This window comes from Dipodomys merriami, unplaced genomic scaffold (assembly GCF_024711535.1).
Source record: "Dipodomys merriami isolate MVZ:Mamm:240054 unplaced genomic scaffold, mDipMer1.0.p SCAF_13, whole genome shotgun sequence".
NCBI lineage: Eukaryota > Metazoa > Chordata > Mammalia > Rodentia > Heteromyidae > Dipodomys > Dipodomys merriami.
In genome coordinates this window covers 26,582,064-26,870,421 of record NW_027202604.1, presented here as the reverse complement: position 1 = coordinate 26,870,421, position 288,358 = coordinate 26,582,064, and the positions used below count along the sequence as shown (strand labels likewise).

At 39.4% G+C, this 288,358-nt stretch overlaps 1 protein-coding gene and 1 long non-coding RNA gene across 11 annotated transcripts; one reads left to right on the top strand and one right to left on the bottom strand.

Moving 5' to 3' along the window:
- Positions 1 to 51,398: 51,398 nt before the first annotated feature.
- Positions 51,399 to 267,848, bottom strand: Mitf (melanocyte inducing transcription factor). Of its 9 annotated transcripts, none has more exons than XM_070018953.1 (10): positions 267,822 to 267,848; positions 134,318 to 134,567; positions 84,182 to 84,409; positions 83,040 to 83,123; positions 80,785 to 80,880; positions 72,524 to 72,641; positions 69,754 to 69,828; positions 64,165 to 64,240; positions 60,805 to 60,952; positions 51,399 to 54,971 (listed from the first exon to the last, which is right to left on the bottom strand). In XM_070018953.1, exons 2-10 carry the CDS (start codon positions 134,513 to 134,515, stop codon positions 54,570 to 54,572), a joined length of 1,425 nt encoding a protein of 474 aa, XP_069875054.1. In that variant the 5' UTR covers positions 134,516 to 134,567; positions 267,822 to 267,848; the 3' UTR covers positions 51,399 to 54,569. The 9 variants fall into 9 exon arrangements, with proteins under 9 accessions (XP_069875054.1, XP_069875048.1, XP_069875045.1 ...); XM_070018947.1 differs by lacking the exon at positions 267,822 to 267,848 and adding an exon at positions 267,567 to 267,793 and having other exon boundaries at positions 69,754 to 69,810; positions 134,318 to 134,564; XM_070018944.1 differs by lacking the exon at positions 267,822 to 267,848 and adding an exon at positions 267,567 to 267,792.
- LOC138824748 (uncharacterized) lies at positions 59,221 to 61,582 on the top strand. 2 transcript variants are annotated; one of them, XR_011371172.1, is made up of 3 exons: positions 59,221 to 59,556; positions 60,895 to 61,094; positions 61,426 to 61,582. It is a non-coding gene; the product is annotated as an uncharacterized lncRNA (long non-coding RNA). The 2 variants fall into 2 exon arrangements; XR_011371173.1 differs by having other exon boundaries at positions 60,793 to 61,094.
- Positions 267,849 to 288,358: the final 20,510 nt, after the last annotated feature.

Here is a 288,358-nt window from a genome sequence, read left to right as displayed (position 1 = left end):
ACACAAGACAGGAATTAAAATTAAAAACTACCTCCAGGTCAGAAATGATATCACTTTATAATTAGAGAAAGGAAAAAAAAAACCCACTACCGGTACCCAGTGGAGATGAAGGAGATGGTTTCTGAAAATGTCCATAAGAGCGACAAAAATAAACAACTTCAACAGTCTGGTGGCACAATTCTGTTCCCCTGTGATAGAAACACAAAAAAGAATCTCTAACAAGCTCCAAAAATATGTGGATGTGTATTTTAAGGAAAATTTAGCTTTCTAGCCAGGCAGTTTTTTTCCCCCTGCTAGAAATAATGAACTAACGTAAAAATGATATAAGGGTTTGTGTAACAGAGTCTTTTAAAGTGAAGCAGGTTGAAGAGCTCCATAAATTTACCGAGCATTAAATTAGAGCATGGATATGTAAGAGGTAGTGATAAAACAATTTGGGGTGCCTCCTCCTTTAAGCAAGGATACTTTGGGCTTTTCTCCACAACTAGGCTTGCACACCTAATCACTGCAGGACCAGCTCCAAATTCGGAAACAGGAGTCCCAAGAAGACCCTTGGAACACATACATGCTCAAAACTCATTACTTTTGATATGCCTTGTTCTTGACCTAAATGCAATAGAAATTCTTCCTAAGGGTGTATGATATACATGGAAAAGTACAACTTCTTTTTAAAATGCCATTAGAATATTTTATTGTGTGTGGACATACACTCTTGTTACTCCTAAATGCTATTCTATTGAGTGCAGTTTATATTCACTGGCAAAGCAAAATCTCTGGGGAAGCCAGAGAGGGAATGCAATTTCTAGTAATAACAGCTCACAACAGTGAATACTCTCCACTTATCCCCACAATTTCCAGCTATTTTGGACTCCTTTCTGAATTAACCTTTCATATCAAAAGGAGCAATTCTGCACACTAGAGACTCCGGCACAATTTCATGCATAATTTATTCACTCAGTTCAACATTAAACGCACAGTCCTTGACTTTGTCAAGGTGGAATCTGTTGGCAGACTTCACAAGCAGCAAAACAGAAGAAATGAGATCCACAACTCAACCTCTTCACCTATCCTGTCTGGTGAGAGACGGTGGGAGGGAGCGACACAAAGAGAAAAATAAGGCGAGATTTCTAGTACCGTAGCTGTTTTGTACAATCTCTGGCAAGCTTGCAGTATCATCCCTCCATAGTCTCTCAAAGACGCCTTTTTAAAGTTTAAAAGGAAAAAAGACCTTTGAATTATATTTCACCAACAAAAGTCTGGTATAATTTGTCGTCTTCCATATAATCCCACCGTTATAGAAAAACAAGGTTTTATCTTAGGTTGCTTCACAGGCATGGTTGGAAGAAATTACTGGAAGCTCTTATTCAAACAGACCCAGACATCCGCTTGAGGTCACATTAGGAAGGCTCATTGCAGCGATTTAAATAACATAGACTCTCCAATGAGATCTACGATCCCAGATGTGTGCGCCCAGATTGGCTTTCAAGAACATAGACATTCATTTTCTCTCCCTAAACTGCCTATTGTGAACTCTCAAATGAAGAACATGTTCAAGCACTCCGAAAATTGGGACCCTGATTTACCAGGAAGAAAGATCCTCAGCCTATTCAATGGAGGAAGAAGCCCTGACAAGAAAGACCCATTTTTCCATTTTAAAATATAGCTGCATTAGGAAACAATTGGGTCCAATCACCATCATCCAACTACTGCTCAAGCAAAAGCCCACAGGTTGCTAGGCTTTGCAATTACATGACTAACGAACACATTGGTCATCTTACAGTAGATACTTTTTTCCTGTTAATAATTACATTATTGGTTTCTTACCATAGGCTCACATACAGTCACATTAGAACAGGCTTCACAACCATCATTGGATTGGGTCCCTCTTACATCACCATGAGATGGTCATTAGTATCCACATGTTGCAGATGAAGAGGCCCAGACGCAACGATCCTGGTTACCATGCCAACCACCTCACAGACCTCCATTTTCCTTGAAAGGCAAATTCTGAAATTAGGCAATCATGAAATTCAAATGCAGAAACAAGACACTGATTATCCCAAAGATATTAGACAAAGTGATATGGTCCCTAACTTTTGCCTTCACCTTTTAAAAACACTACTTCCCAGCAGCGGCTACATCCACTTTCCAAGTCTGTGTCTCATACAAGGCCTCAGAGTATTCAAGGAGACGTCATTGGAAATTCCACGAATGTTGGAAATTTTCACTCAGGACGCTGGCAAAGGTCTTTAAGTTTAAACTTTCTTAGCCAGCTGCCCCTACAGTCTAGTTAGAAGAAGCCCACTGCACATAAATTTGAGCCTTACCAAAACTGAGGCTTACTTTTTATAATTTGCCTTGAAATTTACTGCAAGACTGTGAAAATTAAATGCCTCTGGTACCAGCTAAATAGCTCGCTGTGAGTTGTGCAGTCGTGCTGGTTCCCCTTCAGCAGCTTTTTTATTGTCTCGAGACTGTTTCTGGATGTAGACCAAATCACTGAAAAATCTGTGAAAACTCAAGAGGTGCAGCAGTTTTCCATTTATGACCTTTTCCACTCCAGAGTCGCTGATTTGCATCCTGATTATGACATACCAAATGAAGCTGAGAAGCTGCATTTTGCCCTGGATTCCATTTATCACTTCCCCAAGACCCTGTGCAATTTGGGATGATTGGCAGCTAGTGGGAATAACACAAGGCATGACAGACATATTGACTCGGGATGCAACAGTTAAGCATCCTCCACCCGACCTTCTCTACATGGCTGCCTCTGACTTTCTTGCCACTGCCTTTCTGGGCCACAAAAGTCCACAGAACTGACCTAGATTGAGATCCCAGAGAAGTATCTCATGCTTCCAGACTGACAAGCAATAACAGAGCCTCTGACATTCTACTTATCTGGAGCTGAGCAGTATCTCAGTCTGGTGCTGTATATAGAGGCCAGAGTGATAATATAAACAGCCTAACATCCACTCCTTTGCTTCTTAGCATGATGCCCTTGTTTTAACCTACTTGTACCTTAGTTTTCTCATTAGGAAACAGTTTGAATAATATACAGTTCAGGGGTTTGTCATGAGAATTTAAGTTTTAAGGTATATAACCTCCTGCCTACACACACAAAAGGGGTTAAGGATTCAGTGACAATCATCTGTTTTTCATGTATGATATCCATTTTAATATTTATAACACATCTCTGAGGTGTTTACTATATAATACTTTTCATACAGATGTTAATGCAAATCCCCAAAAATTAATTACCAGTGCACAACTTGCTTAGCGAGAAAGTAAGGAGCTGGAATCCATGTATCTCTTTGGCTTTAAAAACCAGGGTGCATAAGTCATCCAACCTTGCTGCCATATACTAATAAATAGTGGATAAAAGGAGTTTTACACAAACTGACAATGTACTGAAGAGGAATTTGTGTGGGGCCGTAAACTTACAACTAAAAGAAATTGAAGGCTGGATAATTTATTCCTGCAGTATCCTACAAGTACTCCACAAAAGGAATATTTAAATGTATATTCCTGAGGTAGACCAGTTCTCCACCAAGGTTTTCCTTCCTGAATGTACATAATTATTGTGAGGACCTTGCCCAGACCTTATGCCTGTAATCTTTGCAGGTCCTTGGCAAATGGGAGACACTTTTCAGTGAGATTTCTTGGGGGGTTATTAACCAGGAGCCTTCAAAGATACAGGAGAGAAAAAGAGAAAAGGGGAGGGAGGGAGGGAGGAAGGAAAATAGAGGAGGAGAAAGAAAGGGAGGGAGAAAGAAAAGGAGGTAGAAAAAGAAACTGGAAATTTATTTTAAGGAGTTGGGTGATATGGCTATAATTATGAGTCCAAATCTTCAGTTGGAATTAATAGGCTGAAATACTGAGAAGAACTGATATTGTAGATGAAGTCTATGGCAAACTGCTTATTTTTAAATCTGGGAACCCATTCCATCTTTATTTGGTTTAGTCAAAGATTCAACTGATTGGATGAGTCTTACCACTAATAACAAAAGACAATTTGCTTTAGTCAAAGCCCACAGTTTTAAATGTGAACCTCATTAAAAATTCCCCTCCAAGTTGACACACAAAACATGATAAATTGCTCCTAGCCCTCCCCATTCAATGGCCAACAATGAACAGGATATAAAAGGCTGGAAAAGGTAGCTCAGTGGTCGACAACTTGCATAGCATAAACCAGACCCTGGGTTTGTTCCCAGCAGCATCATGCAGTACATTTTCTTTGGTTGATAGCAAATTTGTCAAGTCAGACTTGAAACATGAAGAGGACCCAGTATGCTGTTTCTGGCTTGAAGATGGAAGAAGCCACAAGGAGAAATATGGGCAACCTGACCATCTGAAAACAACCCTCAGCCAATAGCTGGCAGGAAACAGGGACCCCAGTCCTACCCTAAATGCCCTGGACTCCATCAACAACCTGAATAAACCCATTGTGAATTATTTCCCAGAAACCTCTGGTAAAATTCCAACCAGGTAAATTTGGTGTACTGGCTTTTTGAGACCCTAGGCACAGAACCCAGTCAAACCTGCCTAGACTTCTTATCTCGCTAACAGTAAGATCATTTGTAGTACTTTGAGCTATACATTTTTTGAAGATTTATTATACAGAAATATAAAATATTTATCTTAATATTTCTTAAGAATATAGAACCAAAGACTAAGGACCAAAAGTTTTAATGGTGCTTAATTTTCTTAATTGCAGGGTTACCCTAAGATTAAAAGTATCCATTGAAAGATTTCCAGACTTACATATGGTCTTTTGAGTTCTCAGAGATGGCATTATTCATACACCATGTCAAATGAATCAGAGTGTACCAATTCACCTTTGATAGTCATTATTTGATGAATATTGTTTGAAATCACCTTTTCTATCTATAGGCAGTCTACATTTTTATACATATACACAGTGATCAGCAATTTCTAAAGTGGTCTTTTCATCGTTTTCCTGATCTTCCAGCTTGTACAATAATGTGATTACTTCACCTTCACCCTCTGCTTCAACCCTTCAGGTAATAGCCAAGCCCATAGGTCTGTGGACTCCACATGTCCTTACCCAGTCTCTTCTTCCTCTTTCCTATCAGAACCTGTCTAGGTCATCTTCCTCCCAAGGACTGTTATAGCACTCTCCTAACTGCTCTCTTATCTTCTCTCTTTTACCTCCCAGCTCAGTGACCCCCCCCAAGGTTGATTATCCAGCCCACTGGTAACTTACAAGTCAGTCCCAAGTGTTTATCATATTTCATTAAGACTTTCCCTGACTGGTCCCAGCACACCTCTCCACTTCTCTTCTCCTAGCTCCCCTGCCCTTCTGTACTCCATGCCCTTCCTCCATATGTCCCATTCCCTTCTGTGCCCTTAACAAATGCTGCCTGGCCTGTGCCAGTTGGACAGCAGCTGCTCCATTTTCCTGGAAAGTATCTTGTCACCTTGCCACACACACAACCCTACTGCTTCTCCTTGCACCAGTGTCCTCCAGCTCCTAGCGCCACATGCTGGCCTTCTTGGGTTGCTCAGAGCCTGTATCAGGTTCTGGGGGCAGCTGGCTTATGGGGGGAAAGCTCACTTGGGAGCAGGAGTTGGAAGGTGGGGTGACTGAGAAAGGAAAGAAGGAAAACAAGTGGGGTTGTGTTGTCAGGTTGCTAGAGCAAATGGCAGGACCCGCAAAAGCTACACAGAACAAACACTTCTCAGAATTGCCCACTTAAAGTCTATTGGCTTCCAACTGTTGACTTTCTGGGCATGCCTACTCTATTCAGGTCCCTACGCTTTCAGAGAATGTCCTGGCAAAAGAGCCACATCTCAAACTCTTCCTGTTGTAGAATTATGCCTTGCCTGGGCAACAAAATCAGAGGCAAGCTTTAGGGTCACAATAAAAGGCCCCAGAGAACCTGCTATCCCTTCTCTGAAAAGCTTTCCTAACTCCCCCAAAGTGAGAACGTTGCTCCAAGTCCTATATGCTCAGCCCAATTGCAGAATGAACCAGAGTTCACTCCAATTGTCTCTTTACTGCTCTTTGTCTAGCACTGGACTCCGAACTCGCTCAAGTCTAGCATTCCCTGAGGGTGTCCCCGATGGTCAGGGCTAAAAAGTTTCTCAAATATTTTCATTGTACACATCAATCCATAAAGCTTTCCCTAGGCCATTTCTTAGGACTAAATGTCTAATTCAATAAATTTTGTACATATATAAGAAGGTAAGGCATCAAATTGTTAATCGAATGTTTAAAATTTGCAGCTCTGTCAAACCAAGAATTTTTTTTTATTGAACTTAAAATGCTACAGTAAATTTGTTTTCTTCCTGGAATTTTTTAAAAGTAAAAAGTAAAGTAGACAGAAAAAAATTTCTTCAACCTCTAGGTTGAAGAAATTTTAAATGTGTGTATATATAGTGTGTGTGTAATATATTTATAGCATACATACTTATATATATTGAAAGTCACTCTTCAATATATTGTTATTATATTTTTAAATTTTTGTTGCTATACACTCAATCAATAGATAGTTATCTTTAAAATAATTTAAGCAAGTAACTACATTTTTTTCTACTCCAGACTTATTCAAGTTAATAGGAAAGATTTTTTTTTCTTCTACTCTTCTCCCATTGTTTGCTTGATGTACTCTGACATAAATTCAATACAAATATGGGTGGCTGTTCAAAGGAGCAGCCTAGAAATGTTAATTGATTGATCAAAATAATGGCCTCACCCTAATTCTATGCAGCTCTCATCCCTAAAAGAATCATGCCCTCAAATTTCTATAAATTTAAAATAAAGTCCCAGTGCTTTGCTGATAGTGCCAGTCTGCATTATTTTTCCATCTTATATAAAAAAAAACTCATGGGAGAGAAAAATGTGCATGGCATACAAAAATGCATAAAACATAATACATAAGTCCCTTTATAGTTAACTTAAAAGTACTATGTACCTATGTGTGATAGACATTTCAGTCAACAACTGGATGCTGGCCAGTACACATACCACGTGCCTGGGACTGAGCTAATGGCTGTGCTTATTCTTAATCAAAGAGCAATTCTGCAACTTCATATTCCATCACTCCACAGTTCTTTTTAATTGTGTGTTTTGTGTTCGTTTATAGTCAGTAATCATGGTTTGAACTAGGGCCTTGGGATTGCTTGGCTTGCTTGCTCAGCTATTGCTGTATGGCCTGAGCCATGCCCCCAGTCCAGCTTTTTGTGGGGTCAGGTTTCCTCATCCCCATGATGGCCCACAACTAACTCTAGGAGGAAATGACAAAATTTGCTCTAGGAGTTTTGTGACTACATGTTACAAATGGCAGGATCCTTCCAACTTAAAGAAATCTGGAGATGCTAATATAGTATGTTCCACATGACTATGGAAGTCCTTCTGAATTCCCATCTACTGAGTTGTGAGTGTGAGAGAAGAAGTTATATATGAATATGTATCAAGTCAGCATTTGTGTTTGCATCATTAAACAAAAGAAATAAAAAAAGAAACCTGGAGAAAAGAAAATGAAGGCTAAGAGACCAGATCCTGCTCCCCCAATCACTTACACACACAAAAAAACAGAAAAACCTGAATAGGACAACAAGTTAAAAATGATAAATGGAAAAGTATAAAACGCATGGATGGCTATCAAACACTAAGCACGCATAAGTAGTAGCTACATCTGTGATTTAATTTTTTCACACACATCTGGACAAATTTATTGGCAAAAATAGCACATAAAACTTTATACTACCCTTCATTTTCTCTCTTACTGGTACTACAGGTAATCAATATGCCGAGGAAGAACCAAAATTAAGTTCAATCAAAAAGGTCACTGAAATTGACCTAGTTGGAGCTAGAAGAAATATGGGTTCAAAACAAATCTAAGTCCAGTTGCAGTGGCTGCAATACAAGCTAATTGGAAAGCCAAGATCAGAAAGATCTTGGTTGATGGCTAGCCTGGGCAAAACGTTCACAAAACCCCTTTTCAATGAAGAGCTGGATATTAGTGGTGCTTGGTATGACCTTCCCAACCATGTAGGGGGCTATAATTAGGAGGAACATAATTCCAAGCCAGTCTAGGCAGAAAACTCTGTCTCTATGGAAGAAGCTGAGTGTTGTGGTACATGTCTGCCATCTAGCTATAACAGTAAGTATAAAATAGGTGGATCACAGTCCAGGCAAGGCTAGGGCAAAAAGCAACATCTTATCTCAAAATAGTGCAGCTCCATGAAGGAGCCCATGCTTGGCAAATTTGAGGACTAAGTTCAAACCCCAGTACAAAGAGAAAGAAAAAGATGAAGACAGAGACAGAGAGACGGAAGGAAGGAAGGAAGGAAGGAAGGAAGGAAGGAAGGAAGGAAGGAAGGAAGGAAGGAAGGAAGGAAGGAAGGAAGGAAGGAAGGAAAGAATGGAGGGAGGGAGGGAGGGAAGGAAGGAATAGAGAGAGGAAGGCAGAAAGGAGAGAGAGAGGGAGGAAGGGAGAGAAGGAAGGGGAGAAAGAAGGAGGAAGAAAATTCTAAAAATGACAACCCATCAATTAATGGTAGTTTAAAAATTAGTAAAAGCCAACCTAAGTAGTAAAGAGCAAAGATTTCATCTAAATATTCCTTTTTTAGAAGTTAAAAATCACTCTCACATCTTAATTCCACAAATAGCTATTTTCATCATTAAATCAAGGAATCCTATTGTATGTGAGAGTTCAGAGCCACTATTGAGCTCTTCTCAACAGAGAGAAAGAAAATAATTTGGAATTGATGTTTGAGTGAAGGAAGTCTTTACATTTCTCACCTTCAACGTTCAAAAGCTACAAGTGAGGGGTTGTTTTTATTAAAAGTCTCCATATTGGTATGGTAAGTGTTAAAGAGGAAAGTTATTCTGAGTCTACATTTGGCTAGAAAGAGGGATGAATCGCAGACATCATCATCTGAAAAAGCCAATGGAACCAGGCAATGGCACTAGTTATTTTCAAATCTGGTCTATGACTAGATGTGATCACTGTTTGAGGCCATTCTGGGTAACACAACATAAGGTTAATTGTAAGACACATGATCCTGCCATGGAGTCTGCTAGGTTAGCTTCAGGCATCTAACGGGCTGCATGTTTGCCCTGCTATGTCTCCTGTTGGAGTAAGGGCCTCAGCCTTGTGGGCACTGGATAGGAACACTCTAGAAACCCCAGCTTTGACCACTTCAACTTCCTCATTGAGGAACCTATTGGGAATTAAACTTTTACTCCAGGAAGAACAGTGGCCACATCTTATTTGGAATATGATGACAGAAGGCAAATGACATGTTAATTGCCAATGGTTATGAAATTATTCTATCCAAGTTTTCTACATTTTTTGCTGAGCTTGGCACAAAATGTCTACACCACACAAAGGCATATCTTGTACCAAAATATTCCATTCCACATTTCATTCTGCTTCCAAATTCCTCTACTATAGCATTTGCGTTTTTTTTTTCTCAATGAGTGAAGAGTATGTGTATCCTGGGTCTGAGTAGATTGAATTGTGACCTAGACAGGAGTCTTCCTTCTACCCATATACCATAAACTCTCACTAGGACAGGAATCTCCCGATACAAATCCTGTGAGTTAGTCCATCTCTGTAACTGCTGTGGTCTTAGGAACACAGGTCCTGATCAAAGTAAGGAGCTATAATCAAAGAAACAAAACATTGGGTCCATACCTCCACCAGGAAGACCAGGGCCTTCCTGCCTTTCTGCTTTCTGTAGAGTAATTTCAGGGGTCTATTAGATGAGTAAACCAAAAAAGGACAGAGGAAGGAAGGAAGGAAGGAAGGAAGGAAGGAAGGAAGGAAGGAAGGAAGGAAGGAAGGAAGGAAGGAAGGAAGGAAGGAAGGAAGGAAAGAAGGAAAGGGAGGGAGAGAGGGAGGGAGGGAGAGAAGGGAGAAACACAGAGAAAATAGAAGATAGGGAGCAGACTCCAAAGATGGAAAGTATTACATAAAGGCAGAGCCATTCACACTTGCCCCAAGCTGCCTACAAAGGCTTCAAATACAGTCTGTTTCAATATTGCCCTAAGTGCAAATGGCTTTGGAATGTCTTCTGTGTGCTTTGCTGAGGCCTGGAAAGAAATCAGCACATTACCTCGCATTTGCTCTTGGAGTCATTAGCCTTCGACAGCACCATCATTTAAGAAATTTATCATCAGCACTGTCCTTCGCACTGTGTATTAGTGCAATGCATTATAGGAGACCTCACTCTCATGATGTATGGCCCCAGAAATGGTGACATCTGGGGGCGAGAGGGACAAAGAAAAGACTTGAGGTGAAGGAATAAATGTACACATCCACCTTGGTAGTATTATTCTGGGAGGGGAAAAGCTGAAATTTGTTTAGCCAACCAACTCTCCACTACTCATAAGAACCTTCCTAAGTTCCCTCCTATAGAAAAAAAATCATAATGCTTGATGACAGTAAATCCACTTTTGGGGATGAAGAAGGCGGGTTCTTCAAATGAGTGGGTTGGTACATTGAAGGATAAAGGCAGATGCAGAAGCTTGATGATAAATTTTAATCTTGGCTTTCAAGAAAACTCCAATTTAGTCCACCTCTCATGCCTTTAAATTTTTCAGTAGATTCTTTAAAGAAGAGGAAGGAGATTAACGTGTGGTGTCTTCCAAGGTCTCAAGACAAAAATTGAGTCACAATTAATTAGTCACTACCAAATCCTAGCTTTCTACCTGGCTGATGATACATTTTTTCCCAAGCTCACTTTGCCCATTTCCATTCTTCAAAGTCCACAATGCTACTCTCTCTATTACTTTGTCTAAATAGGACGCAAATATTTTAGCTAACTACGGAAATAAATCATTATGAACATCCAACCTCAAAGAAAATTACAGCAAATAAAAATGCCTCTATCGACTGATGGATGCACAGTGGAACTCATCTGCAGGGTCACAGACTTTAGGGTGAAAATGGGCTCCAAGTACACAAATTCCCATTTCACAAATTGCCAGGACCGTTTGGGAACTGACCCTCCTTCATTTTCAGCCCTGGGCCACCAGGAGCCAATGTTAAGGGATGTCTCTCAATTCAACTCTGTTCTCGAACTTCTTTTTGAAAGCATATGATTTCTGATTTAAGATGATTAACAATTAATTAAGTAGAAAACAACTGGACACTCCCAAAACGTCTACATTCATTCCATAATATGCTCTAGATTCTTTTTTTCCATCACTTTTATTCCATTTATTTTTATTTTTATTCCTCATTTTTATACCATTCGTTATATCATTTGACATGCCCATATATACATGTAATGTATCTCAATCAGACTCACCTTTCCTCTGTTCCTCATCCCTTTCCCCACCTTTCCCAAACCTCAACAAGCTTCATTTTCCCATTTCCACACAGTGCATGAAGTATTTTGACTGCAATCTCCCCCACTTTGCCCTCTCTATTCTCTCTTCCTCCTTCCACTCATCCCTACACTCCTCAAGACCTGTTTTACATGTCTGCCATTCATGTCTTTTCAGGGGTTTGATGATGATATTTGACACATGTACATACAGTACCCCTCATTTACTCTCACTTTGCCCATACCTACTACCCCAACTATTCAATATCTCTCAGTGGGTTTCACTTTTTGGTCTTCAGACTATATGCCACCAAAACCTTACCATGTTTACCAACCTTCAACCAGTCTGGAGTTGAGCTAAAGTCACTGGCCAATAAGGTATCTGTGGACCTAGGTCGATCTTGGCCCACAGTGTTGTCTATAAGAAGCTCAAGGCCACCTGCGGCACCTTCTCCCCATTTCCCAAGAACAGGACAAGTAATCCTTTTCTCATTTCCTCCCACAACTGACGGAACATAGTGAAAAGTCAGATATTCTCCAATTTCAACCTCTTCCAACTTCTCCACTTTCCTCTGTATCTTTTTCTTTTTGTATTTCTTTTCTTCCTTCAGTCTTTCCTCCTTCTTTTCTTCTTTCCCACCTCCCTCTGTCCCCTTTTCTCTTCTTTTTTCTCTCTTTTTCTTTCTTATCCCTTTCTCTTTTTCCTTTTTTCTTTTCTTCCCTCACTTCCTTCCCTCATTCCCTCCCTCCCTCTTTCCTATCCTCCATCCCTTCTTCCTTCCTTCCTTCCTTTCTTCCTTCTTCCTTCCTTCCTCCTTTTCTGCTTGCTTTCTGACAGTCTTGTTATATAGCCCAGAGAAACATTGAGCTATTTGTGATTCCCCTGCCTCAGCTTCACAAACACTAGAATTATCAGCATGAACCATCACACCAGACTCACTATATTTCTCCTGTCATCAAGGTTAAGATTCAAAATTCTCACAGGGTAGAGGAAAAGTGATTTGAGTGTGACATATCTCTGCAAACCTTCCACTGGAGCTGGCCCAATAGACTGAGTTCTACAGTGCTATTTGAAATCAAATCCCTAGCTAACAACAACAAAACATCCTGACTCTCCCCCTTTGCCTCTTCCACCAATAAATCTCTTAAGGACTTCATGAAGAGCAACCAAGATCAGAACAAAGCAAACTCCAGGCAGGAGAAAGCAGAGCATGGCCAATGGAAGAGGATTCCTGGTAGCAAGGCTTTGACATACTAGGACTGTGCATATGGGCGGCCACCTTCCTTTCCTTAACCCTCCACTTCACCTGGTACCTATGACGTGTTGCTGAGACACATCAGGTAACTCCCCTATTATTCCTGCATTAACTAGTCTGCTATTATCTGCACTATCTACTCTGATCAGAAAATCCGTCTGCCTCATTCCTAATTGTGATGAGCGGAAGAAGAGGATTTCTTAAAAAGTATTATTTGTTATGAATTATTTTTTAAAAAATAACAGCAAACAATTGTGTTTTTATCATGACTATGAGTGAGAACCAGGAAAACGATGTGCTGGTTCCAATAATTAATATTAAGCACCTACTCTATGTCTAGACTTATATCCATGGCTGTGGGAATACAAAAGAGATATGAGACACTATTTTTCTAGGTTAAAAAAAAAAGAAACCCTTTCTATGTAACTACGAATTTAAGAGAGATAGATGAATCAGAGAGCAAACCCAGGCAGTGCTGTGCAGATCTCTGTGTGCCTGAGAAGACTTAACGTATTTGGTGAGCTAGTGTCTAGTGCTGGGGAAAGGATTGGAAAGAGGAACTGACTCCAGGCAGGATGAGACTGTGGCGTTGAGGCAAGAAGAAGGAGAAACTGTAAGAGTTCTAGAAAGAGGCATCCACACAACAGGGGAGAGAGACAGAAATGGACACGCTGAAAGACAGAAATGAAGAATATACCTATCTTCAAAACAACAAGCAAATGCAACTAAATTTGTGACTGGACAAATGAGAGCCATTGATAGCTGCAGTATCGAGAACAATTATGAGAAAAGAGTATGGAAGAATCATGATTCAGAAAAACTATAAAGCTTCCCTTTCACATATGAAATTTGAAACATGTCTTTGAGAAATTAGAAATCTCTTGTTCTAGACAGGCACAGGGGGATCTCACCTACAATGCTAACTACTCAAGAGGCTGAGATCGAGAAGATGACGGTTCCAGGTCAAACCACCCAGACAAGTCCTCTTGATTCTACTTCAGTGAAAGAAGCTGGATGTGGTGGCAGGTACCTATAAGTCCTCTTGATTCTACTTCAGTGAAAGAAGCTGGATGTGGTGGCAGGTACCTATCATCATAGCTACAACGGCAAAGCTAAAATAGACCAATCACAGTCCAGGAGCAGGCCCTGGCAGCAGGTAAGACCCTATCTTAAAATTAATGGACCAAAAATGCTTGGTGGTGCAGTTCAACAGTAGAGCACATTAGTGAGTATAACGCCCTATTTTTTTAAAACAACAGATGCCATCTCATTTGAAAATGACATTGGCTACCATTTTCTTCCAAGAGGATAAAGTTAAACCATATCAGACTTGAATCTCATACACGTTCTAGCTGTGCACCACACTTGGTCAGAATCAGTGAATTCTTTAATGATTTTCTTGAGAAACAACCCAAGAAGATAGAGTGAAATGATAAGATGGTAAAGTCCAAAGGGACTTTACTTCATTGAGTCAATTAGAATTGCCTTTGGAATTTACGATGCAAGCCAAAGTGCTGCATAGATTTTGCAATAAGAAATGAAATTAGTCCCATAAATGTTCTCAACTGAAAGACCAAAGGAACCAAAAAAAAAAAAGCCTCACAAAGACTCTTATAAATAACCAGTTGTCTCTATTCTGCACTGGCAATCTCAGTATGATTTCTTGATGAAATCCAGTTATGTAGAATTGGGGGGAGGGGGGGTGGTCAGATGGGAAGGGGATAACACATTGTCATTTGAATTGTCTAGGAAAACAAGCCATAGAATTCCCTGTACTTTCCAGCCTCAACTCAAGGACAACAGAATATTGGAGTAACAAAATCTTTAAGTTGGTTGAAAAACAAAAGACCCTTCTCATTACTAAGGTGTCTCCCAGCAGGCACTGCCTCTCAGCAGGGGGTGTGACGCTTGGTCACCTCCCACCTCTACATCTGGTTTCTGATTCCTGCATAGATTTAGATCTCAAAGCCTTTCTTCCTCTTGATAAGGACTGCTTCTGTAAAAAGTGTTGATGAAGATTTCATAGGTCTCTTTGAAAATAATTATTACAAAAGAAAGAAAGAAGAAATGGCTTCCAGGCTTTCTCTCTGCCTAGCAATAAGACAGCTGTAAGCAAGATTTTTAAGTCAAGATTGATACTTCCAAAAAACAGATTTGTAGGAATACATTTTAAACACTTATTAATTAGAGCAGACTATAGCCCAATTAATTAAGTGCTTTGAAAACAACTCCCAAATAATAAAATATATAATCACGGTGGGCTTTTTTTCCAGATTAATATCACCACATCTGAGAACACTTTGAGCCATTCAACCAAACATGATTTGTATCCTTAATGAAAATCAATTACAGAAGAGCAGAGAAGGGTTTTTGAAAAACAAAATAAAATGAGTTTGAGCAGACACACACTTGGCAATATTCATATGTAATATTCTTTAATTGTTCTTTTAGCATTTGCTACTTGTCTCTTGTGCCATAAGTACATCGTTTTTATTAGAAGATGGACTCTACCATTTCCTTCGACTGCATGATTTTAAAATAGAGTCCATTTTTGCAAAAACAGCAAAAGGTTAACAAGGCTGAAAGACAGGACATACGCTGGGTTCTTTCTTGGAAAGTAAACGTATCAGAAATAAAAGAAAATCAAGTATAAAAAATTGCACACATTTTTAAGTGAAAACTAAAAATTCACAACATGAATTATAATAATAGAAAATGTGTTTTGGTTGCCTATTAATGAAGACAATTTTCTCATGTGTTCCCTTCCATTTGCATCATGCCTCCCATATACATACACATATACACATACACATACCTGCGAACATGCAGACACAAACATACATACACGCATGCACATATGTGCATACACATGCAAACAAACTTACACACAAAACAGCCAATATGACAATATCAGGAAGAACTCTATGTTCATTTCCCCCAGAAAATAAAATTCCCACTTCTGGCTTAAACAATGTAGTCAATCTCCAGAGTGCTCCTGATAAAATACAAATGTTCACTACCGCTACTAACACATTCAAACCCCAGTCCTGAATTTCCTCACTCTGTGAGGGAATCTTCTCACTGAGAAGCTTGCTTGGATTTCGGTTCTAAACCTCAGTTCCTTGTTTCAATGGGTGAGTAAGGGTCTTTGCTCACATAAGGACTCCCATTTCCCTAGGAAACGATGTTCGCACAGAGTTTTGCACCATTCCTGGTGAGCAGGGAGGTGCTCAATCAAAGGCACTTTGCTGCTGCAGTGATCATGATTATTATGAATTATTATTATTACTATTCTCATTAGCTAATGGGAAAGGAATGAGACCGAGGCCCGCTCAGTCAGATGGGTAGAAGGTGGAGAGAAAGCAATGGAGGAGGGGCAATTTGGAAGGTCTTGGTCCCTGGGCACAGAGAGAGAAAGTGTCTGCCGCTCACCTATCCTGGGGCTTGCTCCTGGGTTGCCTCATACGTTGCTGCCCCAGAAGATGGAGGTCAGCAGGTGGTTAGTGGGAGAAACTGGTGAACACAGGGCATGTGATGCTTGGTGATTTCCAGTGAGATGTTAAAATTGTACCTTTTCATCTGGGCTGCCTGAAAATCATTGCTCTTGTTGAATTTTTGCTTTCCTTTTTTGATTCTTTTAGCTTGTGTGTGAGTGTATGTGTGTTGGTACTGAGGTTTGAACTCAGGGTCTGACACTGTCCCTGAGCTTTTTCACTTTAGCTAGTGTTCTACTACTTGAGCCACCCTTTTCAATCTGACTTTTTGCTGGTAAATTGGAGATACAAGTCTCATGGGCTTTCAGGCATAGGCTGACTTCAAACTTTGATCCTCAGATCTCAGCCTCCTGAGTAACTAGGATTATAGGCAGGAGCCACCAATACCCAGCTTCCTGCTTGTTAAGAACGCACTCTATCATTTGAGCCACACCAGTAGCCTTTTCCCTTTTGTTAATAGTATGTATCTTTTTGCCAGGACTGCAATCTTGCCATTTACTATGTATAAGAGGGATAATAGGCACATGCCCCTGCCCAGCTTATTGAGATGAGGTCTCGCTCATTTGTCTGGGCTATCTTTGAACCACAATCCTCCTGAGAAGCTGGGATTACAGGTATCAGTCACCATGTCAGTCAATCCTTTCCTTGTGATTGAGAGTAGGGGATTTTAAAACAGAGAAGCCTACAAGATGAGAAGGAATGAAAATGACTTTTAGACTCAAAGTTATTATGCTTACTGTTCACTGACAAAGGTTTCACCTGGAGATTTGACTAAACACGTGCTCACAATTGCACACCACCCTTTGTCTGGCTTTGACATGCATGGTGAACTTTTGAACTCTACACTTTAACCTCTCTGTGTAGAACAATAGGAAGAACCAAGCAAGAATTCACTAAGCTTCTGGTTCTGGATTTGAGATTTTATTTCTCCACATAGTCTTCAGGCAACTCAGATTATAATAGTCTGAATCACATCTGTAATAGTTGCCACATCGCCATCAATAAACATGAGATTGATTTTATCATACAAAACTTTCCAGACCCTCTAATGTACCAGTATAGAATTTGATCAGGAGAGAGGCACTTCCTGACCATCAAATTCTGTTTTCTAAGAGTATATGATGTGACCAGCAATCTCTCAAACACTTGTGACATGCTTGGGCCAAGTCTCATTCCGGTGTGACATCTTGAGTTGTTCTTTTTACCATAACTTATTTTGACTTCATAACCAAAGTCTTAGTAATGTTGGGATGTTTTCCTAAAACATAGAGCTGTGGATCTTTAAAGCCATGAGTGTTTGAAAGAAAAAGGAAGCTAGACAACTCGTGCAACATCATAGAGTTAGCTTTGTGGAAAGACTTTTCTCAGATTCCAGTGTAGCCACCTTGAGACTAAGACCAGAAGTGTGAGGATTGGAAGAAATGTGGGATGATTTGTTCTATCTGTGAACACATCCCTCAGCACAAGTATATTTTCAGATCCCACAGAGAGAGAAGGGAGACACTGGTGGTTGTCTCTTTTCTGTGTCCTGTCTCCAAATGAGTGGGGAAAACCAATGGTTTTGCCTTTACCATTTTGTCCATACAGCTGCAAGTGGAGGGTAAAATGAATTTCTGTCCTACAAAAACCACAGCGTAGTCTCCAGAGGCAAGCAACTTCCCTCAAGTCTCAGAGTGAACAAGAGTAGACCCGACCTGCAAGCTCTTCTTCTCCAGGATTTCTTATTTCCCTTTTAGACACCTTCAGATGTTAGGGATAGACAAAGGTATGGATACAGACATTCAACTCCAATGAAAAGCATAAAATGGTATCAGATTTGATTCCCTGGGCAGCTGGGATAAACAGTGTCAGGGGTCAATGTGGAAGGCCAGGAAGTGGTTGATATCTTCCTGTTATAAACCTCAAGCTAAAACCATCATAATCATTGAGGATGAGATGGTTTTCCTGTGAATGTCATCCATATGAAGGCAAACAAACTAGGGAGATGGAAAGGCAAAATCGACCATGTTAGGATGCTTGCAGCCAGCCCTGTCTCTGTGACATTCCTTCCCAACGTTCCCCTCAGAGGAACAGCCTGATCTTAGCCCCTGAAGCCAGCTGGAGCTCTGTCTCTATAGCTACGATAAAGAAGTAGTTGAATAATCCACTCCTATCCTTAAAAATTTATGCACAATTTGCATTCTCCTTCATAATACATCCATGTTTGTTTTAAGAGAAAATATGTTTAAATTATTTACTTTTAAGCAAAGTTGACTCTCCAGGCAGATGTGTCGTGTTTATATAGTGTCTTCTTACCTTTTTCACTGCAGAGGGCTCACGGCTGAGGAACCCAGTTTTCAGTTGCATGTTATAGAATAAGAATAGTTCCTTTGTGGTCCATCCAGTCTGAAATAAAAAGAATGAAAAATTAAATGATGAGAAAGAAGAGCTACATCAAGGGAGGTTTAGTGTTCACTGCTGGTCTATTCTACCCACCACTCCACTGACAAATAATTCGTCGACACACTATGGCTGAATTTTACTGAAGCACTTACTGTATTCTACATGATTTACATGTGTGATTTTTGTTTCCATAATACACTTGAGATACTACTATTACTAACTCTGGTTTATTGATTTGAAAACAGAAAATCACTCAGGTTTTAAGATATTGCACAATATCACAAATCTAAGCCAAGATAATCTTTTGGTGATGGTGTTAGTGGTGGCGGTGGTAGTGTGGTCATGGGGCTTGAACTCAGGGCCTGGGTGCTATCCCTGAGACTCTTTGTGTTCAAGGCTGCTGTTCTACCGCTTTGAGCCACAGCTCCACTTTTGCTTTTCTTCTGGTGGTTAATAAGAGATAAGAGTTGCATGGATTTTCCTGCTTGGGATAGCTTTGAACTGTGTCCTTAGATCTCAGCCTCCTGAGTAGCTAGGATTATGGGTGTGAACCACCAGTGCCCAACAAGATGATGAAATCCTCCTCTTTCTACTTTTCCTCCTCTTCCTCCTTTCTGCCCTCCCTCCTCTCTTCCTCTATCACATCATCATCATCATCATCATCATATTCACTATGTGCCAAGCAATATTCTAGTGCTTTATCTGAATAACCTATCAGGCAGACACTATTATCTTTATTCTCAAAACCAGAAAACTTTTCACTGAAAACCATATTAAGAAGCAGAAAATGCTCTTCCTTCCCTGACACCATACTCAAGGTTGTACTTTCCCAACTATAGTGCAGTTTGTGTCTTCTGATTTGACTGTGGCACATCAGAGCCATTTTTGAGTGTCAAAGGAAAAGGGACAAGTAGATGTATTAGTTCCTTATCACTGCTATAACAAATCCTTTACTAATGGCGTGGCTTCAAACAGCAACTTCATTACATTATGGAGCTAGAGGTCAAACACCAGAAAGGAGTCCGTGCCGTTGGCCTCCTTTTGAAGGAAGGCTGAGAGAGGATTTGTTTCTTCCCTTTTCCAGCTTAGGGAATCATTGTTCCCTTCTTCATCTTTGGAGTCAGTGATGCCAGGCCTTCATTGAGTCTGACTATCCTGTATCCTTTTGTTTGTACAGATTCCTATGATTCTCTGGACCCTCTTGCATCATCTAGGGAAATTGCTCTAACACAAGACCCTTCATTTCATCACATCTACAAAGTCCCTTTGGCCAGACAAATACTGCAGCTGCCCAGGGGTTATGGCACAGACATCTTGGAGGAGCCAGGATCCCACCAAGGAGAAAAGTACACAATGACTTTTTGAATGCAGTTTCCAGCTTCATGATTTCAGTTTTGAGTTGCTTTCTCTCTTCCAATTTAGGATGCCAGGATTTCTATCAGCAGAATCCCCTGTTCTATCTGAGAGGGGTCTACTCTAAGGGGTGGATCCTGTTAACATAATGATTTCTGCCTGTTTGGGCCCAAAGGTTCTGTTAGCTTCTAACCCAAAACGTTGCCATTTCTAGGTTGCCAGGATGCACTCACCTTGTGGCGATTTATTCCATCTGATACTTCCTGAATAAGTTTACACAGGTCTCTCTTGAATAATTGTGTTTTAACGCACATATGAACAGTGATGATTTCTTTCTTTAGGACTGAGATCACTGCTTTCCATGCTTCATTACAGCAAGTGATTTATTTGTTTTGTAGTCTGGGTTCTTGGATTCCCTCCCAGGCTATGTTGGAATGGGCATTATCAGATTTTCCTAATCTTTGTTTTCTTTTCCATTAGAGAAATGGAACTGGAGTAACCACAGGTTTCTTTTCAGATACTTCTTAACCAATTGAATACACTTTCATAATTAAAAAAAAAAGTTCTTAAAGTCTATGTTCAATTTTAGGATGTTTTGTCCTCACTACTTTAAGTTTTAGGATGTCTTCACTAATTTAACTTTTGTTAAGGCTACAGAAAAATTACACATACCATGAGTGACTCCTAGTAAAAACATATTCTCTGCCCACATGTTAGGACTGGAGAAAAAAATCCTAAATTTAAAAATGTCCTTGGTCAGACTCTTAAAAACAGGTACTTAAGTAAGCAAGGTGCCAGTGGCTCACACCTATAATACTAGCTACTCAGGACGCTGAGATCTGAGGATTATGGCTCAAAGCCAGCTGGGGCAGGAAAATCTGTGAGATTCTTATCTCCAATAAACTACAAGAAAAACAGAAGTGGTGCTGTGGCTCAAGCAGTAGAGCTCTTGCCTTGAGATGAAGAGCGCAAAAGATAGCATCCAAGCCCAGAGTTCAAGCCCCATGACTGACAAAAAAAAAAAAAATTAATTAATTAAAATTAAAAACAGGTGGAAGTGGCGCTGTGGCTCAAGTAGTAGAGCACTAGCCTTGAGCTGAAGAGCTGAGGGACAGCGCCCAGGCCCAGAGTTCAAGTCCCACGATGGACAAAAAAAAAAATCTGGAGGGGACCATCCCGATTAGTAACAATACTGTGAAATTAAATTTATTAACCAGTAATAAAAATAAACAGATAAATACATAAAACATAGCCAGGCACTGGTGGCTCATGTCTGTAATCCTAGCTACTTAGGAGGCTGAGATCTGAGGATCGCGGTTCAAAGCCAGCCCGGGCAGGGGAGACCGTGAGACTCCTATCTCCAATAAACCACCAGAAAACCGGAAGTGGCGCTGTAGCTCAAGTGGTAGAGTGCTCGCCTTGAGCTGAAGAGCTGAGGGACAGCGCCCAGGCCCAGAGTTCAAATCCCACGATGGACAAAAAAAAAATCTGGAGGGGACAATCCCGATTAGTAACAATACTGTGAAATTAAATTTATTAACCAGTAATAAAAATAAACAGATAAATACATAAAACATAGCCAGGCACTGGTGGCTCATGTCTGTAATCCTAGCTACTTAGGAGGCTGAGATCTGAGGATCACAGTTCAAAACTAGTCCAGGCAGGCAAGTCTATGAAACTCTTTTTTTTTTTTTTTTTTGCATTGTGAGAATACCGTACAGAGGAGTTACAATTACATGGGCAGGATAACGAGTACATTTCTTAACAAGCCTTGTTGCCTCCTCGTTGTTTCCCCTTCCCATCCCTTCCCATACTCCTCCCCTTCCCCCCGCTCCAGACTCTTATCTCCAATAAACCACTAGAAAGCCCATGGCACTGTGGCTCAAGAGGTAGAGTGCTTGCCTTGAGCTGAAGAGCTGAGGGACAGCACCTAAGCCAAGAGTTCAAGCCCCACGACCGACAAAACAAATAAATTAATTAAATAAAATAAAAACAGGTACTTTTCAAAATTCTGGCCAAATACTGGGAACTCAAAGAAATTCAAAGAGAGATGGCATTACTTTTCATGTGAAAGTCAGAGCCTTGTTGTCTTTGTTACCACCTTAAAGGACCACAGCAAAATATAAACAAATGAGCTGAGCATTATGGTATATACTTGTAATTCCAGTGTTTAAGAGGCTAAGGCAGGAAGATCATGAATTCAAGGCCAGCTTAGTATATACACACACACATACACATACCACGTACATACATATGTAATCTCTAATAAACTACAAAATTAAGTGATTAGCCATACTTGGCTCTTACCCTTCATCTAAGCCAACAAAATCACCTCTACCCACAATTTATTGTGGGTACTGAAGTTGGGGTACATAAGTTAAAATGCATTCAATAAAACTGATTACCTTTATATTTATTCTATGCCTTGAGAAACATTCATCTCAGGAGTGCATAGTCTTTCTCAGAAGGTATCATAAGGTATCAGAAGCATAACAAAAGTGAAGGCCCACCATGTGTAGAATCTAGGGGTCTGTATGAGATCTACCCAACAGATGAGGTTTGCCTCTCCAGAGCCAGTTATTTCTGACAGACCACATACGATGGAACTGTCAGATCACGTATGATGGAACTGTTGTCAGAAGTAACATAAGAACCCTGGGATGTTAGAACATCATTCTCCCTGTGCTAAGGTGAGTTTGACAAGTGGTTTTCTTCCCCCTGCGAGGAAGTGTGGGAATGGTGGGGATCATATGGACTCGGTTCTGCACTGAGCCTTGAGCCTGAAACAATCCCACTTTCACCTCTCCTCACCTGGGACTCCTCGGTTCACCTTTATGAGACCCCATTTCCATCTTCCTTCCTATGAGACTCCAGAAAACAACAAATCAGAGAACACTATGAAGGAATGGTAGAGCTACATTTTGGATCTGAAATGTCCTCCAAAGGCCTATGTGTTTAGAAGAAGAAGAAGAAGAAGAAAAAAGATCCCCAGGGAAACTTTAAGAGGTAAGGCCTAGTGGGAAATCTGTTAAGTCTTTGGGCATGCCCTTAAGGAGAGGTCTCTAGGTCATTGGGGCATGCCTCTATGGAAGAATGTCACCTCCCTACCCTGAGGTGAGTGGTTTTATTCCATCATACCTTCCTGTTATGACAGGCCCAAAGAAATGGGATCAATCCTTCATGGACTGAATCCTCCAAGCCACCACACACATTCTCTCTTTATATGCCGATTGATATATTTTGTTAGCATGATGCAAAACTGACTGACATAGGTAGGCATTCGATGCCCAATGTCTGGCTCCTCCATATGCTGCGGTGCCGGATTTCCCCAAGATGAGTAGGAGCTGCGGCATTTCACAAGTGTCTAAGAACACAGATGCTCATTTAGCATTGCAGGTTTCTATTAAGCAAACTGATAAGATTTCAATACTGTAATTGGTGCATGTTCTTTTTTTTGCCTAATGACACTAATACGTTTTTATCTTAGTCATTTAACTAGCTGGGTTTTGTGATTAGCACAGGCAAGGTTTTAGGGATTTAAATCATTTGTTTGATGTGTTTGCTTTTAGGCATCTTTGATTATTTATTAAAATCGATAGGAATCAGCTGCGTCTACTACTTATTAAAACTATAATTCCTTTATTGGCTATTACCAGGAGGGCTGAAACAAAAGGAAAAACTAAAACATTGCAGGAATTCTTGATTACAAAGCAAGTTTCTTTTCAAGGGTGGCCTACATACTCTGCACTTGACAAAGCCTGTTTAGAACAAGTCTGCTCTATCTTTAGTCAATAAGGAAAAGGACCAAGTGGGTAAGCATATGTGCATCTCATGTTCTAATTTATGCTTGAAAATAAACACAAGACTGAAAGAAGCAATGTGTTCTGGCCTGCAGAAAAGAAATACCAAATACTTGCTAAGAAGAGGGGTGAATGGTATCCAAACATGCCTCTCATCAGTCTTTGCCCATCCTCCATGTGCATGTCACTTCAGCCAGCAAGAGAAGACACTCTTCCCTGCCTCCACCCCCCCCCAAAAAAACCTGGGCCTGTTATGGTCATTGTCATACAGCACAAGTGGCCAGTTACAGATGAGGTCCTGTAGTCTCTGGTCTTCATGAGCCCTTTAAGAGCTTCTACTTTCAAGCAGAAGGCCAGATGTCTAGCTTGAAAAGTGCTCAGGCCTGCATCCCAAATGAGGAGAAGCTCTGGGAGAGAGAAGGCCACAGAGAAACGTAGAGAGACATTCCTGGTGCAAGCAATGTGAATAATCATACAGCATCAGTATTGTAAGCCTTTATGTCTTGAGAGTACACTGTTACTTAACAATTGATAGGGAAAGGAAGAAAAAGCAAATGAGCACAGCTTTTTCAGGGAAGTGCCCAAAATAAATTATCTTGTTAAATAAGTGAAGAACATTCATTGGCCAGAATGATTTGGGAATCTGGTCAGGATTAGCAATAAGTTTACAAAAACAATAAGCTAACTTTTGCTCCACGGGCAGCTTTTAGACAAGTGTCTCATGTTCATGGATGCATGGGCACTTATGGCCAAAATGTAGAAAGTTAACTCAAGCATATGTAGCATATTACTTGTACCAGTTATGTGAATAATGTAGCCCTTCCTCCACACTGTACAAAAAAAAGATGCTTTTAACATTGTAGGAAATAAAGTGCCCAAGAGAAGAAGGAAAAATGGTAGTAAATATATAAAATAGATGCAAATTAAAGCAGTCTAATACCATTATCATCTGTCAAACTGGCAAATTAAAAAAAAATTAATTCCCAATGAAGGCAAAATAAAGACACTTCCATTCTAAAAGACTAAAAGAATTTGTCACCAGTAGCTCCTTACTAAAGAATATATTAAAGAATGTACTTTAAGCAGAAGGAAGATGACTTCAGATGAAAGAACAGAAATACAAAAAAAAAAAAAAAAAACAAAGAAAGGTGAGAACAATCCAAATGGTAAATATGAGGATATGTCAAAATGGATCTTCAATGTACAAAACAGCAACACAAATGGCTTTTGTATATGTGAAATTAAAATACATAATACTGTATTAATCACTAGATGACAAATGGCATTAAAGCGGCTAACATCAAAGTTCATAAAGAGGTCAAAATACTAATATTAGACTTTCATAAATCAAAGATAGGTATAGCATCTGTGAACACTTTCTAGAAAAAAATGAGCTAATAACTCTTTTAATCACCTAAAACACTACAATAACATAAAAAGTAAAGAAAAAGTAAGAACAAATTGGACTGATAGAAGATACGTTTTAGTACATTGATAATTACATTAGCTATAAATGCACTGAATACGCCATCTTAGTGATAAAGCTCATATGACTGGATTTACAAGCAAAGCAAAACAAATACCTAGTATGTGCTTTGTAAAAGGATAAATAGAATGAAATGAAAACAAGTTATTTTGTGCTTTTTTTTTTTTTGCTTGTGTGGTGCTGAGGAATAGAACCGAGGGCCTCAGGCATACAAGGCAAGCGCTCTACCACTGAGCCATCTTCCCAGCCCCCAAAACAAGTTATTTTAAGAGGAAAAAGTATGCCACAAAGAGGAACAATCTAAAGCCAGAAGTGATGCTGTGACTTAAGAGGTAAAGTGCTAGCCTTAAGCAAAAGAAGTTCAAGGACAGAGCCCAGGCCCAGTGTTCAAGTTCCAGCAAGAGCAAAAAAGAAAAAAAGAAGAAGAAGGATGTGGAGGAAGAAGAAGAACCTGGTAGCTATAAAATAAGATACAAAATACACTGTAACTCCAAACCAACACTGGAACTCAAGACAGGAATTGAAATAATAAATACTTACCATCATCATGACAATATAACAATTCTAAATTTATATGCACTTGACAATTTAGTCTCAAAATAGATGAGGAAATCAATGGCAGATTTTTAAAAAAAGGACACATCTATAACAGTCAAAAATTTAACCTATCTTTCTCCATTACTAACAGATGAAGTGAACACAAGCAATAAAGATATAACAATTTTGAAAACACAACTGGTAAACCTAATCTACTTAAAGTCTGCAGAACATTGCTCCAAACTGTAAAACATTCCTTCTTCTCTCATGCATACATTCATTCTATCCATAATTGGTAATTGCTCCATGAAGAAAGTTCCAGAAAATTTCAAAAATTGGAACTGTAGAGGATACATTCTTCTATTAGCAATTACATCATTTTTAAAGTAAGTAGAAAATCCTCTATAATTAACTTTTAAAAAATACTTTAGTAACCTCTGTTTAGAACTATAATGGATAAAAATCCTCTTTAATACAAGTATAAGAGCTGGACAAAGAAATACTAATGATGGATACAACAGTTGCATTGTAAATGAGTGAGAGAATTAGACATGATTAGTTGATTGTCTGTTCTTGGTGTCTTTATGAATTTTCATAGATTTAGTATTACTTACCTTTTCTAAATTCAATAAGAATTATACTTTCATTTAATGATTAAAAGTTAATACAACTGTCATTAATAGTTACATGAACATTTATTTGTTAATGCTTTCAGTCAGCAATTTCTATTATCATATAAGAGTTTTAAACCTTGTTTGAAGTTAATGAAGATGCATAAATCCTTTCCTCTACCACTACCTTTCCCAAGTTTCGTCCTCTCTCTGATACACCTATACACCATTCCAGAGCTAGATCTCTTAAGAATATATATTATATATTTATTTACATTCTCAAATATTGGCTGAAAGGACACTAGAACAACTTAAAAGTCCACATATGAGGAACTGGTCAGATAAACTGCCATCTGTCCATTAAAAAGAATGTATTAAGAAGAATGAAATAGGATGTGGAGATGTGGGTCAGAGTGCTAGCCTAAAACGATAAGGGAGAATTTGAGGTCTAGAGTTCAAACCCCAGTATCAACACCAATTAATTAACTTTACAAAGAAGAATGGGAAAAGTCTAGTTTTGCTGATATATTTTGAGTTGAATGCTTCCAGTTCTAAATATTTTCCAAGTCTTTTTATTTTTTACTGGTCATGGGGCTTGAATTCAGGGCCTGGGACTCTGTGCCTGAGCTCTTTTGCTCACGACTATGTTCGATCACTTTGAGTCTCAGCTCCACTCCCAGTTTTCTGGTGGTTAATTGAAGAAAAGAGTCCCATGGACATTCTTGTCCAGGCTGGAATTGAACGGTGATCCTCAGATCTCAGCCTCCTGAGTAGCTAGGATTACAGGCATGAACCACCAGTGCCCACTCCAAGTCTTTTAAATTTGGGGCTACTATTTCTAAATTCAGTACAAATTTCTTTTCACTTAATGATGGCAAAAGTATCATAAATAGTTCCAGCTTCCTCAAGTACAAGTGGAATGAAATGCTCCTGCAGACTGGACAAGAGGCTGGAGAAAGAATCAGGAGTTCACAGCTCTGGGCCACTTGAGTCAGGTAAGAACTCTCTCATGCTATTCTCATGTTGGCAATGCACTTGAAATGTGTTCCTACCTTTCAATTTCTCTGCAGAAATTTCCTCTAAGGAGAAAGAACTCACTGACATACCTATCCCTTTTCTACCAAAGAACAGAGGACTTGAGTTTGAATGCCAAGAGCAGGCAAGAGGAGGATACCTACTATGACAGTGGTAATTTCTCCAAATAAAATGTGTGCTGTTTGGAGCTAAGCACCACTTGTAGGTGTGAGCTAGGCTCACACTTGTAATCCTAGCTAGTCAGGAGGCTGAGATCTGAGGGTTGCCACTCGAAGCCAGCCCAGGCAGGAAAGTCCATGAGACTCTTATCTCCAGTTAAGCACCAGAAAAACTGAAAGTGGCTCAAAATGACAGAATGCTAGCTTTGAGCAAAAAAACTCAGAGACAGTGTTCAGGCCCTAAGTTCAAGCCCCATAATGGACCAAAAACTGTTTGCTATTTGGAAAAGAAAACGAAGGTTCTACATCCTCTGCTTACTGTTACATGAATAATGCACAAAGTACATGCAGAGCTAGTCAACATTTGCATTTTTTAAAAATGAGAGAATATATCTTAAAATGCATATAGAGTATAGTTATTGATTTTAAAAAACAGCATGAGGAAGACTATTCCACAAGAGCCACAGCTGTGTCTGCCTTCTTCAATTTCTGTTATTCCAGAAGATACATGATAAAAAGTAGCAAAGGGAATTTTTTTATTGTAGCGCTGAGTGCTGATAGGCTCAGTTTATATTTTATATACTCATGAAGCTGAAATCTGAAGATCACAGTTCAGATCTAGCATGGACAAGCAAATTCACGCTGGCTTTGGATTTCAATTTTCAATTAAGCAGCAAAAATCTGGAAGTGGAGCTACAGTTCAAGTAGTAGAGCACTAGTCTTGAGTGAAAAAGCTAATGTACAGCTCCCAGGACCTGAGTTCAAGCCCCAGTACTGGTACATTACAAAAAGAAAAGAAAAAGAAGAGAAAAAGAAAAAGAAAAGCAATTCTACAGGGAAAAGGGAATGAGAGATAGGGCCTGTGGTTTTCAATCACAAAAGGGGTAAAGAAATTTAATAATGACAGAAAAAAAAAGTTTGGCCCCAAAATTCCTTACTGTAGGAATTTGAGTCATCACTGTTACAAAGGCTCCACCTCATATCCCCCGGCCTGAACCATTCCATTGTATGCTGGGGCACACGGAGAGCCACAGAGAAAGGGCCTCATTGTCTAATGGAACAAACCAGCTTGGGCAGAAGCTACCCACCCCCTACAGCACACACACTGCAACTCAGCTTCTGCAGAGCCCAGGGAAACAATGACTTGTAGAAAGATAAATAGTCCAGGGTTATTTGGTCATCATACTGAGGCTCCAACCCTCTGGAAGCCCACACTGTTAGGAAAAAAAAACATTGTAGAGTGTCTAAATAATTTGAATGCTATTAGGAGAGAGGCCCAGGACAGAGCAATGCAACAATGGCTTGATGAGAACGAGCTAACAGTGGGACAGGATTCTATGGGCTGTGATGATTGTCAAAGCAAACAATGGTGATATTGTCCTTCTGGTGTTATTGTGTAATGCTCTAATTTATGGATGAAGTGGATTTTTAAACAAAATAAACAGACTTGAATTTGTTAACTAATACAGTAAGCCTAGAACATTCTGTTATGTGAGAAGAGAAATGGGAATGTTTTATATACTCCTGCTATTTGCTAAACAGAAATATGTTTATATTTGGCATCGAGTCTTGCCTTTGTTTTTGCTAGCGTGTTAAGAATAACTTTCTTCATTTAATTCTGAACACAGATATAAAATGTGGGTGAAAAAGGAGTATTGTCAATATATATCACTATACAAATATGTTATCGTTCTAGAAGTTAAAAAAACAAGAAAGTATATGTTACCAGTGAGAAAAAACTCCTCTGTAAACTTGTCAATTAATTGATTCTTGCCTTGGAAAGCCTAATGTCAGTATGATCACAATACTATCATGTGACAGTAACTATAATAATACCTTTCTCTATAACAGGTAATCTGTAAAGGTCACGCTAAAGTCCTTCATTTTAGACACTTAATAAGAAAGGAACCACTTCTCTTTAAACTGTAAAAAAAAAAACCAAACTGGTTTATATCTGAGTAAACATGGTTGGTGACAAATGACTACTATGTATAGAATTAGTGGATTTATCTTACAAACCTGGACAAAGGGAAAAGGATACATCCTGAACCTCAATAGCAAGAAGAGTGTGCAGCGTGCAGCATACAGTAAGAGGTGTCTGCACATCGGTGCTGAAAATGCCAATGTTCAGTTCTTCTTCTTACAAGATGTGGTTCTAAGTGGTGAATTCACCTGTCAAAGACCAAAGAAGTCTCAGACAGAATGAAAGAAGGCTGTGTATTTGTAACTGCATTGACAAAGGGACACAGCTGCTATGATAATCACAGGTAGTAGGAAGCTGAAGGAATTGTATACTATATACATATATATATATATATATATATATATATATACATATATATAAAGGATGGTCAAAACCAGCCTTGGATGGGCCAAAGTCCAATTAAGGTGGGATTTCAGAAATTAAAGGTAAAATGTTTTTTGGGTGGGGGGTGTTCTATGGTTTGAACTCAGGGCCCATGCACTGTCCCTAAGCTTTTATGTTCAAGGATGGCTCTCTAGCCCTTAAGACACAGCCCCACTTTTGGCTTTTTGGTAGTTAATTGGAGATAAGAGTCTTAAGGACTTTCATGCTTGGGCTGGCTTTGAATGGCGATTTTCAGATTTCACACTGTGAGTTTTTAACTGGTCATCAGGTACAGTTGATTGTTCATAGGTGGTTGCAAAAGGTAAGTGAGCACTTTGAGTACTTCCTGAAAGAAAAGCCAGGGCGAGGGTTTTCTGTGCCAGCCATGTTCCAGGAACTCACATTCAACATGCTGCGTTTGTCTCTAAACTCTCCTGATGGATTCTTCTCAGAAGCAGAAGGCTATAATGGGCAGTGTCTAACACCTCTACCCTCTCTCACTCCCCTCATTCCTTTTCCTTACAAAGTAATTGTCTGTTAATTAGGAAAAGCATCCTAGACTTTAAAAAAAATTCCTCTGCCACCCAAACATACTAAATGCATAAAATACAAGAGAGAAAGAACTTCACCTGTTCATGAAAATCCACTTGCTAGAAGTATAATCAGGTCTTATTCAATCACAGATGGATACACAGGATAAAGCCGTGCTTAATATTTCATGAAACTTGGGGTGATGTCAAATGAAATAACCATCCTGAAAACATGAGAACATGCTTGCTGTGCATGGTATCATGTTTACTGTGAAAAATAACCACCGTAAAAAAGAAACTTCCCGAAGATTCACAACCAGACTACTGGTCTTTTCTTGATTTATTAACTTAGGAGACAACCATCTAAAGGGACAGTAGTAGTGGACATGGAAAAATTTTAAGTAGAAATTAAATAGACCTTTGGCTTCCTGCCCAGAAAAAAATAAAGTCAGTCCTTGTGTAGAAAACCAAGCAAAAGATAAAAAAAGATTCCATTATATCTATAATACAATCTTCTTATGGCTTTAGTACAAGTTTTCTTCTCTGCTAACAGAAGTCCCTGCAGAAGGTTTAAACAATCTCAACAATTTCATTATGTGAGCGTAGCTAAATCCAATAATGTAAAAGGGCCTACAGAGTTTTCCCATATGCTCTGCTTCTTACCCTTGCTGTGTAGGGGAAGGCAAAAAACTTGGCTGTCTGGAAACTGAATCTTCTCCAATTGCCTGGAGCACAAATCTTGCTTTGTTGACATCAACTGCAGCTCTCCTGAGGACATACAAAGAAGGGAAGGAGCCATTAGAATTTCTCGTGACCCTGCTCGGAGCCAAATCCAGCTTCACTCAAATGAATGAAAATGCTTGTTCCATGGCCCAAGAAGCTATTTTGTCCATTTGAAAATTAATTAGACCGTAGCTAGATGAGAAACCCTAAGAAGCTTTCACAGTGCTTTTAGATGGATGACCCTGGCTGGGTTCCCAATTTTAACAAGTTTACCCTACAGCAAGAACATGGCCTTTTGGCTAAGCCAGTGCTACGATTGTAATGCTTTTGTGAGTGATCACCAGCTGCTGAGCAGGACCTCACTGGGAAGGAAAGGTAGGAAGAGCTGTTAAAACTTTTCACAAGCTATGGTAACAGAAAGCTGTGTGGAAAGTCTTCCTCTGCCCCCCAACTCCAAGGAGCTAATGTGGCTAATCTTTTCAGAAGCCAGGCTTGGGGAAAATGTTAGGATCTTATATTTGTCATGATCCACTTTTGATTAAAACTTCTTGAGGGCACAGGTAAGTTTGATCCTGATAGCACTAGTTGGACCACAAGGTTAAGTTGACTGCAATAATAAAACCACAGATTTAGATGAAATCTCTCTTCCCAGGTATGCAACTGCATGTGCTCATGGCTGGCTACCCCTTTATCCCTACCACAGAAGAACCTTTAGTGTATAAGATTCTGAGCTACCAACCTCAGAACTCTGTGTGTGTGTGTGTGTGTGTGTGCGTGTGTGCGTGTGTGTGTATCTGTGTGTGTATCTGTGTGTGTGTGTGTGTGTGTCCATCCCCTGGTACTGCTGTCTTGAGCTCAAGGTCTGGGTACTGTCTTTTAGCTTTTTTACTCAAGGCTGGTACTCTACCACTTGAGCCCCAACTTCTCTTCTGACTTCTTGGTGGTTAATTGGAGAGTAGAGTCTCACAGACTTTTCTGCCAGGGCTGGCTTTAAACTGTGATGCTCAGGTATCAGTCTCCTGAGTAGCTAGGGATCACAGGCATGAACCACCTGTTCCAAGCTTAGAAACTACTTTTAAAAGTAATCTGTGTATGGCTCCACTGAGGAAAGACCTTAGTAATAACTAGTTGTTAACTACTTGTAGAGTAAAAGCAAAGCTAATAGGAGTTGGGATATATTTTAGGGAAAATAAAATTCTAAAAAGTACCAAAAATAAAGAAATATTGAAAATAGTATCCAACTCATTGTGGTACATTACTTTTATTATTTTGTCAGCTCTGGGACTTGAACTTGGGGCCTGGGTGTTGTTCCTTGAGCTCTTTTGCTCAAGGCTAGCACTCTATTACTTTGAGCCACAGTTCCACTTCAGATTTTCAGGTGGTTAACTGGAGATAAGTGTCTCTCAGCCTTTCCTGCCTGGGCTGGCTTTGAACCATGGTCCTCTAGGCCATAGTCTCCTGAGAAGCTAGGATTACAGATACAAGCATCTAGCGCCCAGCTTGTGGTATGTATTTTAATCTAGCAGAGTAACTGTCTACATTACAACTGACTGGCCCAAGGATAGGCTTCTCTTATGCTTCTGAGCCATTGGCTGTGGACAACCAGCAACATTCTACTACTTCCTTCTTTGGTCTCTCTCCCAGCCCAGTTTGCATATGTACTTTTTTCTTGGGACAGGTAATAGTTTATATATTATAGATCAATCAACACAGATCCCAGTCACCCTGCATAGAGAAACCAAATTATAGTTGAGATGTTGACAGAAAGACAGAGACAAGAGGCCATATCAGCTTGAGTTTAATAGAAGGAAGATTATGAAGACCTGGGGAAAAACCAGTTTCCCTTCCCACTAGAACTCTGCGTGAATATGCGGTGACATGTGTGTATGAACGTACTTCATTGTTTTTCTTAATGTAGTTCACAATTTTAGGATAGTTCTTCCTATTCTCCCTCTGATTCCACATTTTTCTGAGTCAGTGTCTGACCCCAACAGGTCTTCATTATTGTCTTGTTCTTATTATAAAGAAAGTCATGTGAGTCTGTGAGAAGTTGTCTTTTCTGTCAAACTAGAGTGCTTCTGTCTTGTATATTGACAGTGTTTGGTTTTGGTGTTCCCTAAAATAATTTGCTTTTTGACTATTATCTGTGCTGCTTATGACCAGCTAGCCATGTTAAGGACATAAACCTTGTGTGGAAGGAGTTAAAATGATAAGTTGTAATTACTCAGTGTATTGCTTGTTAAAAAGTGAAATTTTGCCAGGTGCTGGTGGCTCACACCTATAATCCTAGCCAATCAGGAGGCTGAGACCTAAGGATCAAGGTTCAAAGTCAGAATGGGCAAGAAAGTTCATGAGACTCTTATCTCCAATAAACCAGCAGAAAACCAGAAATAGTACTGTGGCTCAAGTGGTAGAGCACTCACCTTGAGTGGAAGAGCTGAGGGACAGAGCCCAGGTCAAGTTCTAGATCCAAGACCAACAAAAAAAAAGAGAAATCTTTATCAATGGAGTTAAAATGAGTGTTAGTGGGAGCTTTCCACTAACCTCATCAACCTCCTCTGGCCATTCACGGACAGCCATGATGGAAAAAAGAAAAAGAAAAGTAAATCTTTGATAGGGATTAAAGAATGGCCCCCTTTTTAGCCTTGGTAATCAAGTGTACTTAGAATCTAGTGAGCCTAACTCCTTGGCAAGCAGGAGGGACTATTGAATTGGGATAAAAACCTAGCAAACTGCCAGACATCCATGTGCTTGCTTAGCTCTGGTGAGAGTAATAACAGGAAATCTTTATCTTTTATGTGTCTATTCATTTCTGACACCATTTCTGAAAAATGTCACAGGGTCAGAAATCTATAGGTGGTGTGGCATCGTAGATGACAGAGAATGAGTGACTTTGGAGTTGAAAAAATAAAAGGACATTAAACACCTCCCTTCATTCTGTCCTCCCATGAGGACTTGAGGTGATGTATTTTAAATCTAAGTCAAAATGGAATCCCTTTAATGGAGTTAGAGAAGTCAGGTTGTTTCTTAGTATGGAGTCACAAAACTTCCCTGGCATGAATCCTTTCCCAAGTTATGTGACTGGATTTGATTGTCTGAAATCCACAGGTGGTGGTGGTATCTTTGCTAGCAAGGAGAGAGGGTCTGGGACTTCCTTCGGGCAGGCTTAATCAGGCCCTTCCAAATTAATGGAGATGTCCCCCAATCATTTCAATAAGCTCTCTTTAAGCAGACTCAGTCACTTTGAACTCTGCCCTCATGCTATGCCAGTATTGTTCACAATGGCACTCTTGGAGTGAACAATAAATTAGAGCCTTGTTACAAAGGAGAGGATCGGGGATTATTCATCGAGGGAATGAATGCATCAATGAATGAGTGATACTCACATTTAGAAGGCTTTTGAGGAGAGGGAATAGGGGCTAGAACAGAATAATGATGGATCCCTCCAAAGCAAATTCTTCCAAACAGGCACATTTCCCAAGAAACACCATTAATGTGAGACTGACAGCTCTAGCAAAGAGGTACATTGGGCAGGAAAGTTAAATCAACATGTTAGAGGTCACATCTGAGTGCAGGTTGAAAGGCTGCTCTTTGTAGCCTTTTTTGTACACTTGCAGCCCAGGGGCATGCAAATCCTGCTTCCTTATCCTTCATGCTTTTTCCGGCCTTGCATGTACCCCCAACCTCAGACTCAGCTGCCAGAAGTAGAAACTGGTGGCATTCCTGTCTGCACCTTACAAGTGTGAGTACAGGTCCTGATTCCTAGTCCAGTTTTCTCTCACCCTTTGTGACCTTAAATGTCCACCCCCCCACCCCCCCACCAAAGAATTCCATAAATGGACTAAGATGCAAATTAAAGAACTAGATCGAACTTACTCAGAAAAGTGAAAGTGTCCTTTAAATGCCACTAGGCATTGCCTTTGGCATAACAAAGGAGTTAAAACATAATTAAGATCAGAAGGCTGATTACAGGAATGTGTATGATTATTTTTATTATTTTTCCTCTTTCTATCTTTGTGATAGGATGTGATCAACCTCTGCCATGCTCCGTTGCTTAGTAGCAGACAGTCGAGTTTTAATTATATACTAAAATAAGCTAAAGAACAGAAAACTGCTTTATGTCTAATACGTATATATCAAGAAAGGCATGTGACAGCATCTAAATTGCTTTGGTGCCTGATAAAGAGGGCCTCTGGTAGGGTTGTCATCAAAAGATCACGAATAGAGTAGGGAAGTATTATTAATAAAGCTGCTACTCTATTTATATGTCCTCTATTGTTTGTGATTCCGTGTTAGAAGCTAGAAATGAATTTTTATCTACCACTAATTTCATCTTTTTTTTTTAATGTCTGGAGGGGAAAAGAAAAAAAAATTACTCAATCCACCACCAACTCTACACCTCCAAATAGAATTCCTTTTACTCCTCAAGATTTGTATTTCTCAAAATATATCTTCCAATAAGGGAATTAGTTCATTCATTCTTTTAACATTCAACAGAATGATGCTCCAACAGCAAATTCCAAAGATCTTTGCCCTCTTTGAATTTTTTTTTTTGTATGTGTGTGTATGTGCCAGTCCTTCGGCTTGAATTCTGGGCCTAAGTACAGTCTTGTAGCTTTTTCTCTCAAGATTGGAGCGCAATCACTTGAGTCACAGTTCCACTTCCAGCATTTTGGTGGTAAATTGGAGATAAGAGTTTCACAGACTTTCCTGCCCAAGCTGATTTCAAACTCCGATCCTCCAGTCTCAGCCTCCCGAGCAATTAAGATTACAAGTGGATCTATCAGCACCTGGCTGTGATTAGATTTTTAAGCGAACAGATAATACACAAGTGAAACAATGAAAAGAATCACAGAGTATAACAAGGATTAGGAAAGAAATAGAGAGTATTACAGAGAAATAGTCTAGATCCAAGTGACAGAAGATTCACTATCACTCGACTTTAACCAAAGTTGTGAGGGTGTCAGTAAGCACCCCACTAGCAGCAATGTTTTTAATACTGTCATCTATTCTGATCCATCAGTGCCTTATCCTGCTTTGTTGAGTCAAGTTCATATGCCAAACTAGTTGCTATGTATGTTCAGTATGGATCATGGCATAAGAAATAACTTCTGCTCTTCTCTCATATTAAAGGTCAGATATCAGCTCTTCAGAATACGTAAGGAAGGTTGATGATTTTACCAAGCATTCATATTTTCTGTTCACTTTTCTCAGCTGATGACTAGACAGGATTGATCGAAAGCTCCCCTTCAACTAAGTTGTATAAGGAAGTTGCATAAGGAAGTTGCATAAGGAGGAGAATTAATTTTTTGATATGTTTTGTATGAAAGCTTCATACAGTAAAACTCCTATCTATACTCACTGCCAAATGAATAAAAAATGTATTTTTTACCACAAAAATAGAGCCTGGAATTCCTTAAGGGCAGGATTAAAAACATTTTTTTGTTTGTAAAATCTTCATTTATACATGTCATGTTTGGTTAAAATTACATGTAATAAATCCACAAATAAGGTTAGGTTTACTATAGTTCTATTACTAAGAGAAAAGGACAAGCAGATACTGAAAGACAAGAAGAAGGCAGGGCTAGGATGATGTGGTAAAGGAGCTGGTAAGAGAGGACTGCTTAAAATAGGGCAAGAGAAGGCCTTCTTAGACAAATCAATTGTGCTGATCCTGCAGGGCGCAAGTGAGCTTTCCACATGAACAGAGAAGATTGCTCCAGGCAGAAAGGGTGCCTATTTCAAAACAGGCTGACTTCTGCTCACCAAAAGACTTTGGCCTCATTTTATAACAAGACAATACAACTTTTAAGTGCTCCTGGGCTGGGATAATTGATAATCTGGTTTCTTTCTAATTCTTCATTCTTCAAACCTCAAAGCAAGTTACATTATGGTAACTTTTGAGTTGCTGAAGGAATCAAATACTATTATCTAGCAATTTTGAGGCTGGTAAGAAAAGATGGAGAATATATTCAGTTGACAGATATGATTTGACATTTTATTTAGGTGTATAGACACACACAGGAGATATGTAGAAAGAGAGAAAGATAGCCAACCCAAATCAACTGTGCATCTAGTAACTCTTCCAAAAACACCGTGAGTGGTAGAAATAACATGCCAGATCCAGACAAAACTACTTACAAATTAGGGTATTAAATCACAACTCACATTACAATGACTTGATTTGGTTTGGTGTTCACTGGAATAGAGCCGATCGTATGGAACTAATGTGATGTTTTGTGTGAATGTCACATTAGTTATGCATTTGTTACATGATTTCCATGAGTGCCAGGATGTAATTCATTGGAATAAACAGAGGCGCCTAGTAGAATTAGGCCTAACACTGTAAAGAGGAATTTGCCTTTCATTCAAACCTTCCCATACCATAATTAAGGTAACATTATATCTGGTGCATTTTCTTAATGAGTATCTTACACTGACATCAAACAAAAGAAGGAATCAGTGATGCCATTTATTTCTGCAAATTTCATGTGAGCAAGGATGAGAGGAAATAAGTGGGTTTTGTCTAAACATTGCACACAATGACAACAACCTTACTACAGAGGTAGCAGCAAGGATACACTGTGCTTCAGATTCCCCTTGAGTCTGTTGACCAAACCACAGGAATGACTTGCCACAAAGACCAGGATTGTGTGTCTAGAGCAAGAATCTCCAAGTATATGTCTTCCCTTAACTGACTAGCTTCCCCTTAAACTTGTATAAGACCTAGGTTGTGGGAACCAAGAAATCACAACTCTGCTGAAGCAATTGAATGTGAGTGGTTTAGGTTTCTTGTTTTTTTTTTTTTTTTTTTTTCATTTTTGTACTGGGACTGGGACTTTTGAACTCAGGGCCTTGGTGCTGTCCATTAGCTTGTTTTCATTTCATAGTACTTGAGCCACCATTCCACATTCTACATTTTGTTGGTTAACTGGAGATAAGAAGCTCACAGATTTTCCTGCTCAGGCTGGCTTTGGAATGGAACCAGCAATCCACCTATCTCTGCCCCCTGAATAGCTACAGGTGTTAAGTAACTGGTGCCCTACCAGTGAGTTTTATTTGTAAGATCAAAGACGTCTTTTTTACCTCTTTAACTAACACCTAATGCAATGCAATGTTTGACATACAATGTCAGTGATGTTTAAATAAATAAATGCCATTTCATTGTAACAGTTTCCATTTGTCTTAAATCTCTTTCTATACATATGACAAAAATAAGATAACAAAATTTCAAGGCAACAGAAATGAGAATGCATTTTTAAAGAAACAAATTCTATATAGCATTCTATTGGATACACCTACTCATCTCTGGAAACCTCAATCAATATGAAACCTTAAATACATTTGCTTACTATGAATTGCAATATATACACTGGAGTATGTAAAACAATTTTACTTGATTCCTTTTTCTAAATCAGGATAATTTCTAATCAGAGCCTACCAACATTTGTTATGGAAAATGGAGGGGCATCTTCATAATTGAGGAGTCACCTCTCTTTCCTGTGGGCCTCTGTGCATACTTTGAGGGAGCCTATAGAAAAGAACCACTGGGGAAAGCAAGGTCTCTCATCCTCAATGTCATTCATCCTCTGTGGTGGTCCATGTAGGAGGTTGAAGGTTGGCTCTCTCCTGATTGGTTGTTTTAGTTAGTCATGGGGTTTGAACTCAGGATTTGGGCATTATCCCTGAGCTCTTTTGATCAAAGCTAGTACTCTACCACTTTGAGCCATAGTAATACTTCCTAGTATTCTGGTAGTTAATTGGAGATAAGAATCTCTCAGGGGGCTGGGAAGGTGGCTCAGTGGTAGAGCGCTTGCCTTGCATGCTCGAGGCACTGGGTTTGATTCCTCAGCACCACATAAGCAAAAAGAAAAAAGCCGGAAGTGGCACTGTGGCTCAAGTGGTAGAGCGCTAGCCTTGAGCTGAAGAGCTGAGGGACAGCGGCCAGGCCCAGAGTTCAGGCCCCACGACCGGACCCAAAAAAAAAAAAAAAAAAAAAAAAAAAAAGAATCTCTCAGACTTTCTTGCCCTAGTTGGCTTTGAGCCACCATCCTCAGATCTCAGCCTCCTGAGTAGCTAGGATTACAAGCATGCACCACCAGCACCACCATCTTTAATTCCAAGGCTTACTAAGTGGATCGTTAGACCACCTAAAGGCCCATGCTACCTTAAATATACTTTTTTTTTTCCCCTAAGACATCACTGCCTCAGGACATCTCTGCTCTCAGCTCCCACAAAACTAGCTGGCATTGTGCCACCTCCCTATGCTATGGCCTAAGAAATAACATGATGACTAGAGCTGTCTAATATCTAGTAATATGTTTCCCTTGGGACTTCTTATCTCTCCTAAATGGAAAATTCTGGCATTTGAGGTAATCTGTAATCATGTTTTTGGTGTATGCTTCAAGTCTTTTCTATTTTCTGTGGAAGAACTTCTATTTTCCACTTTACAGGAAAAGAAAAGTTCTTCCTTGTGACTGAACTTCACAGAGGTGTAGACAGGCCAAAAAGGAATTTGCAATATGAAGGGAAGGTTCACTTGGTTATTATGAAACTGTTTTCCCCAGTGGCTTTTCTGTAGGTAGATGAGCCTAGAGCAAAGAAAGGAGATGTGGGATAGGGCGAGGGGAGAGGGCAGTAACAGGATGCTTGCTGGGAGCTGCAGAAAGGAGGCCAAAGGTAAATCAAGGAATGCTCTGTGTCCACACATTAGGGGTCGATGTCAACATGTTCCACTGTGACCAGTAATCAGTAGAACTGGGGTCACAAGCGCTATCTATAAAAAGCAGACAGAGAGGAATAAAGTTTAAATGGAGGAAGAAATACCAGTCACTGATGCTTCTACCCAGTGAATCACTGTGTGGAATCACTGAGGTCTTGTGACTGTTCAGACCAGGGGAGATGGTGAGACATTTTTAGGACTGCTGACGGTAGGCCACAAAAGGCCATGCAACTCCTGCTTGCTCTGGAAGGCAACTTGCTCTGTAATTGCCCCCTCTTAGACACTAGCCACCATGTTGAGAGAAACTCAGGAGGGACACTGAAGTCAAGTCTTTGAGCCATTCTAGTCACGCCAGACTTGAGAGCCAAGGGGCCTCTGGATGATTCTACCCCTTAACTATTGCAACACTACCTGTTGTTGGAATCTTTCTAGCTGCAGGCCCAGAAATCAGAGCTGGGATAAGATTAAAAAAAAACCTACCTCCCAGAGAACCCTTTACTTTCTGACCCACAGAATCCTCAAACAAGAGAAAATGTCTTTTGTTTTATGTCACCATGTCAGTCTGCTTTGTTATACAGCAATTAGGTAAGTGCAACAGTCAGGAATCTGAAAGAAAAACAGGGAAATGGGCCTGCTGGATCATTCCACATTCCTCAGAAGATTGGTCAAAGGCAAGAAAAATTACCCATACTGGCACAGGAGGAAGTGACAAGCACAAGCCTTTGATATTTTTTCAATCATGAGTGAATAAGTGCTGAGAAAAAGAACCAGGAAACTTAGAGCACGTTTTACACACACACACACACACACACACACACACACACACACACATTTTAAAAGGATGGTAGTATTATTTGTGTGCATGGTCTTGAAAGACAAGAACTGTAACATGAGTTGCTTTCATAAGACATTTCTAATATTGCTAAGAAGCAGGTCTATTATAGAGAAACAGAAAAGAACATGCCAACATTATTATTTACATTAATAAGTAGGCAATTATGTTAACAAATACATACCAGTACTATGTTCAGAACATTGTTGCTTTGTGGTAAAAAGTCAGTTATTTGTCTTTTGTCTCATAGTCAAATTTCTGTTCGCATTTTTTTTTGGGGGGGGGGGCCTTAAGTGTATGGCCTGGAAGCTATCCCTAAGCTTTTTCGCTCAAGGCTGGCATTCTACCACTTTAAGCCATAACGCCACTTCCGGTTTTCTGATGGTTAATTGGAGATAAGAGTCTCTCTCACAGACTTTCTTACCGGGCTGTCCTGGAACTGCAATCGTCAGATCTCAGCCTCCTGAGTAGCTAGAATTACAGGTGGGAGCCACCAGCACTTGGCTCTGTTTGCATTTTTGACAAAAACAAAACAACTATAGTTCATTTTCTGTATCTATAGGCTATAGATTCCAGCAATTAAAGTTCATAGATGTTTGAAAAGGTATATCTCTGTATTAAACAGGTTCATTAATTTTTCCTTGTCCTTATGCTTATCTTCTAGACAATAAAGTACAACTATTTATATAGAATCTATACCGTATTACATCATATATGTGTAAATTTTTGATAAGTATTATTTTATATGATCAGATGCATATAGGCATTGCATATATATTATATACACACACACACACACACATATATATATATAATTTAGAGACAAGTTAAATTGTAGGAGGATGTAAATAGGTTCCATGTAAATACTACATACATCATTTCACATATGGGACTTTAGCATGTACAGATTTTGTACAGATTTTGCATCTAAGTGGGATCCTGGAACACATATCCATGGATTGGGGGAATCACCATATTGCTCTTTTTTCTAAGGAAATCCATCTGAAAACATTATTTTCCTATTACATAAAGATGAACTTTGGCTTTCTATCTTTATAATGAAAATAATGTTTAGACTATAACTATCAACCAAGATATATGGACTAATATTATAATTATTTTTGAAAAAGATGACTGCTACTTAAAAGAAAGCGCTGTGCTGTAAATACAACAGTTATTAACTATTGCGTTGTGGAAAGAAGCATATTATCCAATTTGTTAATTGTCACACTAACCCACTGTTCTGTATTTCTAGATGATGAAACCATGACTCACAAAGCTCATTTGCTCGATTATGCAATTACAGACAGACCCTTCTGATCCTCAACCCAGCGTGCTATCTATCTGTGGTATCTTAAACCACACAGGTAAGCAAACTTCCAGTTAGAGACCCGAAGTCCATCTCATAAGAGCTCTCTATTCAGACTACAGAGGACAGCTTGTAGATCCATCCAGGTTTATAAATATGTTTAAGGGGTTTCATAAGCCACTTTGATGTCATAAGGTAAGAATCCTTGAGCACAAGCTGAGTGAACAACTTTCAGATACCATTCTTACTTATAAAAGGGTAATTTCTAACAACTATAAGTGATATCTTGTTTGAGATGAAGAACTGTTGCATGATACAAATACACATTGTACAAAATTGTAAATTCTATAAGCAAGAAAACTAGTTCAAATGCAGTTGTCTCTACTAAGATTCACTGTAGAAAATGAGAACACTTTCAAACACCCGTTTCCTTCTCTCATGCTGGGCTCAACACAAAACCAGAAGCAAAAATAGGATCTAAGCACTGCCAGAGAGCTCTTCTATGACCCTGGCTGTCTCTGTTCACCTCTTGGGATCTATTCTGTATCTACAAGGATGAAGAATCTTGCAAATGGCTGGTACTGGTGTATTGAATCTCCAAGTTTGAAATTCTATTAAGAACACAATAGGCATTCAAAACATATTACTTGAAGATTCATTACTCCTTCATTTAAATAGTTATTGAATATCTATTATGTGCAAGGTTTTTGGTTAAATAGGAGGGACACAACACAAAATGCCCACAACTCCACACTGGGAAGTAATTTTGTACTAAATTTATAGATTTGATATTGGTACATGCTATTTAGGATTAGCACAGTGCTAAAATTAGTAGTGCCCACTGAGATGAGACAGAGAGAAAAGCCACTTACCTGTACTCCTGATGCTGGGCCCAATGTTCCTCAGCATCTTATTCAGTAACAGATTTATGGGCCAGCTTTATCTTCCCAAGTACATCTATTTTCACCAAGCAGATAGAAAATTTCAAAAATAAGCACACCCTTTTGGTGTTGGGAATTGTGAAGCCCTATCCTGATTCTGACAAGAGATACAGTGGCAACTAATTAGTAATGTCAGTGAAAAATGGTGAAGTGGGGACCACTACAGTGCCAATAGCAGCAAAAGACCGCTGGTACGCAGAAAGCATTGCAGAAGTTGGGTACAAGAGGAAAACAATGAAAAGCTCTGGTGACATTAAACATTAGTAGGGTGGATCCTCCTTATATATTTTTCTGGGTAGATGTCCACACTTCAGGAGAGAAAGAATATGGTTTTATCAAGTTATCACATATTCATAGCCCATAAAAGGAATGACAATACCAGTGTTCTCTTTTTCTACAGTGAATCTTAGTAGAGACAACTGCATTTGGACTAGTTTTCTTGCTTGTAGAATTTCCAATTTTGTACAATGTGTATTTGTATCATACAACAGTTCTTCATCTCAAACAAGATATGATTAAAGTTTGGCTCACCACAAAACAAATATTAAATATTATGTATTCTCTCATAATAATCCCCATAAATAGATAATATCTGCTAGCAGGTTTCACTCACCAAAGTAAGATACACTTCCTAGGGTTTCTGTTGCTCATTATTCTAAAAGAACAACTGTATTTATATGCTTTGTTTGGGAAACACACCAAATAGATAGCTTTTAAATTCTAATTCAGCTATTCTTATCTAAGCCACAAAGGAGAATTTAATTTATTTTTTGCTTAAGCAGAAAAAAACTCATTAGAATACTAAGTCATAAGGCCAGTAAGAAATAACACAAATTATGAATTATTATCATTGACTAAAAGGATAAAGAAGAAGAACAGGAAAAGGAGAAGGAAGAGAATAAAAATGCTTTTAATTGTACAGAAAATAGCCTATATGCGTACATAGTTAAGCTGTCAGAACAAAAGATTCACAGTCTAGGTGTTCAGTAAGATAGTCCTTTCTTTCTTGACCATACCCAAGTCCAGAGAGGACAGGTATGATAGCACATAGACTCAGAATTCAAACCTCAGGATTGGGACATAGACATGGACACAGACACGGGCACGGATGGACATGGGCGGACACACACACACACACACACACCACACAAATGAGAGCTGCTGAGCCAGGCACTGATGGACATGGGTGGACACACACACACACACACACACACACACACATACACACACACACACACACACACACACACACCACACAAATGAGAGCTGCTGAGCCAGGCACTGATGGACATGGGCGGACACACACACACACACACACACACACACACACACACACACACCACACACAAATGAGAGCTGCTGAGCCAGGCACTGATGGACATGGGCGGACACACACACACACACACACACACTCATACACACACACACACACACACACACACCACACAAATGAGAGCTGCTGAGCCAGGCACTCGTGGCTCACACCTGTGATACTAGCTTTTCAGGAGGCTGAGATCTGAGGATCACAGTTTAAAGCCAGCCCTGGCAGAAAAATCCCTGTGATACTCTTATCTCCAATGAACCCCGCAAAAACCAAAAGTGCTCTACCACTAGCCTTGAATAAAATGAGCTCAGGGATAGAGCCAGGCCTTGAATTCAAGCCCCACCACTGACAAAAACAAAAAAATGAATGAATGAATGAAAGCTGAAACAGCCCTTTTGAGGCCAGAAATAAATGCTTTCTGTTCAATGTCAGAAATGTCATACCTGTTCCCTCTGGAAGTAGAGCTGTGGCTCAAGGCCACCATTTTATTACTTGAGGTACAGCTCCACTCCAGTTTAATGGTAATTGGAGATAAGAATTTCACAGACTTTTACAGACACGCATTTACAATCAATTTGAGGCCACAGACTCGAATTATACAAAATGTAATTACCTCCACCCAAAAAACTCCATCCTTCTTCTTATAGATATGCATTATACTCAATTATAGTTTGAACTGCATTAATTAAAAATCTTGTTTTCTTCCTCATATAAATACAATCATATTATCTTTAACTTTTGGCTCATACAACCTGAAGTATTTACTATCTGGCCCTTTAGAGAAATGCTTACTGACCTCTGTCAGAATCTGAATTGTACTAACCCAAACTCACTAGATTTCCTACAAAGAATAAGGATATCAACAAAACAGAATGCCATCACTCTAAGGGTTCTGGCCTGTGGTTCTAATTATAATAAAAATCAAGACAGGATTTTGTGAGTGTTGTCCTGGAAGGCTTCAAACTCACTATGCAGCCCAAGTTTGCCTAAAACAAAATTGTCATGCCTTAATCACCCAAGTATTGGGATTACAGGGCTGAACTACCATGACTAATAAAACTTCTTTAACCAGGTCACACATCCAGCAGTTTCTATCAGCCATAGGCCACTAGAAAAACAGGAAACTAGAGGAGAAAAAATGTTTCCGCCTACCTTAAACCAAATCATTAAAGTTTAAGCATTGCCTAGTCAGGAGGTCCTTGTTCTACAAGGCACATTTTCCTTTTCCAAGACACGATTCTTATAACTGGGAATGGCTTAACGATTAAGAGTTTTTCAAAGCTCCCAGAAGACATGTGGGGGGGGGGGGGGGGAGAAAAAGCTCCAGGCCTATCATCTGAACCACAAAAAGGCTAGCTGTTTAAAAGAAATCCAACACACACAGGCAGAAAAGACAACTGAATGGAGGACTTCCCTGTTTAGAGGTTGATCCTTTCCCTTCCATTGTTGTTAGTCAGACTTCTTAATTGCTGAGATCTGAGGGAGCACTGAAGGGAGGAAGGATTCATTTTACTCAGTTTCAGAGATTCCAGTCCATCACCATGGGAAGGGATTTGCAAAACAGCTCACCACATGGAGGAACGGAAGCAGAGTGGATCAGTGACAGGAAGAGGACAGAACAAGACTGAGATCCTAAGGACTCCTTTGACCTATTTCCTCCAAGGTAAGGCTCCACCTTCTAAAGGCCACCATCACTTTTAATTATTCAAAATTTGAATCCATCAGTAAACAAATCATTATTTAGGTCAGAGCCCTTCCAAACAATAAGAAATTCTCTCACAAACAAACCCAGGTTAGCTTTGCAAATCTCCTAGGTGACTCTTATTCCAATCAAGTTAGAGATCAAGATTAACTATCGCTATCTTTCCAGATGGGTTAGGTCCAGTCTGGTTCAATGGAGAGAAATGTGATTGGACATACCCTGTCTGTAACCCAGCCCCTTCCAATAATTTCTGGTCTAGTGTTAAGCATACTGGCCAATTTGTACCAGTCTCTGAGAGGAGAGGAACACTTTTTTTCCAGACCATTTGATAAACTGTGAAGATCTGTTTAAGGCCACTAGACATGCTGCTACTTCATCAGGAATCTACCTAAGAATGAAGTCAGCAAAAGGGAACTAGAACAAGAGACAGCATAAAGTTCAATATATTTAGAGTTGGCCACTTAAGTATATGAGCACACATTCTGATTTCTGCCCCTGCAGTTTTGCTACGTAAAGCAACAAACTACTTCTTTATTGGTAAAAGCCAAATAGGGTTTGGTTTCTGCCTGTGTAAGTGAAGCTATTCTGAGAAGCCAGGGAGCTTTGGAAATGACTGAAGTATGCTTATGTATATTTAGAGGAACATGTGCTTGGTGAGTCCTCTGAGCATTTCACAGCAAAGCTGAGACTTGGGAGGTCTCAGCTTTGATAAGAGGATTGAGTGAGGGGGTGACAGTTGACACATATGAAGAACTAGCAATAAATAAGAAGGAAGAGAAACATCTATAAGGATCTAATAACTTCTTTCCCTCCATTTCCATCACTTCATGGCTAAGAAAGAAAAAAAGAAAGATTGCCAAACTGACCTGAGAGGGCCAAAAGACTGGCAAAGGATATACGCAGAACTTGACCCATCATACAATTGACAATAAGGAATATCTGTTGCTTGACCTGTCCATCATCCTTTTCTCTCTTGGGAACAGTGAAGGCCTCTAAGTACGGGGGAATCCCTCTTCCTTTTCTTATGATCCACACGGTCTACATGCTGCTAGGTGAATCTAGCTGAGGGTACAGGTAACTCAGGATCTGCCTAGATGGTGTGCTGATCTTTAAGCCAAAGTGATCAAATATCCAAGTAGGTGTGGTAAGAACTAGTATGAGTACAGAGACTTTGCCATATCAAAGGAGAAATAGATGCTGGTATTTATTCCACTGGATTTTGGGAACTGCCAGAGAGGATCCACCTGCAAAGAGGAGGACAAAGTCAGTACAAGTAGAGATAGGCAGATCAAGCGCCTTCTTTGAGCTCTTGAAGTCAGGAATACATGAACAATTACCATCTGGACTATGTTACTATGAACCAATACACACTCCCATTCCTCTTGGAGAGACTTGCTTTTCTTCATCACTTGTTACCAGTCAAAGAATATGGGTTCCAAACATATACCTTAAAAATATATTGAATAAAATTTCTGATCTTATATGTAAAGTTAGAAAGTCTATACCTGGCCATCTGTTAGGATAGATTGCTGTTGTAAAAATATGTTGACAAATAAAATTATTTACAAATATTATCAATAACATAAAATTCTTCCTAATGTCCTCATGAAAAATGAATGAGGAGAGCCTAAAGTGATAAAGTAGTTATCCTAGAGCCAAGATCTCTATAATATATCCTAAATATTAAGCTGTCTATATCTAAAGGTATAGGAAACACATAGTAAACTCTTTCAAGTCTTAGCATTTACAGAAAAGATACATTGAACTTGTGAAAAACCAGAACGAATACTCTCATTGAAACAGAAAAACATTACTTTTAAAATTCAGATGTTTCCTTCCCTTCTTTGCTTTTGTCCCTCCCTACTTCTTCCATTTCCTCCTCCCTCTTTGATTCTTTTCCTTTCTTTTCTCTTTTTCTTTTCTTTCTTGTGCCAGTACTGGGGCTTGAGCTCAGGCCTTGTATCTCACTTGCCTTTTTCTGTATGGCTAGTGCTCTACCACTTAAACCACACCTAGTTAATTGGATATGAGCCTCAGGGATTTGTCTACCTGGGCTGCCTTTGAACTTTGGTTATTAGCCCTCAGCTTTCTGAGTAGCTAGGATTATGGATGTGAGCCACTGGCACCTGGTCCAAATAAGTTTTAAGATAAATAATTTGTGGAGCTAGAATTTAATCATTTCATTGGATATGAAGACCTAAATTTCTTAATAGTGTTTTTCCCCCAACACCAAAATTCTGTACCTTAGAATACAAATATAAGCAAACTTACCTTAAGATGGAAGGTGTTATTTTTATAACGTTAACAGGTGTGCCCCCAACACACATAAGATTAGAAAACATCTCTTCCAAGTCCTGAACACTCTCATGGCACATTTGCATATTTTAGAATGTGAGAAGTCTTACAGTTAGAGATAACTGCTCAAATTTGCTTAGCCCAGCATTTCCCAAAGTTAACTTTTCTCAAGATTAACTACAGCATTTCACACCACCATCCCAACTCCAAACCCCCATTCCTCAAAGCAACTTTTGGAACAGCTTGTGGAACTAGCTCCATAAAGCAAAGTTTGGGAACTCTTAGTTTAGTGGTTTCTATCTCCACAGATTTTGCTGTCTGAATAATATATAAGGAGTTCTGAGTGACAATTGCACCCATTTGAATATATCTTCAACTGACTCCATAATTAGAGATTTAAAATGCAAATTTTTTCAAAAGCAAACTGTCTTTACCATTTAGACATGTTGTTAAGATTTGATTTTGTATATAGTCCTATCACTTTCTAGTGTATCTGGTATAGGTAAGAGGATCAAAAGACTGATAAATATTGAACACATAAGTATGATTATGTCTAAATTTTATGTATATAGAGAGCTTTTGATACTTTTTTGATGAAAAGCATCTCCATACTTTTTATCCTCTTTGGTGTATGGCCCTTGGGACAATGAAAATTTCATCATTTGTACTTTGTACAAGATATACAGTAGGAATTCTTCTTAATATAGGCAAAGACACAAAGCCATTTCTATCATGCCTCAGATATGGAAACAAAGAACCAAATATATATATATATATGCACATATATATATATATATATACATATATATAGTGAATACCCAACTTCATCACTCTTCTTAAAGAGGCTTCCCTCACATGACTTGACTATGCATAATTCTTGGTGTATACTAAACAATAAAAGCAAGGTAATGTTAAAGGTACATTCCTGTTGACTGCATTAGGAAGGTTCACTCTTAAGCTCCTGCTTCTAAGAAGGCATTGAACTTAAAAGTGGAAATGGAGAAAACACCCTGGAAAACATTTCTGTGTGAACAGGAGAGTGAACAGACACGACGTAGTTAAAATATCATACGTAGCTGCATAGTGTCCTGGTATATCACAAAGGACTCTAGAGCTTAACTCGGCAAAGAAGAGAGATGTCACAAAAAAATACTTTTTCTGAAATAATAATGTAGGATAATGATTCTCATGGCAAAAAGAACATTTGTAGAGTACAATGGGTTGTGATTGTCATTAGTGCTGAGGATGTTTTTTGAGTGTGATAAATGTATTACTGTCTAAAATATTCTAACCCTCTGCATCTCAAAAGAAAGCAAAGTCCTCTTCTCCAGAGTAGAAAAGTGAATTCTATTACTTTGCTAATTCACACAAATATTATCATTATTATTTGTGGTACTGGGTATTGAACCTAGGGCTCTCTGCATGCCAGTTGTGGCTACATCACTAGTTCTCACACAAATCTTAGAACTATAATATGGTGTTTCTCCAAATGTGATAACAGGCCACTGCTGATGGCATGACTTTAGGAAACTCAATGGATTTTGTTTCCTATTTCAATCATTAAGGTGATTGTGATGATAATATAAAAATATCTACCACTTACTGAGAAATTCCTATGAGCTGCCAAGTGAAAATACTACTATTTTATCTTGACTGGTCTTTAAAAGACTACGGTGTGATGCAGTTATTTTTATCTTCAATGAAAGAATGAAAATTAGGGTTTAGGGAGGTTACATAAATCGGGCAAAGATTCAATCCCAGGAAAGGTCCATTCTTAATAATTTTCTAGATCTCTGTCTATACCTACTTATCTATCTGTCTATTTGTCTGTCTGTCTGTCCCTCTAAGAAGATACATGCTAGGGTCTTACTATGATGCCCAGGCTATCTTTGAACTTTTAATCCTCCTGTCTTAGCAACCTGAGTAGCTGCTACATACTATTGAGCCCAATTGGATATAGTTTTTGAAAAATTTATTGTCTTTTAATAAAAACTTTATTGTGTATCTATAGGTTTGAAATAAAGTCACTCCTGTTTTATGAGTGCATAGTTGGTTGTCACCAAGCAAACAACAGGCAGACATGTATGTTAAGGTATAACTGCATATCCCTTGTAAGATGAAAAGCTTACCTGCTTTTACTTTTGCCAGAAAATTCTCTTGTTCGGGTAGGAAATCTTCCTAGTCTTTACATGATTTTAAGACTTCACACAGTCATATTTCTATGGGAAATATAAATAATTCAAATAACTCTGAAAAAGAAAGGCCTCAATTATGGTATATTATAATTTAAGAAAAAAATTAAACTTCAGAAAAAGTTGACAGATTAGAAGCATTACAGGAAGTTTCTTGCTCGCTCTCTCCAGAGGTTAAGCCAGAATATATTTTTTTTTAAAGGGCAGAAGTTTAAGGTCTAGCTAGGGAATAAAGGCATGTTTTGTCTGACACATCCCAATTCAAATCCAACATTTATCAAATGAGTCTTAAGTACTGTATTTAAAAAAAAAAAAAGCTAGGAGCTGGCAGGCTGGGTATATTAAGCCTTCATTATTGTAAATTTGTATTTTAAAAACCCAATATCTTTTCTGTAAATATGCAAGGATTTCTCTGACAATTTCTCTTTTTGTAAAGCCACCCCTCACTGAAACATTTTAAATAAAACTCTTATATCTAAAATGGATTCTTGACATTTGGGAGTTCAAAATCTCCCCAAATTCAGAGCAGGGGAAAAGCTGCATAATTATAGTTCATTTCAGTGCACGTCATAAAGTAATGAAAAAATGTTCCTCAGCAAAAAGTAACATCTTAAGACTGGTATTTAAAACAAAAAATATTACTGGTGGCCTTTTAAAAAAATTCATGCAGCTGGGTGCCAGTGGCTCATGCCTGTACTCCTAGCTACTCAGGAGGCTGAAATCCAAAAGGCTGGAGTTCAAAGCCATCCTGTTCAGTAAATTCTGTGAGACTCTTATCTCTAACTAACCAGCAAAAAGCAGGAAGCTGTGGCTCAAGTGATAGAGCACTAGCCTTGAACAAAAAAGCTCAGGGACAGTGCCCAGGTACTTTGCTCAAACTCTAAGACTGAAACAAAATGAAACAAAACACCACCACCACCACCACTACCACCACCACAATAAATAGATGAATAAACAAACATGCAATTTGCTATTCATTATATCTAAAGGAAAAATGTGCACTACTTCTTAAAAATAAAGGCAAAACATCATTCAAAATTCATGTGAACTAAATACAACTGGCCACCACCATGTGAAAAACCAAATTCTTTAATGAGGCTATGGAGAACAACAGTTCCATTATTTCATTGGATACATTAATATCAATCCATAATATACAGTGCTATGGACCATACAGAAATTATTGCTGCTTCCAGCAGCCGGTGAGTATTGTTAATATTACAGTACCAAGCGTCCATAAGAGACAGTCATTTGTCATTTTTTATCAAGAAACAGGGTTTGTTATACTGTTAGCAACGTCAACTTTTCCCCAGTGCATTTTTCCAAAGTATTAATAAGTGCATTCCTTTGTGCTTTATTGTGTATCTTTTAACATCCTATGTATCTTATTTGTTCTTATTGCTTTATTGTTTAAAAACAACCAGAAAGAACTTTGTCATCCTCTAGATAAGACCAGGTTGGTTGTACAGTTTGTATTTGGCAAAGTCAGAAAGTTTGGTTTGTTCCATTGCCTTACCTAGAGGCAGGTGAAATATTTTGGTATTTTGGTCACTCCAAAGGGGAGGCCCAACCCTGAGTTACAATTCTGCACCCAGGGATTAGGGGAGAGGTCAGGATCCTTCCCTTGTTAAAAACAAGCTCAAGTCACTGCCTCTTGGCTCAACTAGTCCCTAAATCAAATCCACACACTGTTTGGCAAAAAAGAAATAAATAAAACCACCCCCAAGGTTGCATCCTTCCTGTCCTTGCTCATCTGCCTGGCCCAACAGGTGTCTTTTAAGAGGCTAAAGACAGGAAAGCAGGTGATGGCAAGCTTAGAGGCTGCAAGACTCAGGGCAGTGGTAAAAAAATGCCATACCTTCCTCCACAAAGCTTTCTGAACATACAATTGCTCCACCATAGGTGGAGCATGGGCCATGGGTTAGTCAACTTTGTGAAACTTTGCTCTATTCTTAAAAACCCTTCAAAATCAGCTAAGGAAAACTACCACCATAGTATTGCCATCTTCAACTTGGGTATCCAGTCCCCTCTCCCCCATATAAATATGAAGAGAAAAATAGACAATGCTATGATTGTATCAATGAACACTATGGTACAATTAGCTGTTCATGCAGATTTGCATTTCTAGTCTAGGAAAGAGCTATACAACTAAGGGGGTTGAAAGAATGGGAAGTTATTTTCCCTACCCCCTTAAGTAATAAAGCTATAAAACTGAAAGCATCATCAATGTTGCCAAGGATACTCAATTGCCCGACGTGCATGGGATCTATGCACTTGATTATTTTCACCTAGGCCATCCATTCAGACATCTGACAATCGCTTCTCTCAAGCCCTTTCATCATCCATCACCAATTCACATTTGACATTTAAACACTTAAAAAAAAACCCTCCTGAATAAGGTTTTCTGATGAAAGAAGTTGGCACTCTGTCACTAAAATATATTTCATATTAAAAATATCTGGAGGAAAAATTGGAAGCTCTTATATTGTCTACATAGGCACCATGCTACATGTTCCTTTCACTATGGATACCATCATGTGACTTTCTCTGACTTTATAGTTCAGTCAGTGCTAGGCCAAAAGAGACTACTGCTACGTTTAAGGCACTTCATTCTGAATGGATATGCTTTATGCCACTCACTATTCAATCGTAGGCTGCTGCTGTGAAATCCATCCAACAGCCTGGCTTATAACACTATAAGTTGTCTGTATAACATCTAGGCTTGATATCTGTAACACTACTGTTATTGCATAGGGCTACACAAGTAGATAATGCACCAAAACTAACTTTACATGTCTGCTTGTTAAGAAACTTGTTAACAAGTAACAGTGATTTGCCAATATAGTATTTTTTCTCTCTCTCTTAGGAAAAAAAAAAAAAGATCCAGCAAGTTTGTTGCAATAAATCCCAATTTAAATGGCCATAATGGATGTAGCATCTCTATGGTGGTTATCAGTTTCCAAGAATATTGCTATTTTCATATCCTAAAAATAAATATGTAAGTGTATTTTTTTCTAGAAAGCCTGGTTTAAACCTATTAATACTACATCTTAAGTGTACTGAAAAACAGTATTTGAGTGAGATTGTAATGTACAAAATATTTGCAAAGCTTGCTTTAAATGCAAGACCTTGCAGAAAAGTTTTCTTTCTCGGGTGTACAAAGAATGCAGAAAACCACCAATGAGCTGTAAAAAATATTGAAAACTTGCTATTTTAAGATGCAAATTCTTACAAATTAATACAAACACTGAAAAGAAAGATGATAATAAAGAATCTGTACAAATCAGATGACTGAAACAGAATTTAAAAATAAAAACAGTAAAGCCAATTAGAAATATGCCCAGTTGTCTTATCAAAAAGCAAGAAAAACGAAATTGAAAAAAAAAGGGGAACTTTCAGTGCTCCTCAGTATTTTACTTTGAGAGGACATTCCCTTCCACTTCAAAATAAAATACATCTTATGAAAAAATCGGATCACACTCATTAAAGAAGAGAACTGTGCCTGTACCACATAAAAGGAAGACTGGACCCCAGGTCTAATCTTCAGAGCCTTGGACTAGCTCCTTTCAATTTTGGTTAGTATCAGTTACATATTCTAACCAGACAACCCTCATGAAAATGAGTGATTTTTTTTGTCTTATATAATGTATACTATTTTGTTAAATACTTTGCAATATAAAGACTAAATGATACTAGAATGAATGGCACTGTGTCTTTAAGGCAGTACCAATGAATCAATACATTTATAAACTGGAAAAAGGTTAGTATGGGCGTCTTGTCCTCTTTTTCTTCTTCTCCTTTTTCTTCTTTATGTTTTTATGGAGGGGTGGGAGTGGGGGGGCTGCTTTACATTCTTTCAATTAAACTTTACATGTAATTGCCAAAGAAGTCACAAGCATAAAAATCTCAAGCCAAGTTTTCCCCTGAATAATAATTTAAAAAAAATGCACACAGATACTTCTTTGATGCAAAAATCCTCTTGCTCAGAAAGCTCCTGTCCGGAGAGTTCGTTTCACAGATACTGCGCACTTTACTGTACAATACTTTGGAGGCATTTGTAGCTGTAAAATAGAATATACAAGTCTGTTTCACAAAAATCTAAAAATAAAATATATCCTGGGCTATTGATAAAGCATGAAAAAAATTCATATTAAAGGAAAATTATCAAGAAAACCCTTTCGGGTTAAGTTATGAAGTCTACTAATGGAGAGAAAAGGAGCTGTCGGAGGGGGTGTGGCGCTAACACGCGTGCTCCGTTTCTTCCATGCTCATACTGCTCCTCCGGCTGCTGGCTTTGGAAGCTCCCGGGGACACGGAGGAGAGGAGCGGGTCGGTCACGCCCACGGGGGAGAGGGTGTCGTCCATCAGGATGTCTTCCAGTTTGGATCCCATCTTTGTGGGGACGCTGTAGGCGGGGTTGCTGTCAGGCCCAGTCCCCAGGCTGCTGTTGAAGGTGATGGTGCCATCGGTGAGATCAAGGGTGGTGGTGCAAGTCAGCTCTGCCTGGTGCTGCAGGAGATCCTGGCTGCAGTTCTCCAGAACTGGTTCTTGCTTGATGATCCGATTCACCAAATCAGGAGAGCAGAGGCCGGTGGACGGAATTAGGGAAAGTCCGTGGGCTCGAGCCTGCATTTCCAGCTCCTGCAAGAGAAGTCGAAGTCAGACAGTGCAATAGGTAAAGCGCAAACGAGTGTTAGGGCCCTGAAACTGTTCTATTCGTGGTGGGTGGGCATATGTTGGTAGATGTTTGCCCAAACCCACAGAACGCACAGTGCCGAGAGGAATATAAATTAAGGATGGGAGAGGATAATGAATGTCATGGCAGGCTCATCACTTCTCAGAAATATGCCACTCTGGTGGGGGAAGGCTGGTAAAGGGGGAGCCAGGCATGCGTGGAAGGGGGTAAGGGTGAATGTGGGAACTGTGGGGCTTTCACTCAGAGCTACTAGGAAACTAAGTCTAATTCCTTAAAAAAAAAAACGATTAAAATTAGACAGAGGGACAGCAATAAATTCTTAAAGTGGGCTTGTGTTGCTTTTGAACATTAATGAACTCTATTCTTTCCCAAGTACAGTGTCAACACAACTGGTAGCTTTTTAGGTATATAGGTCTTATGTATTAAAAATAGAGACTCCCACATGTTCAAAATGAGGATAAGCTGCTATAAACACGAGTGTGCAGGTATCTAATACACTGATTTACACTTTTTTGGCTTTATGTCTGAGAGTGTGGCACAGGATCATCTGGTAGTCCTACTGTTAAGTTTCCTGAGGAACTTCCATACTGATTTCCATAGTGGCCTGAGTAATTTACATCCCTACCAAGAGTGTAGACAAGGTACCCTTTCCTCTGCAACGTCATTAGCATTTGTTATATGTTTTCTGGATGCTGATCTTCTTTTCAATGTGAAACAATGTGCTACACACACACACACACACACACACACACACACACACGAAGTATTTAGCCATGAAGGATGCTTTTTGCAGAAAAATGAATAGAACTGGATATAATCATGCTGAGTGAGACAATACATACTCAGAATGACATATGTCACATGTTTTCATATGTAAAATCTAGATCTAAAATAAAAATAATGATGATAATAATAATAATACATTCATGAATGCAAAACAACAGCTCTTAGGAGGCAAGAAAGACATCAAATGTGAGGAATGGGACAGGATGTAGGGTCAATATTCTAGAATACTCTAGAATATATATAGAAATAGCTAAGTGAAACCCACCAAACACTATTAAAAGAAGAAAAGGGATAGATTTAATATTTATTTCCTTTTTTTTGGTAATTCTGCCTTCTTTATTTCACGTGTGTATCTTCAGAAGGGCAGGAGGATGCAGAACTTGAGGGTAAAGGGTGAAAACGTGCAGCCGTGGCTCACTGGACACTGATGAAAGTGAATTATACGACTGGTGGGTAGAGGCAGGAGGGAAGGACTGGGAGAGAATGAGGGAACAGAAGACTCTGTATGAAAGGAAATGTACTCATTACTGACTCATGTAATTGTAATCTCACTATATATCACCTTTATAATAAAATAAATTAATTTTAAAAATGAAAGAAAATAGGTGAATTTGATTAAAGTACATTATATAATGTAATATATTACATCATCTATATAAAATGTAATATAAGACAATATATTACAAAGATGTCCCTTTGTAATAAAAATTTTAAATGAGGATTAGCCAACAATAGGAAGAAAAAGAAAAGAAACTGAACTGTATATTTTCTTGTCTTTTTTTTTTTTTTTTTGTACTAGGGATTGAACCCAGGACATTGTACTTGCTAGGCAAGCACTTTGCCACTGAACTACATCCCAGCACACAATAAAAGAAATTTAAATGCAAGCTAATAATAGACAAATATTTAGTAAATAGTAACATAATTTCATGGTCCCTAAGCTGTGTACTGAGGTACTGACCTGAAGATACTCAAAGATTTAAGAGAAGATGAACGGACAGAGAGAGGATGGGTGACTGTATCATAATATTCAATGCACACATGTGGAAATGGTACCAGGTAACTCGAGGGCCAGGTGAGGTTGGGAGAGATGGTGAAGAATAACCAAAGGGTTAACACTGACCAAGAATGCTTTGTAATCATAAACGAAAACGTTGAACTGAAACCTTTCTGTACAACTACTTCAAGATAATACTAAAACATGAAAGATTTCCTGAGGATGTACTGCATACTTTTCAGCTACATCACTGCTTGCTTTGCGGGGGGGAGGGGGAACAGGTGCTACGGCTAGGACCACAGGAGCATCTGCATGCAGGAGGAGACAAGGTTCATTGTACGTAATCTGGAATACAGCCTATCTGCATTACTCAGTGTGGTGCCCCGCAGGGACACAAATCGCATTCACAGCTACTGTACTTACTTAAAAAATAAAATAAAATCTAAAACGTTCTTTTTTCTTCCAGGTTTTATGCTTTACTTCCCCCTCACCCCCCAAATAGCTACTAAGCTGTGAAGGCCTAAATGTTCTGTAAGTTATTCAGAACGAAGTAAAATAATGTTTCTTTTGGTCTATGAGGGGTACAATGACAAAAAAAATCACTAAAACTCTAGGGCTATCCAGAAGTAAAGTTTGGTGGGTGATGGCAAAACTTGTACATGGTAACACAACAACTGAAGCTTCAGTTTATCCTATCTCAACCTGGGCAAGGGAAATGGTTTTCTAAAAAAATTCAACAAATTAGTTCTCATGCATAAAGAGACTGGTTCCCTCCTACACTTCCTGCACATTCCTTCTTATCAGGGGCTAAACGGTGCCTTCCCACATTTTGTTGTTGAAGTGCTAGCCTCCAATACATGGCGATGTGATTTTATTGAGAGACTGCACCCTTAAAGAGGTGAATTATAAGGTTGCACTGGTTGATCTAACCCAACAAGACAAGAGTGGTGTCATAAGAAGAAAAGGTGTGCCACACACTCAGAGCAGGCCATGAAGACCGGGGAGAAGGTGGTTCTTTGCCAGCCGAGCAAAGGCCTCAGAAACAACAAACTCGCCTACACCTTGACTAGAGCTTCCAGCGTCCAGAATGATGAGCCCACCCCTTTCTGCCGTTTCAACTACCCAGTCAGTGGCACTTTGAAGCAACAGCTCTGGCTGATGGGTATATTTTCTAATTATCTAGGTGGCTCTTAGGACTTCATTTCAACACTCATTCAAAGTAAGTTCTTCCCCCTTTTCTTTTCTGTGTATCCCTAGACACCCCTACGATGAAACATGGGGACGCAACTGATCCCTAAGAAGCACTGGGGCTCTTTATTGTCAATCAATCCAAATTTGTGATGCAATAACATACAAAAATCTGGTATACATATGTATCAAGTCCTCTGGACTTACTAGAGAAGAACTGTCCTCATGATGGCCTCTTAGCCTTTGCCCACAAACCTAGAAATGAGGGTGGCCTTGAAAGTCATGCATGTTCCCTTACACAAGCTCCAGAAAAAAGAGTCTCTCCAGACATCATTTTAAACCCCTGGGCTGTTTAATAAAATGACAGTTCCTCTGATAATAGGGCTTCATGCTCCTTCTTCTGTGACAATTTCTGTATGCATCACTTAGATTGAAAATGAAATAAAGCCCTTAGGCCCAAGCTGACAACAGGGGCTCTTGTAATGACCCCCCAACAAGCTAATAGCAACAGTACCTCTACACACTCAGATTGTCTTTTTGAAAAACAAACAAACCTACTCCAATCCTCTGCTGTTTACTGAAAAATGTCGGCTGAGTAAAGCAGATATTTCCAAGCGAGGTAAATCTGTAGCATTCTACCTCTACTGCCCCAAAGAGCCCTGCTAATAATTAACAGTGTTTTCTCCACTATGCAGGCATCCTAAGGCAGCTTCACAGCTCACAGTCATGAGAAACAACCAAGACATCATCACTGTGGAATTTCCAGTATGCACATTTCACAATATTCTTCTTTCACAGGAGTATACGTGCTTGCGAACTTGAACTAAAAGCAAATCAAACTTCTCTTTTAAATCTACTTCTTACATTCCAATACTTGCATAAGAAAAATAACACATTAGCATAAACTGTATTTACAAATAGGTATATAACAAGTACCAGAGATTAAATAAATGCCTACGGCTACCTATGGAAGAGCTGAAACTTGTAACAAACAAGAAAAGCCAAAAATAAAAGGGGGTGGGGAAATGATTTCTCCTCTTCATTACTTCATCACTGAGATTCTAACAGCATCCCTACATTTGAACCACCTTCCACCTTCCAGCCCCATGGCTGAGGATTGCCTCAGCTGTGAATGGAAGATGTAGTTCTGTGGAACACTGGGAGGCCTGGAAACCATTATTGTGAATGAAGTGCTCTATTCAGTAAGTTCAGCATCCAGGATGAACACCACTAGGAGAAACATGATGGGGTCTAAGGTGTCAAGCTTTGTACAGCTGTTCCATTAAATAACTGTGAATAGTGACATTGAGAATTTGAGAGGCAACCCCGGTGCTACAGTAAATCTATAAAAGGAGGTCCATCTATTCAAGAAGATAGGGTCGTTGACTCTTACGGGTTGGTCAAAGGCTGCAAGTGACCTAAAACTAGGCTTGTATGGCACTCTGATCAATGGCAGAGTCGGCCCTTGACAACAACTTCAGAGGTGCTTGTATCCTGAAATGCAGCAGGAGAAGCCAAGTACTAAGAGCCAATTTTCTAAAGGGCTCCTCTGTATACTGGTGAGTATGTGGTAGTGAGTAGCTGGTAGAATAACAGGCGAATTAACACTATTTAATATTTCTCTCTCCAAAAGCGGACAGTTTGAGTGAAATGTATATATGGCATAAATGCACTACCTATGGCTAACTCCAATAGCTATATCCTGTTTTCCCTAAAAACATGGGTTTGACTGTTCCTTATTGCCTACGAATACTAAACATCTTCTATCTAACATGTATTGTCAATGTTCATTATAGTATGTTCTACAAAGTCAATGCAAACACTGAATTAGTGAACATAGAATCATTGCCCCTGTCGGGGAGGGGAGATCTAGGGAACAGGATCACCTAGTCACAATATTTTCATCAACTGATCACACATAGCTTTGGTTTATGCATATATACATATATATTTCTGTTCTAAGATACCTTTTGACATATGCTATAGAATCATGAATACTGAGCACAAAGCCAATAGAATTGTAACCCCTGCTTGACTGAAGCTTATCTAACACCTGTGTTTTCTCTGTAAGGCACAACATAGTCCTCTTGCCCTTAGCAACAATAGATAACACTTGAAACCATCTCATTTTAAGCACAAAAAATGTCCCAGCTACTTCAGAGGTAGAGATCTAGAGGATTATGGTCTGAGGCTACCCCCGGCCAAAAGTAAGAATCCATCTCAACATCATCTCAAGCCGGTACACGACTGTCATCCGAGCGACACAGGAAGCATAGGTAGGAGGAGTTTGGTTCCAGGCTGGTCCTGGACCAAAAAAGCACAAGACCTTATCTGAAAAATAACTAAAGGACAAAAGGGTTAAGTATGGCTTAAGTGACAGTACACCTGCCAAGGAAGTGCGAGGCTAACGTTGCCAAAAAATAAACTAAACATAAAAATAACTGATGTGAGAAACATAATACTTAATAGGCCAACTTGTTTATAGTATGACAGCTGCAAGGAGGGCAGGCCACCATGTTCAGGCAGAGTTGCTGACCTCTACTGTAAATGAGCAGAATAGGCTACTCAAATTTGTCACTCTGCACCTGTGTACAAACCACTTCGGAAAGTAACACCAGTGTTGATTTGGGAGCGACCAATACATTTTTTTACAAGCAAGCAATGCCACAAACACAGACTCTCCAAACAGTAAGGGTATCCTACATAGGATTATATAAGCCAACTCCCTTATGGCTCATTATCTTCTTCCTCCTCCCATCCTGCCGTCAGTAATCTACTGTATTATTAATACACAGCATGGCAGGTACCTGTATTCTGAGCAACAAGTGTCGGTTGGCATGTTCCAGCTTCTTCTGTCGGTTCTCAAGTTCTTTTGCACGTTGCTGTTCTCGTTGCAGCTTTCGGATATAGTCCACGGATGCCTTTAAAATGGTTCCCTTGTTCCAGCGCATGTCCCTGGGACAAAGAAAAAAAAAAGACAAAAAGAAATGGAAGGACCTTTTGAGGATTTGAGACATAGTGAAAAGTCAGTATTCAAAACATTCCAGTCCTTCAGCTCTAACCAATAAATGCTTACAGATCCTGCCTGCCACTGGGTGTAAGTTCCCATACTTGATCCACCTGAGTACCTGAACAGGAGGGAAGGGCGCTGTGGGAAAGAGGGATCTCAAGACAGTCTCTCTTGTCCCACATCACAAAACTTATATAAGATGGAAAAAACCAAGACTTACATTCCATCCTGTTGACTACAAATCAGTATCCCTAAACACTATGTTGAATAGGAAAAAGGTTGCTAGGACAATAAAAGTTTATTCACTTAAGACAGAATAAGCTATGGAAGAAAAAAGTCCTGTGAGATCCCACTGCTTGACTGTGAGATGTTTAGCATGTACTGCCAAGCCTCTAATCTCTCTCTGTATCCATTTCAGCCTCTACAAAATGATGCCACACTTGTATGAGCAATGTCATAGATGTGTTATTGGAGCCAAGAGACATCTTATATGAATATACTGTGAAAAATCTACACCATAATTCAGGCACTGTGTTAAATGCTCCATACAATAATTAAAAATTAAAATAACTGTCTACAGCACTTACTAAGTTGCCACATAAACTTTGAAGTGTTTTATAACTCAGGTAATAATAACATCATCATTGTGTAGGTACTGATACGATTATCCTTTACTAACTAGGAACTAAGTACCTTCAGATATGTTATAAGAGAGTTGTCATCTAGCTAGCCAGAGCTTTGTGCTTCTCAGTTCTTAATCAGTAAGTGCTGCTATGTGCTATATGTAAGAAAGCTAAGACCCCCCCCCATGAAAATGTAAGTGACAGCTCTTTAAAAATTTTTAGAGCACTCCCCCCAAAAAAGAATTATATTTATGTATATTTCTATACTACTTGGAATTAATATGAGCTCTTTTACAGACAATACCCATTGTGATGATGATGATGATAACATAATGACAAAAACCATCTGATGTATGGAGAATTATTGAGCTTGTCACCTACAACTGCTAAAAGCAGATCAGTGGCATCATAGAACCATGGACCATTGAAATAAGTCACCTAGTAACAGATCCTCACATGGGTTATCCTAGAACAAAACCTAAGTTCCCCCAGGAGGACAACATCAATCCCCCAGAGAATTCCTAGTGTGAGTCCCTGGGGTCTGAGCACCAAGATGGCAAGCTAGGGAGGTGTCCTGAGCTATCCAGTGTATGTACAGAAACCTAACATTCAGGGCTAAATTCAAAGTAACGAAAACTTCAGCAGCCAGAGAGAAACATATTTATAATGAACAATGCTTTGCCTGGGCCTCTAGAATTGGAAAAACTACAATTAGAACTTCTAAGCCAAGTAGCCATTTGGATTTTAAGGTTTGGTTATCTTAGGGTTTAACCTCTACGTGAGAGACCTAGTCAGTCACAATTCTGGGCTTAAGGAAAGGGCTTTCTACGTAATAAGAGAAACCGTTTTTGTCATACAGAAGTATATAGAGGTCTCCCATATATGAAATTAACTAAAGCATACTTGCTGTGGGACGGCAAGGCATAAGGGTGGAGATATGAATCAGACAGAATGAGCCCTCACAAAAGGCACATTCTGGAATCCCAGTGTGGGAAAACTACCGTCCAGATTATACTGTTTCATCTTAGAACAAGGCCTCCAGAGGGAGATCATTATCAGTTCAGATTATAAACACCTAAGTAATCTCATACAATGAGGAAAGAAGATATGCAAATACTGGCTTTCTCTGCAGCCCCATAATTTTATAATATGTTACCAAAGAGAATCACAGGCCACCGTTTAAAAGAATATGCTAAAAAGTGGAAGCTGATAAAGAACAGGAAAATGGGAATTCAATTTCAACTATCATGCAAGACTGGCCATAGGAAATGAAGGTCACGGCCCTTTAGTAGGATAAATTTGTGCTGCACAACTGAGAATTTCAGTGTTTTCAGTTGGAAAATGCCTTTCCTTGGAACCTAGGAAAGCCAAATGTTGAAGATGAAAATTGTGCTGGCACATTCATCAAATCACTTCACAATAGGTAATGGTTTTATTTTATTTTGTTACAAATTCCCTGACAATAATGGGAATAGCAAATTTAATAAGCCTTGCATGAATAATGCTTGATTTCATCTTTACCTTTTATTAGGAGCTTAAAGGTCATATTCACAGGCTAATTTCAGAAAAATGCCTGTGGGGGCCATTAAAATACATATATCCTCTTAGCCCCCTACTTCAAATGGGCCAAATTCTAATGGATAAAAATTGTATATTTGTTGTTCTATTTGCTGACGATGCAAGTAGTTTTAAGGTGGTACAGAAGACTTGAGAAAATTATCTTTATTGCCATTATCTCTGAGAGGGGAGGTAGAGAGAAATGAAAGGCTGAAACTCCAATTAGCTGACTTGTGTTTAATAAATTAAATTAAATTTTACTCTTTTATTTTTCCAGATTGTTAAAACATACAAAGAGTATGCAAAATTTTATTTTTTTTTAAAATTTGACCTTTTGTCTTTTTTGAATATTGTTGAATTTACAAGTTTTCAGGGGCTGGGAAGGTGGCTCAGTGGTAGAGTGCTTGCCTTGCATGCCTGAGGCCCTGGGTTCGATTCCTCAGCACCACATAAGCAAAAAGAAAAAAGCCAGAAATGGCACTGTGGCTCAAGTAGTAGAGTGCTAGCCTTGAGCTGAAGAGCTGAGGGACAGCACCCAGGCCCAGAGTTCAGACCCCACAACCGGACCTCCCCCCCCAAAAAATAAATAAAAATAAAAATTTTCAGTTTCTGCTCATCAGTGCCTATTTAGAGATACTGAAATAAGCCTAAGAGCACACTATCTACAAATTGTTTTAACAGTTCTTGAGAATTAACAGTTTTTAAGAGAATTTTTTTCCAGTGGAATTCATTTTCTAAAGATTCTTGAATTTCAGAAAGACCAGTTCCTTATACTCAAAGCCAATCAGTCGCCTCAGTATAAAGTCTTAAAATTTACTTTGGTGAAATTAATGCAAAGAAAGATGTAAGTAGTATTTCAAAAACCAAAGGAAAAGGGGGCAGGGACTTTTTCAATTTTTGTTAATATTTTTCAACAACTGGGGAAATACAAAGGTCTGAAAAATATATGGGACAGATTAACATGCAATAGTACTCACGGATCATTTGACTTGGGAATCAAAGTACCTAGTTCTTTAATGCGGTCATTTATGTTAAATCTTCTTCTTCGTTCAACTTCAGGAAAAGAGCACAGGAAAGGTCTATTAGTAACAGTACCACGTATGCATTTAGCACATCTCATTAAAGGTATGTTCACATTAACTTCACCAGGTCAGGACAATGTAAACTTCAACCTAGCTTCCCCTGTCCTTAGCATTTTTTTTTCCTTTATATTGTGGCTAATGCACAAAGAAACAACAAAAAAAAAAACAACCAAAAAACAAAAAAACAAGAGCTACCTTTGTATAGGACTGCAGCATTTATAAAGCCCTTAGATACATGATTTCTCACCTGATGCTATAACAACCCAGGGACCTCAAGTATAAATGATAAAACAATCATTAGCAATAAGAGAATTAACAGAACTCAAACTTAACACTAGAGAATAGCAGAGCTTAGCAAACTTGATGCAGAAGCTCAGAGAGTGAGCTCTTCTTGCTTGGAGGCAAAGCTCCAAAACTGAGGATTATGCATACTGTACTAATAACAAGAGAGAAAACAAATTTCCACCAATTTTTGCTGACGAAATTCAAAATAACATCAACTGAGTATATCTTCTTTTTTCTTTTTTTTTTGGTCGGTCGTGGGGCTTGAACTCTGGGCCTGGGCGCTGTCCCTCAGCTCTTCAGCTCAAGGCGAGCGCTCTACCACTTGAGCTACAGCGCCACTTCCGGTTTTCTGGTGGTTTATTGGAGATAGGAGTCTCACGGTCTCTCCTGCCCGGGCTGGCTTTGAACCGCGATCCTCAGATCTCAGCCTCCTGAGTAGCTAGGATTACAGGCGTGAGCCACCAGCGCCCGGCTCAACTGAGTGTATCTTCTATAATGCAAATGCACTGATGAAAATCTTAAGAGTTCTTTACGATGCTGAGTGTGAATTTTACACAACTTTCACATGTCAGCAAACATTATTCTTCTTTTGATTTCTTTTTAACTGTTCAAAAACATATAAAAGTGTCTTGGCTCATGAGATTAAAAAACACAAAAAACCCTTCTTGTAGTTCACTACTGCTTAAAAAAAACACAAGACGTTACATATGTAATTTTTAAATACCCTCGTGGCCCTATTAAAATGGTAAAAGAGGTAATATTAATATTTTATTTTTTTAATATCTCAAAGTGCATTTAATGACAAGTGTTAACATTTCAGAGTTTTCAAAGTGTCATTTTCTTCTAGGTTATATTAATTTTCGATATCTTTTTATTCCATCTAACGCTAACCTTAAAACCAGTCCACTGTCAGTCATTGGGAGGTTTTTGCATTGTCCTCCATCTCCTGAAATTTTTTAAAATGATTATTAATAAGTTGTTTTATTGTGAAAATATCATACAGAGGGGTTACAATTACATGAGCAAGGTAATGTGTATATTTCTTATCAAGCATTGTTGCCTCCTCCTTTGTTTCTCCTTACCATCCCTGACCTTCTCCCCCCATTAAACCCATTATTTCTAAACCATTATCAGTTTAGTAGGTAAATTGATAGAAGGCATACAAAAATGTATACATTAGTTGGGGAACCTTCTTTATCCTATACTAAATTTTGAAATCCAGCTGTTTTACATGTCAGCACATCACAACGTAGACTACCCACATTTCAGAGGGTCAACAGGGGTAAGGGGCCTGCGGCCACCATACTGTGTAGCAAAGCCCTAGAACTTAAATCTAACATTTCTAACGATACCATGCAACTTAGCAGAATTTCTAACCCACAAGTCCAGCTGTTATGTTAAACTAAGTTATCACTTTCTCCTTGGAGGATAACATAGTTTGACTTATGAGATAATAAATGTGTCTAACTTAGCTCAACTAACAAATAAAATTCCAAATGGCCCAGTAAATTAGGTTTACCTTGAATACCCTAAGATATACCTATATTTGACCCACTGATACTCTAAACTTGTAGATAAATATTATTCACAACTTTCACTATATAAATTCAAAGTTTGTCGTGGACGAGTTTTCCAGTCATTAAGCTGGTTATATAGATAATGTCTTATCATTAGACTACTATAAAATACAAAAACAAGTGACAGTCAAAGGTGCTGAGAAAGAAATTTCTAAATTCCAAATCTACTTGCTAACATCCTCTAAAACTCTCAAACATGACATTCTTCTTGCTTTTCCTCAGCCTATAATCATTCAAACAATAATAAAATATATATAGTGAATATATGTAGGATACTGTTGTCTTATATATCCCTTGTGATTATTTTTATGCTTTAAAAATAAAAATACATTTCAGTGTAGGCATACACAGTGGATGAAGTCTTTTTGATCTACTTTTAATTTTTGGAAATCTCTAACTCCCGGTTTTGAATAGCTTGCTTGGCTTCTGTACATTTATCTCCAGTCTAGCTATTCCTCTGGAACTCTCATACACCTGACCACTGGACATCTCTATGTGGAGATCCACCAGACAGCCCAGATCCTCCAGAGATGAGCTTCGGATCTTTTCTATCACATTCTGTTTGGAGGCTAAATTGAAACCTTCCTCGTTTAATAGCAACAACATCCTTCCAGTGGCTCAGGCCAGAATGTGAATCCCTTCTGTATTTCTCTTTCTCTCACAACCCTCACCTACCATCCAATGTGATGTTCTGGTTTGAAAATGTTTCCAGACTCTGTTTTCTTCCAACCTCCATCAGTTCCTGAGAGATACTGCCATCATTCCTTGCCTGAATTATTACTCTAACACTTCCGGCTGGCATCTCTGCTTTCTCCATGCCCACTACTCCCCACCCACTCCGGACTGGTGATAACACAGCAGGCAGAGGGATCTTGATAAAACGTAAGTCACAGCATGCCAACCCATACTCAAAACCCTCCCAGCACTTCCAACTTATTCTAGAGAAAAGTCAAGTATCTAGACGGCCTACAAGGAGTGGACTGCTCATACTATTCTGATCTCACTTTCCACTCCTCTGCCAAGGTGACTCACTGGTGTTCCTTCCCTTTTGTTCCACTAACTGGGCCAGATACATTCACCATCTTAGGACTGCATATGGTCTTCTCCCTGCCTGGAATACTTCCTCAAGGTATCTTCACCTGTCCTCAAGTCCTCCAGACAGGGACTCAAATTTACTTGTGAGAGTTCCCAGGTCATCCTATTTAAAACTGACTCAACATGCTCCACACCCATGTTCCCAGGCTGTCCTTCATATCCTCATGGAACTTTGCACCATCCAATAGTTGCATATTTTATTAAACTGCTTATAGTGTTCTTCAATATTTATCACATTATAAGCAACCATAGGTGCCTGGCACAAAAGGACAACACATTTGAAGTGGAATTACACTAAAAATGAGTGTGCATCTGTCTTTTCTCACTTAGCAGTGAGAAACATTGTCAACATTGTTGTCACCTTTCACTGTCAACATTCAGAAGTGGCATACTCTATTTTTAGTGTACGACTTCCTTGCTAAATATTTATTATAAAGGCAACAGGAAGCTTGTAAACTTTTTGTTAAAATATCAAATTGATACTAACTAGACACTAGGTTGAAAGTGAACTATACAACTTGTAGGTACAACTTGTGCCCATCTCCATTAAAGGTGAATTCTAGATCTTTGTCCATGCATCCACATAAACACACCTGCACTAGCACAGCATATACACAAACAACTCCACCACAGGCTCCTCCCCTGAGTAGTATCTGGTAGAAAAACTCCTGACTTGAATGTGGTGTAGAAAACACGTTGACTGGTTCACTTCTGTAGAAAAGTTCCCATACACAACTGGGCGTGGATCAACAGTAATGGTTGAATAAGTAAAAAAATTTGGGCAAATATTCTTAAAAGATAAATTCCTAGAAGAAAAAGAACTGGGTCAAAGGGCAATCCAACCCTGGGTATTAATTTCCACTGGTTAGATGAGATATGATGATTGTTTCAGAGCCATGAATTGCAGCTTATTGGGTTTGAATTTACTGACAACTCTGAGAGTTTTCGGCATCTACTTATATGTAAATATCATTCTTGACAAGATCTAACTTTCTTTTTCCATATCTCACTTACATGAAGTTTTGGATAATGGCTCATTATCTTATTTCTAAGTTAAAAGAGAAAACATCTTAGAAAATATCTTAAAATGATTTGGAAACTAGGGAAGACCTTAGAGACAGTGGTCTATAACTTTAGATTAAAGGATGAAGAAAACTTACTATACCTGACATAGAAACTGGGGAGGACTGCAACAAGTAAGAGTAAAAACTAAGACCTTCCAGGACCCCACCAGTCTACTTCTTAGTTCTGCACACAAAATGGTATGCATAAATGTTTTTAATAGCAAGAAGGAGAAACAACACTAACACATAGCAGTAGAAGACTTATCAAGTGGCTTGTAGTCCACTGTGTAATACCATGCAATAGGATTTTTTTATTTTTTTAAGTAAAAAACTTTTGTAAATACTGGGGCTTGAACTCAGGGCCTGAGGTTTGTCCCTTAGTTTGTTTTGCTCAAGAATGGCACTGTACCACTTGAGCCACACCTCCATGTCCAGTCTCCTGGTGCTTATTTGGAGATAAGAACCTCATAGACTTTTCTGCCTGAGCTGGCTTTGAACCATGATCCTTAGATCTTAGCCTCTGAGTAGCTGAGATTATAGGCGTGAGCCACTAGCAAGTGGCCAGTGCAATAATGTTTAAAAACAAGACTGATTTAGGTTTCTGACAGCAAAAGGTCTTCAGAACACAATGTTCATTTTTTTTTAAGTCAGGTGGTAACAATATATGGATGGTATACAATTCTGATGTTTTGTGCTCACATACAACAGCGCTTTTCATTGTGTGCACATGTATTGTACGGATGTCTATTAAGTGCACAGAAAAAAGGCTATGGAAAGACACATCAAACTGAAACAAACCACAATCATTCCTGGGACTCAAAAATCTGCCCTTTTCTATCCTGTTGTGTCAGGAGAAAAGTGTTTATATAGGACTCAGATTTTACAACTTAGAAAACGATGACTTGAGACTGGAAGGTGAGAGATTCACGTACAAACTAGCTCCTGCCTTCATGCCCAGTCATTTTCACTGTGCTCCCCTCCCTGAGGATATTAAACATGAACTTAAGTTCTTATAGGAAGAGCTTGAAGATTTCATTGAGTAAATTCAACAACGTATCTTCGATGCTATCAGATTTTCTTCAGACAAGATAAAGACAGTCCCCTTCTGAGTTGCTTCTTTTCTCTTCTGAATCTCACAGGAGGAGGAGATCCCATAATCCCTGTTTATCAGTATCAGTGGGAAAAGTATTTATAATTGTGTAGTTGAGGATCAAATCTCCTCAAAAACAAAAATCTCCTACTATAAACAAATGAAAGAAATAGGAACTCTCCAGAGAAAATAAGTCTATACACAAAATTCATTTTAATCAGAAATAAAATATATACCATATTTATTTTCTCTGGAAAAAATTTTTTTTTCTTCCCTAGAAGGTACCTTTAATGACTACCAAGATCAATTTCTGGAAAATGTTTTGGTCTATGAAGATCAAATGTCACAGGGGACATAAACAAAACCGACTTACTCAAGTTGTGATTGTCCTTTTTTTGCCTCTCTTTAGCCAATGCTCTTGCTTCCGATTCTGTAGGGAAAATACACGCTGTGCACGTGAATGAAGGAATTAGAAATTGAAACTGTTTATTGGACAGACACAACAATGTTAGCTAAACAACTCAGCTACATATACAGATGCTAAGCTGACTGAATTCTAAAACATAGTTTTTTGTGTTTTTTTTTAATTTAATTTTTGTTTGTTTTGGAGCTTGAAACGCAGGGCCTGTACTGTTCTTTGTGCTCAAGGCTAGCATTCTACCATTTGAGCCACAGCCCTACTTCTAGCTTTTTGTGGTTAACTGAAGATAAGAGTCTTATAGACTTCTCTGCCCAGGCTGACTTCGAACAGTAATCCTAAGATCTCAGCCACCTATGCAGCCAGGATTACAGGCACAAGCCACCAACACACAGAAAAAAATACCATTTTAGACAGTTTATTTTTCGTTTTTTTATTTATTTATTTTTTTGCCACTCCTGGGTCTTGAACTCTGGGCCTGGGTGCAATCTTTGCGTTCCTTTTGCTCAAGGCTAGCACTCTATAACTTGAGACACAGCACCACTTTTGGTTTCTTTTGTGTGACTAACTGGAGATGAAAGAGTCTCAGAGACTTTCCTGCCCAGGCTGGACTTGAATTGTGTTCCTCAGAGCTCAGCCTCCTGAGTAGCTAGGATTTACAGGTAGTTAGCCACCAGCACCTGGCACATTAAGACTTTTGTTAACATGTATTAGTTGATGGGAGGAGGCTCACTGTGGTATTTCTGTATATGTCAGCATACAGTATTACCCTAACTGAAAAGAAATATAATTTTCTAAATGACATCTTTAAAAACTTATACTTTTTCAAAAGCCATACATACCAAATATATGTAAAAACTCAAGCTTTCACAAATGTGAACTACCAATGGCAAAGATTCACAGGGCACTTCTAACACATTCCAGTGCTATAAAGAATAAAATAAATAACAAAGGTACAGATTTTTGTGGTTGATATTCTACTACCAGAAATCAAATTTGCTTTTCAGGCCAAATAATTTTTCAGTGATTTCTGATGCCATTGTAACAACGCCTTGACATAAAAACTGAGTAAAAGCTCCCATGCTGGAGTTAGCAGGTCCTCCAATTGTTCATGGAACAGAACTCATTTTCTCAGAATGTGTAGTTAGGTTCCAAAGAATGTGCTAGGAGACCCTCACTTAACTTGCAGGAGCAACTTTTTACTAGTATTTGTATACAAAAACAGGGCCAGAGGCCAGAGGCACTTGGTAGTAATTCATTTGGAAAGTTGTGTTGTGCAGACCAACTCTGGTGAGATCTCTGTGCTGAGAGATTAATTTTTGCTTACAGAGAATAAACAAAACATGCTATTTCTATTGAATCAGGAACTTCTAAGAGTTCTTTTCAAGAGTGATACCTGATAGATTACACACCATAATTTACAATTTTCTCTTAAAATATAAATATTTTAGCATGACTTACAGCGGCTGAGGTGTGTGTATATATGTTATATAGAGGTTATTATATTTATGTTCTACATTATGACATGTCAATCAAGAGGTGACACATATGATAATGGTCCTATCAGATGTGAGCAACTGGTGACATTACAGCCTTCTTTCGGTAAGTGCACATGCTATAATGCTTGCACATCATCTGAAAATGCACCTGTCAGAACATATCCAGGTCATTAGGTAATTCGTGACTGTATTTACATATATGTGGATATATACAGATAATATAATATAGAAGCTGAATTCACTAAATTGGGATGACCCATCAAAATCATTTCTGCTTTTTTTCTTTTCTCATAGAAGGAGGATGACAGGTTTTCACTTCTGCACACTTCTCTTCAGTGACTCTTAGGGGTTGTTTTGTTGTCATGTGTTTACTTTCTGGTAAGGTTCTTACTTGCTTTTGATTTTGGATAGCTTCACTTCTTAACTAATTACCCTTTTAACTCAAATATATTAATGTGTAAAACAAAAAATATGTTTTTCTTCTACCACTATTTTCTGAAATAACTCTTGGAAACAGCTGTTTTGCACCAAATCCGTATGCCACATTCTCAGCCCATTTCCCTACCTCTACAAGAGGCAAGGACCTGGGGGGCAAGATCCCTAAAACTTGCCACAGGAGAATTCCTAAACAGGGGAGAATGCTCGCTCGAACACAGTTGTTGTTGTTGTTTGTCACGTTTCAATGGTCAAATGCCTCTTCTAAAACATTAAATAAGGTGACAAAACAGCTGACTGCACATGTGTCAAGAAAAAAACTGTGTTTGCTCCATTTCATTATTTTTTTGCTTGTTTATATGTGATTTAGTAAAAGCAACAGGAGGCATATGAAAATATAAGAAATATAGCCCAACCTTACCCAACGATGGCCTTAAGTGAATTTCCCTAAAGGGAAATTCAAAAGTAATATAAACACCAGGTTGGTGGAGAAATGTAAAGATGATGTGCTGCCTTCCACTGCCACCCAAATGGGATCGGCGGTCACAGACATGGTGACCAATGCCATCTGGAAATGATGGTCATGATCGCCAGGATCTCAGGAAATACTGGCAACCAGGATTTTCAAATATAAATTCTCCATCTTAAAATATCACACAGTGTTTCTATAACTAGAGATGGAAGAAAGGAGATCCAGGAGTTGGCTACATACATTACTATCACACTAACTCTGCCTAACAAGGATTATAATATACAGAATATTACAGTAAGAAGCATGTTTGTTTACGGACCTGTGAGCTCCCTTTTAATGTTGGGAAGGTTGGCTGGACAGGAGTTGCTGATGGTAAGGCCTGGCGGTGGCAAGCCTTGGTTGCTGTAAAGGTCCATCAAGTTTCCGGAGACCGGTAACTAACAACAACAAAAAAGAACAGCAGTGAATTGCTGAAAATTTCCCAAGGTTTTCAGATCAAACCCACATCCTCTCCCAGATTCCGGGCAGCCAACCCCGTCTCTCACCCCACACTTCAGAAGGTTTAAGCTCAGGATTTTGTGTTTGTTAGGCAAATACACTACCACTTGAGCATGTACACAATCCTTTTTGCTTCAGATATTTTTCAGACAAGTGTTTTTGTGCTCTTGGTTGGGCCAGTCTCATACTTCCCACTAGAACCATGGTGGCAAGCTTAATAGGGTTTTACTAAACTCTCCCGACCCCATCCCAGAATGGCTTGAAGCAAGATCTTCCTACTTCCATCTCCCAACTAGTTTGGATTACCTATGTGAAGTAGTAATTAGATACATTGTACTTAGCCTACTCCAGGCTTCATTTGAAAGAAAGAAAGTGGTATAAAAGTGTTAGGTATTTTCCCCCCACCCTTGGGGGTGAGGGGCTGTCCCTGAGCTCTGTTACTCAAGGTTAGTGTTCTACCACTTGAGACACAGCCCCACTTCTGGCTTCTTGGTAGTTGACTGAGGATGAGTTTCACAGACTTTCTTGCCCTGGCTGGCTTCATACCTCAATCCTCAGCTGTCAGCCGCCTGCTAGCCAGGATTACAAGCATGAGCCACCAGCACCTCGCTTTTTCTTCTTTTAAGTACACAAACATGAAATATTTGCTTTTCATTCACTCAGACAGTAGCTGTACAGCTTAGCTAAAGACAGGGAAGGACACACTCACACGCGGGCTCCAATAACTACCTGGGGGGGTGTTATTTGCATATTGGAGACAATGGATAATGTGTCAAGGGCATTATCTCCTACAACCAGCAAAACAAAGCCAATCGTAGTAAATGCTGGGGATTATTATAAAATAATATCTTATGTGTCACTTTCCTACCTAACTGACTTTCCCATCAATGTCAATTTTCTTCCTTTTACTTACTTCTCCCTTCTCTTTAATAAGGCAATGAAAAATGTTTTTAATTTTTGGAAAAGAACTGATTTCCTTATTGCTCATTTCCTTGAAGTTGAAATTTTTCAGAAAGCCACAAGAGGGAGCCCATAGACTTTAATAAAAGAACCAAAAAAATTACACTTAAAACAACCATTGATCCTCCTCCAACTAACTGTTTTAAAGAGGTAAATTTGTTTTGTTTTGTTTTTTTTCTGACACTGACTTCCTGGGTTGGACATGCATTTCCTGTAGTTTACATACTAAGTAAGGCCTTTCCTCTTCTTAGGCCTTGATGAGAATTCTAAATATTAAATATGAAGTTATGTGACCTTGTTTTTTCCCACTGCAAACAACATGTTCATATTACTTCAAATAATCCCTCTAACTATAATTATTGGATAAGTAGATTTGGGGGTCACTGAGCCCTTCCTTTGATGGCACACTGCAAAGTTTGTATCTGAGGGAGGTAGGACCAAAACATTTAGTGGCTAAGCATTTCTAATGAAGACTGTGCTTGCTATACAGACTGAGTATCCCTTACTAGGAATATATCCAGGAAGCTGTGGGAATTTTGGACTTTTCTACAATTTTTTTTTTTTTTTGGTTGGTCATGGGGCTTGAACTCTGAGCCTGGGTGGTGACCCTGTGCTCTTCAGCTCAAGGCCAGGGCTCTACCACTTGAGCCACAGCACCACTTCCAGTTTTCTGGTGGTTAATTGGAGATAAGAGTCTCAAGGACTTTCCTGCCCAGGTTGGCTTTGAACCTCAATCCTCAGATCTCAGTCTCCTGAGTAGCTAGGATTATAGTTGTGAGCCACCTGCACCCAGCTTAGATTTTTTTTTTTTTTGCAATACTTGTATACACAAAATGAGGTATCTTGGAGATGACATGAAAGTCTAAATATGAAATTCATTCATGTTTCATACATCTTCTACACATAACCTGAAGTTAATTTAATTTTCTATAGTATTTTAAGTGCACCTGCCTTTTTTTTTTTTTTTTTTTTGGGTCCGGTCATGGGGCCTGAACTCTGGGCCTGGGCGCTGTCCCTCAGCTCTTTAGCTCAAGGCTAGCACTCTACCACTTGAGCCACAGCGCCACTTCTGGCTTTTTCTTTTTGCTTATGTGGTGCTGAGGAATCGAACCCAGGGCCTCAGGCATGCAAGGCAAGCGCTCTACCACTGAGCCACCTTCCAAGCCCCTGCACCTGCCTTTTGACTGACCTGTTATATGAGGTCAGTGTGGAAGTCTCCACTTAGGGCATAAAGTTGGCACTTTGGAAGTATTGGATGTTGGAACCTTTTGGATTTCTGAATTAGGGATGATTAGCCTGTAGGGCTGTTCATTTTCTTAAAAGGCCATTAGCATGCAGATGGAAATCTATCATGAGATAAAAATAGGATCAGGTAGGTTTCCCTTTCTAGGTAGCCATTTCCATCTATTCCTATAAATAAATACTCCATGAACTAGACTTTTAGCTAGAGGAAGGGCTGAAGGAAGTGTACACGGGGGACTTTTTTATAGGCTCTCACGAGACTGGGGTGGGTAGATCAGCAGGCCCTTAGCCCCTCCTTGGCTCTGTATTGAAGGCAGAATCTGTAGTATCTACAGAAACATAATACACATATCTCCTTTATACAGGCCAGTAAAGACACATGGTGCTAATTTAAAATGTCCTTGAACCTTCCAGCTAAGAAACTGATAAAAAGTGACTTTGATTATTAGCTGTCATTTCACTAAGTGGCTCTATTTGAGATAGGTCACCTTCTCAAGGACAACCCTGCTTACTCTGTATATTCAGTTTTAACCTCGTCCAACTTTATTCTAACAGAATGAAAGCACATGCATGTTAAAGCCAGGTGCTGTAAAGGGCCAGAAAAAGAAATCTTACAGTGTTGCCATGAAAATGATTTTAGTGATGCCTCCCAAACCCAAAACTTTATTCCTTGCAGAGTTTCAGATTTACCGGAAACTTCTGAATAAGCCAAGTATATAACTTGAAAATTCAAAGCAGTAAGCTAAAAAGATGTTATTCCCATACCTCTAGAATATAAACCAAAACATGTTTTCATATGCAAATTGGATGGCAAACATGCAATTGTGTTATGGTGATTTGTTAGGGATAATTATTAGGTAAATGAGATGTATAGCTAGCTTAAAGATAAACCTCTAAGTCTTCTACCAATCTACTTTGAATATAATTCTAAACTCCAGAATAAGAATATACGTTTCTAACACAGGAAAAATACATGTGTGAAATGATATAAATTATATATATTCATACATACATATATAACTCAGGCCTGAGTACTGTTCCTGAAGCTCTACTTCTGCTTTTGTTTTGTTTTGTTTTGTTTTTGGTAGTTAGCTGGAGATAAGAGTCTCAAGCTTTTCTGTCTGGGCTGGCTTTGAACTGTGATCCTCCCATCTCAGTCTCCCTAGAGTAGTTAGATATAAGCATGAACCACTGGCCTATCTAAAAAAAAAAAAGATCAGAATTCAAACTCTTGATTCTGAATTGGATTCCAAAATGGAAAGAAAGGAGGATTAAAAACTGAAAAAAACTTAACAATTCTGCGGTTCCCTTCATATGTCAGAAAATTCCCCTATAAACACAGCCTCACAATTATTTATTTATTTATTTATTTATTATTTTTGGGGGGGTCTGGTCGTGGGGCCTGAACTCTGGGCCTGGGCACTGTCCCTCAGCTCTTCAGCTCAAGGCTAGCACTCTACCACTTGAGCCACAGCACCACTTCCGGCTTTTTTCTTTTTGCTTACATGGTGCTGAGGAATCGAACCTAGGGCCTCAGGCATGCAAGGCAAGCGCTCTACCACTGAGCCACCTTCCCAGCCCACAGCCTCACAATTAGATCAAAATAACACCTGTGGAACTGAGAACCAAGAGGAATCATGACTTAACATGGCTGGTGGGCAACCTGCTGAGTTCTTATCTAGAGCACTGACCAGGCAGACGGGGCTTCACTTATACAGCCATGATAATAAAAAGAAGGTATCTGTACCTTGTCTTTGTCCTACCCATGGTCTAAATTGAGCTCTAGAGGGTTCTACTCCACCAAAATGAATATTTTTCCAAGAAGATGATCACTGTAAAATGTTATTATTTTTCTCCCTGGATGGTCCCTTCTCTGAATATCAATTGCACTCTGTGAACACAAGTAAACTGGGACTTTTATTCTTTGTTTGTGATGGTACAAGAGGGTCCTTGTGCTCTTCCAATAGTTATTTCTAGACCTCAATTCCCCGAGGATACTTTCCTTGCTAAGTGTTCTTTCCACATTTTTTAATGTAGTTAACTGGAAATAAAGCATTTCAAAGAATCAAAACGGGGGAAAATGCCTACGTCAAAGAGTATTCAACTTAAATCTTAACTGTGGGAAAAAATAAAGTGTGAATAGATTAGAGTAGCTTGATTATGTGCTTTTGATAACTAAAACCTAAGCTTATCGAAAATAAGACCTGATAACTTTTAATGAGTTTATCGGGGCTGGAAGTGTTCTCGATGTTTGCTGTGGATTAACAGTTACAGTTCTTACATGGATTCTGTTGTGGTAGATGTGATCATTACCTGAACTTCAAAGATGAGGAAACTGAGGTAGAAAGCTTAAATAACAAACTAAAGAATAAGCACTCACTGGGTGTCCCATGGTTCACACTGTAATCTTTGCTATTCAAGAGGCTGAGATCTGAAGACCACAGCTGGCAAAGTCTATGAGACTTCTCCAACGAAGCACCAAAAAAAAAGTGGAGCTATAACTCAACTGGCAAAGTACTAGCCTTCAGCAAAAAAGCTACAGAACAGTGCCTAAGCCCTGAGTTCATGCCTCAGTACTGACATACACACATATACACACATACACATACACAAATGAATAAGCATGCAAGGGATGAAACACAGTGGTAGAGCATTTGCCTAGCATGCATGTGGCCCTGGATTGGTTCCTCAGCTCCACAACAAACATAACAAGAGTACGCATTCAGGTGTCTGATTCAGAGTAGCAAAAAATGCTGTAATAGTTTCGTCAAAAGACAAGGTAGATGTTAGGTGACATTTTGCCTTTGCCAGCACAGTGGCACAAAAGATGAGCAGAAGGCAGGATAGAGTGAGTGGCTTTTGAGGATTAGCTGCAAGAGACTCCTTACTTGCTGGGAATTCATTCACTGGTCTCTTCTCAGGGGACAGTTCCAAGTTGGGAATTCCCCAGGCGGCCCCTCTTCTCCTCCTCAATTAAACCTTCTGATCTCATGGGCTGACTTGGTCTCCCTGACCCGGTGGCAGGACCTCATGAGAACAGAAGGCATGCTTTTCCTTTGAATCTCTAGCACTTCATCTAAGAGGCATTTAATAGATGTTCAATCAATTGAAATATTTCAAGGCAATCAAATAATGAAGAACAACACCTCACTGCTAAGGAGATATGCATATCCATTCAAAAGGACAAAAGCACAGAGTCATAATGACCGTCTTCAGGAGGGTTGTCATGTGGAATATGATAAGCAAGAGACACTGACTAGTAAGCTATGTATTCTAACATAGAGCCTGGAATATTACAGATGTCTGGTGAATGTCAGCTGAATAAACAAATAGTATTAAGACTGCTCCAAGACTGTAGTGGCTCACACCTGTAATCCCAGCTATTCCAGAGGAAGAGTTGGTGAGTACTGAGATTTGAGACCAGCCTAGACAAGTCAGTGAGACTCCATCTCAACAAATAAGCTGAATGTGATAGTGCATGCTCTCGACCTAGCCACTTGAAAGGACATAAGCAGGAAGTATGTGGTCCAAAGCTGGCCCTGGACAAAAAGGGAAGGTCCTTCCAGAAAGGTGAACAAAGCAGAAAAGGCTTGGGGCCATGGCTCATGGCAAAGCATATGCCTAGCAAGTTCAAGGCCCTAAGTTTAAACCCAAGTAGAGAAAGAAAAGGAAAAAAAAATCCTATTTGATATTACAACTAATAAATTGTAAAGCATAATTTAAACAGTTTTGTTAAGTACAAATTAGACTTCCATTGTTAAGTTCTATATTTTATATATATACACACACAAACACACACACACACACACACTAAGTAAAATGACATGTGAGGTGGGTATAATGAATAGCTCCATTTACACATGGGGGAAACGGGACTTGAAGAAGCATGGAAGTTCACACCATAAATGACAGTTTTTGGATCTGAACTCAGGCCTCACTATTCTCCAACTTCTGACCCCTGCATTTTGTCACTCCTCTCCTGCAGATCCTTTCTTGGAGCTCTCAAAAAAGTTGGCTACCTCATCTCTTGTGTGGAATATAAGGACATGGAAGAGATGGTTAATACAATGGTGAGTACTGGTTGAGCCAGACAACCTCAAAGGCTTTCACCATTTTAAGAAAGAAAGGAAGAAAAACAAAGAAAAGGGGAAAGGGGAAGGGGAGGGTGAGAAGGGAAAGCAGAGGGATGGAGGGAGGGAGGGAGGGAAGAGAGGAAAGGGAGGGAGAGAAGGAGGGAGGGAGAGAGGGAGAGAGGGAGAGAAGGAGAGAAGGAGAGAGGGAGAGAGGATGGATCCAACTGACCAACCAATGTTGGTAATAAAATGCCCTTTCTACAGCTCTCTTTAGCCCATTTGATATCAAGGGCAAAAAGGCCACACTTCTAATGAAGATTTTTCAGATGACTAGGCCATTGCTAATTAATGCTGCTAGGGCACCCAAGCATTGTAAATATATATTATGTTTGGGTATATTTATAAATATACCCTAGTGTGAGCTCCTCAAATGTTTTGCTCATGTGCACTCCAGGATTCTGGATGCTGACAAGAGCAGTTTGCATCTGGTGGGCTGCTCCAAGTTGGAAGTGAAGTGTTCTATGGAGACCAACCAAAGTTTTAAAGAAGGTTAGGAAAGTCTGGCACAGGAAGATTTACCAAAAAGGCAGATCATGTGGCTCTTCCAAAATCAGATGGTGATTTTAAATGGAGGGGAAGTAGACAAAACTCTAAATCTCCTAGCAGAAGTGCTGAGATTCAAGGGCAGACCCATCCCCACATGTGTTCAAGAAAATAACTTAAAGAACTGAACCAACATGGGAAAGAAAATAACAGTGTAAGCCCAGAAGTTCACTTGGTTGAATTTTAGTGTAAATAAATAAGGGCTATCTTGTTCCTAAGGAAATTACTATTAGAAGTTAGTATTTTTATTTTTGAGACATTTAATGTAATAAAAAGAAACTACATAATATGAAATTTATCATCTGCAGTATTTAAACATGTGTAGCTCAATAATCCTAAGTATTCATTTTCTTGGAAAACAGGAATTCCATACTCATAAAAGCCACAAAATATACACTTTTCTTCCTTCAACTCAATAAAATTGAGGCTTTGAAACACTAGTTATTAAAGAATACAATGGTTTCATAGCAAAGATCGGATCATCTACAGAACAGACCTGGTTCTAGCTATGGAATCTTGTGCTAACCTATCTATTGGAATCACCACAACTACACTTACAGAGAATGATTGTAAAGACTAAGGAAGATTTCTAATACAACTTTGCTTAAATAGCGGCTGAAGACACAAATAAAAGGGGTAAAGAAAAATATACAAGTGAGGCTCTAAATGACATAGGGAAATAAGTGATATACAACAGCACCATAGTAGCACACAAGTTCAGAGGACCAGTAGCTTCTGAACTTAAATACAGTAAGCTCTGCTTCTTTCAAAGACTATTCTCAGTGTCCCACTACACTGGTGGATAGTGAGACACCTCCATTCAAAACCGTATTAACTTGTCCAGACTAAATGAACAAAACAGTGCAAAGTAGCTTTCTGGGCTGATGTGTACTAAGTTGGGCATAACGCATGAGGGAGAATCAGCAGGTCTCCTGTCTTATCAAAAACACACCAGATTCCAGAGAATGTAGAACTTTATCACAGAGTTCCAGAGATACTCGTGCAATATTTATTTCTAATGTGTGAAAAACATTTTATTTCTAGTACCAAATTCACATGATTTGTGAGCCTATGGTAATTTTCCATTTTATTATTAATAAATTCATCAGTTGCAAACAAAAAGAGTTCAGGAAAAAGAAGAAAACACTGGAAATATCTCAAGCTTTTCTCTAAAAAAAAAAAAAAAGATGAAGGTCATCAATACCGTATTTGCCATCTGCAAGGCGGGATCCATCAAGCCCAGGATTTCTTCATTATAACTTGATTCCAAGCTAATGATATCATCAATCACATCATCCATCTGTAGGGAAACGGGCCATGGGAGAGAAGACAGAAATAAGAAAAAAGCTATACTTTGATCTCCTTAGTGCTTTTTTACCTAAAGCAATAGTAAATTCTCCTCTTTCCACAGAAGTGAAGATATTGTTGAAAACCATTACCACTGATAGGTGATGTGAATAATTCTTGTAGCCAGCCTTGGAGTGATTACTAGGTGCCAAGCACTGAGCTTAGGGATTTCCATAGGATACATTAATTACTCCAACAGTAATCCCATCCGTAGATGCTATTATTATAGCCTTTGTCCCTATGAGATCACAAGAAGCAGCTTGTCTAAAGTCCTGCATGCATGACTTTAGAGTAGAGCTGTGACTTAACCTATATTTTCAACCACTATGCTGAACTTCCTGTCCTAAACAGTAAAGATTCATTGTAGTGACAACTGCTATTCTCTTTCTTTTTTTTCCCCATACCCTTCTAGGAGAAGGAAGACATGGTTGGTTAATTCAGCGCTTTGGTTGTACAGGATCTCTCAAGCCACTGGCTGGCCCTGCCTTGATCGTACAGCAACTGGTAAAACAAGTGTCTGCTTGTACCGCTGCCAGTGTGCCTGGTGCTCCCCACGGAGCACACCAGGACCAAGTTATCATTACAGACTTGGAGCTGCCATTCCCACTAGATCAATGTTATTGCTGAAGTACCAAAACACCAGTTCTGGTAATAAACAACAGCGATTACATGTGCATTGCAGCAGTTTCAGAGGAGCCTGTGGAAACATTTATCTGTAATAAACACTTGGGATATCTGAGTCGGTTGGTGTGCCTGTGCTGGCCTGGAAAGTGCTCCACAGGTGCACAATGAACTCCCAGGCTGCAGCGGGGCATTCTTCTGTGTCTGTCTGCCCTCCCGTTAAGGAGGCGAGGCTCCAACATCACAGGCTCAGGCCGGCATCCTGGTTTCCCCCATTTCCCAAACTAAGGGCAAGGCCTCCCACTTTTTAAGAACTTCAGTGTGCCAGTCTGTAAATGGAAGCCAACAATATCTGTCACCTTACCAGACTCTGGTTTGATTCCAGGATAAACCGTATAAATTGCTAATTGTGTCAAGAACACAGTAAACATTTTTAACACAAGTGCTAACTAGGGATGACTGAAGATGAACTGGCAATAGGTTTTGAATAATTGTTGGACACTGTTAGGTTCCAATTCTAGGCAAACCAGTTTTATTCATGCTGTTTGTAATAGATGATTTTATGATTTTATAACTGAATTGACAAATAGGAAAAGAGGCCAGGGAAATATAAACAACCTTTCTTTGTAAATTTTTACCCTTACTCTGAAGAAAATAAAATTCGTGTACTTATGAGATTAAAAAAAAATTCCCCTCTTATGACAAAGGCAGTGCAAGTTGATACTAGAAAATATAAAGATTATAGAATATGGTCAATTTCTAAATTGTAAAATAGAATGTGTAAGAATTCAAGAAGGAACAATAATTTGTTTATACTGTCTTTTGTAGATATGTGTATACACATAAATATGTAAATTGATGCAGCAGAATGTTTTCATTAAATAAAATATAAGAACTTTTATTTGGTAAAATACCCAATATATATTTTTAAATAGAGTTCCAGAATTTATGTACCATGAGGTTTCATTTATAAACAATATATAGGTCTGGGGTTGGAGATGTGGCTCAGTTGGTAGACTGCTACCCTATGAACAAAAGCATCAGGTACTGAGTTCGAGTGTCCATTTTGGACCAAAAAAGAAAAAAGAAGCCACACACAGTTATCCTTTGCATTTACTAATATTCTTATGAAAATTGCTACCTTACAAATCTTCCTAACACATTAATGATGATGTGTACAGTATAACAGAACATATTGTATTTTATTTTGTAATTAAAACCTATATGTTTGGTTCCCCTTTTGTCTGACATAAGACCATCTTGGGAAAAGTACACTGAATTTTCTCAGTAATTATTGAATCATGAGCTACTGTGAACAAAATGGTCCTGAACATAGTTTCACCTACTTAAAAAAAAAAATCAATGGGAAAAAGGAAAAAATAAAACAACAACAACAAAAAACCCTTAAGTCATCAGGAAGGTGTGATGAGCCACAAATAGAGATTCTCATTATAAAGTGTGACATCCTGGGGCCGTCCAGGCATTCAGTACCTGCATACATGACGCGCGGGAATGTGTGTTCATACTTGGGCACTCACTCTCTGCCCTGTTTTGCTCTTCAAACTTATAAAATCCCTGTAAAAACACAAACAGAAACAGCCCATGACTTGAGTTTGCAGATGGCTTTCCCAACGACAATGTTCACATGAGGCTGATGGTTGAGCAACACGATGGACGAAGCTTTCAGACAGAGAGCATCTGACCAAGACACAGAAAATGAAGGATGGACTGGTACCAAGTCATCTTGCTAGATGACAGTGAAAAAAATCAGCTTTTGGTTTGGGCTCAGGGGAAAAGACTTTAGTCCCTCCAGTGCTTAAACGTAACTTTTAGAAAAACAGAATGCAACTTTTGAGAAAAGTTTTTAGAAGAGTCACCAAGGAATTCACATACACATTTCAAAGTACAGTGAGACTCTACTAACATGTGGCTCATCGTGTCCTAATTTGAAAGTAGCAGTCATGAAATCACAACTGTCCTCTCAGGAATTTTTTATGCTCTTAAATTGGCTACAACAATGAGTCTGAAGGTCTATGTGCGTCTTGTCTCCAAGCCAGCCTTGCACCAAAGCAGATTTGATGGGCAGCAGAAGCGATTTCGTTATGAAATGGAATGTAGCTAGCACCAAACCTTGGCTTTTCTACTCAATTCTCACTGTGTTCTATCATTTAAATCCATCCGCACACATTCCATGCTTTTACTTTTTTTTTTTCAACTCTGGGAGAAATAAAAATAATATTCCAGTCTTTCACAACAAGCGGAACTTCAAAACCGCCTGTCCCCACACCTTTTCTATTTTTTGCGGTTTCCTTTTCCACCTCCCCTTCTCCTCTCTCTGCATTTTTGCTGCTTCTTAAACTATGAAGCATGGGAAGGGCACTCAGGTATGGCAGTAGAAATAACTGGAGCCCGCTGAGAGCGGGCTCAAGTCTCCATCATGTACAATAAATCCAATAACCCAGTGGCAGGGACACAAGGCTGGCAAGTCACAGCCACACTTGGTGAATCAAAGACAGAGGCTAGTGATGGGGAGGGGGGGGTGAACAAAATAGAGTCCATAGTTAAGGGCAAGAATACCCAACAGACAGTTATTGAGTGTAAGGAAAGAGGAGAGGAGAGGAGACATAAATTACCTCTTTTTCACAGTTGGAGTTAAGTGTGAGCATAGCCATGGGGCTGTTGGGTGCGCTGCTCCCGGGCACTGGTGGCATGACATGATCGCCAGGCTGGTTTGGACATGGCAAGCTCAGGACTTGGTTGGCATGTTTATTTGCTAAAGTGGTAGAAAGGTACTGCTTTACCTGCTGCCTTTGGGCTTGCTGTATGTGGTACTTGGTGGGGTTTTCCAGGTGAGTCTGCACCTGAACATAGTCATAGAGGGAAAAGAAGAGCATGATTATTACTATTTTTTTCTTTTTAACTTTTGAACAGCTCTTCCTTCAGCCACAAGGCACACGACTGACAAGTCCAGCATCAGAAGCAATGACTGAGCCCAGCTGCATACCAGGCACTACGCTAACGACTTGGATATTACTGAGGTTCAGAGTCTAGGATTGAGAGGAACACTTTGTCCGCTAATTTGTTATGCATCTCTTTCAAAGTTGGTGCCCTTCTAATCTCTCATTATTGAAAATTTACAACTTCTCTGTAGGGCAAAAAAAAAAAAATAGTTTCCCAACACACCTGAAAACATGTCATAAGACAGAAGATGCAAAACTCAATTTACCATATACTTTTTTACAAACAAAATGATTTCATGTCAACCCCACCCCAGGTCCCTATAGTACATCCCTCCTAAGTACAACTGTAAAATGGTTATGGAAAATAAACAAACTTTTCAGTGGTTAAATCAACGAGTTGTGAATGAATCCCTTTGAACATGATTATTCAGCATCTTAATTTTGAACAAATTCAAAGGAAAAATTGGCTGTATGTGAAACAGCTTCTTTCAAACACACAACACTCCTATAAATTTATTTATAAAGGCATCACTATTAATCAGCAATCAGGATTTTTCCCCCTTTTCCTATGAACTTTTAGATGCTTTTCTAGAAAAAAAAATTTTGGACTCCCTTTTTCCTTGATAAACACAATGTAATCTTATGAACTAAGAACGGCCACACACGAGGGGGATATAAATCCTAGTAATTTTTACTTTGTTCAAGACTACAACAGAGCACTGAATTACCTCTGAGGGCATCAGACAATAATCGGCACTAAGATAGCAAGATCTGTATTTACTGAAACCAGAGCGCTTATTACAGAGACAGTTAAAGGGAGCATGAGACAATTCATAGCATTGTATCTCAGAAACCAAAGATAAATAAGAACGCAGCTCACCTGGTAGTGATTATATTCTAGCATTTCCAGCATAACAATGTTTTATGTGGCCCCAATCCAACAAGAAATTGTAGACTAGTCCTCCCTTGACTTTCTGCGATTCCAGTTCCAAGAGCCGCAGCATAGAGAAGGCACTACGAACAAGGTATCTTGAGACACCGCCGGAAACTTTGTCACAGCAGCTCTGCTTATAATAACCTAAGCTAATTAGTTATGCATGTTAAAAAAAAGTTCTCACAAGGGGCTTTTTTTTAATTTCTTAAGATTTGGGGCTTAAATATCGATATCCATTCCACCAACCCCCTTCCCTGGCTTGACGTCATGCTTTTTTTCTTAATAAAAGAACCTTTTTAAGGGATGAGCTATCAAAGTCAAACTCACTGTCAGATCAAGGCCAATTCACTATTCATCTTTCGTTCCAGTTGTATTAATAGACAATGGTATTTCTCTTTCAGTAATAGGTTAAGAGCCGGGTGCCCCCTTCGGAGGAGACATTGCCTAAAAGCTAATATTACACATGAGACCTTCCTAATGGCCGAGAAACTGCCACTTCCGACTTCAAGAAGATGGTCTCTCAGTGGGGAAGACACTCTGCTGAACTTTCAAGCTGTGCCCTGCATCCTGCTCTCAACAGACACCATATTCTTAACTGGGTGCACTTGTAACTTGCCTTCTGATCTCACATTAGGGAGAGGGGGGTGTCTGTTCTAAATAGCATGAAAGATACATACACAGTTACATACACATACATTTACACACACACACACACACACACACACACACACACATACACACACACACTGGAGGCACACTTTTATACAACGTAAGACATATCTTCCTCAGTCTTCAAATCTGGGAACATGAAAATCATCATGATACATGATTAGTGCGTTTTTGTCTGTTCATTTATTCATTCCACTATGTGCTAAACAGTACGAATCGTGGAATATGTACTGTGAACAATCAGAAAGCCCAGACGACTCCCAGCTTATAAAGCAAGGTAGTCTGGATGAAGCAGAAGAGGCGGCATGCCAATCTCACTGCAAAATGTTGACACGTGCTTACTACTACTGGGATAAGAAGACTGCGTTTCAATCATACATATTTGAGAGTCACAAATTGGCGCAAGCACTCCAGATAATGAAACACTTTAGGCTGACCATCTCCAAGTGTTTTTGATCTCACAGGCTCCCAGAGGTTCACAGACACCTGAAACTTCACAAAGGGTCCAGACTCGCTAATGATGAGGACAAGAGACATGACTAAAATAAACAGAAAATGAGGGCAACAAGAGGAATGTGCTTATTTCACTATTATGCTTAAAAAAGAAAGGCCTGCACATTTAAAAATAAATGTTAATTCGCTGGCAGATCCTTATATTTTAATGAATCAGAATTTTATGCTTTAGTAAGAAAGGGAGCCACTTGCTCTCTGCCTAGCTCTGTCATTGAGATCCTTCCTTACCATACCTGGCCTTGTTTTTGTCCACTGTGTCTTTGTTCTTAATCAGTTAAATGCATATAGCCTATAAGTACTCTGCAGTAGACAAAACATCTATGAGATTTTTTCCCCCAAACATAAGCACTGGAAACAGGTAAAAATAAATGAGGGATATGAGCTATTGGGGAATAAAAGAGGGTGGTGGAGTCTGTGGCAAACTAGAAGATCCAGAGCGCACTTAATAAGCACAGATGACTCATGCTTGTAATCCTAGCTACTCAGAGGGCTGATATCCAAGGATTGGGGTTCAAAGTCAGCCTGGGCAGAAAAGTCCCCATAAGACTCTGAGAAAAACAAAGGAGAGGGTAACAATGCTCGATAGGAAATGTACTCATTACTCATGTAATTGTAACCCCTCTGTACAGTATCTTTACAATAAAAAAAAATATATTTAAAAAAAGACTCAGCTCCAATTAATCACTCAAAAACTGGAAGTGGTACTGTGTCTTAAGTGTTAGAGTGCTAGCCTTGAGCACAAAGAGGTTCAGGGACAGCACGCAGGCCATGAGTTCAAGTCCTATAACTGACAACAACAACAAAAAAGTACAGCAGATATAAACTGATTGGACATGTGGTTCATTCAGTTCACATTCCGATTTCTCAAGGGTGTTTGGAAAAATAAACTTTTTAAAGGGGAAATCCTCTAAATTTAAAAAAACAGACACATGTACCAGGTGTGTGTGTGTGTGTGCGTGCGTGCGTGTGTGTGTGTGTGTGTGTGTATTTCCAGCTACTTGGAAGGTACTTGGAAGGTAGAGATCAGGAGGCTGAGATGGAGAGAACTCCAGCTCAATGCCAGCCAAGGCAAAATGTTAGTGAGACCCCACCCCCCATCTCGACAAATGGTGGTATAGGGTGGTATCTCTGCCAAAGGAACCCAATGGTTTTATTTTTCACATAATACAAAATCAGAATGAATCAAATAAACAGTCGAGTCTGGACTCAGCCTACAAAAACATGAGCATTTGGTCTCTGTTTCACACTGTCTAAATGAACAAAATCTCTGATATTTCCTGATGGGTGGCCTGGATTCTGAGTAGCTTTTCTTTTGAGAAGCTAGTATCTAGACCCAGGAATATCCTGGTGCTTCATTAAGACACATTGAGTCTAATGACTTAGTCAGAAGGAGCTAAGAGCTTGAGACAGAGGCCCAAATTCTGGCCTTGCGAATTCTAGTCTTGGAACCCCTGGCAGGTCATTACTTTCTCCATGCCTCCGTCTTGGAGTGTCCAGTGAGGATGAGAACAAGCCTGCTTCCTAACAATACATTTCTAGTACTCAGTGATGAAACAAAAAATATCTAAACCAGGATCTCTCAAACTTTTTGTCTTACAACTCTTTCAAGCTCTTCAAATACATGGTGTTCAAACAGATTGTGTCTATCATTATTTATCACATTAGGAAGTTAAACATTTGAAAAAAAGGTTATATAGGGCTGGGAATGTGGCTTAGTAGTAGAGTGCTTGCCTAGCATGCATGAAGCCCTGGGTTCAATTCCTCAGTACCACATACACAGAAAAAGCTGGAAGTGGCGCTATGGCTCAAGTGATGAGTGCTAGCCTTGAGCAAAAAAAGCTGAGGATCAGTGCCCAGGCCCTGAGTTCAATCGCCATGACTGGGGAAAAAAAAGGTTATATAGTATCTACATAGGATGTACATACTATATATTATCTAGCTCCCAGGTTGTAAAGTTTATCACATCCTAATGGATTGTAAAACGACAGAAAGAAAAAGAGCATCTTGCTATTACTCTGAAACTAGATTGGAGCTGGCAGAATGACTGCTTTCAGATCCCACTAAGAATCCCGGGTACAGAACACAGAAAGCCCTGTAGCAATAGTACTGCCCTGGCTGTGGCACACAACACTGTGAACACGTAGCATAACCTCTGTATTCTGTTTCTCTAATCTGGAAGATGCTGGAAAAAGACCCTCATCCTGTGCTTTTTCCCTCATTACATCATTATGAGACTCCCTAGTCCTTGACAATTTAGAAGTCATAAAAATACAATTCTCTATAGTCAATCATCCTAATTCATAGGCTCTTAGTTATTTTGCTTTCATTAATTTGGGAATAGCCAACAAAATACCTACAGAGCATTAGAGACAACCAAAACGTCTTTATGATGTCCTGATAGTTTGCTTGTATCTTTGAACTTCAAACTTGTATCTTTGAACTTCAATCCAGATAACAAGGCTAAGAAATGCTGAGCACTGGAAGCACACGCCACAAAATAAAGCAACAATATTTTATGCCCTTATCACGAAACAGTAGTGACATCAGTTTCCTTTCTTTCTTTTGTTTTCTTTTTTCTTTCTTTCTTCTTTTCACTCCCTCCCTCCTTCTCTCCTTCCCTCTTTCCTTCCATCCTTCCTTCTCTCCTTCCTCTCTTCCTCTCTCTTTCCCTTTCTTTTTTTCCTTTTCTTTCGTGTGCTGGTCCTGGGACTTGAACTCAGGGCCCTGTCCCTAAGCTTTTGTGCTCAAGGCTTTTGTGCATGCTATTCCTTGAGCCATAGCTCTACTTCCAGCTTTTTGGCAATTAGCTGGATTTAAGAGGCTCGGGGATTTTCCTGCCCAAGCTGGTTTCAAACTGCAATCCTCATCTCTCAGCCTCCGAAGTAGCTTGGATCACAAGCGTGAGCCACTGGCACCTAGCCATTTCCATGTCTTACATATAATGTTAGCTAGTAAAGGGGAGAAAATGCAAAGGCTTTAAAATCTTTTTTCATTACTTTTCCTACCTTTCTGCCCTCTTTTCTTTTCTTCATTCATATTGTGAATTGATAGCCGAAGAATGGGAATGGATCACTTTCTGATTGTTACTTCACTTCCTTGGTAACAATGACATTTCATTTCCCATCAGTTTTCTTCTGAAAAAATCTTGTTGCGCGCAGTCAGTGTATGTCAGTCACCATCCATGTCCTCATCTTGGCTCTCATAGAGCTCACTAGAGAAGGAATGTCCCCATTGATTGGCACTGCTCCTCTACTCTCTCTGTACTTGTTATGAAAATTTAGGAAGTCACAAAAATAGAATTCTCTATCATCAATCATCCTAATTCATAGGCTTTTAGTTATTTTGTTTTCATTAATTTGGGAATAGCCAACCAAATATATACAGAGCATGATGTCCTGATAGTTTATGTCTTTGACCTTCAAACCAGATAACAAATTAAAATTGAGTGCAGAGTCCCACAGACTTTTTAGTTGATCATTTATTTTCTTGAACCAGGCAATGAAGTATTGATATTTCTTATTTCAAATTTAGGAAGAGGTCTTTTCTTCCAGCAAAATTAAGAAAGATGAAAGGGACTGTGATTCAGTCAGCTGGTATTCTCCACCACATCACCATCACCATCACCATCACCATCACCAGCACCAGCACCACCAGCACCAGCACCACCTTGCCATTCTTGTCTTGCTGCCTTTTTTTTCTTTTTTGGTCAGTCATGGGGCCTGAACTCTGGGCCTGGGCACTGTCCCTCAGCTCTTCAGCTCAAGGCTAATGCTCTACCACTTGAGCCACAGCGCCACTTCCAGCTTTTTCTGTTTATGTGGTGCTGAGGAATCAAACTCAAGGCCTCATGTATGTATGCAAGACAAGCGCTCTACCATTGAGCCACCTTCCCAGCCGCACGTCTTGCTGCTTTTTAAGTGGCATTTTCTAAAGAAGGTTGGTATGCAGTCATAAATCTCTAAACAAATGCTAAGAGAGAAAAAGCTCATTTTCTTAAATGACTTGGGTAAAGCCTTATATAGAATCATGACTGATAAGTATCAATTTTTTCCCATCTTATAATTACATTACCACAGAAGAAAACACAAGTCCAGGACATATATTCTAGACAACAAATCTGGTTTTCTGTACAATCTGATCAAAGGTATCTCAGACAAAAACAAAAACAAACAAACAAAAAAACCCAGGGGTAACAAAGAGAAGAGTCATGGCCTGAGGGAGGAGAATAAAAATCACACATAATAGAGAGTACTTCAGTAAAGGAAAATTAGATATAAATGATTGAAGTTTCTGGGTCTTCCATCTCTAACTGGTATCTGTCCTTGAGTCCAACCCAGCTCCCTGCCTGTTTGTGTCTGACCTACAAGCTAAGGATAATTTTTACCTTTTCATAATGGGGAAAATGGAAACAAAGAATGCCATTTCATGAAGCATGAAACTGATACGCAATTTAAATTTCAATGTTGATAAAGTTTTATTGCACACATCCATGCTGATTAGCTTGCATCTTGTTCATGGCTGGTCTCCTGCTGCCTCAGCAGACTGAATAGTAGTTTAAAAAAAAAAAAAAAAAAGAACAAGGATACAAATCCTGAGAGTTCACATGGCCCCCAAAGCCTAAAATATCTGCTCTCATTTTTATAGAAAATGCTGACCCCCCTACTCTCTAAGAGAGTTTTATGAACTAGAATTGAAGTCTCTTATTAAAGTTTTTAAAAAGTTTGGAGTAAAGAACAGAATGGTTTTTATAAAGAGGAAAGTCTCTAATATTGGCATTCAATGGACCGACATCCATGAAGAATACAGATATGCCTAATTATCCCAATTTTAAAGATAAAGAAACAGAAACCCTGGGAAGAAAATAAGAAGATTGGCCAGGGTTAGAAACCCCAGCTAGATTTTTATTATTCTGGCTATAATGGCAACTACAGAGACACTCTTCACTGATGACCTATTTTGACCTCAGATTTTAAGTGAGGAAAGAGGGAATGATAACTTGGGGGTAGATCCAGATGTAAACGCACAAGCACACGTGCACAAATAAACATGTATGAATTTGCAATCCTATTGATTAGGTGTGCATTCTTTTATATTCCTTCCTGTCTTAACACTTTGGAGGCTTCTAAGATCAGAAAAATGCGCTGCAAATCGGTACAAAAGAAAGAATGTATTTCCTGTTCCCAAATTTTGATGTGATAATAGGAAAAAACTAGACCAACCTTGTGAAAATTCCTAGCATGTCTTTTATCCTTAGCTAATGAATGGCACTAAAAAAAGTGTGTTTATTATAAACTAAGACAAGCATGCTTTTGATTAAGACAGGCATGTTTTGGTTTTAGGACAGCTGATATTTAGGGACCTTGCGGGGCGGTATTATCATAAAAAGCATATATTAGGTTTTTGCCTCTCAAACAGAACCAAAGATTATGAGAATAAAAAGAATATCACATTTTGTGTGAGTCAAATAGATGTAGGAAAGATTTGGGAATGATAGTTGCTGGCCTGAGTATATTCATAATCTTTTTTTTTTTTTTGGATCTGGTCGTGGGGCCTGAACTCTGGGCCTGGGCGCTGTCCCTCAGCTCTTCAGCTCAAGGCTAGCGCTCTACCACTTGAGCCACAGCGCCACTTCTGGCTTTTTTCTTTTTGCTTATGTGGTGCTGAGGAATTGAACCCAGGTCCTCAGGCATGCAAGGCAAGGGCTCTACCACTGAGCCACCTTCCCAGCCCCTGTATTTATAATCTTAACCTTAAAAAAATTCACTGTCAAAATCCAATTCCTATGAGGAAAGGAGAAACAAGATCCAATAAACTTAACCCTGACTCTAGGCAACCTAGACTCTGAGGTCCTATCAATCATTCTACAGGGATATGTCACATTGATAGCTAGATTTTTAAAATCTCAAAGCAGAATCATCATCCCTTCATTCAAGACTATCTGCCAAGTACCAGATCCTATACTTTATATTCACTCTTAGGACAGTAAAAATAAAGTGGAGAAGTTGCTGGGATAACCACATAAAACATTCTGGAAAAAAATCTCTGTACAGTTTTGTTTTTTCAATTGTGTGCTGACAACTTCTGATTGAACACAGAAACAATTCAAAGAGTTTTGACAGTTTTACCTTCTTATTTTAAGTTGTTGCTATTGAAAGAATATACCCAAAACATCCTCTTGCCATGAACAGAGAATTACACACAAGATTGGATGCAAATCTCAGCATGTATGCAAATCACTTGGAAACTTTGTAAACTCAAGAGTATGGTACCAGAGGTCTGGGGTGGAGCCCTGGCTTCTGCATTCCTAACAAGCATCCTGGATGCTGACCCAGCCAGTCCAGGGAACACACCACCCCTGACCAGCAACGTTTTCAATTGTCCTCACCTGGACTTCTGCTTCCACGAAAAGACTACACACTCATCATTCATTCAACAAATACTGCAAGGCAATTGAGCAAGTCTTCACAGTGTGTTCAGGGACCAGCCTTGCAGGGAATGTGACATTTAATCACAGATCTGATGTTGGTAAGAGAAGCTAGGCCACTGGAGGGGCAGAAACTCTCAGTGGTTTATTACAGGAAGAGCAAACAAGCTCTTAGTCTGTGTTCTCTACTTCACCCCCAGTGTGCCACACTCACTGGGGCATCTTCTTGCCTCCTTGGTGGTTTCCTCTCTGTTTCTTTTGCTAGTGTTCCCTCTTCTCATCCTCTTAGAATGTCTCAAGGCTCTGAATTTTCTTTTATCTTTCTATACTCACTGGCCTCGTGTTCCAGGCCAGTCTTAGGGATTTAACCATTCCTCCCCCACCTCCACCTCGCCCCTGATCTGAGATTTCTCTGAACTCCACTCTAATTTCCACTTGTCTGTGCAACCATAGCAACTGGAAGTCTGTAGATATCTCATGGTAGGCATATTCAGCATCCCCTTCAAGTTGGCTCCTCCAAGACAACTCCTCCACCTTAAGTATGGGCAACTCCAGTTTTCTGTTTGGTTACAGCATGAAATTGCTATTTCTTGTAGGTCCAAACAACCTCCAGCCATGAGCTGGTGGCTCAGGCTTATAATGCTCGTTACTTAGGAGGCTGAGATCTAAAGAATTGCAGTTTGAAACCAGCCGAAGCAGAAAAGTCTGTGAGATACAATTTCTAAAATAATCAACAAAACTGGGCTGAGAGCAAGGTTCAAGTGGTAGAATACTAGTCACTCATGTCCCACATCTAGTCTATTATCATGCATTGGGTCTATCTTCAGAATATTCATAGAGCTTGACTGATTTTCACCCATACTCTTACCACCTGATCTTCGCCATCATCGTTGCTCATTTAGATGGCTGAAAATCTCCTAGCTCTTCTACCTGCTTCAGTGCTTGTTCACCTGTAGTCTATATTCAGTACAGAGACTCACACATCACAGTACTCTACAAAACAAAACAAACCTAATTTATAATGGTTCCGTACTTATCTCTGAGGAAAAAAACAACAACAAAGTACTTATAGAGAACTTACAAAGTCCTTATTCAGGAACTTGTTACAAATACACATTTTAGGACTCCACACAATAGGTAATAAATCAGAATCTCCAGGTGTGTGACCTGGACATCTACATTCCCATGTTATTTCCTCAGGTAGATTCAAATCACACCAAACTTTGAGAACCCCAGCTTATTATTGTTACTTTTCTTCCCCACCCCAGGATCAAGACTCTTTGACCTTAGCTTCAATAACTACCCTAAAGGCCTATTCAAAATCCCAAATACCCTCAGCCAGTATTGTTCATCAGCCAGTATTGTTCATCCCTCTGTGTGCATCTAGAACTTGGCCTGCATAAAACAGGCACGCAACGCATCTTCGATGAGTCAGAGAAAAAACGGAGCCACTGTGCCTCAAGTGCCTTACAGGACCGTTAGAACACACTCTAAGGACAAAAGGCCAGATCGCTCAGGTTCCTGAAAGGGTTGTTGGCTAGGAGTCTGGCAACTCGCAGAAATGCACTGGGAAAATGGAACTGCTACGGTCCCTTACTCATTGAGTAGCTCAGAAAGCTCTGGAAAGACTATAGGATGAGTGACTGGTTTAGAGAATGCTACACTGATGCAGAAGAGAAAGCTTCCTTTTCTATTGGGAGTTACCAAGATATAGCAAGTTCTTATCCCTTAGCCCTCATCTAGGAGGCCATTGGGACCCTCAGAGTGAAAAACACATACATACCAGGAATTGTAAGATTCACTGTAGACTCAGTGAGCCAGGTTAAAAAAATAATAATCAGGGCCGAGCACGGTGGCTCTCACCTGTAATCCTATCTACTCAGGAGGCTGAGATCTGAGGATCTCGGTTCAAAGCCAGCCCGGGGAAGGAAAGTCCGTGAGACTCTTATCTCCAATAAACCACTAGAAAACCAGAAGTGGCATTGTGGCTCAAGTGGTAGAACCCTAGCCTTGAGCTGAAGAGCACTGGGACAGCGCCCAGCCCAGAGTTCCAGCCCCACAACCAAAATAACAACAACAATAATAATAATAATAATAATAATAATAATAATAATAATAATAATCAGAAAAAGAAAAAAAAGAGGTCCCAGGCTGGTAGTCAATTGGCCACAGTTAGGGTTTCTTGGCCTAATTTAGTGTCCTATGAATTTGTCACTAATAACTAATAAAAATTGAGTTTCACATCACATTTCACACTTTGGATTTCAGGAATTCCTGCAGGAATCAGAAAATCCAGCTGGGAATATAAATTTGCAAGTCTTTCCATATCTTTGGACACACCAAATCCCTGGGAATGATTCCAAATTTGATGTGATGGTAGAGGGTTGAGTGTGCTTACATAGTCATATTATAATGGTCAATCTCATGATAAAATAAATTGATATAACTATAAAACATAAACTATGTAACTTTATAGAACATACATGTCCATGAAGTTACTACTTTTTTGTTTTATAAGGAGCTCATCAGATTCAGGGATAAAATTCAGGAATGGGATATCTATGACAGCGTTATCTGTCAAGGATGTGGTATCCCACCATCCCAGTCCATATACCTGACTTGGTCAATGCAGTTGTATTAGAATACAGTTACTATATGACTTATGCACCCTCCCCTCACCTTGCCAAAAAAAACCTATACAAAATAGATTTTTAACAATTCCTAGTAATAAAGCATTAGAAAAAGTATCTAACAAGAGAAAATAGATAATTAACTATGAGGGGGTCATATTTATAGTTTGGGAATCTCAGATTTGGTACTATATTGAAGCTAGATAATTCTCTATTGTGGAAGCGGGTATGTGCATTATAGAAGGGATGCCACATCTCTGGGTCCTTGCATCCCTGAACTCCAGCCGAGACAAGCAAAAATGTCTCCAGTCATTGCCATAAAAACTGTCCCTGTAAAGAATCATCGTGTATACATGGATACAATAGAATACTGAATATCCCTACTTCATAAATCTTTGAAGAGTGAGAAAGTTCTTAAGTGAGAACACAACACATAGTACATTAAAACGCTATACAGGAAGTGGTGCTGTGGCTCAAGTGGTAGAGCACTAGCCTTGAGCTGAAGAGCTGAGGGACAGCGCCCAGGCCCAGAGTTCAAGCCCCACGACCGACAAAAAAAAAAAAAAAAAAAAAGATTAAGTTTTAAAAAATAAAAAAAAAATAAAACGCTATACATACTATTATACTGAACTGATTTTTAACTATTATTTGTTAAAATATACGCAAAGGCAACAAGACTAAGCACCACAGCCCAAACCCCCAACTTAATGATAAATCATTTGACCAAACTGTAAAGATAAAACGATAAATGAGTAATATTTTATTTCTTTTCTATATTTTCTTAAAAATACAAAAATCTTACCCCCCTCTGGCAAAAAAGCCCATATATCTGGATAAATAAAATATATTCTGGCAGAATCTCTCTTTTGAAACGTTTACAAAAGTATAAACACACGAAGTTTGTATTCAATGGTAACATTTGCCTTGCTTCAATTTTTTCGGAAATACTGGTAAGACTAAGATGACCTGTTATTTCTGAAACTTCAAGTCTAAACGTCCAGTCGCAGTCCATGTTTGCATAATATTGGATACATTTTTCTGATTTTGAAAAGGGTTGTGATTATGTGGCCCAGCAGTGCCATTATAATGGCCCATTGTAAGGCCCAGCAAATTCCCCTCCTCATGGGAGCTGTCAGCGCGCCATCCCACGTGTTAGAACTTTTCCATGTGCCCCAGTTTAGCACTGTCTCAGAATGGCAGACTTCTTCTTGTCTAGCATTTTCCCCCAAAATGCACCCATTGTTTCCAGCGTATCGGGTATTAGAGCTGATTATAGCACAGCGTCTTTTCATAAGGAGCCGGCACTCTCAAGAAACTGGCAGTGGTTAAGTTTGTCAGAGAGGAAAACATTGCCTTGGGCCTAAGCAAAAGGTCACTCAGCAAGGCCCCCCCATCAGACACAGAGCTGAATGCTGCTGGTTTGAAGGTCAAGTCCACATGAGCTAAAAACTGGCCAAAAGCAGCTGCCTCATAATAATAAATAACACAAAGACTTCAGGGTCTGTATCATGAGACTGAGGGCTCTTCCTGCTTCTGAGGAACTGCAGTCTTGGGTAGTTCCTAAGACCTGCTTTGTAGATTACATGGTGATGAAATTCCATGTTGGAACTGACTCCATCAATAACAGCAATATCTCAAGAGCACTTCCGGGCTGTGCTGGTGCTATACTGCATGGTCACACACAGGTATACTGTAACTACCTACTTTAATGATTCATCCATTCAACTATCCTTATTGAGCACTGTTCTCTGTAATGAACACGTAAGGCAAAGCCCCTGGCCCCATGGAAACCATATTTACATTGAGGGGAGCAAGGAAAGGCACAAAGCAATTCAACCAAAAAGCAAAAAAAACTAAAAGAATCTCATATTGTGTCAAGGGCAGTGCAGAAAATGAAACAAAGCAAGCTTCTAAGAATGTCCCTGGATGTGACTTTCAGACTGCAGCCACTGTGATGAGAAGCCCAGAAGAGCTTGGAGCCTGAGGGGGAGAAAAGCTTGGCACTGCAGAAGAAAAGGAACGAGACAGACAATCACAACACTGGCATGGCTGAGGCAGGCACCCAGGCAATGTGTGTTCCAAGACAGGTGGTCAGGCTGGGATGATGTGCAGCACAGGGCCTTCACAGAACTTCTGGGAGGTTTTTAAACAGAAAAGTGGCATTCTGCCTCATGTAGGCATCTTTTTCTCTTTTGAGCTAGCTCAAATATACAGAGAGATCAGGGGTAAGGGTAAGAGAAACAAGAATCCTAGAGAAGACATCTGCCAGTAGGAACATTACACACAGGCTAAGAAATCTCTCCTGGAAGGTAGCTATGTCACTGACGCTTGAGCTGAGCTCCAAGGAACTGCAAACCCCTGAAAATAGTACACAAATTTTTGACTGCATTTTTTTTTCTTGGAGAAGACTAATAGGCCAGAACATTGGGCAGGTCATATGTAGGCCTTGAACGTGAGAGGGAGGAATTGTAAATAATGAGCCAGGAGTGAATAATGGGCGAAACAATGATGACTACAAATAAGGCCCATTCTATCTTTCTCTGTGCTGCTGTGTAAGTTCGAGATGACCTATACACATTAACACAGGGCCCACTTGTCTAGTTACATTTTCTTTTTTGTGTATGTACCAGGCCTGGGGCTTGAACTCAGGGCGTGGAAGCTTGAGCTTTCATGCTCAAGTGCTGCTGTACCACTTGAGCCACAGCTCCTTGGCAGGTGGTTTTCTTTTTCATAATGGGAGCCTCATGGACTTTCTTGCCTGGACTGGCTTCAAACTGAGATCCTTAGATCTCAGTCTCCTCACTTGCTAGGATTATAGGCATAAGCTCTTGGTGCTTGGCTCTTTTTATTCATTTTCTATCTTCTTTTCCATAAAAGGAAAATTCTATGGTGGCATATACACTTAGTAAACATAGTCAATCTATCACATGATCACAGGCCTAAAATATCTGTATTATGCTTGCAGTAGTGAATCTTAGCCTGGAATGTTCTCTAAGAAACTGAGTCCATGTTCCTTCAACTGATTGTGGATTCGGTAAGATGCCCGTGGTCAGCGTGAGCACTGGTCACAGAACCAGCTCAGTAGCAAAGGAAGTAAATTGTATTTGCCCAGAGTGCCACACTCAACAATTGGAAAAGTTCATCTCAGATCCACAGGAAATATTTTTTAAACACATGCAAAGGATACAAGTAATCCATACTGACCCTTTCAGGTCAGGTTAGAGGTCAAAGTTAGGACTACCTCTTTCAGACTAAGAGGTTGCTTATCTACATTTATGTCATAAGATTAATTATAACAACTGAAATTCAAACTTATTTGGATTACTAGGGGGAGTTTTTTCCTAATTATAAGAAAATTTCATCTGTAAAAAAAAAAGATTCATCACGTTTAAAAACAGATGTTAGAAAGATTAAAGTATACATATAAAAGGAAGGCTACAGTTGTAAGACTAATGTACATGGTTGGGATTGTCCCACGTGTGTGTGTGTGTGTGTGTGTGTGTGTGTGCGTGTGTGTGTGTGTGTGTGTGTGTGTGTGTGTGTGTGTGTGTGTGTAAACAAAATATAAACAAAGGGTATATAGAAGAAAAAGACCCAGTGCTTCTTTTGAGAATACAGGCCAACATTTTGCACATAGTATGCAAATGAGACTCCATCAAGGCTTCTCATATTTAAGAGGAAGAACTTGAAAGTGAAGGTGAAACAGGTGTTGGGGACTTACTAAGTGCCAGATGGTTGTTCTAAGCTTCCAGTGGATTTATTAATTCACTTCTTTTGCAACCCCAGAAGGTAGGTAGGGGTGATTATTATCCCCATTTCCAGGGTGAGAAAACTGAGGTTAGTTACTTCACCAAACTCTGTCGTGTTGTAACTTCTCTACAGAATTCACATTTGCAACATAATGTTTTTGGTTTTGAAATAATACAGGGAGCCTTTGTCACAGTTATTTGCTTTGAGTATTTTGTCTTCATTCATCATTATAAATTAGCTTTTCTTTCCAATGAGATTGTCACCCGGGTGGGCACTGTTTGTTCAATCAAAGCTGCATCCAATTCCTAAATGAAGCAGAGCGTCATCCAAGACAGGGAAATTCAAATGATCATTTGTTCCCAGGGAACTGCCTCTGGACTTTGAGCAATGTAAGGGATGGTAAATTTTCTTTCTTTTCTTCTTTCTTTGTGGGGGAGATTGAGGAGAGGGTCTAGAAGGCAAGAAGCATCTTTCAGACTCAATGGGATTTTTTGTTAATGAAAACCATCTAAGCATCATGAGATTTGTAAAGAAAAGGTTAAAATATTATAGAATATAGTAATGTCTTTTAGAAGAAAGAAAATAGGCCACTGTCTCTCTAAAATGCCAGTTTCCAAATACTTTACTGCAAACCACTGTCAAAAAATTTAACAAGTGTCCAGATTACCAGATTGAATACATTTCCCTGTTTTCAAATCACATAGACAACAACAACAAAAACAACCCTCTACCACACTATGTGGCCTAGTTGTAGAGTGCTTGCCTAGTGTATGCGACACCATAGATTCAATCTCCGGGGGGGGGGGGGCTCCAAAAGAACAGTTGAATAACTGCTCCTCAAATTTATGTCTTATGTGTTGGAGACAGAGCAATCTCAATATGAAAGGAAATATATATCTCATTTCTGTCCTCAAGGACTCACCAATGGAGGGCTAGCCATAGAGTCAGGGGCCGCAGTTTATTTGAGGTGTTCTCTAACATTAAGCCAATGGCTCTCAAGGACTGCCTTGCCAAGGAATATTTACAATGGTTGGGGATATTTCAGATGGTCACATCTGGACGTGAGATGTTGGAGGTGTTAATGGCATCTATGAGACAGAGACCAGGGTTGATGCTGAACACCTCAAAGTATAGAAGATAGCCCTTGACAACAGGGAATTCTCTGTGCTCACAATAGTGTCATGGTGTAGAAATCCAACCCACCAGATACTGGGCCAAGACCACCCTCTACTTCTCTTACTGGGAAATTTCAGAAAAGACACAAAACCTAATGAAATACAGGACTGATAGGCACCTCCTGACCTAACTATGTGCTTTCTTGTCATATCTGAGCTTCACAGTCAAAAGTTATTTCATGTCTTCTTTGACATCCAAAGACATTGCTTTTTATTAATTGGCAAAAGAGAAAAATATCATCATTAGAAGAAGCCTAATCAAAACTCAAAGACTTCCTTCTAGCACTAGTTGTGAGCAGTAACAGAATAGGAAATAGTAGGCTGAGAAATGTAAAATTATGCCCTAAGACTATACAGAATAAATGCAAACAATTCTAATAATCTCTGTCTTCCTGAACATCATTTATCAGTATGTCACACATATCTGAGTAGATGGCCAGGAAGTCCCTTCTTTCTGATGACAGCAAGAAAACACTGCTGTACATGTAAACAAAACCCAAAGTTCACTAATTCTTTCTTTTTGCTTTGTGCCAGTACTAGGGCTTGAACTCAAGGCCTGAGCTCTGTTTCTTTGCTTTATGTCTGCTCAAAGATGGCACTCTATCCCTTGAGCCACAGGTCCACTTTCAGTTTTTTGGTGGTTGGTTTTCCTACCTGCTGGCTTTGAACCTCTATACTTAGATTTCAACTTCCTGAGTAGCCAGCATTGCAGGCCTGACCAACCACACCTGGTTATGTTTGCTAATTAATTCTTAATCTGTCATAATTAGATTGCAGTGTTTCACAGAAACTACCAATAATTAAAGTGCTTTCTCATCTATTCATTTTCTATTTTCAAAAAAGGATTTATTCCCAGTATATTTTAAGGGCTTTCCAAAGCCATTTGTTAATAAGTTCAATGCTGGGGGGAGAATGGGAAGGGATGGGAAGGGGAAACAAAGGAGGAGGCTACAATGCTTGATAAGAATGTACTCATTACCTTGCTCATGTAATTGTAACCCCTCTGTACAGTATTTTCACAAAAAAAAAAAAGTTCAATGCTAAGACCAAGACTTTTCTAATTACCTTTAAAAGCCTAAAGAAAATGTAAATGCTGAATGAAGGGGAAGGAAACATTTCCTGTCCTTATTTTGTATCCTGTAGAAAACTTTCCATAACTATTATTGAAGAGGAAAAAATGCAAAGCATCATTTGGACATATCCCCACAGATGCATACATATTAATGTGGTATGGGGTTGTTTACACACAATAATCCTGAGATCCTTTGCGGATTTAAAGATCCTACCCATTTCCGCCCTGCTCCTTGAATATTTTTTTAAAAAAAATTGTACCAGTACTGGAGGTACTGGTGCTGCCCTTAAGTTCCCCGCTCCCCAAGGCTGGTGCTCTACCACATGAGCCACAGCTCCACGTTTAGCTTTTTGGTGGTTAATTGGAGATAAGAGTCTCACAGAAGACTATAACCTTTCCATGCTAGCTTAAAACACAATTCTCACATCTCAGTCTCCAGCGTAGAAAGGATTATAGGCATTATTACTATCTGCATCAAGCCTCCTTTAATGTTTTTGTAAATACAAATCACTCAAAAGAATTTTTAAAGCGAAAATGGTAGAAACAGCATTAAATTGAACAATACTAGTTCTACAAAGTTCTGTCTCAAATGATGCCAGTCAGGTAAGTACAGCCATCACCCTAAAAGGACTCATAATTGTAGCAAAACAGCAAACCAACTCAACTGTCAAACAGCTTTCATGTACTGCAAGATGGAGACGGAAAAAGCACGCTCTTCTCTCTTGGTTCTGAAAAGTAAAATGATGTAGTTAGGCTTTTGCCACTAAATATGCTTAGAAAATTAACCTTTCATATAACGTATTTGGACAGGGAGGCTTTCTTGAAATAACACAAACAATTAAGGAAAAACACTCAATAAAAGGCTAAATGATGCAATGTAAGAAAGGTAATCATGTTCCCTGACAAAGAATATGATTATTTACTTCACATTCCAAAGGATGACTGGATGGCAGGAAAATGAGCTACAACAACTTTCACACTCAGTTCAAAGAAAACAAAAGTTGGTTAATAAAATTACCTTCTTTTGAATACCTCTTACATGTAAGGCAGAACTCTCACGCCTTTATATACCTCCGTTTTACCCAAAAGCTCATAATGAATATTAAGTATGATCACTGGTTTCAGTGTGCAGATGAAGAAATCAGAGCAGAGAGTTTAGTAAGCATCCTGATGACACCTGTATGTCCTTACCAGCTAGAGATCTCAACATGGGTTTGTTGGGCTCCAAAGCAACCAAACAATACATATTATATCAGTTTCGCTCTGCAGATTCAATCAATGCTGATCTGTCAGAGATATGAAGACACTCACCTACAAAGCCTCAAAATTATCATCACAAAGTCTGTTGTCACAAAATTGTCACCACTCCATAGTGTCTCCCAGAAGACAAAATGAAGTAACAAAGAAAAATGTAAAGATTTTTTTGTAAAAATATAAAATATAAGGATGGGAAAATTTTAAGAGCTTAAATAAAGATGAGTAAAAAAAATAGGGAAATAAAAGTACATAAATCCTCCTATAGTGGGAATTAAATTCTGACAACATTCTGGTTTTAATATTTCTATTGATCAAAGTGGAATTTTAATGTTGTCTCTATGCAATGCTAGCACGAAAGGAGCAGAAGTTGACTTGTTCAAACAAACCAAGGCTCCATTTTCCTAAAGGTGATTTTACTCATATCCCTAAACATAAAAAATCTGGCTGTGGAGATCCTACAAGATTGTACTGCTGCAATTTTGGAGAGAATAGCTCAGATTTTGGATTCTTTTAAATGGCAACCACAAGTTGCAAGATCCCATTCTAGAATGGGATCTAGAATGTTCCCTAGAATGGGAACACTGGGAGCTATAAATAGCCTATTGGTAGGTACCAAGTACACGGAAATGGGACCAGGGATAAGAACAGAAGGAATGTTATATACAAAGACAATGATGCAAAGTCCTGTGCTTCCCTTCATCTTTCCAACTGTGCTATAGCACTAATGCCCTTCTACATAGTGCTATCACAGCAACCACCAAAGAGTAGATTTGCAACTGAGCTGACCTTAACTGCAAGGGACTGCGAAAACAAAGGAGGAAACAAACTGCATTAAGTCAAATATCCCCATCTTTCAAACCCAGGGATGGTAAATAACACTAAAGGAATGTCCTCAAATCAGGCTTGCTAATCCAAATACCAATCATTATTTATTCACAACAAATGAGACTTTCTGACCATTATTCCCAGGAACAGTCCACTTATAGTTTTTCAAATACGTTCATACACATAAATCTCCAGAATACAGGGTCAATGGAAATCCTCAATAATAAGCCAAGTTCTTATTGTTTTTGTACCCTGTTATTTAGTACTGTGCCTGACATGCACTGGCCAAGAACAGATGAGGATACCAGAATCCTACAAGGAAGTGCAAGACCCCTAAAATTTAAAATGGTAGACTGGCAAGGAGCTAGCTAATAAAGCATGGCATCTTCATATTAAGACAATGTCATTTAATTCTAAAAGAATACATGCTCATCTAATTACCTAGTCTACATGCAGGATATTTATCATTTGGTCCTGTATTTGTTTTGCTAATATCAGAGAAAAAAGCCATGTTGTTACTGCAAGATTAGAAGGGGAGGATTGCCGTTTGAGGCCAGCCTGAGCAGAAACATTTTCAAGGATCCTTTCTCAACCCCATAGCGTGGCACAGTGATAGGCACAGTGATAGTCATCCCTATCTTGAGGCCGAGATTGGGAGGACTGGGATGCCAGGTTAGCCTGGACAGAAAAGTCCGTGAGACTCTGTCATCATGGAAGGGAAACTGAACGTGGTGGTACCTCCCTGTGACCCCAGCAAGGAGTGGAAGTCTAAAGTAGACAGATCTTGGCTCAGGGGCGCCCCTGGGCAGGAAGCAAGTCCAGGGCTTGAAGGCATGGCTCTGCAGTACTACACCAATGTTGTAAGTATGAGGTCCTGAGTTCAAATGCCCAGTGCCACCAAACAAACAAAATAAAAACAAAAACAAGAAAACCTGCATTGATTAAATATTGATGCAACACACACAGCTTGGCTACCATTTTTTTTTAAGCAGAACGAAATTTAACTTCAATTCTAAACCTACAAAAATCTCACATCGGAAGGAATGTGAACTGCCAAAAACAAAAAAAGGAAGTGCCCAAAGCAAGATGTCTGTCATCCTCTTAAAAGTCCAAAGTAACATATACCAATCATAGGCACCAGCACTGAATCCAGATGTTACTCAGCCCCAAGCCTCATCCCCTTAACCTGTTTAGTAAATCTGCAAGAACTCAATATTCTGCCTTAAATTTATTTTCTGTGAAAATGAACCAGAGTTCCTTACTATTGCTACCTTGAAAACTTTGATGAAGGGTTATAACTTGAATAATTTTATAAACACATAGAGCAATGTTGTATTTATTATATTAGGATATATTTAAATATTTGAGTACATGTGTTTATATAAACATAAAAGAACACTATCCTTAATTTTCATGTATTAAATTTCTTATAGAGTCATAAACTATAGGACATGCTTTTATCATACTAATTATGATAAAAAGAATTTAAAAGGATTCTAGTAGACACTCTAGAAAATAATTTTTCAATGGGGAAAAACATTTTGAATGAAGTCTCTTAAATTTCTTTTCCCTGAAAGTGAATGAAATGACATTCTAGCATTTCTCTCCAGCCTGCATCTTAAATGTACACTGTGGAATCAGAAAATACCTCTACTTAACTTTGGAGAAAAGTGTGACTGCTGTTGTTCAGTGCCTCTCCTCTGTTAGTATCTATGTACTGCACAATGACTAACCTACAGAACACAAGTGTTACTTGTGACCTAAAGGAGAATAATTCTGTAGGGCTGAAATGTCTTTAGAATCTAATGTGTACTTTGTACAGTGCATTTCTCAGAGTGGATGCTCCATTCATATCTGTTTAAATGCATTGGTCATTATTTTGTAACAAGATAAGGCTCTCCCATTCCTCTGGAATATTCCTAGTGAATAACTGGCCCTCACTGCTAAAGAAGAACCCAAACTAAAGAAGGTTTTGGCTACAAAGAGGAACTCAGGCTCAGGGTGTTGCTTCTTAATTTTTTCTAACAACAGGCATCGGACATAGGGCAGGTCTAGCCAGCCCTAGCCATCATCTTTCTCCAGTACTTACTCATCTTATACTACACAATGATGACATCAGCCCAGTGCCCCAGTGTCACTACTACCACTCATAAGAGAAAAAAATATCCCTAAGCCACAGGAAGTAAAAACTTGTGCAAAGGCAGGAAATCATACACAATAGCGTCTCAAGTTCATCTGTTAGAGTTTTCATTGCACAGTAGCACTGAAATATCCTCTTCTGGATCAGGAAGAGAATCTTCCTGGTCTTCCTGACCTTCCTGATCCAGAAACAGTACTTCAGTAAGATAACTGGCAAAAGTTAAATATAAAGTCTACACATCAACGGTGATCTTTACCAATGTTAATAACAACACAGTGACTGTGAGATATTAACACCGGGGAAATGGGGAGAAGGATATTTCTATCTTTGTAACTTTGGAAAGTTGAAGTTATTTTAAAATGTGAAGTTAAAACATAAAGGAACACTTAACTTTCCAACTAGAAAAATTGATAAAAATACATGAATGGTGATACAATACCCAGAATTCTTTTCCCATTGCTTAGAAAGCCTCAACTTAGAAAATAAGTAGTCCCGGGGAATTTCTTCAATAAGAAAAATAAACATTATATTTTTTTAAGAAAGAAATACCCTCTTCAGACACACAAAACTATTTTTGAAACAAAAGTTTTCCAGTCTAATAGCAAGATTTTTATAAGCATGAATCTCTCTATCTCCCCCGCACCCCATCCAGTCCTCTGTGAGATTGTCTCATAATGAGCCAGAAGAGGAGAGTGATCACAAAAGAAAGAGGAAAAGGTGATGAAAACGACTTCAATGGAGAGGACTATTTTGCTAATTCACATTTCAAAAAGGAAGAGAATTCCACTACTCATTTAACATTTAAAGTTCTCTAATGCATCATGTCACACTTAATAAAGAGTGCTGTATCAAGTCTATACTGCATTTCCCAAAGCTGTTAGAGTGCCACAGTCCTGAATATGAAAAGGCTGAGTAAAGCACCACCCCCCGAATAATCCAAGGACCTTTGTTTTATCATGCTATTAACACATTCGTCAGGGTGATGTAAAATCACTGGCTCAGTTTACACACAGACAACATCTGGCTGTCTCTCTGTCCAATGGACTGTGCTATTACTTATATGTAAAACGAGAAAACTGCATTATCACACACAAGCTGCAGTCAATCACTGCCCTCGATGATAGAGCATCTCAAGGGCTGAAGTCTGTCTGAGTCACCTTCATGCAAACTCAACTGTGGACCATCGTCACTGCTCCATTACTTGGACTGCTGCTTTGAAGTCTTAGAAAAACCTTCAATCACAAACATAAAGCAAATGAGATCTCTCAAGGAAGGAATGAGGTCCTAAAGAAACAGTAGTATAAAACAGAAAGCATGGCACATGCCCTGCTTCCTTCATACTTCCTTACTGAATTGTCATTAAAAAAAAAAGTCAGTGATCCTACTGGTGTTCATCAAACAATGTTTTGTAAAGCAGATTATTAAAAAAATCTGAAAACCAAGGCAAATGTCAATGTAAAGCCAAAAGTCTCTACTCTCAATTATATCCTCACGGAACAATCATTTTTAGAGTTTACATGCATTTTCAACGTTTTAATTCCAGACTAATTGAAACAATTAAATAAAAATAATTACATTTATTCAGCATGCACACTTAAAATTAGTGACCCATATTTTCCTGAAAATGCATATTTTCCTTAAGTGACACATATTTTCCTGAAGCTTGCTGGTTTGTTGGTTTTTTTTTTTAAGTCCATATAAACACACCCAGATCTATCTCTATAAAAAGCAGCAATCTAGTCTATAAGTCTTTAAGCCTAGTTTATGTCTATTTATCAATATATTTTTAAAAAAAAATCAGCCTCAAGTAATTGGGAAGGGTCTTTATGTCCTCTTTAGCTGCTTTAGTGCTTAAAACTTTGACATGGAATTAGAAGTCAGCCACACACACAAGGAAAGCTTTACTAAAAGCTGCCAAATTGTATCCCCCACAGTGATTGATCTACAAGCCACACTTCTGCAAGTAAACTATTATTAACAGGCTCTCTAATTTTGCCAATCTATCTCAATAGCATGGAGCTTTTGCCTTATTTGTAGTTTTTAGCAAGAAGCTGGGTTGAGCCTCTGTGACTTGTCTATGTATAGTCTTTGCTTTGTCTCTCATTTAAATATTTTCTTGTTGATATTCAGGAGCTCTTTAGTCTAAGTAATTATTTCCTGCCTGGTGGTTATGTTAGCAATAATGTTTTCCTATTAATTAGTTACCTTTTAAGTTTGTGTTTCTGTTTAATACCATCTCTCAAAAGCAATTGATGGGGGAAATAACCAAATCTTAACACTATAAGCATCAAAGATCTGATGTCTAAGGACTCATTCCTACTTAACAAATTTTATCAAAGAAACAAAGTCAATTTACAAGCAGAACTCACTAGATTAACTAATAATAATCTTAAAATATATGTTAGCTAACTCAGGATCAGAGTCTTAGCTTGATGTATAACCTTTGCTCCTGTGGAGAAAAATAAATCCTAAGTAGAATTACCAGATAAAAAGGATTTTAAAACCACTGAAGTGTCTCCTGGACTTTGCTACATTTTTTCCCAGAAAAACTGTACCAATTTACATGATTACTAGCAGTCAATATGCATCCATTACCCAACAAATCACAAATACAAAAACATCACTGTCATAATCACTTTGTTTTTTTATTGTTCTTATCAAGTACTTGTACAAAGGAGTTACAATTCCATAAGTCAGGTTATGAATATAATGCTTCTTGGTCAATGTCACCCCTTCCTTCGTGCCCCCCTCCTATTATCCCCTCCTGTCACTTTATTTTGATTTTACATCTTACTGTTAATATGATTTTTAAGAATAATTATTTCATAGCTCAAGTGGTAGAGCACTAGCCTTTAGCTCAAGAGCACAGGGACAGCAATCAGGCCAGAGTTCAAGTCCCACAACCAACAAAAAAAAAGAATAATTATTTCATTGTGTTTATCAAAATGTAACTACCTTTAAAATAAAAACAGGAGGAAAGATGATTAAAAAGAGAAATGTGAGTTGGAAAACTGATCAATGGAGCAGAGATATATAACACAAAAGAATTGACTTTTATTTTCAACTTCATCTGGCAGAGCAGGAAACAGAAGCTACTCTTCATTCTCAATTGCACTAGGACAGGGAGAAGGCATTCTTCAGCCTACAGACAGCACAGGCCCTTGGGTAATGTTTTCTTGCCGCTTAAAGTGGTATAACATTAAGTCATAATCCCAGAATTACTGGATGACCCAACCAGCCATTGTGAGACCATTTTTGTTATCTGGCCATCTTTGCGTCCACCCTGCATTCTACAGCAAGACCAAAGGCAAAAGGAATGTGGCAAATACCACAAGACCTTTTCATAAGGAGAGGGAAAGAATCAGAGATTTGGTTTACTTCACTAGCTCTTGAAATTAAACCATTAAATAGAGAAAAATTAATCATGTCCTTCCACCTTTCGGAGTTTTTTTTTTTTTTTTTAATGTTTACTGTTTTTAAGCCTGTCTTGAGTCAGCTGTGAGAAACTCCCTTTGGGCTGGGCAGAAACATGCTTTTCCTTGTGTTCATACCATATCTGTTTATTATCAAGAGCAAGGAGTGTGTTTGGGGGTTTTATTTCTCAGACATGTAAAGGGTTGGCGGAGAACCCAGTGGCCTAGGGAAAAATATCCCCTTTTAGAACAGAGAAACGATGAATGATTCCTAGGGAAAGCAGATGGTCTGTCTGCACTTAACACTGCTCAAAACTGCCAAGGACAGGCTGGGCAGATCTGCTGTTTGAAATCAAAGATGACCTTGAATACACGTTTTGGCAATGTAATACAAGCCGTTAGAGTGTGATTTGAAAAGAATACTGCATCCACTTTATGGATTAATTTTGTCCACATTATTTCAAAGTTATCCCTTGTGTGTGTCTCTCAAAAAATACCTGCATAAGGGGAAGATCTTTTATTTCATTTTACTACAGTTATGCTCAGCACCTATTCAGTGAAGAAATGATTCATTCACATATTCAACTGTTTTGTATGTTTGGACCCACAGGGTTCCATGTCTAAATATCCTTTTTCATCTAGTGGCTCAAAAGAGATTTTACAGAGGAAAGTCTTACATGTAGTCTACAGAATGCCAGTCTTCCTAGATGGCCACCATTGTCCACTTTAGGGTATTATCTGTCTTGTATCAAACAATCTAAAGGCATTTTCAAAATGCTAACACTACAACACTGAAGACCTTGTAACATTAGACTGGGGGAAGGTTACTGAAGGCTTGGCCCTCACGCTGTTACCCCAGGTGCATACAGATGTCAGGCAAACCCCTAGTATGTGCAGATATGCTTGAAGTGCAGGCAGTCCTCCTCCATGTTCCTAACGGTTACAGATTACATGGACGTGAAAATAAGAAGTGTCCAGGAAACATTCTACAAGGGAGGTGGTATGGGTGGACTCTAGAGGGGAGGCCTGTCCAGACAAGGAGGAGAAAAGTCAGAGAACACAGTAACTAAGCTGGGTCTCAGTGGTTGAGCAGGCTTTGACCAAGTAAGGATAAAAACAGAAGGACAGACCACAAAAGAGATATGGACCAAACTCACAGCATTTCTGTTATTTTTCATGCTAATCAGTACCTTGCTGGGATGGGCAAATACACAAAATCTAAAACTGATCATGTGTCAGTTCTCTCAGTCTTTGGTATAGGGGTCTACTTTGTCAGTTGTATACCTGTCATTTATATAGCTGTCATTTGATATTTTTTCATTGGTATTTTCTCTCTTTCATTAATTATTGTATTCTCGTGCCTAGCTTGGCGCACAATATTAATTTGTTAAGAAATGACTTAATATAAATTCCAGACAATACAAAAGGAGACAGCAATTCATGAATGATCACAGGTAGTTACTAAAAATTATTCAGATATTTGATTCAAAAATCTGTAGTAGTAATAACAGCAACAATGGCATCCATAATATCTGAGTACTTAGTTTTTATATGCACACACATTATGCTACATATCCTTCTACCGACCTCATACCATTAGAGTTGCCTTTTTGTGAATAAGAAAACAGGGAATTTGATTAGATTCATACTTTTGTTTCCAGGATCACATATCCAGCACCTGGGGGCAGCAGAACCAGAGGCCAGATCTCCTGATTTCCAGTGTCTCATACTTACATGCTAACATGCTTCCAATAACCAAGGCATGAGCCTCTGAATTCCAGCCCCAGTGGATACTGAAGACAAAGGGGTGTTCAGTTAGTAGGCAACTCAACAACACTCTTCCTAGTATATCACTGACTTAAATAAAAAGGCTAAATTAAGAAGGAAGTCACCAGTGACAAGGTTGCTGCCTGGCAGAAGTAATGAAATTTACTGTCCTGACAGACAATGATCTCCTCATCTAAGGTGTGGTGTTTTTCTGTTGTTGTTGTTGTTGTTGTTGTTGTTGTTGTTGTGTGTGTATGCGTGTGTGTGTGTGTGTGTGTGTGTGTGTGTGTGTGTGTTTTAATGGTTGTTACCATGGCAGAAGCTCAAAACCTTTTCGGTCACATCCATGACCTTTCCCTCTCACTCATATTATGAGAGTGTAGATGGTGAAGCTACTCCCACATTCCAGGCCCGAGCTTAACTATCTTTATTTTTTAAAGCTCATCTGGGCATTCCAAATATTAGCTCATTTGGAAATCACTATTCTCAACCAAAAATTGGCCAACATTAGAAAGAAAAACTGAGCTGGGCACTGGTGATTCATGCCTGTAATCCTAGCTACTCAGGAGGCTGAGATCTGAGGATCATGGTTCAAAGCCAACCTGGGCAGGAAAGTCCATGAAACTCTTATCTCCAATAAACCACCAGAAAATCAGAGTGAGGCTGTGGCTCAAAGAGCACTGTCTTGAGTGAAAAAGCTTAGGGATAGAGGCCAGGCCCTCAGAAAAAAAAGCTGTTCTTGTGATATGCATTGAAATTTGCCATTCCTATGGTTGCATAATAATTGGAACTAAATTCCATAAAAGGTGGTCAATTTACAGGGAAAACTAATTCCTAAACTTGGAAACCCAAGTTTACAATATTGGCTTACAATATCTATAAACAAAATTAGAAATAAGGAAATAGGATAGCAAATACCACTTCTGACCTCTTCTACTTAGTAAAGTGTTTTCATAAGAAAATGAATAAAATTATTCTAATTAAAATTAAGTCCATTTGCGTTTCCTTTTGCATTTGACCTAAAAGATAAAAGTGTACGTTAAAGGTTCAGGAACAACGTCAGCCAAATCGTCTAAGTTTCTAACAACCAAGTGATAGGCAAGTCAATAACCAAGCCAAAAACAAAGAATTGAATGTGTTACCACACCAGGGCTCCAGAGGTTTTGGAGTGTAACTAAAGACCGTTCAGTAATTAAAAGTGGTATTTGTGTCTGAAGATCAAACCAGCATCATATAGTTAAAAGGAAGAAAAAAAAAGAAAAAAGGAGCCTCAGGCTGGTTTTCAAAGGGGTCTATTTTATACCAGTAGAACCTATGAGCTATCTCTGAAGGAAAAGATCAATCATCTGCACAAGCCACTGGACAGCTGGGCCACTCACATGGGAAAAACAAGTGTGTGTGGAGGGGGGTGGGGAGGGGGTGTTAAACTGCAAATTCATCCAATAGATTTCTTTTCAGTCTTTAGTATATCTCTGTATGATCTAGGCCTGGCAGTAAACCAGACAAGGTCTGTGTTCTTACAAACTTCAAACTGACCTTTAAATACTAGAAATATGTGGTTAGCTATCCTTGTCTAATGAATTTATGTAAATGAATGAAAATAGGAAGGCATAGAGAGGATAGTTATTTTTTCTTAAACTCATAACAATGAAGAAAGGAGCATTCACATGACATGAATGTTTTTCTTGCTGATAGATACTACGATTCCTATATGAAAGTTTCTATTTCATATAGATAATTCTCAATTTTTAGATGCCATCTAGAAGTTAGGTCTCCTTTCCGCTACCAGAAGGACCCAAGTCACAACTTGCTTCCTATTTCCAATGCAAAACAAACAGATATAAAGCAAATCACACAATCACCAGCTCTTGCTGGCCACCCTGTCTGACTGGGCAGAGATCCATCTCCCTCTAGGGTCCCAGACAGACAGAGTTGAGGACAACTCTAAGTCTGTGACACTTCTACATTCATAGCTGACACGTGATGAGATAAATCAACCAGTCACCTATACCACAAGAGTTCTTAAAAATGGACTCATTATGCTTGCTTCATATAATATCTTAGAGGCTCAAAGTGCCGTCTGAGTTTTCCCAGGGATCTCATTAGATAGCTAAAAGTATGTTAAATGCCTGCTTTTGGAATTTGCTATATTAACTAATTTCTTTATCTAGCTACAACCAATGCGAAAGTTCAGGAGAAGGCAGGACCAGTTGTTCTCTTGCAAATACACAATTATATCATGGGCCATCAAGAGAAAACAAATTAAACAGCAGCAAACTTCCCTGGGCTCAGGATCCATTCATTCTACTCGTGCTCTGAAGAAGACAGTTTTCAAGAAAATTAAATTGTAGGGGCTGGGGAGGGAAAGAGGATAAGCAGAAAGGCAGAGCTGGGTGTGGAAGCACTAAAAACGAGGTCTGTAAGTTGAAGAGTGTGCTCGAACCTATGAAACTTATCTAATTCTTGGCAAAATAAATGCGGTAAAGACTTAATGGTGGGTGTGTCTGAATATGATCCCGATATGTTGTGCGTGCGTGTATGAAAATGTCACAATAAAACACATAATTGTGTTGAATAAACACATACTAATAAAATTCAGTAAAAATACTATACTTTAAACAAAACCACAAGTACTTGCATTATTACTAACATACTGTTCTTATTTTGAAAAGAAGTGCTAAAAACCAGAATTTTTAACAGTTTGTCCTACTAAAGATGTATCTGAATATTGATATAGCTGATTTTAAATTTATTATCTTATTTTTGAGTTGGTACACCGCTGTAATACGAAGGCGTTTCAAATCTTACTGGTTCATAGCACTCCAAATTGTTTAAGCAGCTATTCCTTTAACTAGCTGGATTACATGTTACACTGCTTAAAGTAACAACCAAAATCCAAATTCATGGACATTGGAAAAGTTGTACTGTAACAATTTTCATCTAAAGAGCTCAAAGGATTTCATACATCTCTCATTCCATCATCATAGACTGGTTTTCTTTTTGTTTAATTTTGTTGTTAAATTTCAAAGTAACTTTTCTGAGAGATTACCAAGGGTTGCTTTGGTTCTTAATATAATTTAAATCCTTTCTTCCTCTCTGTATATTATTTTTCTGGCTAATTCCATCTAACTTTAGCTGGGAGCTCATAAAGGAGGCTGTATAAGGCAGACATTATACAAGCTTTTACACTCCATCCCTGTGTCTCATTTCCCCTGAATGAACATTGCACCTCATCCTTTATTTGCCTTATGTGTTACTTCTGTTCATGAAAAAAAAATTATCCACTTAAATATTCCCAAGTGTTCAAGGTGTAACTTCCTCCTGCTATGCTTCCTCCTTAATGAACAAGGGGGTCTCTCTATTCTTCTTTACTCTCTTCTATTAGCTCCAAAAGAAGGTCACTGGTTTGCCAAGTGTCAGCCAGTGTCACCTCATGAGTCAATCAGGATGAGCACAGGGAACATGATGTAGGAGGTGTTTGGTTAACAGGGCCAGAAAGGAGGAAAGGAAAGTCAAGTAATTGTACCACATATTTGTGCAAAAGGAATTAATGAGGCACTCTTGAAACAAAGGGGGCTGTTAGAAAACAGGACAACATAAGCAAGAAGAGCAACTGGAAAGTATCACAATTTGTTCATTCCACAGAGAAAACTTATTACCGATGTAAAAATAACCTGTCTGCAACAGGGCTGGGTGAGGTGAGTGTTAGCTGGGAGCAGTGGAGATGGCCACCCACCCACTGTGACTGGAGTGTGACAGAGGCCATTGCTTCCTGTCTTCAGCCCCCACTGGTACCTGCCATTACCTTCTCTGAAAACCCATCACTGTTCCTGTTGGCAAGAATCTAGGCTTCTCACTATGAAAAGACTTCTGGGAGCTGGAAGCCAATAGCTCACACTTGTAATCCTAGCTACTCAGGAGGCTGAGATCTGAGGATCAAGATTCAAAGCCAGCCTGGGCAAGAAAATCTGTGAGACTCTTATCTCCAATTAACCACCAGAAAGTGGAGCTGTGGCTCAAAGTGGGAGAGCTCTAACCTTGAGCAAGAAAGCAATGCCCAGGCCCTGAGATTCAAGCCCCAAGACTAACAAAAATAAAAGGAGGGGAAAGAAAAGACTTCTGGGAAGAATCATGTAACTCTTTTGCTCTTAGCAAGGCTTGCTCAGCTCATCACAATCTGAAGACTGCGCAGGAGCAGAGAGGTATAGAAAGGACTTTCACAGGAAGTGGTCTCTGCCACACTCAAATGGTTTGCAGTGGTGACCCCAGGCAGGTATCAGCCACTGCCAAGCAGTAACTTACACCTAAAGCTTATGGCTCTGAAAATCATTCCTCTCAGAAGCTGCTTGTACTTCTTTTCTCCTTTCTGTCTGCAACTGGAGAATCCAGAAAGCCATCTCTTCTGAAGAATTTATATCATGTCCAGAGTTCACAACACTCTGTAGGAGAATGTTCTTCCAGGAGGATGTCTTCTGTCAAAGCAAATGTAGGTCATATCTGAGCCAGTGGTTGTTTTGAAGGTTCTCCCTGAAGTAAGGATTTTTTTTTCTGCCAAGGGCCATTTGGATATGATCATTCAAAAGTCATACAAAATTTTTGAGATGATCTTCAGGAAGTTGATGAGAAGTATGTGTCTGTCCCATCACATACCAAATGATTTCAAAGGCCTTCTTTCACTCATGGGCCCTACGTTCCCACTACTGCAAGCCACTCAGCAAATAGAAAAATAGTCTGAGATGAAGAGCCCTCTCAAGGCCACCTGTTCACGCCAGTTCAGAAAGGCCCATGCTCTTTCTACAACTACCAGACTATTTAAAACTCATCTTGGCTAACCCAGCCTTTACCACGGCTTACTCTTAAAGAGGAGAGCTGAGATGGTCTACAAGGCCCTGGATTCTCTGGGCCCTGCCCAGTTTTGAACCTTGTCTTGTACAATTCTCACCTGTACTCTTCAATTCCACCATCTTCCTCTCTGAACTGTTCTCTTCACACACTTTCCATACTCGACCTCTGTGCTACTGTTCAATTCTGGAGGAGGCAAACTCTTCCTGCCCAAACACTTCCCCCATTCCTTTGTGGCATATTTCCACAGCACCTTCTTCCTTACATTTATAATGCTTACCAGAACCTTTATGATCCATTTGACCCTTTGGCAGTGGTGGGAAGCTCATTACAACACCCATCTGTTAGGGGATGTTCGTTTCTCTGCTTAACAGTAACTTCCATGAGAGAATGAAGACGTGGTATGTTTTGCTTAATTTAAGATTCCTAAGGTACAGATGCTCCATGATGATTTTGGAGTAAGGGAATAAATACATGTTCATTTCTATTTCCTCTCTCCTAATCATCCAATGTATTTTTCTGCTCTATCTCTCTCAAACATGTTCTTTCAATGCACCACCCAAAGCACCAATTCAGGGACGCTTTTTAATCCTTGACTTCCTGGACACTGATCGGTGTTTCTTTGATCTCAAAATTCTTCTACCATGTCAGGTTCTCTAAGCTTTACTTTTAGTCTTTTGCATCTCCTCATAGGTTGTTTTGTTGTTGTTTCCCTTCCTGGGCTCCATAGGCAGGTTGCATCAACATCTTTCTCTTCTCTCACAAAATTACCTCTGGGAACCTCTCACTGTTCCCAACGCTTACTATACTCCTGAGTTCCAAACTTGCAGCTCAAGATCAGACTTGGCTTCAGAACCCATCCTGGTTACAAAATGCCTCCCCTGTATTTCCAGCTTCATTCATTACACTTTCCATTCTGGTGTTACCTCCAGTAATACCACCCTTCCTTTTGTTCTTTGCCTACATTCTCCTGCTACAGAGTCTTAACCAGGTAGCTTCTTCTGATTGAAATACTTTCGTTCATCCCTTGGCCAAGGGATCGATCACAGGACAGGTGACCGTATGAAAACTTTCTCCTGCTACCTTCTCCCTACCCCATCACCACCTTCCATGGCACTATATGTGTCCTCTCCTCCTTACTACTTGTCAAAGTTCTAATTGCATTCATGTCTACGATTATTTGATTAACGTTTGTCTCTCTATTAGGAGTGAGTTCCAACAACCACATAAAAATGTCTGCCATTGTATCCTCAAATGATGAACAATGTCTTCATCCATTGTTACCACTCAGTAACTCCCATTCAACACCACTGCAAAAATTAGTGCAGAATAATTATAAGTAGCACAGACTAATCATAAATAGTAATCATAAATAGCAAAAGCTGTGGATCAAGTAGATTTGACTTCATTAGTCCATTCACTCATTCATTCTAATTCATTGATTCATTAATTCAATATATTTCATTGTAAGGTCTTCCTATACTTTAGATACAATGAAAAATACCCAGGCTACAGAGGTGAACAAAAGAGATATGAGTTCTAGTCCCAAAGACTGACTTAGCCTAGTCTCATCCTATGAGTAATTAGTAAACTCTATAAAGGTCCAGAGAGCAACAGTTTTCAGTCTTGTGAACCATGAAAATTGTTGCACTAGAAAAACCTGCCATTACCATGCAAAAGTGGCCATGAACCTATCCATGAATACGACTTATTCTAAAAACTACAAAAATAGGCAGGAGGCAGAATTTGTGTTCCAGACATTGTTTGCAAACTCCTGATAATTTCCTAATCTCTGTTATGTTTCCCTTTATGTGCATTCTATATAGTATTAGTTTTTCTCATTGTCATCTAACAAGATTCCATTCCCTTTACCTCTTTTTTTTATGCAAACCTGGGGCTTGAACTCAGGGCCTGGGCACTGCTCACAGCTAGGAATCTACCACTTTAGTCACAGCACGACTTTTTGCACATGCTTTTTGGTGGTTAACTGGAGATAAAAGTCTCACGGACTTTCCTATCCAGGCTAGCTTCAAACAGCATTCCTTAGCTCTCAGCCTCCTGAGTGGATTACAGGTGTGAGCCACCAGTATCATGCTTTTTTTTTCTTTTAAATTAATGACTGCTTTCTTCTGTCTTCTGTGACTTCTAGAATTGATGCCTTGTTTATTCCGAAAACATTTTGGTCATCTCCCTATCTCCAATTCTATTCCTCCTCTTAAAGTAACACTCCCATCTCTGCCAGAAACCAGAGAAGCCTACCTTCTCACTATCTCCTGCTAAAGTAAAACAGGACATCAGAGGAACAAAAGCAAACCCAATGCCAATGCATCTTACCCATTCACCTGGCTCACCTGTCCAGCTTCCCCTCCCAACACTTTGTTGGTTTTACCTCCTACTACCTTCCTTTGTAATCCTTCACACCAGAACCCAGACTACATCCTATTCCTTTGCTCTTCTTCTCAGGCTCCTCCTCACCCTGTGTTCTCTTACCACTTGTTCTTCAATGTTAGCTGGCACAGAAATACAGCCCTCACCTGCTGGGGCTGAGCTGTGTGGGTCATCAGTGTGTTCAGGGCACCTCCCAGCAAAGATGAACAATTGCCTTTTGGGATAGAGTAGTAAGGTGTTCGAAGGCACCAGCTACCCAATGAGTTCTTTCCTCCTGGTCCTGTGAGTCTCTGTTCAAAGGCAATCACTCGGGAAAGAGACCACTTTATTTACATACATTAATTCATTTCATTTCCACAACACTGAAGTTGGCTCAGGTGTTTCTGCTGCTAGGATTCTATCCATACAGTCCTGAAAAACAGGTTCTGCAAAAGTCACACAGTGTGACTAGCAGGCCTCATAGGAAATAAAAGTCTGTGTGTGGGGGGGGGGGGGGGGTGGGGAGGGGGTAGGTCCTTAATACATATGGACCGTTTTAACCAGAGCACGAATAAGAACAATCAGTAACCCTGAACAACACAGCAGCTGATTAAACTTTACTGGCATCTGCAGCCAGCATCACAGAGGGCTGAAGACCAGGCAGCCACTGCTTCTTCTCTCATAAAGCAAAGCATGGATAACAAGGGCTTCCCGTGCAGATCGTTTTTAAAGAGTTTGATCCTAGATGCAGCCCCTTTGAGCAGTGTCCTGAGTTAACAAAGACAGCAGTGCCAGAAGCTGCTTCTAGGTTCTTGCCAGATCCCTAGAGAAGCCCAGCAGTTCTTACAGCCTAGACCCCACTGAGCCTGCATGACAGCAGATGCTCTGCAGACACTCAGCTGAGTTTTCTTAAGGACCTCATCTATGCTAATGCTTTCTCTTTAAATAGGAGAATGCATGCCACCACTACTTGCAATGCTTAGCATGCTACAGAAAATGGACTCCCCAAAATTCCATGTGTACTGACATGACTTTCTCACTTTCTTACCAATAACATCTAAGGTACTCACACTGTGACAGGATGAAGGAGCCACTCCACACATGAAGAAACTATGCTCCCAAATAAAGACTCATATATGTGCTCAAAGTTACCTAAGAACGGAGCTAGGATTCCAGGTCTGGTTGTATAGTTCCAGATTTGTGCATCAGAAGGAGGGAGAGAGAAGGAAAGACAGAGCAGAAAAAGGGAGAGTGAAAACAAGATAGAGAAGTTGAGAGATCACTAAAAATAAAATTCCTTGAGAGAACAGTCAACACACACACACACACACACACACACACACACACACACACACACACACACACACACACACACACACACTACACATTCTCTCCTAAGGACAGAATAAAAATTAGTATTAATATGTAAACTGAAGGGGGAAAGAGGCAAATATACACACAAGTGAATGGCAGGTAACAAAAACCAACACCCTTAGCTTCTGTTTGTTTTATGCTTAAGAAAGGAAAGCAAATAAAAGCTATAGAACATTCTGTGGTCACAAATTGTATCACAGAAGAATGTTAATTCTAGGAGTTTAGTAAACCCTCCAATTAAATATTTAATAGTGCAGTTTCAATGAAATGGTGGCAGTATAGCTGACTCCCCTGTCATCTCTTCCTAGAAAATTTGTGCTGTGGCTCGGTTTGAAAAGCCTATAGGGACCTGTATTAAAGACTGATGGAGTATTATTCTAAAAATAAACAAACAAAAGACGTCTATAAGGAAGTCTCAGAAATTCAATAATTGATAGCCAGTATTAATATTACTATAGCCAACAAAGAACAAACAAAAAATAAAAAATAGACAATAATAACGTAAGAGGTTTTCATGACTCAACCCAAGGAGAAACTGGAGATGTAAACCACACTGGACCTGGCTTACATACTGCAATTATTTATCATCATATCATGGCTATGTATCTAACAGGAGAAGAAGGAGAAGAAGGAGAAGAAGGAGAAGAAGGAGAAGAAGGAGAAGAAGGAGAAGAAGAAGAAGAAGAAGAAGAAGAAGAAGAAGAAGAAGAAGAAGAAGAAGAAGAAGAAGAAGAAGAAGAAGAAGAAGAAGAAGAAGAGGAGGAGGAGGAGGAGGAGGAGGAGGGGAGGCGGAGGAGGGAGGAAGGAGGAGGAAGGAGGAGGAGGAAGAAGAAGAGGAGGAGGAGGGGGAGAGGGGAGGGAGGAGGGGAAGGAAGGAGGAGGGGAAAGGAGGGAGGAGGAGCAAGAAGAAGAAGAAGAGGAGGAGGAGAAGGAGGAGGGGAGGGGGAGGGGGAGGAGGGAGGAGGGGGGAGGAGGAGGAAGAGGAAGAAGAGAAGAAGAAGAAGAAGAAGAAGAAGAAGAAGAAGAAGAAGAGGAGGAGGAGGAGGAGGAGGAGGAGGAGGAGGAGGAAGAGGAGGAGGAGGAGGAGGAGGAGGAGGAGGAAGAAGAAGAAGAGGAAGAGGAAGAGGAAGAGGAGGAGTGGGGGGAGGAGGGGGGAGGAGGGGGGAGGAGGGGGGAGGAGGGAGGAGGGGGGAGTGAGGAGGGAGGAGGGGGAGTGAGGAGGGAAGAAGGAGGAGGAGGAGGAAGAAGAAGAAGAAGAAGAAGAAGAAGAAGAGGAGGAGGAGGAGGAGGAGGAGGAGGAGGAGGAGGAGGAGGAGGAGGAGGAGGAGGAGGAGGAGGAGGAGGAGGAGGAGGAGGAGGAGGAAGAAAAAGAGGAGGAGGAGGAGTGGGGGGAGGAGGAGGGGGGAGGAGGAGGGAGGAAGGGGGAGGAGGGGGGAGGAGGGAGGAGGGAAGAGGAAGGAGAAAGGAGGCGGAGGAGGAAGAAGAAGAAAAAGGAGGAGGAGGAGTGAGGGAGGGAGGGAGGGAGGGAGGGAGGAAGCAAGGAAGGAAGGAAGGAACGAAGGAACGAAGGAAGGAAGGAAGGAAGGAAGGAAGGAAGGAAGGAAGGAAGGAAGGAAGGAAGGAAGGAAGGAAGGAAGGAGAAAACCCTAATGCTTCTGTCAAGGGCTTTTAAAAGTCTTTGCCTCTTTCTTATCACAAAAGGAATTTCTGTGATCTGTAGGTGGGTACTTCTAAGGAAAAGGGGACAGTGGCTTGCATGTCAGAGGGAGGAGGGAAGTCTCAGACGATGCAGCTGGGGACCTGGAGCCCCAGGGAGACAATGTCCCCAAGGTCATACTAGAGGCCCACGCACAGTCATGGTATACACCATGTCGGTATCTTTGATTTCATGGCTACAGTAGTGATGGTAAATTAGTAATCTTTGCCAGATTTGAAGGGATTGGCCATGGGTCTTATCTCAAGTAGAAACTACATGGTGAAAGTAAGATAAACAGTCTGACAGCAAACATGAAAGTCCTCAAGATCTAAAAGTAGACAGAGTACTCAAGGTAAAAAAGTAAAAGAATACTCATGGTAAAAAAAAAAAAAAAAAAAAAAAAAGAAAATGCAACATAAAAAGATGAAACTTGTATATGAATTACAAGAAATGAGGATCAGGGTGAGACCGCATGCTTGTAGGCTAGGAAATAATGGACAGAGGTGAAAAAGAGCTCAGCTCCAGAGCAAATGAGTCAAAGACTAAACAAGCCAGATGGAAGGAACTAAGCAATGTGGTTACTATGTTCACATCTGAATAGCAAGAAGAAATGCTCAACTACATAATTATGAAAACAACTTGAGGATGGATCACTTGTTTCCGCTGTCTGGTTCTAGAGTGGAGGCCCAGAGGGCTAAGACTGAGAGACTGTGGTAACTCTGTGCACTCTGAATCTCTCCTTGCCTAAAATCAGTAACGTTCTAAAAAGTTAAATATTACTGGTATCATGTGTGTTTACTCCTATTTAACCCAAGTTCCAGATGCAAAATATTAGCATCTCAGCTTTAAGGCAAATGTTTATTTTCAGAATTAGGGGGCATTTTGATATCCCATTTTATTAATTGTTCTTGAAAATTTATTGCCAGTTTTTAAAGCACTTTTTCCAGGAGTAAAGAATAAACAATCACTTTATTTGGCTGTCAATTATCAAAACAACTTGTAAGACTTTTGAGTAATGAGTGTATTCTGAGAATGTATTAAAAACCAAACAAAAAAAATGGCCAAACAAAACATTACCTTCCTTCCTCTCCAAACAGTTGCTGTTAGGAGAACCTGAATAGTCAGCCAGGTGAATTTTAAGAATAAAAATTCCTTGCTGCTAAAGTATAATTCAACAGTAACTTGTTATAAGAATCTTTACATATTCCATGAACCTCTAGGGAAGTGATCTCACACAGAATCAACTCTCCCACTTTTTCAATCATTTCTCAAGAACCTGTTGTGTGGCAAAATCACTATGTACTCCATTTCTATTTGGAGTATTAATGAGAGTGAGCAATAGTAGCAAGGGCTGGCAGAGTGCTTTCAAGCAGTCTTGTGAACTCAGGACTTCCATTATCCTTGGTCTGCAGACAAGGGAACTAAGGAGCAGAAAGGATTTAGACACTCTCCATCTAACTCTGGAGCCTAGGCCAAGTGTGGCCCAGAATCCAAAGCCTTTGGATTGAAGTCTTTGAACAAATTTTAATTGAAACACAGCAATCCTAACAAAATCCTATGCCTAGAAAATAAGGTTCAGGATCTAATCCATACTAGCCAGAAAAGTGAGTTGGCCATACACTTTGGATAGATTGCCTTAAAAAGCAGAAAACTAATGAAAAAAGAGAAAAGAAAAAATGCTTTCTGTTAATATCAATACTCCAGTGAACAAAAGAAAGATAATGTAATGGCAGCTCTGTCAATTGGAAGAACTCTGATGTCAGAGTTTGGCCATAGAGGACCAGCTGTTTATAAAATTATGTATCCTGAGGGTTTATAAAACCTATAAAAAGCTATTTTCTGCTATATTTAACTATATGGATTTTTAAAAGTAAATTGCTAAAACAGAATTTTTTTTAACAAGCTGAGGATGAATCCCAGGGCCCATATAGACTACAAACACTCCACCACTTGACATACAACTCCAGCATTTTTTTGTTTTTGTTTTTGAGAAAGGATCTCAAAAACTTTGCCCAAACTTACCTCAAACTCATGATGTTCCTGCTAGGATTAAAGATGTGTACTACTATGTTCAACTAAATGGTAGAGTTTAAATAGCATCTGGTAGATTTGTTTTTCACTTTCCCAAAAAAGATGTAGCTTTTCACTTCAGAAGAGCAGGCAAAACATAGAGGATTTTTAGGGCAGTGAAAACACTCCATGTGATGCATAAGTGGCGGGGAGATCATTATATGTTTCAAACCATAGAACACACACTGACTGAACCATCAGGTAAGCTCTTTATTGGTAATGATACCAAAGTACAGGTTCATTGATTGTTGTGAACCTCCTGTCAGGTCATAATGGGGGAACTACACATTCATGGGGTACATTGGAAATCTCTGGAGCTTCCACTCAAATTTGCTATGAAAATAAATCTGCTCTAAAAATGCTTTAAAACAGCTTTTAGCTATTTCTGAAAGTTAATTATTTCAAGGCTCTATTTGAATTGTGTTGAAGTCAGGCACTAGTTGCTCATGCCCATAATCCTAACTACTCAGGAGGCTAATATCTGGAGAGGATAATTAGAAGTCAATGTGGACAATAACGTCTGCTGACTCCATCTACAAAAGTAACCAGTAGAAAGGTAGGCTAGACTGGAGGCCTGGCTCAATTGGTAGAGCACCAGCCAAGCAAGCAAGGTGAAAGATCCCATCAGAAAAAAATAAAAAGAGAAATGTGCAGCTTTGGAATCATTTTTCACTTTGTTCATGAGGTATGTTAATAATTTACAAATACTTGTGGACCAATGGATTCACTGACCCTTCAGAACTCCTTGAAAGACCCAGTGGTTTCCATACTGTAAAGTGGGAACCACTTCTCCAGAACAAGTGAGTCTGGAGTTTCTAACTATTTATTTTACCTTTAACCTATTTCCACACACAAAATATCCTGGTCAGCTACTGCATATTTTTTAGCCCAGGCCAATCAATTCTAAGCCTGTCTTCCTCCTGCCCTCTTCTCAGAGTATGGGACCTTGACTATATATTACAGAAGAAGCTGTATGGTAGAGAAACTTGGTTGACTGAATTTGTACCTGCATTTACCTATTCTTTTAATGCTGCTTACATATGAATTTCCAGGTTTCTACAACAGTGCTTCTTAAACATGAGCACTCTTTAGAAACTTTTGGAGGACTGATTAAAACACGTTCCTGGCTCAGGAGGCGTGGATGGAATAAGCTGCAGGAATTTGCTTTTCTAACAAGGCCCCAGGTGATATGGGGACAGCAGATCCCAAACAACACTTAGGGAACCAATGAACTGTGGAATACTTTCCAAGGAACATGATTGTGGTTAAATTCTAAATACATTAGCTTCATGTCAAGCTGAATGAAGACTTTTATACAGAAACCCACTGCCTTTCCAGAATATTCAGCTAGTCTTCCCTTTCTATGACAATTGCCAACATAAATGGATGCCATAGTTATACTATATTATTACTATATTGTAATATTATATGATCAAGTCTATTACGATTGTACCAATTCATAAGTCAGAAGAATTATTTAGAAATGAGATTTTAATACAAACCTAAATAGCCACTGGGAAACAGAAATCAATTTGGAGTGACCTGGATATGTATTAGCTTTTATTGTTTGAAGGTACCAAGAAAATATTAAAAATAAACACTGATAGAACATATATGACTCCAAACAAGAAGTCAAGAAATGTGACACTATAATGACTGTTCTTTCTGAAATCCTAGCATGTTTAAATTTTGGCTTGCTTTCTTGCTTGCAACCTGTACAAGAATGTGACTTCATTATCTCTTGGAATTATATGAAGACTACATGAAATATCTCCAATACTGCATACTAATTCCAATATAACTGACTCTTGGTTTACAGTAAGAATAATAAGGTACCTAAAAACCACACATTACTATTTTAGGTATACTATTTCTGGTTTTACTATCAAACCAGTTAATAATATCAAGCCTAGTTAATAATATAAGAAGGATTTCACTGAATTATGAACTATGCAGTCTTTTCCCAAAAATCTGCTACAATTTAGAAATTATCCTAACTCTTGCATGAACAGAAATAGGATGTAAAATTCCAACAAAAATTAAGTTAATACTTTTCACATGAACTCAGCAACTATCCAAAGTATATTATCAAACAAACTAGAATGAACAACTCTTCTAATAAGATGTCTCTTTTTCATTAAGAACAAGAATAAAATGCTTTTTCATTCCCAAGATTTGTAGATATTTTTAGCATACTAGACAGGTATGTTGGAGGTGTAACCTGTGTAGGATTGAAAAGAACCTGGATCAAGTGCATATATGTATGATGTGTGACCAAAAAATATAGAGTCCAAATTGAGATATGGTAGAGATATAAAATATACCCAACTTTGAGGACAGTATGAAAGGTTTAATACAAAGATACGTAGTAAAATAAAATACAAAATTCTCATATAAATTATTTTATATTGATAATAGATGAAGATGAAAGTATTGTAGATATAGTGGACTAAATAAATATATTTAAAAATTCTACCTTTTTCTTTTTACTGTCTTTTTTTTTTTTTTTTTTTGGTCACTTGTGGGGCCTGAACTCTGGGCCTGGGCGCTGTCCCTCAGCTCTTCAGCTCAAGGCTAACGCTCTACCACTTGAGCCACAGCGCCACTTCTGGCTTTTTCTGCTTATGCGGTGCTGAGGAATGGAACCCAGGGCCTCATTCATGCAAGGCAAGTGCTCTACCACTGAGCCACCTTCCCAGCCCCTCTTTTCGCTGTTTTTAATGAGAGTACTAGAAATTTTGAATTCATGTATGTGACTCATATGCCATAAAGATTCCTAATAAGCACACGATAGTTGTACAAGGGGGGTTTTATTGTTACTTTTCCACATGTACATAAAAAATGTACCCCATCAACCTCACCCCCTCTTTTAAGACCCCTTTATCCCTCTTCCACTTCTGGAGACAATTTCAACAGGTTTCACTGTTCTGTTTTCACATATGCATATATGGAACACTGACTATATTCAAATATTCATCTTATTCCTCCTCTCTGTTCCTATACTCTCCCCGGCTGGCACCTGTCCCCCAACAGTTTGTTTCGCTCTTCTGTCATTTTTTTTTTAGAAATTTTAATTGTACTGAGGTATTTTACCATGGTATTTAACATGTACATATATTACATTTTAAACAGAGCATCTACTCTATTGCTTTCACTGACCCCCATATGATCTGTTGTTAACAGCTTTCAGTTAGATTCCTTAAGACATTTTCATACACAGACACAATGCATTTCATTATTACTCACATTTCATTTTTATCAAGTCAATATTACATTTCATTTTAATCAAAGAGTGCTACTTTCCTGAATTTCCTCATTTAGAGTCAGTACTATTACCCTCATTTTTCTGTTCTACAAAGAGAACAAGAAAAGAAAAAAACTTAAGTTACCTAATAAAATACCAGACCCAGGCTAATGCTGAGTTTTCAACGTGGATGTCAATTATGGTCACATCTTACAGCATAATAAGCTACATCGGTTAGCATGAGAATTTGGCATCCAAAGGATAACTTAAGCATTTAGTTACCAAGACTATGAGGTTTGCAGTCATAAGGTCTAGTACATTTCATAAATTCAATCTTTTAAGATTAACCTGGTCATCAGAAATATTACCAAGCATTGAACAATGCAAGAGGGCCAAAGCCATTACTACAGCCTGTCTCACCAGACAGACTCAAATTAAGTTCCATCAAACCACATGGAGCCAATACACTCTGACAAGCACCTTATATCCAAACCCTTGAAGACCTTGGATTTTTTTCAAAGTTGTTCCCCCTTTCTCTTCAGGAAGACACAAAAGAAAGCCCCGTAAAAATGCTGAATGGGGTAAAAGAAAATGCAACAAAGTTAATAGGGGACATGGATAACCCCCTCAGAATTGGTAAAAACACAAAACCAAAGGGCACGTTTTCCATCACAGCACAATCTTGCTTTTGTTTAAGAGCCAAGTCCCCTTCTTGAAACGTGTGGGCAATAAATCAGCAGGCATTACTTTAAATCAACCGGTTTTATAAAATAAGCCAAGAGTTGAAAGAGGCAGGACTAATTACCAACATTCCTCCATGAATTACTTAGCGGTGTATGCTAAGTCAATGTACGGTTGCGTCTTGACCCCCAGTTTTATCCTGTACTTATTTCCCAGGAGGAAAAAAGAACATGTGGCTAATTAAGGCACCAATCTCCACAGCCAGAAATACTCAAGGTAAGAGTTCTTGTGGAAAAAAAAAAAAAGAAAGAAAGAAAGAAAGAGAAGGTTCTTTGCCTGGTACTTATTAATCTAATTTTTACTACTTCACTAGGAAAACAGAGCTAATCTTGTCACCTTTAGCCACTCTGAACTACCATGCAGTGTTCAGAAAAATGTTACTTATTTGTAATTTAGCCAATAAGAATTTCTTAAGCCCTTCCTAACCGGCAGGAATGTCTCTGGTTTGTCACTTCTAATTAAGTCTCAAAAAACTTTCCAGCCCCTAAATTTTAATTATACAAAACCCAGGGCCAACAGAGAAGATTACAACAAAGTCATGCCAGTCATAATGTAGGAGAAATATGAATTGTGCTTTTCATGTTTGGGTTCTTAACTATCTTTAAAAATTATTCACAACGAGGTGATTAAGATCCTCTTATTCATTTTAATTCCTGAGATCCTTGGGTATTTTTATTTTTCCTCTTGAAATGAGCTATATTACATGCATAAGTCTAGTAAATTCACCTAAAAGAAGGAATGTGCTCCTCAAAAAGTTCTGGGTATTAAGTACTACTCAGGAGGATGAGATCTAAGGACTGAGATTCAAAGCCAGCCTGGGCAGGAAAGTCCTAAAGACTCTTATCTCCAATTAACCACCAAAAAGCCGGAAGTGTTAGAGTGCTAACCCTGAATGAAAAAGCCTAGGAACAAGGCCCAGGTTCTGAGTTCAAGCCCAGGACCAGTACAAAAAAAAAAAAAAAAGCTGTGGGTAAACAGGACTTTACTAGTACTTTTTAAATGCATGGAAAATAGCTATTTTAATTTTATGAAGAATACAAAGAGAAAAGAAAATGTATTGCCGAAAAGAAAATGCATTGCCAACAACTAAAGAGCCTTTGACCACCAATCTCACTACACATTTCAGAGACCACCAGTAAGAACACTGTGGTTTAGATTCATCTAGATCCTTTTCTAGGGCATTTCCTATTTTTAAAAACAGTGATTAAAGTAATTCCTTCCTAAGACTATTCTCTGTGCTAGCAGCCTCCTACTTGGTCTGTTTCGTGGACTCCAATTTTTATTTCAGTTTTCATATAGTTACACATTAACCCTCCCAAATACCAGATGCTATAAACAAGACACAAAAGGCTGCTGTTTTACAGGATGGCAAATTTTTCTTAATGTTCAGAGTGGTACTCAAACAAGTCAATAAAAAGAGACATATTCAGGACAAGAGCCAATATTCTAGTACTGACTGCAGCTATAATCTTGAGCAAAGCCAATATGCTGATTTACATATTTTTAACACAGATCCCACCCATTTATTTTAGTAGGGCAAAGATAAATATAGGTTTTGCTTACACATTTCCATAATCTCTCTTATTCGCCGTGAAAGATAGTTCATCAGCAGTCTTTCATGTTTCCTTAACTGTTGGGATGAAGTAGGTAACATTTGTGAGGGTGACTCTCACCTTTTCATACAATGCAATATTTATTACAGCGAACATTCACTTAAAAGCAGAAAGAGAAACCAGCAGTACTGAAATTGCAATTTCAAGTGAGAATATAGCAAAAGTTCCAATCATGAGCAGGGAACAGAGGAAGAAAAACTGAAAATATAACCGTAATCAGGTGACATTTTATAGTAAAAGAAGTTTGAGTCTATGGGATTGAGTTTTCAAAAACCACTTAGAGTAATGCAAATGTATTAAGGTCTAGAACCGTAAAGCATATGATTTCTGATAGGTTGACATAAATGATCTTGTTGTCAGAGAAGCTTTTTTTGTAAGTCCTTTTTAGCTCATAACGATGACTATCACTAAGCCAAAAATTACCAGTGCAGCCAGTGTGGTTAGACAGGCTTCTTATCTAGGAAAAAAAAAGACATACAGTTCTTTCATTCAGCATACCATATGGACTCATGAAGATAGTTTAATCATTCAGTAAAGAGTAATAATCACAAATGCCTGAGATCCTATATTCTCCTAAGCCTGTGAGACTCTTCTGCAATTTTTCTCTGGCCTCCCACTTTGCTGTAACATTGTTGATGGTGGCTGTTTAGAAATTGTTTAGAATACCACCTTAAGCTCTGTAAAAAAAAAAACACAGAAGACAAAAGGATAGGTTATAGAGCTTAATGTTATGACCAGAAGCCAGAAAGAGCCTCTTCTTGTGCTTCACTTTTACCATCTAGAGGATACCTCCCTCACAAGGTTAGCTACCAAAGGTATAATTGAGCTAAAATATATCAAGGGTTCAACCTACCACCAAATGTGCCCATAATTAATGTGCCTGTCGTGAGTGAGGTCCTTTTGCCTTCTTTCCACAGTCACACAAGTAATTCCACCAAAGTTTGAACTACAGAGTATGGCTCTGTGATACACATTGCCAAAAGGCCCCAGACTAGCGTGCCTTGGACAGACTGAATGTTGCTCTCTCTCTCTCTTTCCCCCCAATAGTCTTGTAGGCAAAGGAGAGATCATTTCCATTCTGGGCAAATATTACCAAGTAATAGTACAATTAGAGCTAATGTTTCAATGTTTTCACAAAAGTGGGAACCTGTCATCAATCCACTTGTAATTCTGTAAAAGTAAGCCACTCCTGAAAAACTCTACTCCAGGTAAGCAGAAATTCATATTTTTACAGAGAAGGACCAACAACCCACTCATTCACCTATTCCCTCCCTGGTGAAAACTCTAGGAACGTCATCTGTAGAACAAAGTGACAAATAAGCAGTACTCCCATTTCAATGTTCCAAAATTTCTATCCAAATGGAGATAACCAGCACACACCTCAGCTAAACTCAGTTTGCAGCATAAGGGCCTGCCCCAAATACTTCTGTATTTGATGATGAGCAACTACTGCTTCTAGTTGCAGAACAACGTGCTCAGTTTCTGATATGAACTGGAAAAAAGGGAATTCTTACAAACTTCTCCACATCACTTAGGATAAAGTATATTAGAGTAAAAATATCAAACTGTTTTCTTTTAAATTCATATGAACTTTAAATTCATATGAATTTTAATGGTCTGTTACAAGGAGAATACTTGTCTTTTCAAATATTAAGTTCAAATGTGTCAAAAAAGGAGGGAGAGAAAGAGAGAAAGAGGGAAGGATGGGAGGAAGGGAGGGAGAGAAGGATGGAGGGAATTACTAATCCTTGGTAATTCACTACAATCTTCTGAAGAGCACAATATTTTCTAATTATAATGTTTTCAAACTATGAACTATTAGGAAAGGTAATGGGGAAAGAAATTTTGATGTATTTGTCAGTACCAGATCAGATGCTTCAAGATTAATCAACTGATAGAGAGTTGAGCCAGTGACACTCAATGCTCAATGAGTGCTAACTCCTAGGCTGGTACCGTGAAAAGCCATCAGCTTTGAAGTCTGACGTGGCTGTGAGGTCGAGTCCTAGTTACTCTGCTTTTGTTTCAAAGAAGCTAATTCAAATTACAAACCTCCAAGTTTGTATGACTCAATGCCAGCACAACCTGGTAGTAAAAGAAACCATTTCTGTAAATGCTTTGTAATGACTCTTTCATTAATTCGCAATTTTAAATGCACAATATATTTACTACTGTAACAGAATGCATTATGTACTTCAATTGTCAGATTTGTGGCAAAGAAGCATCCTTGAATTATCATACTTGAGTACCTTGGTTCTCAAGAAACCTAGTGAGCAAACATCTTTAATATGTAGACATTTAGCAATAAGATTCATCATTTCCTGTCACACAATATAAAAATCATTAAGAAGAACACATCCACAAACTAATTAAATCAATACAGAATCCACCAGCAAACTCTATAAGGCTTCATGAACTTACAGGAATAAATGATGTGGATTCCACCTACTCCTAAATTTACCAGATGTCAACAATTTTTAAACATGCTTCACTGAGTTTCCTGTCTCACTGCCAAAGAAAGGGATTAACCTGAAAACACTAATTTAGCTTTTCAAAACTAGAAACTCAACCCACTGATAGTAGAATGTTGGTACCTTGAAGTTTGTGTATTGTTAAAATTAACTAGAGCCTTTCTTCTCTCAAATTTTAGAAATCATGGGGAAAGAAAAAATTTAACTGGATTCTCTAGCCCATTTGAGGATGCCTAATTATACATATTTGCCTCCACTGAGAAGCAAAGTACATATGTTCTGTCTCAGCAATTTGAACTTTTAAAACTTAAATGCAGAATTGGCTTGGGCTTATCCTATGAGAAAATATTCAATACAATAGATAACACCATGTACTCAAAAGACTCTGCGGATATCAGCCATTCTTTGAAAATGGATGAACATAGAAAAATACAATAAGTTTAAGCAAATTAATTGTTTTGTTATTAGCCATTTACTTCCTAAAATTACATTCTCAACGAAAAAGTACAAAATAGGAAGCAAAAAGACCACAATTCTCTTATGTCAATTTCTACAATAATTATCTCACATTTTCATACATAAAACTACTGATACATAAAACTACTGTAAACTAATTTTACAAAGCACTATCTTTAAATATCTGAGGCAAGCACTTTTATTGTCCTTAATATTTTTATTTGAATTTCTTAGATTGTCACCTTAAATGAATAAAAAATCATCTGTTTTTATTTGGTCCTTTGTTTAAGGGCACTACCAAACCTATCTAGACTATTATCCCAATGCATCTTGTATTTACTTGACATGCTTTTATAACTATCAACTATAGTTTGTAATTTATACAACTGAGAAAAAAATGGAAAAGTTAAAGATAAAATTGATTCAGCATGAAATATTAATTTATTACTAACTCATTTTTGTTTGGATTGTCTTCTAGTTTTAATAATTTATTCTTGAACTTGGGGCAATTTTTGGTTTTCTTAAATAGGATGTTGTAGTTTAATCCAATGTGTTACCAGAACACATAGAACATATAAGGAAAAGTGGATGGATCACTCAATTATGTAATGTATTTTAACAATTGTTTTAAAATAATGTATCTTAACTATTTTAAAATCATGTTGATTTATGAGATGATATGGAACTGGTGTTTTTCACATGTGTATCTGAGTAATTTCTCTACCATCACATGTAACCGCCTCATAGGAGAATTTATTTCAAGTTATTACACTAACATAAAAAGCAAATTATCATCTTCAAATTGGATAGAAACCACTGCTAGCCCAATCTATTATCACTTCTAACAAATTTCTTTAGATTTAGATAGAATAAAATAGACAGTTCTCCACGTTTCATCATTTAACTCATACAAGTTTAACTAACTTACGATATACACAAAACGATTATTAGTCATACATACTATGAACCAACTTAAATATTAGATTTATAAAAACTTAGTAATCATAAGTTTTTACCCCCCCCCAAAAAAGGTTTGATGTTAATCTATTCAAAAGCGAAAACTTTGCTTTTACTTGGGAGCAACTGAAAGAATAGGAAAACATCTATTAATTGTGGCAACATTCAAAATTTTAAACAATCATGTCTGAGTAAAAGCTTTTGATAAACCATTAAGATAGAGATTGTCCTAACAATTTCAGTTAGTTTCTCTACCAAGAGCTCCATTATCATGTCACTGCATTTTAAAATTATCTTTGCAAATAAATTCTGACTTTAAGGTTGTTTTTGAAGGCTTCCTTTCCCACTTCCTGTTAAGGATTACATACTACTTCCTGATTATAACACATCATCTTTCTATTTGCTTTAATCATAAATTTTAAGTAGAAGAGACTCTTTCTTTTGAGAACAGGAATGAATGCAAAAATTAACATGAATCACTGGCATGTAAAGTTCACATTGTAATGAACAGTAGCACTTCTTCAAAATGAATCAATTAGATGAATGGGTACAAATTTTTTTAAAAAATAATAAAAGCAAGGAAGTTCCTTTACTTTTAACTTTCCCTGAGCAAAGTCAAATTTAAGAATTGAAAGGTTCTTTCTGAAACAAGAAGTATCCCCTGATGTGAAGAAGACACATATGTGACATGGAATTCTATTTTTAGATGTGTTACAACTTTCTCTAGTAATTAGGAAGCTATATGTCCCCAAAAGAATAATGCTAACAAGCTCCTGCAGTTTCTACTCTAGCAAGAAATCAAAGAAACTCAAAGCTGACAACTCACTTCAGTAAAAGGATTATGCTGTCTGGTTATTAAGGCACACAACACTTTTCTACACTTTTGTATCTGAAGAAACTTACTACAAGAGTCAGCTTTTACAGTTAACACGATTTACTAACTAAAAAGAAAACAAAGAAGAAGAAAAAGTTGAAGTCCAGTCATGGAGTGATCTTTAAATATATATACACATGTTATCAGAAAAGGCCCATTTCTGATAACCTTCACATCTTGAAATTCTTCCAAAAGAAAAACATGGAAAGTTGTCATTATAATAAACACCTGTTTTTACTTTAGGCTCTTCATTGAGAATTGTTCTGTTTCTACCATTTATTGAGAGTTACTACTACACACAGTTGGTTTGTATCCTACTTTTGAAATACAAATTCATGTCCAAAGCACTAGGGATGACACTAATAGATAAGAGACTGATGGGCCCAGTATACAATCAGATAAATGTTAAAATCTAGACCCAATAAACATGTTACTTGTGGATCAGGGATTGATGAGCCAAATCTGCATTCAGATGAATTTAGAAACCTAGAAAAAGACAAAACAGGCTCCAGCCAACCACAGAGCCATGCTCACTTACCTTAAGGACTTCCATGGGCACCTGGGGGGCAGAAGGAAGGGTGGTGGGCACGCTGACGTTTATGGCTGGTGTCTGGCTCACGGGCACTCTCTGTTGCATGAACTGGGCGGCCTGCAGCTTCTGCTGCTGCTCTCTGCGCTCCTGCTCCTGCATCTGCTCACGCATGAGTTGTTGGCGTAGCAAGATGCGTGATGTCATGCTGGAGGAGCTTATCGGAGGCTTGGAGGCCCCAGGATGCTCCGCGGAACTGCTGTGGGAAAACCAGAATGCACACAACATTCAGTGTCCTAATGAGACCTTCTGTTTGCATCTTGGGGTACCCTCAATGGCACCAAGCTAGGAAATGAGATTGCAGGAAAAATCAGGGTGAGTGCCGAACAGTACTCCAACATAAATGAAAATCAAGAGGTGTAAGGATTTTAGTCATTCATAGTTGAGTTAAAATAAGTCAGCCTGATTGCATCTAGGCACGCTTTATCAAAGTGTGTTCTCTTGTTGTTTGACGTTCTATAGAGCATATTACCTAATCATTGCCACCAATTATAGCAATGCCTATGCAGGACCAGAAAGCCATGCATCTTCATGGCACCAGGTTTCCAAATTTAAAAATAAATTACTTGGTTTGCTTTTGTAAAAAGAATTGAATGGAACCAACAGTTCCTCTTTGCTGGTCATCTGAACTCCTTGGCGAGGTCTAACATGTTTACAAAGTAGGAATTATTTAAAGAAAAGTTCAGGGTTTTCATGGGGAAACATTCTTACGAACCTAGTATAATTCTTTGCTGAACTGCTGACTCAAGCCTTTGAACCTGAATGCTAGCGCTGAATTTGACCTGAGTCTTTGGGCAAGGAAGAAGACAAGCTGGCCTGACAGCCCAGCCCTCCCCTCCTGATTTTCTCTGAACACTCTGCTCCCAATTCCTCTTGGCATAACCATGGATATGACTGTTGTGAAATTTTGGGAAGGCCATTCGTGGGGACTTAAGACACCCAAAACTGTCTAACCAGCTTAAGCATTAGTCACAAATTAAGAATCAAAGCATCCTAATTTTTCTCATATATAGCTTTTGGTTGCTTATCTTGCCAGCTAATGACAGCATCAAGTAACTGACCTCTGTGCCTCGGTTACCATAGTAGGAATCATATAAAGTTGCATGTGAGGTGTTTTATTTTCTTTCTTTCTTTCACATTTATTTCTATTGCATCACCGATATTTTAATGTCCTACTTCCTAGGAATTTGGTGCAGATCAAATAAAACAATGTACATAAATCCCCTATATAATAAGCAATATGTATTGCTGCCCCAATAAATATCTCCTGTTTTTTTCTACTCTAGAACAGTTATTTGATTTCTCACAATATCATTTTTCAAGTTTATACTCAAGACGGCTACCGTACAACCTTAATATCTGGAAACAGGAAAAAAAGAATATTTGAAACCATATTCACGCTTGAATCACTCATGCCTTAGTGGAGGTGCATGTCTTGATTTTACTTCCTTGAGAACACACCCAACACTGCCTCCACCTAACTACAAAGGCAAACGGAGTGCCGTGGCCATTGACTGTCTTTGGCTGCTACCTTCAGACTCTGCAGGCGACAGAACAGGAGACAGGATGGAGCAGTTTACGTTTCAGTCTCACACAGTCTCAGCAAAATCATACAGCAACAATTATACTCCAAGTTCTCTTATTTTTCACCACAGTTACTTGGTTACAGAAAAGATTATCAAAAAGCTATATAATTTTTTTCAATTTGATTCAAACATTTTGTGAATGGACAATCTTCCTGTGTAAATAATTCAAAATGTGGAAAGTTTTATATTACAAAGCTATTTACAAATTACAAAACATTCTGAATCACTTCAATTTGTCACATACTATAAGAATTTTAAAGTAAATTCTGACACATTAATTCCATAAAGTATGATTTTTTTTTAAAAACTGCACAACTCTACGGCATAATAGGAAATGCATGCAATTGGGATAAATTATAAAATAAGACTAAAAGGCACATTTTCAAGTTGATTCACAATGTACATGGCAGTATGTGTGTATAAAAACACAAAATGACTAATAAAGGTATAAAAGATGGTGAGAGCTGCCATAGGGGAGTGCAATTATAGGTGAATTTATAAGAAAGCCTTATTGTTTTCAGTGGCAGAATATATGCAAATAGACACTATCCGGACATGAAGAAATGGCTCAGGTAATCAAAGCCTTGGGCAGAAGCAACAAGCCTGGATCATTCACAGACAATATTCTGACAATAAGAAGGTATACTGTAACTACACTGGGTACATCACTTCTTATAACTTCCATATCTCCAAAAACTTTAGGATTAAACCATCTTTCCCTTAGTGTTTTCCCCCTACGTCTCCTACACATGCAGTGACTAGAGGTAATACTTCATTTATTACTTTAATGCCATGTACTGATCCGCACAATAAGAACACTCTCTAGCCACTAATCTATTCAAGGAAAATAATCTATTTACTTGCTAAACATCTACTAAAAGAGCATCAGAAGAAAATGGACTTTCTTACTTTTGAATATGTGTTCAAAGCTCTCAGGTACTTTCTTAAGCCAAGGATGAAGGGGGTGGGGAGGAATGGCTATTTTAAAATAAATAAGTGGTCTTACTATTCAAAGCCTGTCAGGTCCAAACATTCCTGGAGAGACTGATCCTTTTGATAAAAACAGAAGCAAACCTTTGTACGATAGCAAATGCAGCTGCGGAATAATCGCACTAATTAGCTGCACAAGACAAGTCACTGGCCGTGATACTGGGGAGGAAAAATCCTTTCAATTAACAGTAAAGCATTCCTGAAACAAAATTAAACTACTATCAACTACACCAAGGCTTCATACTTGAAAGTCAATCAAAAAAGCACTTAAAGCATTTTATGTATCTTTCCTGGGGGGAAAAAGATACATTTATAAAATAGACCAACACAAATACCTAAAAAACCTACTAAAGAAAATAGAGCAAGTATATTTTATATCCATGTAAGTATAACAAGGCTCAGCTTATTGACAATGTTTTAATAAAGAAAACATTGGAGTTGCTTCATTGCACAAATACAGCCTGCTGAATATTTCCAAGTTGTTGAGTCATACATCTTCAGCCTTTCCCTCCATCTTTTTGAACATACCTTTCTCTTAGAAATAATGGAATTTGCAATTATCACATCACAGACCTAAATGAAGGTATCTACATTTCACCACACTGCAGAACAAATGAGCACACTGTTTTAAACGCAAATTGAGATTTCTGTGAGAATTATCCAGGTTGACTATAATGGTTACTTTAGCAGCGAGAAGGATCTGGTGACGCCTAAGGAGAGATGTCCTAATGTAGTTAATTTTAAAAGTGAACTGCTCATCCTTGAGCCCATGAATCTCAGCCCTGGCTAGAAAATCCTAATTCCATGAGTCTGAATCCTTTTAATCAGATTATGTAAAGGTCATTTATCCAACAAACAGTCATTGCCAGGTGCTGGGAATACCTGGGATTTAACAGTTGCAAGTCATGGTCACATTATTTCTTAGGAGATGTCTTAACATTAAGTCAATTGTCTCAAATGTTTGGACTCTGATCTAGTTCCATTCGGGAAAGGAAATCTGCCTTCATCAGAAAGGAAAGACAACTATCACAGAGGCAAATGCGTTTAGTGCCACTTCCAGAGCCAAATACCTCTCCTTGACAATGGGAATTGTTCCATGTTGACTCAAGAAAGACATCATTGAACGGTCTCAAGTTCTAGCTCAGTCACTGCTGAGGAATGACCTTTAATCAGCCACTTGACATCTTTGGGCTTCTCCAAAACCCACCTCCTCTTTGGAGTGAGCCAAAATGTTACCTAAAGTAGGTGATCAGTAAAATGACTGAAAAGCAGCATATGGACCAATGGTGGCCAATGACATATGATCATTCCTACCCCTATGGCTGATTATTTTGAACCTTTGGAGTATCTTCCTTCTCTACAATGTTACAGGTACATTGGACAGGGACTCTGAATTCTGGTGCATTCTTCAATCCAAATAGTTTACTCTACTGACTTTATCAACCACTTGTAAGAATCAGAAATTCCACTAGGTCCCATATCCCAACATCTCACCACCGACCATCTGCCTGACCACCACTGACCTTTGTCAATGCCTCTTTATAAGACCCAAAAATCAGTGCTGGTTCTCAGGAATCCAGTCACTTGGGACTCTAGAAGATGTTTCCTCTCTTCAATTCTTGGGCTCAGCCACATACTTACCTGTAACTGTGGCCTCATGAATTCATATCATTCCTTACACTATGGCTTTTCTTACTCAGAGCATGTTTAATACCTTGCCCAGGAGTGAAATTTGTAGTAGACATAAGAAGCTTAACATGATGACTGGGGATAAAAAACATGGTAAAAATTATAATATTAAGCTATAAAAGTGTTATATCTTTTTTATACAAAAAAAGCACAATCTTTTATAAGCCTAAGTTCACGTTGGAAGCATACAAGGTTTGTCTCATCGAGTTTAAGCAATCCCTGCTTAATTGTGAGAACTTCACCAAGTTCTACAGGGACCGACAGAAAAGATAATTCCATTCGCATTTCTCTCATATGAGCCATGAAATTTTTCTAGGAAAAATATAATCTTCATGATGTTGGTGGAGCTCAGACTCGGCTGTTTACTTGCAGTCGGGAATCATTTACTTATCCTCATGTGACCCTGTGGCTGGAGTTCACATGGGGCAGAGACACAGGAAGACCCAGTAGTATTCACTTCACATTCAGGTAAGAACATTATCCCACAGCTAGGCAAGTTACAGCAGCAAGGCACTGTGGCACGTTCCTGTAAGCACAGCGCTTGCAAGACGAAGGCAGGAGGGGGAGTTTCCAAAATGCAAAAGGCTGATCGCCACAACATCAGCTGAGGGTACTGTCAAGAGTAAATGTCCCCATTTCCATAGCTGAACATTCTAATTTTATTATAGACAAAACCCAGGAACCAGGTTGTCTACAAAAATTCTGCAGCTGATACTGATAACTTGGCCATATTTGGAAGCTAAGAGTAAAACATTCAAGAGTACAGATCTGTTCCTCAGGAGTGCTGGAACATGAACCCACACCTATGACTCTCAGAACAAAAAACGTTCCTCTAAGTTCATGGAAATTCACATTCCACTGTCCATTTCCAGGGGGCCTGGCCATATCCTGAAAGTCCCTGACAGCAGATTCCCAGGTGGATGGGATGGGAGGAGAAATACTACCCAGTGTTGTCAAATGGGCCATGAAACCAGACATCCATCCAGAAACTGCCGATGAACCTTGATGTTTATAGTAAAACTATTTTGTTATAAACAAAAGGAACTAATAAGTAGACTGGATAGAAACTGGCCCTACCCAGTCTGTTCTACCAGCCAAAAGGAACTTTTAACAGTATTTTCAAAATGCCTCCAGATACCAAGTCAGAGTTAGTGACTTTGTTGTTGTTTGCTTTGGTTCTTTTAAGGTTGTTACTGAGGCTTGAACTCAGCACATGTTCTCACTTGGCATTTTCACTAGAGACTGGTGCTCTTCCACCTGAGCCATGCGCCCACCTCTGGTTTTTTGCTGGTGAACAGGAGATAAGACTCTCTTGGTTTTGTTCTGGCTTTGAATTGAGATCCTAAAATCTCTGCCTTCTAAATAGCTAGGGTTACAGACAACAGCCACCATCGCCCAGCTGGCAAGGAGGGTTTATTTTTCACACTAGTCCTGGTGTCTCAAGCTTTAGAGTGCTTAGCTCCTCCATCTTTCCATTCCTTCCAGGTGGGAACTTTTTAAGATGAAGAGAGGAAACAAATACCAGGAAGAAGCTATTTTGTCCCTTGTTACAATGCTTTTAATAGCTGGGAGAAACACCCATGCTCTCATGGAAGAGAACAGGTTTCACCCTGGAGTCAAACACAGATCTTTAGCACTTGTGTCCTCACTAAATTTGGGGCTTAGTGGACAAGAAAAGGAATGAAAATCTTTAGGATTACAGCTTTTTTGTGAGCCTTTTTTTTTCTTTGAAACTTTACATTCAAAAATGTTCTAGGCTTCCAGCACAAAGAAAACAAAAAGGTTTTTGCAAAAGGCAGCATGACTTTCACCCCCTTGTTCTTGTTTTTCTATAACCAATATGCTTCCCAAAGGCTAGATGTGGTTAGACATTAGGGACATCATGTCTCCCAACTAGACAGCACTGGAGATTTGTACCCTTAACTGTACAAAAGGGAAAAACATTCTAAACACTGAGCAGCTACCAGTGACACAGAAGTTAAAAGCTCAGATTTTTTCTTTTGAACCCCAACTCTTCAGCTAGTTAATAAAATGTGGAGAATCCTGATCTCCTTGGGACACCATGTTCTGTAAGCTGGACCTTCAGCATGTACCAGAGAAGAGTAATCTCAGTCATTTCTTAGATTAAAATAAAAGAGAACCTCAATAAGACTCTCAGCATATTAACATTTGCTGAAAGAACATACAAAATACGATATTTTGGGGGTAAAGGAAAAAGAATCTAACCATGTCTTTGTAAATCTTATATGATCATTTTCATTTGTCTATTTTAGTACATGCTTATACGTGTAACACTACAGAAACATAGGTATTTATTATACAAATATGTAAACACACATATACATACACAAACACAGATTACAAATAGAAGGTTTTGATGGGAGAGACTGAAAAATACTTCATGAAAAAAGGTGATCAAATATGTTTAGAGACTTCTGTAACATTGGAACAGTTTTCTCCCAAACCATTTTCATCACCAGATTATGTTAACCTGGTATTTTTACCACTCCTCAAGTATTTCCCACTTCTGCCAACTTCAAAGAGGGATGTCAATCTGTTCCTAGGAAGTATTTTTGACTAAGATGTGGATTTTGCCATTTCCTCTATTTTTTTTTTAAACCACAACCAATCTCCATTTTCCAAGATGCCACAGTGAGTTAGCACCCTCTTAAAACACTCTGCTTCTTTCAAGGAACTTGCCTCTGAGAGTCAGACCACTGAAAGAGTAGAAAACAAACAGTTGAAGTGCCCCACAGTCAATTTTCTGTCTTTCAGATCAAACTTCCTTCCACTGAACCACACTCTTGATTCTTTTTGATTCTGTCCAGAGCAATGGAATCCCATTCACATCCAGCTGCTGTTTCTTAAAAAGGCTCTAAATATTATCACCTCTTATAAGGTAGAAGTAATAGAGCACTAAGGTAGTTTTCAAAATAACACATTTTAAACTCCCAAACTGGGGGGAGAGGGGCGGGAAGAAAGTGGGGAGGAAACTAATTTAGACTTCAGAATTTAGACTTGAGTGAGAAAGCAACTGGAAGAAAACATTTTAAAGGGGTTGGGAATGTGGCTTAGTGGTAGAGGGCTTGCCTAGCATGCATGAAGACCTGAGTTCAATTCCTCAGTACCACATAAACAAGAAAAGGCCAGATGTGGTGCTGTGGCTCAAGTGGTAGGGTGCTAGCCTTGAGCAAAAGAAGCTCAGGAACAGTGCCCAGGCACTGAGTTAGAGTCTAAGGATTGGCAAAAAGAAAGAAAAAAGAAAAAGAAAAAAAATTTAAGGTAGGAAGCCCTTCTGTAACTACCCAAATAACTGTCCCTGGAGCAGGACAAGCACCTCTGCTTATCTAAACAAGATGTGAATGGGTTGTAGAAGAGTCAGAATGTTTTAGTGTATCACCATGTTACAATTGCTGTATGAAATACCTACCAAATGCCAAGTTGGTTATGCTGTGTTGAAATCCACACAAAAGTACCTACCATGAAGTAAGGAGCAGTTTACATTTGCACCTGCCCTCACTGAAGGGACACTCTTACAAACAGCAGCCATGGCTTACATGATTACATGGCATGCATGCCTGCCCAGCAGACTATCCTAGTTATTTGGGGAAATGCCCTGGTTCCACTTTAATGAAGCAGCTTCTCTCTCTCCCATTTTATCCAGTTATACTGTTGCGTTTCCAGATGTGGAAATGCAAGCCATACTTGGCTAATGAGTACGTCCATCCTTTGGCTGTAGAAACTGATAGTACGTGTCTTTCCAGGTAAAGCAATTATTTTATTTTTGCCAGTCCTGGGGCTTGAACTGAGGGCCTGGGCACTGTCCCTGAGCTTCTTTTTCTCAAGGCTAGTACTCTACCACTTGAGCCACAGCACCACTTCTGGCTTTTACTATTTATGTGGTACTGAGGAATCAAGCTCAGAGTTTCATGCATGTTAGGCAAGCATTCTGCCACTAAGCCACATTCCCAGTCCAAGCAATTATCTTTATGCTAAACTTTGGAGATTTATTTGACAGAAAAAAATACTGTAGCAACCAGACTTAATCATAATTCCTCAACCTCAATGACATTATTAATTAGTAATTCAGAAAACAAGATGGGAGAAACTTCTTCAATACAAAACTTAGTACTTCATGGGAAAATAATTGTATGTCACAAAGATAAGAGATCAGAATGCCTGGCTTGAAATCCTCGCTCTATCATTTCTTAGCTGTATGACTTGGGTGGGATTTCCACATACTCATGTTTTAGTGTCCCCATCTGCATAATGTGAATAGGAAATGCAGCTTGTCAAAAGGCAGTTGTAAGAATTAAATGTATTCATACAAGAGGCTTAGAATGAAGGCCATAAACAATGTGGACAATAAATCAAAACTGAACAATAAAGTCAGCTATACAGATTTAGTTTTAAAAGATTATCCACTGAACGTCTTAATATTGAAAAACTAGTTAAAAACTGACGAGAAATCCAACACTATAAAATGTTGCTTTTTGCTATAATGTCTTTTTGGTTTCCTAGAGGAAATTATTACACAACTGATTCACAATTGGTGCCTTCCTCAATGAACATGCCTAAGAAAAGTTCATGGGCAACCATTAGTATACAAGTTTTGTCCAAGATGCTGGCTAGGAATTTAATTTGGAGAGTTTATAAGGGAAGCAAGCTCCTACGCAGGTATTTTATTAACTAAGCAACATAATTAAGAATTGATTTGGGTAAAAATTTAGCTATGGAAATTTGCTATATCAGAATGGGTAAATTTCATCCAGTGGTATCATCCACTAACTTGCTTTATTTAATTTAAAACAAAAACAAAAACAAAAAAAAGCTCGAGGCAGGGAACCAATGGCTTACACCTATAATCTGCTGCTCAGGAGGCTGAGATATAAAGATCTCTCCTCTTGAAGCCAGGCAAGGAAGGAAATTACATGAGATTCTCATCTCCATTTAACTAGCAAAAGGCCAGAAGTAGAGCTATGCTTCAAGTGGTAGAGTGCTAGCCTTGAGCAAAAAGCTAAGGGATAGCACCTAGACCATGAGTTCAAGCCCCAGTACACATGCACGTGCGCGCGCGCACACACACACACACACACACACACACACACACACACACACAAGCACACACAGAGTTATGTATAGTCTTGTAGTGCATGAATCATGAAGAACAGACATCATCTCCCCAGCTAGTACATGATTTGTAAGGCAGAAATTTATACAGTTCCTGGCATAATGATATCTTAACTATATAACTATATATACTTTGTTCATAAAGTAGCCTACCATCTTAGAGGTGAGTAATCAAATTGTTTTTATGATACACAGAATGAAAATAAAAATCTAAAGCAGCCACAAATGTAACTCAGCAGCAACACAAGTGCTAGGAATTAGAACACATTTTTTAAACTACCTTTTCTAAGACCTTTTAAGGATGTAGCTGCTGAAAATAACGGACTTTCACCCATATTTCAATTGATGGGGAATTTTTTTTTAAAGAATCTGATTCTAAAAATAGTTATGCTACATCTAGTATTTTTCCATTCTTCCTGCCGGCTTTCGCACACCTTCACAAGCTGCTGGGCAGAATGCCTCACTCACTTAATCAGAACCTCTCTCATGACCCAAGAATGCTCAGTAAATAATTATTAAGCTCCAGAGGTGGATTTGCATAAGTTGATTTGCTTGAATGCTTATTCACTTAGGAGCCTAGCTTTTCATACTGGTTTTGGAATCTTATCGACTACCAGCGCAAGTAAATGCTAAAGGGAGAGGGGGAAGCTGTTATTCACTTAGTATGCCTCGACTTTAGTATTGCTTTCAAACTGCCAATTTCAAACCTGTCCTACATTTCTATGCCAGACAGATTTCCCTTAAAAAAGAAAAATATCAATATGCAAAAACTGCAAATGAGACGTTTATCAATGGAACTGATATCACTGCTGAAAAGACAGACAGACAGACAGACAGACAGACAGACAGACAGACAGACAGACAGACAGACAGACAGACAGACAGACAGACAGACAGACAGGGAATCCAAAGTGTTTACAATGGAATAGTTTTGACAAATGTTACTAGTAAGCATACTGTTTCCCAAAAGAAAATTCTCTGTTTTTCATTCAGAACTGGGTTGCAGTCTCGCTTGTAATCATAAATCAAGCTCTGCTCTTACAGATTTTCAAGCAGCTAGATTTTCTTGTCATTGTTCATTTAAGACCAATATTCAATTTTAAATGAGAGAGCAAAGACAAAGGACTGGCATTCAGGGTGCCATTTCCCAAAGTAGTTGATACCCTTCTCCCATCCACCCCTCAGAGGTTATGCAGGGACTGATTAAAGCCAGACACCAAGTAACAGCTCCCGTCTTTATCATTCCCTCTGTATTCAGTAAGTCAGTATTTATAATTCCTCCTCTGTCCTCCCCCTCAGAAAACAAAACAAAACAAAACAAAATGTTCCTGTTAAGTGGTCCCAAGATTATGTCCAGAATAAAACTTGACTTACAGATACAAGCTTTCAAAGGAGCATGGCATGAACATCTGAAATCTAAGCGCCTCCATCTTTTTTCCTTTAAGGTGTTCTGCGAGCCCTTGGCGAAGAGTGAAAGTCAAAGTTAGTTCTGGCACAGGCTGTGTCACTAGGGGTGGCTCTGATAAGGCCCTGGAAACTCCAATCCAAACACAGCTCCACGCTACAGCGGTGCCTGGTATCTGTCTGCAACAGCAGACCTGTATAATCCAGTACCTACAGCACCTGCAGGACAAACTGCTGCCTCCTTCTGCATAGAGGCAGGACCCAGGACCCAGGCCCAGCAGGCAGAGATCCACCCACCCAGCAGCTGGGCAGCACTGGGGATGCTGACTTAGCCTTACCCCAACTTGGGCACCAGTTCAGGCTTGCAGGGGCTGTGCATTACTAGAGAACTTGAAAGGAGAGGCAATTTCACACACGGGTGGCTTTTTAACATTTAATGGACTCACAGAATTCAGGGTGGGAGCGTTGCAGGGGATAGCTCCGGCCCCTCCTCATTTGGGGAGATCCTTTGGCACTGCTTTGCATCCATGCCTGGGCATCCTTGGACCTTGGAAAGTGAGCATGACCTTCTGCTGACAGGCTGAGAGACCTGCAAAGCTCCTGAGACCCCTAGACCCCAAGAACACACGGAGGGCTTGCTCATCAGTCTCATCCTGGTGGAGGTAAAACACAAACTGCTTCTAACACTGAGCTCCATCAAGTAGGACACACACACCTTCGGGCTGTGTCACCCAATCCTATTCTGAATGCACTGGTATACAAGAAAAGCAGCAAACCATGTACACACACACACACACACACACACACACACACACACACACACACACACACACACACACACACACACACACACACACACACACACACACACACACACACACACACACACACACACACACACACACACACACACACACACCACAAAATGCAGACATGACAGCATCAACATTATCAAATATTTATGTAGCTCCTTCAGACTCAGCACACCGAAGCCTCCTTACAAAGTTAGAAAATATGGCTGGCTGCCTCTCCTTATGACACACAATTCGAAGGTCAGAACAATGACACATGGCATTGGCAAGCTGTGCATCCAGGGCAAGGAACTTCACCTCTCTGTGCTTAAGAGTTTATCTTCAAACTGAACAGATATAAAACCATGCAATCAGTACTCACTGTAATTAGATTTGAATTAGATTGACTTTTTAAAGAAAATTCTTCTCCCGTAATAGGAAATATCCAGCCCAGGATCTTAGTCATTCAGATTCTGATTATTTGCTCACCATTCATTCATTCATTCATTCATTCACTAGTCTAGTGAATTTTTTTACATTTATTTTATTTTTTAATCCAGCATATATTTTATTTTTTATCTTATTGTTATTGTGAAGGTGATGTACAGGGGGGTTACAGTTATAAGTCAGGTAAAGAATATGTTTCCTTTTTTTTTTTTTTTTTTCCGTCTGTCATGGGGCTTAAACTTGGCCTGGGCGCTGTCCCTGAGCTCTTCAGCTCAAGGTGAGCACTCTACCACTTAAGTCACAGCTCCACTTCTGGTTTTCTGGTGGTTCACTGGAGATAAGAGTCTCATGGACTTGCCTGCCCAGGCTGGCTCTGAACCACAATCCTCAGATCTCAGCCTCCTGTAGCTCAGATTACAGGCGTGATGTACTGCCTGGCAGTACAATTCTTTCTGAACAGTGTCCCTTCTCCCCTCATTTTCTCCCAGTTTTTCCCTCGGAACCCTCCTCCCCTACAATTCGTATAGTTCATTTTCAACATAGTGTCTGGTAAGTATCATTGCTGCATCTGCTCTCCCTTTGTCACGCCATTTCTGTGCTCCTCCTTACCCAAACAGATAAAACTTACATATAAGACAGAAGGCACAGAAATCAAAAACAGCAACACAGGAGGAAAAGAAAAATAACAAAAAACTTTTTGTTCCACTTCTTGGAGTTCATTTCAATACACTTCATTTTATATGATCATATTTACATAGCTACTGAACCTCTGTGATCATCCCCTAAGAATAGCTTCCTTAGGTCTCATTGTGTGAATGTTTAAAGTCCCATTTATGTCCAAGTGTAATTTTTGTCTTTTATCACCTTATATGTTTACTTGTAGATTTATAGACACATTCTAGTTACAACAAATGAGGGAAAACCATGCAAGCTATGTTTCTTTGGGTCTGGCTTACTTCACTTAATGTAATTTTTACCTAGTCTTTCCATTTCCTTACAAAGAATGCAGTGTCATTCTTTCTGATAAAAGCATAGAATTCCATTGTGTATATATATATACCTTAGTGAGTATTTTTAAAACCTCGACTCTGACCTGGCCACTATGGAAACTCTTCAAAGTGAGCAACACATATTAATCATATAAATCTATAATTATACATGTGGTAAGTGCTACAGGAAGATGAAGCACGAAACATTTCAAGGTCAGAAAGTTCCATCCTTAAGGGAAGGGAATTCTGGCTGAGCTCTGAGTGGGATGGGAGGTGGAAGGAGAATTTCCCAGCAGCAGTGGCAGCACGTGTAAAAGCCCTGAGGTTGGAAGTTACAATCCACGGAGACTACAGAATACAGGGTGGGAAAAGCGTGATACCCAGGAGACAAAGCAGTGTCTAGGCCAGACTTACAGGATCGGGAAGGCCAGGAAAAGGTCATTGCTTTTGTCCCAAGATGAATAAGAAACCACCAGGAGCCTGTAAACAGGGCAGCATGAGCTCAGACTGGAGTTTTTAGAAAGGGTTTTATGGCCTCTAGTTAAGAACCAATTTCAAGACAGATGGAATTCGTTACTATATTGTTTAGGTAGCAGTTTGCACCAAAAATGTAAGAGAAGAAACAGAGCAGAAAGGATGAAATCAAAAGTCCAACAGGTTTTGTTCAGGGTGAAAACCTGGGAAGGGCAATTAGCCCTGAGGGGAGGGGAGGAACTCATGGACAATACCCAGGCCCTGAATTCAAGCCCCATTACCAGCACCAAAAAGAAAAAAAAAAGAAAATAGCTCCCGTGATGCCAATTTGGGTTAATGCTACCTAACTTAGACCTACAGTGGCCCATTGAGAGAACCAACGCAGGATACAGAGTGCAATCAAATGACCAAGGAAAGGAGAGGGCAGGGGCTTACTGTGTCAAGATCCTCCAAGTATTACTCCAAGTACTAATTTAGAACTGAAACCTGGATTCATTTCACACTGATACCCAGGGGAAAATAGGTGTCCTCCATGGCCTTTAAAACTGACCAGGAAATTATTCTAGATATTTGGCAGTGTGTGGAGTCAAATACTCTTCACTATGTTCAGCCAGCAGCATCACTTGACTTTTTATTCTGACAAATAAATGTTCATGTAAAATTACTTGAACACATAGGTGCTCGATGTATTTATGGTACTTGAAAAGGGTCTAAATGATGCGAGTATTACAGAGGGATCTTTGTGGACAGAGCAATGGCAATCTACCATGAAAGGGACTAAGGCTTGACTTAAATGTGCCTATCTGCCCCTCGCTACAAAGCACAGGAAGTGTTCCCTGTGTCTCCAATACTAAAACATTACCCCTCAAATCATCACCCAACTATTCAGAGTGGCCTTTGAGCGCCAAAAAACCTGGGTGACCATTACCTTTCTAGAATAATCAGCAGTCTGCAGTTTGATGAACAATAAATATAATTAAAGCAAGAAAATCTACAGTTTCAGGCATCAGTCTCGTGCATATCCTGAGTTTGTAAACATGTGAAGTACATATGAATACATACAATACAACATACATGCACACGCACACACACACACTGCCTAAAACAAAATACAAACTAAGAGCTAGTAAAGGAAAAATAATGTTAAAATACCAAATATAGCAAAATAATAATACCTGCCACTTTATTATTAATCATTTAATTTGAAATTTAAATTTTTTCTTGTTCTGCAATGCATTCCAAATCTGAATTTCTATTCCTGGTCCTGAAATACAACAAATCAACCAGTCATAAAAATTCTTACTGACCTTTTAATGCTGGACTGGGAGTTAAAACAACCAACCATCCAAGTGACAGCCACTTTTTCTTTGGAAGCTAAATTAGGCTTTGGAATCTTTTGGAAGGAAAAATCCAATCACTACTCTAACAGTGTTAAGGAACAGATAAGAAGTTTTACTTGTCATCCTGTCTAAAATGTAGCTAAAGAAAAGCTACCATTTTTATCATGCCTTGGGTTTCTTGTTTTATTTGGGGATTAAAGGTCCTACGGTTCTCCCAAGCACACCATTGTATCTGCTTTTTTTTTTTCTTTGATAGCCATTGTTCTTTTAAGTGAGTTCCTACTTCCACTTACCAGTAGACAACAATGAGCCAATAATGGCTCACTAAGGACCAGGCATATAGCAGCCCAAGACTACCTTCTACATATGACTTCAGAAGCATCCACTTCGTCTTGGAATGTCTCATTATGAGCCCAACAAATGGGCCCTCTTCTTATCAGATGCACCTGGGGAGCCTTTTCCTTTCCCATCCTTTTATATGGAGGAGATGCTAAATGTACAAAATGCCAAGGACCTTGCTCCAAACAAATACTGAATTAAACTGGGATAAGGTTAGGAGTTCTGTATTTGCTATAGCTCTTCATGAGAGTCTAGTGTGGAAACAATGACTAGCCAATATAACATAGAACAGATAAGAGTCACAGATGATGTGCTGTGTGTAAATTATCTCTAAGAGGTAGGAGGAAAATACCCGAGAACCAGATCACCATGTATCTGTTGAATAAAAAAGGTCACATACAGAATTTAATTCTGCAAAGTATTCACTAGGAATTACTTCTTACTCTCTCCAGAGGACTCCTTCCCACTGTGGGTTCCTCCTCTCCTGTGGATGAGGGATGGTGATCTCACCGCGCTGCCTTTTGATCTCTAAGGGTTAGCCCCTTTCTTTTATGGCACTTAATTCAACTTTCAGTCATCTTATTTGCTTTGTGTCTTTGAAGGGCACAGGATCCTTTATGCTTATTTATTCTCAGTGAATAGCACATAGCAAGTGCTCAAGAAGTATTTTGCTGTAAAAGAAATCATCTATAAAATATCACTGAAGAGTTGCATTTAATTAATCAGGAAGGAAGTTCAGGGGCATAAACAGGCCACACAAATATGTACTCTTTATTTGGGAGCTTTTAAGCAGCTGAGCACAAGTGACTTTCATGGATAAAGTATTTGGGTACAAAGTTACAGGGAATTGGTCCAGTGTTCTAATTTGAACCACCACAACATGACTAAAGGAAAATTTTTAATGACTATCTATCTGCAGAAATAACCGCTCAGTACCACTCAATCACATTTATCTCTCTTATCCTGTTTCTATTTTTTCCTTCCTACAGAGACCAGATCTCCCTGAAACAATACGGTAGCATCGTTTCATTGAAAAACAAGCTTAATGAATCTGGTACCCAGAGAAACCCTTCAACATGGTCAAGAAGACAGAGGAGAGATGAAGATGACCTCACATAAACTTGACTTAGACCTTCTCAACTTCCTGAGGGATCTCGATGCTTGTGCAAACAGCAAGGGGGACAAAATTAATGTTACAACTCTTTAGAAACCCCTTTGTACAACTAAAGATGACAAAAATAAATACTTTTTTAAAAACCCTTTTGAGAAATCTATCCTGAGAATAACAATACAATCCACAAAGAGGCACCTCACATCCTGTCGACGACTTCATAAAGAAGAGCCAGATATATAAGCTATCAGCTTGACTCTTGTCTTTAATGTTATACTGAATAGAACCAATTATTCCACTCAAACATAACAAGCATAAACTGTTCATGTACTGGCTGGCCTTATCTAAGTACTGAGTCACGGCATTTTCTTCTATAAAGTATTGATAAGACCTTTTTCATAGATTAACATGATAGCAATGATTATCTATGAGCTCTGATAGTGAATAAGCAAAGCTAGCACCAAAAACCTCCTCTAGTAAATGTGTCAATTATGTCTTTATTTTTACTATAAACATACCTATAAGTCAGGGAGGGAAGCACATATGTAAATAAGCAAAACTGGATGAAACTGAAAAAAAACTGGAACTTCTCTGGGCTCAGATTAGCTTCTGTTAAGCTTCTGTTAAATAGTCAAATTTCCCAAATGTTTGAAGCATCTCAAGTACTGCCTCTTATACTGATGACATCCGGTTCAGTTATGCTGAGCAAACAGGATTTAAAATGAGAAACATAATATTTGCACAAAAATCCTTCCTGTCTGTTGATTAAATCCAATCAATCATAATAAATTCAATATGCATTAGTTTTCTGATTCTAATTCACACTCTAGGGAGTCTTGCCTATAATCAAAGTGTGTATTTATGTTGATAGTAAAAGTTAAAATAACCAATATTTTAAATTAATATCCTGTGAAATTTCAAGTAATACTGCTACAAAGTGACAAAGAAAAAAATTACATCTTTCCTTGAAAAAATATAGTGCCTCATTCTTACTTTAACGTTTACTATTATTTAACTGCCAGACATAACAGCCAGGCTGTGATATAGAAAGGGATATAATAAACATTCCAAGTCTTATTCCTAATGTGTTTTTTTAAATTTATTTCATTTTCTTTTTTGTTGGGCTTGAATTTGGGGCCTAGGCACTGTCCCTGAGCTTTTCTGGTCATGTCTAGTGCTCTACCAGTTTAAGACACAGCTCCACTTCCCTTTTTCTAGTGGTTAATTGGAGATAAGAGTCTCAGACTTTGTGCCCGGACTGGCTTCCAACCACAATCCTCAGATATCAGCCTCCTGAGTAGCTATGATTAGAGTTGTTAGGTGCCACTGGCGCCTGGCTTAAAAGTTTATTTTTAAAAGGTGTGCACAAGATCATGAATAAATTAAGATAGAAAATAAAAAGCATTCTTATTAAAACTCATTCATTTTATCAATTATGTATTAAGCATCTATGATGTCCTAAGCTGTATTTAACATGCTTGATCTACATCTGGTTTATATTATGGACCAGATTCTTTTTATTTTTTTTTACATGATCATTTTACTTAGTCCACTATTTTCAATGATGTGGGTTTAGCTCATTAGTAGACCATAATCAATGCTTACAAAAATGAAATAAAACAGATGGGAAACTAATCTCAAGATATTATATGTAATTTGTGCCATTATTAATATAATACTTCTGTTTTAACATGTGTAGATTAAATTTGGTTGAATAGTTGCTTATATATAGCATACGTTTGACCGAAAGGTTTCTGTGGCCATAGTGAACTCTAACCTAACTCAAGGTGAAAAAGGACTCTGGTGTATTCTTGCTCCAAGTAGCTGAGTCTCAATCATGATGATCAACTTTTCAAAGCAGATTCAAATAAGACAGACTGAGCTATCTTCCACATCCAATCAGGCAAACTCTGAACCTCGTCATGGACCAGATTCTTAAAAGGCATGGTTTAGATTACTTTTGAATAGTAAAATCATTTGTTCCTTTAAACAGACTACTTGGAAATTGGATTCGTGATGGTTAAACATCATGCACAATGATATTCCTATTAATAAAGCTGTTTAGTTCTTAATACATGATCAAGGATCAATGCATTTTCACTTCTTGGTGAGTCAAAATATGAAGAAAAAAAAAACAATCAGAACAGAGTACAGCTTTGGAAAGGAGGATGAAAAGAGCCATTCAGAAGCCCACACTGACCCTTGTACCTCATATTTACATACATATTCACATTTATTTAGTCTTCTTTATTTAAACAAAGAAACTGAGGATCCCCAAATTGAAGATATTAATAAGTCATGGATCTGGGCTTTACACCTAACTGTAGGGCCCACAGTTCTCTCCATCTGCCTCTATTTCAAGTTTTTGTAAGCTACTCGATGATGACAAAAGCAAACTCATTCTAGAATTAGAACCCACACTGGAGTGTCCTCTTGACTCTGTACTCCACGTAGCCCCATTCGACTAACTTCTGGATTCTTCGAGGCATGGACCATGTCTGTTTTCTTCACTCTCTCCAAGTACAATGTGACACAGAGAAGACACTTGGTAAGTATTTGTCAGTGGAATATGTGTTTCATTAATTTGACATGGTAGTTTTTATTTGTTTTTTAACCACTTTAACTATGACCTGACTTTAAAAAGCAAAACAGAATGAAGCACAATTCCTGAGTATTAATATCAAGTATGAATTAAATGAATGTCATTCACTAGCATGAAAGACAAAAAGGAAAAAAATAAGCCGGGCGCCGGTGGCTCATGCCTGTAATCCTAGCTACTCAGGAAGCTGAGATCTGAGGATCATGGTTCAAAGCCAGCCCGGGCAAGAAAGTCTGTGAAACTCTTATCTCCAATAAACCACCAGAAAACCCGAAGTGGTGCTGTAGCTCAAGTGGTAGAGCGCTAGCCTTGAGCTGAAGAGCTGAGGGACAGTGCTCAGGCCCAGAGTTCAAGCCCCACTACCAAAAGGAAAAAAAAATGTCCTTAAACTCAATCCTGGTTAGAGAAAGGACTAAACAAATGTGAAATTATGAGGGTGGAAAAAAAGGTAATCTATCAGCACAATTTATAAAAGTGTCAATGGTAGAAAATGTAAGGCCATTCTCAGAAAGGAAGTATTCAAAAAGGTTTTCTAAGGGGGGAAAGAAGGACTTTAGGAAGTTGGATACTTTTTTTTTTTTTTTTTTTGCCAGTCCTGAGGCTCGAACTGAGGGCCTAAACATTGTCCTTTGGCTTCTTTTGCTCAAGGCTAGCACTCCACCACTTGAGCCACCGCGCCACTGCTGGCTTTTTCTCTGTGTGTGGTACTGAGGAATCAAACCCAGGGCTTCGTTCATGCTAGGCAAGCAGTCTCTAAGTCACCTTCCCAGCCCGGAAATGATACATTTCTCTGGCCAAATGGTGAGTCAATCTTGGGCAATGTTTCCCAAGTGTGGGGTTCAAGATGGTTTTAAATGACAACATACAAACTCCATGTTAACCACGGAATCACACAGTGAAAGGGGCTTTTCAGATTTCTTTCATCTTAGGGAAAAGACTCTAACGCTAATATATTTTCAAGCTCTCAACAATTGCCCTGGGCTATTGGAAGCATCTAGCCATTTTCTTTCCATTTTATTATAGGCATTTTACATGTACTTTCTCTCATGGCTTCCGTGTATAATAATATTGCCCTTAGAATCCATGTTTAACGTTTCAATCCTTAGGTCGTTTCCAGGGTGGGGAGAGGAGTACTAGTAATAAAGTTAACACAACAGTGGCTACAATGTGTGAAAACACTAATTGAGAGAAATAAAGAAGGTGCAGAAAGAAGATTAAACATGGCCCAGAAATAGTGTCTAGCAGTAAGACACTAACAGCTATGAAGAATTTCAGTCTGATAAAACAAAACTGCAAAGTGCTCTGAAATCATAGGAAGCCAGCCCAGCCCTAATCTCTCTAGCTGTGGAAAATCAATATGACTCTCAGATATGATTCCATGCAAGAAAAGTGGGGACTTGGCCAAGGACTGAGTATATCACAATGGAAGTGGTATGGAAGGTTGTTGACAGTGCCTGGAAACAGAACCTGAGTACAGAAAGGAAGGCGAGCCTGTTAGGACAAACCCATCAGGCATGAATCTGGGATGATCGCCCTTCGATGCTGAGAAGACTACTGCTGCCTGTGTTTCCTTCTTGGGCAACAATTCAGCTAACAGTCCAATTTTATTTTGGTCTGATTTTCCTCTAATTTCATAGTGAAATAATGAAAGATATTTCAGAAAGGATTTTTTTTTCTTCTGTAGCTACATAAAACTTTCATACACTAGATGGAGCAACTTTACAATACTTGATCCAAATACAGATTCGAGTTATACTTGAAAATCTAAGCCTATACAGAAAGTAACAGGAAAGTTGTGTGCTAAGTATATTTGAACCAAATATATCACATTTTTCAGATTCAAAGTTGCCATTATTTTGCCATTTTTTTTCTTATTTTTCTGTAACTCTTAAATCCAAGTTAATATCAAAGTAATAATAATGCTATAAAATGTGTACTTCAAATATACACAATATGCTAGTGGTACTGGTGTTTAAACTCGTGGCTTTGTGCTTGCTATGCAAGCACTCTACCATTTCCGCAAATCCCCAACTCTTTTCTGCCTTTTTAGTTAGTCTGCACATAAGGTCTCATATTTTTACCTAGGGCCAACTCAAACCTCAAACTTCCTAGGACTGCTTGGATGGCTGGGATGACCAATGTACACCACCATGCATAGGTTACTAAATAAAATAAAGCCTGACTAACTTGCAGTTAGGTTGGCCTTGAACCGTGAACTTCCCAATCTCTACCTATAGAGTGCCTGGACCATGCCTTTAATGCCCAGATATTTAATCTTGTAACTCGCTGATATCTTAAAGCTTTAACATATATTTATTAGAGCTTTATAAAATGACATTGAAAATATTATTTCCTTCCTTCTTCTCTTCTTTTTTCCTTCCTTCCTTCCCTCTTTCCTTTCTTTCTTCCTTTCCTTCCTTCCTGCCTTCTTTCCATCCTTTACTCTTTTCTATTGCTTGGGGAAAGAAAACAACTTATAAATGCAATGAGCAGGTGGTCTCCTTAAACGCATAATATAATGTCAGCCTCCTCAGGCTTAAAGGGTTTAGGGCAAGACAGTTGCAAAGAGACAGAAACAGACTAGCAGTTCATGAAAATTCAGAGACTGGCACAAGGGCCAGCTTAAAACCACTCAGGCATTTGCAACTGCGTCTCTAGGATGAGGAAAGTCCCCATTCTAGACAGAGGTGAACTCTGTATTCACAGTCACCAACCTGGGGCTGAGATGGAGAGGCAGGAAAATAAGACAAAGGCTACCGCCACAGGTAAGGAAGGTTCAGAGCAGGGACAACTTTGCCCCCAGGAGGTATTTGACAATGCTTGGGGGCACTTTTGACTTGCATAAATGGGGAGGTGGGATGCTGGTGGAATCTGGTGAATGGAAGCTAGGGGTCCTGCTAGCCACCCGACAATGCCCAGGATGGCCTTTTAAAAAGAATACCTACTCCAAACACCAATTAGAAACTTCACTGAAAAGCTACTATAAGACAAGCACGTCTTCTACAAGGAAAACAACTTTGTCCCAAGCCCTTGTGAGCAATCTCTGACCACAAATTTCAATGTGCTTATTAGATGCTTTTAGATGTACAGAATCCTGTACAAGGATGTACTTGATATGATCATAGCTGCCACACTTGGTGGGCCATTTGTGTCAATAGATTAAAGATGAAAAGGAAATAGGTACTTGTCTAACATGTGGACTGGGTTTCATCCTCAGCATTAAATGAGGGTTATTTCTACATCATGACATACACCGAACAAGAGTGAGCCACAATTAGTCATCTCTATGTAGAGATAAAGTCAAACGTGAAGAAATCCAGGGCACATAGAATATTTCCATAGGATCCCAATTAGTTAAAGCACAAACTATACTGAAAAAAAATGATTATAATTCAGACAGGTACTTATCTCAAAGGGGAATGAAGAGGAAGATGCAATCAGTGATGAGCTTCCAGGATGTTCTATATTTAAAATGGATACATGAGTACACAATTATTTGTTTTACTGTTCTTCACTAACATTAAACTTTCCTGTATATAAGATGTATGTAAAATAAGAAAGAATCAAAAGGAGTACCAAAAAAGGAGTACAAGAAACAAAGTGGAGTTATCAGAATAAATGATGGAAGATATTAAGACAGAACGAGTTCTGATGTCCCTGGCTAAGGGAGTCCCAGGGTCAGGGGTATCTCTTAGTCTTCCTCCCCACATCCCAATACACAGTAGTCATTCATTATAGCTTATCTGTCAACAACCTAACTGCATTGCATTTTGTTTTGAAATGGTTCAAATCTAGCCTGAACTGCAAAACTATTCTGTCTACGTCCCACAAACCATCTATACCTACAAATACAGAATGTCTTCCTAAAGCAGGGTTTTACTCTTTTCATAAAGCTATGTAAGAATATCAATGGTTTTGCCAGGAGCTGGTATCTGTTGTCTGTAATCCTAGCTATTCGGGCAGTTGAGATCTGAAGAAGTTTAAAGCTAGCCTCGGGCAGAGTAAGTCCTTAAGACTCCATGTCCAAAACAGCAAAACTCTGGGTTAGAGGCACAGCTCAAGTGGTAGAGTGCCAGTCAACCAAGCCAAGTGAGTATGAGGCCTCTGAGTACCAGCAAAAAAATAAAAGAAAAAGAAAAAGTTGGGCACTGGTGGCTCATGCCTATAATCTAAGCTACTCTGAAGGCTGAGATGTGAGGATCTCTGTTTGAAGCCATCATAGACAGGAAAGTTCATGAGACCTTATTTCTAATAACCTACTCAGGAAAACAGCCAGAAGTAGCACTGTGGCTCAAGTGTTAGAGTGCTCACCTTGAGAAAAAGAATCTCAGGGACAGTAACTAGGCTCTGAGTTCAAGCCCCAGTGTCAAGCACATGAGGACAGAGTTGAAGGGAGGAAGAAATGGGGTTGGGGGAAGGAGATAAGGAGAGAAAGAAAAAGAGAATATCAGTGGTTCACCAATAAGCAATGAACTAATTTCATGTTTTATTTAGATTGGAATTTGGGGCTAACTTACTTTTCTAGACTTCCCTAAATGAATTTAATAAACATAAACAATCTATTCTCTAACTCTGAATATTTGCTTGAGGTGTTGTCTTAGCTGTGGTACCCTTCATGGACTTACTATCTCTTCCTATCTAAAACAACATTCTTCAATAAAATAAAAGATGGATTCATAACCAATGATTGGTGCTTAATACTCAGCAGTTGCTGAGTGAACAATCTCATTCAATAACTTTTCAAAAAATAGTTTGCATGACCAAAGCTCAATATGAACATGTCTAATGACTAAGTGCACTTCTTGGTATATACTGAACAGAAAGGTCTATATATATTTACTGAAGAGTGTACCAAAACACTCATGGAGGTATTGCTCATTACAGTGTGAAACTGTTGGTAACTCAAATCCTCATCAACAAAATAGTGATAGAAAATTCTATGACAATGTACTATTACTGCATGAAACAAGAGATGAGTCTCAGATCTATACGGCTGAGCAAAAAAAAATCTAGTGAGAGTATGTTTTGGATAAAGGTAAATTAAACACTAATATCATAGTGTATGGTATCAGAAGTCAGAAGAGTGACCATACTAAGAAGAGGAGAAAATGAAGAGGCACAAGAGCGTTGGTGATACTAGGTGCTAGTGGCTCATGTATGTAATCCTAGCTACTCAGGAAACTGGAATATGAGGATCATGATTAGAAGCCAACCCAGGCTGGGAGTTCTGAGGCTCTTACCTTCAATTAACAACCAAAAAAGCTGAAAGAGGAACTTTGGCTCAAGTGGTAAAGTGTTAACCTTAAGCAGAAAAATCTCAGGGACAGCACTCAGGCACTGAGTTCAAGCCTCAGGACCAGCATATACACATATACACATATACTCTCTCTCTCTCTCTCTCTCTCTCTCTCTCTCTCTCTCTCTCTCTCTCTCTCTCTCTCTGTTCTGGTTATTTGGCAAAAATCCATCAGGCAGGATTTGCATACTTTTCTGTAGGAATGTTATACTCTGATTAAAAGTCTATTAAAAATATACCGAAACGGCTGGGAAGGTGGCTCAGTGGTAGAGCGCTTGCCTTGCATGCATGAGGCCCTGGGTTCGATTCCTCAGCACCACATACACAAAAAGAAAAAAGCTGGAAGTGGTGCTGTGGCTCAAGTGGTAGAGCACTAACCTTGAGCTGAAGAGCTGAGGGACAGCGCCCAGAACCAGAGAGTTCAGGCCCCATGACCGGACACCCTCCCCAAAAAAAAAATAAATACTGAAAATCTGTCCACTATTAAAAGATTATTCCTTGACTAACTTTTCTAACCTTCCTTGATACCCATTAGACAACCCTTCCTCCTCTAATACACTAGAAACTTATCTTCTCATTTCTTACATGTGTTTGCCACCTCACCGAGATCACGGTTCAGTATTTCCCATAGGTTTCCTTTATTGTCAGCCATAGATGACAAAATCCAAATTGAATTTACAGAATTCAAATTACATGTATTTCCCTTCTCAAAGCAACATCATTCTGTGATCATATTAGGCAGATATTATCCAAAATTTTATTAGTGTCTTTTTATTCTTTTTTTTTTTTTTTGGTCAGTTCTGGGGCTTAAACTCTGAGCCTGGGTGCTGTCCTTCAGCTCTTCAGCTCAAGGCAAGCAATCTGCCACTTGAGACAGAGAGCCACTTCCAGTTTTCTGACGGTTAATTGGAGATAAGAGTCTCATGGACTTTCCTGCCTGGGCTGGCTTTGAACCATGATCCTCAGATCTCAGCCTCCTGAGTAGCTAGGATTACAGGCATGAGCCACCAACGCCTGGCTCTTTTTATTCTTTTTAAGCAATAAAATTTACTTTAGGTACATGGGACTGTATGGTCTGAAATGCATACAATCAGCTCACACCATCAAGACATATGGATCATTCTAATTTTCCCCAAAACTCCCTTGTGCAGCCCCTTAGAAGTCACTCCCCCAATCTGCAAACCCTAGGTTTCTGTTTTGCCTTTTCCATAATACGAAATTAATGGAGTCAGACAGCATCTATGCTCTCACGTGCGCTTTCATTTCATTCTGAAGGGGATTTGAGATTCCTGTAGCTAGCTGCAGGTACAGCAGTTTGTAACTTTCTATTACTACTGAGTATTCATCACAGCACATCCAACTTGTTTCTTGTTTGGAGCGATTATATATAAAGGTGCTATTTAATTTTGTTATTTTTGTTTTTAAAAAAATATTTGCAAATGATTCAGCCAACGTCCCACAGTTATCAATGATAAAAAGAAATGGTAGACATTAAAAAAACAAAACAGAAAGCTTCTAAAATCTAGCTCACAATGCCTTTTTAATTTAGTTTTTATTTTGGGGGTGGCAGTAATAACTCTTGCTTGGCTTTTTTACACTACCCCTTGAGCCACATCTCTATTTCTGTCATTTTGCTGGTTAACTGGAAATGACAGTCTCCAAGATTTGTCTAACTGAGCTGACTTCAAACTGAAATCCTCAGATCTCAGTCTCCTGAGTGACTAGGATTACAAGTGGGACCCACCAGCAGCTGGTTCACAATAAATTCTTTCTTTAAGAGAGTGTGAGCTACCTTTTCTATATGTAGTACACATCACAGACCAGAGTCCAGACGCATGCCACTAGGATAGCCTTCTATAGGCTCCTTGCCAATGTGATCCATGTGGCTAGACTATTACAAGTAGCTCATTTGTCCTGATCTAAGTACAACTACGCATCACTGCTATGTCAGTAAATGAGGAGGACTGCTGGTGGCCTTTGCCTTTTGTGTGACCTGCTGTACTCACCTGGAATAACTCGGAGGCAAGTGACAACCCTAATCCCTGGAGTCTCTAAGAACATGCTAGGAAAAGGACTACCACAACAATTACACAGGGGGTGGCTACAGCTGCACTTGTTTTTTTCTGTTGATTTAAACATAAAAAGCATCTGTCTCAGTCCTTCGGGGACAAAGTGCCCACACAAAATTTCCACTAGCTGGCATTTTGGGTGTCCGATGTAGAACTCAAGTCACTGTGTGACCAGGGTCATGGCCCTGAGGAAGGTGGAGCGTTAGTGACATTTCAGAAAGGTAGCAGCCTGCACCTGCCACTGCAGCTAAAGACAACATGAGGGCTCAAAATCTTTAAGACTCCAGAGTAGCAAGAATACTAACTCTGCTAATAACGTTCTGGAAATGTTAGTAGTTCTATGATCATCACAAGGAAAATCCTGAGAAGCCCTTCCCTCGAAACTGGTCAAAGGTTCTTAAGTAATTACACAGCATACACTGTAGCTTCTTTGACTATCATTTCCATCCCAAACTTTAATAGTCTTCAGTAACAACCCTTTAGAATTACTATTACTGTCAGGTGCTGATGGTTCACACCTGTAATCCTAGCTACTCAGAAGGCTAAAATCTGAGGATCGCAATTCAAGTCAGCCTGGGTAAGGAAGTCTGTAAGACTTCTGTCTCCAATTAACCACCAGGAAGCTGGAAGTTCAGCTGTGGCTCAAAGTAATTGAGTGCTAGCTTTGAGCAAAAAGAAGGCCCTGAATTAGAGCCCCATGAACGAACACACACACACACACACACACACACACACACACACACACACACACACACACACACACACACACACACACACACACACACACACACACACACACACACACACTACTACTACTACTACTACTACTACTACTACTACTACTACTACTATGGAGTCCCTCCATCAATGAGGTTCTCAGCAACTATAACACTTGCTGAAGGGTTTGCAACACAGGAATTCAATCCAGAACAGTCTGAACCCAGATCTATGCTCTTAGCCCACTGGCTATCTGCCACTCCATAGTTCTACAAATAAACACATTCACTTATCCAGGTATTCAAACTATTGATATAGCCATTCAGAGACATAAATCTGAGTAGGACATTCTCTTTTTATCTGCATATGCTCATTACTTGTGGAAGGACAGCAAATTTTACAAACAATAATATTTTAGACTGCTTTCCTGAGACGCTTATGAAAACTAGTTTTCTCTTTGCAGAGAAAATTCTCACAAGCAAACACACACCAACTGAATGTGGTGACTATTGAAAGTATTCTCAACTGAATGCTTGGACCACAGGTTAGATGGCCCTGGATTGCTTAAGAGGCTAACTATAAACTGCCCAGAATTCAAAGAGGGAAGCCCAGGTTGCAGAAATTCTGAACACTGAGGGATATACACATAACAAAGTGGAAAGAAGACCTTTGCAAAGAATTCCATGATGCGGAAAGCTGGCAAAAGATCTGATGAGCAAAAAGGAAGAAAACAGGGAGATAGGTAACAAAAGCCCCTGAAATATTTCAGCCATGAGTCTCCTACTTCTGGAAAGGAGTGGTGTGAATGAGCTAACAGGGCCCAAGCTCCAGGGTCAGAAAGAACTGCATTCAAATCCAAGACCCTCCCATCTCTCATTAGCTGCAAACCCAGCCGGGAATTATTCAATCCCTCTTAAGTTTTGGTTTCCTCATCTGAGAAAGAGAAATAAAAATGGTTCCACCTTCACAAACTGTGAGATGATGCAGGAGTAGTGCTTAGCAAGCACTTAGCACAGAACCTCATGTATAATATTCAATATCTCGTAACCCTTATTATTAACAACATTATCACTACTACCACCACCAAAGCCTGATGCTAACATGGCCTGAACAAAGAGACTCCTCTGAATCAGCACCCACTGAACTCATTGGCATAAGTCCTGGATACCCTGCTCCATTTGTAGATACACAAAATACACAAAATAAAATGATCATTACTCAGATAAAAGTCTCAGTGTAAAATATCGACTGTCCGCGTACTCTCCTTGGGAATTTATACCTTATTATTTATTTTCATTCACCACACAAAAATGGGATTAGTATACAACAGAGGAGAAAAGGGAAATTATAACTGTCTTTAGGATATTAAGATATCTGAAATAGGTTCTTTATAGCATAGGGATATTCTGTTTTCTTGAGAGAGAATAAAGATATTAAGAGATGGAGAGAAAATACAAATCATTACTGTCATGTTCATCCAAAAACATCAAGTACATGAAGGTCTGGGAGGACCTTCTACACTCATATCACTGTATGAGCATATGAACATAAGTTACTATGGAGAGAGAGAAAAATGATGAGTATTCTACTCAATTCTGTTTTGTTATTGTTGTTATTGTTTTGGTTTTATTATTGCTGTTGCTTTGTTTTGTGCTAATACCAGGTCTTGAACTTGGGAACAGAAAATTCTCCCTAATCATTTTTCCCTCTAAGCTAGCATTCTACTCTTGAGCCACCACTCTACTTCTGGCTTTTTGGTGGTTAATCGGAGATAAGAGTCTCAAGAACTTTTCTGCCCAGGCTGGCTTCAAACAGCCATCTTCAGATCTCAGCCTCCTCAATAGCCAGGACTAGAGTTGTGAGCTACCTGTACTTAGCATTAATTTTAATCATTATGCTTTCAAATCATTTTAAATTTTTCATGCGATCTAGGAGCTAATATAAAGCCATATACTGGAATCCATCTATGAGAACTCTAGGAAATGTATGTAAGGTGTTCTGTTTCAATTCCTCAGCCATGGTAATGGAATATTCATGCAACCCTGGCTCTTTCAAACGTTCCATGGCCTGCCATTACATGCCAAAGCAATCCTGCTAGAGTCAGCTCTGGAAAAATGAAGTCATGGGGGAAAATTTTTTTTCTCACCCTACCCAGAAAGTTGGGCAGGATATTTGTTTATCTCTAGCATCTGGATAGACATCCCTCCCTTCCCCCCACCCCCAGTCTCAGGCCCCTGAAAGCACACACATGAAAGGAAAATGTAACAATCCCCTCTGAACCCAAGCTTTCTTTTGACTTTAAAGAGGGTCTCCTGCAAAAGCAGAGCAGTAAGAAGAGTCAGCTCCATCTGCAATGAAAATAAGCAGTACATCTAACTGTTCTAGGATAAGGAGAAGCATTTGCTCCTGACCCAGGCACAGGCGTGGAGGACGAAGAGGAGGCTGCCTGGAGGATAGGGTTGCTCGCACATTATTAATGGGGACTGTGGGGAAAGAGCTGATGAGCTGATAGGTCGTGAAGGATGTGGGAATGGGAACAGGGCAATTGTTACCATGTGGATAGTAACAAAATCCAAAAACAGATTCCTGTGAGGAAGGAGTTCCCAATGGCTTTCAGAAAACTCAACAAAATTTCAAGACATGAATCCAAAGCAGTCTTTGAGGTGGATGCAAGAAAAAGAGTAGTATGTATTATAAATATCTTTCTCTCTACCTAACACCTGTTACATGTAAAAGAAATCACCTTCAAGAGAAAGGTCCACCCATCACAAACACCACCACCATTGTCTCACAGAATTCTCACACATCAAGATATGCATTGTACTCATCATCTGACTAGTGGAATTGAAACCCCTCTGTGCAACCACTGAACAAGTAACAATCAAAAAGAATTCTCACACTTCTGTTTCTGTAACCACTAGTTTGTAAGTAGCACTGTCTAGGAATTATGTCCACAACCTATAGTGTAAAAATTACCAGGCTCTGCAGCTTACTACCTTTAACTCAGTTTCCCAGTTGTAAGGAAGATAATAATTGAAGAGTTCAGGCAGACAAGGCATTCGAGTAGGCCTGGTCTTGATTCTATTTTAGTCTTCTAATCTTCCCTAATTGTAATGTGCCCTTCATGAGAAAAACACAGGCAGATTCTTTCCAGTGGGACTCTAGCTTTGCATTATGACAAACTGTGAAAATAATATTCTTGCTTTGGTTTTCTTTGCCCTTTAATACTTGCAAGTCTGAACCTACAAGTCGGAACATACAAATGAATAACAAGAGATTTGATAAAACAAAGACACAATCTGCCCTCATTGAGCTCCACTGAATCCCTAGAGCATGATCAGGACAGTTTGTTCTATTGTTCAATCCCCAACTGACTTTGTAGCTGTGTATTGCTAAGTATATAAAATATAGACTCCTTGCTAAAGGAAAACTGCTTTGTACACATGCTTCAGAGCTAGCCAACTTCACTGTCTTTAATCTTTGGGACTATGACAGTGACTGTATCTATATCTAATTCATATTTCTTCACTGGACAGTGCTTTGGGATGTTTTTTTGTCTTTTAAAACCATTTGTATCTGCTCATTAATTGCAAATATTTACTGAATCATAGAATCATAGAATCTGGGTATTTTTAGATGTAAGTTCACCAACATGATCTGAGGACATAAGCAACTAGAGGTAGTTTACACTACTAAGACGAAATATTGGATATGTCCAATGGCCAATCCAGTACATTCGCTCTCTAGAGATTGTGTTTGTGTGTGTGTGTGTGTGTGTGTGTGTGTGTGTGTGTGTGTGTGTGTGTTTGTGTAATTGTGCATGTATACACACACATGCATCTGCCAGTGCTAGGCTTTAAGTCAGGGTCTGGGAACTGTCCCTCAGATTTTTCACTCAAGGCTGGCAAGCTACCATTTGGGCCACACCTTCACTTCTGGCTTTTTGGTGGTTAACTGAAGAGTCTCACAGACTTTTCTGTCCAGACTGGCTTTGAACTGGCTTTGAATCCTTCTCTCAGTAGCTAGCATTATAGGCATAAGCCACTGGCACCAGGTTCTCCAGAGATTTTATTCTTGCTGCTGTGCACTTACCACAATTCCCTTCTCCCAGAGAGCTGCATGGGCCACTCCTTAGTTAGTTTAGTTCTCTACTTAGAAGCTTACAAGCCACATATAACCTGTTAAGTTTCAGTGATCTTTTTACCTGTACTAACATACATATATACATTGCACACATGCATATATACATACATACATAGCACACTCCTCCTGATGAAGCTGATAACCCTAAGAAGGACATTAATGAAAATCCTATTCACTGCCTGCTACAGATGGAGTTAAGTTTAACCAGCAACGTCAGCCGGGGTGCAGTGGTCACACATGGTACTCAGAAATAATGTGTCACATATAAAGAAAATGAAGGTACACAGGACAAGTGGCAATCATCCTCAGCATCGTGGAGGCAACAGAGGGTATGGTGAGCTAGATCCAGAACCATCCAAGGAGGATTTTAGGTCCATTTTTATGGGAGGATTTCTCAACGAAATAAGAAATTCCTGAATTGTATGTGAAAATGAGTGACTTTACATGTTGACCAACTCTTGAGTTGTTTCCAACACTACTCAGGCTCCAATAAACATATGTGATGGCGAGTTTCTGAAAGGCAGGTCTCCGGGCCAGTGGAAATGATTATCTTCTCAGATAACTTTCCAGCACCCATGGCACTGTCTCTGTGCATTGCCTTGAATAATATCTCCTCATGGTCTCAGCACCCAATAAATAATTATCTTCATGGAAATTCACAATATCCCAGTAATTTCTCTTCAGAACTAAGAACACAGTTATTCTGACTTGCTCAGTTTTCGAGTTCTTGATGCAAAATCACAAAAAGTACCAACAAGGCTTAGGTACAAAACTCTGTGCACTAAGAAATTCATGTATTCTCAAATTTTCCGTAATTACCAAATTTATTTTCAAAACAAATTTCAAATGTAAACCCATAAAGAATTTCAGAACCCTACATTCAAAGAGAGGTCCAAAGAAAAGCCAAAATCAAGTTGCCGGGCAAAAAAATAAAAAAATAAAAATAATACAACCAGGGGAAAAATGTTTATGTGTACGTATTTCTATCCAAAGAGGCTTTAAAACAACTTACAGTAAAAGAAAAGTAAAAGGCACAACATCCAAAAATAAAACAACAAAGAACTGATGTAAATGATGAAAGACAAGGGTGAAAGAAAGAAAACACAAGTTGGGTGCCAGTGGCTCACGCCTGTAATCCTAGCTACTCAGGAGGCTGAGATCTGAGGATTGTGGTTCAAAGCCAGAAAGCCAGCCCAGGCAGGGAAAGTCCATGAGACTATATTTTGGGGAGATGGGGGAGGTCTGGTCATGGGGCCTGAACTCTGGGCCTGGGTGCTGTCCCTCAGCTCTTCAGATCAAGGCTAGAGCTCTACCACTTGAGCCACAGCACCACTTCTGGCTTTTTTCTTTTTTGCTTATGTGGTGCTGAGGAATCGAACCCAGGGCCTCATGCATGCAAGGCAAGCACTCTACCACTGAGCCACCTTCCCAGCCCATCCATGAGACTCTTATCTCCAATAAACCACCAGAAAACTGAAGTCGTGCTGTGGCTCAAGTGGTAGGGCGCTTCCCTTTGAGCTGAAGAGCTGAGGGACAACACTCAGGCAAAGAAAGAAAGAAAGAAAGAAAGAGAGAAAGAAAGAGAGAAAGAAAGAGAGAAAGAAAGAGAGAGAGAAAGAGAGAGAGAAAGAGAGAGAGAAAGAGAGAGAGAAAGAGAGAGAGAAAGAGAGAGAGAAAGAGAGAGAGAAAGAGAGAGAGAAAGAGAGAGAGAAAGAGAGAGAGAAAGAGAGAGAGAAAGAGAGAGAGAAAGAAAGAGAGAAAGAAAGAGAGAAAGAAAGAGAGAAAGAAAGAGAGAAAGAAAGAAAGAAAGAAAGAAAGAAAGAAAGAAAGAAAGAAAGAAAGAAAGAAAGAAAGAAAGAAGAAAGAAAGAGAGAGAGAGAGAGAGAAAGAAAGAAAGAAAGAAAGAAAGAAAGAAAGAAAGAAAGAAGGAAAGAAGGAAAGAAGGAAAGAAAGAAAGAAAGAGAGAAAGAGAGAAAGAGAGAAAGAAAGAAGGAAAGAAAGAGAGAAAGAAAGAGAGAGAAAGAGAGAAAGAGAGGAAGAAAGAGAGGAAGAAAGAGAGAGAAAGAAAGAAAGAGAGAAAGAAAGAGAGAGAAAGAAAGAGAGAGAGAAAGAAAGAGAGAGAGAGAGAAAGAAAGAAAGAAAGAGAAAATTCAAGATGAAAGTAAAATGATCTCAAGAATAAGGTTTGGGGCTGGGACTGTGGCTTAATGGTAGAGTGTTTGCCTAGCATGCATGAAGCCCTGAGTTCATTTCCTCAGTACCCTATAAACAGAAAAAGCTGGAAGTGGTGCTGTGGTTCAAGTGGTGGAGTGCTAGCTTTGAGAAAAGAAGCTCAGGGACAGTGCCCAGGCCTTGAATTCAAGCCCCAGAACTGGCAGAGGAGGAAAAAGGGGGGGTGGGGGGGAGAAGCAGGGGGAAGATTGGGGAGGGGAGAGGGAAGGAAGGGCAGGGGGAGGGAGAAGAGGAGAAGACATAGAAAGGCCTTGTCAAAAAGTAAATAAATATAGGACAAAATAAAAAACGTAATGAAAAGTATTTTTAAAAAGAAGAAGAAGAAGGTTAGTAAACAAATGTAAACCATTGTCTACCCCCATCTCTCGAAGGGGGTAGCCAAATTTCTTACACATTTCTTTGTAAGCCAAAGGGCTTGGAGTCTAACAACTTCAAGGGCCAGGGAGGCCAAGTGAAGCAGTGAAATACCCTGAAAAGAGCCTGTTCTATTTTCAGGGAAGAACACATTATGACTCCCACAGTTTCCATGGAAACATGGAAGCCCAGTGTGGCCAGATCCCATCTTTCAATAGACGCTAGTAATTCAAACACACTGTGTGAAATCTTCTCATTCCAATGTTGGCAAATGGTTTTTCTTTTGGTTTTTGAAAGAAAAAAAAATGTGGGGGCCAAAGCAAACATGTCTGTGGCAGTAAAGAGGAAGAAGATATGATCAGTTACATGACTAACTATATCCATAAAATTTAAAAAAAAAAAAAAACCAGAGTTGTGTAAAAAGCACAGTCATTTGTGGTATTGAAACCAGAGACACTTCTCTTAACAGTCTTCATAAAGAGGACATTGTTAAAGCCACAAGGCAGGCAACCCCTACAATCAAGATTTAGAAGGCTCTCATAATCTTCAGTGGCAATTGAGGGACAATTCTAAAGGTAATTTCATAGAAGTAATTGCTGGGGAGTGGGGAAGTAGGGACATAAATTCTCTGGTATGTGAAAATCTCAGTCAAGATATCTATAAAGTCTAGGTCACTGTAGGTGAGATCTTACGGTAGATTTCATGAAATGTTTTAATCAGTAATTTTGGAAAAGCATAAAACTCTCATACCTTCCTTAAACATTTCCTCCTCAGAAAATTCTCCTTCAAATAACATATACTTCCATACTTGCTTGTTTTAGAGTGTTCCAGAGAAACAAATGAACCTCTGTCCTTGGGCCTGGAATCCGTAATTTTTTTCACAGTAGAATTAGGAAAACATTGAATAGCACTATGTTCAAGGTTAGACTCTCTGACAAGGACCTGGGGTGTTTTCTTCTATGGTGTTTTAAGTTCAAGGCCATTGGCTTGACTAGACAGCTTATGTAGCATTGGATCTGAAAGTTACGAGGGCTGAAGAACTTGGCATGCCTCCAGTCATCAGCCAAAAGAGAATACACAAGCAGAACCAAACATCTCTACTAGAAAAAAAGATTGTTTCTGTTTCTGGTCGGGAACTAAAGGGCAGCCAAGTTACAGCACACACTCTGATGCTCCAAGGAACCACTAGGTTGGTAATGGGGAGGCTGGCTCCAAACTAGCTGCTAGACTGACCTAGACCAAGGATAGCTACATTTCATCTTCCTCATGGGCAGTGCATCCTGCCATTGTGTTGTTCTGAAAACGCAAAAAATATTCCAAGTGTTCCAAAACAACTTGAGCATGATTCCAATGAACATTGGTTTGCCTGTGCATAAGTATATGAAAAGTATATATAAGTATATAAAAATGGGTAGGTACACCCAGAATACTCCACCCAGCACACAGGGTGGAAAACACAAAATACACTCCAAACAGCTACCTCAGTTTACCACACATGCATTACACTCATTCATATCTGTCCCTACAACGATTGGATCAATTTCAGATAAACTGCCTTGAACTACTTCATCACTCCTTAGCCACAACACTTCTAAGGCCACTTCCATGGTCAAGCTCAAGGTCTTATTCAAGGCTAAGTGCCAAGTTTACTGTGTTAATCCATTGCTCAACCAGTTAAAAAAAAAAGTGTTGCTTCTTCTTATTAGGTTCCAGTGTCTTCGTTTTAAAGAATTTTTTTTTAGTATCAGGCTCCTGATTCCATTCTCTTATGCATCAACTCATGATTTTATACTACCTGACAGCTTTTTTGAAGTATGAACTGACTATACTGGAAATCTACATAAATTATTTTAAATAATGAATTTTAGGACTGGCCTATAGTTCCAGCTACTCAAAAGGCAGCAATCTGAGGAATCACCATTTGAAACGATCAGGGCAAGCAAATGGTTAACAAGAACACATCTAACAAGAGCTCATCCAACAAACCAGGCTATTATCATGTGCTTGTGGTCTCAGCTACACAGGAGGCAGAGGCAGGAATGTCACACTTGGAGGCTAGCCCCAGGCAAAAATGCAAGCACCTATGCAAAAAAAAAATAATAATAACTAAAAGCAAAAAAAAGACTGGAGGTATGATTCAAGTGGTAGATTATGGGCCTTGCAAGTTTGCAGGTCGACTTCAAACCCTTGTACTATCAAAAATAATTTTTTTAATTGCTAAAATATAAGTTCAACTCAGTTACTGGTTGTAAAGGAATACCACCTACATCAAATTAGATGTAAATCATGTTTGTGAAGAACTCATCAACTCAAGCTTTAACAAAGAATTATATACGCTTACGATGGACGTGTCATAAAATTACTCTGCTCCAAACAACGCACTTGTCCACTGAAGAAAACTAGAGGCAAACAAGAAAGTAAATAAAAATAAACATCATTCATCAGTTAAATACACAGACATTTGGATGCTTTTCCTTTCAGATTCTCTTTCCTGGCACCCAGCTCTGGGCACTATTCCACTGGCCTTTATTTATCTTAAGTAGGCTTTACAATTACCTGCTATTCCCAAACTCACTATGCTTTTCTGAGATACAAGGCAAGTATTCCCTAGTTGACTCAATCACAGAATGATATCTGCTAAGCTCAGAGTTCTGTGACATACAAATAAAAAGACACAACAGACTGTGCTAAACTAACCAAGAGTGTTTCTTAAAGTTTCCAAATCTGGCATTATTGCAACATTTCTTCCCCTGAAGATTAATTACTATTTTCATTCCAGTTGGAAGAGTTGTTAAAAATATAAATTATATAAATAGCACATTTGGGGGGGGGGGGGAGTGGAGTTGTATTATTCCTTTCCTGCAAATTACAACATCAAGAACTATCTCCTGCCCTTTGGTCTGTCACTTTTTCAAATATTTTCCCACCAAAATTAACTACACAAAACAAAGCTGTATCTGAATGTTTTTAAGTAGTAAATACACATATTGAAGCTATCGTGGAGACAGTCTACTATTTGCCCTCCCCTCTTTTCTTCAGCAGTTATTTTAAGATTGCTTTTCCTTTGGTGAACATAGTGTAAAAACCACATGCCGATACATACATGTATACACATATATATGTATATATACATATAAATACATAGATATGCACATATATCACACATGTGATACATACACACATAAAATATATGTATATATACACATATGTGTATATACTAAAGTAGGCAAGCACCTGTTTGCATATGTTTGTTTTTATACGTGTGTATATATTTAAGCCTAATTTTGAATTTTCTCTTGCAAAATTCAGAAATATGTCTGTTATTCAACCTACGTAAGTCAAATTCCCTAAGGGCAACACACTGCCCCAAGGTAAAAGCTGTTTGGAGTTTTTTCCTCTCTCATCTTTTAATCCAATACTGAGGAACATGGACACACAAACTAATAAAAATAAAGGTAACAAGAAAAATCAAAAGAGGCTGGGTGATCCATATATAGAATCATCTGCCCTCAAATTCACTGATTTTTTTTCCCTTCTGTTTAAAAAAACAGCTGCTTGGAACTCTTGAAGTTCAGGATAATGAGAGAAGGGACACCGAAAAACAACAGAGGGCTGCATCTCCAGTACTATCCAAGTACTGATCTCTACCCTGGTGTATTCTTGCCTTTCTATTACTGAGCAAGACAATTATCGTATTAGCCTAACCATTTCTGGGAAGCAGTTAAGCCGTCTCTCAAAGCCTGCCCCTTTCAAAGTCCCTCTGTGTATGACAAAAGGATGCTGTGCAAACCCATGCAATGCAACACCTCTTTTCATCTTCACAATGGATCACCTTGTACCCACAGTAACATCTGTGGGAAGACCAGGCTTGAGAAGGGGGTGAAAGTGCACACCACACGTACCAAAGTACATCACACAGCAAAAGACAGATCCTCCTCCCTCGTAGGAGCCTAGTCTGAAATCCCCTTCAGCAAGCCTCATGCTCTACCTCCTAGTATATTCCACAATAAAACTACTGCTTATACCAGCATGAAAGTTATTACACAGCTGATGTGCAGCCCTACCCTGCACATCCAAGAACTGTAGGTGCCAAGACACCAGGGGGAACACAACTTTACACAACCCACTGAGGGCTTCAGGACACCACAGTGTGTAACTGTCTATCTCAGGTGGCCCTTCAGAACAGTGAGCTTTGATGTTAAAGGTGGTCTTGTAAATGTATTCATTTTTTTACAAAATCATCTGAAATTCCCTTACACTTCTTTATATATCCATCTTTCCTGAAATAACACTGCAATTAGGGTAGATTGATTTGACTCTATTTGTAGCTAGTAAAGATTAGTGAATGAGAATCAAGAGCCCTATGGAGATGTTAGGGCCACTTTGACAAGCCGTGGGCCCAAACATGTCCCAGCCGGTCACCTCAGTGGTGAGTTCCAGGAGCTGGGGAGAGCAAGAGCATTAGCCGGTGGCTGACAAGGGTACAATTAGGCTCTTCTATCTAAAAAGCAACTTGAAACCCATTACCATGTAGAGTGTCCTAAAAAGATACAAGAAGATAAAGGTCTTGGACTATGTTAGCCACCGGAAGAAAAACAGAAGCCATAAAATGAAAACTACCGTCCAAAAAACGGTTATGATTAAATTGTTGAGTGAGTGAAGGAGAGAAAGAGAAAGAGAGAGAGAGAATCTCATGATTCCATTACTAGTTCTATAGTTAATGAAAACGGGTATTTAACATCCGGTGGGAAAAATCATGTTTTCATCAGTTCAGCAGCAATTACTACTACAAAGCTCATTTGTAAGCATTTGGCCAGTCCTCATTTTACTGACCCCAAGAGTCAACATTCTCTGGAGTCCGAAACTGAGGGTTTTATTCTAATGTTAAAAGTTTTTGTTAAGTCCCTTCAAAAGAAAGAAAATAAAGAACTTCACATTGACAAGCACGACATTATTTCAGCACCCAAAAAAAAAAAAAAAAAGGAAAAAAAAGAAATGCAGCTTGCACTATTATGATATGTCATAAAGCATCAGTAATAGTCGCTAAGCAAAATCCAACCCATTTTTAAGGTCATAAACAAGCACATAAAGTGTGCTGCACTAATTTATTGGAAGCCCTCCCATATTGTTCTCGGCACACCAGCTAAACAACTTACATGTGACCTTTGCAATTTCCCTGGCAAATTCTTTCAGCACATGGGCATAAGACTTTAAAACTTAAGAATAAGGAAGGTAACGCTATAAAACTCAGTAACTACAACACCAGGATATACTGGAATCTGATAAATGCTCTCCTCACAGGAGCATACATATTATACATTCACACAACCCAATGCAAAAGATAATCTAGTAAGATCTTCTTTGCAACATAAATTTTAAACTCCGAAAAGCAAAAATCAAACTTACCCCGGGAAGCCATCCTATAGGCTGACTCAGAAAAGCAGCCTGTTGACAAGCCAAAACACAGCTAGCTTCGAGCCAACGCTCCCACGTCTCACTGGGCTTAATCTTCCCATCCACCTACTAACCCCTGTGACTACGTATGCATCTGGCTTTTGTTAAAGAACTTCTGCAAATGGACAGTGGATGAGTAAGCGCTCAGATTTTGTGAAACATGCCAAAGCCATCACTAATAAGAGGAGTTGCAACTATTCACCACATTTTTGGACACCTTTTTTTTTTTTTAAGTAAAATTAGTGTTTTTGCGGACACAAATTCTGTCACTGTCCAAACACAGGAAGCTGTCTGTTGTAGGTATAACTTTTTCTGGTCCCTTATCAGCAGCCAGTAATATTGAGCTACTATCTTACAAAATTAGTATCACCATATTTTTCTATGTACAATAAAATTTCTACTCTAATCTTTTTGGCATTGAAACAATTGTTTTATTACAGTAAGTATTCAGAATATAAAAGTATATAAAGTGTATATTAATTTTTCAGTGTCTTCTTATCCTAATCTGTCTTTAAAAAGTAAGCCAGCTCATTATCTTGCCCATGTAATTGTAACTCCTCTGTACAGTATTTTAACAATAAAAAAAAAAAAAAACAGTAAGCCAGGCACCAGTGGCTCATGTCTGTAATCCTAGCTACTCAGGAGGCTGAGGTTTCAGGATAGTAGTTCAAAGGCAGCCAGGGCAGGAAAGTCCAGGACACTCTTATCTCCAATAAACTACTGAAAGAGAAGGAAAGAAAGGAAGGAAAAAAAGGGAAAAAGCCAGAAGTTGAGCTGTTGCTTAAGTTGTAGACCACTAGCCTTCAGCCTAAGAAGCTCAGGTACAGCACCCAGGCCATGAGCTCAAGCCCCAGGAATGGCACCAAAAAAATGTAATCATTGTCAACAGTTTTCACCTAATCTATCTTGAACTTTTTCTATGTGTGTATTATTCAAATGTAAATAGGTGGATGTGTGTGTGTGTGGATATGTGCATGTAATATACAAATGCTTCAAAAATGGGGATGTCACTCAGCAGTAAAAGTACTTGCCTAGCATTTACAAGGATTCAATCCCCAGCACCACAAATAACCAAGCAAAACTGTGGGAACTGGTAAGTCCTGAACATCAGAATTCTCCAGATTTTATAAAGATCATAAAGATCATATACAATATATAAACTCTCCAGTGATATCAGGGAACTAGTTTGCAATCAAGTACATTAATATTTCTGCCAAGAAACATGAATATTCAATTAAGTGGGATAATAAAGACTATAAATAGGCTTGAGTCATTTCAGGTCAGCCAATTCTGCCAAATGAGGTATCAGAAATACATACATTTATCTATATACACACACATATTCTTTGTTATCCAGAGAGTTTGTATTTCAAAACTGTAGATAAGGGATTTCAGAACAAGTTCTCACCGTTTTTTTATTAACAATAATCATGATGAGAAATTTTGAAAATGTACATACATGAGTATCATGTGTCAAATCCTATTCTCGTCCCCAAAGAATGTATCTTTTATTTATTCATGCATTACATGCTCCCTGGGAATACAGGCTCAGTACTGTGCAGAAAATGGACCCAGGTAACCTGAGAGGATGGGTAGAGTGGGATAGACGGGGAGGAGAATGATGGAAGGGGTGACAATGCTCAAGATGCATGTCATAAACTGACATGTTACGTTGCAACCTCTTTGGATTTAAATATAATAATAATACAGAAGATGCAAAGATCAAAAACAAAATCAAAGCAAACACAATTCAGTTTTCTAACAAGGCTGAAAACCATGATTTCTTTTCTTCAAAATATTAAAAAGTATATGACTACCAAACTTAAGAGGAGGTGCCAAGGTGAGGATATTCATCCTTCAGCGTACTCTGTGCTTCTCAAGGTACTTCAGTGTGTGACATGCTCCCCTTTTATGTGAGTTGACAAGGAAATGAAGACAGCTTTGCCTTCTGAATGTTTACATTCCCACACTCCCTGGAAGTTAGGCTGAAGACATGAACCTTCGGCTCTGCCACTGAGATAAGCCTGAACCATCAGTGGGAGAGTGTTCACTGGCAGAAGAGGCAGTAACAGCAGGAAGGCCTCAGGCTAAGGCTTGGCTACGGGCCTGGAGGATGCACACTAGGATGGGGCAAGCAGCATTCTCTGCCCAGGGACACAACATCAGTATCTCCACTGGATCAGTTCCACAAGGTTGCTGGTGCCTGGCTCCTCACTGCTCAGCTTCTGCTCGACTTCTCTGGACTCAAGAAGATTTTGGGCTCCTGAGGACCCTTTCACAAACTCTGTTTAGCTTAACCAAGAGTGTTCCATCTTCTGACACAACTAAGAAATCAGACTGGCAAAAGGAGGAAATTGCTTTGAACAAGGTAAAAACAAGATGATGTACTGCAAAGAACAGAAAAGTGACTAAAGCCAAAAAGACCATCTTCCATAATCTGGTTCTCATTCCCAACCTCTACTAACTTGTCCTGGCCCCCAGGAACAAGCTTAATTGATTATTTGAGTATTTCAGAGCCATAAACTAATAATACTGACTGATCTTGCAAAACTGCTCAAGAGGAAAAAAAAAAGAGAGCTCTTTGATTCATGGTTCACTCATACATTCGTTCAAACACTGAGTTCCTATGATGAACTGCAAACCAGGAACAGGGGTGCCAGAATCAGCAACTGAAACTACTAGTTAAATCTGAGTTTCAGAAAAATCACAAGTAATTTTTTCAGTGTAATCTTGCCCAATATTTGACATATGAAGGGTTGTGTGTTTGCCTGTTGGTTTGTTTTTGGTGCTGGTACTGGGGCTTGAACTCAAGGCCTGAGTTCTGACCCCTCAGCCTTTTCCTTTTACACTGGTACTCTACCACTTGAGTCACAGCACCACTTTCATTATTTTGCTAGCTAACTGGAGATAAGGATCTCATGCAGTTTCCTGCCTGGGTTGGTTTTGAACCATCAGACTCCTGAGTAGCTAGGATTACAGACTGAGCCACTTGGCACCCAGCTATACTTACATTTTTATGACCCCCATATTTGTAATACTCTTATACTAAACCACTGGGTTGTTTTTTTTTTTTCACCTGAAATTCAAATTTCAGTGGATACTCAGATTTCATCCAGCAATCCTACTAGGTGCCTGAAGTTTGTGGGAAGGCAAGTAGAAAGACAACATAGACAACATAGGGCTAAATAGGAAAAAGAACCAAGATGAAAGTAAATAGTAAAAGTATATAGGTGGACTAAGGAAATGCCTATCCAAGACATCAATCTGATCAAAGATTATATTAAAGAAAGCAGTCTATAGATAATGTAGATCTCCTTGGACAAGCTTACGCTACTATACATCCTCAATAAAAACTCATTTTCATTCTTGGCCAGACCAGAACCTAGGTGACCCTGAATAGGAAGTCTTTTGCTTTATTCTAGCCTAGTCCTGCTTCCTCAAGATGAAGAAAGAGGATAAGCAGGAATTATAAATTGACTGCCAATTATCTCCTTTAAGTCTGGTAGCTATCATGCATTGATCTTGTGAGAGACCCTGTGCCAGAACTGCCTGATCCCCAGCAATCACGAAAGAATAAAATGACAGGTATTATATTCACTCATTAAGTTGAAGCATGATTTACTAGACAACAGTAATTAAGTACTGGTAAGAGCAAGGAGCAACTAGAATGTTCTGGCACTGCTAATCGAAGTGTACACTATGACATCTGCTTTGGGAGACTGGCTGGGCCCAGGAAGCTAGGCTAGATTGGAGTACCACATCTGGTTCTTGCCAGTTCCCACAAGTGTCCTTTCTCTGCAGGCATTGTGATAGACTCTCCAATCATGCACATACACCCACCCCTCCCCCACACACACACGTTCACAGACACAAAATGCTGTCCACAGATTAATCTTCCCTTTCTTGGTGGTGGTGGTAGTTACTAGGGCTTGAACACAGGGCCTTGGACTTGGTAGGCAAGTGCTCTACCACTTGAAGCAATGCCTTTAGCTTTTTTGCTTTTATTTTTCAGATAGGGCCTCTTATTTTTGCCTGGGGCCAGCCTCCTGGGACTGTAATCCTCCTATGTTTCCCACATAGCTGGAATAACAGACATGCACCACCTCTCCCAATTTATTTGTTGAGATAGAGTCTCAATAATTTACTGCCTCAGCTGGCCTTGAATTATGCTCTTCCCGAAATCAGCTTGGTAGCAAGAGCCACCAGACCCAGTCTCTGAACACACCTTTCTAAAAATCACCTTTCACCATGTCATTTTCCTGTTCCTCACCATATAAACTTAATAATCACTTGCTGATTGATTGTGAGATTCAAAGATAGGCAACTTTACTAACCTGGCAATGAGAGGTGATAGGCAGCAAATAACTCAGGCATTCAGAAATTTATAAGGCAGCTTCGCTCCTTGAAATGCCCTTCACAAAAATGAAATCTTTGCCAGAAATCAAGATTGTTGTGAAATACATATGTGGAAATACATCTTGAGAATCCAGGCAAGTTACCTAATTCTCTCTACTCAAACAGAACATTGCAAAAAAAAGGAAAAAAGGATGAGTGTCATAATGATGGTGATAGCCAACTTCAGAGGACACAACAGGGAATGGCTTTGAAATCTAGTAGGTCTTCCTTGCATTGCAAGGCAAGGGGGGAAAATGTTCACTGTCAGTATGGAAAATGAAGAAAGGAGGCTGGGTGCTAGTGATGGAAGGAAGGGAGGGAGGCAGGGGAAAAGGGAAGGAGGGAGGGAGGGAGGAAAAGAGAAAGAGGAAGAGAAAGTGAAAGAGAATGGGGACAGAGGGAGGAAGGAAGGAAGGAAGGAAGGAAGGAAGGAAGGAAGGAAGGAAGGAAGGAAGGAAGGAAGGAAGGAAGGAGAGGGGGAGGAGGGGAAAGGGGAAAGGGGAAGGGGAAGCAGAAAAATAACTCATGGCTCATTACTTGTGGAATCTAAAGAAAACAAAGGATTCTCTCTCTCTCTCTCTCTCTCTCTCTCTCTCTCTCTCTCTCTCTCTCTCTCTCTCTCTCTCTCTCTCTCTCTCTCTGTCACACACACACACACACACACACACACACACACACACACACATACACAATGCTGTCCATAGTTCAGAGGGCTACCTCCCCAACACTCCAGTGTGTATCCACAAGCCTAGAACTTGGTCCTGCAGAACCAAAAACACATCAATGCTAGCTTTCTCCTTTATGGCATCTACAGAGAAGGAAATGAGGGCTATGAATGCAAAGGTTTCTGCAGTGTCTGAGGCTCTCACCATTTCACATTCTAATCCCCAAACTGGGAGGCAGGACACCCTCAAACACAAATGGCTGTAAGAAAAGCTACCCACATTTGTTACCTGGGACTTGCTACAGGAACTAGTATTCAGGCACAAAACCACGTCAGGGATGTTCTTAGCATCCGTAGGGCATGCATTAGCAGTGCACAGGAAATAGAGTAGCACTGAGAAGTGACCTACCACCTTGTCATTGATCTACCACCTTGCAGTTTGTATATGTATACAAATGCATTTCTCTATTCAAATTCTTTTCATATCAGCTATAAGAGTGGGGATTGTTTATTTGCTTTGATACTGCTGAATTTTTACATCATAGAGGAGTACATGGTATAAAGTAAATGGCTGAAGGGATGAATAAATCCTAAGACTTAATTCTGTTCATACTGGTCTAGGAAATAAGTAGATCACAATGTCACAATTAAATAGACAAAGTAATTTCCTAGGGGGGTTGGGGGGGAGGGAGCCAGGTAACTTATGCAAGCCTGGTGCCAGTAGCTTACACCTATAATCTTAGCTATTCAGAATACTGAGATCTATCATGGAAGTTCGAAGCCAGCCAAGGGCAGGAAAGTCCATGAGACTCTTATTTCTAATTAACCAGCAACTATCCAAAAATGGAGGTATGGATCAAATAGGAAAGTCCCACCTTGAATGAAAAAGCCAAGTAAGTGTACAAGGTCCTGAGTCAAGTCTCAGTACAAGCACACAAACAAGACAAAACAAAACAAAATGCTTTGTGTACTAACTACAAATCTCCTGTTCATAAATTATGCCTATGTAAGCTGGCAAGATCAATAGAAAGCCCACCGATTGGGAGAAGATCTTTACTAGCCATACAACGGACAAGGGTCTCATATCTAAAATATACTTGGAACTCAAAAAATTAAACCACCCAACAACAAATCCTCAAAGAAACAACTGCCCAATAAATAAGTGGGCGAAAGACTTAAAGAGAAGCTTCTCTGAAGAAGAAAGAAGGATGGCCAATAGACACATGAAGAAATGTTCAACATCCCTAGCCATAAAAGAAATGCAAATCAAAACAACATTGAGATATCACCTCACTCCAGTTAGAACAGCAAAAATCAAGAACTCTAACAACAACAGATGCTGGAGGGGATGTGGACAGAAAGGAACCTTACTTCATTGTTGGTGGGAATGTAAACTTGTTCAACCACTTTGGAAAGCAGTATGGAGGTTCCTCAAAAGACTTCACATAGATCTCCCCTATGATCCAGCAATCCCACTTTTGGGCATTTACCCAAATGTTTACAAACAAGACCACACTAAAGCTACCAGCACAACTATGTTTATTGCAGCATTATTTACCATAGCTAAGATATGGAACCAACCCAGATGCCCCTCAGTAGATGAATGGATCAAGAAAATGTGGTATATATACACAATGGAATTCTATGCCTCCATCAGAAAGAATGACATTTCCCCATTTGTTAGGAAATGGAAAGGTTTGGAAAAAATTATATTAAGTGAAGTAAGCCAGGCCCAAAGAAGCATAGGTCCCATGGTTTCCCTTATTTGCAATATCTAGTATAGGTATGAGTCAAGCGGAAAAGGCCAGATAATGTGATGTTAGGAAAATGAACCCTTAAATATGTATTTTAATGTTTTCGTTTCTTTCATGCATGTGTTTCTAATGCATTTATAAGATTATTTCTTTGTTGCTTTGTATGTCCCTCCCCCACAGTGTAACCCCCGCTTTCACTATATTTGATGTCAGTATAACATGTGGAGGAGATGGGGACAAACAAGTCGTTTAAGGATTCAGGTGGACCTGTTGCAACAATGAGAAGTACAAAATGTCATGTCAAAACCAGCTTTACAATTTTGGTGTGGGGGGGGAGGGGGGTATAATTGGGGGGATGGAGGGGGGTAAAATTGGGTGGGGGGAGGGGGGAGGCGGGGAAGGGAAGTGAAGGGTAAACAAAGGAGGAGGCTGCAATGCTTGGTAAGAAATGTATGCATTATCCTGCCCATGTAATTGTAGCCCCTCTGTACAGTATGTTCTCAAATAAAATAAAATACAATTTTAAAAAAAAATTATGCCTATGTAATGATAGAGATTATATCCCATTACCACATTCTTATTATATAATATTCTTCACAAATCATGTATGAAGATCATTTGAGAGGATATTTGCTTCTATGTTGAATTCTACATCCATCACTTATACTTTTTCTTTTTTAGTCATTCATGGGCCTGGACTCTATCCCCAAACTTTTTCACTTGAGGCTAGTGCCCTAACACTTTGAGCCACAGGCCCACTTCTGGTTTTCTGGTGGTTCACTGGAGTTAAGAGTCTCATTGACTTTCCTGACCAGGCTGGCTTGGAACCACAATTCTTAGCTCTCAGCCTCCTAAGGAGCTAGGATTACAGGCATTAGCATCATTTATACTTTTATAAAACATAGTAAAACTGAATTTTGAGACAAATTATATGCAACAATTTGCAAGCTCAGATTTATGTTAAAAACAGTCCCAAAATTACTTTTTTGATTTCTGTGTTTCTGACCACTTTTTTGTTCTGATCTTATTGCTGACCATCAATGTATTTCAAGAACAATTCAAATCTACATTTTGAGGATCAAGACTCTTAGATTTTACAACACACACACACACACACACACACACACACACACACACACACACACACACACAATTCTATTAATTACTTTACCAGTGTTTTTGTTCTCTATCTGATAATAAAAATAAAGTTGTGTTGATGCAAACCAACAAGGAATAAAATTAGCAAGCTCTTGTGTCTTATAATGTCAAACTCCAATGATATTTTAATACCTGGTTATGCCTTCATTCAAATTATTTGAGATTCAAACAGGAATTAAAATCCAATTATACATTTTACAACATGCTTTGAGCAGGTTAATTATAATCAGATTAATTTAATATATCTAAATAACCATAGTAGTTTTCTATTAACCTATTTAGAGAATATGATCTGTGTGTATACTAACCCCTATGTTTATGTGACCACAGCTCTCAAAAACAAATTTATTGTGTAAATTACCCTGGAGAAGTTTTGTGTTGTTTTTTTTAACTACTAAACTAAGCAGGACATGGGTGGCTCACACCTGTAATCCTACACAGGAGGCTGAGATCTGAGTACCAGGTTTCAAAGCCATTCTAGACAAGAAAGTCTTTGAGACTCTTACCTCTATACGCCTCCTTGTCTGCTGGTAGGACAGTCAAAAATAAAAGTCAAAAAAAGTCAAAAAATTATGAAATGAAACTGTTAAATAAAAAGACAAGAGAAACACATTGGGAATTATGGACAAACATCCCAGCCACTGATTCAATGGAATATGCAAAACATACCTACTGCTAACCACTGACCCTAGTCCCTGTCCACTGCCTGCTCCTTCTAGGAGGTCTGGATTTCTCCCCCCAGTAGGATCAGTTTGTAAGTACGAGTGACCTGTACCACATCTCAATAGAAGTTTGAAGACCCACTCTGTAGCCCCACTATTTCTCTTGTTTTCTACCCAAGACAAATACATTTCAAACAGACACTGATCCACAAGTCTTAGTTATGGATAGGCAGAACAAAGCAGAGCCGTTATCGATGAGATGTTTCCTTAATTTTATTTTATTGTCAAGGTAATGTACAGAGGGGTTACAGTTACATACATAAGGTAGTGAGTACATTTCTTGTCAAACACTGTTAACCTTTCCCTCATTTTTCTCCCACTTTCCCTCCCTGTCAATGCCCCTTTCACCAAGTTGTAAAGTTCATTTCTAATATATTGTCTTGTGAGTATCACTGTTGCATTGGTTCACCATTTGTCTCACCATTTTGTTGTTCCCCTTCCCTTCCCTTTTTCAGATAAATACACAGAGTACCAAAATCAAATACAGTGACAACAAGGGATAAACCATCAAGAAAAAATGGAGGAAAAAAGAAATAACTTCACATAGTACGTTAAAAACAACAACAAAGAAAAACCTCTCGCTTCCATATCCTAGTTCATTTTGCTTAGCATCATCTTATCCAGTCATATGTACATAGCTATTGAGCTATTGTGAACCTCTGCTAGGACTATCCTAGACATATACTAACTATTACAAATGAGGGAAACTATGGAGCCCATGTTTCTCTGGGCCTGGCTTACTTCACTTAATATGATTTTTTTCCATGTCTTTCCATTTCTGATGGGAGCATAGAATTCCATTGTGTGTGTGTGTGTGTGTGTGTGTGTGTGTGTGTGTGTGTGTGTGTGTGTGTGTGTGTGTGTGTGTGTGTGTGTGTGTGTGTGTGTGTGTGTGTGTGTGTGTGTGTGTGTGTGTGTGTGTGTGTGTTATATCCTCCAGACAGACAGACAGACAGACAGATCGATTGATCCATACACCACATTGATCTACTGAGGGGCATCTGGGTTGGTTCCATATCTTAGCTATGGTAAATAATACTGCAAAGAACATGATCGTGCTGGTAGCTTCAGTATCGCCTTGTTTGTGGTTATTTGGGTAAATGCCAAGATGTGGGATTGCTGGGTCATAGAGGAGTTCTATGCTTAGTCTTTTGAGGAACCTCCATACTGCTTTCCAGAGTGGTTGAACAAGTTTATACTCCCACCAACAGCGTAGTAGTGTTCCCTTTTGGCCATATCCTTGCCAGCAGCCGTTATTAGATTTCTTGATAATGGCCATTCTAACTGGGGTAAGATGGACTCTCAATGTTGTTTTGATTTGCATTTCTTTTATGGCCAGAGATGTTGTTCATTTCTTCATGTGTCCATTGGCCATTCTTATTTCCTCTTCAGAGAAGTCTCTCTTTAGGTCTTTAGCCCACTTATTAATGGGGTGTTTGTTTCTTTGGGTATTTGTTTGGGGGCTATTTGATTTTTTGAGATCTAAGTATATTTTAGATATGAGGCTCTTTCCTGTTATATGGCTAGAATAAGATTTTTTTCAAGCTGCTAAAATTCTAGACACCTTGAGTAAAGCAGCTAAATCTAGCCTCAGCTGGTTGATAAACTGGCCCTATTCTCCTAGACATGGTAGATGCTGGAGATTTGATTCTAACATGTTCTTACTGCAGCTGCAGGCAGGATGGGTCACACTAGGGAGAGGCTAAAGGGATCAGGGCTGGCATTCGAAGGCTGTTATGAAATGAGAAGGATGTGAGCGAGACAATGGCAGCAGGGAAAGTCACCAGCAAACCTGGCCAAACTGTCCCTCGATGCACAGAGCATTGAGTTCCAATCATCAGGACCATGCTCAGCTCAGCACCTCTAAAAGTGTGACATGCCTATCACTTGCGGGTATGTGGAATGGTGAATAGAAAACTCTGAAAATATTGCCATACATCGCTCATGTCAAGAATTTGCCATTTTTAAGCAAAGTAGAACAAGATATGCTAATTAAAGGCAAGGTTAAAAAAAACAGTAAGCAAAAAGGATTTCAATGGTAAGCCTAGTTGACAAAGGTGAAAAAAGAAGTTAGGTATAAAAGAAGTCTCATTTAAAAGTCTCCTATTCAATCTCTGTCTCCAATACTGGAATGTTACAGGCAGTAAATAATACAATAAAAGGGAAAGAGAGAGAAAATAAGGAAGATACACACATTACTGCACAGGAAAAGTTTGTGCACAGCCAAGAAGATAAAAAGCATGATGCACCTGCAACGGAATGAAACATGTTGTTGTACCGATTTATAAAATTTTAATTTAAAGTAACAGTAACTTCCATTCTGTGAGTACTTAGGTATTCCTCACTGCACAAAGCATCTATCATTTCATTATTTGTCAAGTACAAAACCCTGCAAGGCTGGTGTTAGTTTGTCCATCATAATTAAGGAGACTAATATTATACAACTCCTGTGTTCTGTCTAACTCTGAGTATGGGGGCAGCATATAATATCTTGCCAAAGCTCCCAAATGCCTATCAACAGTAAGACAGATACATCCCAAAAGTATCATATAATAAAATAATAACAATGAATGAATCCACAGAAACCTAAGAAATCTCTCACATCAAAAGATGCCTAGCACAAGTGAGTACCACTGTTTGCCCATATGACTGATTGCACTTCTAGACTGTGCTGTTAGAAGCCAGAGTGCTGGGTGCCCTTGGGAAGGGTAGCAACTAATGGGTCCAGGAAGGAGCATCAAAGAAACCAATGACACTCAATTATCTGATCTGAGAGTTGTTTAAATACAGTCCAGTTTAAAAAAATTACTCACAAAATGTGCATTTTCTCTACAAACAGTACGTTCTTCTAAAATATTTTACACTAAAACAATGATGTCCCTCATTATTTTCTTAAATATATTTAGGTACAAAGATTAATAAAGGATATATTAAATTTGCCCAAGCTCTGTAAGCTTTTAGTGCTAGTGTGAAAAGTCAAACCATTATAGGTAAGAGACTGAAGCCAGCTGGGACTCAGAGGTCTGCTTTGCTGTATTTCCCTGTTCTCTATGAGGTATGTACTCTTGAGAGCAGAGCACAGAACAGCACCTCGCCTGTGCTCAACTCGGCAGTCTCAAAATGAAGAGACCAGACAGATAAAACTCAAGTGGGTCTTTTCCCCACCTTGATCTGACTCTTGCCATGTCACACTGATGAAGGATCCATACAGAAAGAGGAACAAAAACAGGGCTGCCTGTAGCCCTATCACAAGATACAAGGGGAAGAAGGAAACAAAGCTCACTTGCTCTACATATGCATTTAATCAAGTAATGATTATCAATGTAGATATAGCTCTGCACATAGTCTCCAGAAGGAAGAAAAACCATTCACTGACTAGGTCCCCTGAACAGCTTCATTCTCAGATACTCACTCTCTCTCTCTCTCTCTCTCTCTCTCTCTCTCTCTCTCTCTCTCTCTCTCTCTCTCTCTCTCTCTCTCTCTCTCTCTCTCTCTCTCTCTCTCTCTCTCTCTCTCTCTCTCTCTCTCTCTCTCTCTCTCTCTCTCTCTCTCTCTCTCACACACACACACACACCCACACCCACACACACAATTTGTAGGTTTTGCCAGACAAAATCTTCATCAATTTTGACTCAGGATCATCCCCAAATATCATTCTCATCGTCCACTACAAATAGCTGAAAATCTCCAGGTTTTCGCATGTTTTGTTTACTTGTTCAGATTTATAAAGCACATGCATTCCTATTCCACCTGCCTGTACCCACTTGGTTCTTTCAGTGTGTAGTACTTTGGATCCTAATTAACCTCCCAAGTCCATGTGTGGTCCAGGTGATGGAGAGCACTGGAGACATCGCCCATGCTGTAGAAAGCAAGCCATGGAGAAGTCATGAGGCCTGTGGTGGCCAGGTGAGCAAGCAAAGCGGACCAGGGAAGGAAAACAACTTCCTCTTGTGATGTCTCTCTGATGCCCTCTCTTGACAAAGCTTAGCCTTATGATATCTAAACATTTTCATAGAGCACACAATAAAGGGTGAATCTGAACCTTAAAAGAAATAAATTGATAACCACCAGAGACTACATCAAGAACTGCATTAAGTCTAAAAATTAATCATCCTGCATGCTGCAGATATTATTATCATGTTGTTCTGAAAATTATCCTGGTTCCTAGCCATGAAACTGACTTAACACAAAGAGAATTCTCTTGTGGGTATGTAACAGAACATAATAGAACTACTTCTCAGTCAAATTAAGGACTTTTGTTTCCTGAGACCCATCCAAATGGTGCCTTTCTATTTTACTCTGCATTCATACTAAATCACTTCAGGGATGGTTCTTTCTCTGGCATAGCAATGGTAGCATCCATCTCCTGATAAAATGATGACAGACTTTGAGTATCAGATCTCTAATTGGGCCACCAATAATGTTGCTCATATTTGACCTCTGCTTAGCCATTTACATGAATTTGGTAAGTGTTTTGAAATAGGATCATCTCAAGCCTGTGTGTGCTCAGAATGTGTTGTGGCCTTTTGTCTAGGCTATGGTCATTCTGCTAACCAAAACATAATCTAAAGGACATTATTTTGAACCAACCACAGAAGAAATCATATTCAATTACTGATTAGGAAAGTAGGATTTATGATTTGGGAGTATTACAAAGGATTCTAATAACAGGTAAGATCCAAAAACAAAGGCAATCACCTAACATTTGTCTGTAACTCACCAGCACAGATCCAAAGTGCTGTCTTTCAATGAATGACCATCCTGGCTTCTGACCAACATTCAAGGTCTTTTTTCAGGGAGAAGTGGGTGCCACAGAAGCAGTGACAGATGTGAGAAAGTTATATGACGAAGGTCACCCCATTTCCTACCAATTCTCCCTTCCTGGGTCCAATCTGAACATGACACTCAGATGAAGGCCACAGGATGACCTTTTGGCCACTCAGCATAAGAGGAGGTTGTAATAGATACACTTTAACATAATCAATGTCTCCTACAAAAACAAATGCCTTACCCGCTTCCAAACGATGATGAGGATATAGAATGTGTCATAAAATGAACAGGTTTATTCCCTTCTTTAACCCCATCTTTAAAATTAGGGTTGCCTCATTAGATGTATAAGAGGGGTTGTATGTGGTATTTCTGTACATACAATGTGCCCAGATCAAACTCACCTCCTCCATCTCCCCCCTTCATACTCATTCTCACAATTGTAAAAAGTTGGATTGTTCTACTTTCACACATGATTATAAAATACTTCAACCATAACAAAAAAAAGTACTGGCTTTATAGAGAACATGAGGTCTGGGGAAAGATTCTAATTCTAAAAGAAATAAAATAACTCAAATTGTATTTATAAAAAGAAGGGGGAAAAAATATAAAAGGACTGGGTAGATTATCCTACAATAGCTATGTTAAAGCCCTTTTGCCTAGCTGAATGTATTTCGTGAGGACCCTTTGGAAGGAGTTAGGATCACATGAGGTCATGAATGAGAGGCCTTTAGCATGGGGTTAGTACCCTCACTGGAAGAGAAGAGAGATCTGCTAACACTGGAGGTCATGTGTGGACACAGGATGAAAGGGATCAATTGCAAACTAGGAAGACAGCCACATTGGGAATTAGATTAGCTAGCACCTTGCTCTTGAACTTCTAAACATCAAAACCATGAGAAATAAATGTCTCTTGTTTAAGCAATGCAGACGATGACATATTGTCAAGACAAAAAACAAAGGCTCATAATAGAACTACATGCTGCCTATAAGCAACAAGTATAGAAACACAGAAAGGCTGATTGAAAAAAAATTTTCAAGACAGAAGCAAATATGCTTTGTGGCCACCAACCTACAGTATTCAAACTTAATCATAAATTTCAGTTGGGATGAAAAAAGACTTGGGGGAAAAAAGAAAACAGAAAATGAGGAAGCAACTGGGAAAAGCAAGTGTCTGTGTGTGGGGGTGGATAAACTCAAAACCTGGAAAATAACTTAGTCACAGGACAGGCAAGGAGGGAAGAGCAGAGACGAGACACATGGAACTCCCATTACACTCTTCCACACTCAGCTGCCTGGCTCCCTACAGCTTCATCGCTTCCTTTATCTATATTTGGCTTGATTACATCTGTTCTTGCTCCTCCATAAGAATGTTCTGGGAAGGCATAGAAGTACCACTTTGACTTTTCTTTCTCCAGGACCTATGATACTCCCAGGAACAGAACGAGAAATATTTGTTGTGTGAATTAAGAAAATCCAAGAAAGGAACTATCACATTTGTTTATGCATCTTAACAACAAGTGTTGCCCAGAAAATCACCTTCTACACCAGGGCTAAGAGTCAGGTACTTTTGTACCAGCTTGGGAGAGGGAGAGAAGATTAGAAGGTCTTGATTGCATGTTTTTTTGTTTCTTGGTTTTGTTTTGTTTCTGTGCCCATTATTAGGGCTTAAACTTGAGGACTTAGTGTTTGTCGCTCAGCTTTCTCACTCAATGCTGACACACTACCGTTTGAGCCACACCTCCACTTCTGGCTTTTTGGTGGTTAACTGGAAAGAAAGAATTTTACTGACTTTCCTGCTCAGGCTAGCTCTGAATCACAATCCTCAGATCTCAGCTTCCTGGGTAGCTAGGATTATAGGGGTGAGCCATCATGTTTCTTGGTTTTTCCAACTGTAAGTAGTTGAGGAAAAAAATATTAATTTAAAACTATTCTTGGTTCAAAGTCATCAATGAACAAGTGACAGGTAATAGCTGTGGCTGATCCCTACAATAAGTGATCATAAACTCAGAATACAAGAGCAAAATATTTTCTAGAGAGAGAGAATATGATACTATTAAGTAAATCCAACTGGTGCTTTTGCTTCCATGTATTTTTTTTCTCAATATTCTAGGTGGAAAAATTGGGATCCTAATTTTAATCTTGATAGCTATATACTTGCAGATTTTAGTTTTCTCCAATCTAGGTCTAACTTGATCCTACTAAAGGAAAACTAAATGACTTCAAGGACTTGGAACAATGAAATGCAAAGTAAGCAAGTTGCAGAGGAAGAAGATCACTGATTCGAAGTTCATGGCTTCTGCTATCTCTCATTGCTTCCATATATCCTACCAATTAGATTTTAAGTTTCAGCAACCTCATTCCTTCTTCAGGCTTTATGACTCAAGCTTAAGAGGGAGGGGGCAGCGACCCACAAAACAAAGGCTTCAATGTCTCCAGAAGCTGAGAAAAGTCCCACACTGTCAGGGCAGATACTATTTATAACCCAGTTAAGTGTGCACGTCCCTGATGTATTTGCTACAGAGAGCATCTGAACGGCAATTCTGAATGCTGGGCTTCAGCACGTGGTGCAGAAGCAAAGTAGCCCAAAGAATCTGACGACAGAAAAGGAAAAAGTGAACTCCTTGCTATTACTATTTTACAACATCCAGTATCATGTGACAAACAGAATAAAAAACTTCCTGTTTTTGACTCACCTTTGACAAGAAAATGCCATATTGTATGAGTTTGGGGTTCAAATTACTGGAAAATGTGGGGTTGGAAAATATCCTATCACACTAAGTTGTAAGGAAAAAAGTTGTAGAAAACCCTATTTTTTTCCAGAAAACACAGAGACAGACACAGACAGAGAGGCAGAGACAAAGACAGCGACTGAAGAGAAAAAGAGAGAGAGAGAGAGAGAGAGAGAGAGAGAGAGAGAGAGAGAATTGTCCTGAATGTGTGTGTGGATGTGGCGTCTACTTACATCCTATTTCTGTTTTACAGGAAGGAATCCTGACATGATACAGCCCCAGTAGAGTGTGGGGAAGCCCAACCTTCCAGCAGAATTTCTGCAATGATTGATTACTAGGGACTCTGCAAGCCCTGCACATAACCACCACTCCATTCATGGATCCCAACCAAATTAATTTTCTCCTGTGCCAATTCTATCACATCCCCTGGGCTTACAAAGAACTTTTTACCAGGCCATCAGAAACCAGAAGGGACTGAACATTTTCATCCTGGCAGAAACTTAAAATAGAGCTGGAAAAAAAATAATAAAAACAATGAAGAAGGAATTTTTAGCTCTGCACAGCTTTGAGTTTCGTGAAATTTCTCTTAGAACCGAGAAAAACAATTCTGCTCCTGTGTTTATTGCTGCATTTTTTTAAACGACAAGTTACTAAGAAACTAACTTAGAAATTCCAAAATGGAAAACCCATTTGATCTATTTCAAAATAAAGGTAATCTATTATTATTTTTAGGGAAAAGTATCATTTATATTCCCAGTAAAGATGCTCCCAAAAGCAGTACTATCCAATAGAAACATAAATGTTCTATACACACACACACACACACACACACACACACACACACACACACACACACACACACACACACACACACACACACACACACACACACACACACACACACACCTGACTTTTCAAGAAGCTTTAGGAAAAAAGACAAAATGAAAGAGATGAAATCAACTTTATTACCCTAAACCAATGTATATCAAATATTACCTTAACACTAACTCCGATTAAATTTTTCAACAATATATTTTACATTTTTAAAAGAAATATATGTAATCTGATATGGATTTTTTTCACTTACAGCATAAATCGGTTAGAGCTAATTGCATCTCAAGGTTCAACAGCCACCTGTGGCAAAGCATATTGTATGGCCAGGTCTGTTGTATGGAACAATACAGCTCTGAAGATTTCTCTTATGTGTCTTTGAATTCACTCTTCCAAATTCTAGTTGCAATGACATGGCTATTTTCAGGGCAGATATTCTGAGAAGTATTTCAACTTCTTGGACAAGCTCATGGCCGGCCACTGCAGCCCCATCTGTTATAACAGAACAATGCTGGCCCAAAAGAAGTTACCAGCTTCTAGAACCAGACCCACTTCTTGCAACCACAGCAAGTAGATTCCCCTAGCTTAAGCAGTTCCAAATTCTGAACTTCTGAACTTCATTTTTCCCAGGTGCTGCATCTGGACATTTAGCAGGGCTTAAATTAGTCCTGCTTTTGATATACTGTCTTTGGAAAGAAGGAAGAAAGCAAGGTTGAGCCTTTTTTTAGGATGGTTCTTTGAGAAGGTTACAGGAAATACAGCTAACACCAGAAGAGGTACTGTGCCCTTCAGATGATATGGGCTTTTTTTTTAACCAATCACAACCTTGAAAGTCACTTTAATATGAGTCTTTATTCCCATCCTACTCTCCAGTCACTTTTCCTAAGTCATTAGAGTATTAATATACACAAATACATAGTTCTTTCTTCAAAATGAATCTGATAGGGACTGGGAAGGTGGCTCAGTGGTAGAGTGCTTGCTTGCATGCATGAGGCCTTGGGTTCGATTTCTCACCACCACTTTAGCAAAAAGAAAAAAGCTGGAAGTGGCACTGTAGCTCAAGTGGTAGAGCGCTAGCCTTGAGCTGAAGAGCTGAGGGACAGTGCCCAGGCCCAGAGTTCAGGCCCTATGACCGGACCCCCCCCCCAAAAAAAAAAAAGAATCTGATATTTTAACCTATTAATCAAATCAGATTGAAGAATAAGACACACAATTTCACTTAATCCAAAAAAAGACTAGTTTTTTCTTTTTGCATGTATATAATCATATCTTCAATTAATTTATTTAAAAGCATACACATATGTACTAGGCAACTTATAAAGTCAAACAGTCAAGTTAGGATGACTTTTCAAGGTACTTCTGATAGTTTAAACCTTTCATACCCCTGCAGCTTCAAAACAAGTATAAACAATCTCAACTGCCACATCTACAAGCCATCAGTGAATCTTCGAGTGAAGTCTCAGATAGATCTGCCAGCAGTCAAAACTAAGTGTCTATGTTCTGCTTGATCGTGTGTCCTTACTTGTGACAATTAATTGCCACAACACTTGCAGCAGTGTGTTTCTTAATGTAAGAAAATCACTTTTCTGGGCTGGGAATGTGGTTTAGTGGTAGAGTACTTGCCTACCATTCATGAAGCCCTGGTTGTATTCTTCAGTACCACATAAACAGAAGGTAAGAAGTGGTCTCGTGGCTCAAGTGGTAGAGCGCTAGCTTTGAGCAAATGAAGCTCAGGGCCCTGAGTTCAAGCCCCAAGATTGGCAAAAAAGAAAACCATTTTTCTGTGTACCATCTTTATGTAGTAGTATAAATAAATGCAGACAGCCATATATCACCACCACCATCACAGCAGCAGCAGCAGCAGCATCAATGTCTGAGCCTTAGTATATTTCAGGAATGATACTAAGCAGTTAACTTGTACTATCATAAATAATGCTCAGAAAACCCTGTAAACTGGGTATCATGATGTCCATTTTAAAGATAAAGCAGCTAACTCAAGGAGGTGTTAACTAACTGCCAAAGATCAAAAGATAGCAAGTGCTGGAGAAAAAAATCTGAACCCCAAGTTTCTGATTGTCAAAGCCCTGCTCCCACTCATTTGGCCATTAAACAACAAGCATTTCACGGCTGTGATCCCTGAAGACAGACAAATGCGATGAGCAGTATGACCACTTAGGCTTCAACCCAGAAACGCTTTCCAAATTGAGAAAAGTTGAGAGTGGGGACCTGAGCAGAGCCAGGTACATCAGTGAGTTGAGAAGAAAAGGTTTATAATTCAAGAAGAATAGGTAAAAGAAATATGATCTAGAAATCTTTGTGAGAGTCCCTGTAAGTCTTCAGCTAAATAGTAATATGCATGCAAATTCAGCTAAATCACATCATGTAAAGGGTAAATCTTTATGAATCTGGGCAAAGAACAACTCCTAGATAAAGGCTGACTATGGCGGGGGGGCTTCTATAGAGAAGCTACACACTGAGCATCTTTCAGAGCTCACAGAAGGCTGGAAGACATTTAAGTTCCAATCTGAAGTCTATCCAAGGTGGAGAGAGTTCATTAAAACCCCAGGACATTCAAACAATACCCCTGCTACACCCTGAGAGTAAGCTAAACTATCCCTGCAATTCGCTTCCTCTAGACCCACTACCAGAAAAAAAGGAAAAGAATTAGATTGATCTTCAAGTAAATGAACTGATTGTCAGAGAAAAATTTAACACTCCTAAAGATAACAAAATCTAGACACTCAACCTAACATCCACAATGACTAGCTTCCAACACATTACTAGACATGTGAGCAGGAAAAGGATATACCAGGCAAGAGTAGTTCCATCCCTGTACATTCCAAGGAAAGCCCTATCTTCAAGACTGGCTCCAGGAACTAACTGCTAAGCCCAGGGAATATTCTTCTTTATAAATGATTCTGCATATCTGAGGTCTTGGGTTATGCTGTATTTCTAGTATTTCTTTCTGAGGCCTTCCAGAAAAGTTTGTCTTGAGTTATGTTTTAGAATAAATACCTGTTTTTGACTGGGGGAGGAGGGGTGGAGAAAGAGTTGGAATCTGAAGAGGTAATACTACTTAGCTCACACTGGTGTTATATAACCTCCAATAAAAACCCTGGACACCAAAGCCCTGAGCTTCTCTGGTTGGTAACACTTTCCATGTCTTATTATATATTGTTGCTAAGAAAATTAAGTGATTCCATAGAGACACTGAAAAGTATGCACCATTTCAACACGCATTAATAGATTACTAACTGGTACATCTCTTTAGGATACAAAGAGCAAAATTTCAGACAGTACCAAAAATATCAGTTAATACTCATTCAATGCCTAAGTAAGAGAATCGCTCAACTAATACTTAAGCTTTACATTCTTATAAAACATGCCACAAGTTAGTGTCATCAGATACTATGAATGAGCTCAAAAACGGTCGAATTTTGTGGAAAATAAATTCTTTATCAGGGAAATCTAAAAGTTCCCCAGTTAAACAGTGATCTGATTGACAGCATCTACTTTTCCTGCTTTCCATGAGCCAAATCAACCTGTGGATTGAGAGCCCCATGAAACACAGATGAACAACAAATATTGTTGATGAGCATCTAGTATCTTCCAAGGCCACATCAACATCTAATGGCCCTCCATCAAGCTTCTGTAGTTCCTAATGGCTCACTAAAAGATAATGAATAAGAAATCCTCTTTCAAGCCGGGTACCGATGGCTCACGCCTGTAATCTTAGCTACTCAGGAGGCTGAGATCTGAGGATCACAGTTCAAAGCCAGTCCAGGCAGGAAACTCTCCAATAAACCACTAGAAAACCAGAAGTGGTGCTGTGGCTCAGGCAGTAGAGCACTCACCTTGAGTGGAAGAGCACAGGGACAGCACCTAGGCTCAGAGTTCAAGCCCCACAACCGACCAAAAAAAAAAAAAAAAAGAAGAAGAAGAAGAAATCTTCCTTCAGTGCTTCATTAACATAAGATGTAACCAGTAGCTCAGAATTTTATTTTTGTTTATAATGCCTACCTAAAAAAATAGGATAAATATAAACAAAATTACTGATTTTTACCATTGACTCTTAATGGTATATATTCAACTTCTTACTACTTTTTTGTTTTGTTTTCTTTAAAAAATAAAATCAGTATTGTCAACTTCACTCATACTTCACAGTAATGATTAACTTTAAGCCTTATAAAGAAATTTCAAATATTTGAGAGCAAGTAAATCCAAAAAAAACTTCTAAGGATTTAAGAGACTTGTAGTCCAATTTCAGACCCATAAACAGCATTAGAGAATCTTTCTTTCAACTGAACCAATTGAAAGTAATTTAGAAAGCAAAGAAAACTGATTTAAATGGACTTAGGTCTTTCCAGTATCCAAAATTCCTTTCCTTTTCTTTTCTTGTCTTTCACATAAGCTGAATTTGGAAGTAACTTTGAGAGTGACTTTTACTTTCCAATTATACTGAGAATCAGAACATCACTTCCAGAAAGAAGAAATAGTATTCCATTTGCTGTAAATGAGTAAAGGAATGAAAGATAGAAAGGATTGTGTCCACATTCTACCTACTGACAGATCCAATCTTCATTTCATTTTACTTTATCTTTCTTTAGCCACCTGTGTCAATGGATAATGATCTGGAAGAATGAGCTTCAGGGTGTCCAAAAACTAATAGCTAAGATATGGAACCAACCTAGATGTCCCTCAGTAGATGAATGGATCAAGAAAATGTGGTATATATACACAATGGAATTCTATGCTTCCATCAGAAAGAATAACATCGCCCCATTCATAAGGAAATGTAAAGACTTGGAAAAAAATCATATTAAGTGAAGTAAGCCAGATCCAAAGAAACACAGATCCCATGGTTTCCGTCATTTGTAATAATTAGTATAGATCTATGATTAGTATATGTCTATGAGCAGAATAGTTCAAAAGCTATGTACATATGACCATATAAGATGATGCTAAGTGAAATGAACTCAAAGATATGGAAACAAAAGGTTTTTCTTTGCTGTTGTTTTTAATGTACCATGTGATTTCTTTTTTCTTTTGTTTTCCCCCATGGTACCCTATGTACTGTATATACATTTACTGATATACACTTATTTAGAGAAGGGAAGGGAAACAACAAAATGGTAAGACAAAGGACAAAGAGCAAACCAATGCAACAGCGATACTCACAAGACAATATGTTAGAAATGTTCTGTACAACTTGGGGAGGGATTGGGGAGGAGCAAAAGTGGGAGACAAATGAGAGAGGGGGTAACAAGTTCCACAGCAATGCGCTCACTGCTAACTGTAACCCTCTGTACATGACCTTGACCATCAAACTAAATTATAAGTAGAACCAGGGGGAAAAAAACTAAGCAGATCACTGTCTAGAAAGTTTTAATAGTCACTATGCCTGACTACCAAGAAAGCCTGCAGTAGATTTGATGATCCCAATCCACCATGAAGATAACAAAACAATGATTTTCAGATGCCACAACTGAAGACAAGACGAGTCAACCAAATTATTTATGTGTAAATCATGCTCTTCACTGAATGCAAACAAAGAAAAACAATTCCTTCACCACTAACTCATAACACAGACTAACTCATAACCCATATTTTTAGCAGAACCTCATAAAATCGCAGAACTACACCCTAACATACACTTTTAAAAGTTCTGAGACTAAATCTAGACCAGCAAATAATTAGAAATCACAAGAATGAAAAGACCAATCATTAGGAGAAAATTCGGGCTATGAATATTAAAAGTTGACAAAAGGAAGACATATTCACAGTTTGGAGTGAAATAAACACTTACAAATGTGGCCCCCAAGGCATATTTCACAATTGTATACTGCCTCTGACTCTGAGAGCAAACAGCAAAACTTGCAATCTCCAAATATGTGCTAGTGGAGTGGAACCCCTCGCTGACATGTCCTTTTACCTTTTTAAGTAGCTCTACAACTAAGACTGGTTTTTTTTCATGATGCCATCCCTATGGGACTGCACCATTCCCATTTTAGACAAAGCTGGTAGTGTCACCCACCTTGGATAAGGTCACTGAGCTATTCTGGGATAGAGCTAAGCCTGTAATTTCCCATCCCCATTTTTTCCACAATATTGTATTATTTTTCTTACTGTTCCAAACCCCATTTCTATTTTTAGTATTGCCCCTTTGGTTATTGAAAAGTTTCTACTAACCTAATGGTCTACCCAAAGCATGTAGGGTTGTAAAAGAACAGAAACCCATTGAAGGGAGTCTGAGGAAAGAAGAAATGATAAGAGAGCACAAAATCTCAAAGTAGCCCAAGGACAAGAATTAAGCACAGTTGGGCCCTTGCGGACTAGAAGTGGTACCAGGTCTGAATTATAAAAGTATCATCATTCTGTCTTATGAGCCATCATGCTGCATCTCCACAGTCTTCCTCCGCTCACACATGGTCGTTGGTGATTATCAAGATCCCATTCCCTCCTCTACATTCATAGATGATAATGGCATTTTATCTTTACTCTCTCAAGAGTGAATTAGCTCAGACTGATAATCTGGTAAGCTTTGGTCAAATGTCCATCACTAGTTTGATTGGCTGCAAGGAAGAGAAAGAACAAGGCAGCAAGGCAGGAACCATTCTAGTAAGAGATAATTCATCCATGGAGGCATTAAATCAACATGCTGTAAAACAGCAGAATACTAACACTGAGCAGTCACCCTTATTGCATTTAACTAAAACCTTATTTTACAGGTGAGAACATTGCAGTCTATTTGGTAAAGAAGCTTGCATACGGGCACATAGATGTATGTAATGCAGACCTCATGTCAACAATCCATACTCTGATCTTTAAAGTTATAGATTGTGTTTTGAAATACATTATCAACTTGCTCAAACTATACCTAATAGCATAGCTCTTCTTGTATATCAAGCCATAGTCCTTGATACAAAAATAGGAAATCTGTCATTAACCCCAATGTGTAAAAACTCATAAAATATTCCGACTTCTAAAGCAATGAGTCAATGAGTCTCAAGCTTTTCTAAGTAAAACAAAAACAAAAACAAAAAACCACAACTGCCCACCTTATACTAATTATCCAAATCTCTCTCGACTCAGGTATTTTACTACTTTAAAAACCTCCCAGCTGGTTTTACTATGCAGTTATAGTAACATGTTACTTTAGAAACTTAAAACCCACATTCAGAGCATATCAACATTCCATTTTACTTCAAATTCAAAATGAGAAAAGTCACCTATCACTTAACACAGTATTTTTGCTTATATGCTTCTGTCCAACTTTATATTGTGTAAATCTACCTTTTACTGATTTTATATAAAGTGCTATAAAATATGAAATATACGTTCCAGAAGGGTAAAGACTTAGTTTTGTTCTCTGTCTTATTCTCAATGTCCAGTATGGTTTTGTACCTCATTTAGTCCTCAGAGCCTTTCCAGGTAGGCATTACTATTTCCTTGTCATCAATAGCGGCGAGGAGTTTTTTTTTCTTAAGACTATACTAAATAGCTCAGGCTAGTTTGAAACTCATTCCTCCTGCCTCTGCCTCTGCCTCCCAGTGCTGGGATTACAGGCATGTCTCACCATAATTGTTTACCATGAAAGATCCCAACAGACATAGCAGAACATGTGTGTCCCATGTACAGACAGATAATGATAAATTTTTATCTTTTTAGGAAATTAATTAAAACTTTTTTATCTTCTAGTCAAAGATAGGCACTACTGCCTGACACCTACAATCCTACCTACTTTGGAAGCTGAGGCTGAAGTTTGAAGCCAGCCTGGGCAGAAAAATCTCTGAAAGTCAATATCTACTTAAGCAGCAAAAAGCTGGGCTGGGGCATGTATGAAATGATAGAGTGTCAGTCATGAGCAAGTAAGCCAAACAAGATAGGAAGCGTGACCCCAGCACCAGCAAAAACAAACAAACAAAAACAAAAATGTTATTATCTTGAATAGCAGCTCTATTATTTAATGCTACAAGCTGAACATAGTGCTATGTATAAAAAATATCCGGGATGCCAAGCTTACAATGAGTAATAATCTAAGAATACAGTTTGAACTCAAGCCACATATCCAATTTAGTGTGAGAGGTTTCAAGAACTGAATGGAAAACATGAGATACATTTAATGTAAAGTGTGACTCAAAGCTTAGTGTATAAAAAAATGGGGCTGGGAAGGTGGCTCAGTGGTACAGTGCTTGCCTTGCATGCATTAGGCTGGGTTCGATTCCTCAGCACCACATAAGCAGGGGAAAAAAAAGCCAGAAGTGGCACTGTGGCTCAAGTGGTAGAGCACTAGCCTTGAGCTGAAGAGCTGAGGGACAGCGCCCAGGCCCAGAGTTCAGGCCCAAAACCAGACTCAAAAAATAAATAAATAAATAAATAAATAAATAAATAAATAAATAAATAAAATAGTAAAATAAAATAAAAAATGAACTGGCAAGAAATAATCAAATTCTACTTAAATGATTCCTAAACACTGGCTTCAGTAATTCTCCAACAAGATGTCAAAATCTGGATTCAGCTTTTATACATAGTAGCCAATACTTCTTGACCATTCAATGCCAAACTCAAGCAAATAAGCCTTCTTGAAGTGAATACTGAGAACAAAACCAAACCAAAAGTGAATTCAAAATGAAAATTTCTAGTATCTTCATTCAATCTTAAAAAAAAAAAAACCCTGCTAACAAATAATCTCTGCATATAGAGTAGACATTCTATCACTCATCAAGACTATAGAGCTAAGCAAAAAATTGAAGAAAACCCCACAAAAGCAGTTGTGTTCTGTATTTAATTCAAACAGTATTTTGGAAGGATGTTCAAGACAAGACACAATCTTACATATTTTAGAATGTCATAAAATTGAGGTTTAATTCCTAAAATATAAACAGAATTTTGCTTAATATAAATTTTCATGTTTTTAGTACTGAACTAAACTAAGATGTAGAAAAGCCAAAAGATAAGCCCATTCAATCAAAAGCCCTATAAGCAATAAAAGCAGAAGGAATCAATAAAGAATACAGGGCCCGCGAAAAGAGCAAGCTATAATATTTCCTTCAATTTCCTCTGTAGCAGCAGTAAGTGCTGTCACTGCAGTACTGAATGCAAAAGCAACTCTTGTACTCATAAAACCTCTGTTTCTACAAAGAGAGATCTACTTATTCCTCACATGACCCTGTGGGGTTTTTATTTTTAATTCATAAGCTTTATTATATCACACATTCTAGTTTGAACAACAGCCTCGTAAAAGAGTCATGTGATAAACCACTTGGACTCAATGTCTAAGATGTGCCCTGATCATAGAAGAAGCACCTGTGAGTTATATACTTAACCCCTTCAACACACCGGGGTATTATTTAGAAAATGATGGCTCTGGAATCCCAAATGACATCTTAGTCATGATGCCCAACAGGCATCAGTGGAGGAAGACTCAGGTAAGAGCTCAGTGACACAGCAGCACTGGCTGAGGCCACGTCGACCTCTTGCATAAGAATTTGAAAACCTGTCCTCTCCTCCACACAAACCCCATACGTTAATTCCATCACACATAGTATGTGGTACCCTGGCGCTATCCAAGAACTGATTTTTTTCAGAGATTCGTACTTCCCAGAAACGTACTCATTTAGAGACCATCGCAGAAGTCACCAAAGGTAGTTCTGTGTGCTCAATGCTATCTTATTTACAAAGCAGGTTGACATTTCATCATTTTAAGCAGGTACAAAAGAATTTTTTAACCCTACATTCCTGATTATATGTCCTGATGAGATATTCTCCTATTTTAAATACTTCTCAAATCTGTCCATTGGCTCTATTATTTCTACCCCAAGTCACTACTGTCTCCCAAATGGATAATAGAGAGCCACTTAACCCAGGCTCCCCAGACTATTGTTCCCAGCTCTGCTTCATCCCACTCGCTCTCCACAGTCTCTTCTCCATTTTATAGTTCAGGTGAACTTTGCACTTATCAGTCATGTGACCCATCTCTCCTAATAATCCCCCCTTACATTCTAAGAGGGCCCCTGTGCAATTAGCATAAAAATCTAAAGCTTTATCAGGACAGTCAAGGATCCTGTATGGTGTGCACTGCTGCACACCATGGCCCACATTGATAAGCCCTGCTTCAGTCACTCTGGTTTTCTTGTGGTTCACTAAAACGCCACCTACCTTCCTACTCAAAGTTTTTTGTTGTGTTTTGCTTCCCACAGGCTTTGTCCTTCTGACATATTCTCTCCCGACTCTTTTCCAAATTCTCAATACAAACCTTAGATTCTCCAGTTCTTCCCTAACCCATCACCCAATCCTCTCAGTACATGATCTACACAATTCCTTCACAGCTGTAAATTGGTGTCTATTATCAATTAATAGATTCATCTAGGCATTTTGTATGGACTCCAAGTTCCACCAAGTCAGAGACTATGTCCATCTTTACTAGGGTTTCTGTTCCTCTCACTCTTCCTGGAACAGTTCCTATCTACTGCTGCTGTCCCAGAATGATCATTACAAGTTTCCCTTGGACTATTAAAGGTATCCAACTGAACTAAAACTTATATGGTCATCTTAGTCTTAGTTCACCACTGACTGCCATTAGTATAACAACTATATAAAGAAGTACTGATTGAATTATTAATGAGTATTAAATCTTAGGACAGTGCACTTAAATTTTAAATACATACTTATCAGTAAAAGAGAGAGAAAAAGATCCACAAAGTAAGTAGCTGTCCAACACACCAAATTACTAAACAGAAAGCACCATCAAAATACAGCATTAAAATCTACTAAGCTTAGTTACTATATAAGTTGACACTTTAGTTGAAGTTTAGAGAAGCACCATAGTGTCTATTACTCCAAAATGGGTCATTGGAAGATTAACTGCTTTGGTGAGGTCAGTGCCTCAAAGGCTGTGGAAAGAACACTGACCCAAATAAAGGAATCAAAGCAGTTTATCCATCACAGGCATTCAGGAGAGTGTTCTGCCTTAATTACCACACTTAGGAAATGAAGGTGTTGCCTGTACATACGTCAGTGAAGGCAAACAAGACTCACCAAACTCAACCATCAGGGCAGAAGACAGGAACTTACATTTCCATTTACTAATAGGCTTTAATCAACATAAAAGGCCTTTGTTCAGCAGCAAGAGCAGGGAAGGGAAATGTAAAATTAAGCACAGTTCATGAATCTGCTTTGGGTATTCGCCAGTAATTGATCATTAATTCCATCAAAGCCATAATACTTGGGTGAACTATTCTTTAGCCATAGTGCTAAATTCCATATTAATCAGATTGAAAAAGAAAAAAAAAAAAAGTCCTCAGGTCACCAAAGGCTGGAAAATAACATCCAAGCATTCCTTGGCTTGGAGATGTGCTACGTCATCCTTCATATGGCTCCAGAAAGCTACACTATACAATATGAATTTAAAAAAAAAAAAAAGAAGAAGAAGAAGACAAGGAATAAAACCACTTACCAGCATGCCAAGTAAAATCATGTCAAGGGACAATATGGTATAGGCAGATAATACCTCCCTAGGGGGCTTCCCCAAGCAAAGACAGACCACTTTAGGTATTTTTCTTTGTGTTGAGTATTGTAAACAATCTCTACAGCCAAGATAAAAATCTTCAACAGAGACCCAGACAGGAATGGATGTGAAAAGCCGTCTTCAAAGGAAGCTGCACATCAGTTTCCTTGCATTACTCATTTTACTGGCTTGTATTTTTTCCTGTCTTAATTACACATGGAACCAAACTAACAATAATTGCGGTTTTGATTATGAGCTCCTAAGCTCGTGGAGTTTTAAGTAAAAGAACTCCATCTTTAAACCATCAAATCCTGTTATTTATAGAAAAGCATTATACAGAATGAAAGCAAGTATTAAATCTCTCAGCAGATACCACTGGTCTCACTCTGTATCTGACACGTCTTATATCTTCACAAGAATCATCAACTTCATAAATTCCTGCAAATCTGACCAAAAAATTAAGTAGAGATGTTACATATGGGTTCTTCTTGGCACGTGGCTTTGGAAACCCTGACTTATAATGATCCATAAATCTTGTGTTGGTATGTTCACATTTTTAGTGGACTAAGTATATTTTGCGGTAGGAAAAAGTCCTGTCTTCAAATTATAAATTCGTTCTTGGCCTACAACGTTTAAAAAAGCCTTTATTATCAAATTCCTGACTTAAAAAAAAACTAACACTGATAAAAGAATAGTAAAGAGACCATTAAATTAAAAGTAGCTTAGTGCTGCTAAGATTTCTACATCCCAAATTTGTTGCAAAGTAGATTTTCCCACAACTATTCTACATTAAACAAACTAAATTACTACATCAATTCTTCTAAACATGCCTTTTTTCACTCACAAAATATTTGTAATCTATTATACATCTGGCAAGCCTTAAAAGTGCAGCCTTGTGAGCAATACTAATATTCTTCCTTCACTGAAGTCATGTGGTAGAAGAGGACAAAAAACACATATACAAATGATTCAAATTCATGATCATAAATGTCCTTAATTATTGAAAAAGAAACAAGCAATCAGCAGGTAGCTGTGACCGAGTAATATCAAACAGCCACAGAAGATTTTACTCTTCCCCGTCTATGAAATGGAGACTAACTCTTTAAATAATAAGAATTGCAAGAGATTTTAATAAAAATCACGAACTTCCATCGAATTAGAACTTACTTTATATTCTTTCCAATATGCATATTAATTACTCTAAAATCCTAATTTCCCATCTAATCAAGAACAAAAACTGACACATGGGAAAGAAATGAAGGGAGCTTATGAAACATGACAATATATAAATTATCTTTCCAATTTGAATTGCTTAGCTAAGAAGGCATAAGGAAATAAGTTCATAAAAAGTTACAAAACAAAATTATGTTATATTATAGACTCATTTTTTTCTCATCAGTTTAAACAGAACAAATATGAAGAGTCAGCAAATGATCCCTGTAGTATCTGTCTCTGTAAATAAAACAAAACAACCAGTCTTATTCAAAAGCTGATTCAGAACCATCAATCCTATGCCTGAGTTCCACAGAGAGGTATGACTTCCACCTATACTGCAACATGGTTTCATGACTCTGATAAGCAGAACAGAAGCCTTCTCACAGCCTGGCAGATTCAAGGGACAAGATGCAACATGGTAAAGTCCAAGATTGCCTCACTGAATGGCTAACATCCATGTCCTTTCTCCTCAAGCTCAGAGCGCCTTCATTGAGGATGACCTCAATGGTTCTTGGTTACAGCCTGCAGAAGTCCTTCAAAAGCAGAACAAAAATTAGTTGAAAGCAGCCCTCATTATCACAAAAGCAAATCACATATTAAACTTGTAACACAACTGCACTTTTGTACGTAAGCTTTTGTTTGGGGCTTTTTTTTTTTTTACTTTTCCTGGGGTTTGAACTCTGGGCACATACTTTGAGCTTCTTTTGCTCAAACTAGCACTCTACCACTTCTACTACCTGAGCCGCAGCACCACTTATGGCTTTTTTTGAGTAGGTCACTGGAGATAAAAGTCTTACAAACTCTCCTTTCTGGACTGATTTCAAACCATGATCCTCAGGTCTCAGCCTCCTGAGTCACTAGATTTACAGGTGTGAGCCACTGGTGCCCAGCTTTGTACATAAGCATTTCAAAGCTTGGGTTAAGAAGAATAAACGTTAAGAGTCAAGTCAAATGCTAGTGTATATCTTTCTCTTTTTTTTAATTTAACTCTTATTAGCCTAAACTAATTATACAAAATGGAACATTGTGGTATTTACAAGATGTACACTGTATTGTTCCTTTTTTTTTTTTAATTTTTTTGTCAGTCCTGGGGCCTGAACACTGTCCCTCAGCTCTCCAGCTCAAGGCTAGTGCTCTACCACTTGAGACACAGCACCATTTCCGGCTTTTTCTGCTTATGTGGTGCTGAGAAATCGAATCCAGGTCCTCATGCATGCAAGGCAAGCACTCTACCACTGAGCCACTTTCCCAGCCCTGTATTGTTATTTCTTTAAAAATCTCCTTTCCTGCTGGGCACCAGTGGCTCACGCCTATAATCCTAGCTACTCAGGAGGCTTAGATCTGAGGATCATCAAAGCCAGCCTGGGCAGGAAACTCCGTGAAACTCTTATCTCCAATAAACCATCAGAAAATGGGAAGTGGTGCTGTAGCTCAAGTGGTAGAGTGCTAGCCTTGAAGAGCTGAGGGACAGCGCTCAGGCCTAGAGTTCAAGCCCCTTTCCTGCTATCTACACATGACCATATAAGATGATGCTAAGGGAAATGAATCCCAGAGAGGGACACAAGTGGTTTATCTTTCTTGCTGTTGTTTTTAATGTATTTATAATGTACCATGTGTTTTTTTTGCTTCTTTTGTATGTTCTCCCCTCAAGGTATAACCCCTGTTGTCACTGTATTTGATTCCGGTGCACTGCATCTTGTATATACATTTTTATAATTTGGGAAGGAGAGGGAAATAGCAAAATGCTTAAATAAGGATACAGGTTGACCCATTGTAACAATGAGATGTACCAGACATTATGCTGAAAATGAACTTTACAAGTTTGGTGGGGAGAGGAGTTGGAGGGGGGGAAGGGAAGGGATAGTAGAGGAAAAACAAAGGAGGAGGTAATAATGCTTGATAGGAAATACACTCATTACCTTATTCATATAACTGTAACCCTTCTATACAGTATTTTTACAATAAAAAATATATATAGTAAAAACAAAAAAATAAAAATGAGCCGGTCGATGGTGTCTCATGCCTGTAATCCTTAAAAAAAAAAAAATCTCCTTTCCTCCTTTTTTTTTTTTTTTTTTTGGCCAGGACTGAGACTTGAACTCAGAACCTGGGCACTGTTCCCTATCATTCGTGGATGCATATGGATTCTCTTTTATTTCAATAAGAGGACAAAAAAGAGGAAAAAAATTAAGTGGGCCTCGTTCATCCATGATGAATATATCCTTCTAAGAAAGGGACTTTCCAAAATCCAGGAAACAGTTTACCTCTTCCTCACTGTGGGAAACTTTCTGGTTAATGAAATAAGTATGAGTAGTTAGGTGAATGGAGTTTGTAAAAATAACAGCAGCAGCAATTCTTGCTCTTTCATGTGATAAAAGAGCAAATTATGGAAAAATCCCAGCCTTGTACTTATCATGTTGAGGTGCCTATATGTAATTATACTCGTGTTTTCTGTCACTGAAGAAATTTCTATCAGATGAGATACTTAAAAAAAATTAGATACGTATTAAATCCAATCTTTTCTATAAGTCAATCATATTTCTAAGGAAAATTAGATACTTTATGGTATTTCCTACAAATCCCAGCAAACCATTTCATACCAAAATAATTACTAGAAAGGAAACCGCAAAGCTCAGCAAATGTCCAACAGGAATTCTTCCTTCCTAAGCTTTAACCTCAATTCCAAAACTCCTCTCAGAAACCCATCAGTACTGAATGATAAAACTACAATTAAATGGAAGGGTTGAGAGAGACAAGCAGGACAGAGTTCCTGGAGAAGTAGCTGGTTCTAAGACCCAGCATAGATCTGGTGAGAAGATGCTAGTGCACAGATGCAGGGAATATGTGTATCAGGAGCAGGGTGGAGATCGGCACACACAAAGCTCCAGACACTGCATTCTGTATATTGACTTCTTCTGGCTCCTATGTTACACTTACATTGGAATTGTTCTTTCTTTTCGGGAAAGATTTGGTTGGCAAAACCTTTCTCATAGAAGGTGAGGGACAACCTGGGCCGAATGTGGAATAGCCACTGACAAAGAGAGGGTGCTTGCTAAGTGTGGGCTTAGAGAGATAGTAACTCGATACATGGAAGACTGATGAGAAATGAATGGATGACCCTTACCTCCCATCCCTTGTCTTTGGCTTGTCACTCTCTCCATGATAGCCTATTTGAGTCTAGATGCTCAAGCCGTAAGACCCTAAAGTTAAGGAGATTTGTCAAAAACTTACTTTGGGGTCTAATGAAGACACAGAATGGTTTCACAGAGAAAGTTTGCATATATGAATCAAAAAATGGTTCAAATCTCCTCTTTCTCTCTCTTCTTCCCTCCCTCCCTCCCCACCTCTCTCTCATAGCTCATGATTCTCAACCTTGGCTCCACCAACTTTTAGGACCAGAAATTCTCTGTTGTGGGGAGCTATCCTTGGAAACACCCCTGGTCTCCACCCATTACATGCCAGTAACACCATATAACCCCAGGTGTGACATGCAAGATCTACTTAGGCATTGCCTAATTTCTCCTGATAATCACAATTATTTCCATTATCTCTACAGGAAGATCACTTTTCTAGGCAGATCTCCTGCCCTCTTAAACCTTACTTTCCTCATTTATGAAATGGGTCTAAACACCATCTGGTTGTAATAATTTAAGTACAATGATAACTATAATGTTGGTATTTACTAAGTACCAATGGATGTACCAGGCAAGGAAAGGAACTTAACCTGAATCCCTCCTATTCTTACAATGAATTCACAGACAGCATAACTCCTGTTCTTACGATAAGCATACAAACAGCAACTGCCAGTCAAGCTTCAAACTGAAAACACCTGATTTCATGGCCCTTGACAATCACTTGCCAGGTATACCCCACATCAATCTCCAAACACAGTGCATGACTTCATGCTCCCAACTAATATTCTCTGACAGTTTTTGTATTTTTCTTTTCCCTGAATAATTTGATGTCTTCCTATAGTAAGAAAAGTAGAAAGATCTACAATCTCCATGTTAATATATATATATATATATATATATATATATATATATATATATATATATATGCCCCTTGCAATCTTGTAACTAATGACTTCTTAATGCCTGGTATATGGGATGAAAGCTTCACATCCCATGGTATCTACTGGCATCAATGTTCTCAGTATTCAACTATAAGTCCTTATGTATTTCACATCATGATAGCAATTCTTAGATTATTATATATATACATACATACATATATATATACTGTTACCGTGCTAACATTACCACCGTTTATAATGAAAAGACCATACAGGAAATTTTAGAAGGCTTAAGACTGTTGAACTTCAACTCAAGTTTTTTGTTGTTGTTGTTGATGTTTTCACTACTTAATTACATCTAATGAATGAAGGGCGGGAGGCAAGGGTCAGAGGGAGAATTTGTACTTACATAAGCTTCTTAATGCTGGCATTCTAGCCATGATGTTTTATCCATTTGAAAATAAAGATGTGGCTGAGCTTTTTCTCAGCCAAACTTTTGTACTCTTTGTTTACACATGAACAATCCTTATGATTACTTTATATGGGGAATAAGCATTTCAACATAAGCAAGAAGAGAATAATCCAATTATACAAGGCATAGACAGAGGCAAACTTTTATTACGCAGGTATTCTTTTCTTCTTTGTCATAATAGGTTTCTATAATTTATACATGTGAATATTTACTTCAGGCCTTGTTTGTCAGGAAAAAAAGGCACTCCTAATCTGTAGGCCTTTTGCTTACTCGGTTACTTCCTCTAAACAGATTGATACCTAATAACACAGATTTGTTTTTTTGATTTGTGAGACTGGGCTTCACTATGTATTCTGGGCTGGCCTCAAATTTACTCTCATCTTCCTTCAACCTTCTAAGCACTGGGATTATAACCAGGCGCCACCATACCTGGCTCAAATGCTATTTAAGATTCTTTCAGTCGTAGAAAAAGCCCATTTCAAAATACAGAGCAAATAAAAATGGGAGAACAATATGTAGTTGTTTTAACTAAATGAGGGAAGAATGAATTAAAGCCATCATTACAAAAGAGAGACAGACAGACAGCTGGGCACCAGTGGCTCACACTTGTAATCCTAATTACTCAGGAGGCTAAGATCCTGAGATCACAGTTCAAAGCCAGCCTGAGCAGACATGTTTGTGAGACACTTATCTTCAATTAACTACCAAAAAACTGGAAGTGAAGCTGTGGCTCCAAGTGGTAGAGCACTAGCCTTGAGTGAAAATACTCAGGAACAGCACTCAGGCCCTGATTTCAAGCTCTACCATCAACCAAACAAAAAGAGAGACAGAGAGACATACTGACCACTCACAGATTGGAGTAACTATATAATTTTTTTAAAAAACCTGAAAATAACTGTTTACTAGAATGTGGAAAAACTGGGACCTGGAACTCTAAAACATCACGGGTAGGCAGGAACACTATGTAGTTGCTGTGGGCATGCACTCTGGCAGTTCTTGGGTTGAACATAGTTATCATGTGACCCAGTAACTACTCTTAGGGACATACTCAAATGACTAAAAAAGCCTGTGCAAGAATCACTGTATTATTCATAATACCCAAAAAAGCAAAAGCAACTCAAACATCTATTATTTGAACAATAAATAAAGAAGATGGGGCCTACCTATACACTGGGTTATCGCTCAAGCACAAAATGAATGAAATACTATTACACAGGGGTAGTACACATCTTGAAAATAGTATGCTAAGTGAAAGAAGTCAAACATAAAAGACCATATATTGTATAATCTCATCTATTTAGGGTAGGAAATCTATAAAGACAGAAAAGAGACTAATGCTTTCCAGGGAAAAGGAAAAAGGGCGGTGGGAGTTGGGGCTCACTGCTAATAGGTATAGGGCTTTTTGTCCAGTGATGGACATATTTTGGAATTCACTGACTGTGATGGCTATACAATACAGTGGACACAAAAAAATCACTAAAGTGTATACTTTAAAATAGTAAATTTCATGATAGATAAATTATATCTCAATTTAAAATGATACAAAAAAAAACAGGAATGGCTACAAAAGAAAAACTAAACATACAGACACACAGCTGGTTCCTTACCCATACAATCGCACCTGCCAGTGGTCTCAGCCAGAGGCTGCTTCTGTGAAACCCTCCTGTCACTCAGCGGACATGGACATGGGAATTGAGAAGCCAATGTTGGAAACCTTAAACAACCAGTGGCAATGCCCTAGGGAACATGCTAAGGAGATTAAGTCACTTTCAGCCACTTGTGAAAACACTTTGTGTTTGCAGAGAACCACCAAAAAAAAAAATTAAGACAGTAAAAGAAACTGAGGAAGGGAAGGAAAAGTTTGCCCTGGGAAAGACAAAGACTAAATTACTATTGTTTCTTTGCTTACTTTTGGTGTAAAATTTTGTTTGTATAAATAAATGGACACAACAATCTGAGATAAAAGAAAATATTATCAAGCAGTGTCAAAAACAACTTTTTTTAAAAAGACGTTAGCCAGGTGCTGGTGGCTTTGCTTACTTTTGGTGTAAAATTTTGTTTGTATAAATAAATGGACACAACAATCTGAGATAAAAGAAAATATTATCAAGCAGAGTCAAAAACAACTTTTTAAAAAAAGACGTTAGCAAGGTGCTGGTGGCTCATGCCTGTAATCCTAGCTACTCAGGAGGCTGAGATCTTAGGAACACGGTTCAGAACTAGTCCGGGCAGGAAAGTTCATGAGACTCTTACCTCCAATAAATTGCCAAAAATGCCGGAAGTGGAGCTGTGGCTCAACAGGTAGAATGCTAGCCTTAAGCAGAAGAAGCTCATGGACAATGCCTAGGCCCCAAGTTCAAGCTCCAGGACGGGGAATGGGGAGGAGGGTTGGAGAATGGATGTCATCTTCATAATCCAAGAAATAAGAACTGCATTCGGGGAAGGAATTAAATGTACAATGTTCTATTCTATTCAGACATCTCTTAGTTATTTCCTTTTCAACTCTCCATAACTATTTCCTGCTAATCCTCTTTCCCTCCTCCCTGCGGGTCTTCATTCCTTCCTGCTACACAAATGCATTGTCTTTCTCCATGAAAAACCAGACCCAGAGCAAATTGTCTCCTACCAGGAATGAGCTTCCTAACTGCAGCCTCCTCTCTTTCCTCCAGTGTTGCCCAGCTGTATTATTACCATCACATCAAGTGATGACTGATTCCCTCATCTTTTCAACAAATTTGTGTGGCAGGGATCTAGGTAAAGGTACAATGGCAATTCAAGACTGACCTTGTCCCTCCTCTCTCACAACCTACAGCCTAAGATAAAACATACAATCCACCAACTGATCACACAAACAAACACAAAATAACAAGTGGCTTATAATGATGTATGAGACCCAATTAAGGTGAAGTACATGAGAGTATTAAAGACCGATCAGTAAAAGAAAGGGCGGAAGAGGAGACAGAGAGAAGCATGGGCTGTTGGAAGGGAAGAAATCCAGGATATGCACAGTCCCTGAGGGAAGGAAAGGAATGTAACGTAATAGTAAATAAAGTACAAGGCTGCTGACGCACAGAAAGCACTGTGAGGAGGTAATGTGGGGGACTGGGGAGGCTCGCAAAGGACAGTCCATGTAAGGTATTTCTACCAACACAGGAAGAAGGGTTAGAAGGCTACTGTAATAATTCCAGAGAGAGATGATAGTGGCTGGCCGGTGGAAACACAGCAAAAAATATTGACACGTGGCTACACAATAAAACCATAATGACAATGATAGGAACAGTAACTACCATCATGGTAACAGCAGCAGCTATCATTTGCTAAACACTTATTATCTGCCAAGAACCATGTATTTAAAAACATTATCATTACTCCTCACAATAACCTTGAATGATGCATACTATGATCCCAATTTTGCATGCGAGGAAATCAAGTCTCTGAGATTACATGGCTTAAATCATTCAGCTATACCATTGTAGCAAGTGAATACAACTGGAATTAAAGGAAGTCTCTCTGCCTGGCTCCCCTCAATACAATATAAAAATCATAAGAATGTCAGGTACTATGGTGCCAAGAATGGTGCTGGGCACACTTAAATCAGCTGGATGTTTGGGTTTGTGTGTGCTCATCAAGGGCTTGAACTCAGGGCATTATAGTGCATTTGTGCTCAAAGCTAGCATTGGATCACTTTGAGACACAGCTCCACTTCTGGCTTTTAGGTGGTTAAATGGTAATAAGAGTCTCACAGACTTTTCTGCCCACGCTGACTTCGAACAGAGAGTCTTAGATCTCAACCTCCTGAATAGCTAGTGTTACAGGCATGAGCTAGCTGTGCCTGGCTCCGCTGGACTTTTAATCGTCCCAATAACTATTATAATATAAGAACATTTTCCCCTCTCACTCATATGGAGAATGAGCCAGAACTAAGTCAGGTTCAGGCACACACTGAGTATATAAAGCTTCCCTGGCTGGAAAGTCACTGAACCGGGATTTGGGCCCACAGAAGCCAATGAAGTTTGGTTTTTCCTCTTCAAGTTGGATGAACGTTAATTAAAAACTAAATCTGTGAGTCACCCCTCTATCCATTCTATCTGTGATCGGTTTAAGGCCCTCTGTAAAAACCTACAACGTGCATTACTTTTGCAACCAACATCCATATCTTCACTGTACTCTGACTTACAGCAGTGGGAGTCCCCAAGATTTCTATCACTGTCAACCACACCACTGAGCGCTCAGGAAGACAAAGATAAGCTCAGTCAGAGATGAAAAGTGACTGGCATTTCTACTGAAATGGGCAACAGAAATAAATTTGAAGATCTAATCATCTACAGGGAAACCTTATTTTCATGAATTATATGATCAGAGTATCCACATTTTGAAATTAATGCTGGAAATAAATGTTAATTTCAACCAGAAGACCTGGAGCAAAATTCAAGAAAACAGACTCAAGTTCCTGATTATCTCATCATCATACCTAGCTCCCTCAAAAAGTTAATGCAAAAACAAGATTTTACTTATTTCTGTTTCTCCCATCAAATCTATCAGGATAGAAAACCCTTACTCTTTTGTCAAAAGAATCCTCCTTTTTCAGCAACCTGTGAATTCCCCAGAAATATTTAAAATATAATCTTTAATATAATTGATGTATAATAACTCACCACTTCTATGGGCATATTCTTGTGTGCATGCACATGTGTATGCCAAAACAGGAGCTTGAACTTAGGGCCAAGGTGCTGTCTCTTAGCTTTTTCACTCAAGGCTGACACTATACCACTTGACCCACAGCTTCATTTCCATTTATTTTAAAGACACTGCCTTCCAAACCAAATAAAATACCTCTCCAAATCATTATATGGTATCTTCTCATATCACCCCAACCTTCAGCAACTGGGACATGTGTAATACAGTTTTTTCCATTTATCTGTGACATTAAATTTTGAAGAAAGCATATAATTAGATCATTTAGACTAAAATATAGTGTAATTCCTATGCATTGTTATTTAAAACAATTCACCAACTTACAACAGAAGATTTTTGCTAGTACATTTAGCTTATGCTGGAAGCAGAAAATCTATAAGGAATATCTCCGAGGGAACGGGTGGTTTCTGCAAGCTTTATCATATCACAGTGGTCTTACTCTCCTTTAACTATGCACCCTCAGGCATCCCTTGTTTATGGCGTCTGCTCCAGGATGTTGAAATGTTTTATTTGTTGTCAAGACAACAGAAGTGTTGTCAGACAGAAAAGCCGACCTGTCACGTGTTTTGTTTTATGATCATCTTAAAAAGATGGGTATCAGCTTCTCAAAGTACAGTGCAACTAAGTGCACTGAAAGTTTACCTGCAAAATCACTTCAAGAGATTCCTCATTGGCACTAAAAGAAAAAAATTCCTACAGTTTAGAAACCATGTAACCCAAAAGAATACATTGCCACACTCCTCAATCTTTAAATATAACAACAACAAAAACTTTTGAACAGTTTTATAACAGTGGATTCTATTTTTTATGTTAGAGATACCTGTTCCTTATCAATGCATATGCACACAGACAAAAGTAAGAAAACCACAACATTCTAAAATGTAGAGTATACATTTATAGTTTTTGTAAACGACATTTAAGCCAGGCACTGGGGGGTTATGCCTGTAATCGTAACTATGCAGGAAGCTTATACAAGGATGCTCAGAGCAGCTCTGGTCCTCCTGACTCCAAATGCAAAGGAACCCAAATGGCCACCATAATGAGCAGAAAGGTTATATATCCTACCACACACACTGGCAGAACACACCACCTCCTGCTGACGGCTGCAAGACAAATAAATCTTTCAGATAACGCTTCTCAAGGAAAGACATCATTTGCAAAAGACATTTGCAAACGCTGTTTGATTTCATATCCAAGTTCAAAACTAAGCAAAACAAAGTCAGAGTGACAGAGGTTGTTAGGCTAGTGGTTTCTTTTTCTTTTCTTTTTTTTTTGAGCTGCTTCACGACTAAAGGCAGAAAAGAACATTTTATAATTAATGTATAAGTAATTTAATAAATTACAAATGCAAAGCAGTGTAAATGGCACTGCTATTTTTTAAATGCATGTATATTTTCATGTTCGTGTATTACCTTGACAACCAAGCAGTTACAAGTAAAATGCCAACCAAAGATAACACAACTAATTGTCAATCACCTTAGCTTGCCCATTTAGGCAAAAGAAGACACACACACACACACACACACACACACACACACACACGCACACGCACACACACACGCACGCGCACGCGCCACAGAACTGTCAGGTAATCTCTATAAGCACCCCTTTGAAAAGGCCTTAAATCAAACAACACCAGGCCATCTGACTTATTGTGTAAACAAAAAACAAGCCTTAAATAAGCAGTCAGACTTCTGATTAAAGGCCTGATGCCTAGCTTTGTTCAGATATAAAAACATACACCACCCCTTTTAAGTAAACAAATGAATTAAATGGCCATTTGAAAAAGTATGAAGTCTGGCATCAGTGGCTCATGTCTATAATTCCAGCTACTCAGGAGGCTGAGATCTAAGGATCAAGGTTCAAAACCAGCTCAGGCAGGAAAGAAAGTTCATGAAACTACTATCTTGCACTAACCACCAAAAAGCTAGAAGTGAGCTACAGCTCAAGTAGTAGAGAATCAGTCTGAAGCAAAAATGCTACAGGACAGGATCCAGACCCTGAGTTCAAGCCCCAGTACCTGCACAAAAAAAGAAACAATAGGAAGATACTTTAAAGAACTACACAGTACATCTTTCCATAGAAAAATTTACAGACTATATGGACAGAGCAAATTCCACAAGCCTCCTCCTAAATGGGACTATTTCACTCAAGAGCACAGTTAGGGTGACTCTGTGGGAAAGGGACAAGGAGACGAGAGTTGGTGGCTACGGGGACACCACGTGTTATCTATCCTATGTACCTCGCGAGCTACCTGAGTCTCCTTTGGGTAAATGATGGTAGATAAAATGCTGGAATTCCTGTGTCATTTCTATCACTAATTTGACCATGCATTGCTTCGACAAAGCCAGAAAATCTCCACACCCTGACGCAGATAGTTTGTGAGCAAGGATACCCTATTTGGGCACAAAATGCCATAAACTTAAGACAGTTCCAGTGCCAACTTGGATAAAGGAGCTGAGGCTGAGGCTCATTATCTGGAACACAAAATTGACATGCATTTCTAACACAACGCACATTGCTTAATAATAGGGATACAGTCTAAGAAATGTGTCATTAGGTGACTTTGCTGATCTCTGAACAACATCAGGTGTGCTTACCTGAACTAAAATGGCTCCTGTGTCACTAAGAATGTCATCATGTGGGACCACTGTTTTCATATGTGGCCCACCACTGACCAAAATGTCATCACACACCTCATGAAAGTACTGAGGGACATTAGGTTGGTGATGCCAAGTATACATAAATACATTCTTTTAAGCCTAATTACCTGCCATATGTCTGAGCTTTGAAATGCACACGGTGTTGGTTCTCAGCCAGGATCATTTTGCCTCCAAGGGAAAATTCTGTAGTGTTTGGAGACATTTTTGGTCCTCACAATTTGAGGGCTGGTGGAGGCATCCAGGGATTGGATCCCTGGCTCCAAGGAGCGATGCTGTGTAATATCCTCAACGAACAAGACAGCCACCCACAACAAAGAATGATCTAAATCAAATAACGGTGCCAACATTGAGAAGTTCCAAATAGCATACATAACTAAAATGCAAAGATTCTGCTAGGCGCCAGTGGCTCATGCCCATAATCCTATCTGCTCAGGAGGCTGACCTCTGAGGACTGCGGTTCAAAACCAGAAAAGTCTGTGAGATTCTTTTTTTTGGGGGGAGGGGGGTCCGGTCGTGGGGCCTGAACTCTGGGCCTGGGTGCTGTCCCTCAGCTCTTCAGCTCAAGGCTAGCACTCTACCACTTGAGCCACAGCACCACTTCTGGCTTTTTTCTTTTTGCTTATGTGGTGCTGAGGAATCGAACCCAGGGCCTCAGTCATGCAAGGCAAGCACTCTACCACTGAGCCACCTTCCCAGCCCCTCTGTGAGATTCTTATCTCCAATAAACCATCAGAAAACCAGAAGTGGTGCTGTGGCTCAAGTGGTAAAGCACTTGCCTTGAGCTGAAGGAGCTGAAGCGCTGTGGGACAGCACCCAGGCCCAAAGTTCAAGCGTCACAACCAACCAAAAGACAAAATAAACAAAGATTCTAAGAAGTGGATTGGCAAGTTAGAAAAGCTAAAGACTGGAAAAACAAGATGAAATGTTAAATATATTAAAACAAAAGAAAACACACAAACTCCTTTAACCTTCCTTCAAACATCACACAGGGTAAAAAATTCTTAAAAAAAAAGTATAGGGGGCTGAGAAGGTGGCTCAGTGGTAGAGTGCTTGCCTTGCATGTATGAGGCCCTGAGTTTGATTCCTCAGCACCACATAAGCAGAAAAAGTTGGAAGAGGTGCTATGGCTCGAGTGGTAGGGCACTAGCCTTGAGCTGAAGATCTGAAAGACAGCACCTAGGCCAAGGTTCAGGCCCCATGACCAAAAAAAAAAAAAAAAAGTATAGTTAAAATATGCAGTGCTAGGCCCAAAGGTCCCGTGGTTTCTCTTATTTGCAATAACTAGTATATGTCTGGGACAAGCAGAGAAGGTCAAAAGCTATGTACATATGATCATATAAGATGATGTTAAGGAAAATGAACCCCAAGATAGGGACACGAGTGGTTTTATTCTTTCTTACTATTGTTTCTAACATATTTATAATGTACCATGTGGTGTTTTTGTTGCTTTGTGTGTTCCTCCCCCACAGTATAACCCCTGTTTTCACTGTATTTGATGTCGGTATGATTTGGGGAGGGGAAGAGAAAAAACAAAATGTTTAAATAGGGATACAGGTTGACCCATTGTAACAATGAGATGTACAAGACACTATGGTAGGGGAAAACAAAGGAGGAGGCAACAATGCTTGATAGGAAATGTACTCATTACCTTGTTTATGTAATTGTAATCCCTCTGTACAGTATTTTTACAATAAAAAGCTTATTAAAATGTGCAGTGCTATTTGTTGTCGTGGGAGGAAAAACTGCACACAATGAATAGATCAATTTGGAATTAAATTGCATGAATAAATTATTATCAAAGCATACTATGAAATATTTTGCAGCCCTTTAAAAAGGACTTAAGAGCATAGATTAGCATGGAAAGATGCCCATGAAACAGAGATGGCTAGGGAAATAAAGAAAGCTAGAAGATACTGAGCAAAGAATGTAGCTGAGTGAAATACACTCATCTAGCATGCATAAGGCCCTGGGTTTCATCCCTAGAACTGGAAGTTGTAAAAGGGATCTTAAAAAAAAGTTATGACACTGTACACAGCATGAGTCTACTTTCTCTCTTTTTTTTTTTTTTTGTGCCAGTACTGGGGTTTGAACTCAGGGACTGAGCGCTGTTCCTGAGTTTTTCTCTAACCTCTAGCCCTCTATTAATTGAGCCACAGTTCGACTTCCCACCTTTTGATGATTAATTGGAGATAAAAGTCTCACGTACTTTCCTGCCCAGGCTGGCTTTAAGTCTTCTCAGCCCTCAGCCTCCTGAGTGGCTAAATTACAGGCATGTGCCACCAATACTTGGCTTATTTTTATAAGAATTCAATTAAATGTCTCAAGATACATAATATCTTCAAATGGATAGGGGAGAGGACTACTGATACAAACTATTCATAATGATTTTTTAGAAGAGTATAAACAGGAATGGTGGTGGAAGTTGATAGCTTCTCACTTATATATTCCTCTTCTTTTGTATTTCATTTTTTTAATTTTATTGTCAAGGGGATATATAGAGGGATTTAAGTTACATAAATAAGGTAGGGTTTCTTGTCAAACTTGTTAACCCTCCCTCATTTTTCTCCCACTTCCCCTTCCCCCTCACCCCCAAGTTGTACAGTTCATTCCCAACATATAGTCTTGTGAGTATCATTGTTGCATTGGTTCGCCCTTTGGAATTCATATTTTAAAATCCTATAAATCAAAACTGAGCACAGAAAGAAGAAAACAAGCAAAGCGGAGCATCACTGTAGCAATGGGCACTTGGTCTGTTGTTCCTGTTCTTACCAGTGAGTGTTGCTGTTGACCAAGTAAATGGACAAAAAGCAGTAAAATAAAAATCAGGAAAGCAACTGAAACATCTGGTACTTTCCTTCATCTCTGGGACCCATGCGATTAGCAGTGCACAGCTGGGTCCAACAGGCTGGCTTTGTCTTATGGCTCGGATCCTCTATCATCTTCAAAAGTTCTTCAGCAGAAGGCGATGGGATCAACTAGAGTCATATCTCTTTTCAAAATAGACACTAACCCTGCTAGCTGACGGCCTCACTTCTGCTGAGAGGAGATAAGAATGCAGCACATCAGCCTCCCCTTTGAAGAACAACTCTCAAGGCACAAGACCTTAATTAGGCATGTCTCAGTTTCCAGAATGTTCCCTGAATACCTCTTCCCTACCACTGCTGGAAAGTAAGTCCTCTTATTTTATTATTCAAAGTGCAAAACTGTCTTTCCCGAATTCAAATGCACAAATGAAATCGGCTCAACATGAAATGTACAGGCATTCCTAATACTGCATGCGCACACACACACACACACACACACACACACACACACACACACACACACGCACGCACACGCACACACACACACACGCACGTCAGTGCAGAGCTTTGAAAGTTCCACGACTGCTGTGTTTCTGATACTTTCCCCACATGCATCAGATGCCACTGGCAATATCTCCAAAGACAACATAGTAGTAAGATTTAAGTGGTAAAAGCTTTTAAAACTTGGGACAGTTTGAACTTTCAAACAGGCAAAATTTATATACTTAAGTAACCATTCTTAACTCTCCATGAAGAGATAGCTCCTTGGGTTTCTGGAACCCTTTCTGTAGACAGGCATTTCTACAACTTGCACATAAAACAATCACAAAGGCAGATATGTTTTTGGCTAGCACAGCAATGATTTATGACCATAACATGAAGCCAGCATTAGTAAAAGGAATGAAGGAACATGTATTTCTCTTTCCTAAGTTATGACACTCAGAGAACCACCAACCACCACCACCCTTATAAGAGGAAAAACAACTTGGAGAACTGTTCAGTGGCTGCAAGGCTTGCTTTCATCCCAGAAATGAATCACAGTTGCAGAGGCTGGATTTCACTTTCCCGCCCCCCCCCCCCCCCAGGACTTGAAAGGACCAGTGCCAATCACACCATTTTCTCTGATTAGAAAACTGACTTGAGACCCATCAAAAACTCGCACATTTGAAACTTCACACATCTATATTTAGAACATGATAACATGTGCTGCCTGCCAAACAGCAAAAGAAAGGGGGCATTAAGGACTCTTGTTTGCTCCCATAGAAAGCCAGGGGTCGTAACTATGAAACCTAAAGCAGAAGACTTAGAGTTCTGTGACTCTATTAAAGTTGTATGTAGCCAGTGAAGCCTGCACCACCACATACATGACATTAGGAAATAAGGGGTTTAATATTTTAAAAGTTACAAATACTAAAATCAAGAAGCTAGTCTTCATGCATATATGCTTATAACCTCAGCAGGTATAAGTAATTAATGAATTAAGAAATAAAGTCTAATTTCTTGCCCCATCAGATTTTTCAGCCCCAACATCTTGGTGACTGGACAGACTTGGGCCCCAGAGTTTCCAAATATGCCAGATTTCCCCAAAGAAGTTAAAATAGGGATTGTATGAAATTTCCTGTTATTCTTTAAATGATGACCACTATTTTTTATCAACAGCAAGTATGGAGACATGCAAGTTTATCTACACATCACATTCCACTGTGGATCTGGGGTTTTTAATTTCAAGTATGATGTTTAAATACTCAATGCAGTGGTTCAATTAGTACCAGGTGGCAATTGCACTCTTTGCAACTGTGGTACAAGAACATCATGGAGCATCAACTTTACATTTTAACGATTTTTAGGTATACAGTTGGGTGATGTTAAAGACATTCATAGTGCTGTGCAATAAGTATCACAGATTTTTTTCATCTTACAAGACTGAAACTCTACACCCACTAAACACTAGCACCTGCAAGCAGAACAGCGTAAGTGAAAGTATATAGTATTTTCTTCTTTTTATAATACAGCTTATTATATCAGTACAAGATCCCACAATTCATCCACATTACATCTTGCGGCAGAACTACCATCTAAAGAGGGAATACTTTTGCACTGTTCACCTATGTCTTCCATTCACCTGTTCATTTGTTGGTGAGCATTTGGGTTGCTTCTACCTCGCAGCCACCATGGATATCACCAGTGTACAAAATATCTCTGTGAGACCTTGCTTTCACTTCTTTTGCATGTATATGCAAAAGTGAGATTATTGCATGTTCAAGTGCTGTTATTTTTAATTTCTGAAGAACCTCCATGCTCCTTTGTATAGTAGTTGTACCATGTTATGATCCTTCTAACAGTGCTAAAAATTCCAGTTTCTCCATATCATTACCAACATTTACTTTCTTTTTTTTAAAAAAAAAAGATGGTAACCAGCCTAATGAATATGATAGGATATATAACTGCAGCTTTGATTCACATTTCTCTAGTGATTTGCAATCTTGAATGTCTTGTCATATGCTTGTGATCATCTCTATATTATCTCTGGAGAAATGTCTACACAAATCCTTTGTCCATTTTAATAGGCTTTTATTACTATTATTTTGTCATTGAGTTGTAGGCCGTCCTTAGTAATTGTAGACATGACCCACTTACATCAACTATATGATTTTTCACATATTTTATATCATTCTGTATCTTGCATTTGTACTCTATTATTTGTGACATTTGATAGCTGTATTTCATAGTTTGTCTGTGTTTGTGTATGTATGGTATTGAAGTTTGAACTCAGGTCCTCACCCTTCACAGACAGGAAGTCTACATTGAGCCATATGTCCAGCCCTTTTTTGTGCCAGTTATTTTCAAGATAGCATCTAACTTCCTGCCTCGATGTGCACCTGTCTCAGCAGGGATGCCAGGTGATCAACAACACACCCAGTTTCTTCCACTGAGATGGAGTCTCATTGACTTTTCTGCCCAAGCTGGCCTAGAACCAGGAGTCTACCAATCTCAGCCATTCATGTTGCTGGGGTAACAGGCAGAGGTCACCAAACCCGGACATTAGTTAAGAAGGGGTCTAGCATGCATGCCTGGTCTGGCCTTGAGCCACAGTTCTTTCAAACTCATCCTTCCAAGTAGCCAGGACTATGGACATGAGCAAATGGCACCAGGCTGATACATGTAAGTTTTTTAATTCAATATTTCGTGTCATATACAGAAAATTATTGTCAACCCTGACATTATAAAGTTTTTTCCTTATGTTCTCTCTAAGATTTTTATAGTTTTGGGTCTTCTAATTTATCTTTTAGTTAATTTTTGCATATGGTGTAACACTGCCTAGACAACCTTTTCACATATGTGCAAAAGGTTGATTTCTGGGCTCTATTCCATTTTATTCACCTGTTTGGGTCTTTTTGTCCGCACTACATTGTTAGCATTACTATGAATTGATATTGTATTTTGAGATCATGAGATGTGAGTCCTCTAACTTTGTTTGTTGTGGGGGTTTTTTTTTCAAAATCCAAAAGATTACAAACCAGCATGCAATAAAGTCGCCTGTACAATCAGTTCATTGCACCACTATTCACCATAGCCACGGCATGGCAACAGCCCAGATACCCCTCGATGGACGATGGATCAAGAAAATGTGGTATATACACACAACGGAATAGTACTCATCCATTAGGAAAAAATATCACATCACTTGCATTTATTATTAATTTACATCAAATGAAGTAAGTCAGGCATAGAAGGACAGAGGAAGCATGATTTCTCTTATATGTAGAAGCTAGGACTAATTTACAAATGTACAAGTAAACACAACAAAGTTGTATACAGGCGTATACAAATGTGTTAACTCAAATATGGCATTAACGGGGCGGGGGCAGGGATTCAAATGGTGTAATCACCTAGAAAAAATTCACAGTCCAACAAAATGAATACCAGAAAACTGATATTAGAAGCAGGGAGGCAGGGGTTAAGACAAATGAAGAGAGGAGAGAAGAGAAAATGCAGTGGAAACAGTCAATGCATAGCCTATGAAATTAGGAGCACTGAGAGGAGAAAGCAGGGTTCAGAGGGACGAGGGAGAAAGATGAAAAGGCTGGCGTAGATCAAGATGCACTGTATTCATAAACTGAGGTGCTGAATAGTAACTCCTTTGTACAACTACTTAAATAATAAACACATAACCTAAACACTGTGCTTGCTAAAAGAGAAAACTTTTCTGTTGGGAGATTGCTGAGTCATGGTATAAACTGTTCTCTCTCCCTGTCCTCTACAGCGCTAGTATGGAGAAGCTATCACTTTACAAGGATTTTTGGAATAAGGCAACCTCTCAACACCTTGAAACTTAGCATGAGGTGAAGCAGACCCAAAGCATCTTGGCCTTACTGGTGGAAAGAATTGTGTTGAAGAGGAATTCCCAGAGTCAAAGAGGTTTGGGTTCTGCCACTTCCTGTCTATGCAGCCTTGTACACCTTAGTTAGCCTCAGCTTTCTCGTCTGGTGAGACAGTGGCAACACCACCTGCACAAGACCCAGGCAGTGAATAACACCACAGTGCACCTAAAGCACTGGGCCCGGTGCTTACTTGGCATATAGCTCTCAAGAACTTTTGGCAACACTCACCATTCTTGCTATTATGCCTTTCAGTAGCAACGGTTTCATTTTTATTAGTAGTGTAATTTTTGAGGAACAAAATGTAATGCCATAAAGCCCAATGTCGGAAACAGTGAGCAGGAATACTGTGATCAATAAGAGAAAGTTAGGGTAATTTTTCCTGCCTTCACGAAACCTCAAGTTCACTCATTCAAAAGGCATGTAGAGTCAAAAACCACTGGCCAGATACCAATTCACTGTAGTACTTCACAAGTTCAACAACAAACCACAAAGACATTTCAACAAGCTTCAAGGAAGAAAATCCCTCAAATTGGTCTAGCCTAGCCTATGATACTGATGGACAGGAACTTGAAATCAGACCCTTTAGCAGTAACTCTTGATCTAGCCTTTGACTGACTAAAGGCCAGTTTCATATATAACTGTTAACATGCGTGAGCTAATAGAAAACTATCAGGTAAATTGTCACAGGTCTCAATTGTTTAAATCTGTATCATATTCCCTGACTTTGGAAAACACCCTGGATTCTTCTAGGATCCCCATTTCCTTTGGTGATGCTCACTTTACTTGAGAATGAAGGGAAAGAATATGGTGCCTGTGTCTATTTTAATACACCTCAACCCACTTCTATCTGAAACCTCAGCATAAATGGGAATAGGACTTCTGTCTGCCACTAAAAACAGTTTGATACTCTTGCTGTTTTAAATGAGCTTCTAGAAATATCTCCCCCTTCAGACCTTAGCCCACGATTATACCGTAGACATCCTGACATGAAGTAAAACCAACCACAGGCTACAAATGCCATGCAGGCAAAGTGAATGTCTTGATGCATATTAGGATGGTGGAAAAGGCTAAAGGCATTAAATATAAACACAGGTAAAAAATGTTTTACCTACAAATGAGCTCAGTATATGGTATCAGAACAGATACTGGCAGACAGGAATCCAAGGTCTGGAACTCACTAGCCTGGTGAAGAGCCTAGGCTCAGCAAGACTAACCACTATGACCTGACCTCATCTGGGAAAAGAGGATGAAAACAGCACTTACATCACCCTGTCCATGCCTATAAAGTGTTTACGGTGCATACAGGAGGCATTCAAGATGGGTTAAGCACTTTGCAGCACTTTTGTTAGTGCTCTCAGAATGCATATTAGAATTACAATTTCACAAACTTACTGGATTACCAAAGTTTTTAAAAAACCTCCTGTGGGACTATTATTGACTTCTGACCTACAATTCTTAAATTAAATTTAATATCATTTCTTCTCTTCCAAGAAGGAATAAATCAGTTGGGCATCAGTGGTTCACACCTGTAATCCTAGCTACTCAGAAGTTTGAGATCTGAGGATCACAGTTCAAAACTAGCCCAGGCAGGAAGTCCATGAGACTCTCATCTCCAATAAATTACTCAGAAAAAGCCAGAAGTGGTGCTATGGCTCAAATGGTAGATCACTAGCCTTGAGCACAAATTGGTTCAGGGACAGTGCCCAGGCCCTGAGATTAAGCCGCAGAATTGGCAAAAATATAATAGAAATAAATTTTTAAAAAGAAGAAATAAATCACTATGGATATATCTATTTTATCCCTTTTTTTCCCTTGATCTTCCCAACATTTTACTTCCCAAGATTCCTTGACCAAAAAACAAAACCAAAAAACAATAACAAAAAAATGGACATGGTCTCAGGCATAAAGGCCTTGTTCAGTTTCATCAATGAAGGACCTTGCATATCATATTCCCTTCTCATTCAATACTTCAATTTATTTTTAAAAAAGACAAGAAAATCTTCAATAAATCTAAATTACAAAGTGAAACTGGTTATGATGTGATTGAAGAAAAACAAAAACAAAAACAAAACAAGAACTGAAAAACACCAGTTACAAAATGTACTTTTAGGTAAAGAGAATATAACACTGTTGTTAAATGAATGAATTCAAGCATCTATGAGATCAGAGTTCAAGTCTGACTCCTACTTCTTCACAGTCACATTGTCTTGAGATAATTATCTGCAAAACTGAGATAAAGGATGGTCTTAGCTCACCCGGCTCCTCTGATTTAAATGAGATAATGCACGTAAAGCACTTAGTAGAGTGCCTGGCATGCTGGGTGCATCAATAAATGCTAGCTACTGCTAATAAATTACTGCTGTGGCTGCTGGTGGGGCTGTCTTGTTATTTCAGGTCATAACTGCCCCAGCACGCCATGACTCATGGCTCCACTCAGCCTGCCCTGCTCAGCCCTCCTGAGGAATGTTCAAATCCCTATCAGGGAAACCTGAATTCTAACTCAGCACCTCAAGGTCAGCCCAGCTTTGGAGCCAAAGATATTCTGCCAGCATGAAGCTTTCATGGAAGAGGCACAGTAGGAGGACAATGGGGTTGTGCTACTAAAAATGAACTCCAAACAAGGGCTGTACCTAAGCTAACAGGCTCTTCCCTTTATCTACTGGCCAGACAAAGCAAAGCTAAACTATTAGGCTTCTACCCAGATGAGGACATGTGACCTTGAGACTGAACTGGGGGGGGGGGGTCTCCAGTGGTACACAATAGTCTTTGGGTCGCACTATTCAAAAGATCATAGTTTCTTAACCTTACTACACTTGAATTACCATCTTTGTAGGTTAGGAATTCCTTCCTAATATAGAACTTATCTCCAAAATTGTCTTCTGGGTTAATGTATCTTTTTTTTTTTTTTTTGGTCGGTAGTGGGGCCTGAACTCTGGGCCTGGGCGCTGTCCCTCAACTCCAGCTACAGTGCCACTTCCAGCTTTTTCTGCTTATGTGGTGCTGAGGAATCGAACCCAGGGCCTCACACATGCAAGGCAAGTAGTCTACCACTGAGCCACCTTCTCAGCCCAGGTTAATATATCTTTTACTCAAATTGATTGGTGCTCTAGGACAGTATGGATTAAAATGAGAACCAGCTTCTTCTCCCACAAGGACTTTCCTTAATAGGATGAAGTAGAGACAGACTTCATCTTTCAAGAATTATTTCAATTAAGAACTTTTCATTCTAAACACACCCTTTAAATTCTTTAGCTCTGTCAATGTTTTCTATACTAAGAGATCTTGTCTGAGGTCCCAGAGAACAGGCAAAGTCATTTCTCAAAGAATTCTGATTCCCTTCCTTTCTCTACCCTCCCCTCAAAAAATAGCCTGGATACATTTTAGAAATGTTTATACTAAATTCTGTAATTTATGGAATAAAGTTGCTGGCAGGCACTGATTATAACACCCACTAGCCAAGAAAGCCATGGTGCATCCTGAGGAAGGAATAAATTGCATGTTGTTCTTTTCCTGGCGATGTGCTGCAGACAAGACTGAGTATAAAAAAAAAAGAGAGAGAGAGAGAGAAAGAAGGAAAAAAAAGTTCTATTGTACAGACCACGAAATTGAATGATATTGGTAAAAATTAAAACAAGCTTTTTAAAAAAATACTATGATAACCAGTAAAATTGTTTTAATATATTTGAAGGAGGAAGAGAGACAGGCAAAAGGAAACTGACGAAAGGAGGACAATGTTAAATTCAGTCTTTATCCTCAGGTTGATACATTTCAGATCCTGATTCTCAAAAACAGTGATGTAGCAAAGAATCACAGAAAAGCTGAGCAAAATGCAGAGTCCTGGGGCCCTCCAGTCACAACCCTGGAATCTGCATTTTTATAACACCTCCAGGTGAATCTGAGACAGGTGGGCCTCAAGTATACTTTATGAAACACTGCTTTTAGACAAACCAAAAATATATCTATTCTTGAATATTTAAACCATCCATGAGCATAAGCTTGCAGGAAGAAGTGTATTACTATATCCCATATTCCTTAGACAAACACTTCATATAGAGGAGGTAAGGACGCAGTCACTCCTTGTGACACTAAAAGCAATATAACTAGAGTTGGCACTTAGTCAAGGAGCTGTGTCAGTGTGTTACTGTCTATGTATACATAGATACATGCATTACATAAGCATATCATTAGAAATACATATATTTGACTAAATATACTGAAGTAATCAAATAAAGGGCCTTACCTTTCTTTTTCATTCAGATGGCGGAAACTATTAGCCAATGATAACTAGGATGATGAGGATGATCTGCCACACTCTTTGAGATGTAATAGTAAAGTGTACAAAAAGGCAATACAGATAGAGAACACCCAAGCTATATATATATATATATATATATATATATATATATATATATATACATACACACACACACACACACTTTCTGGTACCTGAATTCCCCCACAACTCATCAGAAGACATTCAAGTCCTTGCTTCCCAACCAGCATTATTCTCACACCTAGAAAAGAACCTATCTATTCACTCACATGAATTTACATAGTTGGACATCACTCTGATGGAGAAAGAAGTGTAGGTGCTATCTGAGAAAGAAGGAACAAAGTCAAACCAGCCCATTTCCTTCTTCTCATCTGTATCAGCTGGTACCAAAAGCGGTGTAAATGAGATGAGAGCAATTTCCTTTATCATTAGCAGAATGAGCTCTACTCTCATCTGTCCCAAGGATATGAGTTCACTTGTATGTTCACAAGGTATCTGTAAAACACACAGCTATAAAGCAACCCCCTCTCAACACTTACTATTTTGTAATTTCAATTAATACAGAGTAAGTATTCCTAGATTTACTTCAGCAGAGAGCAAGAAAAGAAACCCAAATTTCATGAAAGGGTCCTGTGGTTACCTTAGACATTGTTAGAGATCCTGAGAAATAAAAGTAGATATTCAACTTAAAATATTAAAAATATTTAATGTTACTATCAGAGGTACTTAATCAGGAAATGATCTCTAGGCAATAGAAGGCCCACAAAAAATAATAGTGAATATTATCATGTGAAAATATATACCTAGAAATACATTTCATACAGTCTGCAATGTCCCTCAGGCTTAGATATCAGACAGTGCTAGGTTGGGGTCATAGCCTGTCACTTAATTAACTGTGTGACTTAGGGTAAGTAAGTCATGCAAGCCCTGTTAATGTCAGTGCTCTCATCTGCTAAAGAGAAGAATAACAGTAACTAATCGGGTTGTTGTGAAGATAAAATTAGATAATGCATGCAGAGCTCTTAACATATAATAAGCATTCAATAAATGTTAGCTACTATTATTCTATTACAAGGGTTAGGCATGTGGGTGTGAGGGTAATGAGGCTTTGGCATCCACTGATAGATAGACATGATATAAAAAGTTAAGAGCAGATGATGCTACAGATCAGGAGCCCAAATAAGTAACTTGAGTGGCTCATGCATTCTTAAAAACTCAGCTCCATGAACGTCTTTGTAAGTGGTTACAACCGAATGAGAATCTCACAGTACTGGTCCACACTCTATGGCCACTGAGGCTCCATACTGCACATGACAGGGCTGCCACCCCTAAACCATGATCTAGGTATGCAATATGGCAACTTGTCTGGAGTCTTCCAAGTTCTTTCTAGAGGTGCTGACTCCCAACTAAGTGTAAGTAACTGTGCTAAGTGTCTATTCCATGGGAATTCAGAAATCCTTCCCCTAGACAGGCAATCCATTCTGGATGCTTCAGAAACAGGTTCAGTGAGAAGGGAATTCTCTTCAGGAGGAGGCATGAGCTGCATGCTGATAGACTATCAGGTCTCTCCTCATTAAGTCCTCTTCTTAAGACAATAAATTCCTAGACTCACCATACACTGTGTGCAAGCACCTGCTATGTTACAGTCATCCACCATTACCTTATAAATCCCTAGAAGTGCCCACCAGGGAGATCAAGCCCCTCCTCCACAATGTCTCCCAGCAGAAATTAATCATTCTCTAGTCTATATCCCTCTGTGTTTTACTTGTACCTTCAATGTGTCACTGTCATCACTATTTCCAAGGGTTGGTTTGTGTGTTGGTACCTGTATATCTAGGACTATAAGAATATCTCCACTCTCAATCCAATATCATAAACAAAACTAGTTCAGATAGGTCACAGAGCATAAATGGTAGCCTCTTTCCAAAATCTCTGCTCCTACTAAACTTCAGGGACTGGACATTATCTTCAGAACCACTGGTAGTTAAACAGTCACTGTGAGAATTTTGCATTTACTGGATGATGAGATACTTAAATTAAGCTCTAGTGAAGGACAAATATTTGTATCTTATAATACCCTGAACAATACTACCTTCAGAAAGAATGAACAAACATTTCCCTTCTCTAGCTTAAAACACAGAATAAGTGTATCCTTCACAGAGACAAAAGTCACAGGAAAGGGTATGACATTTTCCATCATACATTCCCTGCTTTGACTTGCATATCAGTTTGTGAATGCTAAATGGAATTTTCCACATTTGCTCCAAACTTAGAGAGGTCCACTGAGACTTTTAAAAGAAGGAAGATTTGAATGTTGTGGTTTTTTTTTGTGGGGGGGGGGTCTTTTGCAGGTTAGAATTTTAATCCGATTGGGAAAAGATCTACTCAATATATTTTAAAAACAAGGCAAAGATATGTGTGTTTGAAGATACCTAAGAAAAATACAGTCAAACTTTGAACATGTTTCATAATTTATATGTTAATGAGACACTAGCCTAGGATTCACTAGGGAGATGAGAGAAAATATAACCACTAAAATTCCTCACCCATATGATTAAACTCTATGTCCTTTGTATCTCCCTCCCTCCCTGAGCTAAAACCTGAATGAAGTAAACACTACTAATTTCATGTACCATCTGCACTTGCAGGAATCACAGTCACTCAGACCAGCAGTAGGTCTGTGGAGAAGTTAAAGTCTGGCACAGTGCTGCCTAATAAAATGCAGTCTGTCTAAAGGGAACTTCTGGGAAAGCTTGTGTTTTCCTGCTACAAGTGTTAGACTCCTGTTTCTTTCCCTCTTCTCAAAGCAGATGTGATGCTTGGAGAAGCAGCAGCCACACTGATACCACAAGTGACAAACACTAGTGAAAAGTCAAGAAAAAATGGAGCCACCAAGTAACAGCAGTAGTTACAGACACTTGGACTTCTTGTGTAGAGTTAAATGAGTCCTTTGTGTAAACAGCTGTTAATTGGCTGCTAGGTTTCATGCATGAAACTGAAAATCAGATGAATTACATACTCTACCAGGAATAGTTCCTGTCTTAAAGCTGTCTCAACTGATGAATCTCCCAGTCCCTATGCCCCATATATGCAGAAGAACCTGTTAACAGTACCATTTTTCTACCTGCCCAAGTAGAGTTCCGTCATCCCTCCTCATCTCTCCCATCCCTTCAGTCCCAGCCAATCACGTAGGCCACAAGCCAGCCACCCATTTCTCCTATTCCCATCTGTCATCTCCATCATTGTCACAACCACCAGGCCAGCTTGGGGTGGCATTGTCTCTTGTCTGTACCATGTCTTATTGCTTTTGAGGGTAACAAAATGGAGGCAAAATTGGTGACAAATGATTAACAAAATATTTTCTCTACTATGATGAATACAAACCATTCTCCCTGGTATACCCACAGTGATTATTCAGAGACACAAACAGGATCCTAGCTCTCCGTCTCCCACCCCCACCCCAGTCCTGGGGCTAGAACTCAGGGCCTGAGCACTGTTCCTGAGCTGTCCCTGAGATTCATTTGTTCAAGGCTAGCACTTTATCACCTGAACCACAGCACCACTTCCAGCTTTTTCTCTTTATTTGGTACTGAGGAATCGAACCTAGGGGCTCCATGCATTCTAGGCAAGCACTCTACCCCTAAGCCACATTCCAAGCCCCTCAGCGTTCCTTCCTAACACTTTGCAATGCTTCCATATTGGCTTTTGAATAAAGCCTATCCCACTCATCCTGGCTTTAAATGTCTTCCAATTTTCTTTTCTTTTCTTTTCTTTTTTTTTTTTGTCGGTCATGGGGCTTGAACTCTGGGCCTGGGCGCTGTCCCTCAGCTCTTCAGCTCAAGGCGAGCGCTCTACCACTTGAGCTACAGCGCCACTTCCGGTTTTCTGGTGGTTTATTGGAGATAGGAGTCTCACCATCTCTCCTGCCCGGGCTGGCTTTGAACCGCGATCCTCAGATCTCAGCCTCCTGAGTAGCTAGGATTACAGGCGTGAGCCACCAGCGCCCGGCCTTCTTCCAATTTTCTTAACCCAAGAACAACAAACTTGCATTTACCTTTTTTTTTCCCCCCTGGATTCTGTTTCAAATGCTGCCATATTATGAATAGCTATTTGCACAAGTCTAGGGGAAGTTCTCCCATACATTTCGAATAAGTAACACTGCTCATATTTCCAGATTTAGGATTTTCATCAGCACTTCCGTATTTTACTTGACAGTATCTGTCAGGCTGCAACTATTGGCTCAGACCTGTAATGTTACCTACTCAGAAGGCCGATATATAAGGATCACAGTTCAAAGCCAGCCCAACCAGAAAACTTCATGAACTCTTATCTTCAATTAACCAGCAAAACACTGGAAGTAGAGGTATGGATCAAGTGGTAGAGCACTAGCATTAAGTGAAAATACCAAGATACAGCACAAGGCCCTGAGTTCAGGTCCCAGTACCAGCGCAAAAAGAAAAAATTACCTGATAATCAACCAGCCTTGACAACTATTTGTACACTCAATTGCTTGGTACAAACTCCTGCCTTTCATTAAACTACAGGGGACTTTGGGTCAAAGCTGTGTTTCTCTCAAAAATCATTTACAGATCTGTACTATAATTACTGCTTTTCCTTCTTTATCCTCTTTTTCTTTTTCTTTTTAAAAAAGGAAGTTGAACTTAAAGGCATATTGCAAAACAACAGAAAGATCTAAATATGGATATTGTGACCCCAATGACTTAAGTGGAAAATGTTACCAATGCTAGGATCTGGGCTTAGCCATTTCCGGAGATGCACAGCTACCACCACACTGGGATTTAGTGTTGGAAATTTAAGCCAGGTCAAAACTTTAGCCTCTAAGAACAAACTCAGCCAAGATAAGAAATAGATACAGACTTGACCTAAAACAGTTGATGTGTTCACTTTCTATTTCTTATTTTGGAAAAGTTAGTTCCCGTTGTTTCCTGACTCATTTTCTATGAATATAAAACCCTACAACTAAGCCTCACCCTGACTTTGATCTTTTGTTACATTTCCATTGTGCCTGACATTACTTTAAGACTTTACCTAGATATTTTTCAATTTGCTGGAAACACTTCCTTTAGGTAGGTATATCACAATTACAGTAGTAAGTACAACTCAGCATTACTTTACATACACTAATCATATTTGTGGAATTCATCATCAAATGTGAATTCTAGACAGTGACAAATGAGCAAAAATAACAATGGGAAAAATAATAGTAATTCTAGTGCCGATTATAAGACAGTCTTCTCTGTACCTATGATTTAATGAATATTTTCCATGCTCCAAGTCTTATGCCTATTTAACATAAGCATCATCTCACTGGCTTCTCATAAAACCTGACACTATAACAAGAACCATCCCCATAGTATAAAAGAGGAAACTGAGGCTGGGAAATGTTAAGCGACCTCTTCACAGTTGCATATAACGTAACAGAGCCCAGCTTGCGAGCTCAGACCATCTATCTATAGGGCTCAGCCTTCTCAACTACAGTCTGCACCATTTGCATAGCCCTTACCACAGGACTAGGAGTTGTTATAAGTACTTAGCAAATACTAATTCAGTTAATCTGCATCATAACCCCTTATAGCAATATTAGTACTGCTCCACTTCATATGGGAGCAAATACAAACATGGCCAAGTCAAGAAACTCACCAAAGATGGCTGAGCTGCAGGAGACAAATCCAGGTCAGGGCCTCTACCAGAGTCTGTGTCTTTAACTCCCTACACTCTTCCCTGAGTAATAATAGCATGTATTGGGCATTTATAAAGTGCTTAGGCATTGTGACATTTTCTACATATTATTTCCTAAAACCCTCACGAAAGCAGCTGATATTTTTATCAACTGGGTGGGAGCTCTTTGGCTCTGAGAAGTTAATTTATTCACCAAGAGTTACACAGCTAACAAATGCTGCACAAGGCTATAAAGAAGCAACTTCTATCCTTCACTTCCCATATCCTCAGTTGTTTTTCTTCCTGGGGCTTGAGTGGCTAGTAAATACTGTGCATCAGATTTTCCAAGTCTTTAAAAGTGTTCAGTTTGTGTAATTTAGGGTGTGACTATTCATATATAGCTTTGAGCTAATTTTCTGGGAGCCTGTATAACCACAGTGCACACTGCAAAACAATGCATGCTTTCTCTATAAATTAAGCATGCCAACCCAGCTTGAGGAAAGCCCATTCTTTATACGAACACTTACTGCAGCTTAGTTTTCAAATAAAGTCTGCTGTTGTTTTTCTTTTTGATACACAGTAGAAAACTTGGCTTATTCTTCAAGAAAAACCTTTTTTTTTTATTCATGCCCTCTGAAATGATTCACTCTCAAGTCAAAACAAATCCTTCCCAAAAAGCATTATGGATAATATTAAGAACAAGCAACACTTTCCCTATTCAGTTTTAATAAACAGAATGAGGGAATACAAATAACATTAAAGCTCCTTTTTTATGGAAACAGAAGAAATGAAAATGCGATGATAGCAAAATAAATAGAAAATCATAGGCCTACATGTCAAGCCTATACTAATTAGAGAATGCTGATTTGTATGTTTCATTGAGTTGTGCAGAGACAACCTGAATAAAATACTTCAAGCCCACAGACTTGGTCATACTAGAAACAGAAATTACATCTTCTGGATCCTCAATAATATGCAAAGTCAGTAGCTGTTAACCTTAACTAGGGTAGACATAGATATTTAATAGGAATAGGTAAGAAAAAATCCAAAGTCTACCTTCCTTTCCAAAGTCTTCTATTTTTTCATTTATGGAAATATTTAACCCATCAATATTAAGAGCCTAGTCTAACTTCTAGGAATACAGTGTTGTACAAAATAGCCAAAGCATCCTGGCCTCGTGGAGTTGGAAACACACAGATAAATATGATAATTATGGAAGTGGTAAGAAGAGAAGGATCTGGAAACAACAGAAGAAGAGCCTAACAACCTAAACCTGGAGGAGGGGATCCAAGAGGTGGGTCAGGAAGCAATCTTTAAATTATGGCTGAAGAGTAAGTAGAAAACAAAAAGAAGAATGGTAGGCAAGTGTCTTGAGATGGCAGGAAGAGTTTGTGTCAAGGGCTAAAGTAGAAAGAACTGAAAGGGGGCGCTGTGATGTGGAAGGTAAAAACTCTTGTATATGTTTCCAGCTCCACCACTAACACGGGAAAGGCCCTTCACCTTTCTCTCAGTTTTCCCTACAGCTCTAACAGTGTTCAGAGACATCATCATTCACTCCCTAAGAATGAGTACAGAGACAGCTCAGGGACAGAGATCTAGCCTGGTCCTCCTGAGAGTCGTGGCATTGGAGAGCCAGGTCACTTCCCTTCAATAAGGCCTGCAACTCCCCATTCATCAATATCTGCTAAGACTCAGAGGAGACCACTCTGAGCTGGTAGCAGCCTTCCTATATTTAAGGATAGATGCTTCCAGAATGCTTGGCCTGGGAATTTGTAATACTTGTAGGCTGAGTAAGAAGTGGCCAGTTTGACAGAACATGAGGACTAGACTGTTTCACTGGATAAGATGATTGGAAGTCTACTTGACAAAATTCACCCTGGAGGCCAGAAAAGATGACAAAGCTAAAGCAGTACTTGTCCACACAGGAGATAAAAGACTGTCCAGCTATGATGCTACCTGGGCCACCACTTGTAAAAGGTACTAAAACATCACAGGAAATGAATGAAATATTCTCATGGAAGCAAGCAGGGTTAAGATTCACGAAGTTCATGCTTGCATAACAAAAGATGGTCTTTACTGTCTTCTAGAGCTGTGATTGCAGGGCCTTGATATACTTAACAACATGATGCAAGTTTGGGGCAGAGCCAAATTACTCAGGGCTATAGAAGAAAGGGTGCCAGGCCCTGATACCTCCTACCCTGTGTGGAATGAAGTCTAAATGAATGTTGGAAACATAATTAAAGAATACTAGTGTGAAAATGCACCTGAGTATTAGTCTACCTAGGACTCTTGCAGACCTCAAGCTGGACCTGGCTTCCTGCCTTCTTTTCTGCCATTAAGTCTGCTGGTACCACCTTAACCCAGACCATCTCCTCAACTCGAGAGAAGAAATAGTGTCTTATTTATCCTTAAGTCACACATGATAGCTCATTGTGGCAATTAATAAATTCTGTTTCCTGTAACTATGAGATACAAAAGCTATAGTATCAAGCTCCAAATCTGTGATTATCCACACCACTTAGTCTATAAGCAACCTTTAATATCATATATGAAATCACTCCACAGTTTGCAAGGTTTTCAGTGTGAGATTATTTACGGAAAAATGATTTCCAAAACTTAAAGTACAGCTGGGTTCAGGTGGCTCACACCTTGTAATCCTAGCTACTTAGGAAGCTGATATCTGAGGATCACAGTTCAAAGCCAGCTCAAGCAGAAAAGTCTGTGAGACACTTTATCTCAAATTAACCATTAAAAAGCCAGAAGTAGAGCTATAGATCAAGTGGTAGAGCACTAACCTTGAACAAAAAAGCTCAGGGACAGCGCCCAGGCCCTGAGTTCAAACCCCAATACTGGCAAAAAAAAAAAAAAAAAATTAAAATGCAGTGAAATAATTTACATACCTGTAGTCCAGCTTCCCATATTCAAAGGGAAATGTAATCAGCCACATATAGGAAATACTCAAAGAAATTAAAATGAGGGAAAAGGGCTGCCTAATCCAGAGTTAGTAGTATCAAACAGTGTGACAAAGGGTGAACCAAGGCAACAGTGATACTCACTAGACGCTATGTTGAAAATGAGCTTTACAACTTGGAAGGGAATAGGAGAAAATGAAGAAGGGGGTAACACTGTTCAAAAAGAAATGTACTCATTACTTATGTAACTATAACCTTCCTGTATATCACCTTTACAATAAATTTTTTTAACCTAGAAAGTCATTAAAATTTATCATGGCTTTATAGGAAGAAAAAAACAACCATATTTGTCACTAGACAAAGCAATGAATTTAATAATACCCAAATTCTTAAGCCACCTCCCCCACACACACACACACAATAGAGTGCTAACTAAATTAATCAGATCATGTTACTCTTCTAGCTGGAAATCTGTGATGACTTCCCATTCACTAGGAAGACAAAGCAAATTCCCTACAACTCCCCAGGGGACTGCCTCAGCTCTGATCCCATTTCTCTCCTGACCCCCATTCTCATTCCTTCCCACCTTGTTTTTGAATCAGGCCCATTCCTGTCTAGAAAACACATGCTTATCCTTGTCTCTATTGCGTTTTCTCCAAAATACTGTTGTGATTCCCTTCCCCCACCCCTCCGGCCTTCTTCAGACCTTTCCTCAGTTGTCATTTATTCTGTAGGCTTCCTTGTCCTTTCAATTTTAAATTACAATGCTCTTGAAACCTACCCATGTTTTATCTTTCTTTCTAGCACATTTCACCATTTAGACCCTAAGTACCTTACTTATTCATACACAGAGAGAGAGAGAGAGAGAGAGAGAGAGAGAGAGAGAGAGAGAGAGAGAGAGAGAGAGAGAGAGAGGAAGCACCATGAGTACCAGAATTTTCAACAGTTTGATTTCCCCCACTGTATTCCCCAAAGCTAACGGAGTGCTTGGCACAGAGCAAAATGTCAGTAAATATTAGCTCAATGGCCAGTGCCATGGCTGCATGGATAGAGTTCAAAAGTGGCCCAAATCCAGAGAAGTGGAGAGCTATAAAATATCTGATCGCATGTGGCAGCCCCTGGGACAGTGTGTTTCGGGAGTGTCATCTGTCATCACAATGCACCGCTCTAGAGCTGACCTTCACTGGTACTCTGTCCAAAAGTCAGTAAACTAAGGAAGAAAGTGACCCTTTAAGGCTATGAGACTCTGGATTGGAAGAGGAAACCAGCACTAAACACATTTTTATCAGAAACAAAATACTCTTACAGAAGTGGCAATCATTCCTGAGTTGCTTCCCTGTGCCAGCTCAGCTTAGGAGGGAATGGCTTCTTCCACTGGACATACTCAAAACGAAACCAGATTTCAAAAGTGTTGTGGCACAGGCCAACATTTGCCATTAAGTCTGAAAGGCTGGCACAGCTGAAACTCCATGCATCATTCTAAACATAAAACACGAAGCTTCAATTATAACTTAATGACAGATATAGAAAGGAAGATGTTCAGAGTGGCCAAAACAAGGTAGTAGGAACCAGGGGAAGATATTAAAACCACCTAATATTTGCTCTGGCCATCAAGGGGGGAAAAAGATTAGTAATAGTCAGTCAGACCCAAACTTACATAAGCAGTTTATGCTCTTTCATGTTTAGGAATCCAATAAAGATTTACAGCCAAGCTCTATCTCACCCCACCAGTAGCTGAAATAGCAAAAACATCCACAGTAAACAGCCTGTCTGAACTTGAGAGCCACACGCCACTCTGGACTAAAATAAAATGCCAGGGAGAGCTGAATATCTTGCTTATTTCCAGTCAGATATAAAGCTTGCTAGTCCAACACATATGTGAGTTTTAAAAGGGAAAAGAGTCCCATGCCCAGTCTCAGCATCTCCCTCATGAACTGGGCAGGCCACCCAACCCAGCTCTTCACTTCCCCAGCAGGTACACTCTGTCACATTTTCATTTCAAGTTAGATGGTTTCACCAAGTTCTCAATGTCAAGAGCAAGGTCATTTTGGTTTTTGTTTTTCATTCCTACTGGTCCTGGGGTTTGAACTCAGGGGCAGGGTACGGTCCTTGAGTTTTTTGGTTCGAGGCTACACTTCTACCACTTGAGTCACAGCTCACTTCTGGCTTTGGAGCCATTATTTGGAGTTGAAGGGTCCCACCGACTTTCCTGCACAGGCTGGCTTCAAAGGATGATCCTCAGATTTCAGCCTCCTGACTAGCTAGGATTAAAGGTGCCTCACAGTTGGCTTTAAGGTTGTGTTCAAATATTAAATGGAATTATCATGAGAAAAAATACCAAAAAAATTTTGTTGGAAATACCTGAGCATATACTGCAATGGTAACTTATTTTACAAGTTCCAAACTTCCAGAGCTGAAGCTAAGATGGGTCAAGGTCCTCTCTGCACCCCCAATCTAGAAAATCCTCCCACTTACTAAACGCATGCTGCTGGAGAATCATTTGGGACCATTCAAAACCATTAAGGCTATTAACTCTGCTTCGGGCCAAGTCTAATAAACAAGTGTCATCTCAACAGGAAATGAGTTAAGCTGACTTTCACAATTATTTAAGCAAATATTCAAATTCAAGGGAACCTCACAAGAGGCTTCTCATGAAAGTCTGCTGTTGGTTTTCCCAATTCAAATCCAAGATCACTAGAACCATTCATTTTAGGAAGAAAAAAACAAGTATATCGTGTTTAAAGTGACAACTTTCAAATGGATTAACTGACCATGTAAGATGGTCCCTAAATATTGCCCAAGACTCTCTGGACTCCTCCTCTGTGGCAACAGCAGGTGCAGGACAAATATTTAAGAAGCCAACTTGGAATAGATCCAGCTCCACCTACCTCACATCAAGTTTCTGATCTGGAAATTCAACACTATAAACAGTAACACCTGAGAGAGAAGGATTGTGGGAAGTGATGGTGCTACAGTATAGCCTTTTGTCATTCATTCATTTCAAAGTGTGGTTTCTTCTAGTTATTTGTTAATACCAGCCTACAAATGGAGAGCATTTATTTCATTTCCCAAATGAAATCATCTTCATCTTTAAGAAGTGCTCTCTAATATTATCCTCAAGGAAGCTACTTCTAATATAATCTATTCCTAATACACATGGCCACCAGATTTAATCACTTCCTATCTTCACAATTAAGTTTTTTTGTTATAATGCGCTGTTAAACTCTATGGCTTTTCTTTTTTTTTTTTTTTTTTTTTGCCGGTCGTAGGGCCTGAACTCTGGGCCTCGGCGCTGTCCCTCAGCTCTTCAGCTCAAGGCTAGCACTCTACCACTTGAGCCACAACATCACTTCCAGCTTTTTCTGCTTATGTGGTGCTGAGGAATCGAACCTAGGACCTCATGCATGCAAGGCAAGCACTCTACCACTGAGCCACCTTCCCAGCTCCTCCTAAGGCTTTTGAAGACAGAACTACACTGTAAATTCACCTCTCCCCTAAGCATACCAAATACTTGATACTGATTAAAAGGATCTGTGTCTTATATGTGTCTTTCTTGAAGTTGCCAACTAGTCTAATAGAATGAAGATCAAACCGACTCAAAATTAGCTTAAATTGTGTTAAGTACAATGAAATCATTCCAAGTTATTAGCCTAAACACACAACATGTTTATTTTCCTACTTGAAAAAACAAGCCAACCATCAGGAAAGACATTTCACAGATAGGTGACTCCTAAAAGTACCTAGGTAATTTCCTTTGAAGATGATGAGGTTTTCAGGACTCTCTGGAATGCACACCTACCCACTAATGTGTTCTTATTAGTAGTTTCCTTTGGTTAGAAACAACACAAGCACATTTCAGAATTTCAAGCGATGTCACACTATACATTCAGGTGTCCATGTAATCTCAAGTTGATGTTTCTACTGCTTAATGAATTTGTAGAAAGAATTTCAAGAGATTCTAGGATATACTCCTCCAAATTTGTTTAACTATTTCTGTACTTTATATTCCATGAGACCAACTCATTGCTTGCATAAGCTTATGTATGTATGTGTAAAAAAAAATTAGTGAGAAAGCCAGGTGTTGGTAACTCAACACCTGTCATCCTAGCATTCAGGAGGCTGAAACCTCAGGGACTGAAGTTTGAGGCCAGTATGCAAAACTCCATCTCTAGTTAACCAGCAAAACACTGGACTCCAAGTGTCACCCAAGTGGTAGGTGCTATCTGTGAGCAAGAAGACCAAGCCATAAGCCACAAACTGTATTTTTTTTCTCGTATGCAGAAGCTAGAAAATACACTGGGACATGATAAATTATACAGGACTCTACACATCCACACACAGTAAGATCAAAGGAGGACACTCTTGGGAGAGAAACAGAAAGGCACAATGCTTATGTGCATCTGATCACATAAAATAATATTTATCAAAATAAATTCCCAGGAAATGAAAACAAGAGGGGTTTTTTTCCCTTTGTTGCTGGTTTTATTTTTTTGTTGTCTTGTTTGGTCATTTATCTGTCTTTAGGAGGGTAAGGGGAGGGGCACAGAAATGGAGGGACAAAGAGTAAACAAATGCAGTACTTGTACTCACTAGATACTATGTTGAAAATGAACTATACAACTTTTGAGGGGGAAAGGGAAGGAAAAACTGGGAGTGAGGAAAGGAGTAACACTGTCCAAAAAGAAATGAACTTTTAACTTGACTTATGTAACTGAAACCCCTCTGAGCATCACCAATTTTAAAAGATTACAAGGCCACACTAAAGCTACCAGCATAACCATGTTCATTACAGCATTGTTTACCATAGCCAAGAACTGGAATCAACCCAGTGCCCCTCAAGTAGATGAATGGAATATATAATGAAATTCTCATCCATCAGAAAGAATGCTATTGTACCATTCATAAAGAAATGGAAAGACTTGGAAAAATTGTATTAAATGAAGTATGCCAGACCCAAATAAACACAGGTTTCATGATTTTCTTCATTTGGGTAGCTAGAATGTGCTCATAAATCTGCAAGTAAACACACTGGATATTTTTGTTTTGTCGGTCATGGGGCTTGAACTCTGGGCCTGGGAGCTGTCTCACAGCTCTTCAGCTCAAAGCTAATGCTCTACATCTTGGGCCACTGAACCACTTTTGGCTTTTTCTGCTTATGTGGTACTGAGGAATCAACCCAGAGCCTCATGCATGCAAGGTAAGCACTCTACCACTGAGCCACCTTCCCAACTATCCAACTGAATAGTTTTGTTTTTTTTTTTAATACAATGGGACATGATAAATTATACAGAACTAAGCCGGGCACCAGTGGCTCATGCCCATAATCCTAGCTACTCAGGAGGCTGAGATATGAGGATCTCGGTTCAATGACAGCCTGGGCACAAAGTCCAGGAAACTCTTATCTCCAATAAACCACCAGAAAACCAGAAGTAGCACTGTAGCTTAAGCGGTAGCGCGCTCGCCTTGAGCTGAAGAGCTGAGGGACAGCACTCAGGCCCAGAGTTCAAGCCCCATGACCAAAAAAAAAAAAATTATACAGAACTTTAGACATTCACAAACAGTGAGACCAAATGAGAATATTCTTAGAAAAGAACACAAATGCACAATATCTATGTGCATCTGATCACATAAAATAGTATGTATCAAAATGAACTCCAGGAAATAGAAACAGGAGGTTTTTCCTTTGTTGCTTTTTTTCGTTTCCTTTTGTCTTGTTAGCTTCTCTTTGGGGGGGGGGGAGGCCACAGAAATGGTGGGACAAAGGGTGAACAAATGTAGCAGAGATACTCATTAGACATTATGTTGAAAATGAACTATACAACTTGTGAGTGGAGACAGGAGGAAAAAACTAGGAGAGAGTGAGGAAAGGGATAATATTGTTCAAAAAGAAATGTACTTTTTAACATAACTGTAACCCCTCTGTATATCACCTTTACAATAACAAAAAATACATTTAAAAAAATTTTAAAGACAAAGCCAGAGTACAAAGCCATGCGCTCAAACCCTTATATCAGGCCCAAAAATATTAAAATTTAAATTTAAAAAATGAAAAAGTAAATGAGTAAGTTTTACTCCTAAACTGGAGTTGACAGATTTAACAAATAAAAATATAGGATCATAAAGAAATTTAAATGTCAGTGAATGAAGAGTTTTTTAGTTTTAGTATATCATAATACTTACTACCTTATGAATTTAAATTTTTACTGGAAACACAGTCTTTTCTCTGGCACATATCCCTAACCCCAAAATTCTTTTATTAATCTTCAGTTTTAAAAAAAGATGAAAACACATAGTAGAAAGTGTTTTAACTTTCAGGAAAAAAAAAACAAAGTAGTAATCAAATAGTATTACAGAACATTTTAGAAAGTTCAGTACAACAATGATAGGAAAAAGGGCTGAGTAAGGTGTACTCAGTGCTAACTACGTGTGAGGTACTGTGTCAAGCCCTTTGTGCACATAATCTCACTTAATTCTTAACACATCTTTATGAGGTAGAGACTGTTATCATCATCATCTTCATCATCATCATTATTATTGTACAGATAAGGCAGCTAAAGGGAACAAGTTGCCCAATGGCAGACACACAAACCAGGCAGCTTGAACAAAAAGCTTACATGCTTAACCACTACCTCATACTGCAGGTAAAGTAATTCACCCAGACTCACACAGTTACTAATCAGATTCAAACCTAGGACAGCCAGACTCCAGAATTTAGCCCCAACAGTCAGCTGTGTGTCCCCATGACACAAGCTGGGATTGGTTGAGCTCTCCAGCAACACCAGTCACCACAGCTGGTATCGTGGGTTAGAATGTTTCTTCTACAAAGTACAGCTCTTGAATGACTTGCTATTCTAGGAATTTCATCAGATCCATTCAGCTGAACTTGACTGTGTATTGTAACAGGTGGTTCTCCACCAGATGAGGAATGTGGGGAAGATTTCTACTTAGGGGAAGAACTGGTTATTACTGCCAGTTTTGTACCAAAACATCTCCTTGCAATATGCCACTCATCTCATGTCTGTCAGTCTTACTGCCTCAAGGCAAAGTCTTGCAATAACCTGTAACACAGACTTAAAAACTTAATTTGTAGCAACCAACTAAGCCAGTTTCAAGATCCAAATATGCATGGAAGGACCAAGACTTTCTTTGTTGGATCAAGATTATTCTATATAAAACACCAGAATCTAAAAACAATGTGATACTATCAGGATGTTCCTTGGAACAGACTTATCTATGGTACTCCCCATATGTCTTATGCTAGGTATTTAATCCATCTCTAGAATGAAGAACAGGATCTCAATTTGTGTGTGTGTGTGCGTGCGTGCGTGCGTGCGTGCGTGCGTGCGTGCGTGCGTGCGTGCGTGTGTGTGTGTGTGTGTGTTAAATATAAGACCTCACTAGACCTTGAGCTTATCTGCTTAACTTTATTCTCCAAAACTTACTATGGGAAGCAGAACATGCTATCAGACTATAAATTAGCTGTGGTATGTCGAGGGACTGTGAATAGCATGAACCCTTAGAATTCTACTCATTTACCTTAGCAATCCTGGCACTAGTGACTCCCACTTGTAATCTTAGCTCCCATGGAAGCTGAAATCTGAGAATCCCAGTTTGGAGTCAGCTCAAACAGACCAATGAGAGACTCTTATCACCAACTAATTAGCAAAAAGCCAGAAGTGAAGGTGTGGTTGAAGTGATTAGAGTGCTAGACTTGAACAAAAAAGCCAAGTAAGAGTATGAGGCCCTGAGTTTAAGCTCCAGTACCAGCACTACAAAAGAAAAAAAGAAAAAAATATTTAATTACATAACAATCTGTTTGTCTGATTGTGTCTTCACTTAAAGCAGAGGTTTCCTTAGAGCAAAGACCACATCTATTCTTGTTTCTCAGGACAGAAGAGGTACCTCTGAAATGAATGAGTGAACGAATGAACAGTCAATCACTTACCAGTATGCAGCATGCACAGCCTTATTTCTGATCCATTTGCCCTAGAAATCTGGGACTAAGATTCTTAACCCCTTGCAATCATAACTTGTCATCAGGGCTATACAGTGTATATGTATCATCATTTCCCACAGAGATGCTTCTGCTGAAACCATCCTAACCAGTCTCTGAGACACTAGATCTAACCACCCTCCAACCTAGCCTTCATTTGACAGCCAGAGGGCTATTACTTTGAATAAAGCCAGCCATGTTGCCTGGGGCTCCATCCAACCCCAAGGGTGCTACCCCATGCTGGATATTCACCTGGAAAGTCTTCCTCTCATTTGTTGGGCACTAGTCTTTTGGTTCACTCAAAGTTTACTTCTAGGAGATTTGCTTGTTCCTTGTCCCCAGAGCTCATGTCTTATGGACCACTAGAATATGTCTTATAGTATCTGGCATCCTTGGATGTTCAATAATCATGCTAGAGGTCTAAGTGGGTTTCAATGAACAAGACAAAAATGTGTGGAGCTTGGCCAGGCACCGGTGGCTCATATCTGTAATCCTAGCTATTCAAGGAGGCTGAGATCCGAGGATCACAGTTCAAAGCCAGCCCAGGCGGGAATGTCCAGAGACTCTCATCTCCAATTATCCACCAGAAAATCGGAAGTGGCATGGTGGCTCAAAGTGGTAGAGCACTAGTTTTGGGTAAAAGAGCCCAGGGACAGTGCCCAGGCCCTGAATTCAAGTCTCATGACCAAAAAAAAAAAAAATTGAAAAATCGAAAAATTGTGGAGTTCATCATTTGTTGACTCCAGGAGGAACACTGTTGGAACCCATTCACTAAGTTCTACCTACATGTGCTAACTCTACCTGAAAAAGAGTACCAAATGGAGAGCCAATGGTGCATGTTATTGTTATTTTGGCTAAGTGAACACTACTGACAAGTAAACTTCCCAAAATGTGGCTGACTTGTAATGAGGCTTGAGGTACTGAAAACCAAAGGGCCCAAAATCAAAGAACCAGGTAAGGGAGCTCAAGGCCGCAAAGTCAAAGAAAGCCTGGTGCGCTGAACAGTGAATCAATGGGAGCCGGCATAGCCATACCTGAGCGAGTCCTTACCCTGCACGTAAAAGATACAGTACTCATATATCATTAGTGCAGACTCACACACTGCGCAGAGGAACATGCATCTAGGCCTCCAAATATATTCACTCATTCATTCACTAAACATTGATTTACTGAGGAACTGATAGGCCAGCAAGGTGCTATTTGGTAGGACAAAATGATGAAATATCATAGTAAAATTTATAGCTTATTTAATGCCTAATCCATAGTTCCACTAACATCTTTCTAGATACTTCTAGATACCTTCCCTAGATATTATTTTCAAAAATCTTTTTTAAGGAAAATCTCATACTAATCCACCCAATTCCTAACTATTCCTTCTCTTTATCAAAACATTTAAATTAAAAACTCCACAGATATTTGAAGTGTTTTTCAGATAGCTATACTATTCCTAACAGTTTACTATTTCAAACAACTTATCTTCACAATATTAGCTAAGTGTATCCAGATCACTCTTACAGTGCAAACTTTCCAGATGTTATACAAGCATAATTCATCCTCAAGAACTTAAATCGAAGCTTATTAGTTCTTAAAATAATGAAATCCTATTATTATTCCTAATTCAAACCTTACAATTCAAAGTTAAACTAAATTAAGTCCACCCTGAAAGACAACAAATAGCAAAGGAACAGTTACCACCTCATATCCAATATTTTAGTACATCTGATTCTGATCTGAGATTTTTCCATTTAATCTTTTCTCTCAAAAATAAATTAATTAGCAAGAAAATTAACCAGAAAAAGGCACTGCTCTAAAATCTTCAACTAATTTAGTTTATAAAAATTCAAGGGAAATAATGGCCCCAAGAGGAAAATATTTTTATATCTATAATTTTCACTCAACAGTTTTCTGTTTTGACTCTGTGAAGTAAACAGATGATTTTTAAATTCAAGTTGGTTTACAAAATTCCAAGGCACCAAGTAGTACTTATTTCCATAAAATAAAAAAAAAAACTCATTCTGATCTTATTCCAAACAGGATACCAGAAAACAAAACTAATACTGTGAACAAACACATCTTAGCTAGAACTCATTGAAATAATCCAAATGGTTTCCATTCCAGGGAAAATAGTAAGTCAGCAGTTTGCATATGGCTGCTTTTTCTAAATACAAATACACAAAATAAGCAAAAACACCACCAGAGGAAAGTGCAAATGCTGAAGCCTTTCTATTTCTGTGTCCACAGGACTGCAGTTCAATTAACAGCACCGAGCCATGCTTGGCCATTCTGTATGCACACATACAGGTGGCTTCCAACACTCCATCGAAAGCCCAGAGAATTCCCAGGAAAAGGCTCTAGGAGCCATCATTCAAACTCCAAAGAAAAGCCTGAGGTCCCAGCCTCCAAATGCTAGAATGGGGAAAGAAAGAAAAAGCAATGTTTGAAGGTATCCAGCAATCAAAACCGTCAGGCACCAGTGGCTCATACCTGTAATCCTAGCTACTCAGGAAACTGAGATCTGAAAATGAAGATTTCAAGCCAGATTGGGCAGGAAAATCCATCGAGTCTCTTATCTCCAATTAGCCAGCAAAAAAGCAAGAAGTGAAGCTATGGTTCAAATGGTGAAGCACCAGCCTTGAGCAAAAAAATAGACAGGCCCTGAGTTCAAGCCCCTGAACTAGCAGAAGACAGAGAGAGAGAGAGAGAGGGAGAGAGAGACAGAGACAGACAGAGAGACACAGAGAGAGACAGAGAGACACAGAGAGACACAGAGACAGAGATAGAGGAGAATGTTACTAAAAGAAAAAAAATACTAAAATAAAAATTAATTAGAACCCTTCACCTAATCCCAGTAACAGCCTAGAGCTAGTCAAAGTCTGTTGAGTAAAAATACTCTATTGTAAGGAAACCTACTTAAGGAAAGTATTCAAAACCCTTTCCCCAGGATAGAAGACAGTTGAAAGCCAAAAATCATGAGAATGAAATCTGTGTGGGGCTGTTAAAGGGCACATGAGAGCAGCGTCCTTGGCACTAAATTATCTTCGAAAAATAACAGAAAGGAAACAAAATTTGCTGTTTGAACTTCAAGACCAAGAATTTATCCAAATCCCCATCCTCCTACAGGCCTTGAAAGGGTAATAATTAGTCAAGAAAATGGCAAAATGAGGAAGTGGTATTCTTTTACGATTTCTGTTCATCTCTACCAGCTGTAATTTAACAAATTCAGTGACATCAGCACTTCTATCTGAGCCAGCAAAGATGACAGAACTGCAAGTGCAGAGTCATCTGAGAGGGGGAAAAGAAACTTGAGGGAGGGGAGACTGGAAAAATGCATGGGACAACATGGAAAGTTTATTCCCTTTTCAGTGAATCATTTCTACAGCTTCAAGCACAGACTGAACCAAAACCAACATTAAACAGGGGAAAACAGCCCTACTCAAATGATCCAGCGAAACTTCTGAAAAATGTTCACCGAAACACAAGTGAACCCAAGGCTTCTGAAAACACTTAGGAACAACCAGTCAGAGATTCGATACCCAGTCACGATTAACAACCTTTAAAACTGTATATGAGCTATGCAGGATCCTGTACCCTGAGCTACACTGGTTATCATTCCTGTTACCTCCTGGAACACAAGCACAGAATCTCCTCAAGACAAGCAGAGAAAACAAATCCTGAGAAAACTACTTACATGCTTTCAAGATGTCCCATTTCCGTTCAGAGGCAGATTTTAAAGAAGTCTGAATTCCCAGCACCAAAGCCAACCATTAGTGGGTAGTCAGGTCAGAATCAAAGGCAGAAGAAAACCACACCAAGCTTGACTGACCCAACAACCTATGAAAGAGAGCTGAAAACACTCACCAGGGCCACCCTGGCCCTTTGGCTGAACATTGAGCCCAATGAACATTTTCAGCCAGCTCTGAAAGGAGATTATTACGGAGATGCCATCACAGCTGCTCTGCCACACGCTTCACACACCTTCTCTCTCAACACTAGGAAGGCTGAATTAGAGATAGAGTGATGATTAATAGGAGCTTTGGCAGCAGGAGCCAGCTTCTTTAACAAACCAGTAATTGCTGCCTACTTAAAATGACAGGGAATTCAGCCAGGAGGAGGGAGGTGCTAATGATGGTAATCATAAAAGGTAAAAGAGACTTTAACATCAACAGGTTACTGGGCTCCCATTCAAAACCATGTCCTTATCTACAGATTCCGTGAATAAAGACAGCAAATAAATTCAACATCTTACTTAGGAAATACAAGCCATCGATAATCCGAGCACGGAAAGAATACAAAAAAATCTGATAAAAAGTAGATCTCCCCTCCACAAATCCTCCTGAAAATGTCATCACTTGCTAATTAGATCATAAAAATCCTGATCAATATATACAAGTCTCCTTCTAGGAAAAAAAAAATCCCATACATGATATAGTTTTTGCCGAACCTCCTTTGAAAACATCAGCTGTTGAGAAAATTCAACAGCAGTCATAGCTACTGTTTTTTGTCCCTTCTTCAGACAATGAAACAATTTCCTTCTTCAGAAGCTCTCTAGGAAAGAAAAGACATGTAGCTCAGAAGTTGTTCACTAAAACAACCAAAGACTGATCATGAAATAAAAACAGGAGTAGGATTCAGTGTCTTCAGTTAAACCTCTAAGGCCAGAAAGTAAAACAGAAGCACATCAGTCTAACACACGGATTGCCCAAACACTAATCTAAGCAATGATCTCAGAAAACCAGAAAATCCCCCCCCCAAAAAAAACAACAGTTCCCACAACACCCTCCTCATCAAGGAGCAAAACTAATGTACCACCTTACCATCTTTAGATGCCCAGAGACTCGGACAAATGAGGATTCAGCCTTCCGCCATGAAGAGATGTCAATGGAGATAAACCAGGACAGCAGGCTCATAACTTCATAATGAGTAATGCTGCCCAAAACTCTTCATAAAACCAACTCCATAGGTAAAGACCTACTTCATTTGCTCGGGGAAAGCCTGAGCTCTCTGGTATGTTGTAAAGGGTTCCCCGGCAGGGATCCTCACAAAGTGAAGGGCTTTTAATTTGATTCAGCTGCAGCCCAGGAGTCCCTATCAATAACGTCTCAAGGGAACCCTTAACATTTCCTGTGGGAGTTAAAGATACACCAAAGATAAAGACTCAAGGCGCAGAAGCAATGGAAACTTGAAGCCTTTATGCTTTCCTTGTTATGTACAAGAATAAAGCCCCCTCCTTATTAATTGTTGGCTCTTTCTCCTACTAATTAAGAGTAAGAATGCTTTTTATATTTATTCTGCTCATCTAACTCATCACTCATGGAACCCACTAAGTAGATGGTTCACCATCAAAGTCGTTCAACTAGGATTTTTATAACTTCTTCCTCTCTGTTAGATCATTATATCCTTTTTATTGAAAATATTTAACTCAATACTTGGCAATGCCTAATGCGCTTAATACCCACATGTCAAGGCAGAAGTTATGCTCATTACACAACATTATGATGTTTCAAGAATTCTGGCATGGCAAAGATAAACAGTCCAAAATGGAACAGACTAGCTACAACTTTAGGAAGAGACATAAGAAAAGCAATTAACAAGTCAGGTTAGGAGGGGGTAGGAGGACCAGAGGGGTGAAGAACAGCAAGGTGTTGAGAGCTACATGTTCAGCGGTAGTAGAACACAGGACAGGCAGGCATAACTAGCTAATAACTGATATAATCAGGTAGTAGCGTTCAAAGGTCTTTAATAAGGAATAGGGAAAACTTAAAACTTACAGACCACACCCTTGGGAATGATAAGATAGCCACCAGCCCACCTTCTGCTACCTTTCATGGAGTCTTCACAGCCTACCTGCCACCCTTCCTTCTTCAGTACCAGCTTTTGAAAACAAAGGACTACGTAGCCAGGCATGCAGTGAGCACCTTTAATAGATATATCTATTTATCTTGGATTCAAATGTTCAACCACACCCTGAGTCCTTTGTCTCTACTTCATCAGAAACCTAATCCTATGTCTACTCCAAAATCAACATAAACTGTCACTCCTAGTCACTTCCCGTCCGGCCTCTGCCTCTGAGTTCCAGTGTACCTGGCATCACCATGGCACGATACAGAGGGGGTGAGCTTTGAAGTTGGATAGTCTCCGGTTTAAATTTTGTTGCCACCTTTATTTGAGTAATTTAACATAGCCAAGGGAAATAGATAAGCAAGCCTCAGCTTTTTTTATCTAGAACATGGGGTCTTTACCCACCTCACATCAGGATTATATTACACAAAGCATTGTTTTTTTTCCTTTGGTGGTACTGGGGTACCGGTTACACGGCCTGGGCCATGGAAAGGTACCAGAGTTTTTCATCTCAGGACCTGGCCCTTGTTAGGCAAGCACGTTACTCCTGAAGCCATACCTACAGCCTGGCACAAAGTACTTTAAATGTTTCAAACCATACCTGGAGGTTAATAGGTGTTTTAATATGTCCAAAATTCAGTGAGATCTGAATTATCTGTCCCTGCCATTTCAGTTTCTTGACATTTCTAACACAGGGAAATTTTTTGGAGGGGGAGAACAATTATCTCCTCCTTGTCTCACAAGATGCAGACACACACACACACACACACACACACAAACACACACCAATAAGAAGCTATTCATTGTACAGTACTTAAGGAAACTGCATCAAAACATAAAAGGTAAGCCAAATTACAACACAAGGACACCTATAATGAGGGCTATGCAAACACCAGGTGCTGCTGCTATTGTTAAGATGGTTGTGGCGTTTTTGCTGTTGTTAAAGAGTGTGTTTTGATCTGCTCTAGAATTTGAAAGAACCACTACACATAATTTTTCTTTCTAAAAGAATTCCAAACACTCCTCAAAAGGATTCAGTTAAGGTTTACAATGATGACTCTGTTGAGAACTGCACTCGGCTAATTTCTAATACAAGAGGAAGTCAAAATCATTACTTTGAAACTAGACCCTGAGTGGGCCAGTTGGGCCTCAGAACTGTCTACACCAGCATTTCTAAGCCACCCATCAGCTTTCTGATTTCTTCAGCCAAAGTCCCATCTCAAACTTTACCTTCCTAAATAAAGAACAACAGAACAGATAGCAAACTAAAAAGTACCAGAACTTAACAGTAAAGCCCCAGTGAGAGGGGCTGCTTGTTTAAGAAAAAAATAAATCAACAAAAATAGAAACTCAGGTTCTGGGAATAGCCTTTTTGGTTTGATTTGGAGGGTTTTGTTTTGTTTTGTTTTGCCGGTACTAGGACTTGAATTCAGAGCCTGAGCACTATCCCTGAGATTTTTCACTGACTCTTATCACTTTAGCCACAACATCATTTCCAGGTTTTTCACAGTTAACTGGCAAAAAGACTCACAGACTTGCCTACCCAAACTGGCTTTGAATTGCGATCCTCAGATCTCAGCCTCCTGAATAGCTAGGGTTACAGAAGTGAAGCACTGATGCCTGGTTTGGAATAGCTTTATCAGTGTACTATCCTATGTAATCTCCAACATCACAATGTTTGAAACTATCTTCCCAGCTTTTTAGGCCAGAGAAGAACAATTTTTAATACAGTCAACTCATCATTCATTCATAGCCCATTTTCAAAATCAGCTATTCGGTAATACTTATATGTGCCACATAGCACACCCCATCAACACTTTCGATATTTGCAAAGTCAATTGCAGACAAACACATGATGAGAGAAATCTGTAGCTCAATGTGCATATTGCCAAGTGAGGTCAAACAGGGTGAGGGTCCCCTCTCTCTTCAGAGCTCAAGGATAACAGCAAACAAGTGTCCTTTCAGGGTCTGTATAGTGTCAAGTTTCTTGCACTTTCTTATTCTGTGTTGGTGACTCCACTATTAAAATAGCCCAGATGGACATCAGTGGCTCCTAGTACTCAGTAGGCTGAGATCTGAGGATCGTGGTTCAAAGTCAGCCAGGACAGGAAAGTGTGAGACTCTTATCTCCAGCACCAAAGCTAGAAGTGGACCTGGGATTCAAGTGGTGGAGCACCAGCCTTAAGCAAAAAAAGCTCAAGGATAGCACCCTGGCCCTGAGTTCAAGCCCCAGTACCAGCACACACAAAAAAAGAATTAACAAATAAATAACAATTACAACAGTAAGTAAATAAGTAAGTAAATACAGAATAAAATTGCCCAAAGCACAATGCTAAGGCAGTGTGCCCTAAGGAGAAAATGCAGGTGAGAAGCCAAGCATCCTTCAGACATGATCAGAGAACACTGCTATAGGTATTAGTTAGTTGGCCAAAATGTTGCCCCCAGAGGCTCTTAGGAATTTATCTTGCATTTCCCTAGTACCCGTGGCTCAGTATTGCCAATCCAATGACTTGATAGAACACGGTTGCAGGAATTAATGAGCACTGTAGTTCACTACATCTCTTTGTCTAAGTCACTGTATGGAGGATGAGTTCCATAGGAACTGCGCACGTTAGCTTCAGGAATCCTCACAACGGTTCCAAGAAGAAACTTCTATTATTGAATAGTTTTATTTTACAAGTGAGAGAACTGAGATTCATTCGTTTAAAATGTTACAAAGTCTACAGCTAATGAGAGGAAAGGCTAAAGCCAGGTACCAGTGGCTCACACCTATCATCCTAGTTATTCAGAAGGTAGAAATTTGGAGGATTAAGGCTCAAGGCCAGCCTCAGCCAATAGCTTTGTAGAGTGGTATTCTTTTGTCATCCCAGCTATGTAAAAGGATTAAATTGGGAGGACTTTAGTGCCAAGTCTTCCCTGGCAAAAAAAGTTCATGAGTCCCCATCTGAACAGAAAAAAGTAGGATGTTTAGAATTCACCTGTCATCCCAGCTCTGACAGGAAGTCTAAAGAAGATAGCAGTCCAAACCAGCTCAAACAAAGAGTGAAACCCTATCTCAACAATAACAAGGACAAGAGGAGCTAGAAGTGTGGCTCAAGTGACAGAATACCTGCCTACCTGCATTCAGAGTGAGGCCCTGAGTTCAAATTCCAGTACCACCAGAAAAAAAAAAATCTTCTGGGAAGGTTGTAATATCAGAGAAATGCTTGCATCTTAAATGTTAATTTCTTAAACAACTATACCACTCAATCACCAAGGAAAAATCCCAAAGAGTGGAAAGTAAGAGATATCTTGAGGTTAGTAATATATAATGTTGTTGGGCACCAGTGACTCACACCTGTAATCCTAGATACACAAGAGGCTGAGATCTGAGGATCCCAGGTTGATGCCAGGCCAGGGAGGAAAGAACATGGGACTCTTCTCTCCAATCAACCACCAAAAAGCTACAAAGTGGAACTGTGGCTGAAGTGGTAGTGCACTAGCCTTGAGAAATGAGGCAAAGGGACAGCACCCAGGTCATGATGTCTACATTGATAAGGATGACTGCCTATAGAGGCTGCTGTGTTAAACAGGTGAAGAAAAAGCAGGAAGTCAGCACAAAGCAAGCCAGAGCAGGACAGTTAGGAATTGCAGGTACCTATGCCAGGACACCAATGGCGCTGAGCTGCCACACTACCCAAGCATTGCACAACCCCAATTAGTGCAGCTTATTATGCATCCTCCACCCAGCAATGCCCTGTCATTATGATGAAAGGAAACACATTGATAAAGATGGTGCTGGCAACAAAAGCTAACGCCTTGCATGTAAATAACTCGTGCCATCCTTAAACACCACCCTCTGAGTCGGGCCACCATTCCCCACTACATGCCCTCCTTCAACTCTCAAAGGTGTGCATGCAGATTATCCAACTGAGAGACACTGAAGCCTCCTCCTCTTCTTTGTACCCCCTTCCTTCTCAGCTGATTGTAGTTGAATCATTCCCTCCTTATGAAGGTGACAAGAATTAAACCTCCATTCCAAATCTACATTCGTCCAAGTCACTCCAAATCCATTCTAACTAAAGAAGGGAACCAGAATTAAGGGGCGAAGAGCCAGGCTCTGGATTGAGCACTCTGCCCACATTTCTTTTAACTCACATAGTGACTCAGATCATATTATTATCCATTGCCCTTGGTTAAAAGAGAGAGCACTAGAATAACTTGACCAAAAACATGACAGCTAACAGATGATCAAACTGGAAATTAAATTCAAATCTGTCTTAGTCCTAAGGCTTAAGACTTCTTTGGCTGGCTAGAATTCTTAACCAGTGGACAACAGAAACAGACCAGGGCTTTTTGTCTGGGGAAGGTCAGCAGACACCAAAAAAAATAATAATAATAATCAAAATAATTGAGTCTAAGTGAAGTAAACGGGGCAGATTGCATTTCTGATAAAAAAAAAAAAAGGGAGTCTGGAAATTTTCTATAGGTTTTATTTGTCTGACACACCCTTGACCTTGGCCCTGCTCTTCCCTTCCCTGTCTCTCCCTCACCACCAGAAACTCACTGAGATTCAGAACAAAGGGAAGGACGGCTAAGTCAGGACAGCCGTAAGTGGGAAGAAATGGATGCTGGCTGGTCCCAGTCACTCCGCCCCTCTGTTTTGGAAGCTCCCACACTCTACAAACTGTCTGGAATTTATTAAAGATGGGAAAACAGGCTGACAGTTGTATTTCAAATTTTATTCAGCAGAAGTTTTGTGAAAAACAATCTGGTCATGTGGACATGCCCCAAAACCACCATCACCCGATTTCTCAACCAAATCCTTCAGTCAAGTGACTTGCAGTCTGCCTCGCTTCGCACTTTCACAGTCTGGATTAAACTGCCCTCCCCTCTGACATGGAGCTAAGGCTCCTCCAGGTAATAAAGGGAAGTTAACTTCAAGTCACTTGGATTTCTTAGTTATTTAACCAAAAGATTCCTTTTTGGCCTAAGTGTGGTTAATTTGAGTATCCTAACACCTGATAGGGCACAGCCCAAGCCAATGCATGAATTATATCCCACATCTCTGTAATAGTTCTTTGGGCAAAAATCACCTACTACTACTATCTCATGCAGTGGTTTTCAAAGTGTCAATAGCCCTGTGGTGAGGTTGCCCACAAACCCAACAGCATCTTGTTAAAAAGGCAGTGTCAGATCTTACTGAGACCTACTGAGTCACAAACTGCAGTGATGTATCACAGAAGACCTCTAGGGGGAGCTGATGCTTGTGAGGTTGAGATCACGACAATGCTTTACTATTATTCCTGTGCCTCCATATTGAATTATTCTTGTACTGCTACATAGGAATGAAACATTCCTGGACTACATCAACATACATTCAGCATTTTTACTAAATAATGGAGTATTGCTTGTACTATCAGGCCAGAGATAATCATGGATCATTGATAATTACCTAATAGTTTAAGAAAAATAAAATTCTCCCTTTAAAAAAAGGGCGGGGGGGGGGGTAATTTATCAAGACAGACACAGTGGATCTAGCCTATAATCCTAGACATTTAGGAGGTAGTGGATCTAGCCTATAATCCTAGACATTTAGGAGGTAGAGGTCAGATGATCATGATTCCAGGATAGGCCAGGCAAATAAGTTCAGGAGATTCATCTCACTCAATGTCTGGGTACCGAGACACACACTTGTCTTCCCAACTACAGGGGAAATACAACGACTTGGCATGGTGGCACAATCTCTTCATTCTTGGAAACACAGGGAAACAGAAGTAGGAAGATGAAAGACTTGGCTGAGCTGGGTATAAAGGAAGACCCTAAATCAGTGTAAAATAGGGCTGGTGGTATGGCTCAAATGGTAGAGCATCTGCCTGGCAAGCACAAGGCCCTGAGTTCAATCCCCAATACCACAAAAAGTAACATGTTATCAGATCTATACTAGTGATGTATTTGCCATGAAGTAACTTGGCCTAGGCAATGTGCAGCTCCTTAAAGCCAATCCCTGTGTCAAGGACACCTAGTCAGGCTTGTGTCTACCTCTCCACGGCTCAAGCCATGAAACCAAACCACAGAACTGAGCATTCGAAAGAAATTCTTTCCCCAAAAAAATTGCATGAAATACCATCAAATTCGAAAGCTTCTACACAGCAAAGGGAACAATTAAGATAGCTACCAGAATAGGAGGAAATCTTTGTCAATTACTCATCTAACAGATTCATGGCCAGAACGTTAAAGAACTCAAAAATTAAGTATCAAAACAAGTGATCCAACCAATAAATGGGGAAATGAGCTGAACACTTCTCAAAAGAATACAAAATACCAATAAATACATCTTTAGTTATCAGGGAAACACAAATATCAAAACTACACTGAGATTCCACCCCACCCCAGTTAGAATGGCTATCATTTTTTTAAGAAAATGCTGACGAAGATGGAGGTAGGAATAATTCAGTCATTATTGAAACTTGGTATGGAAATTCCTCAAAAAAGCAAAAGTCCAACTAGTACATGACACAGCTATCCAACTCCTGGGCATATACCAGATGTAATCAAAATCAGCATACAATAAAGACACCTGCATAGCCATATTTAATATAACATTATTCATAACAGCCAAGACATATAATCAGCCTAGGTACCTACAAATGGGTAAATAAATATTCAGTCATTAAGAGAACAAGATCACATCATGTGTAGGAAAATGGATAGAACTAGAAATAAGTTAAATTCAGAAAAACACATATCACATGTTTTCTCTAATACGGGAAAATCTTAAATAAAGTATGAAAGTAGATTGAGGACTATTTGGAAAAGAAAATAGATCAAAAAGAAGAGGAGGGATATATTTCAACAATCGGGGATATACATGATTGAAGTATATTAAATGCATAAGAGAAAATGGCATCATGAAATCAACATTTTGTACAATGAACATGCACTAATAAAAATTTTCAGATGGGGGGTATAGTAATAACAAAACAAAAGTGAACACTTGATAGAAATGTGTAAGGAAAAGAAAGGAGACTGCCTGTAACCAGTTAGAAAGGTATCAGTTAAACGTATCCAAGAATGAGAAAGAGGACACGAGAGAGAGAGAGAGAGAGAGAGAGAGAGAGAGAGAGAGATACCCAAAGCCAAGAGAATGACATCTAGTATCACTGACACCCAAAAAAAATTCAATTAATTGTCCTTGGCATTCAGCTCCTGTTAACTTATGCACTTCAGTGACTTTGAAACTACAACCAAGAAAGTAACAAACTCACTTATTTCTTTATCTTACTTTTTAAAAGCTTTTTATTGTTATTATAAAGGTGATGTACAGAGGGGTCGCAGTTACATAAGTCAGGTAAAGAGTACATTTCTTTTAGGACAGTGTCTCCACTTCCCTTGCTCTCCCCCAGTTTTTCCCTCCTGTTCCCACCCAGAAGTTATATAGTTCATTTCAACAGTGTCTAGTGAGTATCACTGTTGCATTGTTCACGCTTTGTCCCTCCATTTCTGTGCCCCCTTCTTCATCTAAAGGCAGATAAATGAACAAACAAGACAAAAAGAAATCAAAAATAACAATGAAGAAACACCCTTTCATTTCCATTTTCTCTCATTTATTTCTGAATCAACAGAGATTTGAAACTCCCATCTGTAATCAGTGTCATTAGAACTGCATTCCAAGATCCCATCATTCAACATTTACTCACCTAGCATTTACCTAGATGAAAATATTATTAGTGGAATGACCAGGGGGAAATTACTATGCTACAATGATGCAAGGTATGGTTCCAAAAAGTCTACACTGTGTCTAGTACACCATGAGCCAGCGGCCAACCTCTTCCATTATTCTGCACGTGTCCTTCCTTGCAGCAGTCGGCAAACTTGTATTTAGAATGCCACAAAGAATCATGCCAGCAGCTTACACGTGTAGAAGTGGCTGCATTTAAGCTTCTAGGATCTCTTCCTTTAAAAAAGAAATAGAAATTTCAGAAAACATGATTGGTGTCATCCTCATCCCTTCAAAGGACCCCAATTGGCCAATAGTACTTTGTCTTTAATTCATAGTTAGCCAAAAGCTAGGTGCAAAGCGTTATACTGGTCAAGGTGCCAATATCCCATATTTAGATGGGACTGCTCTGAACACTGAGAATACGAGAGAAACAATAAAACTGCTCACCTGCTGCCTGCAAGTGCTAAATATATGTGTACACACATACACACATATACACATACACATGGTGTATTTGATAAAGAGACGGTGACTATTAGACTACTGACATATCTTGTGTCTGTTCACTGACTCCGTTTTGGGAGTGCTGTCTCTGCCAGTTTGGAAGAGGAAGACATCGATGGTGGAAGAGAAGCAATGGAGTCATGTCTCACCCAATCAGGCTTCACAAAAACGTCATCCCTAATACTTTCAGGTGCAAATGTGCTGAAGTCCATACAGCACCTCATCTGTCTTTCATTCTATCATTTCATATATAAACCCAGCCATTATACTAAATAAATCTTCTGTCTCATAGCTTCTTCCCATTGAGACAAGTTAAGCTTTGTCGAAGGAAAACATTCTACAAATTCAATGGTGTGTGGAGCACTTTGGGATGCCACCCTTGATCAGATGGGAAGGCGGAGTAAATGATTCAGCAGTTTATCCCATTTGGGAGAAGGGGTAGGGGTGAAAAAGGTCACAACCACATAGGCTGTCCTGAAATTGCTCAACAAGCCACAATGTCTTCCAAAAAAGCAGGACTCTATCAGTGCACTCTAGACCCAGTCAGTACATTTGGATCTAAAACATTTGCTCTTGAACGATTCAGGATCTTCCCCTTTCCAACTTCCTAGTCCATGGGTACAAGGATCCAAGAACACAATTGAAACTCGGATGCAAAAAAAAAAAAAAAAAAAACCTTTCAAAGAGGTTGCCTTGGAAGTTAAGGCAGATTTGAGGGAGGGGGAAGAAACGTGTGTGGGAGGAGAGCTTCTTCTTTTCATTTCTCCATCAACGCTGACATCTTGCAGGAGTTAGACAGGAAGCATAAGCCAGGGCTCAGACACACAACTAGGAGTAGTCAGGAGTTTGTGGCTGGTGTGAACATTTTGTGAAATCAATCTTAGGCTTTGTTGGTGAAGCCTCCGTTACTTGGATCTTTCCTTTACCCCTCTCCCCAAAATAATTCAGCCACACACATACGTACACACACACACACACACAAAAAAAAAAAAAATCCTAGGGTAAATTTGACCAGACATGAGCTCAGGTAGCCCAGGAACCAGGAAGGAAAGTAAGGGAACAAGAGTCAACAAGAAAATTCTAGAGGAAAGAAAAGGATGACAAAATAACAAGATGTGTCTCCACCTTTAGTTCAGTGTTGGTTTTAAAAAGACACAAATGAAATATCTGACCTGTTCAATAGCAGGCTGTTTTGGAGTTTTGTTTTGTTTTTTGCCAGTGCCAGGGCTTGAACTCAGGGACTAGGCACTGTCCCTAAGCTTTTTTGCTCAAGGCTGGTGTTCTACTACTAGAGCGACAGCTCCATTTCTGGCTTTTTAATGGTTAATTACAGGTGAGAGTCTCATGGACTTTCCTGCCTGGGCTGGCTTCAAACTCAGATCCTCACATCTCAGCTTCCTGAATAGCGAGGATTACAGGTCTGAGCCATGGGTGCCAGGCTTCGACATGAGGAAACCACTTAAAACCAATCTGCACTTGTAGATTAATGTCTATGTTATGTGCTCCATTATTCATTCACATTGTACATTATGAACAATCTTCATCAACCTAACATTAGCCGCTTTATTGCCTTTGGTCTTCACAGAAGCCTTGCAAGGGAGTTATTTGCCCCATTTCACTGAAAAAGAAACTGAAGCTCAGAGATGTTTGTTAAGTTGTCCATGGTCACAGAGGTAACGTGTACCTTTATGTCAGCCATTCAGGTCTTGTCTCAAAAACACCTCCTGTATGAAGTCCTTCTTGGTCATCCAGTCTAAGAGTCTGCTCCTTTCTCAGTCCTGCTCTACTTATAATTCCTGCTTAGTTTCCATTCTTTGGTTCATTATTAACTTGGCAAGTCCCTCCCTCCAAGATGGAAGCACCATGCTAGCAGAAACCCTGCCTATCTGGTTTACATTGGCCTTCCCACAGACAGCTCAGAACTCCACACGTTCAAGGTACTTAATAAATAACTGGTGGAACAAGGGAGGGAAAGAAGAAGAGAAGGACTAAGAAAAACAAATACTTCCAGGTCCTTTTGACCTCCAAGTTATGTTGCTTCTGCTTAATGTGAGAGGAGAGGAGAGGGGATTTCGAAGCCATTTGGAAAGGACAAGCGTAGTCCTCACGAGGTAGAAGCCCCTCTTTCTCACCATTACCCCCAGCTTCTCCCAAGTACCACCATCCCTCGCCACCAACACAGATTCACCTTCCAGCCCAATGGACCGAAACCAGGGAGCCGCCACCTACAAGACCCAGAATGCAGTGTCCAGAACGTGAGAAGCCCCCAGAAGCACTGGTAAAAGAAAAGAGACTCACCATCCTGAATCTAAGGATGGATATCTCATAAAAATACCCCAAAGGAGAGAAAGTTGATGCAAAGAATTTTTTTTAAAAAACATGGTTAAGAAACAATCTGTTGCAAGGGTGCTGGTGGCTCATATCTGTAATTCTAGCTATTAGGAGGCTGAGATCTGAGGATCATGGTTCAAAGCTAGCCCGGGCAGGAAAGTCTATGAGACTCTTACCTCCAACTAACTACCAAAAAAGCTGGAAGTAGAGCTGTTGATCAAGTGAGAGAGAACTAGCCTTGAGCAGAAAACCTCAGGGACAGTGCCCAAGCTCTGAGTACAAGCCCCACTTGTACAAAAAGGAAAAATAAGAAAGAAAAGACACAACCTGTATTGTCACAAGAGGAAGGGTCGAATTCAAGGTAGAAATGGAGAAAGAAAAGGTAGGTAAATACAGTCATAATATTCAATGTACATATATGAAATATATGAAATATAGGTAAATTGAGGGGATGGGTAGGATTGGGCAAGATGAAGGAGAATGACAGAAGGGGGGACACGATACACTGTATTGATAAGCTGATACGGTGAATTAGAACTCCTTTGTACAACTACTTAATTAAAAAAAATTAGCCAGGTGCTAGTGCCTGTAGCCTGTTATCGTAGCTACTCAAGGAGCTGAGATCTGAAGGACTGAAGTTCAAAGCCAGCCCAGGCAGTAAAGTCTATGAGACTCATCTCTATTAAACCACCAGAAAACTGGAAGTGGCACCATGACTCAAAGTGGTAGAGTCTAGCCTTGAGGGAAAACAGTCAGGGACAGTACCCAGCCCGAGTTCAAGCTCCACAACAGAAAAAAAAAAAAAAACTTTTTTAATAAAAATTTCAAAACCAACCTGGGAAAATGGGCTTTCCTAGCCTTCTGGAATGCCTGGCAACAAAAGAGAGTGGGGAAATTTCAACAGAGATCCCAGACTGCCTTACAGGTCTTTTTGCCCTCATCTCTCTCCACAGAGAGACAGACTTCGTGCCCTGAGATAGACCTTTCTTCTCATTGCGCAATGTTGACTACACTCCACACGGTCATAAACTGAAAATGTATCTTTATAATATCAAAGACTTGAATTACTGCACTTAATATCTCTGTCTTGCCTTATTTTCTCCAAATAATGAACACTTGGGAGTGCAGTCAAACATATTTTTATAATTTACTCTGGCTAAACAAATCTAGCAATAAAGCACATTTTATACTTAACATCCGCTCACAAACACACAAACACAGACATACACAAACACACACACACACACACACAAATGAAATCGCTTGTTGTCCTTGAAAAATGACACAAAAAAAAAGTACACAAGGATTTTTTTTCCTATTATTTATCCTAATACTGCCAGTTCTGAAACAAAGCAGTTGGAGAGAGAAATTTAGTAACTTTGATTTGTCCCAAGATACATTTTTTTACACTGAGGTCCTATTCCTGACAGTAAGCACATGTGACCTGTTCTAAAAAAAGGATATTTTCCACTTCTTGCACAACTGGAGCAGATATAAACATCAGCCTGTACAAACTGCACTGCAGAACTCAAAGGGAATTAAACATCCACACACTTAAAGAAATTCTATAAATAGCAGTACTCAGGCAAAGGAAATCTCCAATAACACCCAAAACCAACACTTAGAATCCCACTCTAATCAAGAGTTCCATCTAATCATCCCACAAAACTAATCTGCATAATAAGATCTGAACATCTGCCAGGTTCAGGCACCTCAGTCTTGTGTCATTTGCCTTAAATATATGACTCTATACATGCTTTAATTCTTGTTGGAGAGTAGAAAAGAACTGTGATCACAGTAAAATTCTACCAGGAAAGAACTGTATCACTTACCAAAAGTACTAGGTGCCATACAAAGCAGATTTACACATGTTTGCCCCAGTTTTAAAACAGGTGCCAACCCCACAAGGATGAATTCAACTGATACTGTTTCACAGGTAAAGAAGTTGAGACTCAACAACCATGAGTACAGACGAAGCAGCTAATGCAAAGCCATGACCACAATGCTTCAATATGACTCCCTCCACCCCTGCCCACTGTAGGCCATCTCTCTGCTACCACTTCTGTGGTTAGACACCCTCCAAGGCATATGCATTTACTCTATAAAGAACAGGCTTGAGCAGAGCACCAGTAGCTCACACCTATAATCCAAGCTACTCAGGAGGCTGAGATCTGAGGATTGCAGTTCCAAAGCCCGCCAGGGCAGGAAATGCCAGGAGACTCTTAACTCCAGTTAACTACCAAAAAGCCAGAAGTGGAGCTGTGGCTGAAGCAGTAGAGCACTGGCCTTGAGAAAAAAGTTCAGAGACAGTGCCCAGACCCTCAGTTCAAGCCCGAAGACAGACACAAAACCAAAAACAAAAACAAAAGCACAAGAGTATTGCTTCACCCTGAAAGTCCAACTCAAGTATCACTATTCATCCCCAAAGTGGTCCCCAATTCTCCTTCTTCCACTAAGTTCCCATTACTGGTAAACACCTACCCAAAAACACTGCCTTGTAGGACTAGCTGAACCCATGTGCTCTTCCCTTGACCCTACTAAAAGGTTCTGGACAAGGAGCAGAGTGGAGTACCTCTGAATTTTGCACCGTCATGTAAATTGCCTTTCATGTGGCATATGGACTAGGTGACAAGAGCATAAACCACCTCAGTTTAAACAGGTCCCATGTAGTACTTAGTATGCCTCAGTTTCCTTTTTTGTAAAATAAAGATAAAAATACAGATGTCGGGCTGGGAAGGTGGTTCAGTGGTAGAGCGCTTGCCTTGCATGCATGAGGCTCTGGGTTCGATTCCTCAGCACCACATAAGCAAAAAGAAAAAAGCCAGAAGTGGCGCTGTGGCTCAAGTGGTAGAGCACTAGCTGAAGAACTGAGGGACAGCACCCAAGCCCAGAGTTCAGGCCCCACGACCGGACCCAAAAAAATAAATAAATAAAAATTTAAAAAATACAGATGTCCACAGCCAACAAGAGAATTTACTGAGTTAATACAAATAAAATATGCAGAATAAGCCTAGCATGGAGAAAGCACTACATAAGTGTTACCTATTTTTAAAAGAATGATTAATACCATTACTGCTTTTATCCTATTAACACTCTATTCACAAAGACTTCTGTAACTAAAAGAACTTAGAAATGGTGGCTGGCACCTAGTTCATACTAAATAAATATCAGTATCACGATTGGCATTAATTTGCCATGTAAGAGGACATGAAATTACATGCTAAATAGGAGAATTTGTATGCGTGTGCTGTTACACTCAACATGAAGAAACTGTTATAAATTGGGTCAAAATTATGAAATGTAAAAAATAACAATAATTCTGTGAACACTTCATTACAAGCAAAGAAGGAATTTATTAATATTGAGAGAAATTTATTGCGTAACACTTGCCTTCGAGAACCTAGACATAGTCAACCAAGTATAAACACATTCCAGAATGTAAGAGTTCACTGCTAAGTAATAAAGAAAATAACAAGAACCATATCTACTAACATTTTCTGAGCACTTACTACATGCCAGGTACTACCCTAATCATTTCTCAAAGTCAGTGTTAAACTTTATGTTCTTAAGACACCCAGGAAGACAGCCTCCATTTACCAGATGAGAACACTAAATGTAGAGGTCAGCCTGTCTACCCAAGGTCATCCAGCTGATTCCAAAACAAGACTTTACTCTTGATGCTAATAACTCCTTGTAGATTGAACAGAACAGAGAAGGGGGAAGTCAAGAAGACTTCCAGAAATAAGAGAAAGAAAAACAAAGAGAGAGCTTGATAATTTGTTTTGCCAATAATAGATTAGCATTTCACCCAAAAAAGGGTATTTTTAATATGAAGGCAGAAAGGAAAATCACAGGACTCATTACCTTACTCAGGTAACTGTAATTCCTCTGTACTGTATCTTTACAATAAAAAAAAGTATATTTTAAAAAAGAAAAAGGAAAATCACAGCACAAATCCAAGAAATAATAGTGACCTTGTAACCACATGTATGTGTGTGCATGGGTATGACATGTCTTTCTCGTTTCACCACATGCTAGTAGGAATCAATATTTTTGGCCAACGTTGCATCCAGTCTCTCCATGATTAACTTAATACTTACTTTTGCATTCTTATTTCAGATTTACAGGAAGTTTAATAAAAGCTGTCTACAAGGGTAATAAAAATATAAAAAGAAAATGGAATTCAAATAAGCCAGTCCTGAACTCTGCTAAGGAAAAGATAACTACAAGGCCATAGAATTTTGAAGAGGAAACCAAACAAAGGAACCATGAGCTACCATGTTCTAAGATGTTGTTTTTCCATCCAAAAAGACCTACAGAGTTCTCTTGCTCCTAGGAGCTCACTGAACAAACCTACATTTGTTTCTCTGACATGACTATGCTAGTGTTTGAATTTGGGGCTCACTCTGATATTCTCCTCCACCCACTTTTCTGAACTCATTCTCAGGAGAACACACAGAGGTTTCAAAAACCTTGTTAGAGGACTGAAAATACAACCAATTCACAACTAATTCTTCATTAGAATCTTTTCTAGCACACAACTTCATCAGTTAATATGAATGAAATGAGGTTCACACAATATACATCCAGCAACTTCTCATTTCTAAAGTCAAGGAGGATTAAGAATTTAACTGTGCCTCTTCTTATGAAATGCTTCAATAGCTGAGGCACATATAAATCCCTCTTTGGAAAAAACTTGGTGGACACCTATTGTAAAAAGAACCCAATGTTGAATGCAAAAAAAAATGAAAATCCAACAAAAAATACTTGTTGCAGATGCAATTTTAGGCCAGTGGGGATGATTCTGCCCAGTTCATGGCATGTGACAATATCTGGAGACATTTCGGGTTGTCATAGATGACAAAGGCAGTACAGGCCCCTAGAAAGAAGAGGCTAAGGTTACTACTAAACGTCCTACAATACACTAGACAGTCACCTATACAACAGAGAATCACCTGGACCAAAACGTTAAAGGTACAGAGGCTGAGTAACTATTCTTAGGTATGGGATCCCAGAGTTCACAAGAAATGCAGTAGAATCCCTTTTCCCTTTCTCCTTACAGTCTGGTGTGGAGACACACACAACCAATAAAATGGATTAGTCTAATAGGTACTAGGTTATAATATGAGTGTTACCAGAAAAGGCACAGCTGGGTAAGACCAAGAATGCAGAGGGATAGCAACTGTGACCACACGGATTAGAGAAGGTTCACACTACTAGTGTGGTAGGAATCATGGGAACAACATTCATAGGAATACTGGCAGCTAGGGGTACAGAGGGTGGCTGTCTAGGCAAAAGACAGTCTAAGAAGCTGCAAGTGCTTTATACAAAGATCCATGAAGTGAAGGAGCCTGGGGAATTTCAGGAACATGAGGAAACTAATACTGGTTGAAGCACTGGGGGCTTCCAGGCAGACAGCAACGATAAAGGTCAATGCTGACAGGTAGTATGACTACCTAGGCTGCCTACCAAGTGATGCATTATTGTGGGAGCTGTCCTGTGTGCTGTAGAAGGGACAGCAGCGTCCTTGGCATCTACCGAATGGAGGTCAATAATAATCCCTGTCCATTGTGATAATCTTAAGTGTCTCCAGAGGTTGCCAAGTGATTCCTGGGTAACAGAATCAAGTCACTTTCTGGTTGAAAAAAAAAAAAATCACAGCAACATTTCAGCTTCCAAATTAAAAATCTAGTAAAACTGGATGAGGACAGTAGGCAGTCCAGCTAAGAGCCAACTGCAGTAACTCAGGTAAGGGCCGATAGTGGCTTGGCTCAGAGCAGAAAGAGGAGTTGGCAAGAACCGACCCACTCCAAGGAGAATACAATGGATAGTTGATCAGGCTGCTGTGGCAGCAATATTAACCTTTGAATTGCAAAACTTCTTTTTAAAAACTAGGACATATAAGGAATGAAGTGCTGTAGCAAAGACTTCAGATAAAAAGCAACAAGAAGGCCCTGAGCAACGTGTAGCCCAACAGATTGTCACACAACAGATGTCAATGACAATACCTTAGACAACTGTGGGAAACAGTATAGGGAAATGTTGCCAGCTCCATCTATTATTCACAGATTTTATTTAACTGGTTTATTTCAAAGAGCATGTGTCTGCTCCACATACAAAATTTACAACTTTTTTTTAATTTAGCCTGCCTTCTCCATGCTGGTTTTACCCCTGCACCTGCTTCAAGAACCAACGTGTGAAGCCATCTCTTCCCACATACCCACATTTTTTTTCCTTACACGTGCTCACTAGCAAGCTGCTGAGGATGTGTGCCCTTGTAAGTCAATTTTGCTGACTCTGTAAAAAGAACAAGCCCAAATCCTTCACCCTGAGTGTGGTGGCACTCAGCTGGCTTTTTCCAGATGGCATTTTCCTCACTCCCTCAAACTCATTTAATGTTATGTATCAGCTACCATCAAAAATGTTCCAAACAGTCCAGTTAATTCATTTCTTTCAGGACCACACACACACACACACATACACATTCTGGCCATGTAAGCATTTGCTTATAGAGGCAAAAGCAGAGACTGCTCAGTAAAACACTGGTCCCTTCAGCCGAATACACATAAAGCCCCAATGAGCATAACCAACAATACCCCCTTACACAATATTACTCAAAATCCCCAGCCCCCAACACACAATCTATGCTCCCTCACAGAATAGCTATTATGAGGAGAAACCACCAACTAAAGCTGGCTTCATGCATCTAACTGCCTGTGAGTTTTCCCTCCTATCTGTCTGTATGACAGCCAGGGAAGGTCTGCTCTTCCTCAGACTTTCATCCCCAACTTGGGCTCAAAGTCCTGCCTCGGTGCAGAGGGAAACAAACCTAGATCCACTTTTCATCAGACCTTCTTTCTCTCCAGAAGCAAAAATTCCACAGCCTTATTCCTGACCCCAGTGTCCGTCTTCATTTCCCCTGGTTTCTGGACCAGCTTCCCTTCTGCTAGTGGGTCCCCTACCCAGACCCTAAGTCACAGCTAGGCCAGGGCAGGAAGGTTACTCCACTGATCAACTTCTAGTCACAGCCTTATCTTATCTCACAACTTGAGGAGATGGAAATAAACCCTCTTTTATCTCAGTCTCCACGGACCATCACCCTCTTGGTAAACACAGAAAATGAGAAGTTCCAGGGGGGGGGTCCCGGAGTGGCCAGCGGATGGCCAGAAAGGAAAGCATGCACCCCATTCTCCCAGACAAGCGGGAACACAGGTAGCCAAGAAGCGTGGCCCAGAGGAAGTGGGCACCGCTGGGAAGGGGGGGAGGGCGCCACGGTGCCTTCACTCCGCTCCTAAAGTTTGTGAAATGTTCGTGAATTAAACACGTGTCACTGCCAAGTAGTGAGCATGCCCAACAATCCTCTCTGGTCCAAAGCTTCTCTCCCTCCCCAGCCCCCCCAATCCCCGCATTGAAGGCATCGGACTCCTGTCCAGGGCGCTTCACCCGGGCAAGGAGACACGCCCCCCGCGTCCCCCGCCCCTCCCGCGCTCCCACGTGTGGTCCAGCAGGTGAGAGGCGGGGCGCGGGGAAACTTCCTTCACCTAGAGTCCTTCCCAACGGGGCTGCAAAGCAGGAGACTCCTGGAGAGCTCAGAGACTCCTCAACCCCCCCCCACCCACCCACCCCAGGTCCCCTTCTCCGAGCGCTCAGCCTGCGGGGGGTGAAGGGAGGGTCTCCAGGAAAAGGGGTTCAGTAGAAACCGTACCCTCCCTCGGCCCGCCTGGCCAGGCGTTCGGTCCGGGTTCTCCTCTTTCTCCGCGTCCTTCCCCCCACCCCCCCCCCACCCCGCGCACCTGGACCCGGGTCGCTCCCCAGCCCCCACCCGCCCGCAGCAGCTGGCATGGCCACGGCCCAGGGTCTCCCCCGCACCCCGGCGCCCCCGAAGCGCGCTCCGTCCCGCGGGCCCCCACCGGGCGGGGGGCCGGCCGCCTACGCCCCGAGGCAAGGGCACGGGGTCCTTGTCCCAGAACTCGGGAGGGGGGCTCTGCGGGCCCCCCCCGGCCCCCCGCCGCGCCCCCTCCGGCTGTCACCGCTCACCTGCTCTTCAGAGGCTGACTTTTGAGTTCGTAATAGGTTTTGGGCTCTTCGTGAAACTCCTCCCCGACTTCGAAATCCGGCACGATCCCCGACTCCGACTGCATGGCTCCCTTCTCGCCCGCCTCCCACCGCCGGAAAGTGAGAAAGAGAGCCCGGGGGACGACAGGGAAGGTGCTGGGGGCCTGAGTCCTCCTCCCCCACGTCCCCCCCAAAAAGACGTGCGCCCCGCGCAGTGCCCGGCTCAGCCCCGCTCACCCGCGCGGCTGCAGCCCGCCCCGGCGCGGCGAGTTTACACTCGCACCCCGGCGGGAGGGGCCGGAGGCCCAGTGTCGACTGGGATTTGTAGTTCATCCTACGCGAGGGCACCCGGGAGCCTGAGGGAAGCCACGGGCCTTAGAAAACTACCACTCCCAGAAGTCCGTGCGCGGGGCTGAGGCAACGTGGTGGACACCGCTAGTGCAACTCCTGTTTGGATTCATTGTCAATGTCAGCAGCTCCTCTCCCTCGCCTCTGCCTCTCGCCTCAAGGGTACAGACCCTGATATTTAATATTAATCAGAAGGGACTCAGCCTGCCGGCCTACCGTCACTCCCCTCTGGGCACGCCGAGCTCCTGGTTTTAAAAATAAAATACTAAAGGGCATTGGCACGGGAAAGTTTCAGCCCTGGAGCCTGCCTTCCGATAAAAGGACTTCCCATTCAGCCCTCGCGCTGCCCGGGCTGCTGCGAGCCTTCACCCGCCTGTCCTCCAAGTGGAGCCGGGGCGGGGGGGGGGGGGGGGGGGGACCATGCACTTCGCTTCCTAACGAACATGATGAGTGGGGGAGTTGTGCTTGTGCGTTCTCTTTCTGGAACGAACGGACTCTGGGCTTTGGACAGTGCCGTTCAGCCGCGGAGGGTGGCCCCCACCTCTCCAATTAGCCACCCCTCATCCACAGCAGCACTTGAAAGGTTCCGTTAATTGAAAAAGGCACGAGGTTACAAAACAGGGTCGTGGCGGGCTGCTTTCAATTTCTCAGCTGGCTGGGAGTTCAAATGAGATTGTCCTAACTCGTCCGGAGTGTGTCCACCCACGTCTGGGCTTCCCAGCACTCACTGAAGGTGAAGGAATTCAAGACTCGCCGGTGGCTCATTTGTGCGGCCAGTCCTGCCCTCTGATTAGTTCCGGTTGGAAGTTTTTCTTTTCGTTTAAAAAATAATAATAATGAACGCCAGTGTCTCGAAGCCTCAGAAGACAGCAGGGAGTATAAAATTCAGACTTGAAATCCTTCGTTCTTCTAAGAAGTTCTGTGCAATCTTAGGCATGTCCTGTGATTCCTAGAAGCTTCGATTTCTCCATTTATGAAAAAAAATTGGGAAACTTGTTTTAGGAGGTGGTGCAAGGTCAAATGTAAGAGAAAGTGGTTTGGAATCTATTCTTTTAAAGCTGCTCAATAGTCTTTTGCTGTTGTTCTTAATTCCATAGTGAACATATTCCTTGCACATTAGCAGCTCACTTGCTCGCTGATCCTCTCAGAAGTAATAAACTAAGTCACCACCTGGAAATGAAGCTTTTTTTAAAAAAATTTCACACCAGTCCATGTTGGTTTTGTGTTTAGAGCCTGGATTTGGGGAAAGTGCAAGAGACATACTGTGTCAGCATAGCGATTACAAAAATCATATAATAAAATCGAGTCCTTCCTTCAGTCCTTCATTATAACTACTGACATATAGCAGAAAAGGCCCCTGAAGAAAGCAGGGAATATTTATTGATAATGGAAGCATGAAAATGAAGAAGTGTGACCCTCTGTCAGAAGAAGAGAAAAACTAAAACATAAAAGGACTGACGGTGTGATCCAGACTCTTGATTTCATCCAGATTCTCCACCTTTGGGACTTTGCATGCCTAAAGAAACATTGATTATCATAAAACTTTGTAGCTATTCCAGACATTTAAGGAGGATGAGCCATAGACACTAATTACCCTGCACAAAAACAAGCTTCTTTGTCCAAAATGTCATTGGCACCCATACTGAGAAAGAAGAAGTCAGCCATCTTTGTGGTTTAACTCTTCAGAATCTGCCTGTGTACGCTGGAGAAGCCATGGACCTTGTCTTCATAATAAACACAGATGAGAAGAAAATGCTATACATGATTTTGTTCCAGTGGCCTTTTAAAGGCTACACAGACTTCATGGTAAAACCAATCATCTCTCTTGAAATGGAATCCAGTGTCAGTCATTATATTGAACAGCAACCAACCAGACCAAAGGGATCAACTTAGGAAAGTTTGTCAGGAAAGCCAAGAGTCCTGAACTTGTCTCCAACTAAATATGTTTTCCACAGAGATTTCTGAGGTACAGAGCTCTGAGCTGAGGTTCACTTGAGGCGCACACACAGAGCTTTCACGTTTTCCATCTATGTGTTGCTTTCATTCTTCTCTGCTCTTTCTTCAGAGACACTTCCAAGTGATATCCTCACAGTGCCATTTTCCACTCAATGAAGTGGATCTAAAGCTTCTTCCTGAGCTTCTTCCAGAGGGTCCCAGGAATGAACAGGGGGTCCTAACAGGACTAGCAGCCTTCCTGGGGATTTCTCTGCTAAGGTACTTGTGGAAGAATGTCTGATTTGGGGAGCATGATGCTAGAAGGAAGAAAACCTGGACTTATCCATGACATCAGGAAAGCTGACCTAAGATGGGAGACAATGAAATAAGATTAACATAGAGGAGCAGAGACAAGCAAAGCTGAGAATTCGAAAATACAATAGCAGTGTCTCCATGCCTTGAGATATTCTTAGACGATCCAAGTATAAGAACAAGATTAAAATTTCTTTTTTGCTGAAACTATTTTGCTTAAAGCTTTCTGTCACCAAAAGAGCTTTGTTTCATTATCATAAAAATCTTTCCCTCCTTTAAATGGATAATTTCCTACAGCTTGCTACATCATTAATCCACATAACAAAACTTGACCACTTGATAGATGTGCCCTAGAATTTCTCTTCATTAATGAGTTAAAAACAGGTACTGCTTCAGAAATAGATGATAAATGAATAGCTCTGTGCAGTGAAACTAATGAACAAAAGTAAAGACTATAGATTTTCATTACTATCATTTGTACCACCTACATCATGTAATACTTTACATACATTTGTCATATGAACCTCTTCTTGGGTCTCATAAAACTTTCTGCAAGGACTGTGGTACCTGACCTAGTGCTGCTCTTACCCTACTTTTTTGTACCCATTCTAAAGAGACATGAGGGTCCTTTCTCTTTCTGAATAACATCCTGGATGCACTCTTTCTTGTTGTGTATCCTTGTTCCTGATGTAAGATGTTCCGAATGTAAAAATGTGCCTAATGTAATGTCCCGAATTCCTCTTGCCTGTATTGGGTAGCATGGGGATAAGAATTTAAATGCTTATTCTTGGATTTCTTTTGAAATAAACCAATTTTATAATCATTTTGAAGCCCCTGCAAAAATGGCTAAGCAAAGGCCCCAAGATACCACACATTGAGTATACATATACACTAGCTATAAGACATTATTGTAATCCATGTCCATGGAAGGCTCCAATCTCAGAATTAAGTAAAGCTATGTGATCCACTGACAGCCTCACACAAAGGAGCATGCTGAGCAGCACATAGCTGGTATATGATCTGTACTCTCATACCCACCCAGCTTAGTAACTATTTATGACACATCTAATGTGTGCCAGGAACAGTGTGTACTAGGTATGGAGTAGACAGCAGCATTAACACCATGGTCCCTACCCTCAAGACACGCTTCCTATCATTTTAGAAATAGGAATTGGATCTAAGTTAATGGTTATAGACAATAAGCAGGTAAACAGCAAGTGTCTAACTAAAGAGCAACTGGTAAAGATAGGAGTGGTAATGAAGACTACTTAGAGGAAATGTGCCGGAGATAAGTCTTTAAAACTAAACAAAAAGAGGGAAAGAAGTTGGGTGTCATTGCTCATACTGTAATCCTAGCTATTTTGGAGGCTGAGCTCAAGAGGATTGTGGTTTTAGGACAGCTCTGGCAATAATGTTCACAAGACTCCATCCCAATAGAAGGTGCTGGACATTGGAAATGATGCTGTGGCTCAAGTGATAGAGCACTAGTCTTGAGCAGAAGAGCTCAGGGACATACCCAGGCCAAGAGTTCAAGCCCCACAACTGGCAAAGAAAAACTTTGAAAAAAAGAAGGTGCTAGAGGTGGCGGTGCCCTCTTATTATATCAGCTACAGTAAGAAGCATAAAATAGACTTAGAGCCAGGCATACGCCTGAACAGAACAGGGAACAAAACCCTATCTCAAAAATAACAAGTATAAAAAAAGAGCTGGAGGGGGCTGGGAAAGTGGCTCAGTGGTACAGTGCTTGCCTTGCATGCATGAGGCCCTGGGTTCGATTCCTCAGCACCACATAAGCAGAAAAAGCCAGAAGTAGTGCTGTGGCTCAAGGGGTACAGTGCTAACCTTGAGCTGAAGAGATGAGGGACAGCTCCCAGGCCCAGAATTCAGGCCCCACGACTGACAAAAAAGAGCTGGAGGCATGGCTCAGTGGCAGAGTGCCTGCATCTCAAAAATGAAGCCTGGAGTTCAAATCTCAATAGTAACAACTACGAAAGGAAAGGAAAAAAAAAAACCTAAGATATATGAAAAGTGAATATGAAAAGTAACCAAGATTTTTAATCTAGCCACCAACATGAGTAAGAGGAACAAAAAGGATAAAATCACACCAAAATAAAGGAATTCTACACAACTTTGAGAAACTCTTCCAAAAATAATAAATAAAGGAGAAAGGCCAAAGAAGAATGGTTATCGGTTTTCAAAGATTCAAAACATACATCAGAGAACTGCTTACACCAAGCAAAAGGAAAGAAATGTACATATCAGCTGGTATGGAAGGAATAGTTGTATTGTCAAAGCTCAAAGAATTCACAAACATTATAGACCATGATAATGACAGGTTTGCCTTGTGAAGGTTAAAATGTGTTTGTGACTTTATCACTATCTCACAATACTGTAAAATTTATGTACTCACTTAATCTCAATAAAAAATTATTTTAAAAAGACACATGCCAGATATGTGAACTACATCTCAATTTTTAAATGTGAAAAGCAAAACATATCACTTAAATACATGCTGTTCAATATGTTTGGATCTTCATTCAAACAAATTGCAAAAATATCATTTTGGAGCAAATTGAGATTTTTAGCTTTATTTTCTTTTTTGCAGAGCTGAGGGCTGAAGTTGGAGCCTTATACTTGCCAGGCAAGTGCTCTTCCACTGAGCTAAATTCCTAACCCCTGTTGCTGTTATTTTTTATGAAGTCTTATAAATGAAGTAAGGTTTTTGTTTGTTTTGGGAAGTGACCTGGAGATTAGACCCGAAGTCTTCTGAGTGAAAGACTAATGATGTATCACTGAGCCTAAGCCTTGGTTCCACTGTATTTATTGTTGTATGGTAGATCCAGTCACAAGAACAGAGAAGCCACCACTTAAAAGGCCAAATTTGGAGTCTTTATTGGAGCACTAGTGGGCAGCAGCAGGACTTCTGTCACAAAGCCCTACCACCCTGAACACAACCAACACATAGCTTATATGGTGCATGGTGCATGGAATCAAACTTAACAAAGTAGAAAGCAACTCAGATGTGAATACAATCAACATAAATCCAAAACCAGTGAACAGTCAAATCTAACAAAGATGTTAAACATAAGCCCAAACACATCAAATGGGGACACAATCAAGGGACATCAAGAACCAATCACCTAAGGAACTTACCAACTCAAAACACATCTGTAAGCTAAAGAATGTCCTCTATTATTAAGGCCTTTTGCTTAGACTCAGTCTCTTCATTCCCCACTGATTTTTATTTGCATAAAATGTCTCCAAGTAACTACTAAAAAGCTGGATATGGCACTGTCTAAAAATGGTAGAACACTAGCCTTGAGCACAAAAGCTCAGGGACAGTGCCCAGGCCAGGTTCAAGCCCCAGCACTGTTATGCATACACATGCATACTCACATGCACACACATGCACACTGTACAAAAAAAAAGGAAAGATGATAAATGGTTGAACCTGGGGGTGGGAAACAGGAATTCACTGAGCTATTCTTCTTTATGGTAAGTTTGTACATTTCCATGACCAATAAAGTGAGAAAAGAAAAAGCATATTATCCTAACAGTCCTTAAATGAGGGATAATGTTTGATGACACTAAATCAAAAAAAACCTCATCAAAAGGACACTAGAAACATATGGGAACTGGTTGCATATGGGATATTGGCAGAAAGGCAAACCGAAAACTGACTAAAGATAATTTCAGCAGAAAGAGATTGATGGGAAGTGTATGGAGTAACTCTCAGATGCTGGGGAAGGGTAGCAAATGAGGAACCACTGCAAACTACACCAGAGAACTGAGCTAGTGAACCACCACCCAGGTCACCACTATGACACACAGAACACTGTCACAAGGTGCCTCTGGGAATTGGATATGACCATGTTCACCACCACGAAAATGGAGTCATCGAAGTACCCACTACTTCATCTCTATCTTCTCATTCAAGATGTGACTTCACTGGCAGATCTAGAGTATCTACAATGGGTGCTAACCACCTTCTATCACTATGTTAGAGACTGCAACATACACACACACACACACACACACACACACACACACACATACACACATAAAGTTTATAAACACATAGTTTTATATAATAATGATATATAGTATAATGTATAGTAATATGTTTTTGTTCTTTTTTTTTGTCGGTCATGGAGTCTGAACTCTGGGCCTGGGCCCTGTCCCTCAGCTCTTCAGCTCAAGGCTAGTGCTCTACCACTTGAGCCACAACGCCACTTCTGGGATTTTCTGCTTATGTGGTGCTGAGGAATTGAACCCAGGGTCTCATGCATGCAAGGCAAGTACTCTACCACTGAACCACCTTCCCAGACCAATATGTATTATTAAATATTACATATTAGATAAATTAATGTATATATACTTGATATATATTATATGTTAGTTTATACATATGTATTAGTTTATACATGTATATATTTAAGAAATTGTATATATTAGCCCAATCTCAGCAATAAATATAGATATTGATAATAAAACTCATTCTCCTTTTAAAATATAATTCAGCATCTGTTTCTATTTTTGCTGAAATGCATTCTAAAGAGTACAGAAATGAACAGGAAGATGCCAGTAACCTAAAAGAGGGTTAGCTAGGCCAGCATAAAGAAGAAGAATGTAGCCATGGAAAATGCCAAGGGAGAAGGCTGATGGGGGTGGGGAGGAGAGGGTCACATACACTGTTCTGTACCTCCTTCCAGCATATGTTCTTCCTGGATCTGCTAAGTCAGTAGACTCTAAGCCAAGTTGTGGGTCATGCCCCAAGAAAACAAGCAAAGGTACACAATGTTCAGAGATGAAACATGTCAAATGTGAAGGTAATTCACATGCAAGGCATAAATCTGTTGAATGGCATTTTAAGATTTCTTTAACATATCAGGCAGCAGTTTCTTTGAAAACTGACAGAAACTATGGGACTTTTTTTCAGAATAAAAAAATAAAAAGGTCCAAGGACCTCCTTCTTCACAATCACCTATTATTCTTCTAGGAATCTATCTGGGGATCCTGATCTAGGTATAAATATATTGTAGCTGCAAGTTTTGTATAGTAGTTTCCTGGAGCTACTAGAGAGATACAAGTGTATTGGAGGAGAGAATTATATTGTGCACACTGGGAGAAGAAAGTGGTGCACTCAACAGAAATACCTAGTGAGCTGGGTGTAATGGCTCGAGCCTATAATCCTGCCTATTTAGGAGGCAGAGATCAGAAGATTGTAATTTGAGGCCAGCCTAGTCAAACAAAAAATTTCATGACACTCTTTCTGACCCAATGTCTGAGCATAGTAATTCACATATGTTTGCCCAGCTAGAATGGAAGCACAATGGTTGGATGCACTGATGCGCACCTGTCACTCCCAGCAAGGTAGGGAAGCGCAGATAGGAAGATCACATCCTATCTCAGAAATAACCAGTGTAAAAAAGCTTAAATGATAAGGCACCTGCTTTGCAAAGTTTGCGTTTAATCCCCTGTGTTTGCCTACCCCTCCCTCGCAAAAAAACAAAAAATTACATGGTGATACCTTCTAAAATGCAGATTGCCAAGCAGAAAAGATGGGTGGGAAGGAAGAATCTGTATTTACAGCCGGCTCCACGGCTGGCTCTTTAACATGTGGAAATGTTGGAAGCACTACTTCAGAAGATGACATCAAGTCAGACCGGAAAGGAAGTACAACCAATGGGCTGTTATCAACATGAGGCCAGGAAAAAAAAGTGAGAAGAAAATGATTTCTTTTTAAGAAACCAAGTGATATTTGAGAAATGTGGATTTAAATATTAAGAAATGACGGGCTGAGATTTGACTTCAGGATGATGTCTTCACAGACCTCAGCAGGAATGAATTGTAATCAGTCGGTGAGCAGTAGTACAACAGGGCTGCCTGGTTTGGAGATACTTTTACAGTATGGAGGATTAAAGCCAGGACCTTGCACATGCTAGGCACGCTCTCTCCCTCTTGAGTTATATGTACCCTTACTCTGGTTTTGCCTTCTTTCAGGCAACAAAGAGCCTTTGGTGGCTCATGAACCCACAACCAGGTAGAATGACATAAGTGGCCAGACCCTGTGTGGTCTCGTTTATTCCAAACCCAATGCTGAGCAGTGACTCTCCGCCACGCTTCTGATTCTTTTTTTTTTGGGGGGGGGTCCGGTTGTGGGGCCTGAACTCTGGGTCTGGGTGCTGTCCCTCAGCTCTTCAGCTCAAGGCTAGCGCTCTACCACTTGAGCCACCGCACCACTTCCGGCTTTTTTCTTTTTGCTGAGGAATCGAACCCAGGGCCTCAGGCACGCAAGGCAAGCACTCTACCACTGAGCCACCTTCCCAGCCCCACGATTCTGATGCTTGTTCTAAAGATATTGCAGCAAGCAGACATACTATCAAAAAGAAAGAATCTAAACTTTAACCCTAACCCTAACATAGGAGCATGTCTGCTCCTTCTATATTTCTTCAAACAGCTAGCACAGAGTGGTTCTTTGCTTTTCTATAAAGTATTTGCAATAATCTTATTTCCAGGCTAGACAAGTAAGATGATTTGCTATTTAAAACTACAAAATGAAGCCAGCACTGGTGGCTCACACCTGTAATTCTAGCTATTTAGGAGGCCAAGACCTGAGGATCGCAGTTTGAAACCAGCAGAGGATGGAAAGTCCATGAAATTCTTACCTCCAATAAACTACCCAGAAAAAGCAGGGCTCTGGCTTTACTGATAGAATGCTAGCCTTGAGCACAAAGAGGTTCAGGGACAGTACCCAGGCCCTGAGTTCAAGCCCCAGGACAAGCAAAACAAACAAACAAACCCAACACTTACAAAATGTAAATAAGTAAAAAGAAAAAGAATTAAATGTCTACAGTTCCACTTTTCAGAGGTATTCATGCTTAAGCATGTATTCGTTGGTATGTTCTTATATGTGTGACTAAAGAAATAGTCACTATTGAATTATCCCATGCTGCTTTGAATATTGAATTTTGGAGATTGAGTATTGTAAATATGCTGCTTTGTCACTGAATTGTTTTCTTATTTATTTTAAGCAGCTTTCCTTGTTTAGGAACTGATTTTAATATTTAAAATACATAAAACTTTCCATCACATAAATTTACTAAAGTTTATTTCTAGTTTCTACCTTATTGGGCCTTTAGAATATATCCAAATTTTCATAATTAAGACTAGACATTAAGCTGGCTCATGTCTGTAATCCTAGCTTTCCAGGAGGCTAAGATCTGAAGATCATGGTCAAAGCCAGCCCAGTCAGGAAAGTCTATGAGACTCTTATCTCCAATTAACCACCAGAAAATCAGAAGTGGTGCTGTGGCTCAAGTGGTAGAATGCTTGCCTTGAGCTGAAGAGCTCAGGAACAATGCCCAGGCCCAGAATTCAAGCCCTACAACCAACTAAAAAAAAAGACTACACATAAATTTGCTGTTTTTCACAGTAGATAAGTCTTTGTTCCTATGATTTCCTCAGAATTGAATTGTAAAACCAAAACTACACATGGTTTTAAAAACTTTTATAAAAAAAATCTTTCTGGAACCCAGATCTCATACTACCTTTTACTGTTTTAACCCTCTCTGGACAACAATTATAAAGAATAAAGGTCAAGGCCAATTTTCATGTCCTATGTGCACCTACCCCTTACCTCTTCTCAATTCATTCATTGAAATTGAATTTATTGTAATGGCCTGAGACTTGGAGTTCTCCCAAATACCAAACTGTCCTTTCTTTTAACTTTTTCCTGTTTGCTTAATACAATCAGGGTTTAAAAACTCAAGTGTTAAGCCTTTTGGGAAACCCTGACCAACTTTATTAAATTCCCCATTTCCAAATTCCCCCAATACACTGTCTGTGACAAACTGTGTTAAAATTATCTTAAAGCTTTCCATAGTTAGCCACCACCACCATTAGACACACACATACCCAATGCACTTCTATGCTTACCTGGGCTGTGTGCTCCTTGAGGGCCGGAATGATGTTTGTGATAGATAATCAACAGCTGCCAACTGAGTAATGAGGGGATTAACCATAAATAGAAGAAGATATTCTGCTTTCTGTTATTGTGACAAAAAATCCAGAGTAAACTCTTTATAAAGAAGGAAAGTTTATTTTGCCTCAGGATGTCAGAGGCTTCAGTTCATGGTCACTTAGGCCAGTAGCATTGAGCCTGTATTAAGCTCAGCACACCATGGAGGAAGGGGCCTGTTCAGCTAATAGTGACTAGGAGAAAAACCTGAGAGTAGGAAGCAGAGGAGAAAAGCCTGAGAGTCTTGAGTGTCAATAATATCTTGAAGATCTTGTCCCCAATAACTAACCTCCTGGCCTTTCCTCCAATAGCTTCCATCACCTCCCAATAACACCATACATTGGTCACCAAGCCTTTCACTAATTGGCCTTTGGGGGACAGTTATCTAAACTAAAACAGTCACATTTGCTCCTTTATCCAGTGATTACAAGGATAGCACACATGAAAATTGAATTTTTAACTAGGTTCTTGGTTGTGTTCATGTGTACATCAGGCAAATACTGATTGAATAAAATTAATGATTTCTTCTCCATCAGTAGGGCTTTACCCTTGTCTTGTAAATTGACTTGTAAGGTAGAATTTAGCCTGTGTCCCTGTGGCATTGCAGAAGAGGCAGCTGTGATCTCTTCATTAAAATATCACACAGGCACGTTAAGACTTGCTACTGAGTGATTTGGAGAAATATTATGCTGGAAAATAACTGAATGAGCATATTTAGCACTTATTGAAGGAAATAAATTCAGATGCAGAAGAAAAAAAAGCCAAGATACACGCACATTTCCTGTTGTGAAGGTTGCAGGGCTAAACCTCAAGGGATTTGATGTCCCCCTCCACGTGATACCAAAAAAAGTTGTCAGAAAGTTTTAAAAGACAAATAGTCATTTGTTAGGTTGCAGCTTAAAATGTTTTTCTTTTCCCCTGGAATCCAGTAAGGAAACGATGCTCAAAGTACTCTCAATTGAATTGATTTGTAGGAGTAGTAGAATAAACTACTAAGATCCAGGGATGGAGATTTTGATCCAGATCTTAGAAAAACAGACTTTTCAGTCTGGAGTCAAATGAAGAAAGGAAGTTAACTAGGGACTTAGCTCTCAACCCCTTAGGGATGAAATAGAGTGGGTCCCAGGACACAGAGGACTGGTAAGAGGCAATTTAACACTTGTAAAACATGCAGAACTCTGCTTGGGATGTGATGAGCATTGTATAAAATTTTATTTTTTAAAAAATCTGTTTATAATCAATTTGTATATATCTGCTTAATATTTATATGGTGCCAGTCACATACCGAGAGACACCAGTTGATTGATTAGCTAAAGACTTCAAAGGCTGCTCAATTTAGGGAAAACAAAGAAATGTTTAAATGCATACCAATAATCTGGCCTTTTTTTCTGAATCAGAAGATCAGACTGATGGGTTTGAACCCTGGCTCCTCAGGGTTCAAAATAGAGTTTGAACAACATTCCTAAGTCATCCTGATTCTCAATTTCTTCATTTCTAAAAATAAAATAATAGAACCACATTGGGTTTTGAGAGCAATCAATAAGGAATCAATATAAAACAACTGCTTTAGTAATCTGTAATTAATAAACTACTGGCAAATTTTATAGTAGTAGTAATAGTAGTAATTACTGTCATGGCTGTGGTTACACTACTTTTTATCATCTTTTAAATAAACGTGTATGCATGTCCTTGGTTTATATTTCACAATTTTGATTATCATTTCAATTCTCATCCAGTTTATTTTTTAAGAAACTTTCTGGAGATTATGAATATGCAGCTTTGGAAATATGCAAGAATAAAAATGCATTCTTTTACAAATAATGATTCTTACCCACTTACCATTTCCTCCTTCAGAGGAATAACCACTTTTATGACAATCATTTTCTTCTCCTATATTTTGATACCTAGTATGCCTCGGTTTGCAAGATAGTTCAATTTTACTGATGCTTTTTGGTTTGTGGAGAGACATCATGGTAGGAGCACATGATAAAGCGAAATTGCTCAGCCAATGGCCAGGAAAGGAAAAAAGAAGAGGAGTCTTAACTACCATGATCTCCTTCAAGGTCATGCCCACAATGACTTAAGGACCACTCACTAGCTCCACCCTTTAAAGGGTCCACCATCTCCCAATAGCACTTCCTAGAGACCAAGCTTCCAAATGAGTAGCCTTTGTAGAGCATTCAAAACCCAATGGTTTTTAAATACTTTCTATGATTTATTTTATGTCAATTCTCTTACACAACTTGAAAAAACTTCATCCATGACACTGTGGGAAGCTTAGTTCATGTACTTTTATTTCTATATAGTATGAAGTTGTCCATGGCATAAATGGTTTTTGATAGACATCATAAACATTTCTGTATTCATGGAGAATTCTTAAGTGCCATCAGAATTGTAATAAGCCAAATATCTTGAATTACCCAAACAAGAATTTTTTAGAATGAGTATTACGTCTTCCACTGACAAGTTAGTCAGCTAGCATCTCCCTGATTATCAACCTGAACAGTCCTACTATACAAGCTCAGCCCCAGGATGTACCCATTCTCTCTCTCTCTCTCTCTCTCTCTCTCTCTCTCTCTCTCTCTCTCTCTCTCTCTCTCTCTCTCTCTCTCTCTCTCTCTCTCTCTCTCTTTTGATGGAGATCAAAAGAGAGAACAGGATAGTAGCACTATTCTGCCTGGATATATTTTGATTAAACCAAAGTAAACATGTTGGCTCCTGCTGATACAGTTGTATTTTCTGAATGTTTAAGTGGTTTAGTCAAGCAGGATACCATGAGTGTGACATGCCGATTAACTATGAAACTAACTCTGCAACTGGTGAAAACTAATTAAGAAGAAGTGTTCTATATCTGGAAATCCACACTACCAAGAATAGTCACATAAGAATGCAAAGATATGAATACAGAGTATCCATGGCAGTATTTTTGACAATATTGGGATAAGAGATCCACCGGAGGGAGAGGATGTTACAGTACACGCACACGGCTTGCAGGTAAGTTAGGATGCAACCTGACAGTTGAAGTCTACATATGTGTTTAAAAACATCTCATAGATGGAGCTCTAGGAGAGAACACAGAAAAATGTCCCAAATCAATTTTACATGAAAAAGTATGTTGCAAAACAACGTATGTCACTTTTACTGTCATTTCAGAAACCATCTCTAGGCAGCTACCTATGCACACAATAGTGCACATAGATTAACCCTTTAGCAGCTATGCGGCTGAGAGAAAAATATAAAATAATTTCACTTCCAAAGCCACCCATTTTAAAAGTTGTGTTTTTGTCACAATACATACATATGTATTATGAAAGCAGGGGAGGAAATCAAAATAATATTTTAAATATATTATTTAGGTCGATGATTAAAATGGCAATAATTATGTTGAAGAAAAGTGATAAATTATAGACTTAATTTAAGATTATCTTTACTATTTGATACATAACCCCCCTTTCTCTCTCTCTCTCTCTCTCTCTCTCTCTCTCTCTCTCTCTCTCTCTCTCTCTCTCTCTCTCTCTCTCTCTCTCCTTTCTCTCTCTCTCTCTCTCTCTCTCTCTTTCTATGCCTGTGTCCCAGGGCTTGAACTGAAAGCCTGAGAGCTGTCCCTAAGCATTTTTGCTCAAGGCTAATGCTATATAACTTGAACCACAGTGCTACTTCTTTTTTTATTTTTTTGGAGGGAAGGATAGTTAATTGTAGATAAGAGTCTTAAAGACTTTCCTGCTTAGGCTGGCTGCTAACCACAATCCTCAGATCTCTGCATCCTGAGTAACAAGGACTATAGGCATGAGCCCCCAGTGTCTAGTTATAACCTACTTTAAAAAATTATCTCTTTATTGAGATTAAATTTCACAGTATTTTAGGATAGTTATACTTAGCTAAAGTCACAAACACATTTTAACCTTCACAGGGTGAATTGTCATTATCATGGTCTATAAAGCCTATGAACTCTATGAACTTGGACAGTACAACTATTTCTTCCAAATCAGGTGATATGTACATTTCTTTCCTTTTGCTTCGCGTAAGCTGTTCCCTCTTTTTCTCTCATTCCCTCCCTCCCATCATTGCCCTTGAGTTGCTTAGTTCACCTTCATCAGTGTCCTATGCAGCCGATAGGCCCCTGAGCTGTATTTTTTCACCTGTTTCCCTCTGATTCTTTGCCATCTTCCTAGCTTCCCTCAGATGTGCACATGGATACTCCATATGTGAGGTTCAGAACATAGAGTCATCTAAAAACAATGCGACAAGTTAAGAAGAGGTCCTTTGTTTCGTGAGTCCTATTTACTTTGTCATATTATAACTTCCTTTGATCCGTTCTCCCTATTTATTTTTACCTTTGGTTAAAGAATCATAAAAACCAGACAACATGAGAAGACTGAGCAACTGCTATTTATCTCCAAACTCATCAAACCGTATACACTCAATATGTCCTGTGTGCCAATGACACCTTAATAAAGTGTTTGCTTTTCACAAGTCTAAGCAATAAGGACTAGAATATGTATTTCCTCTGTCACTGCTTCCTTGTTATTTTTTTTAATGTGCTGGAGAAGAAATCCAGACCCTGAGGCATGAGAGGCAAATGCCCTATTACTGAGCTATTCCCCAGGCCCACCAATGTTCACAAAAATGTGAACTTTAGAAGAACTGAAAAATACCACTGTAGTAAAAAATTAAATGTTTTGTGATCAGTTGACAAGTCAATAGTTGGTTGCTTATTAATACACACACACACACACACACACAGAGTTCTCTTTTTAAGGAATAGTACTAGAAATACTATTATTTGGGGGGGTCCAAGTATTTTTTTTTTTTTTTGCTGGTCATGTGGCCTGAACTCAGGGTCTGGGTACTGTCCCTCAGCTCTTCAGCTCCAGGCTAGCACTATACCACTTGAGCCACAGCGCCACTTCCGGCTTTTTCTGCTTATGTGGTGCTGAGGAATCAAACCCAGGGCCTCATGCATGCAAGGCAAGCACTCTACCACTGAGCTACCTTTCCAGCCCCAAGTACTGGGGTTTTAAACTAAGGTCTCACACTAAATAGAGAGCCACAACCCTAATCCCTTTTATTTTGGTTTATTTTCCTCCAGATAAGATCTACTTTTGTGCAGGCCAACTCCAGACTGTGATCTTCCTACCTCTGCTTCCTGAGTAGCTGGAACCAACATGTACCACCACACCTGACCCTATATGTATGCCTGTATGTACTTTTTAAACAACAACAACTAACCAGGATTAGCCTGGCCTTTATTTTTTATTGTCGGTGTGGGGCCTGAACTCTGGGTCTGGGCGCTGTCCCTCAGCTCTTCAGCTCAAGGCTATTGTTCCACCACTTGACCCACAGTGCCACTTCTGGCTTTTTTCTGCTTCTTTCTGTGGTGCTGAGGAATTGAACCCAGGGCCTCATGCATGTGAGGCAAGCACTCTACCACTGAGCCACCTTCCCAGCCCTATATATACTATTTTAATAGATTTTTCTTCATCTATATTGATTCGCTTTTCATTGTAAAACTATGCTCATCCATACAAAGCATTCTATTACATCAAGACTACATAAAAAGATTACAAACCTGGGATTGCAGGAAAACTTCCTGAATTGGCAAACACACAAAATATTTATAAGAGGATTTTTATAGAATTTGTATGCATTTTCCTAGAAAAAGATCCCATTTCCATACCTTTGTATCTGCAGGGTTACTATCACTTAAAAGGAGAATTGAGTCACTGGATGATGTACCTATGACTTATCTATACAATAGCTTCTTGTTTCCACTATTTTACTATGATAAAACAATGCTACAAGCAAATGAGAAGCTTTTCATTTTGCTGTTGTTGAATAGTTTAAACGTAGGCGGACGTGTGGCACTTCCACTACCCTCTCAGAAAGAATTTTTCCAGACATCCGAGAAGAGATCAGAAATCATTTGGCACTTTGGTCCATTCACTTGAACACACTCTTGTCATTAATTACACCCAGGACACTGATAGGAGAAAGCAAAGCTGAACACGGAGCAAATGATCATAGAAGACAGGGAGAAAGAAACAGGAATAGGGAGAGAAAGGAAGATATTGTGTCATGCCATGAACACAGATTTTAGGTGATTCAGTCTTTGTTCCTTCCACTAAAAACGCTTTGTAAAGGAGCACTGTCCAGCCTAAGGCAACATGTCAGTCAACACTACCCAACTCCCTCTGGTTAGACAAGAAAGCTGCTGAACTACATGGGACACTAAGCTTGTGATCCCAATAAGCTGAATTTTTCTCTACTAGTAAGTATCCGACTCAACATCACTGACATACTTAAACAAGTGAAGGATGAGCCATGGTCTCCATGTTGAGGAATTGGTAGTGAGACAGTGAATGTAGAGAGCAAGAGTATCACTATCTTCTAAAACCAAATGGAGAATGGCAAGAAGGATAATATTTCTCTAAACAAGAAGGAATGAGCTCAAGAAACAGATGTATGAAATGGAGCAGCAAGTTATGGTACACACAATGAAGTCCACGGCTCTGTGATCCCAAAGCTCCTTGAATATCCAGAGATATTTTCAGCCCAACATCCAGTAATTCTGATTTGTCAGTAAGGTGATAGCTCTTGCAAAGATTGGTTTAAAAATAAATACACTGTGGATGAACTCCTGGAGGCAAAGCATGAACCACCAGACAAGTGTCAGGATGAGTTAAAACCAAGCTTGGAAAGAGTTCCTTCCCATTTTCAGATGTTGATGTGTAGCTTACTTTACAAGCTGGTGTCCAGCAATAGCAGCCTGTTAATAGCCAGTCTTGTTGAAACCTAGCTCTCTGCCATGAAGCCATGGAAATGGGAAAACCTGTATCACCCAATCACATTCTGGAAGGGGATAGAATTTCTGATGCGGTGAAGATTAACTCCAATGAGCCTTACAAGGTAAAGACTGGCTCTGTTTGGAAATATCAAGAGCATTAATATTTTGCTTGAAGTGCAAGACACACGCACGCGCGCGCACAAACACACACACACACACACACAACTCAGAGAGACTGGAAAGGTAGTAAAGCAATTACATAGGAAATTATAAGGCTAAAAGTATGGTTCAGTGGTAGACTACCTGTTTAGCAAGTTCAGAGCCTTGAGTTCAAACCCCAGTGCCTCAATAATATGAATAAAAGGTGTGGGGAATGATGGACAGGGGAATGTCCATCAAGATGTATTGTACTTGTAAAGTGATTTGTTGAATGGTAACCCCTTTTACAAATACTTAAAGATAATTAAAATATAACTTAAAAAGATTAGAGAAAATTAAAATCCATTATCAACATAGATAATATAAACACTTACTTGAATGCTGCTTTAAAAAAATTCTTGACATTAGGAGGCAAACGAAATCCCTGTCAAGTGCAAAGTTATCTAGATCAGTTCACAGCTAGCCTCTTTCTGATCCTTGCCTCTAGGTCCTGGAGAGAAGGCTGATCATGTAGCTAATCAAGGTTTGCTGGAACAAAACCAGATAGAAGAGAAATTCTGAGGCATCAGGTTGTTGCTGGAAACACAAGCTACAGAACTGTAGTCTTTTTTTTCTTAAATACTCTTTTCACTTTTAGGCCTGTTCTCTTCAATTCACCCATGGAATTTCACCGTCTCTAGCAGCTCTTATCTTTAAAGAGAGAATCACACTGCAAACAGCCAATAAGACATGTCTACCATGAGAACCAGAGAGGAAACAACCCAGCAGGCACTCAAATGCTTGCTCTGTAGCAGCTCACAGGATTGGGCCTGCTGGGTTTTGTGCCTTATTTTTCTCTCATCTCCATTCTGCAGGCCTCTGTTGCTGTGTGCCTGGAAGGCACTAGTGTAAGACTGAAGGACAAGAGGACAACAGAAGCCAGAGACCTTCTCTTCCATGCTGTTCGCTGCAGCCATAGTGCAACAACTTGATGGCTGCATTTCTCCAGATAGTCTTGTCTTCCTCAAATAACTTCCTGCCTACCAATCTACTGGCATTCTACCTTCCGGAAGATGGCCTCAAATCCTGGGTTCTTCTCTTTCTTCAGTCTTAGAGCTGCTACTAACTTCCTGCTACTCTTAATCTTATATCCCCTGCACTCTGGCTATCTTTGCTAATGTAACTATTTCCCTGTATTAAATTCCCTCTGTTTGAAATACCCTTAGTGGTTGTAGTTGTCTTGGCAGATATCTCCAGAACAACACAGGAACATAAAAATAATGCACATAATGAAAAGCTGAAACTAGCAAAATTGTACGATGAGAAGTAAGTTGGATAGTTGAATCAGTGTTGTAGGGGAAGGGGGTGCAAAGGTCAGAAAGGCTTAGACATTACGCTTCACTGAGGTTCTTCATGGATTCCTGCTGTTGCTCCTTCCTGCTTCAGTTTCTTTGAGTATTTCTGAGACAGCATATTAAGTTATGCTTTTCTTTTTTTCTTTTCTTTCTGATAGTAGAGTTTGAACTCAGGGCTTCATACTTGCAATGTGGGCACTCTACCACTTGAGCCATGCTTCCAGCTCATGTCGTGCTATTATTGATAGAAGAGCCTATTCACTGATTTCCCTTTTCCAGGGTCTACTCAGCCCTGGTAGGAAATGCACCACATTGGTAGTCTACATTAATTAATCGTTAACCTCTCCTGGGTAAGAGCCTTCAGCTCCTAATTTCATTTAATTTACAAAGCAACCTCATGAGTTATGTGCTATTAACAACTCAACTTTAAAGATGGCGAACCTGAGTTTAGGCAGTAAATATTCTGACTGTAAACAACGTTCTTTTACTGCTTCATCTCCTGCACCTCCACCTTCCCTTCCAGTGGCCTTGATCCTCTTAGGAGAGATGAACAGCATGAATGAACAGCACTAGAAGAACAGGAATGAACAGCACCAGAAGATACTGAGGACAGTGGTAGAAACACAGGAAGGAACCACACTATGGAATATTTCTATAAACAGGGGCCAACAGGTACATTTTTTTTACTTTGTTGTTGTTTATTTTTCTTCAGCAACCACTGGAAAATGGCAGAGATGGTTTCCATAGGGAATAATACATTCTTATTAAATATAGAAAATTATAGGTAATTAATTACAGGTAAATAATCATATACTTATTATATTTTATGAGAGTTTGAAATATAATAAAGTCTGAGCTTTTGAATCTACTCACTTGATGAGTTCTCAATTCCTGTCTTATATAGTCAATTAAGACAAGAATTTCTTAAAAAGATGAAAGCAACTTGATTCTGCTTTATCTCAGTGTTTTCCTGGATGGTATATCTAAGGATCTTTTTTTTTGGGGGGGGTGTCAATTATGGGGTTTGAACTCTGGGCCTGGGTGCTGTCCCTGAGCTCTTCAGCTCAAGGTTGGCACTTGAGCCATAGCACCATTTCTGGTTTTCTAGGGGTTTATTGGTGGTAAGAGTCTTATAGACTTTCCTGACCAGGCTGGCTTTGAACCGTGATCCTCAGATCTCAGCCTCCTGAGTAGCTAGGATTACAGCTGTAAGCCACCAGCACCTGGTCTAAGAAACTTTATGATTCTGAATTGAGTATTATTCCCTCAAAATGTGTTCTTTCTTTCTTAAAGATACTTGAAATAACTTATTTTCAATATTGTTATGAAACACTCTTACATAGGAAATGTATTCTGTTTTCAATAACTTTCTTAACAGGTACATTTAAACATTGATTGCATTTTCCATGAAGGGAATGATAATAACATAAAGCATCATTTTTGAGTTAGTGGAAATGGATTCAATTTGGATTTTTTTTGTAATAGGTAAAGTATTGGCCTACTTGATGAAACTAAAGACCTTCTATTGTTTGAAATAAACACTGTGCCCATGCACTGTTCACAGTTTCCACAGGAGCTCTATTCTTTGAGGTCCACTTCCAATTCCTATGATTAAAAAAGAAGCAGAGTTGCTAGATTTAGAAACTGAATAATCACACCCATGCCAAGTAAACACCATTACCATCTACCTCCACCCCCACATAAAACGTATAGATAAACAACCCTGTTTGTTTTTACTGGGTGCTCTGACCACAGTCCAAAGCATTGTGGTGATCTTGCCTGCATATTATGTTGAATAAAGTCAATACCCAATTCTCACACAGGGTGATGAGTAAGACTGTATTCGCATATAACTCTACCTGCCAATGTTTTGTTTTGGGTT

Coding starts and splice junctions, on each gene's coding strand:
- Mitf (XM_070018944.1), bottom strand. CDS start 267,670: ATGCAGTCGGAGTCGGGGATCGTGCCGGATTTCGAAGTCGGGGAGGAG. Junction 80,881..83,039: donor CCCGCGCGTCATGTATGCAG/GTACTGAATGCC, acceptor GTTTCCCTACAG/ATGGATGATGTGATTGATGA. Junction 54,972..60,804: donor ACTTGTTGCTCAGAATACAG/GTACCTGCCATG, acceptor CTTCTCTTGCAG/GAGCTGGAAATGCAGGCTCG.